The sequence below is a fragment of the Lonchura striata genome, chromosome 6 (genome assembly GCF_046129695.1).
Source record: "Lonchura striata isolate bLonStr1 chromosome 6, bLonStr1.mat, whole genome shotgun sequence".
NCBI lineage: Eukaryota > Metazoa > Chordata > Aves > Passeriformes > Estrildidae > Lonchura > Lonchura striata.
In genome coordinates this window covers 56,791,183-57,079,540 of record NC_134608.1, presented here as the reverse complement: position 1 = coordinate 57,079,540, position 288,358 = coordinate 56,791,183, and the positions used below count along the sequence as shown (strand labels likewise).

Genomic DNA, 288,358 nt, shown 5'->3' with positions numbered 1-288,358 from the left:
GCGATGGGAGAATAAAGAATTAAAGGTGTAGTTGCTGGTTTAAATGGAACCTTTGAAGGCTCATGATCTGCAGGACAGTTGCTGTGGTGCAAGTGTTACTGTTTTTCCAGATTTGAGTCATCAGCTCTCTGACTTTATAACGCTCCACAAATGCACATTATCACTGGATGAAATAGGCTTTCATGTTCCATTTCTGTGTTGGTGGTGTACATCCTCTCATACTGCAGACACAGTGAAGCAACTCTCTTTTATAGGAGTCTTTTTTCCCAATAATTTTCCTCTGGTTTTATTTTGGTATATAAATCTCTGCGAAATTGCTATGTTAATGCTTTTCCAGTGGAATTGGTATGAAAGTTTTAACTGCAAGTGTGTACAGAGGTCATCTCTGCATCTGGAATTAGTCAAGCAAAGATTAATGCTATCTCTGTAGCTGTTTTCTCCTAGCTTAAAAAGAAAACAAAGTTAATTGCACATGAGTAGGTGTAGAAAAGCAAAGGAAAATTTTCTGATAGGCCTCTGCATGTGTATTGGATGATGTTTGCTTCCTTGTGCAACTCTACTGATTAGTCCAATATTTTTTTTAAATGAAATGAACTTGTACAAGCACATAGTTATTTATCATCAACAATTTAGAAGCTTTAAAGACTCTTTTCTATCTGCTGTCCATTTGAATTAAGGATCCTTTTAATACAAACTGCCTGGTCTTCAATACACTGTGTCACAATTTGCTTGTGAAGCTGAGGACAAGAATGGTTTTTAACACATCTGGGATGAATGGAAGATGAATCTTTTCTGTCTTTACAACAGGTACTGGAGTTTTCTGTTATTTGCAGGAATAAGCCACTGCCAGTAATTTCTTAAAGCCTTTTTTAACTTCACTGCCCAGGTGAGATTCAGGGGCTGCTACAACTTCCACCCAGCACAAGCAGAGCACTGTGCAGTGCTCCACACAGTGTGGAAATTTGGGAAGTTTGGAAGCTTGGAAACTGTGGTTTCTAATGTTTTTGGGAAAAAGACAATGCCAAGTGGGGTTGTGGGGGTGGGCTAAAGAGATGCTGATGGCCTCTTCACAGCCATAATCCTCCCTGAAATGGAGATAACCTTTATTGCTGCCTCCTGCATCTGCACAGCTACTTACACAGTGCATTTTTGAAAACACTTATGAGGATAAATGTGGCAAAAATCAAAACTTGGAATAAGCCTTACTCAAGATTTAGGCCTTGTGAGTTTTATGATGTTTTAATTAAAAATTGACTTCTGAAAATTTATCTTATTTGTGCTGGAAGAACATCTTTCACAGCAGATGTTCAATAAAATGTAAGTTGGTCTTTCAGCATCTCTGTTTCTAGTTGTGATGTCTTTGTTATGAAAAGTTGTCATTGGTCTGAATACTTCATTTTTCGAGCCACCTGCTGTTCCTTTTCTCTTCTCTCCTCTTCCCCACTCTGAAAAACATTAAACCTGAGGGCAGCCTCTTTCTACCAAACTTGCTTTTCACACTGCTCTCCTGCTGATGATTATTTTATTAGCCCCTTTCTTACCCTGGCAGCAGAGGCAGTGACATAGCAGCCAGGGCACTTTTCCAAACCCTGAAATTTTACAAGCAGGACACAGTGGAAACATTTACAAATCTGTTCCAAGATACATATACACTGGGTGTATATATCCAAAGGTAAATATTCAGATCTGTTTGTTGAGTTTTCAATTCTCTACCCAGTTAAAGTTTTATATTTGGGTGTCCATGGAGAACATTTTGCTTTCTGTGGTCAAGATGACAGAAGGTTTCTAGGGAGGAAGAGAGCTGTTTTCTTATCTTGATGTTCCCTGAGGCTTATCTGGAATCCTGGGGCATCCAGGTACTGGGTGTTGATAAGGAGAGAGCTGGCAGCTCCACCAGGTCTGCACTGCTGGCTCCTAGCTCCTTAGTTTCATCAATTTTTTCATCTCTGAACGAGACTGTTTTCTGTTTTTTTGTAAATCATAACTTTTTCTAAGGGGTTGAGATTATCTGAAGCCCATCACTTGCCAGGTGAAAAGCTGTAGAAACTTTATATTCTTCAGAACAGGAGAGGAGGCAGAACAGTGACAGTCATTAGGATAAGTGAAGCTTTGACCTCCCCAAGTGGAAAACTACATTGTATTTCTCTCTACGAGTTGAAGAAATGTGAATAATTTAAAACCAAGTTTTTGCTGCTTGTAGTATTTGATCTATTTTTTTCTAAATTATGCCTTATTGACTTGTAGGCAAAATCCACTTAGGGTGCTTAACATCTAGTCAGATTTTCTTGAAAAATGTCATCTTTCAGTGTGTAAGTTCCATGTCTGACAAAGACAGTGATCAAAACTTGTGTCTGAAAAAAACCCAGGCTTTGAGAAACTTATTGATGGTTTGCCTCTAGATTTGAATTAAATGGACTTTTATAAAAGCAAACCTCTCCATCAAATACTGCAACCAGTTGCAGAAAAGTTCAGAGTTTTGTAGATTTATGGGTGTGATTTTTAGGTTTATTCCCATTGATAAGACTTCATGTGAGAAAAAGTCTTTACCTCAAGTGTCAGGTAAATCCCTTAGATTTTAATAATCTGCTGAAGAATATCCTGTCAAATGGCAATGAATCTTCAAATGTAATGGTTTAATGATATTTTTCTTAATTATTAACACTATTTTTTCTTCTTTACTCTATTGAAATGTGATATATGCAGTTGCAAGGGCAAGGGCACCTTGCAGAAGTTAGCAGATATGCCGAGTTTGTATTCCAGTCCTTCATAGTATGAAATTATTAAATGCAATTGCCTGAAAAAACATTTGGTATCAGTGGAGCTAAAAACTTAAAAAACCTATGAAAAGGTTCAAACTTGACCTTTGGGAAGGAAATATTACCCGTGCTTGGTGAAGCACATCTGCACCTTTTGCTTCCTCTTGCCTGAGCTGGTATTTGAGGATTTACTTAAAAGTGAGCCTGTACTCAAGTGTATTCCTGAATCGTGGCCTCCTCTCTTCCTCAGAAAGAGGACAGTGCTCCCTTCTTCTGTGTCTTAGTTTGAAAAGACAGGAGTCTGTGAAGGAAGGCAGGAGCCTCCTGTGAAATGGAAAAGGTAAACCCCCTCCCTCTGAATTACCACAATTTCAAAATTAAAAGGCTCTCAGGCAAAGATATGGGAATGGGAATAACAGTTCTTTACTAGGAAAAAAAAACTAAATAAATATAAAAAAAAAATGGAATTAGTACAAACAAAACTACTGACAGAGTCAGATTTATTAGGAGGCTGAATAGATCCACCTTGGGCAGCACAAGAGCCCACCCCAGGTGAACCCAAAATGGTCACAAAAAATGGACCACCGGTCATGGGGTCTCTCACTTTGATAAGTTCTGGTCTATTTACATATTGTAACTAATTGTCCAATTCCAGCTCCAGCCCATGAAGTCCCACCCTGCTTGTTACTCTCTCTTCAGTCCATGTTGTTTGTGCTCTTGTGCTGAGATTTGATCACTTGTCCTTGGTCCCCAGCTGGAGAAGGAATTGTTTTGTCTCCCTACTCTGTGAAGAGAGTTCAGCATCCCCTTATGTGAAACTCAGACCCACACACTAAAGCAGCACAGAATGTGAAAAATATAAAAGCTGAAACCTGAGGCATCAGTGGGACAGATTCTTCTTCAGACTTGGTGGTGTTGCAAAGTGTTGGTGTGAAATTCATCAAGTCCTAGGCAAGACATACCTATTCTTTTCTTAAAGTTAACATTCTGTTATTTATCATGTATTACTGCAAGTGCAGTAAGCTTTGGAAACTTTGTCAATGGTTTACAGGTGGAAAGGAATAAATAAAGCACTAGGCATAGGAAGATCAGTGTGAGTGTCTCCAGTTCAATATGAAACACGTTAAAAAATTAAAATCTCCATCTGCATTATTGCCCTTTTACCTGAGTATAAAAGTTGCAGTTTCTTTTATATGATCAAGTAGAAAGGGATAGGAATTTGCAGAGTGAATGGCAGTAGTTGCCAGAAAAAGAAAGATACATTAAGATTTTAAGGAGCAGTCAAGGAACAATTTCTGTTGAATTCATCTATGAATGAGTAACATACAGTCATGGCAAGGCACCTGAGTAAACCATGTTCTTAAATAACATTTCTCATCTATAACTTGGTAGTTTGACACAAAGGAGTAAAGTATTTTGGCTTTTATCAGATTAAATTCTCAACAGATAAATTCTCAGCTAATTTCCTTAGCTGGTTTCTGTTTTTCCTGTTAGGCTGTGGTGCCTAACACTATAATTGGTGCCTCTGATGGAGAAATCAGTCAAGTATTATGAGTGTGCCATGCCCACCACAGCATCTTCTGATTTGTGGCTGGTGAGATAGGAAGATCTGAGGGGGGGACACAGGAATAGTGGGAATACCCATTGAAACAAGCCCTCATGTGAGCAGCAGAGCAACATAAGCCCAGTTCTCTCTGGATTCACCTCATCTTTGGATTTTCTGGTGCCAAATGAGGCAGCGGTTTCTTCTTGGCTGTTTTTGAAGCCTTTGCAACTAAATTCTGGTGCTTGGTGTGGGTGGCTCCAGCTGCAGCCATGGAGTTTAATCCCATTTATGAACCCTGTTGGACTTTGATGTTTGGGCTTTGCTAGCTGGCAAACCTCCTTTTTTGTATTTAGTTCAAGCAAAAATTCCATGCAGGAGCTGTTAAACTGTGTAGGGAAAATTGGTCCCGGCCAGAAATGGTTGTCAGTGTAACACAGCTGTTTTCAAAAGTTGCAGCAAGTTTTGTTTTTTATGTAATTTTTTTTTTTTTTAAAGGTTGAATTTTAGGTAGACATCCCTTGGGGTCAGGCTGTCATAACAAAAGAGCAGAGTGTGCTGTCACACAGTGACAGATAACAGGATATACATTTACTGGAAACACTAACAAAAACATACCTAATAAAACTAGAAACCACAATTTTTTTTTTCCATAATTCACCTGATCTTAAAGCTCATCTGTTCTAAAGAAAAGCAAATTGCCACTTGTAAATAAAGTGTCCTCAAATGTCATTTTCAGATCTTCATCTTTTAATAGTTTCTAAACATAACATCACATCAAATACTTGAACAGAGCATTTGTGTTTCCTCAGCAGTGCTTCAAACTTTTCTCTTGCTCTTTCATGCAACTTGTATCTGGTCTGTGCCAAACCATTCTGATTGTTACTGGTGCTGTTTCAAGGTGGTTTTTACCCAATTCTTTAGGGAATTTTTAATCTAATAAAAAGACAGGCTAAATTATGCTTTGTCCTCTCTTAAAACTCCTGAGATTTTATTTTGTTTTCCTCCCTTTCAGATGCTGAGTCATCATGTTTGTGAAAATCATATATCACTATCTGGAAATTGTATAATTTATTTAGAAATGCTGACTGCCACACTTTATCTGCTAAACTAAGCAAGCACTAAACTGGCCTTGATCAATGTGCTTCAGTCAAGGGTGCTGCAGTTTACCAGCTCTGACCTTCCCTGCACGTTTCAGAGCCTTAAATGACAGGGAAGGTCAATGGCAATTACAGCATTTAAGAAACTCATGGAGAGTGAGGTAGCTAAATAACAACAAGGATTTAGAGCAAGCTTGATTTTTTTTTTTTTTTTTTTTTTTTTTTAATGTTCATATCATCACTAGGCAAAGATTCCCTTCATTTGTGGTGAATGAATAAGGTAGATCGAGAAGCAGTGAGTTTGAATAAATAAAATCTGCCTTCCTGCTTCTAAAAATAGGCTTTGAGGCCATGTGGAGAATGTTAATAAAGGATTAAAGAATGTTGTTAATAATTGCTGGGTCATTCCAAACCTATTCCAAGATCCACATTACAGTAACACAGGTTGTCATAACAGCCTCTGTGTATTGGACCAGCCTAATAAAATCTAATCCTGTGTTCTCAATCTCAAACTCTCCATTTTGGCCACTGAGGGATGTTTAAGGATGCAGTACATGCACACATACCTATAACCATTCCTGCAATGTCTAGCACTATTGGATGATTTTTTATCTGTGTCTCATCTGGGGTGCTTTTAAAAGTCCTAATGGTAGAGAGTGTGCCCTTTGTGTGGCCTGGACCTGCACTCTCAGGCTTTTCAAGCTGAAGGGCAGGCAAACCCCATTAATTATGTTGTCTCCTAAGGTACATGTGATGCTCTTAGAATTCAAAAGACTGTTGGTTTTCAACATGCAGCAAAGTGATCCTGCTTTGGTCATTGTCCTGTGGTGTTCTGGGGGATTCTTCAAGGACACAACATGGAGAAGAGTTGATGGGACAAAATTATTCCATGTTTTGTAGCTGACACCTTCAAAGACTCAGACTGTCCTGACCAAGCTGTTTGCATTTTAACCTTGTAATGTGAACACTTCCAAGCTACTTAATCCAGTGCAGCATGACAGAAATAAAATTAAACCTTGTTTCAACAGCTGAAATCATTTTATCTCAAGCCTCTTAATTAAATGTCACTTCCTAATTTTCCTTCACTGCACTGCATGTCTGCCATGTGCTCCTTGGGTGTAAATATTGTGTATAGCTATGCATCGTGCAGAATTGCAGTGTCTCTGGCCAGGCTTTTGCTTAAAAAACATTTTTAAATTGGAAGAAGAATTGGACAGTATATGTGGAGTTGTATTTGGACATACTTGTACAGATTTTCCTGTTTAAAGTTGCCATTTTGCCATCAGCATCTGTGAAGTGGCATTAGTGCTCCCTGCCTTGCAGGGGTAAATCAGGATGGCTGTTTCTTCTGGGATGTTAACTAAAAATGGACATTGCAGGGGTAAATCAGGATGGCTGTTACTTCTGGGATGTTAACTAAAAATGCACATTTTCATTAGAAGTCCTGGGTTAATCACAGTCTGTGTGTGAGGCTGGCACTGCCTGACAAAGGGGGATTTAATGCAATTTTTAATGCAGTGGCATTTGGGTATGTGGGGCATTATCTGTGCCCTGGGCTGGCCCTGGCGTGGGTGTTGTGTCCTCTCCTGCCTTGCCCACGCTCCCCAGTGATGACAGACTGAGCAAGTCATTATCTGCCACTCCCTGGCTCCCAAAACCGAGCTGCATTTGCAGTCTGGTGTTCTCTAAGATGCTTTTGTTCACTTCATCAGCTGAATATTCATTATGCATCAAATTGCACATTTGTTGAGAAAAATGAGGGCTGAGGCTTTTCAGTGCTTAGATTGAGACGCAGAAATGAATCATAAATCACTTGAAGAATTCTGCCTTTAAATCCCCTTATTACAGTTGCTGGAAGAACATGTGTTTAAGCAACCATCATCAGTGCTTTCTAGCGTGGGCTGTGCTTACTGCAGTGAAATTGGGAGCACCTGTATGAAGGAGACTTGTAAGAAAAACTATTTAACATAATTTGAGATTCACACAAAGTGCTTCCCTTCTGCTTTGTCCAGATTTACATTTGCAGTGGGACTTCCAGGAGTGAGGAGTTCATGGGTTGGGTTTAATTGGTTTTTATGAACTGTAATGTAGGCATCACCTTCAATATGTCATAAAAAAGTGGTCTGATGTGCCCCAGTTGTGCGTTTCAGGGCTTCCTGCATCTACTCAGGCTTGGAGAACTAGAAATGCTGTCATTTTCCTTTTTTTTTTTTTTGCAATACACTTTCTATTTTTCTCCTAACAAATGAGAAATATTAGCACCTGGTCCTGTTGTCTGGGAGTACAGTTATTCTTCATGCATGTGTTTCATTTCACTAAACTATGAACTTTGTTTAAATTTGCATAGAAATAATTTTACTGGGGAAGTAATTAACTGTAGTCTGGAACAAGTGTGCATATGTATGAAGAATATGATGTTACTGGGAGGACACGTCCTTTGTGTGATTAATGCTCTGGGGTTTTTTTGAAAGGTGTGATGAAGAGGCAGAAGAATTATTCTGCTCTTATTTGCTTCTCCTATTTGTGCCCCAAATGCATCTTTCTGTTACTAAATTGCTGGTAGTGAGCTTTAATAAATCAATTTCATGGAGGCAGAATATTGGGCAGAGGATGCTGGTTAACGTATGGAAATGAATGCACTTGATGTGCTTTGGAAAGTTGTGGCTGGGAAGAGGTGCAGAAATGGAACCAGGTCACACAGGCACCTGTGAATGTCAAAAATCTCAGTGAACCAAGAAAGCCACTTAACACAGAGCTTTGAACTCAGTGATTTTATTCTAGTTGGAAATACCTGCAAGGCAGCTGAACTAAAGCGGTGAGCCTGGCGAATTCTTGATTGGCATCTTCTTGTCTGGTAGGCACAGTGGACAGCTGTGCCAAGATAGCTTTGTCTCTAGTCTGTGAAGTTCAAAATCATCCAGGTGATGAGTTTTTACAGAGATTTCATTTGGGGGAGAGAAGTGAAAGCAGGAATGTACTGTAGGAAGGAGGCTGCTTGCAAGAAATCAATAAAGTGAGTGCATGCAAAGGACATGATGCCATTTGAGGAGGAAAAATGTAGGAAAGCATCATTAGTATATATTTGAAAAAAAGGAAAGTTGTTTTGGTTAACTTAAAAAAATATATGTTTTTCATTATATTTCCTATGAGAAAGACACAACTTTATCCCAAACTGATTTTCTTCCATTCCATGCTAGTTTGTCTTTTGGCCTGCTGGTTGTGTTGGGCTGACTGGTATTTTTGATTATTTGGTATTTTTGAACTCGTGTTTATTGCCTTTTGTTTATGCTTTAAATGTTAGTGAGGGCATGGGCATTTTGGTGAGGTTCAGGCTGAATCTTCTCTTGTTGCTCAATGTTCTGCCTTGAGTAGCTGCATTTTGCTTTTCTGTCTCAGAGGAACATCATGTTGGTGGGAGCAAAAATGAAGCAAAGCCAGCAGGATTTTTAAATGAGGTTGATTTGACTTAGACAAGGAAACTCCTTTGGGATCTCTGGAGTGAAAAGATTTAACTTCTGTTGCCTTATGCTGTAAGTCAGTAGCAAAGCCACAGCAAGATTGCAGAAATTTTGAATCCCTTTCATTTCTTGTAGCCACGTGAAAGAAAACTTCACCACTGAAAGCTTGGAGAATAATACTGAATATGCTTCTCTGTTAGTGATGGCCCATTTAAAAAAAACCAGCAGTCTGGTTGACAAACTTTTTTGAGACAAATTATTTTAGCCTATTGAAAATCATGAATTAGAAAACATTTGTCTATACTCAGCTTAAGTTGTCATCAGTTATGTGTGGGTTTGGTGTATCTCCTTTAGCTTTCCTCATTACAACCTTGCATCCCTTCCAAAGTCATCCGCTCTAATCTAGGGAAGTGGGACTTGGTCTTTTCTCCTGCTTTCCTGCCCTATCCAGCCTCCTGGCCCAAGTCCTCCTCACACCTTCAGAATCTATTTTTTAAAATATTTTTGCCTACTTTAGCTATTATATCCCTGGTAAGTTCAATGATTAGTTATTTTTGCCAACAAAAAAAATTTGCTGTAGGAGCCCATTCTCTCTTAAATCTGCCAGTGCATCTACTACATAAAACAAGCAAAATATAAGTTTAAAGGAAACTCACATTTTACTGAACTCCAGTAATTCCTACAATAAACAAAAAGCCAAAGGAAACCAGCTTCGTTAGTGCTTTGTTAACTTTACTGAACAGACTCAAAGGGAAATGAGCACCATACACAAGAGCTGAATACTCTTCCAAATGCTCCAGATTATTTTCTAACTTGTATTTCTCATGAGCTGTGTAAATTTGCCAACATCTGTGAAGATGCTAAAAAAAAATGTTTCTGCTCCTGGAAAATTAGAATATTCTCCTTCTGCAACCTGCCTCATTGCTTCTCCCTCTCTCCTACCCTGCTGAGCCTGCTTCCAGCTCTGCTTCCATCTGAACTGCTCAGACTCTCCAAAACTGCTGAACTTTGTCATACATGGCCGTTTTTGGAGGCAAGATGTTCTTAAGGGTCTAAAGTATTTTTTTATATATATATATTTATGTATGCCTATTCCTTATACCAGAGCTGTGGCACAGGCGCATAACAAACACGCCTTTTTCCCTTCTGCTGAGACCCTCGCATATTTATGGTTGTTCTTAGCCATGCTTGCTCTGTCTGATTGAGCTCTTTCAGTTTAAACAGTAAGTGTTTAGAAGGGAAATGTTCAGAGGTGGGCCAAGGGCTTTCCTCTTGTGTGGCATTTTTGTGCGGTGACACAGCAGCTGGTGGCACTGGAACTGAAAGGAAAAATACACCACGAGGGTATTGACTCAGGCTGCAGTGCTAATACTTAACAAATGTCTTTCCTGATCACAAGTTCATAGGACTGGGGAGTTTTGGAGATCAGTGTGGAGTTTCTTTGCAAATGCAGAGTAGATGTGATAAGTGCTTCTTTGTCCCAAGCTGAATTTTTATGAAGAAAGAAGCTGTGGCTTTTTCATGGGAAGCCATAATGAATTCTTCATTGTATATTTTTAGATCACAAGGGGTAATTTACTTGCCTTTTTCTTATGGCTCTTGTCAGAAATCGTGTTGCTTAATCTCCTTGCTCTGCTATTAAAACTCACCTTCATATTTACCACAGGCTGGGAGAGATTAATCTTAGCTCCTAGTAATTAGTGCTTTTTTAGTTCTTTGTGCTCCATGCATGGCCAACAAAGGCTTAATACAGAATGTGCATATTTTATCTTCACAGTAAGCTAACAATCCAATAAATGGAAAGTCTTTTTTCTTCTTTCTCCATAATTCCTATCTTACCCTCCCCCCCATCATATAAACCTGTGGAAGTATTGAGCTAATAATCAATTTAACTGTGCTGCTGCAGCAGTAGCAAGAAAAAGAAGTGATAGCAGGGGTATTTCTGCTGAGGCTAAGCCCTAGGTTGACAGAAATCTGTTTCCAGGGAAGTGTTGCATCTGCTGCCAGCCTGTGGCTCCTTCCAGGGTGGTTCTGAGCAGCTGCCAGTGCAGCAGAGGAAGCCACCTCCAGGGACAGCATGTGAAGGGTGCATCCACATGGAATGCAGGTACAGCTTGGACAGTTGCTGCTGACACCCCTCTCTCCCCCATGACATCCAACACATCTGGATTTTCAGAAATAAGCATTTTAGGAACTCTTCTTACAGAAAAAAATATATTGATTCCTTTAGGCTGTCATGTGGTAACTCCCAGTTGAGGCCAGCAGTCTCACAGCTCGGGATACCCAGGAGCTCGCAGGAGTCTCCCATCTCTTCTGGCTGATGGCTACTCAGTGATCAGAGAAAACACAGCTTGATACAGTCAGCCTAGTAAAATCTGCTGCTGCTGGGGAATTCAGGGTGCTGCAGAAGGGGTGTCTGTGGTCTGCAGGCTCACAGCCAAGTTCAGGGCATCCTACAGGTAGAGCATGTCATGCAAATTCTTGAATGACATGGAATCCCAGAATCCCAGAATGGTTTGGATTGAAAGGTACCTGCCATGGACAGGGACTCCTTCCCTAGACTAGGTTGCTCCAAGTCATGTCCAGCCTGGCCTTGAACACTTTCAGCTGTCTGGGCAAGGGTCTGCCAGGGCCTCACCTACCTCACAGGGAAGAATCTCTTCTTAATATCTAATCTAAACTGGCCTTCTGTCAGTTTAAAGCCATTCCCCCTTGTTCTGTGCATGCCCTTGTCCAAAGCCCCTCTCTGGCTCTCTCCTAACCCCTCTAAGTACTGGAAGGGGCTCTAAAGTCTCCCCAGACTCTTCCCCAAATTGAGCAACCTCAGCTCTCTCAGCCAGTCTGCAGCAGAGGGGCTCCAGCCCTCTGGTCACCTTTGTGTCCTCCTCTGGACTTGCTTCCGTGGCTTCTTATGCTGGGGGGGGCCCATCTCAGTAAGGTAACTGTTTAACCTGGGTGGATCCTTCTTATTTTAAGCCCGTTCTGGGGAACTAAGACAAGGAAAAGTAAACAATCAGTTGATGCAATTGGGAGTACATTTAAAGTAGTAAGTTTATTGTGTTTTAATGCATGATTTTTGAACCTTATAGAAAAGTTTGCTGCTGAAGACTGTTAGATGTAAATCTAAACCCTAAGTAGGTAGTTTTAAGGAAGATGTGCAAGACCCCAGCTTTAATCCCAGACAACCACCAGCAATGGCTTTCTGCCATTCACAGGGAAGAATTCCTGCTGTGGTTTTCTGTGTTGGAGTTCAAAGCGTGAAGGCCTGTGCTCTGCAGTCAAATGGATGGGGAAAGTGGTTTTGCTGCAGTAGAAACTCCGTTTAATTTTTGGATTTCACTTCCCTTTCCTCTATTGCTGTGAACACCCAAAACTGTCCCTGGGTTTGGGGTTTCAGTGCCAGCAGAAGCTGAATTGTTTCTGGGGGTGACTCCAGCAGTGCCTATGGATTGTGCACAGAGGCAGTGGCCAGTGCAGAGTCACAGGGGCTGATAAGTCCCAGATAAGCCTTTGGATCTTAGTTACCAGTAGCCAGAGGATAGAAACCTCCTCTTGCCCTTCTCTTATCATCAGTTCCATTTTGTGAGATGAAACAGGATCAAGAGCTGGACTTTGTCGAGCTGCGCTTTGACAGAGATGTATGTATGGGATTGCCAGTTTGTGGGATGTCACAAGCCTTCTCCTCCAGCAAAAATCCTCCTCAGCTGAGGAGGAGCTGAACTGAAAGATGATTAAAATCTTCAAGATAGGCACAGCCCATTGCTTCAGAACAGATAAGCCTGAATGACAGAAAAAGTTGCTGACCAAGCTGAATATTTTAAAGTAAAAGCAGACAAAACCTACAAGGTTAGTCATTGTAAATACTCTGGCTCTCACATGCATTAAGTACTGCAACACATTGCTCAATCCAGTGGAACTGGGTAGGAGTCATGCTCTTTAGGGCAATGGGTGTGAAATCTCAGAAAATCTTGTTTCTGGGATCTTCTCAGTTCTTCTGAGCCTTGTGCTCAGGGAGCCTCCCTTCTCCTGATGTGCTTTTGTTTTACTGGGAAGTGCTGTGTTACTGATTCACCTGCACCTCACCTTCTTTTATGTATTTAAGCTACTTTCATAAGGAACTTAAACTTTTTTAGGATTATTCTCTTTCTCCTTTTTTTCTGCTAGTTCATCTTTTCTCCTCTACCTTCTTCCAGTACCTTTAGAACTCATTTACCAGTTTCAAATCCACCTGAAGGCAGAGCAGATGTTGCCAATCTTTAGAAATGGCTCAGTGAGGCTAATGAAGGTCACTGGCTGTCTGGAGGGAAGGAGTTCATGCTGATCTTCTCCGTGAGGGAAATGCAACCTCAGGCTGTGGTGAGGATCCTGGAGGCTGTGCAAGAACACATGGAGGAAATGATGGATAGTTTAAGGGAAATAAAGATACTACCAGGAAGAATGGTCTCAACAGGAGTAGTAAAGGTAGCAGAGAAGTGGTTTAAGTCTTCAGGGGTAAAGGGGACTGAGGTGATTCCTGGGAATGTCCCTGAGAAGGACCAAGAGCAAGGACTGTTAATGATGGATGGAGGTGTGTGTGTGTGTGGATGTAGGGAACAAATCCACAGGAGATCTTTTCTTGTTCCACTGCGGGCAGTAAAACTCCTTTTTCTGATGGCACCCAATTAATTGTGGTTTGGTTTGATAAATGTTAATGTATTCCTGTGTCATAAAACTGCTGTGTTAGCATGTGTCTGGCTGCCATTTGTGGATTTGAAGCAGCAGTTTTGCTGTGCAAGTAGGTCTGCTCTTCAAACAATGGTGCATGAACTCATGCTGACTTTTCCCTTTAGGTCAGCTTGCAGCTTCATTCCTACAGAAGCATTATGTTGGAAAATCAAGAAATCACTCCTCCCTCTAAGCAGTTTGCTGCCACAGAGGAAAAAAGTTGTTGCCCAAAGTTGGTTTTAGGCTGTAAGATTTATTTTTTCCCTGGAATTATTTCAGGTATTGCATCATCCTTGCAGGTTGTACAAATCCATTTTTACATGTTTTCGTGACAGTGGCTGTTTTAGCTGCTAAATATTGATTAAATAATTTTGATATAGATATGAGCTGCCAGAAAATCTGTATTAAGGTGCATTCCAATCCAAACCATTCTGTAATTCTGTGATCAAAGCCAAGGTGGCTCTGCTCAGTCAATTTACATCATCAGAATAATTGTGCTGCTGTATGTATTTCTAGAATATTCTAAGACTTTACATACGTTTCACAGTCCAGTAAAAAAAGCTTCATTTGGTGAAGACTTAAATAATTTAATGTGCAGATTTAATAAATCTTTATTAATGCTATTAGTTTGCAACTTCTTTCTCTGACTGTGCCAGTCAAAACTAAATATAGGGCAAACAGGGCTTGAAGATTTCAAGCTGCAGGTCATTAAGGAGTTAATGCACATAATTGATGAGCAAGTGGGAAAAGCATACATCTGATAAGAAATACATGCATAGAAATTGTAGCTGCCTACAAAGAACCATGAAACAGAACTGAATGAGCAACAAAATTGGAAATATATTCAGTGTTGCTTCAATTCTTTTTGCAAGCATCTGAGATCAATAAGGGTATAAACTAGAGATTACAGCATTACATCAGCATTAATAGAATGCCCTTCACTTTATATTTAAAAGCAGTTACCATATGGTTACTTCTGAGTCCTGCTGTGACTCTGGTTTTGATGGAGCATATGTTTCTGCTTCCTATCTCCTTTGGTTGAAGTGTGCAGCAAATGGAGCTGGTTTCCTAGCAGCTGCATCTCTGTCCCTGGTATCTCAGCAGGGCAGCCTGCCCAGGGATCATTGTATCACTTGATGGGAACTCCTTAGCTCTGTGCAGTTTGCTTTGGTGTGAGCACTCTTCTGAGTATCCGAGTGTTCCTACGTCAGGGGAGGAGACTGCAGAGATGTTTTTTCTTGGATACATCACTCTGTTCCTCTGATTTATTAAAAATATGGAGATTGATCTAGTACCTATATCCAACTGTGATGGACAAAATCTCTCTAAGAGTTTAAAGTTAGAAAGTGTGTGTTTATTGTGTGCGGGATCGCTCCCAAATCCACACTGCAGCTTCCAGGTGATTACAGTCTTTTTATCCATACAAGTATTGAATACCCAAAATACAAATACATATTCATCATTTTGATACATCGCATTCCCTGCTTCTTATGCTAATCACTCCAAAAGCTATTAAGCATGTGTGGTTTGTTCATTGAAATGGGTCGGTGTCCCTTGCATGGGGAGGGGTCCCAAAATGAGGAAGTAAATGAAGTTTTCCTCCTTCTGACCTTTCTACCTTTTCAATGCAAATATGACAAATGAACTCTTGGTAGAACTCCCATTCCTTGTCTTCAATTGGTTTCAGAACAGAGGAGGCCCACAATTGTCTTATGTTCCTAAAAGCTAATTTTCAGTTTCTGTATTCTTCATTATAAAGCCAGCTAACCAAACATTGTGCTGACAAGCAATCAATTATTAGTTAACTACTAACTCTTAACTTCATCAAGGCCTACTCATTTATTTTAATTAACTCTAGTAAGTCTTATCTCTAACTAAAATCTTAGGTCCTCTAACATCTCTTAAATTCCTTAAAATTTATGTTTCACCTTAGTTCTTGTGCCCCTCGTGCATCTGCCCATTTAGTGACCTTTCTCCAGCTTGCCCTGGCCAAGGGATAGATGAACCAGCTAATTTCAGAGTTCATTATCACTGCTCCAAGCATCAATTAGTAGTGAAATAAGAGCATGGTGGTAGTAGTGGGATAACCTTCACCCAATGAATTGTTTTTATCTGCCCTCAGGGACTTGAGGAATTGTCTCCAAAATGCTTCAGCCATAAACTCAGAGAGATAGAATCACTGTTCTCCATCCCTGCAGCGTGTTGTGCAGCAAGGAGATCACCTGCTTAGCCTGTGCTGCTGGGTCTGGAGCTGTTCATCAGCAGTGCACTGCTGAGGCCCTGAGTAAGGCAGAACAGCAACAGAAGCCCCTCTGCCAAACCCAGCCTCGAAATAAAGAGCAGGGCTACAGAGCTGCAGCTTTGTTTCCCAAATGAAAGTGAAGAGCCTTGTAGTTAAATTTCCGCCTTTGAAGTGGTATTGGATGTGAAAGCTTGTGCAGGTGAGTACGGGAGGCGTCTGACTGACTGTCAGCTTTCATTGCTCACTCAGAGGCTGTTCCTGTGTCCCTGTAGTGTGGGTCAGAGTGGTGCCACTCCACAGCAGCCTGCCTGCTCCTGGCAGTGGCAGCAGGGCTGTGCAGGCGTGCCCTGGCTCAGCACGCCACGGGCGATGGCGCCAGCCACTCTCATGGGGGGAGCCTCTCAGTAAAGAGTAGGAAAAAGGGAAGAACTCGAGTGTAAATGCCTGAAAGTTACCATGCAGGACACAGAAAGCGTGAGTGCTTGGGGATGATGCTTTGGTCACGCTTGCTTTGTGGCAAACACCAGCAGCAATGGTTGGTTCCAAGGTGAAAGGGTTTCACAGGGCTGCTCCTCAGTGTCTCCTATAAAACAGGGACGTGGGCCTTGCTTTTCCATCCCTTTTTGCCTGAGTCTGCCCATATTGCATGCTGCTTGTGGCTGATGGTGTCTCTTACCAGGTGTACAAGTCCTACCTGATCTCCAGGAATACTGAAAAAAGCACTAATCAAAGCCATGTCTGTATATACAGTTGAGGCTGTGATCACATGTAAGAGTCTGTTTTCTATGAAGAAACTGTCTTAACAAAACCAGGCAGACAGAACCACTGCAAAAAGATGATGTTCAAGAATGTAAATGTGGTTATTTATCAATTTTGGTTCTTTTTCAGCAGACCTTGCAGAGAGTTCCCAAAAGCTGTCAACATAAATATGGTTATGGACCAGCAGCCAACTCCAATTCCCCCCAGACCATAGAATAAATTAATTCTCTTTCAGTCCTTCTGGAACACAGTAAGGTGGTAAACAGAAGGAAACTGGATCCATTTGCTACTCTGTGGAGTCTTGTTTGGCTGGTTTTGTTCTTTTTTACAAAAAAAAAAATGCATCCTAGCTGTATGTACCAACAAGTTTAAAAAAGAAAAAAATAATTATCCCCAGTGTACTTCACTCAGATACGATACTGAGGATTGAGAAGAGCTTTAGTCTCAGCTCATTAATTGTGCAGGCTAAGGATGTACAAGCAGTGTTTTTTTTGTCCCCGTGCTGTGGAGTGAAAGAGCCCCAAGCTACTATGTATAATAGGTATTGCAGACATGCCTTCATGTTTATGACATACATAGAAATCTTGGGCAAATCGTGCCTCAGAAACACCAGGTATCTTAGAATATTTCAACAAAAAATTCAATTCATTGAAACTGCTCCTGTGGTTTGGAAGGTGATGGCCTTGATTATAAGGAGAGGTGGGTACAGTGTTCACAGAGTGCAGGCTACTAAACTATGTCAGTCCTTTGTTTCTTGCCAGGAATTTAGAACTAAACATGAGTGTATTTAAAAATTAAAAATCCATCAATTAATTAGAAGTGATAAAATATTTAGCAAGTGTGCTGCAGAGTGCAGATTGTTCAGATGAATACAATGAACCTGCTGCCCGTTTTTTGGTTTCCCTGCCTGCTGAGGAGGTCGGGAGGAGCCCGGTGTCAGGCTGGTCCTGCCCTGGCACCTGTGGGGCAGGAATCCAAGCTGGGCTCTGGCTCTGGGCCATCTCCCTGCTCCCATCCTGGTTCCAGTAATGCTCTTTCCCTTTTGCCAGCAGAAAAAGCAGCTCACAGCAATAAACCTCATCCCCACCCCTGCGGGGCAGTGGCCCCTGGTGACCTGCCCTGCTGGAGCTGCAGCACCGTATTGTAAATGCAGGCAAACCCAATGGGCAGAAACGATGTCTGACTCAATTCAGAAGGCTGAATGATTTCTTTGTTACAACTATGCTAAAATACATTAATATACTATATTAAAGGAGGATACTAAAACTACATACTACTTTCTCTAACACAACCCATGACCCTCTCTGAGAGCCCAGCTCCAGGTGGGTTGGATTGACCATCAGGCTCAAACAATCCTCACCAGAATCCAATCAAGCAATCACCCCAGGTAAACAATTCTCCAAACACATTCTACATGGGAAAATCAAAGAGCAGAAATAGAAATTGTTTTCTCTTTCATTTCTCTCTGTGCACCTCTATGAAAAATCCTGAGAGGGAGAGAAATGTGCTTGCCACAGCACAGGGGCTGGCTGGCTGTGCTGGGGAGGTGTGGGAGGAAGAGCAGCCTGGCAGAAGGGGTTAATGCAGCTTTGCCAGGGTGGAGCTGTCACAGTCAGAGTGCTCCAGGTGTCACCCTGCCTGGACCTGTCCTGGCTGTCTCTTACCCTCTGCTTTTGCAGTGAAGAATCATGTTCTGCTGCAAACCAGCATGGAGCTAGTTAATCTATAAAAGTCTTTCTCCGTTTTAGTAATATAAGAGGTAGAGCAATAAAAGAGTAATTACTATACGTAGAAAAAAAATAGATGTATTAATAATGTATTTCTCTATAGCACTAGGAATTTTCTTTAATTACTAACCTGTTTTGTGGCCAGTCAGGAAAATCAAATATCTGATCTCTCTCACTGCCAAGTAATGAGCTGCCTAATTATTCATTGCAGGAAAATTTTGTGATGGGCCACATTCAGAAATTCTTTTGTATTTTTCCAAGTCACAGTGCACGTGGGCTTTGATTACCATGAGCATGTCAATCCAGGCAGTCCTAGCAAGTTCCTTGGAAAGTGGTAGCCTTTCCCTAAGACTGGGCTTTGCCTCGTAAGCTCTCTGGGAGTTGTTGTGCAGCCTGTTGGCTGGAGCTGTCAGGATGCCCTGGTTTACTTGGGCATCAATTGGCTCTATCCAGGCACCATCTGCTTGGAACCTGCTGCTGCAAGGGGAAATTTGCACTGGAAATGGTGCTAGGTCAGATCAATACATTGCTGTGCATCCTGCTTGTTAAGTTCTTGGGAATCAGAAGGAAAAGTAGCAGCATATTTTATCTTTGGGTATAAATTTGAAGGTAGATTAACACTAGATTAATAATCTGGGGGAAAAAAAAAGTATGTATGGGTTAAAATGCTGTACCACTTTTTCTCAGCACTCAAAAATATTTGCCTTTTATCATATGGTATAATAATTAATAAGGACATATGTGAAATTTAAGGACTGTGTTCTAGGATGTGCTGACTGATGCAAATTAGCCAAAAGCAACAAGATGAATCATGCAGCTAACCCAATTAATCGTTTTTGCTTTTTTGCTGCAGTGATTTAAAATAAAAACCTCCAAACTTTCCCATGATCTTAAAGAAAAATGCTCTCACATCAGGGACTTCAGAAGGAAAACTCTTATGGTAAGCTCACAGCAGGACATCAACTCCCAGCAAGCCAGGAGGATAATACTGTGGGCAAATTGAGCAAAAGTCCTTGCCTCTCCAATCAGCCAGTATTTGAAGGGTATTATCCTTGCTAAACTTGTCATCCACTTTAAATGGAAGGTGGACTGCAAATGTACATACTCTGCTTAGCGTGACTTTTGAAGAGCTGCCTCTGCAGTTTAAATGTTGGATTTAATTCTTAAAGACCTAACTGTGCTGCAGCTTTATTTAATCTCTATTCATTTGCTGTGCCATTCTCTGCCTTATAATCTAGACAGTGTGTAAGGAAACTACTAATGAATAAGTAAAGTAAGCAAGAAACATCCTGGAGGGGGGAAAAAAACCTGAATATCAAATCAGATTCAGGAAATTTCTTTCTTGAATTAATCAGAAAATAACTACTGTTACTGTATTTTGAGGAGCAGAAATAACATTTTGACATGGAGTAGAAAGTGTGATGTGCTGGAATATTTAGTGAAATTGTGGGTCATCCTCTCTAGCCAGTACATTCCACATAATTAAGGCTTGAATTGTGAAAGCTTCTGCTTGTTCTTGCTGTCAGTTGCCCATTTGACTCCTCTATTTTGTCCTATTATAGTCATTTCAAAGCTGGATAAGCCCAAGTATTTTTTAGTCTCATAAATACCACTGCTTCCTCATCCAGAGACTTCATTACCTAAATCTCCTTCAACCATTAAATAGGTTAGCCAAGTCAACTGACACAGCATGAGAGGCACATTTCCCCCTTTTAATATGTATATAATAAATCTGTCTCTACATATGTAAATATATATGTCATGGACATGATGTGAGTGGAGGAAGAATACGTGGGGGGTGTGTGCAGACTGCTGGGACAGTCTGACCCTTTGCTATATAGCTGCTGTAACAAACGAGATTGTTTCCTCATTGTCTTTTATTTTACCCATCTGTAGCTTGGTAAACAATCTAAACAATTTTCCTGAAACACAGGTGGAGATGTCTTATAAAAAGCAAACCCACCACATCAGCCTGCTGTGGGTGCTGGTGGCTCCTCGTGGCTCATTTTGCATCTCCAGACTCTCTGCTCCCTTTCTCCCCTAGCAAAACACATACATATTGGATGGGTTTGCATCAGGAATTCATCCTTCTGTTCCAGTGTGTGTGGAAGGCTGGCAGCTGGGGATTTCCACTGATGGCAGATCTTCCTACCTAACTGTGCATCACAGATCAGCAGTTCAGCACATCGGGGTGTATTATGATTTAAAACTGTGGCTTTATGAACCAGAAAGGCTCCTAAGTCTGAACCAGAAGTGATTTCGTCTATTACACACTATACAGTGCTCTCCAGTTGCAAAGTAAAAATTAGATTCTCTGAAAGAACTGACTTAAAATGAGCTAAGGAATTGTAGATGTTTAATTACTCAGCTTCATAGCTGAAAAGATGTCACTGTGCCTTTTCAATGTGTTGCCTTTAGCAAGCTGAACAGGATGAAAGCCCAAAGCTTTCAGAAGCTGCTGTAAGTGGAGCAAGTGCTTAACTGTTCTCCTTAAGATCCAAAGGGAACAGTATCACAACTTGGAATAGAGATGGTGATATTTTGCCTTCCTGCAGCATCAGGTTTGGTTTCTCCTACTTTGTGTTCCATGTCATAGAATCCTCAAGAAAGACATGGATTGTTATACAGCTGTTGAACTTCATTCTGGAAATGGCCCTGTATCACTCTGGGAATTTCCAATAGGAAATGGAGAGCTAAGAAAAAGGAAAGGAAACCAAACAATTGCTAGAATTCCTTCTCTAAAATCTGATGTATCAGTTCTATAGGACTAACGTACCAGTAGAATATCTTTGCCTATTCTTTCTAATCAGAAAGTAAAATAAATGTTAAAAATATGAGGATTTCCTCCATGGTGGGATGTAATTACTGAAAGACCTCTGACAGAGCTCATGCATTAGTGAGTTTTTTTGTCACTCTTTGTACATGAGCTAATTAATAATTTGGATGTTTTCAAACAGAAGCCTGACTAAAATCAGCCCTGACACAAATTACTGCCTGGACTCTGCCTATCAAGAGATGAGCTTTCCTTGAAACCTAGCCCTGGCAAGGTTGTCTCTGGTGATTTGGATGATCATAATGATCCTAATCTCCAAGTATGGTTCCATATTTTGAAGGAAGATGTTCTTCAGTGTTTTCAAATCTTTGGATTTTTACAGATGACAAGTAACAAAGGACATAAAGAAATTAAGGGGAAATGCTTGAAAATTGTCCTAGCTTTTGAGAAACGATCTCTTAATATTTCCAGGTGTCTCAGCAACAGACATGGAATGTTAATTTTCTTCTCTGGGATTTGGGAATTTGCGCTTTTTGAGGATTTTGAAAGATAATCTAAACTGACTGAAGCCTGGTCCCGTGCACTGGTTGTGGTGAATTCCCAAAGCAGCTAAAGGGGAAGTCCAGTTTTGAAAAAAGAGTGAACAAAGGAATCATCTCTAAGCGCTGCACAATGTGTGTTTTTCTTCTCTTCAGGGAGGAGTGCAGTGCTACCCTGGGAATTGCATTAGAAATGACACCTATAATGAGGGCTTTTGCCCTTGAGTTTAATCTGATTTAAAGGGAAGCGTGGGGGGAAAAAAGTCAATGTAATACATGCAGTATTTTAAATGCAGTATTTTTCATATCTCCTGCTGTAGCTGAATGCAGTGTGTGTAGAAGGCAGTGCTGAGGAGCTGGAATTCCCACCTTGTTACACCCCAGCCCTGCTGCTGCAGTACTCTGTCACTCTGGCTCTGTGCGTGAGGACAGTGCCAAGCAGATGCCACAGCACGGGTCACTAATTCCTTACTTTCTCATTGTCTGAGCAAGGCAGATGTATTTCAGCTTGTGAATAACCATTTCCAGACCTCTATCAATATCTGTTAGTGAAAGTAGTGATATTTTTATGTGAAACCAATGGCTCCCTAAAGCAACAGACAATAGGAGCTATTTATTGTGGTGTGTCTGACACGTTAACTGTATTGAGCCTTGTGAAAATGCAGCCCAAGGGCAGTGCTGGAGTCCTAGTGACCTAGAAATTGTAGCAGCTATCCTGTGACAAAGTCAGAAAGTACAGCACTGTACAGCAAAGGGCTTTGGGGTTTTAAAATAAAAAGTAATTGAAGCAGACTTGCCCTCGGACGACCTGGCTCACCATGTGTTTAGGAGTCCATGAGATAACACTTCCAGCCTCTGACTCTGGGGATGCAGAGAGGGAAGTCTGCAGCTGACACAACATCTCTGCTCTCTAGGAAACATTTCCAATTGCTCTGCTGTTCATTCCCGTGGCTAAGGGACGGATTCATCGGGCGACAAAATTTCACACTTTCGTGCTGCTCCAAACGGGCTCAGTGTAATACAATTACTGCCATCGAGGCAACCTGAAGGACTTGGTGGAGATGCTGAATTCAGCTGTTAAGGTGCAGGAGGACACCTCAACCTGCATAGGAGGAGAGGAAGGGGTGGCATTGTGAACCCCCCGAGGAGAAGGGGATTAGTGTCTGTTTGCCTGGTATTTTTCTCACAGAATGGGTGATGATTTCCACATATTCTGTGACACTGATGATCAAATCCACAAGGAAAAGAAAAAAGTCCGATAAGCCAGATAATTATTTTGGAAAAAAAAAAAAAATCATCACTCTGGACTTTGTTAGGGTGCTTTGGAGAGAATGCAGGCCCTCAGACTGTGTTTTCTTAACTAGGTCTGTATAGCTACTACATGGCTGTTATAGCTATAGCTGTTGCATTTTTGTTCTCTAAAACACCACCAGAAACATGCAGTACCAGTGTGGAAAATGAGTTTGGAACTGAAATGGACTTTGAAAAATCTCAGCTGAAGAAGATTTTGATTCCAAAGATTTTGATCTTTGGAATAAGACTTGAAGATACTTTGCAGGCGTAAGTGTTGACACTGGATGGCCTGCATGAAAAATTAAAAGTTGCCTACCTGGTCAGGAATGAACCAGCATTGGGAGAGAATTATTGTGGGAGGCACTCTCACTGCCACAGTGCTTAAGCAGCTGAACAGCAGATGCAAGCTGCTCAATTACAGAGCTCTTAGTGCAGTGCAGAGTCTTGAGTTGAGTCTTGTAGCTGATTTTTTACAGTTGGCAAAATTATGCTCGCTCCTCTAAAAAAACCCTCTGCATCTGTAAGAGACAGTGCTGTACTGTAAGAAGTATAAGAATTATGGGTGCTGAGGCAGTATCTCTTTTTCAACGTTTCTTGCAGGAACATGGGGGTTCCAACCTAATATAATTTGTATTTCTTTTGGATCATATTTAATTTTTTTATAAACCAAAGTAACCTTACTTGGATCCACGTAACCTGGATACATGTTTCCTCCAAACCTGCTGGATGACATCCCAGAACATTTTATCTTTTACTATTGCAAGAAAAGATTTTAATTTTTATTGAAGATCATACTTGTACTTATTTGATGGAGCCTCTGTTTACATGAGAGACCTTTCCTAATTTAATTCCCAGCAGCTATAAAAGTGAGCTGCTTCTGCTGAATGCATAACGTTTTCACTTAAAAAAAAAAAAAAAAAAAAAAAATCAGGATCCAGGAGCAACACTTGGTTTTGGTTTATAAAGGCAGGACAGTTCCTCTGAGCATCTCAGATGCCAAAAGTAGCTGTCAGGCTCCACATGTTCTGGGATAATTTTCAGGATAAAATTAACTTCCATGTTTCTGTGCATTGACAATGAACTCCAGTGACAAATAGCTCCCTTTGACTTTTATGCAGGATTGTTGTCCTTGATAGTTAGATTCTTGGCTGAGATCAAATAACTCAGTGTGCTGCCTTTGGGGTCTGTTTCTTTTAGAGCATGTGGATTTAAACTATATTGAGAAATTAGAGGAATCAGTTAATATTCAAAATTATTGTGTCAGTCTGATCACTGTAGACTGATGAAAGCACAGCCTTGACAGCCTTAGGTCTGAGTTTGAAAACTTTCAAATGCTCCTGGGAAGGAAATTGTTATTGCTGGAGGCTTTTAAAATATATCTCTACTGCGTGTGGGTCGACTCCATCCTCCAAAGTTCCAGGATTCAACACTGAGCTGAAAAACCCCAGCTTGCATGCCACCTTGGGATTGCTGAAAGGAAGTGCTGCAGCTCTCTGGCAGTTGTATTTTATAAATATTGCACTGGGGTCAACCGTAGGCAAACACGCTGTAAAATATATGGCAAAGATTTAGAGATCTCCTGGCAATAATTTTGACATGTCCTGTTTTATTAGTCTTCATGTGGTTGTTTCTCAAGAGGTTGCTTCATTCATGCAGTGCTAGTTTTCCGTGGATACAGATTTAATTATGCAAGGGCAGTGTAGGAAAGTTGGTGTTCAACTTGCTCTTAGGAATTTGTTTTCCTCCAAAATCCCTTTATAATCCTGTTTTCATGCTCTGGGGCTTTACATACTCCATTTAGTTTGTGTACAAAGACTTACTGATGTGGATGTTTAAGAGAATGCATCAGTGGGTTTTATCTTTTTTTCAGTTCACGTTCATTGAGACCTAGGAGTTCAGCAAAAACGTGGTTTGCCCCTTTCGATTTATTTTAAATAGGAATAAACTACTCAGCTTCAGAACAGGAGAAACACAGCCAGTATTTTTCCCCTTTAATGATATGAAAACTTATTCAGATGATTGTTTCTTGAGGGAAGGGGTGGTTGTCACCTCAGATTTTGGAGGCCGTTCTTGATGTGTGTTGATGAGACCCTGAACCTGAAGTGAAACTGAAGCATTGCACGAGGCAGTGTCTGCAATGAGAGCTACTTAATCCACTAAGCAAAAATTACTTTGGGATTTAGGGGGTAAGATGTTAATTCAGAAGCCAGGTTCTCCTTGCTCATCATCACTAGTGGGAGTTCAGGTCCCCATGTCCATCAGTCTCATCTCCAGATTTAGAAACGTGGAGTATCCCGAGTGGAAAGGACGCACAAAGATCGAGTCCAGCCTGTGTGACATGGTCTGGTTTTTTGGTGGCAGACTCACAGAATATTCTGAGTTGGAAGGGACCTACCAGAATCAGTGATTTGTGCTCGTGCAGGCAATGTTTGCACTGATAAAGAAGTGAACCTAGCTAATTGTCCATGCCCTCTGATCACCAGGTCCTGGGGCAGCTCATCCCTCTGCTGTGCTGGAGCAACATCCACCAAGGACCAGCTTTCCTTGGCTCCCTTCATCCTGCTCTGTCCTCTAGCACTACCTCGATGCGTCCTGAAGCCTTGGGCACCCCTCGATGCCCTTTATGCCACAACCCAGGGCACGAAACACACATCCCAATATTTCCTGCCATAAAACTTCCCAGCTGCAGTGCAGTCGTCGCCTTATTTCAGGCACTTAACGGCCAGTGAGTGATTCCTACTCCTGTTTTATTTAGCTGTAGTCAAGGAGACTAGAAAGCCTGGGATGTGATTCATGAACAGAGATAAAGTTGGCAGGGTCTGGTTTTTCCCTGTACCCAGGGAAACAGAAAGCAGCTTTAAGTGAATGGGCAGTTTCTCCTCGAGATGGAAGTTCATTGGTACTTAAAAATGCAGCGTTGCAGGTGCTGGGTGCTGCCCCTCAGTCCTGGCTTGCAGCTGGGGCTTCCCCTGTGGCCCTTTGCAGAGCAGCCACTGTCACAGCTTGTCCCAAGTTGTGATCTATCATGACAGGCTCAGGCAGTTTTGGACTCTTGGCAGTGATTCTACAAGCAGCCCACGACGAGCTGGGATTGGAAGAGCTCAAAATAGAAATAGGAGCTGATTGCTTTTAACCTGTGCAAGCAGTGTCAGGGAAATCTCACCTCTGTTTCCTTGCCTAGTGTCAGTGTGCTCTCTTGCCAGCTGCCTAGGAATTCCTGGGGATAAGGACTTTGTGTGATGGAACTCAATTTGGTATAGGCTCCTCAAATCCTCGCTGTCCTTTCTCTGCTGTGTCAGACTCTGAAATGAGAGCACTGCACTTTCTGTTTGTGTGGAACATAATTTTTAACTCTGGTAAAATAGAAGATATTCTGGTTGGGTCACAGTCTATTGTTTTGAGGGGATGAAAGCCTCTTCCACCCTTTCCTTCTTCCTGCAAGTTAGGAAAAGCATCAAAGAAACTGCTTGGGGCGAGCCAGGCCCTTAGAAGGCAAAGGTCCTTGCTGATGGCAGGGGTTTGAGCTGAGCTGGGCTAGTAAGCCTGGCTTGGTGTCTGTGCAGGCTGCTGCTGCTGGCTCTTCATCATTCCAAGGCTCCTGCTTTGGATATGTGTCAGAATCTGAGGTATTGATGATTCTGAGATTGTAAAAGTCTCTGTGTCTCAGCCCCCTACCAAAGCAGAAGCCATAATTGGTCTGTGCTGGTTTCCAGGTTGTTTATTCTGTTTATCTCTCACATGTTCTGCTGCCCTGCCCAGCTCTGTCCTGCAGGGCAGCGTGTGGGGCTCTGCCCTCAGTGGGATGTTACAAACATTAAATACCAGAAACTCCCTGGGCTGGATTTACAATAACGTGCCAATATCTGTCACCTACATTGGACAGTGTGTCCCCAGCCTGAACCAACAGAAAAATGCCAACACCACAGTGAAACATGGAGGGCATGAAGAAGGAGAAAAAGGACAAAACACACCCAATTCCCTCCATCTTGTCCCCTTTGGACCCCTTATCCAGAATCCTAAAATTTTACTTTTGCACCCATGCCACACTTAATTATTACTGATATCAAACACTCAGAGCTGGTAATTCATGCTGTAAGATTGAAAACTCTTTTCCATGGCCAGAGATCACAGCCAGTGTCTCTGGGGGCTCTGTCCAGGGGGGTTCCTGACCCCTGCCAGGGCAGCCAGAGGGAAGCCCTGGATTCCCACAGATGTGCAGGGATGCTTTTCCCTGGAGCAACCTGCTGGGTCTGGGTGTTGGTGTGGAAGTGAAAGCCTGTGCTGCCCTGCTGAGTCACGGGGCCAGTGCCTGCTCCTCGGTGATTCCAGCTTGATTCCTGCCTGAATCTCCTTCCTGAGTCATTGTTTACTTTTGAATTACAGGAACAGCCTCCAGCACCCAAAAGAGAGAAGCAGGGTTTCTGGGAATTAGCCAAGCGTGTGCAGTTGAGTGTGTTCTCCTTCCTAGTAGCATTTTTTAATTATGCTCTTCCTTGGGAAATTTAATGGTTGTGAGAGCTCCCAGGCTTGGAATCTGGAGACTGATTGCAACATGTAGTATGAACAGCAGCAGTGTTCTCTTCACATTCACTGACCTTGCTCTAGAGCCTAGGACCTGTAGTTGGGTGTTCTTCGCTTTTTACCCTTTTATCTGTACTTATTGTGAGGTGCACAGTTTTGCATTTAGAACTGAGTTTATCTTGAAGAAATGGTCAGTAGCTGTATAGAATATTGTTCTGTTTTCTCCTTTTAAAACTCCTGTCATGTACTTTCTGAGAGTGGAAATTGTGGCTTCACTGTGGGAATTTTTCTTCAGTAGAATCAAATCATCTGGTTTCTTACATATTGGTAATTGTCTTTTTGGTATAGTGACACTGTGATAATTTAATTTTTTTTAAAACATGGACAAAGAGGTCTGATAGCTACTTTTATAATCAAGAAAGCAGACCCCATTTCCAGTTTCAGGGTAGTAATTTCCTCAGGTATCTCACTGCTGCATAACTTAGGGAACTTTTGTGATTCTGGATTGAACTGCTTTTTAGTGAGAAATTAATTCATCTTTCTTTAAACCTTTGCAGCATCAACATATGCAGTAGAACTGACTGCCTTAGGGCTCCTTTTATAGTTAAAGAACAGAAATAAGCATTTTTAGGATGTGATTCACCTGAACTATTTTAGGTACACACCGTTGGATGATCTCAGTGCCATGTAGCAGTGCTGTTTCTCCCCTTTGAAGGCAAAGGGAGTTTTAGCTGGTCCTGGCTTTCAGCATAATCATATTTTCTTCAAACAATCATTCCTTCTTGTGTCCGCCCTGTGTCCTAGATAGATTTGTGTTACATCCAAGGTGATCTTTTCTCAAGCTAACTTCTCAACTAATACAGCCTTCAGGCATCCTAGGCATCTATTTTTGTGCTTTGAAGGTACAACAAGACTCATGCTATTTTTTTATTTGATACTTTCACTTTTCTGATTTTCACACTCATAATTCCTTCAGCAGTGGGATTAGAGACCAACTCAGCCTGCCTTGTATGACTGGACCCCATGAGTTCCTTCAAACCATTGAAATTCTAGTGTGGGATTGCCTTGGAAACAGCAACTAGAGAATTGATGTGTAGAAACTGCAGGAGAAAAGTAGAGAAAATGTCTAGTGTGGTTGAAAGAAATAAATTGATCAAAACTGTGGGAAGTAATTAAGCTTTTGTGGTGCTTTTTTTAGCTTTAGTGCCAGTTTTGCATAGTAACAGCTGATGGGAGGTGGGATGGAGTCCTCTGTTCCCTGGGCTGTTGCACTTTTCCTGTTTCATTGACCTGTCAGCTTCAAGGTAAGTGTATTTTTAATAGAGCTGCCCAGCTGCTTGCCCTGGAGGCTGGGCCATCAGACTCCCATTCTTTTCTAAACAGACCTGCAGATGCTCCTATGAGTCTGAAGCACTGTACTTGGTCCAAGGAGGTGGCCCAACAACTCCAATTGCAAAGTTTAGGGTTTGGGGTTTTTTTAATCCATGTTTCATGCAGCTCTTTGTTTCTTTGTAGAAGTGAAAAGCAGTGAAGTTAGAAATGACAGGTAACATTCAAAATCTGCCCTATAAAGACCAGTGAAGAGAATATGTGGATGGAGAATAACCAAAGTATTGGGTTTGGCTTTAATAATCTGCATATCTTAATGATGATACTGTAAAATTGAGTGAATTACAATAAGAAAATGTCTTCTATGCATGAATGCACAAGGGAAAAACGGCTTGCTTTTGATCCTGTTGTTTTCCTAGCTGGACTGACAGCTGGCTAGAATTATGGGAGGTGCTGTATTGCTACTCTTCATTTCCTTCATCTGGAACATACACAGCCTTGTTTACACTGGGCCATCTTTCTTCTTTGAGCACAGTGGATATTTCTGCTCCATGGAGGGATGGCTCACCGTTGCATCCCAAAGGCTGTAAATATGTTACATTCTGCAGCATATTGGCTCAAGCCCTGATTTAGTTGCTGGTGAGCAAGTTATTCATCCCTAATGTCCACAAGAGACGGTGGAAAACCAGCCCATATTGTGAAAAGGGGAAAGAAGTGAAATAGTGATATTAATATGTATATGTATTATGTATAGTATGATATAATACATGATAATTGTTATTAAACCCTCTGGCTTAGGCTCAGCTGCCTTTGGTGGAGCAAGGAAAGGCTGGGCCTTCCCTGACACTCCCCAGGTGCCTGTGAGAGGGACTGTGGCATTCCTGTGACATTCCAGCAGCTCCCTGGGGGTGAAACTGCCAAGAAGCTGTGGGTGGTTTTGCTGGAGATTTGACCCTTACCTGTTGTTTGGACTGACTTTTGCTGACTTTTGCATATTAGGAATAGAATTAGTTTTAGTCCAGCCACATCCAGTGAGGACAAAAGTCACGCTCTCATTAGTCTGTGATCACACACACATATTGCTTCTGATACCCCTCTGCATTTTAGCACATAGGGAAGCTTATGGAGCTCAGTAGTTTAGTGGAGATGTCAGTCCTAAACCAGAAAGCTTGTTTTTGTTTGAATTTCCTGGCTCAAGCACAAATCTCAGTGACTTTTGGATGGCATGGCCAGTATCCATTCCCTCTTCTATTCTCTGTTTAAAATTAACAGCTCCGTGCTATCAGCTTAATATAGTTCAGTTTTTATCACCACACAATCCCAGAATGTCTTTGGGTGTTGTCAGCCACGAACACAGGAAATAATCCCTCATTAGACTGAATTATCTAGACACAGCACAGGCTAGGGAGGCCAGTGCAAATAGTTTTGTATTGACTAGGGCTTCCTGTTTAGTACAAGGAAGTCAAGGCACCCGAGGTGAAACGGCAGCAGCAGATTCAAATTTCATCTCAACAGGTGCAGGGAGGCAACATAAAACTCCCAGTCCAGAAAAAATAAAACACCAGCTTTTGGCCACTGGCAAGACTTTCTCTTCAGAAGGGATTCCAGTAAGTCACTCTGCACATGGCACATAATATTTTCAGCCTGTTGTGGTTTTTGAGAAGGAAAAATAACAGGTTTGGGTTGGAAGGGACTTTTAGAGGTCATCTAGTCCAACACCTGCCATGAAAAAGGACATATTCAACTAGATCAGAGCCTGTTCTGGGGTGACAGAGCCTCATCCAACTTGGCCTTGAATATTTCCAGGGATGGGGCATCCGGGGCATCCACCATCTCTCTGGGAAACCTGTGCCAGGATTTCATCACAAAAAACATCTTCTTCATATCTAATTTAAACCAGCCCCCTTTTAGTTTAAAACCATTAGCCCTTATGCTGGGCTTAAAGATTTTTTTCTGCTTTTACTTCACAGCACAGGCTGGACATTGAGCATTCAGCAAAAGTGTGTTAAGAACATCTGCAAGGTGCAAGTAAAGAAAGATAAGGGTATTTTGATTGTGCTGCAGTGTTCAGTGTTGGCAGAGGGGAGAGTGGCCCTCTGGGAGTGATCAGGCCCTGTGTGATGGGGTCTCTGCATCCCTGAGGTTTAGGCTTTGACAGGTAGATGAGAGACACTTTAACTTCTTACTCTCCTATTCTGTCATTTCATGATACAATAAGTGTGTCTTTGGTGCTTCTGTCTGCGTGTTAGAAATTATTCTGTGCAATTGGGTGCTAGAAGAATATTCCACATCATCTGTTTCTTCAGGCTACATCCAGTTTTTCCTACCACAAGCTGCTATCTCTCCAACTCCATGTAGCAACCTGAGAAAAGGAGATTCCTTACTTATGCTAAACATAAACCCCATATGCATGAGTACAACTATGGTGTTTGAGCATCTAATCCCATACACATCCATAGATTTTGCTATCCAAGCAATCTGTTTTTATTTTCTTGACTGCTGCATTATTTTTATGCTACAGAAGTCTCCTGGACAAAAAAAAAAAAAAAAAAAATAAAATAAAAAAAAAAAATTCCTACATGGCTTGATAGCAGCTCACTTTGGCTAAACCACCACAGTTTTGTTTAATATAAATTGCTTCTATTTTAAAGCCTGGGATTGTCCACATGTTGTTCTGTTGCTGCTTAGTTCAAATTTATCTGTCCACCAGATCCTTGTGATCCCCCTTAAGGTACTTAGAGAGCACAAGAAGATCCCCCCTGTAGCCTTCTCATCTTCAAATACATACGCTTAAGCGCCTCATCCTGTCATCTTAGCAAAGCCCTCCCTGTGTTTGGCCAGACTCCCATCTGCCTTATGGATATTCTCCAGAATGTCTACGTTGCTGATGTAAGCAAGATGTGCCCAACTCCAGCTTATGCCCCAAAATGGCCATTTGTAATGGTATAGTATTATTATTATTTTTTTTTTTAATGTTTGGAAATTGTCCTGTGCTGAGTTGCAGGAAGCAGCATGTTGTTCTTCCCCTGGAAGGGTTGGGTGCTCTCTGGGCTGTCAGGGAGGCTTGCAGAAAGGGATGGTTTTTTTACTGTCACCATGTTGGTGACAGTCACTGAGTGACAGAGCGACTGCTTAAAACAGGATGCGAGGTCAGCAAACTTCTCAGCACAGGCTGAGTTATGGCACGGAACATGGCAGCTGAGAGCAATGGGAATAGCTGACTGTTCCCAAAATACATGGTTTACACTGAGAGTGGTAGAGAGAAGCCACACTTTTTTGCAAAACTCGGGCAATTAGTGTTTTCCATCCTCTTTTTTTTTTTTTTTCAGCTTGAATGCACAAATTACTGGTATTGAAACATTTCCATGCTGTATTCATAGCCTAATGTTTGATTTACTTAACTATTCACAAAAATTACTGGTATTGAAACATTTCTTTGCAATATTCCCAGCCTGATATCTGATTCACTTCACTATTCATGTCTGCCAGGAAGTAAAACTTTGGGCAAGCCTGGGAAAAATGCATTGAGAAATAAATGGGCAAGTGATGGAAAAGCTGTAATGGTGTGATCTGTGTAATTGCAGGCCAGAAAGGAAAAGAAATGTTAGCCCAGCCTCGTGCCACTTGTTCCTGACAGCATGGCATGAGGATCAGAGATTTATCTGGAGATTAAGGAGCAAGAGCAAAGGGCCTGGAGGTAGGAGAACACAAATCTGAGTGATCTAGTATACAGAGCTGTGGGGCTGAGCTGAATATAGAAAAGAGAGAGTTCTGTGTGTTATCAGTTGTGCCATTTTTACCTGTTCAGTGTCACAAGGCTACTCCGTAGCATAACGTCCAGTTTAAGAGCATAGTCTTTTTTTGAAAAAGGGTTATAACCTGGATTTTTTTTTGTCCTTTGGTTCTTGAGCCTTTTTAAAAGGCCTTTGAGGGAGAGAAGAATTGGTCCTGCACAATACCTCCTTTCCTTTGATGCCTCTCAGACATGCTGATCCTGCACTTACCTGATGTTATAGCTAGATGTCAGCCTCAGATGTGAATCTGTCACTCACATTTATTTTTGCTCCTTGTCTCCCTGTACCATGGGACTGCATGAGAACTGGGACTTGCCTCCTCCTCAAAAGCCTGACCTAGGGGTTTAATTATTAAAGTTAACAGAGCCAGTAGAAAGGATTTGCTTTTAACATGCTTGAAGGAGCATCTGTAAAGTAAATCATGGTAAAATTTGGCTTTCTGTTGACTGTTCTGGTAGACTGCTGGTTTTGCAGGTAAAGCCCCTGCCCATAAAGCTCTGCTCACACCCTTTCTCCCTCAGTAATGCAGCCTGAATGGGTTCCAGGAGCTTCCATAGCAGCTCCACACAGGCCAGCGTGGTGAGACACCAGGGCAAGAACAGAGCCAGAGCTGGGACAATGACAGCAGCCAGTGCTGGAAGGGCTGATTCAGCTGATGAGTGCCTGCTCACTGAACCTGGCAGCCTGGCTGGGCACATCTGGGAGGATGCAGCAGCTCACAGGGAGCTGTGAGTCACGGGCTGGCTGATGCTGGGACAGCACAAGGGTCACGACTCCACGCCTGGCTTGGAGTGGGGTGGCTGAGGTGGATGGGGCCACTGCAGTTCAGGGGGGCTGGTTTGGTTTAGGGCAGCACAGATGTTTCCTGTGCCTGTGCATGGCTCTCTCTGAACTGCAGCAGCTCAAAGCCTGGCTTTTGGGAAGCTGGAATCACGTGTGCGTTGGGTGGGAATGGGGCACACAGCTGGTCCTGGTGGCTTTTTCACTCCTGTCTCTGAGTCAGTGTCATGGGATGGGATGGACAATGCAGATTGTTACTGAAGTTTCAATCACAGTTTTCAAGACTTCAGTGAGAAAATTGCAAATGATATACAATATAAGGATTGTATATCCACTATTAAAAGCAAGCAGGCAAGCATAAAGGCCCTTGTCTTTCTGTGTTAGGCTTCAGAAATGTCTGTTTAATGTTCATATTGCCAGGAGCTTACTGCTACAGGCATTTAAATGCAAGTGGTTACCTGAGGGCTTGCTGAGGTCTGGTCCCTGTCTCTAACACAGTTCAATTTATCTGAATCATCTTTGGGCCCAATCTTCTCTTTCCAAGAAGGACAGAAATTGAGAGAATTCTCTCCTGCATTCACTGTGTTTCCTGCCTCACTTCAGTAGGTTTAAAGCAAAACCAGCTCTTCAATACATAGATTTGCAGGGTAGATCTGGTGATGTGCTCTAATATCAATGTCTTGAAAATAAAGTATCCTGAATTATAGGTTCTTGAGCTTAAGGGAACTCATCACTAAACTGGGCTGAAGGTCTGTAGCTGCCTTTTCCCCTCCACTGAATTACTGGAGTGCCAGTGCCATCTTCTACATCGTAAGCAACAATAAAAATTGGGGTGACATGGCATTGTGCCTTTTGTTGCACTATTCCTTCTCTTGTTTCCCTTAATTTCAGCTACTTGCCTGCACAAAGATGATTTCCATTCCTGCTTTTGTTTCCTGCCATACTCAGGACAAGGAAAAGCAGCAGGTGTAAACACAGAGCTGTCAGCAGAACAAACTAATTGGTGGTATTTTGAATGCTTTAAGTGACTTGATGTAGGAACAGGGATATTTTATTATGATTATTTTTGGTTTGTCAGGGGTGTTTGTCTGTTCAAGGTTTTTTTTTTTTTCCTGGTTTTTAAATAAAAGAGGATTGCACGCCTGACTGTGAGACAAAAATGGGGGCTCAGTGGCTTAATTGCTAAAATTCTAAAACGATTTATGTTGGAAGGGTTGTGTGAAGGCCATCTGGGAGTGGGAGTGTGCGTGGGAGTGTGCTGCATGGTGCCAGGGCTGTGCCCTGGAGGGGTGCAGGTTCCCCCCCTGCTCTGCACAGGTGGCAGGGACACGGGCACTGCTGCTTCCTTCCCTCCCACCATGGCTTCTGGCTGACTGGGGCTGCTCCAGGCTGGCAGCAGCCAGACCTCTCTAGGCCCTGCAATTCAGGAATTGCTGAAGTCAACCCTTCCATAACAGGCACCTTCTGTCACACCATCACTCAGTGCTTGCTGTATCTCCTTGAGGTTATCTCTTCTCAGAGAAGAACGATTACATGTACTGAGTCATCCTTGGGAAGTTGCTTCCAGAAACCAAAAGCTTAAAAAAAATCTTTAAAACCTTGATTTAGGTTTTCTGTACATCCTTATTCAATCTGAAACTTACTACTCAAGGGTGTTGTCTCCCATTACCTTTATTTTAAAATACTTTATCCCAGGGGAAATTAAATTACCTGTAGCTCTTGAGAGTGTCCAGCCAAATTTTGACTGTGAGGTGAGCTAACATGTCAATGTTTTCTGGTTTTCTTTAGCAAATGAGTAGGCCATACTTTGCTCATCAATAGTAGCTTTATGGCCAGTAGTCACATTTTGCAGTGTGTCCTTATGCACCTCTTGCATGTTGTAGCAGCTCCAGGATAGTTGCCACTTGTTTTGTATCTTCATTTATAACAAAGACAACTACACACAGTATAAATAGAAATAACCACTGGGTTTTCTGGGAAAGAACTCTATTAAAACATGCAAGCTGGAGTAATGTAAAAACAAAATGTTTTTTTTCTCCCACTCAGTAACATTTTCTTACTAGAAATATTAAATGCAGACACTTATCTGAGGGAATGCTGAGGATTTTTAGTAATATGTAATTATATGGCAGGAGTTAAAACTGATAAGTGACTGTACTTAGTTTTAAGTGGGAATGCTTCAAATGTCTACTTTTGTAATGTTAACATTGCTCCTGATTAACATTCGCTGTGATGTCACAGGGCCAAACTAGGACAATGAAGAAGCTGTCCTGTTCTGCACAGTTCCCAAATAGTTGTGGGATGCTTGACTCCATCTCTGATAGCCAAAGTGAAGTCAGGTGAGGGTGAGGGCAGTTCTTGGATACTACAAGTGGATCCTACAAAGGGATGGGGTGGAGTTTGGCAATGCCACTCTTGCTTTTGAGTCACTAGTGAGCTAAAAACCTTGGCAGAGTGTGAGGGGTGTATTGACAGGGCAAATTGCTGTCACGACAGCTGCCTCTAATCTTATTTTCACGTATTTATAGTGTGTAAGATAACATTTTCTCTCAAGTGAGCCCTCTGACAGGCCCCTGGGCACAAAGAGGCCTTTTTCTATCAGCATGGTGTGCAGCAATACTCTGGTTACTCAGAGGGGATCGTTACTGCTGCCTTGTCAGGCTTTGCCCGGAGAGTCTTCAGGTTGAATCTGAGAGCTCTAATGGCCTTGATTACAGACTAATAAGGAGCTTTGATGCTGTGCCTTAAACCCGGAGTGGGAAGAATAGCAAACAGAGAGGGAGCTGAAATACGGGACCGTCGGGACAGTTTTCAGCTTCGACTTGTGATCCTTCTTTGTGCTGCCAGGATTTGCCATGTCTGCGACTCAATTACTTACTTTATACAAGTATGAAGGATTGCTCTAATGCGGCTGGTTCTTTGTTTCTCAGGGCTGTTTTCAGCCAATGTCCTTAGCAATTGGATTTGCTTCCACATTGTTATATGCAGAGCTGCCTTTTATTTGCTGCAATCATCTGCTCCCAGCACAGCTCTGCCACACAAAGGTTTGTGCCTGTGCACACACATGTTGGGGACCGCTGCTCTTCGTGCTCTGGCTCTAGGTGGTAAAGCATAATATGGAGAGGAGGAGGAGCATTTTATGGAATTTTTGGATCAAGGGAACAGAACTAAGTTTTTGACCTCACTAACAGCTTTTGAGTTCCCTCACCCTCCTGTTTATGGAACGGAGAATCAAAATATTGAGAGTAAAAGGAAAGATAAACAGTACCATCCTTTATTTCTTCCTTCCCTAACAGTGTTATCTGCATAACCCTCCCCACTTTTCATCTCATTTGTTTGGGGCTTGGTAGTGCCATAAACATGAACTCAAAACAGATAGTAACATCAAAAGAGAAAGCTGTTTAGATTGCTTTACAGATATTTTTAGATATAAGCTATCTATTATACTTTATTTATTTCTACTCTTCATTAGTTTGCTTAAACATCCTAAAAGGTTTTTTCCAATGGTTTTGTCTTTTCCATTTGTCAAACTTTGGCTCTCTATCTCTGCTTCCAACTGCTCCCCTGTTGTGATTTATACAGCTTTGGGAATAATTACAGCTGTTTTCTTTATCTGCTGCTGCATCCATGTGTGTAAGTCCCCAGGATATGTCAAAGTTTGTAGACTAGCCTGGAGAACTGATGTTAGCTATACCCTTTAGGAAATATAAAATCAACTATTGTGCATTGGGGTTTTTAGTTTTGTCTTGCTAAGGAGCTGGAAACACAGATTCACAGAATATTCGGAGTTGGAAGGGACTCACAAGGATCATTGAGTCCAATTCTTAAGTGAATGGCCCATACAGGGATTGACCCTTGGTGTTATCAACACCATAGTCTGACCAACTTAGCAAAACACAACCAATTTTGGTTTGTTTGTTTGTTTCCTAATTTTGTTTGTTTCCTAATTTTGTTTGTTTCATTTTTTGTTTGTTTCCTAATTTCAGTCAAGGCTGGGAAAAGACAACACACTTAACAGTCATTGTTCTTTGCTGGGAGTATAGTTGCTGCCTTTGCCTTCCTTTTGGATTTGCCCACTTATCAGCTACGGCATCCCCACATCCCCTTTAGTGCAGAGGAAACTGGCTTTGGGTCACACAAATGTAGATGAGCATTAATTACACAGGTGGAGAATGCACCCATGCTTATATGAAATCTCTGTCTGGTGACATCTCAATATCTGATTTGCTTCTGTTAACAGAGCTCTCACATTGCCCTAGACAGTGTGCAGATATTTTTATCTGGTTTTACAGTTCATAAAGAGAAAACGAAGAAATACATTTCCAAAGCAGCAAATAATTTTACTTGTTTCTATTTTGGGCAGCCTCATTTGAGGCGTTTGCCAAGCTGTCAGGCCAGCTCGCCTACGTTTGCAGGGGAGCTCAGCAGTGGCACTGGGCTCATGCCATATCCTGGACTCCCAGGGTCACAGCTCTCCTGTACTGCCAGAGCTCACCCTGGGTCAGGGGTGGCTCCGTGTGGTGGAAAAGTCTCTCCTCCAACCCGTGCTTCCAAAGAAAGGCTCAGCAGTCTCTGTGGTTCAGTCCCAAGGCAGTTTATTGCAAGTTATCTAAAAGATTTTCTTCTGGGGCTGCTGTGGTTTGCTCACAGCTCAGGCAGAGGCACACACACACCCTGACATCCTCTCTGACTCCCGACTGCTTCTCCTCTCCCCGCCCAGGGCTGCTGCTCTCTTTTATATGGTACATTACGTGTTACATGGTTACAGTTTTTCCCAATGCCTATTACCTATATTAAATGGTGCTTTTCTATCTTTTATATGGTACATTACGTGTGACATGGTTACAGTTTTTCCCCAATGCCTATTACCTGTATTAAATGGTGCTTTTCTACTCTAAACCAATCTGTGAGTGCCAACATCACCAAGAACATGGAGGTAAGGAAGAAGAAAGAGGGAGAACAGGCCAGGCCCAAATCCCTCCATCTTAAAACCTCTGACCCCCATGTACAAAACCGAAACCCCCCTGTACAGCACTCAAAAATTCTTCCCTTTACTTTGTGACTGCTTCTACTCTAATATCTAAACTTTTGTGATTTCTTGTTCTTCCTGCAACATTGGTAAATCGTTCCATGGCTCAAACCCAAAATCACAGCTGTTTCCAGCTGCCTGCCAGGGTCTCAAATGCTTCTGACCTGGGCCCAGAGCATCCAAAAATGTCTGAGGGACATTTTGAGTTCTGACACAGTCCAAGCACTTTTCCTAGTTGCCTGAGCTGGTCGGATCTGTCGTGCTCTGTTCCTGTTGTGGTCGGATCTGTCGTGCTCTGTTCCTGTTGTGAAGCTCGAGTTGAGTGAGTGTGGTTCGTGTCCTGGCTAAACTTCAAACGCTCCCTGGCCGGTCACGAGGGCTGCCCTTGGAGAGAGCAGCTCGCTCACCTCGCAGCAAGTGCTGGAGGTGGCGTGGAGCACGTCGGTGGCGTCACGGCCACACGATTAAATTGTTGTGGCGATAGGAGAAGCCATCTGTTGTTTGTCCCCCCTGTCTGCTGGCTGGCCAGGGAGCCAAGTCTGTGTGACAACGTGCCAGGCTGTCACATGGAGCAGACCTGGCTGTCGTGGGGATGGGTCAGAGACTTGGTGACCCATTTGCAGGTGACACTGCGCCCCAGGCTGTGCAGAAGGGGTTGGCACAGCTGCTGCCTCCGCAGCTCCGAGGGCTGGGTGATCCTGGCTGAGCTGGTACCCTGCTCTCGCTCTCTTCAGATGGTGGCAAGCAGAGCTGGCCTTGTGCCTGCTGCTTCCCTGGAGAGAGGGCTGTGTGGGACTCATCCCAGCAGCGCTGCGCAGAGGTGACCTTGCAGCTGCTGCTGTGCCTGTGGTGGGATGCTGAACTTCAGTGGTCCCCGGGGGTCCATTCCAGCTCAGGGTATTTTGTGATCCCCTCTGTGCTGAAAGGGTTGGATGCGTGGAGCACTGGGATGGGGTGGGTGTGTGGGCTGTGTGCAGATCTGCTCGTTTCCCAGGATGCAAATAGTCATTGTAAATCTTCTGTGCAAGAGCCTGAAATTCTTTGATATACCATCCAATATATACTGTTCAACAATATCAAATTTGTTGAACAAATGAAGTGTTAAAAGAATATTAGGGTCGCTAAAATATGAAGGTTAAAAACCCAAAGTTTAGGAAAGGCCAAATACAAAATCCCAGATACTTGCTTTTTACATCTTGTGACATAAAGCCTGTTTGTCATTATGATTCAGTTTTAAGGACATAATCATACACTGTTTTCCCAATGCTGGCCTTGAAGTGCCTTGAAGTTAGCAACCAGTTATTTAATAGTATATTTAATTAAGAAAGAACAGTATGTGGTATGTGAGACTCTCAGCTTTATTTACTGTATTTAACTAAATTCCTCCCTAATGGCAAAATTTCTATTTTTCTTCCCTCCTGACAGCCTCATGGATTTTTCCTGTTGTGTGCTTCCCACTGCATAGTACTGATCAGTTTAATATCTAAATACTGTATTGGCAGTAATGTGCCATCACCTGATCTCTGGATGAAGTTTGGTGGGTTATGAGGATGCTGGAATCTGTTACATAAACATGGGCTCAAAACACTGGGAAGGTTAAAATTAGTATTTTGCTAGCTTAATGCATGAAATGTGAACCTGGTTTTGGGGCATACACTATGTAGTGTTTTATAGGTTCAGAGCTTCCATGTCCTAATGCTCTCTCTTTATATCTGGGTGTTCATCCCAGTCCTGTTCCCATCACTGTCCTGCTCTTCACACCTTCCTCTTTAGAACCAGTTTCCATCTCCATGTCCTGCCATAATCCATGCTCTCAGCCCCACATGCAGGTTTTATATTTGGAAAAACTATGTTCTCTGCTGCTTAGAATCCTCTTTTTATTTCTTCTGGTCTCCCTTTGACTGGGAAGTGCTCAGTTCAGCTGTGGGCGTGGTCCCTCACTGAATGGAGCAGTGTAGTGCTCAGGAGCACAGACTCAGCAGACCTCAACTGCTGAATTTAAGCATTCTTACGGAGTTTGTGTAAAGTGATTTTAAAATCAGCTGTGTTGTGTGTGTTTTCAGAAAAAAACACGTTAAACTTTATTCTGGCACAAACATAACTACCTTGCCCAATCACGGGTTCCTTGTTCGAAGCTCTGGAGTGCCTGAGCTGTTGAAGCAAAGGTCACTGGTGCTTTTTGGACATGGCTGAGTGATGGCATGTGGTTCTACCTTGATTCTGGCATTTTGGCTAAAGCATTCCAGAATTTCCAGCCTGACGTGGGCACTGTGTGCTTCTATGAGAGTGTTAAAATTGTACAAAACGGTCAGCGGCTGAGATGGAGGTACTGGAGTCAGGGGTCTCTCTGTGGGTTTTAAAAAGTCAATAATGATGTTTAGAAGAATGATATGTGCTATTTAATTAATTCCTAATGAAGTTTGGACTTCCTGTGATCAACAGGGGTTGTGTAGGCACAGTCCTGCCTGTCCCAGTGTGTTTGGGCAGCAAGTGCTCGTGGTGAGCTTACAGTGATGAATTCTCATTGATCTTTGCTAATGCCAAGTTAAAGCTTTGGTATTTGCAAGTGCTCTGATTTTTTTCGGCATGCTAATTATTCCTTGGAATTGGAAATGCTTGTTCAGCACAGGGTAAGAGAGATTGAAATTGGTGATGCTGTGCTGCAAACAGTGCCAAACTTTTCCTGTTTATGTTGATGTGCTGTTGTGGTTTTCTCAGGTCAAATTAGACATCACCACATTTTTATTCAGCTCACACTACATGTGTGTGTGTGCACATGCATATGCATACACATATGCATACAGTAATTTTTTATTGTTGTATTAACAGTGGTACTGTCCAGGATAAATTTTTTCCCCAACATCATGGTGGAGACATGATGATGATTTTGGAAATGGCTGCAGCAGTCTGAAAACGAAAAGACAAAATAGAAACACAAATATTTTACGTCTGTGCAGAGAGACTAAAAAGTAATTAGCCAAGGATAAATAAATGGCTTTGTTTTGAAAGACCCAAAATGGTGACCCAAAATGTTTTGAAAGGTTTTCTGGATGATGGTATTTCTGTGTTCAAAGTTTCAGTCCAGAAATCTCAGACAAAAGTGATAACTGTTGGCAGGGAAGCAGTGGAAAGTTATGCCTGCAATAGGAAATCATCTCACTTTTAAAAGTGAACATTGCTATTTCAGGTTTTAATTTTGATAATTAGCAGTAGCAGCTCATTCTCAAATTGCACTTCTAACAGTAGGTGGTCCAGAATTGCATGAGGTAACTTAATATGCCCTTTTTTCCTGAGTCTGTAATTGGAAAAAGACAGGAAAAGCTAACTGCTATTAATTGCATAAGCTATTTACAGCACAGAAAAATCAGTTTCTCATTTGTATATGCGCAGAACAATGTTGGCACTGCTGCACTTCAGAGGTTTTGCTCTAATGCTGAGTATCAAATATTAATTCCTGTTACTGAAGGTCTGCCTTGGCCTTAGTAGTTCACACGCCCTTAGCCAGCACACCTCACCTGGTTCCCTGTTTGGTGGTAACAATATTCCCCAGGGCTGCTTTTGTTCTGTGTCCTGGTAAATTCCTCTCACCTCCCCAGGGGATATGGCAGCTCCTTGTGAGGCATCTCTCATGGCTCACTGTGTTCCTGCCAGCCTTTCTGGTGCATTGAAAGACCTGTGGAAGATGCACAGGTTGTGTTCCACCAGCTCTGCCTGCACTCTGCAGATGAAATTGGGATGCTTGAAGAGTCTGCTGAGAGTGCAGCAGGTAGCCAAGGAACTTACTGAGATGTCCTGGTGCTGCAGGGTACACATATGTTGTACCTTAGGGTGAAAACATATACCGTGGTTTGCATTTGGTGTTGAAATCGCTGTTAATGCAGGCTAGGTTAATGTAAATTGCAAATCCTAGATGTAAGCATCTGGTCACATAATTCAAAGTGATAACACATTTGTGTTTATGAGAGATGTGAGAGAAGATCCGAAAGGAAGATCACACTTAAACATGTGCTAACATTTTCCTCCTAAAATCTGATCTGCTGGTGTCTTCTGCTGGCTCTCATGCCTAAGCATTTTCTTGTGATGGACCAAGTTATTGTTCATAGCTGGTTTCTACTTGAGTTCTTCCAGTAGATACTAATGGAATTTTAAATATTTTCTCTTTCATTGTATTTGGGAATAGTTGGGCTCATTCAGATTGAAAGGGCCTTCAGGAGGTCTTCAGTCTAACCTAATCAGAGCAGGGTCAGCTGTGAGATCAGACCACAGTGCTCAAGGCTTTATCCAGTGGAGCCTTTCAGGAGTGACAAAATTGAATAGATGGATGCCCAGTGATGTGGTCCTGAACAAACTCCAGCAGTGAGATAAGGAGATACAGAGCTGGTTACAACTAAAGCTTGCCTTGATTCTTCAGCAAGCCAGAGGTGCAAAGCTTTGAACTGTAATTGAAGGTGGAACAGATATTATATATGTATTGGAACTTCACTGTGAATCCCCATCTAAAAAGATTTATAATTTCCCAGTTAATTTTCCAGATGATCCTTTTTTTAACATGCTGAGGTTAGCAGATGTGTTTGTTATATCCCACTCTTTAAAGTCATTTTAGGAAGTTAAACAGATGGATGCCTTTTGAAATTCAGCAGCTGTAGCGGCGTTGTTTCGTGTGCCAGCCGTGATGGAAGGGAGCAGAGCAGCTGAGAAGTGCTTTGCTGGTGAGGAGCTGACCCACTTGCCAACAGCCAGCAATGTACTGATGTTGTGACAGCAATGATTGACTACACCTGCTTTTGCTGTGGCATCAGTTGAGTTTCTAGACAGCTGGGCAAGCTTGAATACAGGTTGTTTTACTGCTGGAATAAAAGCTCATGTTAATTCTCATACAGGAGGTGATTATGTCTCAAAACACAGAAAATCATTCCATCATCTGTGTGCCATTTATTTGGGAAAAGGTTGTGTGCTGCAGTGTCCTTGCAACTAAAATTTCAAGAGGAAATGTGAAATTCAGAAAATTTCTCTCTCAGTGTGTTGTTTGCTGTCCAGTGATAAACATCAGCCAGATTTCCAATATGGCCATGGGGTGTTTTGACACTGATACCTTCCCAAAATGTTCCAGTGAGTGCAGCATTATTAAAAATCTTATTGATGGAGTGTGTAAAATAAATGCAAGGCTTTCAGGTCTTCATGCTGTAGCTGTAAAACATTGAGTTCAATACAGCATCATGGGTAAAACTCAGGGTGGCAGGAAACTTGTCATCTTAAAAAAATTAAAATTTATTAAATATTGACATATCAAGGCTGTTTAAGGAAACAAATGTGTCACTAATTATTACAGTCGGAACCTCCTTTGATTTGGTTGGAAATAAAATATTAGGACAGTAGGTTTTTATGTCAGTTTTGGGTGGTGGATATTAAAAATGATTGAAAAAATCAGTGTTAGAACAGCACAGGAGTATTAGTTATCAGTTTGCTAATGGCAGGATGAGAGAAAAAAGGAAATTCAAGAAAATTTGAAAAGGGAAGCTTGATCCTGCCATGCATGAGGCTGCACAGTGGCCCTGCAGCACTTTAAATTTGATTATTTTGTGCTAGGTTAATAGAGAGATTAAAGAGATGTACTGTTCCTGTACATTTCCTTGCAAACTGATAATTTAAGCTTTCTGGTTTAAAACTGAGCGTAGTACTTGGCAGGTGCAAGTAAACCTTTCCCTCAAATGGACATATGGTTTTAAAAGTAAAATTAATTATTACTTTTTGCTGTCCCTCCCCCCAGTTTATGGGTTAGGTAATCCTCATCAAATTCCCTTGCTGGATCATCACAGTGGGAATGGAGGTTGGTTTTAGGGATGTTGACTCTGAAGAATGGTCATGGCTATTGGATTTATGGTTGACTTATTTCTGTGTAAACCTGAAGAAATTTCCCTGAACTTTTTGATACAAGAATTTCAGTAGAACCATTACCTCAAAATTTAGCTGACTAGGTTGTGCTTTTATTTTCCATAAACTTCAACTCAGGACAAATCTTTCTTTAAAGGAGCTGTGGAGGTAGGCAGCATTCATTTTAGGGCATTATGGTAGGCAGTTTCTGTGTTTCCTTTGATACCACTGTGAACAATCTAGGTTTGTATATTATTTTTTTTCTGGTAACATGTTCAGAAATAGCTGGTGTTGATATTATTGCAATTTGTGCCATTCTATGGTGCATTGCAGAACTGCTGCTGAACGCTTCGCTTGCACCCCTTTTTTTTTTTTAATTTTATTTTTTTTTTAATTCTAAGAAAGAGTGGCTGCCTGCAGGCTTGGGCTGTGAAGTGTACTTGGTAAAAACTGGCAGTGTAGGATGATATTCATCATTCCCTGATATAAGCTGGCAGTTGGTGAGCACCACAAGTACTTATTCCATGGCTCCAGAGCTGCACAGTGCAGCACCAGCTGAACTGGATGCTTGGGCTCAGTAGGCAAGAGGATTTTTTAAATAGAAATTGATAGGAAATGCATACTGAGGGGAGTGGAAATAATGTGAGTATATGATAGGATTGGATTGCTCTGTAAAGAAGATTTTGATAAATACTTTGAATTTGGATGGCAAATTCTGATGTTGGCTGTCGAGAAACTACACTGATTTAGGGCAAGTGAAAATCTGGTCCTTGCCACTTAGTTTGAGTAGTGAAACTTTGCTCTTTACAAAATAGCTGAAGTTGCTTAATGATAATCTGGCCAATTTGTGTTTGTTCAGAACTGCTGATGTGGGAGAGACTGATGGCAGCTGAGGCTGGGTTGGAATGCTTAAGCAGATCCAGTTGTAAAAAGGCTTTGAAATACAGCCTTTTCTTCCGTTCTGCTTCTCAGATGGTTTCTGCCTTTAGGCTCTGACAACTCTTCCAGATGATGGAGCAGGTTCATTTGAAACGTGCCAGCAAGGTTACAGAAGGTGGCTACCTGATGATGTGAGGTTGTTAGCTTGTAAGTGGTGGCTATTTTTAACATGCCACTTCGAGAGGGTAAGAGAGAACAGCAGCAGAGGGAAGAGCATTTTTTAGGTCCTCTCCTTCATATTTCATCTTAACTTGATGGTTCTTATAGTCAAGAGTAGCTTGTGGTATTTATATAATCATCATCATCACCTTTCTTCTGTGATACGCTCATTAGTCACAGATGTTTGCTTTTCCAAATACACCAAGCCATAGGCAATGTTAAGTCAGGCATAAAATAATATAGGAGCTGGTGCCATTAACCTTGTGGAAACAAAGGACATGTGAATAGATTAAGAATACCCAGATGCACTTCTCTGTGGGGAAGACATGATCTGCAAGCCTCTTTCCAAAACGGTACTGCAGTATTTATTCCAGGTGCTGTTAGTGTCATGGAGAGATGATGTGCATTGTTATAGTCACAGACACAGAGATGTGCAAGTCAAGGTGAGCTATGGGCTGGCCTGACAGAGCTCCTCTGTTAGGATCGTAAAGATTATTCATGTATATATGCTTTACACTGTGGTCACTGCTTTTACCATGGTACAGACAAACAGTAAGCATCTAAATCTTACAGCACCACAGAAAGCATTAATTCAAATAAGCTCTTGCATTCCTCCTGCCTTTCAGTCCTGTTCCTGATGAGTTTAAGTCTGAGGAATGAACTTTACTTGCAAAGTCAGAGAGATGGACCTTTTCAAAACCCATCACAGAATCCCTATCGGTGAGTGCCTCAAGACAGCTGAGCCCAGTTTTTATTAGATTGTGAGAAACTGATACGGCTACAAATCCAAAAGCAATGGGAGCATAATGAATTCAAAGCTGTGAGTGAGCATTTGCTGTGACAATAGAAACTTAGGAAGCTATTGAGTGCAGCACTACTACAGGCTTACGTTACAAAACCATGGTACAGAAATGGGATTAAATGTGAGCTTTGTTCAGAAGATGCTAATTTTAAATGGTGCCATTTTCTGTCACCATGCAAGAGCATCTGCTTGTATCACTAGTGTGGCCAGTGAAATTTCCTGTGTATTTTCTGAAAATGAGTGAACAGATGTTCTTGTCCAGGTGGAACCTGGCTTGTATATTTCTAAAAATTTTACACCATTATAAAATGAAGTGGCATTAAACCCAGTGTGAATTAGAAGCATGTCAGGGGATTACAAATGGAATTTTACATCAGATTTAGTGTAATGCAGACAAGATTTCTGTCAAAAGAACTGGGAACAGAACCAAGGTTTCCTCCTCTTCTCACTGCTCTATATAAAGAATTCACATGCACAGATTATAAATGCTGTGGTGAGAGGATGCCAAATTATATAATGCTTCTATCTACATTCCTCTTTCTAATCTCTACTGTTCCCTGTGGAGGAACACAACAAAAAATTATTGGGTTTACACCTTTGCTCCTCTACACCCTTATGGGTTATTTCATAGAATGGTAATGTGAATGTACAGATGGGATCAGCCTTTCCCATATTTGATACTGATCAGGAACAAAATATGGACGTGAATGTGCAAAATGTCTGCAGTACCAAAAATAGATCCATATTTATTCCTGTCATAACTTCACTTAAGTTGATGGGGCCGTGCCAAGGCTGAACATGCCCCCAGTCTATAGGACAGCTGCCTGGCAGCAGTAAAGCTTGATGAGAATGGCTTTGAGAGAATAATTAAACCCTCTGATTCTGACACTGTGTGGTGACATTTGAGGAATATTCACCTCGGCTTGAAATGATTTTTCTGGGAGATTGCAGATCCATCCTTAATGCCTGAAAGCTGAGGATAGAGTTGATCAAGGTGTTTTCAAGCCTTGAGTTCAGTTCCATCAGCAGTTCTGAATCACCAGACCAGCTAATGAGGTGTTCTAATTGGTAGCATAATTCTACATGGTTTTTCCATTTACGCTAATGTAACATTTGGCTTTGTTGAGGATGTATATTAACCACAAGTTGAAAGGAAGGTCTGATTTTCTGATCTTTTGCAATATTTCATCAAGCTTTTAATTTTACTTGCAATACCCACATGCAATTCATTCAGACATTTTCTTTCCACTTGGGTTTAGAGACCCTGTTTTGTTGTTAACTGATAATGTGTGGGCTGTGGAGGCAGCTTCAATGGTTTTGCTGTTCCAGAAACGTTCATCTCATTCATAAAGATCATCTGTTCAAGAGCAGTCAACCCTGGGCTTTTGTTCTCTTTATGGGCTTTGTTTTGGGCAATGTGCTGACTTGCCTGCAAGCTCTTGAACTACAGGGCATTCAAACAGTTTCCTCTGGTGTTCTGTTCTGGTTAAGTTCTGGAGTTCACATGAGCCTGCTCACTAAAATTTTGAGAGTATTAAGCCAGTTCTCAACACCAGAGTCTTGGCACTTGAGCTGACACTCCATGGTGCTGAGCAGTCACAGCTTGAGCCCCAAGCAGGGATACTTTCTGAGCTTCAAAATCAGCTGTGTAAGCCAAATCAGTAGGGTTTCTTGTGGTTTCATTGTGATGGGTTGTTTTTTCTAACAGGGAAATGCTTGTTTACAGCATTTCCCTTCCATATTCCCCCATTTGGGGAGTGAGTGGATGCTCCCTCGACTACAGGCAGATAAGGAGGGGATGTTGTAGTTATTCAGGCAAAGATACTCATCAGACTTAAAGCTGCAAGGGAATTTCTCCTAGTCACAGGCTTACTCAACATTTCTGGGAAGGAATGAAGCTCTTGCTTTTTGTTTAGGTAATTTGCCTCCTTTTTAAGGTTACTTACTCCTACCTTAGACACAGAAATCTGGGTGATCCAAAACAGGGAAGGGAAAACTGGTTGGGCTTTTCAAAGAAGATAAGAGACAGGTTCCCAAATCCCTTTGACTGTCCAAGAGAAGTAGTTTCTTTTAAAAATCCTAGCCTTAAAAACAGATAAAAAGTAATTTATTAAGCAAAAACAACAACAACAATCCAAAACCAAAGCAAAACAAAAAACCGGGACAACCCAAAAACTTGTCAATTCCAAAGTCAGACCAAAGTTGATGTTGCCAGTCTTTGCAGATAAAGCCTGTAATGTGATATAACTTATGATCTCATGTAACTGCACTGCCACTGGATACAGCAGCTTGCATTTCAGTGCCATTATGCTGTGATGTTTAGATATATAAAGCAAAATATGTATAACATAAAAGCTCCCCCAGGTTTTAGATGACAAAGGATTGTTAGGTGCAAACTGACTCCATGAGAGAAACAGTAATTCTAGGTCACTCTTCAAATCTATTATCAGGAATTCACATTAAGCTTTGATGAGGAATGTGTCCACTGATTTGGCAAAATGTCTGTCAGGATCATAGACTGAGTGTATTCAGAAGAAATCCTATTCAGTAGGCTGGACTGTATGCTGAGAATAAGTAAAACTCCTTTGAGTGTCCAAAGGAGCTGTGGAGTATCCAATCTGCCATTGTCAAAGGATCAGATTCCATGATTGTTAAGGGAGCAACGAAAGGAATCCTTTTCTTTTGGTCAAATTAACTTTGTGGCTGGTTTGGTGTCCCATACCCTAGCCAGTTTTCCAAGATAAAAACAGAACAACAAAAACAGGCAAGTCGGGTGCAGCAGGGATTGGTGGCCCGGACCTCATAAAATGTGTAAGTGAAGAACAGAACGTAAAGCTGTCAGTTAGATCTTCTAATAGCTTTTAAACCTTACTATATTTTATTACAGATCTAAAATTAGCCTCGTTTTCAGGCCTGGATCTTTTTCAAGATGTTCATACTGGAGCCCAACCTTCTCTAAGCCAACAGGGTTGAGTTCTCAGCATGGAACGATGGAAATGGTGTTGGAGCAGTTGACACATTTCTGCTCCAAGGACTACCAGTCCTCTCAGATGGTAAATTTACATTCTTTATCGAATTGTAGGGTTTTGAAATGTTCTATATAGCTGTGTTTAAGCTGTCATTGTGGACAGTTATGGCAGAAGATTTGTCTTGGTGGGATCTCAGTGGATGATGAGGCATGTGTGCTTTCCCATCTGAAATTGGTGGATAAAGAGATTGAGGTGGAAGCAGTTACTTAAAAAAACAGCTACCATAAATTTACCCTTTTGTAGTTACTACACAACAGCCTGCAGAAGTGGTACATGTGAAAGCAGTGTGCTGAAAAATCCCAGCAACAGCCAAGACTGAGCACGTGAGCTTTATGTGGGAACTTGAATTACATTTTACATTGCAGTGTTGAGGAAGAATAGTACCTGATAATAAGTAGAGCACAATTTCTGACTTTAGTTTTTAGTACTGCCACTTAGTCACTGTGTAACCTTGGGTAAGTTATTGAGGATGACATCTGCAGAAGGATCCAGCAATGCTGCCTTTCAAACTGGAGACACCTACAATACAATCCAAGAAATGCCTTTTTTCTGCCTGAAAGAGTCTCAGATCTAAAAACCTGAGGTTTACACATTTAAAACTTCCTGAAAAGATTGTGTGTTAAAGAGGCAGGTCCCAGCTCCCCTTGCCATGAGTGATTGAACGTGAATGAGCCGTCCTTCCCCAAGCACTGCTTGCAGCCTAGATGGGGCAAGGGCAGTGGGGCTGGGCTTCCTCTGTCCTGCTGAGTTTCTGCACCCAGTGTGTATTTCAAATATTTCAAGTGTAGGTTCATTGTTTCCCTGGATGCCCCATGCCTGGAAGTGTTCAGGGCTGGTTTGGATGGGGGTTTGAGCAACCTGGACTAGTGGAAGATGCCCCTGCCCATGGCAGGGGGTTGGAACTTTTAATCTTAACCTAAACCACTCTCTTTGTGCTAGGATCAATCTTTTCCTTGCCACCCAGGCAGTGGCTTAGGGGTTCATTACTTGGGGAATGGATGAGGTGGGAATAAGGAGTTGAAGGAAGCAGCCCTACTAGGAAAATAAAGTAATTAACTGGAACTGTGATGAAGATTTGATTGAAATGCACCTTTTGCTTCCATGTCTCATGTTGGCTTTGTGAATATTATTCTGAGGCACCCTCCTATAATTATAGAATTGTTAAGGTTGGAAAAGACCTCCAAGATCATCAAATGCAACTGTTAACCCAGCACTGCCATACTCTCACTAAACCATGTCCTCAGGTGCCATATCCATGTGTTTTGTGAACACTTCCCTGAGCAGCTTATTCTAGTGCCTGACAATCCCTTCAGTAAAGAATTTTTTTCTAATATCCCATCTGAACCTGCCTCAAGTGGTGCCACAGTCATTTCCTCTCCTCCTGTCACTTGTGGCTTGGGAGCAGAGCCTGACTCCCACCCGACTGCAATCTCCTCCCAGGGAGTTGTCGAGAGCCAGAGGGTCCCAGCTGAGCATCCTTTTCTCCAGGCTGAGCCCTCCCAGCTCCCTCAGCCACTTCTCATCAGACTCGTGCTCCATTCCCTGCTTCATTCCCTTCTCTGGACTCACTCCAACCCCTCAGTGTCTTTCTTGTAGTGAGGGATAAGTCAAAGCCTTGGCTGGCCACTGTGGCATTGTATGTCCTGGTGCTGGGCAGTCTCGAAGGCATCGCTTGGTGCCGTGATTCCCAGAGGGATGATCAACCTCCCGCTGTCCTGCAGGTGTGGCAGGAAGGGAATAATGCACCTCTGGAATGCCACAGGATGAACAGGAACGCGGGCTCCGGGGCTCGGAACGGGTCCTGGCATCCACCGAGCGGCGTGAGGCGGAACCTGCGGCACTGAGAGCCTCCCCAAAGCCAAGTGTTGCTATAACAGGGCCGTATTACTCACTGTGCTTATTCAAATTCCTGTTGATGCTGGCAGCGGCAGTTTTTTTCCCGAACGGCCACGAACAATAAGTCACTTCCAGGTGTTTTGATTTGAATTTTTTTTTTTTTTTTTTTTTAAATTTCAAAAAGAAACCGGTCCCCGGCTCGCTCCGTGCCGCGCCTCCGGAGCATCCATCCATCCATCCCTCCAGATCCCTCCTCCCCACAGGTCTCCCTGCTCGCCGCGGGAGCCGCTCCTCCCCCTGCGGAGAGAGGGAGCGATTTCTTGAGTATTTATTTATTTATTTAATTTTTTTTGTGTGTGTGTGTGTTGCTGCTCGGAGCGGGCAGGACCAATCCGGGGCCCGCCCTGCCCGCTCGGTGCCGGGCAGCCGCCGCCTCCCGCCCGCCCGGCTGGTCCCGGCCCCCCCGGGATGCTCCGGGAGCCCGCTCCACTGCGGGAGGGAGCATGAGCTGCATCGGCTGCCGGCTGCTTTCCCTTCCCTCTCGCTGCTGAATCGCTTTCATTTTTAATCTCTTTTTTTCTTCTTTTTTTTTTTTTTTTTTTTTTTTTTCCCACCCCTACTCCTCGCCCCGTCCAGGTTTTTATGCTCAGCACTAGGGGAGCCGGGAAATTTTGTGGCCGCTGACATATTTTGGTTTAAAAATCGCTGTCAGTGGACGTTTCTCCTTCTGCTCCGGCATCGTTGTCCTGTTCACAGCTATTTAGGCTTAAGAAGCTTGATTCACTAAGGCTTGTATCCAAGGGCATCAGTCATTAACACACTGAGCTACATCTGCTTCTTGGCTAAGACTGAAGAAGGACATCTTAAGCTGGAAATCCTGCTCGCTCACTCTCTAGTGCGTACGGAAGGGGAAGCATATGCAGCAGCAGGTTCCTTTTTTTTTTTTTTTTTTTTCCCCCAAAGGCTGCCTCACTTTGAAGATGCGGTGACAAGATAATGGAGTGAAAGTCTTTCATTTCCAGGCAAGAAAATTGCAGGAGTCAGAGAGAGGAAGGAGCAAGTTACATAGCAGAAATAGGAAAGAGGACAGTGGTAAAGAACTGAAAATAAAATTAGAGGAAACAGGTGGAAGGCTGGCATAAAGCTGAGAAATATTTTAGACTGAAAGTGGTGTGTTTTTTCTTCTTTTTCTCTTTTTTCCTTTCTCTTTTTTATTTTTTTTAATTGGTTTTATTGTAGATTTTAAATTCTAAGCTGATTTTGGAGATCTCTGCAGTAACCAGGCTGCTTTACAGCAGAACAGCTTCCCCAGCGTGTCATTTTCTCTCTCCCTGCCTGCTGTCTCTGCTGTTGCTGCTGCTGACAGAAACGTGTTAGGAAAGCAGAAAGAGAAAATGCCAGCCATCCTGGTAGCCTCCAAAATGAAATCGGGACTACCTAAACCCGTACACAGCGCTGCTCCAATCCTGCATGTCCCAACGGCCAGGACCATCCCACAGCCCTGTTACCTGAAGTTTGGGAACAAGGTGGAGGTGACGAAGCCATTGTATTCCAGCCAGATTCCTCTCAAATCTTCCAATGGACAAGAAAACGCAGGAGACGGCCTCCCAGCAAGGAAGAGTAGCTCGGTAGAAAACGGATTTGACACACAGGTTAGCAGGCACCAAATGCTGGGGAGGTGTATGTGAGGATTTATTTCTGTGTTGAGAGTGTGCAGCAGGTTTTCTAGGGTAAATAGCATGGAATTGCGAGGAAGGGATGTGTGTGTGTGCCAACATCTGTCTGCAGCGGTGGGATGTTTTATATTCCACACAGTGGCATGTGTGATTCTGTCAGCATGATGGAGCTGGTGGTGGGGTGCTGAGGGATGGGGCTGCATGTGCTGCTTGCCCGTGCTGCCTTCTCCATCATCTCTGCTTGAACTGGGGGGGATTTACAGGAGGGAGATGGTGGAGATGTTGTTTGTGGGGTGTGTTCTTTGTGTGCTTTCTGTAGGTGCTAAGCGTAAGGGCTGGCTCGTGTGCCTGGGCTGGGGGAGGATTGCTGGTTGTCACAAATGGGTTTTGTGTTTGGTCATGTACTGTACCGCAGCACTAGTTGTGTGAATGTTCTGTGTTTGTAGCTGTGTGGGGAGTGAATGGGAGGCAGTGCTTGATGCTAGATTACAATATGCATGTCATTCAGTGCAGTTAAATTAAACAGATTATGTAGGAAAGCAACACTTAAGTGGAATTGCCTGTATAATGCTATATGTGCACGACATCATAGATGCAGCACATCATCAATGCACACATTTTAGGTTTCCATTTAATCTGTGTCAGCCTTCTAATGTATTTTTATATGTGCTGCTTGCTGTAGAGGGAGGAGAGATGCCCATTGCTCAGCTGGCTTAATTTCTGTGGGCAGGGTGAGGTTGGCAGCGTGGCTGGGGCTGCCCTGCACTGCCCTGCCCTGGTGAGCTCCGCAGCAGCGTGGGCACAGCAGCAGCGTGGGCACAGCGTGTGTGTGACCGTGCCACGGAGGGAGCAGAGCAGAGGGGCTGCTGCAGCAGCCACAACTGATTGCTGTGCTCCAGAGATGGCTGTACAGCCCTGGCATGTATTTTGGCAGCAGCTCTATGCGTTACACGCTGCTGCCGCCAATGTCTGAGCCGGTGGAAGGTGATACCATTATGCAGAGAGAGGGAAGTGATGGCAGAGACTCCCCTGGTTTTTTTCCTTCTTTGAGGAATAATGGATCATCCCTACCACCTCGATTCTGAAATCTGTGGCCTGGTAACCCTGTTCCCTTCAGACAAGTGTGCCAACTGATTGGGCACGTTTGACCGCGTGCCCTGATTTCGGGATATGCTGCGCTTTCCTTGCTGGTAGACAGGGTGACTATGGGGCTGCTCAGGCCAGACAGATGCAGCTGGAGCAGTTCCTGAGGGACTGAGAGCAGGAAAAGGAGACAGCCAAGCATGGATCCAGGCTAGTGTCAGCAGACAGACCAACCTGTCTGCCCTTACAAGATAATCAATTGCTCTCTCTCACTTGTGCCCGAGTCTATCCTTGTGATTATGAAACGTCAGCAAAATCTCTTTATTTGCTGCCCTTTCTCTCACACATGCCATGGTTTCTGCATGGAAATCTATATTGCTGGAAAAGTGGTTGTTATTCAGAAATACTTTCGCCTCTTTTAACAGATCATGCTCCCAGAGATCTGCCAGTGGGAGCTGTTTGCAGCACTATGGTGGTTTTAACCCTTACAAGGATGTGGAACAAACCCCATTTTTTGTAGCCTGATGATGAAAGGGTCTTGATGCTAACTTGTTATATGTGAACAGGGAAAGATTTTGGCTAAGGAAATGTCAGATAATTTTACATTTTTAATTTCTTCAGCAGCAGGAAAAATCTTAAGCTTTGCATTCTCAGTAACCTCCTCTGGCTGGCAGTCTGAGCAGATGACCAGCACCTTTTAAGGTGTGACAGTGAGGCTTTTTTCACACAGTCATTTTTTTGTTATTCAGCAGTTTTGTTGATCCAGCTTTGTTCCTTCTGCCCACAAAAGCATGCAGGGTTTTGCTATTCAAGGTGGTCATTTGGAATGGCAGTTTATATCTAGAGGGAGATTTTTCCAGATGTGTTCTGTCAAGGGCACTGTTCGTTCCCTTTCCTACTGTTCCTCCCTGCCAAGGGAGGAGGAACAGGATGGATGGACAGCTGCCAGCTGATGGGTCAGCAGCTGAAGCACTTTTATCTTGGAAGACCTTCAGCTACATTCAGGTACAAAAGTGCTTTTTGATAATAACCCTGGTAAGCTTTAGACTTGAATGCTGCAGGTCTGAACAGCCTGAGCATCTGAGGATGATCACTTTGCTTCTCTGGGTGGTTTATCTGAAGCACCAATGTGACTCTCACCATTTTACTGGGCAGGCACCTGGCATCACCTGTGTGGGATGGAAGTGGTATTCTTACAGTAGAATTTATAGTTTAGATCCACAAGCTGGACCATTGCCCAGTGTTTTGGCTCCTATCCTCTGTAGATCTTGGTCCCTCTGCAGAATTTTCAGCCCACAAGAAAGGACATCCTCCTGTGTGGGTGGAGGGAGAATGAGATTGTATCACTTGGACCAATTCCCTTGGTTCTGGGAATATTTCAGGGAGTTGTTCTTAATCCCATTGAAGTGGGTCCTTTTTGCACTACATAATACAAAATTTAGTGGCTTATTGGACTGATTATTCTGGAGAAGAGGCTTTGTCTAGAGCATGGTCTAGAAGCCACCATGTGAGGATATCAGGCCATGTTCTCATGCTGGGTTAGCATCTTTCAAGCCACTTACACACCACTACAAAGCTTCATGAGCTTTTTTTGGTGCCAGGTGGTACCTTTCTAGAACCTGATCCTTCAGAGAACATGAGCACTGCAGGTGGTATTCATTAAAGCACCAAATTTTTTTAAAAACTGCTGAAATTCAAGATGTTCCACTTACAAATGTGTTATCAATGAAAACTTCTAAATGTTTTGCTAATTTTGTTCTTCTTGATATATTTTTATGTGTGTTAGCTGGATTTTATATAACTGGAAGTTTTGTGCCTTAAGGCCTTATAAGGGCAGTGTGTTTTTTAAAAAGCTGTGCAATTTATAAAAAGCATACTTGTTGAGTATTTCAGAGTCACTTTCCAAAGAAAGGTCTGAGAGTTTTAGCATCAAGCCCATTGTAAATGCTAGTTGGAAATCTTAGGTGGATGAATCATGGCAGTATCATTCCTATTTTACTGTTACTGATATACACACTCTATTTTTTCCATATTAAATCCCCTGTGTTGTGCACAACAGTATCTGACTATTGCACTGCTGCTTATTTTGTCAAATTTAAAAACACCACCAATAAATTGCACTACCCATTTAGAGAGAATTGTTTTGGAAATATTTAACTTTGTTACCAGAGAAACTTGTGTCGAGTAGATAGCAAGATTCTCATCTCTCATCTACGAAATTGAGTTTCTCAGTGATTCTGAGAAAGTTGGATGCATTTGGCTACTAAATTTGCATTAGTAATTTAAGAAAGAAATCATTGCCAATTGGGACTCAGTGGTTATGGTGTAATTGTTCATGCAGATGCAAGAAGGAAGAGGCCATTGCAGGCAGTCTGCTGCCATGTCATTGTGAATGTCACTGAAGGACATCATGGATTTAATTAATTTGTTCATTGCTGCTATGTTGTATTCTCCAACTTCTCGACTTTCTTTCTGCAGACAACCTAAAAAATAGTGACTCTTTGTACCTTCAGTAACTGAAGCAGCACTAAAGGCATCAGGACCTTGCTAAATGGTTGGTCCCACCCTTCCTCTGAAACACTTCCAAGTTAAGAGACATCTGTTTAACCTGGGTTTAAAGTATGTGTGTTCAGCAATTACCTGTAATTGTGCTTAGTTTGGCTGGGTGGGGAGGGGTTAGGAATTGGTATTTCTTTGCAAACTTCATTGCAGCATTCATTTGCTCAAAACCAGATGGTTGTCCTCTCCTGGTGGACATGGCAAGCAGGTGCTCACAGGGTGGGATGTTCTCCCTCACTTTTCTCCTTCCCTACACTAGGATTTCTACAACTCTTGCAATTCCTTTTGCTGTCTACAGAACTCTTTTCAGTTTCCCTAGACCCTTTTTAAAAAAATAATTCCATTTAAAACTGGTTAGATACTGTCTGAAATCAAGCTACCTCGCTCAGCTAGATTTTTCATCATATTGTTGTCCCAATTTGTGAAGATCTTGTTGAGTTGGGCAACCTGGATCTGGGGTGGTCTAGTTCTGGGGTGTTCTAGATGCCCCTACTTTCTAGTCTTACACCAGATTTTTAATCTAGTGATTCTTTCCTAAATTTGTCAAGATCATCTACACCTGAGCTGTGTTCCAAAAGCATTCGCCACACCTTGAGGTTAAAAACATCTCTGTTTTTTTCCTCGTTGCCCATCTGTAGTCCAAGCAATGACAAGGGTATGGAAGCTCAGTTATAATTCCCTGATAAAAATGGAGTGGACAGCCATTCCCAGGTTGGTGGCACCCTGCTGGCACCTTCCAGAGAGTTCAGTCAGCTGTGCACTGCTCTCAAACTGATTAACTTAACAGGTTCCTCCAGTATTATTCCACACTTCAAATTTAGGCTCACATGAGATGTTTGATGAGGCACATGTGACCCACGGTCTGTGGGCTCTGGGTTTCTCTTCTCTGCCTCACACCCCTTGTGCCCATGCCATTAGCAATTCAAGTGAAGTCACATAGTTCAGATGTTAGTAATTATTTTTCTATACTTGAATTAACTTTACCAGGAGCTGTTTAAACCTCTGTATCACTGTCTTGCCAATGTGAAGCTCCATAGAGAGAAGGATGAATGGAGCATACTGCAGAGAAATGATGCCTTCCCAGCTCACCTGCATTAGCCATTTTTGTGTGTGATATTGGGTTTCACAGATCTCATACTGAACCAGCTTGCTGAAGGGATAGGGATCAAGCAAATCTTTATCTGGACCCAGTTTAAAGTCAGAGGAACATTATCTGGGTTCAGTGCCATTGCATGAGCTGCCTCACTGGTGTGAAATTTGGTCTTGCTGCAACTACTGAGCTAATTATAAATGAAATTATGAGAAATGTGGTCAATCATACTGATAACTTTCACACAAAAGATTGTTTTTTGCAGTTGGAAGAAACCAAATGGAGTCATTTTTAGGATATGACCAAAGGATAGATTTTACTGAAGTTGGGAGAAGCTAAGGAAAACAATAGATTCAGGCTATCAAAATATATAAGCACAAAATACATTTGAAATTGGTGCTAATTAGCTTGTTGATATGATTATAGTTATGTACCTGAGTACATGCTTACAAAAAGGCATGTGCTTGATCTTTCTGATGGATTTTTCTTTACACACTGTAAGCAATTTGAGGACACTAAGCAGCCAAATTCTTCTATTAATGATTGCCTTAGGTTTGATATATTCCTAGATACATACTGAAAAATACTTAATTATTGGGGTGGTGTGGGAGGTTGTTCTAGATGAAATGTTCTCAGATAGAAAACAAGAAAACAATTCCAAAGTTGTTTTATTGTGATTATTAACATGGATTTTTCAGTGATTTGTCTTTTCATATAAAGAGCTACCTTTTCTAAAGCCTTGCATTTGAACAACAGGTGTAACATTGCACTATAAATTCAGGAGGTTCTTTAATAATTGGGTTTTCATTTAGAACATGCGAAAGGTTACTTTGCATAAAGTAACTTTGTTCAAATTTCCATTTTTTTTTTATCATATTGGAAAATGGTTTTTCCCCCCCTATTACTTGTGACAGTCTATCTATTTATCTGGCTTCAAAAATTGAATATGCTTAACCTAAAGCACCTTAGAGGTAGGGATATTGTTCTTATTTTTTGGAGAACAATTGTTAAGTGGATGGCTAAGGCACAAAGAAATGTAGCCAAGGTCAGAAAGTCTGGAGCTCTATAGAAAATTACTAGCTAGTCCCTTGATACTAGATTATCTTTCTCCTTTGCTGCTACTTGTTAACAGCTCAAAATGCTCATGCATATGGTGTCCATGTGTTCTCCTTCTGTCCTTGAAACTGTTCGTTTACTCCATTCAGTTGAATTTCTTAAGTGAACACTCTCACTTTTTTGTCCCTGCTTTAGCAAGTGATTTTTATCACCTTCTGCTGTGACACTTGATGCACAGTGACACCAAGCAGAAAGAGGTACAAGCATATTAGTAGGGGAGAGCAACAGAAACTGCTTTTCAAATCTGCTGGCATTGAACCTGAGCTTTAGTTCTGAAGAAGAAAAAAAAATCTGATTATAAAAAAGTCTAATAAACAAATAATGAACTTTTCCCAACTTTCAAGTATCTAGGAAGTTTAAAAAACAAAAACAAAAACAAAAACAAACAAACAAAAAAAAAACCAAAAAAACCCCACAAAAAATCAATACCACTTGTGCTCTTTTTGCCAGTCCAGAGGGTATCAGAAAAGAAAACCTTTATTTACTGACATATATAGTATGGATTAAGTTCTGGGTTTTGGAAATTAAAGATTGGTATTGACTGGTTTTAATTTGCTTTTAGGAGTCCTTTGAGAAATATTGTCTGCTCTGTAATTTCACTTTTCAGATTGTCTTACCACTAGATTTAAATCTCTGAACAATTTGTAGAGTATTTTAATGCTTCTAGCCTACAAATTCCCTGTTCTTACCAAGGTGGAAGAAATTAAGGAGGTGCTTAAATCAATAATTATTTTGCTTGAACTTTCCAAGTTTGCAACAGGATAAATATTGTAAGTGCTGTTTAAGAAGATACATTTGTGAATTAAGCAATAGTTGGGCCTTTAATGAAAGGGTGTGTGTTCTGCTCTTGACCTTTTTTCCCATTTATTTCTTTGCTTCTTGAAACTTTGTAGCTAAATCTTCTACTTTTTATTTTGATATAAATCAAGAGATGCTCTTAAAATTTTAACCCATTAATCTATTTATTTTCCTTGCAGCAAACTGTAGAATCTCATTCTCCTGAGAAAGTCACCTGGCTAAAAATACCCTGCTTTAATATTATTTTTAGAAACAACTATATTGGAAGTATATAAATGGTTAGATATTATGTGTATTATTAGACATGAACTGTTGGTACATTTTGTAACAGGAAGCTGCTGGTTTTCCATTCACCAAGAACTGGAATTCAGTCAAACACTTGGCACTTAGTTGTATGCCTCTAATTTTATCTGTAAATTGTTTTTTCTGAAATAGTTTGTGGAAACAGTCTCAGTTTCTTCAGTTTTGCAAAGGCATGGAAATAACTGCTAAAACTTAAAACAAATAAACCACCTATTAAAATAAACGAGAAAACAGGTCACTTCTTATTTTAAAACAGGCTGAGATCTGAAGTTTTATTCTGATTCCACCTTTTTTTTGGCCTGTTGAAAGTATTTTTAGGTGTGTTATCCTTGGATTATTTTTCATTTTAATTTTGGGTTATTTCAGAATTGGAAGCAATGTGTGGGAAAACAATGCCTGAAAGGGAAAAGTATCCAACTTCTGTATTTGAAAACACACTTTTACCAGGACTTTTTCCCCTGTGCGTGTTGAGTTTTGGACTGTCATGTCATCATATTTTGACAATGTCTTGTTTACTTGCATTTTTTAGCTTGTGTTCATCCCTTGTCTTGGATGTTTCCTTAAGTCCTTTCCTTGCATGGATTTTTTTGGTCTCTACGGCTGTGGCTACGAGTTGTCGTGTCCTCTCTTTCACAGTGGGAAGGAGTCTCCCTAAGTGTCTTTATTTTACATCTTGTCACTAATCTTGGTCCATTTCTTCTGCCTTGCCCTTTGTGTAATGACAGCCATGGTAAAACCCAAAAGTGCCTTGGCTTTACTGTGAGGGCTGTGAAGCCTTCTTGGAGAAACCCAGAGATGTTTATCTCACCTGCTGAAGAAAGCGAGCTGGTCATGCATATCCAGGCTTTCTCATGAAGGATATAATCCATAAATAAATAGAAACCCTAAGCCAGCCCTTGACAGGCTGACTTGCTCTCTGGCTGCAGCAGTAGCTCTTCTCAGTGCTGGGGTCCTGTTGGCTGGGTTACACTTTCTCCAGACAAAAGGACTGACCCAACTTCCCTGTTGTTGTCCCTCATCTCCCAAATAAATAACATTATAGAGACTGATGAGGCCTTTTAGCCAAAGGAACTAGATTTCTCAGAGTTGTTTAGGAAGAACATCTTCTGGAGCAGCTGTCTGAGCACACCCATGCTTTGTTCTTGGGAGAGGTGTGTGACAGGCTGGAATTGTAATTTTATGTATTTTTTGTCTCATGGAATGGCATTCTCAGTCGTGAATACTGTTGTAGTAGTACCTTTTTGTTTCACACCACTAGGGGATCTTCCTTGATAGAATTGCTAATCTTTGGAAATGCTGGCCAAAAATTATTGTATTGTCTTTTTCTGCCATCTATTAGTTCTGTATACTTGCCTATTGGTAGAATAAAATGAATACCCTGGTGGGATTTCATGTTGCTGATCTAGCTTGTGTGATATTTTATGGTGAATATGGGTGCTAAGACTTTATTATACTTGCATATCTTGAAACAAATATTTAGAAGCAGATTTCTTTTTCTTTGGCCATCTCCACTTGAGTCGTGTCCAATGTTGGAAACTACAGGTAATTTCAGTACTGGCATTTTGATCCACAGTGATCAATGTGCAACTTTGATTGCTGCTGGTGGTGACAGTAATTAATGGATCAGTCTGGTAAGACAAATTTGATTCTGTTTTAAATTATTTTCCATTTGCCAGAGATGTATGGATATTTAAGTCTTCAAAAGTAATTGAAAAATGTCACGTGTTGTATCAAGATCAAATGTGGATTGACCATTTGATGAAATAGCTTAAGAAATTGAGCTTTTCTTGCTCAATAACCAGAGGTCAGTCTGCTTCTCAGGACAGCCACATGTGTTCCAGACTTGTCTGAGGCTTAACTGGGATGGAATATTTTGGGAAGGAGTATTTTTGGCATCACTGCATCTTACTCCTCTGGGATGGGCTCTGGAGCACACAGGGGTCCGGTCCTCCATGGTAATGTGCCAGATGGGCACTGCCAAAGAAAGCTGGCAAAAAGGGGCCAGGTCCTCTAGTGTGGAGCTGGAGAGGGGAGGCAGCAGCATCCTGTTCATCCCTATGGAGCATCTCCAGGGGAATTGTAATGAATTTGCTTTATTTCACTGAACCAGACCACTTTCTGCTTCTCAAGAGGAAGAGCAGTGGTTGCCTAGGATGCTGTTTCCAAGCAGTCAGATAGCAACTTCCCACACTGCAGCAATGTAGATTTTTTTTTCCTTTCCTACCTGTAAGATGCCTTTTGGCCTTCCCCTAGTAGGGTTTGGACCATGTGGACTGATGGCTGGTGCAACCACCAAGTTGCAGTATGGTGTGGTGGGATGTCATGCCCGTGGGTCACCACCACTGGTGGGTTGGTTTATCAGATTGGACAGCAAGGCAGTTTACCTTATTTTTTTACACAAAAATGAATTCCACTTTCTCCTTGTTGAGCAGGTAAACAACGAACCTGCAATAATAGTTTAAAAAAAGTCTGTGGAGCTCCTAGACTTCTTAATAGCTGATCTTTCACCGTTTCAGCTTTGTGATGAAACTTAATCTCTTGGCCACAACAATGTGAACTAAGGAAGATTTAGCCCTCTTTATTGCCTCCTGAGTGCACTCAGATTCAGCAGAAGAGGTGTTTGTGTTGGATAAACACAGATTTTCATCTCTTCCCTTCGCAGTCTGAGAAACGTCCACTGGTGTTGGACACAATGAAGGGGACTGATGCCACCCTTGGCTGCTGTGTCAGCATTTCTGAGCCAATGACCTGTCAGATCCACTCAGTGTTCATTGTGCAGCATTAGGCAAAGAGAAATGAAATTTCAGCGTTCCACTGGCAAATAGTTGAATTTTAAATCATTTTTCAGCGGTTCTTAGTAGCGTATATAAATGAATTGTCAACAAATAAAAGCCCCAGGCTTTCCATGCACATGGGCACGTTTTGGTCATGCAGACAATACCTGTGGTGGAAGGAGGCTCTTGCAAACCATCTTGTGAATAGCTGCAGCATCACTCAGAGCCACTGCCTGCCCTGCCTCCTCCTCTCCTCCCTGACAGCAGCTGAAATGGCAGGGCTGGCTTTGGCCAGCACTTTGCATCATTTACAGCAATGCTGCTAAATGCTGGGCTGAAATGGATGGGAGCTCAGCTAATTTGCATGATTTAAAATGCCAGCTCGGTTTAATGTAGAGCAGCTGGTATATACTTAACTCCTTCAGGAGAAAACTTAATACCAGAAGATCGCATTATCCAGGGCTATGCTACAGGCATTTATTTATTTCTTTATCTATCCCTTCTCCTCACTGCCTCCTAGAACCTTTGTAAAGATCATTTGTGCATGGCTGGCAAAGGGCTCTACTCGCTGCTGATATTTCTGTGTCTCTCAGAGTTCACAAAGCAATTGGTCCCACCATGTGACAAATACTTGTTGCAACTCCTGAGCATCCACTTACACACTGACCTTAGGAGGCAGGACTCTAAATTAAGATGTGTCATGGTGAAGGGTGGTGAGATTAGTTGGAAGAGGGACAGGTGTAGAGTCCAGGATTATGTGGATTACTGCATACTCCATTTCTTAGGGTTAAATTTCAAGGTTGAAAATGGCTAATTCCACAATTATGGTGTGCTGTTCCTCTGGGTGCTGTGCCGGCAGCCAGAGTCACCTTGTGAGGGAAGGAGGACTTGGAGGATCAAAGAATTCCTTTGCTCCCCTGAAATAATTAGCATAACGTTGATGAGAGGATGGAGGGAGCATAATCTTTTAATGCCAACCTTTCTCAAAATTGACCTTGTCACAGGCAGATTCAGCCTCTCACAGAGAGACAGATGTGTGGTAGAGTCACTTTTACTGCATCAGAAATGCTGGCACAGTATCTCATCCTCTGCCAAAATTCTCTTTGCCTTTCCCTGGGTGATCAGCCTCTTATGCAAAGACTCTGAAGGTGCCTTTGGATGAGCTGTGGGATATTGATGGATTTCACAGAATCAGGGCTTCCTCAAGGCACTTAGAATGGAGTGTTCTCTTCCTCTGGACATTCTTTATTCTGGAGTTTTCTCTTGAAACAAGCATTTCAAATAGTCACTTTTGAAGACCCTGATCAGTTTCAAGTGCAGGCCATTAAGCTGGAGATAAAACATGTGTTAGGTTCTTTTGACACTGGTAAGTCCTTAAGGGCTGCATCTCAAATTTGAGTGTTTCTATTACCGTTTATAAACCTTTGTGGTAGACAATACATAGTTACTTGGTTGATATCAGTGCTGTGTTTGGTGGATGGGGCAGGAAAGTCATGAGGTGCAGGAGAAAGGACAAATCTTCCCTAATGAAAACTGATTATTGTCTTTTTTTGTTATGAAAAGGAAACCTCTAAGATGACCGCCCATAGTCTTCTTCCATGAATGCAGGAAAGATAAATTGTCTTTGGTGATGAAATATTTCATTCTTTCATCTTCTGTTGTCCCTGTGTGTAGATGTGTTATAGATGGATAATGAGATGATTTGCTCTCACAATTAAGGGATGACTATTGTGTGAATATTAAGAAAAGCTTTAGTGATGTATAGTTACGTTATTGTAGTTTAGATGTCCTCTGTTCTCCCCATGGTTCCCCTCTGTATTGTTGCCATCAGACAGCCTGAGTTGTCTAAGATAGGTTGAAAAGAAGCTGTGTACATGTGCCCTTTCCATGGGGCAGTTGGGAATGGAAGATTTTGTTGCTAGGGGGATGTGGCATGGCAACACCTGACCTGCAATCCAGTTATAAGAAAGCAATGTCCACCAATAAATGGCAAAGAAGAGCTGCCTGACAGACTTTGGGAGGGACCAAGGTTAGCTGATGCAACCCCCAGGGTATAAAAGACTGAGCATCCACCTTGAAGATGAACCCCCACATGGTACCCATGAGGGCCGCTCCCAGTGCTGCAGATTTATTTTTCCTTATGTAGCCCTTTTGTTGTATTTTTGTCAAGGTTTAATAAACCTTCTAAATTTTCCAAGTGAGCAGTTGTTTCTCACACCTGCATATTGAGGAAGATTATAGCCCTGCATTATGCAGGCAAATTATTTATGTTGTGGAGTATATATAACACAGCTAGGTTGAACATCTGAATACTTTTGATGTTTAATATGCAAATAAATTCAGCCATCTGAGAAAAAGCCTTTACTCTTGCAGGCCAAAAATACAGTTAAGCAACATGTATCTATCTTTTAAATAGACAGAAACCATTTTGTGAGATGGTTTAGAAGATTCCTTTCTAGCTGAGGTAGAGCAGTGTGGTTAAATAAGTGGTTGTCAGGCACCAGGTCAAAACTTGGAACAAAAGAGGCTATTTGTGTTTATCAAGTCTGACTCCAGGTTTCTGGATCAGGAACAAATTAGCCAGCTTTTCATTTATGCTGTGTGAGAGAGCTGTCTGTGAGTTTATAAATCCTCACCAACCATGTCACTTGGGTGTCTGAAGTATTGTTTGTTTTCTTTTTATAGCTGAGGGATAAATTTAATTATTTTAATGCTTTCCAATTGGTTAATACAAACTTTTTAGGGATCCAAGCTTGACCTCTAATTCTTATTATTTTTCATTCCTTGCTATTTTCCACCACAGATATTTTTATTTTGCTGTTTTTAGGACTTTTCCAACTGGCTGGATGGTTAGGAAAGCCAGTTCCAGCAGACTGGACATGCTGTGAAAAAGCCTGAAGAAACGATAAGACTAGTTTCTATTGCACCCTTATTTAGAGCCTGCCTTTCTGCCAGGAGGGGTTTCAGTCCTAAAGGACAGGGAGGATGCAGGGTGAGGCTGTGAGCCACAGGCCATCAGCATCATTGGCACCTCCTTGCTGCCTGCTGCAGTTTAGCACCAGCAGCTCCCTTATCTCACAGGTGTTCTGTGAGATAAATCCATTATAATTCCAAGCAGCTCAGGTAAAGTGATACCTGGAGCCATGGATTACCTTAAATAGCTAACTGTGGGACTTCTAAACTTTCATGCATGTGTGATCTGTTATTTTCCTATTGATCTTTCTTCTTAAGGTAATACTTGAATCAAAGCAAGAGATACTCGATTTGAAGTCCTTTTCACTAGTGATTTGTGGATTTTAATAAAACGTGTGAAAATAGAAATGAATTGTTAGAAGGTTCTCAGCTGTAAACAGATATCATTACTTTTGGCTGTGTCTTCTGAAAACAGCAGTTCATTCTTTATTGCTGAAAATAATTTGAAGAGAAGATGAGAATTGAAGAGCTGCTAGCCCTATTTCAAATTATAATGAGGAGTTTGTGGGCTGTGGGTTTCCATCTGCAGTCCACTTCTATGCCATCTGCCCACGAGGGAAAAATCATCAGCTGAGAAAATAAGAGGATGTCCTGCATTTAGGCAGCCACAGAACCACCAGTTACACATGAAACCTTGTGAGATTTGTAATGGAACCTGAGCCCGTGATAGTACTGCTCTGAAAAGGAAGAGTGTAAAAAAAGGCTATTGAGATTTTGTAAGTGAAAAAAGGAGATTTTAAGCCTCATGAAATGCATGATTGACCACGTTAGTAGAAGGGAGGAATCTGCAGTGTTAATTTGTAGTATGTAAAACAGCTGAGAACTATCTGTGAAGGCTGAGATTATGCTAATTTATGCAGTCCACATTGCTACTGCTGTTTAAAAATAGCTTATTTTCCAGAGATCTAGAGCTACTGCAGATTGGCTTTGCATTTAGCTCTGCAAATTTGAACACAGAACAAAGCTTGGCTTATGTGGTCTTTTTATCACAGAATCACAGTATAGTTAAGGTTGGGAGGAACCTCTGAAGATCATCTAGTCCAACTCCCCTGCCAAGGCAGAGTCACCTAGAGCAGATTACACCTGAATTCTGTCCATGTGCATTTTGAATACTTGACCTCCCTGGGCAGCCTGTTCCACAGAATAACAGAATATGAGTTGGAAAGGACCCAAAGGATCATCAAGTCCAACTCCCAGCCCTGCACAGGACGCCCCAAGAATCACACCAGGTGCCCGAGAGTGTTTTCCCAATGCTCCTTGAGCTGTGCCAGGCTTGGTGCTCTGCCCACTCCTGTGGGGAGCTGCTCCAGAGCCCAGCCACCCTGTGGGTGAAGAACGTTTTCCTGATATCCTGACACAGGATATCATCCCCAGGTCCTGCCAGCTGTGACAGAGCAGAGCTCAGTGCCTGTCCCTCCTCTCCCCCTCAGGGGAGCTGCAGACTGTGCTGGGGTTCCTCAGGCTCCTGTTCTCCAGATGAACAGACCCAGTGCCCTCAGCCCTCCTCACACGGCTTCCCCTCAAGCCTTTCAGAACCCTCACGGCCTCCTCTGGACACTCTCTGACAGCTTCATGTCTTTTTTATGCTGTGCTGCCCAAAGCTGCCCAGCTCTGGAGGTGAGGCTGCCCCAGCTTGGAGCAGGGCAGGACAATCCCCGGTGTACCCCAGGACAGGGCTGGCCCTCCTGGCTGCAGTCCCTTTCTGTGGCGCTGCTCTCCAGTGTCCCGTTCCCAGCCTCTGTACATCAGGGCTGCCCCATCCCCAGTGCACAGCTGGCACCTTGCCTTGTTGAGCTCCGTGGGGCCGGTGATTGCCCAGTCCTCCCATCTGTGCAGATCTCTCTGCAGGGCCTCCCTGCAGGCTCCTTCCAGGGGTTGCATCGCTGCAAACTGCTCAGCATTCTGTGAGTCCTGCGTCCAGGTCATTGGTGAAGGTGTCAAAGAGCACCTTGATGGCCTAAGATGGGGCCCTGCAGAACCCCATTAGTGAAAGTCTGATGTCACCCATTCATTGTCACCCTTTGCACCTCACCCCTGAGCCAGTTGCTCAGCCATCACATGATGCTTTTGTCCAGGAGGTCACCCTGAGACACAGTATCAAAAGCTTTACTGAAATCCACAAAGATTACATCAGCTGGCTTCCCTGGATGAAGCAGGTGGGTTACCCTGTTGTTGGAACTCAAAATGTCCCTCAGACATTTTTGGATGTTCCGGGCCCAGGTCAGAAGCATTTGAGACCCTGGCAGGCAGCTGGAAACAGCTGGGATTTTGGGTTTGAGCCATGGAACGATTTACCAACCTTGTAGGAAGAACAAGAAGTCACAAAAGTTTAGATATTATAGTAGAAGTAGTCACAAAGTAAAGGGAAGAATTTTTGAGTGCTGTACAGGGGAGTTTTGGTTTTGTACATGGGGGTCAGAGGTTTTAAGATGGAGGGATTTGGGCCTGGCCTGTCCTCCCTCTTTCTCCTTCCTTACCTCCATGTTCTTGGTGATGCTGGCACTCACAGATTGGTTTAGAGTAGAAAAGCACCATTTAATATAGGTAATAGGCATTGGGGAAAACTGTAACCATGTAACACGTAATGTACCATATAAAAGATAGAAAAGCACCATTTAATATAGGTAATAGGCATTGGGGAAAACTGTAACCATGTAACACGTAATGTATCATATAAAAGATAGAAAAGCACCATTTAATATAGGTAATAGGTGTTGGGGAAAACTGTAAACATGTAACACATAATGTACCATATAAAAGATAGAAAAGCACCATTTAATATAGGTAATAGGCATTGGGGAAAAACTGTAACCATGTCACACGTAATGTACCATATAAAAGAGAGCAGCAGCCCTGGGTGGGAGAGAAGAAGCAGTCGGGAGTCAGAGAGGATGTCAGAGTGTGTGTGTGCCTCTGCCTGAGCTGTGAGCAAACCACAGCAGCCCCAGAAGAAAATCTTTTAGATAACTTGCAATAAACTGCCTTGAGACCAAACAACAGAGACTGCTGAGCCTTTCTTTGGAAGCACGGGTTGGAGGAGAGACTTTTCCACCACATGGAGCCACCCCGAACCAGGGTGAGCTCTGGCACCCTGTCATAAAGGGCAGTGAGGTTTGATGAGCAGGACTCTCCCTGAGGAAGCTCTTGCCATGCTCTCTGGAGAGCTGCAGTTGCTGCTGTTCCCCTCTTTGTGGGGCTCCAGCTGGTTCCACCACATTGCATCGCTTCCACTCAAGAGGCTGGAAGGGAAATGCTGCCCCCCTGGCTCAGGAATGGCACAGAAGCATCAGTGGATGCTGTGAACAGCTGCAGTCTTAGGCTGAATGCCCAAAGGAATTAAATCAAATTAAAGTGTGTTTTGGGTTTTTGGTATCTGCTTTTGTTTTGCAGGGCTCAACACCTGTTGCTCAGATGTGTGGTGCCTTGAAATACCTTGGAGGGGTATTTGGCTCATCTCCTGCCACTCTGTGTGTCATTGTTTTAGGTGCTTATGGGATGTAAGGAAGGAAAGGGCAGGGAGGAGGAACCTCCGTGTTGAGAATAAAACCAATTTTCAGGTTGTCATTTGAACTACGTTTCCAATGAGTGTGGGTGAAAATGAGAAATAAGAAATGTATTGCAGCTGGAGGCAGTGGCTAATGTCATATTCTGACTTAATGGTTTAAATTCTGAAGGAGCTAGAATGAATTTTGTAGTTCAAGTCATAATTTACTTGATGAATAGAATTACAGACAATACTGGAACTGAAATTAAAGATAAAAGCAATTTGGGACAAAAAGTCCTAGTGTGTAACTTGCATTTGAGCAGGTGCTCCTCTCATAAGAAGATGCTGTGGGTTTTGAGTGCCAGAAGAAAAATCCATCCTAAGCATGAACACAACTCAGTTTTGGAAGTGATAGGTGATACAGTGATAGGTGGAAGCCAAGAAAATGTAATTCTCCTTCCTCATTTTTTTCTACCACCTTTAGTCATGTTTCCTTTCCCAGTGCAAGGATGACACTTTTGATTAAAAAGCTCTTTTAACAGAAAATTGTAGTAGAGAACAGTGGTTACAATGCAAATTATTCAAGGTTCACTAAGCCACCCCTGCCTCTTGCCTGAACTTAAGGTAAAGCAACACCACACAGTCTTAACTCACTTACATAAAGAACTTGCTGAAATCTGAGAAATACAAACCACTTTTTGGATCTAATGTTCTGTTCAAATCCAGGCCTGGTGTACTTCTATCATTTCCAGGTTATCAAAAAGTATTTTTCTTTCCCCTGCTTTTCCATTTATCATGTGGTTTGGGGCATATATGCAGTGTTTGGATAGGGAAAGAGTGGAGTCTTGCATGCTGTGCCCTCTTTGAGCCAAAATACATCAGAGGGGTGTCAGTTTGCAGAAATCAAGTGACTGTGATGGATATCTGCATGAGGCAGCTGTGCCTTCAACACAAGAATAACAGGATTTGCCTGATTGGAAATGTCAGCCATGGGTTCCTGGGAGCTGTTTAGGTTGGACCCAGTCTTTGGAGTAGCTAATGAAGCCAGGAGTGTTGGAAATGCAGGTGAACCCAGTGGGAGGAAATGCTGATGTCTGACTCCAGCACAGAAAGCTGAATTATTTCTTTATTATACCTATACTATAATACAGTAATATACTATTTAAAGGAGATATTAAAACTACAAACCTACTTTTTCTAACTGCCATATCTAACTCACAACTCATGACCCTCTCACCAGAGTCCAGCCCCAGGTGGGTTGGATTGGCCATCAGGCTCAAACAATCCTCACCTGAATCCAATCAAGCAATCACCCCAGGTAAGCAGCTCTTCAAACACATTCCACAGAAACAGAAGTTGTTTTCTTTCTTCTCACTGGGCTCCTCTATGAAAAAATCCTGTGAGAGAGAGAAGAATGTGCCTGGCACACAGGAGCAGGTAAAGGGGTCCTCTTTGTTATAGATGCTTAGTCTGACTCTGAGTTTAAGCTGGGGTAGGGCTGAGTGGAAGAGAAAAGGGGAATAAAGCAGTTTGTGCCGCTGGCGTGCTGTGGGATGGGTTAGCTGGGCTGCTATTGCCACCTGGTGGTTCTGGACAGAACCAAAGCACATCTCATTTTCCTTCGCTTTCCTGGATGAGTTGCAGGGGATTAAGTATCCATTGGGTATGGTTTAGATTTATTATGGATATGCTTTTATTACAGATTATTCTTTCAATGCCATAGAAAAAAAATCCGCGATATTTTATGACTGTTATTTGTTCTGGGCATAGATGATGTTGTAAAAATTACATGATTGAGTCTTTCTTTGGGCACCATCATATTCTGAATTGCCAGTACTTGTGTGGCTGGAAACTCACGCAGTAAATATGACTGATGAATCCGGAATCTGCCTTTTCTGGTACAAAAATGGAACAGGAGGTAACGTGGTGTCCTCCTAGCCTCGGAGCGTGTCCATCAGGGACACGCTGAGACCTGGTGGCATCTGGGTGCAGAGCTAATGAACATCTCTGAATTGCTGCAGCAGGGTCCAGCCGCTGCATTACCAGGGCAAATCTGATTACCATAAGTGATTAGTGTCTTATCTTGCTGAAATTAGTGGATCATTATCAAATGATGACTTTTTGCACATTATGCTATTTAATTGTCCTTTCATTACAAAGAATTTTATTGCAATCCTTTTAGCAGGGGAATACAGATTAAGTTGTAGTTACCAAGAAAAAAAAAAGGAGATCACTGTTCAGCCTCTCCTGTTCAGTGACAAAGCCACATTCTGTAGTTAATCTGTAGATTTTCTGTCTCTAGAAAGCATATGTGTCTGCTGGAGCATTTCAGTTATAATTTCACTTATGATGTTTTCCAGAGGAGAACTGGCATAGGTTATTTGCTGTGAATTTTGCAGGCAGCACTCTGGAGCTATGATCAGCTTTGTCATGTATGGAAATTTGATCTGACCTGTGGTAGGGGTCTGACTTAAAAGTCTCTTCCCCTCTGTTGTAGCTTCCATGAACTGTGCCACAAAACTCTCTATTTTGCGGGGGGAAAGATGTAAAAAAAAAAAAAAAGTAAATCTATTAAAGTCACAAGTATTTGCTTGAAATTATGGCTGAAAAATCTCCATTGTGTTGTCAGGTGTGGAAGTTTTCCCTGGAAGTGTTTAAGGCCAGGTTGCATAGGGCTTTAAGCAACCTGGTCTAGTGGAAGTTGTCACTGCCCATGGGAGAGGTGTTGGAACTCACTGGTCTTTGAGGTACCATCCAACCCAAACCATGATCCTTCATCATGAAAGAAAAATAATTTTCATGGAGGAAAAAATATTTCTGAAGCAGCTGCACTTTCCTTGTTGCTATCATCTTTGCATTTCCAGTTAATATGGTAGTGTGAGCCAGGATTTAACATTTATTTAACATTTAACAATTTAACAGGACCTGAAATATAACTAAATGGTGCCCTTGTGTGCAGTCCCTTCCCCCATGAAGATCAAGTGCTAATTTCACTTGGCTCTTTCAAGCCACATTCACACTGTATTTTTGGCTGCAGGAGAACAATTCTGACTGCAAAGTGTAGTTGTTTTGTGATTTGCTGTTCTGTATTGTTATTCAGGCTTATTAGATTTCTAGGCTTATTAGCAGTAATCATAATTTTGCCTAGAAGCAGTTAAACCAGCAGGAAGCAGAACAACTTTTGTCAGTCAATTGTTAAAAATTTCAGTTATTAATATTCCCTGAAATGGAAGCCAGACCTTATTTCTCATGTGTGATGGTTGGTTTGTTTTTTCTTTCTTTCTGGTTCATATGTGCTTAATCCTCACAGTATTTGGAAAATTAATTGGATCACCGTGGCACAAATGCTGCTTACAGTGATCCCTGGTTGTAATGTGCAGTGAAAAGGGATGAAAGGAAATATATTGAATTGGAGGTGTATATTTTTGTTGCTGTTTTTGGTTGTTTGGTTTTTTGGTTTGCTATTTATTTTTTTTTTTTTTGCAAAGACTTTGTAATTGAACATTTCTAGTCTTTTCTGTGATTCTGCCAGCACACCAGAAGGTCTTTAAAGATCATTGTTCTTCCCAGTCCTCTGGTGGGCACCTTCTTGGTCTCCTTCATCCCAGGTTCTGCTCCCCCTGGAAGCAGCAGGTAAAAGGTGGTGACACAAAGGTTGTTGCTGGAGCTGGTTCAGGATGGGTTTTAGGTGTGTTTTACTGCCCAGGTGAGTGTGGGGCTTCTCAGGTGGAATGCAGGCACCCCTGGCACAATAAATTACACTGGTGCTGTTGGGCTGTGCTCAGAGGATACTGCAAGGTGAGGGGTTTAGCTGAGCTGGCCCTTAGTGACAGGCAAAAGTGGGCTGAAATGAACTTCTTTCAGGACACTTTTGTAAGGCTTGTCCTTTAGATTTAAACCCACTTAACATAAGGGAATAATATTTGACTGAATGTTTTGGATGGAGACAAAACCTGCCGTCCCCAGCTCAGCAGTCTGAGCTGCCTTCTTCAATTCAGCCATGGAGTTCCCCCAGTTCTGATTGTCCAGGATTGCTCCATGTGTGTGACAGAAGGACAATGCATTCCCAAACCACGTGAACAGGACACACAGTTTTTGGAAAGCATCCTCAGGTGGATGTCTCTTTTTACCTCGCTCTCTTCTCTCCTCTTCTCCTTCCCGTTCTTGGGACTTGGATGAACCAAACCTCAAAGTTTCCAAGGCACAGATCAGTGCAGTGCTGCTTCTTTTGGGCCAAGTGCTTGGAGAGTAAACCAAGCAGCATTAATAATATTTATCTGCAGAGGGAAACTAATAATAGCTTGTTCTCAGATTTATTTATTTTTCCTACTCACCCTAGTGAAGTGCTGTAATTTTTTTTTTTTTTAAATTGGTCTGTGATTTGAACTCTGTGTAACCAGACTAGAGGTTGGAAACTAATCTTGTCTTCAGAGGCACCTTGCCTCTGAAAATGACATTGTGCTCACAACTACCACATCTTTGGATATTCAGAGCATAGTTTGACACTATTTTAAAATCTCTACATAGCTTAAAAGCAGAGTCAATCTGTTATTATTAGCATCTCCTCTTTGGGGCATGGCCTGACACCGGTGAAAGAATGCCTAATAAAAATGAGAAATATTTAATTTCATGTAATCAAACAGGTCTGATTCTTTTATACCTTGAAGCTTATGTAATCGCTAGTTACATGAGGTGAATATTAAAATGAAATACTAAATTACATGGTCAAAGTAAAAGGCAAAGAAGAGTTAGATCTTATGAATCTTAATTGGATTTTTCTTTTTTTTTTCCTTTAGTCATCATATTAAGGTACATTGAGAACAGGCCAGCAATAATTTTTAGTATTGAGATATAAGCTAGACACACAAGTGATAGGAAATGGTGCAAGTAGGGGAAAAATTGCCCGGTATTCTAATATAATTTTATAACTGAAAACCTGTTAACAGTTTAAGTGAATCCCAGGCAAAATGCTGATGGTGTGCTCTTAGGCACCTCAAACTGAGGCTGATAACTGAGTTATGTTAGTAAATGCTGATTGTTTTGTTCAAGTTACACTGGGCTATAGGACATAGTCTAGATTGGGCCAAGCTAAGGAGCAGATTAAAGTAACACGCACTTCTTTGCCCCATCATGAAAGTATAGTCCAATTCTTAGAGTGATTTGATGGTAATAAAATGGTAATAAAATTCTTTTTGACATTTATGGGATGAGGATGTGCTCTGTTCATTAGTGCAATAAAAGGTGAACTCAGCAAAATGCTTCTGGTTGTTTACAGTGAGGCACACTGTAGCTTCTTTTTATTTATTCATATTTTCTGTTTGTTTCATAATTGAGATACAAAAGAATAACAGTGCCAGTAAGCCATGGGAGTAATCCTTGATGATGATAATATGTGAGAAAATAATATTAAAGTAAAAACCTATATTCATAGCTCTGTGCTGTCTTACTAATCCATCAAAAACACAAACCAAGTTTTGTTAGCAGAATTTTTATGTTTATTTTCAAGCAAGTGATAATGCCTTTAGAATACCAGAAGCATTAATTGGCTATCAACCCCAGGGACTAGAAAAGCTTTTCTTAGATAAAAGTTGTTTTCTGAACCCCTATCTTGGGCAGCTCATCATTTGTTTGCCCTTTAGTGGAAGCTCTCTCTTCTAAAGTAGCAGGAATATATTGAGATTTGGCTGTGTGTATTCAGCATTGTGAATAAGAATTTGCATTTATATTTGATACAGCCTAGAGCATTCTTTCATGATATATATCTGCATCTTAATTTATTTTTTGTTATTATTATTTCTGTTTCTGTCCTCAATTTCAGAGTACATGGGGAAAGTAGAGCAAAAGTAGCTAAGTAATATCTTTAGTTGACTTTTAGACTGCTGCAAACTCTCAAGCTTCAATGGATCTCAATTTTTTTTCCCCCTAACGGACAAGGTTGATGATGTGGCAGGATGCAAACTGAAAGAAAAGCTGAAAGCAAGCAGAAAGGATAATATTTGAAATAATAACTAAGAAAAAAAAAAGGAGGCAAATTTAGGAAAAATAGGTTTTTTCCAATGCACTTAATAGATGACATATATAATTTTTTTTATGATCTTGAAGAGTAGGGAGAAATATGAAGTAAGTTACTTCTTGCCACTTGTGCTGTTATCAAACAGCAGTAGAGCAAGGAAAGTTCCAGCTGCCCACAAGTGCAGTGAGCCAAGGGGAGGCTGGCAGAGGAGGTGAGGGAAGGGAGGTACAAAGGAGCAGAAGTAGCCCAGACAATTGGAGACCTTTTTGCTCTAAAAGGCTGATCTTTTAAGATGTTGGAATACTATGGAAGGGTGCACCACAATGTGCTCCACTGCACTTTGAAGCTCTCAGTTATTGAACATCTTGTGTGCACGTTTCTACCCTGCTTTTATCTTCAGAGTTCAAGAGATTATCAAAGGAGACATGTGTTATACTCTGTCATTAAGGCTCTAATTATTTAATTCCTTGTATCTTTGTTTTGTAATGTCAAATTAGTGCTGCTCTGGCTGCAGCCTGTCATTCCCCCATGACAATAATTAGTATTATTGTGTAAATAACTGAAGAATTGGTGCATTCAACTCAGCACACTCTGAGGATGCAGAGGAAGAAGAAGTAATTTTTGCTATGTATGATCATATCAAGTAATTGAGTTTTTCACAAGTATCCCCTGTATTAAAAACAACAAAAAGCCACAAAAGACAGCTAAGTGTTTCTCAGTTTCTCACTATAGTTTAATTTCTTAGCTGAAGTAGAAGGTTCACTGAGGGTACAGAACTTTTATGGCAACTAAAAATCGGTTTTGGTTGAGCTGCTGAATGAAATGTGAATTTATTGAGGAGAGTCTTGTTGTGCATCCTACTTGGTTACTTGGGCATCCCTAGCAGGGATTTTCCTCTGTTTCCACGTTCCTGTTAATTTATAATGTGTGGGCTTTCAAAACCAACTGTTGCTGTGCAGCAGCTGGCAATGTGCCTTAAGCCTGCTAAGAGCTTTTCTTCATCATTTCACCTGCCATTTTGGGTAAGAGATGAGATCTACCTCAGCTCTGCTCTCCCCAGTGGTGCTGGTCTTTGACCAGCTCTTCCAGAGTAGGAATCATTTATCATGAAAATACTAGACTGTATTTCATAACCTCTGTTTATATCTCCAGACCAAATTGTTCAGATCCCCATCCAACCTGGCCTTGGACGCTTCCAGGGATGGGGCAACCACAGCTTCTCTGGGCAACCTCTGCTAGGGTCTCACCACCCTCACAGTAAATAATTTCTTCCTTAATGTCCATTTTAAACCTACTCTCAGGTTGAAGTCATTCCCCCATGTCATGTAAAAAGTCTCTTTCCATCTGTCTTTTAGCCTCACTTCAGGTACTGGAAGGCCACCCTTAATAAATGCACCCCTAATAAAGTCATTATAAATTTCAGTACTTCTGTATTTGTATGCATACAAATTTAAATATAAATTTCAACTCAAATCTGCCACATAGGCTCTTTGGGTCACAGAATTCTGTGTTCTTGATTTAGCAGCCACTTCATTTAAAAGTGAAGTATAAAGAGTTTGGCAAAAGGATCTGGTGGATACCAGTTGTTATCAAGTGTTCCAGGGGGCTGATCAAGGCTATGAGTAACAGCTATTTTTAATTAAATCTTGGTATGTGTTCTTTTGTAGGACAGGTTTCAGCAGTGATGGTGAGTGATCCTTTGTTAGCACTGAGCAGACTAATTGAATCACTTTTTTGTACTAGTCTGCATCTGCTTAAGTAGAATTGCTTAGTTAATTTTAAATTCTTGCTGTTCAGGGTAGTTGGCAAAGACTCAGCAGAAACACAGCAAATAACATTTTCCTGTCTGTATTTTAGTCTGCCTATTAAAATAATATGACCCAAGAATTCCTCTCAAATATAGCAAGTCAATCTATTTTTGTTTGATATCAGAATTATTTATCATACTATTATTTTATTATATCATACTATTATTTTTTACATGTTGGAAAACTGGGAAGGGCATGTCAGGTCATAGAGCTGGAAGTGTGGGCTGGGATTATGCTCCAGTCCAAAGACAACACTGCCCTATGAGTGGAGGAGGACCCATAGGTTTCCTTGGCAAAAATAATCCCTGGATTACTGTCCTTTTCAGACCTTTGGGCTGTGGGACCAGAGTGGTTGGAAGTGATGATTTGAGCACTTGTATCCCTCAGACCACAGTGAGAATTTACTGCTCTCTATCATCTGAGTGGCCTTGTTAATATTGTCAGCATTGCTTAACCAGTCCATATTCAATGTACTGGTAGTTTTGTTACTTTATTTAGCAGCTTTTTTTCCCAACACATTGTATTCTGAATAAAGAATTTAATAGTTTTTTTAAAAATCCCTCTGTCCTGGTTTAGGGCAAATTTGGGAGAAAACCTCCAAAAAGGAGCGCCCCCCCCCCCCGCCCCGCAGAAAGCCAACCCACACACTCCTCCCTCCAACCAGCTCAGGAAAAATGTCCTTGGAGAGGAGTGGAAAAAACCTATTTATTTAGCAGGCAAAAAATGAACACTAGCAGATGACAAAGCTCATTTGCTGCTCTGAAGAGGTGAGAAATTCAGAGTCTCTCCTGTGGCTGGTCACTCTGTTATTGGTCCCTCCAGCTGCTGCCCAGGGTAGGTCACAAAGTGAACTCTCTTGCTGCTCCCCGGGTCCTGGTCTGGAGCAGGTTCAAACAGGTCCAAGAAAAGGGAAAGAAAAAATAAAACAGTCCAGGGAAAACTTCTCTGCCTCAGTGGCTAAACTAACTAAAAAGCAAAAGAGCTCTCTGTTCTGCTCTGTCCATGCCCAGACAGCACAGTTCACTGCAGAATGTGGAGGAGTGAGTGAGCCTCTGATAACAAACTCCGTGCTTCATCTTCTCCCTGCCTTCACTCTCAGAACCAGTCTTGAAGGCACAGAATATAATATCCAGCATCAACAGAACAGACAACTGGGGATACAAGCATCAGAAAGTCACCCTAGGACACCCAGGTATTTCTTGGCGCACTGGTGAGCTGTTGAGTAGCAGCTGACTGGGATTTGGGATGGAGCACAGGAATGTTTCCATTACTTGTATATTCCTTGGAATCCTTGAAGGGTGCTGTATGTTACATTGGGTTGCTGGCAGGAGCCAGGTGATAGTAAAGATTCGAGGTCGGCAGGAACAGATATGTGGCTGACTGATACACTTCAATGGGGAACTTACCCAACACCTTTGATGATAAATAAGACAGCAATAAATGTGATAATTCACTCTGACTTCCTCCATAAAACAGTCCACATGACTTCTGCTGACTTGCGTTCATTTTTTTTTTAATTAGTTCATGCTATGATCTCATATTTGCCCTTACTCTTCTCTGACAAATGAAAAAGAGCTGTTTGGATCTTGTGATCCGCATTTTTCAGTCCTTAAGTCATTCTCGCGGCTCCTCTCTGAAGCCTCTCCAAAGGTTCAATCTGCTGAACTGTTTTACACAACCAGCATTAAACCCAGCGGGTGATAAAGCCTGTTCCTGTTTGATAACCCCCTGTTCTTGTGTGTAAGTATTGCATCACCCCTACACCAGAGCGCCAACCCCGCATCCTGATGCCACATCACAGCCGTGATGCTCTCTCCAGGCGCACTGAACTTGTGGAGAGTCATTTGCTCTGTGGCATTCTTGGGTTTTCCTCTTTACAAGATTGCATTTGCTGTGTTAACAGCTTTTCATGGTCAGTATAGATGAGTTTCTTTTGCTTTGAGCTTCCTCTTTTTGCCATGTTCTTCTCCATTACTGATGTGCCAACAACAAATTTCATAGCCCCTTCTAGGGCTTGCTCAGAAAAGTAGGGCTGAAAATGAAATAGTCACACCTCTCACACAGAATATTTTTTAACCAGTTAACTCCTTTTTGGTCCACCTTTTCAGATGTTTGCAGGGTTGATTTGATATTATTCTGGTTTTCACCATGCCAGGTGAAAATGAAGCAAGAGCCTCCTCACAGAATCACGTCTGTGATATCACTTTCGTAAGCTCCAGTGAACTCAGCAGAAAATACCAGTTTAACAAGGCATGTTTTCCAGAGAAAGGATGCTCGTTTGCCAGTAATAATACTGTCTGCTTCAACTGTTGATTAATTGAGCTTTTGTCTCTTTTTGTACTTTTGTCTGGGATTGGTGGGAGGGTGTGACTATCAAAGCCGTCTTGTTCTCTTTGATCTGGTACCCAGCACCAGCTGTCTGTGTGTCCTCCAGAACCTCCCAACAACTGCTGAAAATCATGGGTAACCATGTGGGCAGCTCCTTCATTGGGTCCTCTAATGGTGCTACTCAGTGCAAGGCATCTCTTCTGCTGGTTTAGAAAATGCTGAATTCAGAGGCTCCTGCTCAACACCATTTTGAGAGCTTTTTTTGGAATAAAAATGGTTGAGCATCTGTTATGATTCCATGAACTATAGGCTCCTGTTCTTTCCCACATCATGCTTGGCAAAATCCTGTTATTGACAGCTTCAAGATTTCTAGGATGCTTTCAAGATCATAATTTACAGATATTTGCATTCTGTAATGCATTAATGCATGAAAGGAAGACATATGTTATATAGAAAAAAAACAAATAAAACCCCAGCTTTCAGTGAACAGAGGATTGTAGTTATTTTGACCAAAATGTATTGAAATACAGTAATAAAACTCTTCAATATGCTTTCTTTTCCAGATTAAAAAAAAACAACAAAAAAACCCCCAAAAAACCAAAAAAACAGCAAAATGTTTGTGTTTAAAAAGCAAAAGTAATGGGTAAGTACAGGAGTGTGGCTTTGTTTAATGACTGCAGAGCAAGTTGTTAGCACACATATTTTTCATAGGCAAACAATGAATTATTACTGAACGGATTTCCCCAAGCTTTCTTTATAGTAAACGTTGCACGGACAATGACTGTGTGCACTGAGTTCATTCATAATGTCTCCAACACCTGTTTCCTCCTGTTTTGCCAGCAGTTTTATTTGGAAAGCATTGGGAACTGGAATGATGTCTCATTAGAGCACGAGGTTTGCTGGGGACGCATATTTCTGTGTCATTGAAGGCTTGCTGGTGAATAACAAGTGTATTGTTCAGCACTTTAATAGGGAAGTTTAGATGCCCATTAGGGCTGTAAATTATGTCCTTTCCTAAAGGTTCAACTTAATATTGACCCCATGTCATCATGTGTGTGTTGCTGAAGATCATAACAAAGGCTTAGAGAGCTTGGATGCTTTATGTTTTTAAAGGATTCAAATACAAGCAAATATCTGGTCCTTGTTCTCTTTTGAAATTGGGCATTGTATGGGAAAGGCATCTCCTGGATCCGTCAGCAAAGCTGGGGCGCTGCAAGTGGGGAGGAGCTCCTGCTGTGATTCTGCCAGGGGCCAAGAGGTCAGGCATGGATTTTACCAGCTTCAGTTCTAACCTTATCTCTTTCACTGTGTTGTGGGAACCTAGAAGAGAGATAGGAGGATGAAAGGCAGCTGCAAAGTCTTACTTTTAAATGGAAGAAATAAATTCCGGTTACATGTAGCAATGCTATCAGTGAGGGATCTTCACCCTAAATCAAGGTGGGCTTGGGAAAATCCATTAAATAAAAGTATCTAAAAACAACACAGATTTTAGTTAAGGATATTAATTAACTTAAAAAGTGATTGGGAGGCACAGAGCTTATGCTTTAACCTCAGGAGCTTTGATTTATTAGTATTTCTGGCTGATTACATGTGGGTGTCTCTGTCCACATTCAGTGTGCTCAGCTAGCTTAAACAGGGATAAAATGAGAAAATACTCAAGCATGAGCCACACTTCAGTTAATGTAAAATCAGACAGCAAACTGCATTCAAAGAAACAAGACTGGCTGGTTGGAGAGTCCTTCCATCCATATCTGGTCTTTTAATCTGCTTTTTATAGCTGGGGCAGTTTGGCTCTACTCTGTTCCCTGGGTCCCAGAAATGGAGTTTTTCCCAGTGATGGTAGACAAAAATCTGCCATTTTCTGAGGCCTCTCAGAAAACTTTTTCTTACAGTTCCTGATTTTGGCACCAGGTTGAGTGCTGGATGAAAGTATTTGGCCGTTCAAACTGGCAGAGCAGATCATCAACAACCTTTTAAGAGGCTTAGGAAGTGTCTGAGGCAACGCTGACTTGTGCTGTGGGTTGTCTTGGCCCTTTGTACAGGCTGTAATCCTACAAGTGTAAAGCTCCACTTGTCTCCTTGTCTCAGTTCCCTTGGTTTTTTGCCTGAAGCTGGCGTGTTTTTTGGAAGCAGAACACCATGATGTCGTGATAGTGAGGCAGATGGCAGCAGGTTGATGGGAAGCCCTGGCCATGCTCCCCCTGGGCCAGCAGCAGGGAGGGCACAAAGTGAAGCTCAGCGAGGAGCACACGCCGCAGGCACTGGCAGCTCCTCCAAGGTGCTGTGAGATGCTCTTAGAAAATCCTTCTGGCATCACACCCAGGCTTCTCCCTCCCAGTGCATGCATTCATTCCCTCATTCATGAGTCTGTCAGCAGGTTTTTGTCTCAGCCTGTGACCCTCCTGAAAACCATGCATCTTATGTTCAAGCCCTGGAATGGGCTGTGACCTTCCCCTCTTCTGAGTGTTGTAGGAATGACCTTTCAGCAGGGTACTTGCTTATGTAGAGGGCTGGCTGGGAAGATTTGGCTGTGCAAGGGCTTTGGTCCACGTTGGCCTGAAGGGAAAGAACAAGAGTTCTTTATTCTCAGAAGAGGATTCAGATTTTACTTCTATGGTTCAAAGGTAACCTGTATGCATAAAGTGCTTTGAGTGCTTTCAACATGCAGCTTTCTTTGTACATGGCTATTCAAGCTACCAGACTTGGTAGGGCAATTATTTTTACAGCCCAGGAATATATGATTGTTTGTTTGAATAAGTATTCCTTCTTCATTATCACTTAAAATAATAAACTAGAACAAGAGAACACTTACAGGCTGAAAAAAAATTAAATCTTTAAGTGTGGAAGCATAACTGTTAAGGAAAATACTTCACTAAGAAGGCATGTGTGCTTTTTCTTGTGGAAAAGGATATTTACAGAATTTCAAATGCCAATTTACTGACTTACTGTATTTCTTCAGCAACATGCTGACTGGATACATGAAGCAGCCTTGCCAGTAAAATCATACAAAAGGGGAATTTTCAGATAAGAAAGTGATCGCTTTGAGTACAATTCAGTCCCTTTAATTTTTTTTTTTTTTTAAGTTTTAATATCTTTTTACTGGCTTATTAAATGATTTAACAATTCGAAAATGACATTGAAATGCTTATGGGCTCTGAATCCATTAGCTATGTGTTATACCTGTGGTCTTTTTTGCCTCCCATCCTGCAGCCAGCAAAGTTCTCCTTATGTGAATCAAAACTTGTATTTGGAGAGAGGGTGCAAAAAGGGTCCTGGGGAATTCCTTCAGAGGTGTTTTAATTCCCCATATTTCCCTGGCCTTTATCAGGTGTAGCACCTTCTGAGGAGTGTGGTTCCCACTGATTTCATGGTGATTTCACAGGAGCTTGGGCAAGAGCAGGCATGAATCCTCCCACAGCTGAGTATCTTGTCTGGGCTGCTGGCTGGGCAAGGTGCTCCAGGGGAGCAGAGGAGCACCTGTGGAGTAGCCTGGCATTTACAAAGATCATTAACAGCTGTATCTCAAGTACGGTGTTGTGAAAAATGCCAGTCACTTGGTTTTTAAAATTTTAAAAGTTTAATAATAATAAAATGGTTATAAAAATAGCAATACAATTAGAGTAATAAAGTTTAGAGTTAGGACAATTACAAGACAATAAAAAGCAAAGAATTACGGAGGACACTAAGTCAGGAAAATCATCCCTTGTGAACAAAGGAATCACCATTAAAATAATACACTTGTTGCATATTCATATATCCTTTATGGTTATGCATACATTCTATTTAAAACAGTGTGGCAAACGCTGATATACTAATATTCGCTTCTCTATGTTCCTGAAGGCGATCTGCGATGCTCCACTTGTTGAATCGTTTTTAAGGCAGAATAGTCTTCCCTTTCACTCAGGGCAAGCTTGGTCCTTTACCACCCTAGCAGAATTAAGTATAAACCCAGTTTTGAGTGGAAGCAAATGCGGATACAACACGACAGCTTCACAACCTGTCCTTCTAACAGAGCCAAATGGGGAGAAATCGGTATAGTTCGCGGTTTTGCTTTAAAATACGCCCGGTACCCTTAAGCATCTGGCTGAAACGCGGCTGGGTTAATCTCCGTTTTCCGCTGTTTCTGGGCTCCGCGTTCCCCGCCTCTGTGCCAAACCCCTCCCCGGGCCGGGCCGGCGGCCCGAGGGATGCGGGATCCTCCCCCGGCGCGGAGGGCCCGCCCGGCCCCGCTGGCCCGGCATGGCCCGGCCCGGCCCCGGCCCCGCCGGCCGCGGAGCCGCGCGGGCAGCCCCGGGGCGCGGCAGGTGCCGGCCGGACCATGAGCGTGATGCTGTGGCGCTGCGAGCACAACAACAGCGCCATGAAGCTGGTAAGGAGCTGGGAGCATCCCTCCGATCCAGGGAGGATTCGCCTTGCACGGTTCTTGTTAGCGGGAGCGTGGTGCTGGGCCGATGTCCTCTCCAAGCAGATGCTCTTGTGCTATGGAGTCGCAGCCTTATTTGTTACTTATTCATATTTTGGGCTTGTTTAGGTCTGCTTGCTAGTTCATCTCTGTAGTTAAGCTCGTTTAAAACTAAGCCCTCTCCCCTCATCTTCATTTATTTACTGTTTTTCTTACTGTTTCCGTCTCCTTGGAAGCAATTTTCTCTCTTTCGGTTTTGCTGGAATAGTTTTGTCGCCTGAGAGCATTTGGAGTTTGGTTTGCTCAATAGTTTTTGTTTTTAAATTCCCCCTCCCTTTTCCCCCCATCCCCTTTTCTTTCTTCTCCTTTCCTGAAAAGTAAAAATCCCCCACTGCACATTGTAAGTGTAAAGTGTGTGGCTGCTCCGTTGCTTCAGCATAAATCAGCTCAGAAAGCCCACATATCTGCCTGTCTGCTTGAATTACTGTCCGTACCAAGATATAAACTCTGATCAAAACTTAGAGAGACTTCTCATCAGCAGCTTTTTTTTTTTTTTAAAGCTATTTGATGTGGAGACTCTCAAGACAGTAGCTGTCTAAGATAGCTTTAAATGTGTCTTCTCTGTCTGGCTGGCAGATTATTTAAACAAAGAGAACTACATTTCTGTGCAGTTTTTAGAGGAAAGGCTTATTTTCCTGAGAAATTTATAATAAAGCCGCAGGATTTGCTACAGGTCTAATCCTTTAGCCTTTATGTGTAAAAACTCTGTTGAAGTCCACGTGGGAGTTAAAGGTTCCCAGCACCTCTTCCTATCAGGCTCTGCAGTCAAAGAAATTTATAGCGCGGTTGGTAATGTAGCAATCTCTGTTTTTACATACTTTCCTCGCCGGGAATGAGGTGATAAACACGTGTTAGTGAAGGAATATTCAGCTCTCGCTCCAGCAGCAGCCCTTCACGTGGGATCGGATCGTTTCGGATCTTTCACGCATGAGTAGCCCCCGCAATAATGAATTTGCGGGCTGGCGGTGGAAGTTGGCGGCTTTGTGTGGGGGTTGCCCGAGCCTGGTTGCGGCAGAAGCCAAGTGTTTCGGGAGGGAGGGGAAAGCGAGTCGTTTCTCTCGCTTTTCATATGCAAAGAGCCCTTTAGGAAGCAGAAAGAGCTTATGTACATAGGTGTATTGCCAAGGCTTTGCATATACATTGGCCTCTAAACCCGCCCCCGCTGGGCTGCGCAAGCAGCTCCAGCACCTGCGAGGACTGAGCCGCGAATTCAAGCGGAGAAAAGAAGGGAGAAATCAAATACTTGGTGGTGTCCAACAAAATCCGATGATGCTCAGACTGGAAGTATTGGATTTACCCATTCCTCGGGCAGGAGGAGAAAAGATAAAATCCTTTACCCCGTCCCCTGCTCGTGACCCACATTCCCTGTCAAGCAGCAGACATTTATTGCCCCTGTAATTCGGGAATTACGGAGGTTTGCTTTGTGGGACCGCCTCCTGCCTGGCTGGTGTGCTTTGCTGGGTGGTGGCTCAGCTTTGTGCAGAACTCCTTCAGAGGCCTTGGCTGGTCTTGATAAAGTAGATCAAGGAAAGACAGCTTTAATATATATAATATATAATATATAATATATAATATATAATATATAATATATTGTAATATATAATTGATTATATATATTATATATATAATTATATATATAATTATATATATTATATATTATAATATATATTACATATTTTATACATATAATATAGTATATTTATTCATTTTATATTTATAATTTATATATATAATTATATATATTATTATACTTTGACACTCCGCTGAGGATTATTTATATATATAAATTATAGACATACATTTATAAAATTATGTATAAAATAATAGATATTATTTAAGGATTCATTATATATTATTAAATTATATAAATATTTTAAATATATGATTTCTCTCTATATATATAAATAATCCCCAACTAAGTAAGTGTCAAAGTAAATACCTCAGACTTTGCTTTTCTACTTTCTCGCCTCCTTCTGCTTCCTTTGGTCTGTTGAGGTTTCTGTGGAAAATAGAGTGAGAAAATGCTTGCCAATCATTGCTTAGGATGGGCTGATTATGGCTACTCTGCTGACAAAAGTCAGATGCATTCTGCTGAGTGTTTTGGGTGGTGATGACAGAAATCACTTGGTGGTTGAAATAGTAGGATTCAGAGTGTGGAAACTTAGTGTTTTTTTTCACATTTGTAATAAAGGGGTTTTCAGGCAGCCAGGGATAAGCCTGCTGTTATCACAGGATCTCCAGATATCAGATCCTGCAAGACTTACTCAGATAAGCTCGTAAAAATTGTGATGTTGCTATAAGGATGCAATGTGGAATAAGTACTTAACTCTGCTGGAACTTCGTATTGGTAATTCCTTTCTCTTAATATTGTCCTTGAATAATTCTGGGAGATGGTGGCCTAATTTTTGTCACACACTATACAATCCATTCAACTGCCATCTTGTCATCTTGAATTAGCTGCAAAATACAAGGTTGCTTTCATCGTTGGTATGTTTCCTGGTCAAGCATGTCAGCTTTCTTGCCAGTCTCTCTGGAGCATATTGATGTTATTACTGGACATTCAGAGGAGTGGCCAGACAGTAACCAAGATAATTTTCTTGCTGAATAGACTGTGCCCACTTGCCAAGGTATTGCCAGCTCATGGGAGAAAAAGAATGAATTGTGTAGCTCCTGTTTGTGCTGACTTGTGCACAGCTGATAAACAAAATTATTTTGATCTCATAGTTCCTTATTCCTGGGTTTCTAAAAACAAATGTTTAATTCTGTTTTTATTTCCATTTTACATTTGAGACTAACAATATTTCAGGGAAGACTGCAACACCTGCCTCACTCTTTCTTTTTGTTGAACTGTTCTGAGTCAGCTTCACACCTTAATGCAAGCACCTTTTTCTAATGTAATCAAAACAAGGATCATTCCCACTCACTGTTTTATGGCTTTGAGAATTCACAAGGGGTTGTAAAAAGCATGTGATATTGTTTCTTTCTGCCAAGTTCAAATTGTCCTGTACACATCCTACAAGCTCCTAGCCTTGTAGTGTGTGTATACAGCATATACAAATATGAGAACGTTGCATTTTTTAACCTTTTATAAGGTTTTTCCTGTTATTGTATCAATAAAAAACAATAAAAACATGTTAGCCAACCTGGCAGTAAATAACCTTTCCAGGGTGGGTTTTCTTTTGTGGTTTGGTTGATTTGTGTTAGATTGGGTTTTTTTGGTGTTTGTTTGGGTTTGTTTCTTTTTTAATGTTTGTTCATTTGATTTTCCGAGTCCGTAATGAAAACCCTATGTATGTGTTCTCAAGATTAAACATTCTGTGTCTGACATGGTGCAATAAATGACCCCAGGATAAGCCTGTATTGAAAGATTTGTTTCTTTGAATGGAGTAAAAGAAACTTGATTGAAGAGCCACAGTGATGTAAGCAGAGGCTGGAGCATTTTATTGTGAGATGTACCATAATAGTGTTTCAAAAACAGGTTTTAGATGCACAAAAATGTGAGCTTTTTAGGTTTTTATTTAATGTAGTTTATTTGTAACTTTTGTAGCTTTTGCCTTTTCTCATTTGAGATCAGACTTATGGATTATACAGGGCTGGAGAAAACTGAAGGCTGCTCAGCTTTCACTGTCACCTTTATTCTTTCTGTTTTCAGTTTAAAAAATTTGAATGGTACTTATTATTAAGCAGATACAATTATTTAATGACTTTCCTCTCCCCATAATTATTTTCTGCTTTGATTTTAAAACCCTGAATAACATGAGAGAAAAGAAAGGTGCATGTGTTTGCATGAGCACTTTGTATTTGTGTTGTAACCTTTGAGCTGGACTAAATTCTCATTTCTCCAGCAGCAGACAGGCTCTGGGTGTGGATGCCCCTTGGTGTTCCCATCCTTGCCCTTGCTCCATAGGAGACCCCGAGATGCAAGGAGCAGGAAAATCGCTCCTGCTGAAGGTCAGGAGGTGCAGGAGGAGATGGACCATGGCCACATGGGGAAGAGGGAATGACTCCTGCTCTGCACCACCCCAAGCACGTGCCAGCTGGATCAGCACCTGAGTTTGTACAAGTTAACAGGCCCTAAGCTGGGTAAACCACTGGATTTTTAAGACATGTTAGTGTAAAAAAAAAAGGGGAAAAAAGTTATTCTTTCAGAGAGCTAATTCAAAATTTTCTGTGAAGGGAGTGTTAAAAGGTTTATCTCTATGTGTAAAATTTCAGTCCTGGTTTACATATGACTTCTATTAAACATTTCCCTTTAATGCTCTTATCTCTGTGTGCCTTCTGGGCTGATGTGGAGCATACAGCAAAGGGGACATACTTATTTGGAAGAAACACTTCATTCTGCAAGAGATTTTCAAGTGCTTAACTTAAAAACTGAGAGAGAAGAATTGACTGGGCTGATAAGAGATTTGCAAAGTTATGATTTGATAGGCCTATTTTTGCTAGCTGACTTAGCAATACTTTTCATTAAGCAAGGGAAAGAATTCCTGCAGTTCTCTAAGCTTTTGCCATCTCTATTAGTGCTTATAAGCAGTTTATGGGAATGATCATAGCATTAGCTTGCAGCTGACTATTGACTTGGTGTTGGAATGGAATCACAGCCTGTTACCCACCTTCTCCAAGCCAAAAAGCATGGAACTTCAGCCAATTGTTGGATGTCTAGATCGAAGGCTTAGTTGCTGGCACCCTATGAGATTAAAATGAATAATTATGTGTATAATATATTATAAAGTATAATTCAGTGTTTCATAGGTTAGGCTATGTCTGAAAAATGCTGTTGCATGTAACCATACATTGCCCACGCTTCTGTTTAATCACACAGCTAAGGAAATGTTCTTTTGACACGGAAGCCTTGAGCAGACAGTGTGTGGTTGCACGAGCACACAGCTCTTTTTCCAAGCATCAGTCAGGAGAGGACAGCAGAGCTGTGACCTGCAGCATCACCAGGCTGTGCAAAAGGCAGAGCTGTTCCTGACAGGTGTCAGCAGACACGAGGAGGTGTGAAAGCAGTGAAACCTCACCCAGAATCTTATAGGCAGTTGTGGTATCGTTTATCAGTTAAAAAAGGGCTGTTGGGTTGACCATGACAGAGAAAAATATGAGGTTTTTTGGCACTCCTAACCAGGAAAAAAAAAAAAAAAGGACAATGTGGGCATATGGGAATTCTCTGTAAAAACATCAAAATCCAGCAGGGTGCTTCTAATCAGCACAGCAGGGACTGAAACAGGCTCTCTTTCAAAGAGGGAAGCCTCCACACACCTTCTAGGAGTGACTTGGATAATTTATGACAGCACTTGTATCACACAACTAAATTCCCAGATACAAGTGCTGTGCGCGTGCATACATGTGCCGGGGACAATCCAGCACAGTGTGTATTTTTTCTGTACAATAATAGATATTTAAATATTGTAAAAATCTAAATATCTTATTAGTTATTTAAGCAGTTGATGTCATTACAGAAATCAAAGTAAGTAGAAAACAAGTACATGAAAATTACTTAATGTGTATATTCAGATGTTTATATCTCAAGATAAATAAACACTGTATTATAACTGCTTTGTTACAAACTATGTATGTCACATTTCACTGCAAATCTCATTTAAAAATCCTTATAAGGAGTTTCACAAATGCAAATCTAAAAATATACATAGATGCTGTATTGCTTGGTTTAGGCTTTCTGAAATATTCCAGATTAATGTGTTTGTCTGTCTTAATTTAGAATTCAGATGTAGAGGTTTGAGCTTCATTTAATTCTGTTCTGAGATTATGGCAGTAAATAGAGGAAAGGGATTTGAGGTAGGTGATCCTTCAAAAAGCATTCCTTTTCTGGTACAGAATTTGGGATTGCAGCTTGATTTTGGTTTATTCTTTCCCTCATAGGACACTGAGGAATGATTAAAAATTCCATACACTTGTCTAAAAACTTTACTATTTCTCTTACTCCCTGTTGTATGTGTTTTTTTTGCAAAGTCTTGCTCTGGAATCCCACATAGGGATAGCTGCAGATAATATTTAATAGCATGTGAGAATGAGGGTTTATTGTTTTCATCAGTGTCAGACTTTACTGTCACAGGATTCTTATGAATGTAACAATTTCACAGTTTCCATGGCTATAAAATCTGAAAATCCCATGTCTTGCAATGTCTCATTTTGGTAGAAAGATGCCCCTGGTTCTCCTCCAGCTTCATCTGCCCTGACTCTCACAGCCTGTCTGTGTGCTTTTGGGGGGATGTTGCCAGCATGGTGCTGGCTGCTCTGCTCTTCCTCCTCCCAGCTCTGGGCAAAGAACCTCTTACTGTGAAGTTCAGATAAACATAATTCAAAGAGTTTTCTTTCACAAGACTTTCTCCTCATTTCCAAGGTCATTTTCTGGTCTGGATTCTTCCTTCTTGAACACAGGTGGCAAGAATGAGTTGAGATGTTTCAGGTGAAGCCTTCCCAGTGCACCACACATTGCACAAAGGTTTTAATATAGCTTTAATTTAAAAATTTTGCATGTGAGTAAGGATTAAGTCTCTCATGCCATGTGACCAGTACTTGCCTTCTTTTATTAGCAGGTAGTTCATGATTAGGGGCAACGTATTGAGGCTGTGACTGCACAGATGTTTTCTGTGTTACCTTTCTGTCTGAAAAGTCTTACTTCAAATACACTTGTTTATTGTCATAGTGGGTCTGCTTTTTTATTATGAAAGACAAACATTAATTCCTTATAGATTATCTGCACAGTTGCTGATTTTATTATAATGATCCTAATCTTCTTGTCTAAGAATCACGACCCTGCAGAACTTTAATCAGGGTGACTACTGTTAAAGTGAAGGAGAGAGGATGATTTTGGTGGGGAAGGGTTTACCGAGGCTTCTGAACTAAGCAATAATTGTATATATCTTGTTTTTTAATCAGTATCTTTTACAATGGAGCACTGGAGAGCTTCTAGAGCACTCCTGAGTATCCGGTTTCAAGTGGTGAAGTGGTGTCAGTGCTCTGGCATCTCACCCTTGTGCCCACACTGGAATGTGATAATGATCACCTGTGAAACAGTTGGGCATTGTAAAGCAATGGGTTTTCTCCTCTCTGCTCTGCATTCAGAGATTTGCCATATGGGCTGTTTCCTTTTTGTAAGAAATCTTTGGAGGTATTGTTTTGTTTTGGTGGGTTTTTTTTGGTTTGGTTTGGATTTTGGTGGTTTTTTGTTTGGTTGGGTTTTTTTTTTGTTTGTTTTGTTTTTGTTTTTTGTTTTTGTTTTTTTTTAATGACCAAAATGCAGGTAAATAATCTGGGATCAGAGTTCTACACCAGTGGATTCAGTACAGGGCATGTGAAAAGTCCAGCACTTCCAAAGGCATATCTGACTGTGGCTTGGTTTTGGCAGAGACTTCCAAAACCACGCAGGTGCTGCTTTGTTCTCCTGTGATACATGCCTTAGTATTCAGAAAGTAGAAATATTTGTTGTTTGATTTTGGTTTAAGGCATGGCAGTGGAACATTTACATTAGGAGAGGGTCCACAATACAGGTTACTGGGATAGATGAGGATGAGATATCTGTGGGGAACAAGTAGTCTGTTCTGGCATTCTGTAGAAACATTTTCATGGCTAAATACAGATTTAGGAGGCAAATTTGTGCCCTTTTGGAAAAAAAAAATTATTTAAATTTTGAGTAGGTTGCTTAGATTGATTTTCTGAGATCCCAACCAAGTTGTGTGAGGTGTTGGCTGAAACCTAAAGTGGCAGCTCTTGTTCTGGAGGTGTGTAGTATAAACATGTCTAAGAATTATTACCTAAATAAGACAAGGAGTGGGAGGTGTGACAGGCATAGAGAGATTTACTCAGTGCTGAAAAAGTCCTTTTCAAGGAATAAAAAGAAGCACACCTGCTACTCTGGGTACCTTTGTCTCCTGTAAATATGATTCTTTTCATGTGCCATTTCAACACCCAGTGTTTAAAATATTGCAAATATTGCCTGGTTGGCTTTTTCCTTTGTTGAGAGAGAATGGATATATTTAATTAGGTTCCTTGCTCTCACATCCACATCCAGTTCTTTCTCTGGCCCCACATAACCTGTCCTTAACTGATTAACAACTCCAGCACAGAACAGCCCTTCCAGGGGATAAAGCCATCAGGTTTCTCACTTCCTTTAATGCATTTGTATTGTGTGGTATCTGATTTTTTCATTCTGGAGTTGGCAATTGCCATGCCAAATGCCATTTCTACTCAGCAAAGCTGAAGAAGATGTGTGTGCTCTTGGGGCAAGGCATATGGTATGTGCTGCTGGGAGAAGCTGAAATCATTGTTTTGGGAGAAGCTGAAATCATTGTTTTGGGAGAAACCAGCATAAAGGTCATGCTGATTGTTGGGTCATTTTGGGACCTGTTCTGCTAAGGCCAGGTGATGTCCCCATGAGCTCTGGGCCTTGGGACACTTTGCTGCCCTGCACTGGAGATCACATCCTCCCTTGGTGTACTGGGAATTTAAGGTGACTCCACCAAGCAGGCAAGAAATTTCAGAATACAATCTTGAGTGGGTGCTTGGGAAGCCTTCCTGTAAGATTATACAGTTTGTACACAAATAGAAGTACAGAGAAATATACTTCAGGTCTCTTTGAGCTAAAGAGAAAAAATAATGCTTAATAATTTATTTTGTACTCAGAGGTAAAACAGTACCTTTAATCCAAACTGCATGAAAGCAAAAGCTTACTTTTTATGATGTACTTAGTGTTAGGCTGACTGTTCACCCACAAGCAAATATTTTTGTTTGATAAAATAAAGATCCTTTAATGTCATTTTGAAGGCAGAGTGATTGGCTATGTGTGCTTAACAATAATGTGAATGGGGCCATGTGTTGGGTTCAATTTGGTGTCAGCTGTTCATTGCTGATCTTTGACTGGTTAATTTAATGTTCTCTGACATTTGCTCAACAAGCTTTTTTGTTGTTTTGCTTTTTTTCTTTTTTGCTGACAAGTGATGACCAATGAATTGACTGATGAGAGAATAAGGGAGTCTCGAGGTGGTATAAAGCAGCAAAAGATGCATTTGGGAGCCATGGATCATTTGCTGAACAGAGGAAAGGAGAGGAAAATTTTTAACCTCGTGTAAAAGTTATGGTTTATTACTTTGTTAGACATCTGCTTTCCTGATGCTAATTGTGTTTAATCCTTCTTGGGGGTGGAGGCTGGTCTCAGGGCTACTCAGTACTTTTATAGGTCTGCCAGTCCTCATGGAAATATCAGGCTTCTAATCTGATCTTTGGGTTATTTGCTTTTTGAGGCAAGCATCTGCAGAGAGTTGGAGAACAAAATGTGGTCAGTGCAAAGCAGGTGTCCATGAAGAATGTGCAAAGCCCTTCCCCAACCCTTATCTCTTACCCAAGCATTATCACATCCTGATTTATATACAGAGTAAACAATAAGGGGTCACCCTAAGTAGACACAAGTGTTTAAAACACTACAAAACCTCATTTAAACCATCAGAATATTTTAATGTGCTATTTACTACTAGTTATACTAAAAAAAAAGAAAAAATGGATAGTGTAGAGATACAGGAACAGATCTGCTATATACAGTTATATTGTCTCTCAATGCTTAGTTCAGAATGTGTTGCTGAGAGATTACTTTCTGCATTATTGATTTGGGAAACACTGGACAAATATCAGCATACAAAACTGCACAGATTTTGTCCCTGAGTCCATGGAGAAGCCTGATGTAGTGTATCAAACAGCAGCAGTATTCCATGCTGTGTTTTACAGCACATGGACTCTTGGGGCCTTTTCCACTTGTTTTGATTTTGTGCAATCTCAATATCTCAGTATATAAGATTGCTCATTTTTTCAAGTAATCCTGATTTTTACCAGTTACTGCTTAAACTAGTTCACACTCAATAATTATTTCTTTGGCCAACTGTGTAGTAGTAGTAATAGTAGTAAATTTTTCCCTTATGCACTAATATAATGAAGTTTGAGAACCTCGTGCCAAAACATCCATCCTTCAAATCCTCTAGGAGCTTCTGAATCATAATAAAGAGATCTATATCTTTTGAAGGCACTAGTCTTCCAACTTACTAATATTCTTTACAGTGTGTACTGGGAAATGATAGTTCCTGGTGTTTCTGTATGCTCTTCAGAAATACCTCCTGTGAACTTCTCATATTTTAAAAACTAAATTGTGTGCTGATTTTCTTGGTTTCTTCTTTGGGATCTCTTGGACAGCATTGTGGTGAGAGGATGAGCTGACAGTAATTCCCCTAAGGATCCATTTTTTCCCAGTGCCTCCTGTAGATGCAAATTTGCCCTGTGGAGCAGAGCAGCTGCTGCCTTTGTCAGCTCCAGTAGAATTCAGGAAGATGTTTTCTCTTCATTGGCCTTTGTGTCAGAGCCACCCTGATGGGCACAAACCTGCACTCCCTTGATTTATGCCTGGAAGTGTCACTCACCTCCTTAAAATGATGTCCATGTTTGAGAGTGATGGAGCTGGCCCAGAACTGCTCGTTGTCATCTGCCTGGATCTGTCCTCCTCACGTTCCCAGGGTGTCACAGCCTGGATTCCACAGAAGGATTTGTCATTCTGCTGAGTGTTGTGCCTGTCCTAATCCTGGCAGTCTTGCTCCTCAATAGTCCAGCAGTGATGGCTTAGGAGAAAACCTGCAGGAGTATCTGGGGAGGTTATTTGTGGAGATAAAAATGAGTTTGTAACCTCAGAATCGTTGTGGGATTGCATAAACAAAATTTTCAATGCAAGCATTGCCAAAGGTATAAAACAAACACTGCAAAAATGACAGTTCTAGGAAATTCAGCAATAGAATTGTTTTGTTCAAAGGACATCAACAAAACCAGACAAAAATAACAACTCGCAAAACCAGAAGAGCCTCAAACAAACAACCAACCCCAAATCCAAGCGGTGAGAAAGGCTTTTTCTTTCAGGTTGTTTTAATAGTAGTTTTAATTTTCATTCACAACTCAACCATTTGCCCACAGGTTAATTATTTGTTACAATTTAGCTTTTAGATGATGCTCTTAGCCTGCCTTTTGCAAAAAGTGGCCTGTAACCTAAAATCTCAACGTAGTGCTAGAACAGCTGCTGCAGCTTTCTTTTTCCCTTTAAAATTTTTTTTGGCCTATTTCTGAAGTTTGAAGATTACAGAGCTTGAACTGTAGTTAATAAAGAACAGGGTAAGTAACTGTATTACTATAAATAATAGTTGTTCAATCAGGATAACAGGCTGCCAGTCCTGACAGCTCTTTTTTCCTTTTTTCCCCCCTCCTAGTATTAGTATCACTGTGGTTAATTTCTGAATCGACATTTTATATGGGTGCATAATTATTTTTTTCTTCTACTTTTTCAAACTGGCAGCATGCTCTTTGTTCTTCATTTCTCCAGCCCTTGCTCCAGGCAGAAAGGAATAGCTGATGTGGCTGATGTCCCTAAGGCTTGTGTGTAGGATCTGTCTTCCCAATGATTGCCAGTAAATTGCTCTGATTTTATCTGCAGCTAAGCCACTGCTCTTATCTGATATTACTTTAAACCATGCTTGCTTTCATACATAGGTGGGCTTTCGTCTTCATCCCGTGGGAATATTTGATCTATAGCATGGATCAAAATGAATGTTCTCATCCAAAGGAAATTGAGCATTCACCAAATTGTTTGTTTTGTTGTTTTGTTTTTGGTTTTTTTTTAAAGGTCAAATGTTTGATTTCTATGTATCCCAGTAAAATGACGACAAGGGTTAGTTGGCAGGGGTTTATTACCTGTAATTTCCATATAATTTTTCTTCTCACTAAACCTTCTACTCAGCTAATTTTAGCATCAGAATTTTGCTGGAGTAACACTTTCCTAGGTGTAGGTGTTTAGGCAAAAGCAGGACTAAATGGGAAACTAAATGCAGGACATCAAACAGAAAGGGACTGTGTAGGTGTGTGTAAAATTACATTTGAATTTGAGTGATGGAGGCCCCAGTGAGGATAGGCTGCTGTCATTGCCATGTGCTTTCTAAATTTTCCAGAGCTTGCAGATCTTTTGATCAGCCTCCTTGCTGCCATATAATTCTTGAAGGACTATTAATAATAATAGAAGTATTTCAACCATCTGCATTTTAAAAAGGGATGTATGAAGAAAAATCATAAGGAACTGATAATAGTATTAGGCTGGTATAGGTCATGCTGTTTAATGGAAATTCCCATTAAATATCTTTATGTTAAAACTCCTGCTGGAAAAAGATGGAGCCTACTGTTGATCTGCCTTATGACAGTTCTATTAAAGGACTGTGCTATATATATATATATATTTTTTATTTTTTTTTCCATAGAAAGCTTCAGGAGCAGTGCAAGACTTATTCCTTTTGGTTGAATGGTTTTTTTCAGGAAGGTACACGAGGCCTTGAAGTGGCTGATGGCTGTGTGAGGAGGCTTCCAGACAGAGATGCCCAAACCTCCTGTGCCTGTGGGAATTGTGCCTCTACTGTCACTTCCTGAACAATCATAAAATATACTTTTAAATTATTCATTCTGGCCTGCTGTAAGTTTTACTTTACCGGATTTTTTTTTTTTTTTAACGTAAAAGGAGGTGTTAAAAGTTCAGTATCAGAATTTTTAACAAAACCCTACAGCACTGATTTTGATTGCCAGATCAATGAAAGCACAGGCTGGTGTCACTTTAGTGAACCTCTCTAATTAGGAGCATAGGATTTGCCATCACAGATCAGGCCAGTGGTTTCCTGAGCCTGTGAGCATCCTGCCTGCAGCAGTGCCCACGCCAGCTGGCTCTGATGGAAGCAGCATCCCCCTCCCTCCTTCCCCAACAAGGCATAAGGCCAGTGGGGAATGAAAAAGCAGAGTTTTGCTCTTGTATCATGCAGGGAATCATTCTTCACCCCAAAGACAGTGAATTGCTAACTGTAAGTGGCCTTTAGGGATAAAATTATTAATTGTTTATACAGTGCTAAGCTAAACTTAGGTACAGAGGTTTGCTCCTTCCTGTTAGGAGGGGTATTTCTTAATTATTTATAAATATACAAGTACATTTGATTGAAAAGGTTTTTGTGACACAAACTGTAGTAGAGAAGGGCGAAATAAATTTTTTTCTAGAACATCTGCACTCTAGAGCTTTTTTCCAATATTCCTTCAGTCTGCATCAGAGCTGGGGACATTGCCCTTCACTGCCCCTTTAAATCTGATCAAGTGCCAAATTTGTAGCTTTATCTATTGCCAATTTTCTTCTGTCTAATTGGTATATAGATCATGATACAGAAAGCACTCCCAGCCTCCTAAATGGAAGCAGGAGGAACTAAGCTGGAAGCAGGGTCAGCATTGACAATTTAATGTAATTTAGAAAGTTATCAGCCAGTGGGAGATTCAGTTAGATTTGTATCTGTGAAACAGATGGCCAACTTCAAGACCATTAGATTAGGTTTGTTATGTTTGTAGAAATTAATTTAGCACTTTATTATTTTTGTTTGTGGAAGGACAAAAGAAACAACTTGTAAGTGCTTAGTAGGAACAATTCATAAAGATGTCCTTGTTTCCTATAAAATATGGTGAACCCCTCATGTCCCAGATATATAGGAAGCTTTCCTCTGTAACCTGATTTTTGGTCTGTGTGGCAATATAGTGAATGACATAACAAAATCAAAAATGCTTCCACCTATGTTTAAGTGGCTGTTAGTATATTCAAATGCAAGAATTTTACCTCAAGGTCTCATTAACAAAACTTTTAGGGCCAGACACCTGTGTGGGCTGCATCCTCTCATCTGTGTGTTGATACAAGTATTTATAAATATTTCCTTTTTCTTTGCTGAAAAGTGAGGAGCAGATTTTAAAAATGCTGGTGATCTGGCACTTGTTTAGTGTTTTTTTAACTTATCTAAAGTTTTCTGAAAGATTGGTTGTTTATTTTGGTGGCTAGGAGGAAGATGAGCTCTTGGGATAATGTGGCTCTAATGGGAAATGCTGGGTCCTTCTGAGATTCTTGGTCTTTTTGTGTGTCTCTGGGATGGAGTCTTTGCCATGCAAATTAATGCTCAGCTGTCACAAAATATTTTTCACTATCTTAAAAATGCAGCTTAAAATAAAAACGGGCTTTTCAGAAGTAGGTCACACCTAGGATTTGTGTAGCCAACTGTCCCATTTCTGACAGTGCCCAGGAGCTGGAGGAGCGTTAAAAATATGGGCGGAATATTAAAAAAGTCTTTGGGAAAGTAATTGGCTCCTCCTTGTTCTTACTCTTACCATCAGTAAGCTTTAGAAATAATGGGATTAATATGTCATTCTTTAACTACGAGCTTCAGTACTGTTCAGCACTTCAGCATTCCTGTTTAGAAGAGTTAAATGTGCACTCAGAAACTGAGACCTGAGTCCATGCTTGAAGCAATCATGTGGTCAAGTCCTTGCTCAAGTTTGGGTCTTGTTTCCTCCTTTTTTTTGTTCCTTCCATCTCCAGATTTTGCATTGATCTTACTTGGCAGATAAAGTGATGAATAAGTTGTTGGCCTCCCTAACTCAGCTGCAGTGATTTTTCATCCATGTGTTGGTTGCTTTATGTCGTTCCAGGTGTCAGAGCGCTGCCTCTCGCCAGCTCCTGGCAGCCCAGAGGCATTGCCTCTTGTGAAAAGCACTGAGCTAAATTACATTTTCGGAGTGAGGAAGGAAGTGCAGCTGATTTACTCTTTTTTGAGTGGCATTAGACGGTCTGTTTGTGGGAGAGGAGGATATTTGGCTGGTGACTGCAGTGTTGATATGGACTGAGCCTACCCAGGGCCTGGTTTTGAAGTCTCATTTTTGTCCATCAAGCACTAAGCAGACCCAAAAGGGAATGTTGGCTGGTCCCTCTTGGCTAAAAGAGGGCTAGGATTTGGTGTGAGACCAAGGCCAATTTCTGTAATTCCCTAATCCCCACAGCAAACTGATTTTTAAGAATTAAGAAAAGCTTTTGCAATGTTTCCTGACCTCAGTGTTTGGATCAGATAACTTTCATCTTCATACACTGCTAGGAGTTGAAAGCGTTTAGTATCACATGCCTTAGAAATCAATTTTACTTTTAGTTGGAGTGGCTTCACATCTGTGAAAGTTGTTTTGACAAATTAATCCTCTAAGCAATCAAGAGAAAATGGAATAGAGGAGTGAGTTTGTTCTTAAAATGCTACATGGCAAATCAGGTTCCATTTCCAGCCCTCTTCAGATTACTATCTCCTGGAATCTTTTCCTTGCCCTTTGTTTCTCAGAGTCCAATCCAGCAGTGATGGTTCATCTGTTCTGATCCCTCCTGTGGCCATGGCTTTCTGCCCAGAGGAGATGATACTGCAAACACACAGATTTGTGACCCCAGGTGAAAAATACCAATGTAATTATAGCAGCTGTTTGGAACAGTCTCTCATAGAGAAAATGAATCTGTCTTTATTAGAAAAGTTTAGAAGACTTTAGTGTCACAAGCCAAGAACTGATCACATGGAGTGCTGGGTGCTTACAGAAGGAACTCTAAGGCTGTAGCACCCTGGAGTTAGATGCTTCTCCCATCTTCAGTGGTCAGGATTTTGGGGGGAACATGTGCAAACCTCCCCCTTCTCACACTCAGCCAGTCTGATTAGCAGAGCTCTTGCTCACAGCACAGTCCTGAGCACATCAGAGCCTCAGCCCTCGGAGCTGTTTGGGTAAAGCAGCTACTTCATGTCACAGCCCATCATGTTCTCCTCCAACTCCATCAAAGCCCCTCTGGTCCCCCAGCTCCCCAGAACAAACACCCACCTCTGGCATGGGGAGGGGGCTTTGCTGGGGGGAGAGCTGATGTGGAGACACTGTGGCTCCCAGGCTGTTTGCTTTTCACGGAGCAGTTAAAAGAGCCCCACGGATCTGACTCTGGCAGGAGTGTGCCTTCAGAAAAATCAACAGTGAAAATGTCAGACATCTATCCTTCAGCTTGGCAAGAGGGGAGGTGAAGAAGCCGTTGTTCTCACCTTGGCAACCTCGGCTGTGTTATTTTTTTTTAATCTAAAGAATTCCAGCCAAGCCTCTTACAAGTGCCAATTCTCTGTGTTTTTAAGGAGTGCCAGCAACAGTGGTCAGACCATGGAATTAGGGCTGACTTGCACAGGTCTTGCCAGAGGGCAGGCAGCCCTTGCTGCACCAGGTTGTGTGTGTCCATTCCAGGTCTCATTCAGCCTGATGCTTTTTAGCTTGCATTTGTAATGGATAAAACCTTCAAATCTGCTCTGAAGTTCTAAAAAGAGGTGTACCTGGTGTGCTTTTGGCATGCAGAATCTTGGGTTTCCTTTCAGAGCATAAATTTCCATAGATGTTAGGAGCATTTACAGGAAGGAGGTTGTCTCTATAATAGGTAGAAAGCCTCCTGATTATGTAAAAAACCCCAAACAACCCAAAACAACAACAACACAAAACAGTGAAACAAAACCCCACCAATTTCTTTAATCATTCCTTTAATGCCTGCAGTGTCCAACACAAAGGACCTGCCAAACTTTATTCTTGCTGTAAATAGCTTTGCTATGATAAAATATACTGGTCCTGTTTGCAATTGATGCCAAACATTGGAACTCTGTGTTAGACACGGAGAGAAGGGAGCAGTGGGGGCGTAAGGGAAAAGCTGCAGCAGGGGTGGGATTTGTACAGTTTGACTGTGTCAGAAATCTGAGCCCTGTGCATGTGTGTCTTCAGCTAAAATTAACCACCCAAGCTTCACATGCCAGCATATATATAATCATTTAACTGTGGACCCCTTGAGAAGGAAGAGCAAGCTGGACTCCAGCAGATATATTCACATTAAAAATGCCAATAAGTAGAATGACCTTCCAGGTCCCTGTTCGTGGGAGAAGTAAATTTTCCTGTGACCATTATAAAACAGTAAGCAGCTCTTGGCTCCTGGATCATGGCAGTGGTGCTGTTGGACCAGTAACTAACTTCAGCCTTAGAAGTGTTTTTTTTGTTTGGTTTTTTTTTTTTTTTTTTTGTTTGTTTGTTTGTTTTTGTTTTTTTTTCTCCTTTCTTCTGCAGCTTCTTAAGATTTTCTGTGGTTTCTCTTTGGAGTAGATATGTATCACCATTCCAGATAAGCCCTCTTCTGTTGCTGTTTGTGTATGGTAGTAGATGTAAATGGATATATTTTGTGTATGAGAACTGTGATATTTGAAAATTACTTGCTGTGCACTTCAGGTGACTTTCAGAAAACACTGAAAAAAAAAAAAACCCAGTGCATTTGCTGCTTTTGTTCTCTGAGGTAGATGATAATTTGTTGGCATGGGATCAGCTCAGTTGTTTCACTGCAGCCAAATGTGACTTAGAGTGGGCTTTGCTGATCAGCTCAGCAAACTTAAAACTCCATTTCATTTTGGGATCCGCAAAGGACTCGCTGCAGGTGTGAATGCAATCTCATTTTATGCAGTGTTGGAATCCAGAGCATCTCTCTGGCTGCCCTGGCAGGTCTGGGACCCTGGCAGGGGTCAGGAATCCCCCTGGACAGAGCCCCAAGAGACACTGGCTGTGATCTCTGTCCATGGAAAAGAGTTTTCAATCTTACAGGATGAATTACCAGCTCTGAGTGTTTGATATCAGTAATAATTAAGTATGGCACAGGTGCAAAAGTAAAATTTTAGGATTCTGGATTAGGGGTCCAAAGGGGACAAGATGGAGGAAATTGGGTGTGTCTTGTCCTTTTTCTCCTTCTTCATGCCCTCCATGTTTCACTGTGGTGTTGGCATTTTTCTGTTGGTTCAAGCTGGGGACACATTGTCCAACGTAGGTGACAGATATTGGCACGTTCTTGTAAATCCAGCCCAGGGAGTTTCTGGTATTTAATGTTTGTAACATCCCACTGAGGGCAGAGCCCCACACGCTGCCCTGCAGGACAGAGCTGGGCAGGGCAGCAGAACATGTTAGAGATAAACAGAATAAACAACCTGGAAACCAGCACAGACCAATTATGGCTTCTGCTTTGGCAGGGGGCTGAGAGACAGAGACTTTCTACAATCTCAGGGTCATCAATAGCACAGATTCTGACAATGCACAACTTCACAGAGTTTTTTGCAAGGGGGAATCAGTGGCCACCTGCTTGGCACAGTGTGCGTGGCTCCAGCTGGGCAGGGATCCGTGTGTGGCAAACGTGGATGGAGAATGGGAGCATGGAGGGTGCAGCGTGCTGGATGCAGGCACAGTCGCTGTCCTTGCTTCACCTTGGAGGCTGCTCCAGAGGAAAATGCTGCTCTGGTGAGAAATATCGAGCCCTCCGTGTAAGCAGCACCTGTCAGTGGCAGGGTTCAGAAACTTTACAACTGGGGTGAAAAAAAAAGGAATCGTCTCTTTGCTCCTCTTTTATGTTAAATATAGTAAAATGTTCAGTGGGGAAAGAGTAGGAAAGGTGCCAGCTGGGCATTGAAAGCACGGTGCTTGTTTAGTATCCACCAAAGATTTGCTCTAAACACACTCAGTGCCTGAAGTGTGGACAGTCCAAGGCTCTATTCTTGGAAAGGTTGCAAGCCTACTAAAATTGACACATATGCTTGGCTCTGTGTGCTGTGAGTCAGCCCATACTACTTTTGAATGGTAGTCATATGCATGAGAAAAGCCCGCCTCAGTTGGGAATAAGGCTTTAAAGAGAGAGAAATAAGTAGTCCCAGTGGTGTTTAAGCTACCCATTTATCTATTTTACATCCAAAGGCTAATTAATGTACACAAGTGTCCAGTAAAACGTAATATTCAGAAGAATATCCCCCACTAACTGGGTCATAATTCAAAGCAGTTGCAACAAACACTTGCACATCTGAGTAGAATGAATAATTTAGTTAAGTTGCCTTAAGAAATTAAGAAAGAAGAAGCAGAGTTACCTCTGTTTCCCCAGAAATTTGGGAACTGAGTGGGAATTGCAGATGGTTGTAGCTAAATGCTTGATAGTTGATGATAACTCCAAAGTTCCAGCACTTTAGGTAATTGAGAATACTGTCATCATGTTGGATACTAATTAGTAGGTGTATGTGCATATGTGTGTGACAGCTATGTTTAGGGGATTGCAAGTCACAGAATCAGAGAGTGATTTGGGTTGGAAAGGACCTTAAAGATTATCTCATTCCAGCCCCTGCCATGGGCAGGGACACCTTCCACTAGACCAGGTCACTCAGAGCCCCATCCAGCCTGGCCTGTTCTCCATAGGTGACATTCCAGGAAGGTAATTGTGTGTTGCTGTCGAGGCAGGATGGGAATGAAGAAGACTGTGATTAACTCTGATTTATTTAAAATACCCTGCTCTTTTATACAGAGCTCTGCAAGGACCAAATCCATTGGTTCTGAAGTGAAAACAAGCCACAGCATTGGTGCAAAGTGCTTGACGCACAGTGATAGAACTTAACTATAAACAATGTGAACAACAAGAGAGATAAAGGATTATTTACATTCTTTCCTAGCACTTTCCCAGGCTTTTTGCCTGGCTAGAAACTCAGTTTCTTCCTTTGACTGAATCTGAGTCCCACAGTTGTGATGTCTCACCTGCCTGCTGGAAGGAATCCACCTGCAATTCAGCCCATCACCACCTCAGACTTGAAGTTTCTGGTGGTTTCCTCCCATTCTTAGCTGGCCTTGGTGCCAAGGTGCTGGGTGGGATTGAGTAAACAAAGCTCCAGCCCTCCATCCTGGCTTTCTGGATGTTTGCAGTATCTTGAGCAGGGAGGAGAAGTGATTCAGTGCCTCATGTGTCCTTTCCTTCTGGCTTGGGAGTCACCGAGGACTCCAGAGCACCCCTAAGGACAATGTGTGTTTGCCTTGAGTCCTGCTGTCTTTGTAGCCTCAGCTGTACCTAAGAGAAAAGGAGCAGACAGAACTCTTGGCTCAAAACCCACTAAAACCTTAAAGTTATCACAGAGAAATGGGGTCATGCATTATCTAACTCGTGTCCTGCTTTTTAAGCATTTGTTTTGTTTTGTTTTGCAAGAACTTACATGGGGAAAAAAACCATGACAGTTTTTTTGGATGGCAGTGCAAAGTTTAATTCAATCTGGAGGAGTCAGCACTTTGTGTCTTGGTACAGATGTACAGATAGAGACGTCTACAGGGTTTAAGGAGCATTTAGGGGCAGCTAAGGCCACAGATTGTAAGAAAACTTTGAAAAAAGGTCTGTGACAAATGCTGTTAAACTAGATTTTTTTTTTTAACCATTTGCTTCCTTGTTGTCCTTTTGCTAGTAACTCAGCAAAATATTGTCAGGGCCATAATCTCTATGCAGTTTCAAAATAGCCATTGTCCTTCCTTGGAGGCAGAGATGCTTCAGAGGGATGAGTTTTTCAGCTAAACCTTTGGCTTTAGCTGTTTAGCTCTGGGCTTTGCAGTGTGATGTCTGTTAATGAGTTCACTGTGTTGGACTGTAGCATGGATCAGCATGAGCCAGTCGAAAATTGGGGTTTTGTGACTCCACGTGTGCAAGCCCCATGACACTGGGCAGCATTGAGTATCCTCACGGGCTTTTCCAAAACCCCACAGCGTTGTTAGGACTGCAGGCATTCCCCTTCATGTCATCTCAGTGTGTTGTGGCTATTTTTAGGTTTTGGGGTGGTTTTTGTTTTCCCTGAGAAGGTCAGCAGGCAGTGTGGTTTGGTTAGCAGCAGCTCAGGCTCTGCATTGTGGTGGCTCTTGTGCAATGGGAGCTCATGGGGGTGACTAACCCTGCTATTCAATAATGAAAAAAGCCTTACTCTGCTCTAATTATGCTGCATGATGTCAAAAAGATATTCTTCAGCTGTTACCAGATTCATGAAAGCCTGATTCATGGTAATCACAGGGAGAAAACAATCAGAGTCTGATTAGTTCAGAACTGACATGGTAAGGGAAGGAGAGAAAGATTTGAAAATTTACTTGGGCATTGATTATAATTAGATTTGTGTGAATGTGTAGAAATGAGAAACAAGGAAGTGATACAGGCATATTTTCTAATTGCATGGAGGAGAGACATTCTTTTCAAGCAGTTTCTTGTGAATCCTTTGCTTTTCATGAGTGTAATTTCAAAATACTGACTCACAAGCAAAACCATCCGGTAGTTTCCACTTAAAGGAGACCTTGGAGTACTGATAATACCTGACAGTTAAGCTAATTGCAACCCCAGGGGTATACTGGGTCTCTAAAGGATCTTCCCGGATTCATTGCTGCCATGACTTTATTCATGCTTTGTATCCTGCCTTTGCTGGTCAGTTCTGCTCCCCAGCCTTCTTCAGGTGCTTGGGGGTGTCTGTGTGGGCTTGAGCAGCCAAGCAGTTCTGCAAAAGGCACCTTTTGTACTGCTGCAGTGTTCAGAGCCAGGGCAGGTGGGCTCAGGTGTGCTGGGCTGTGGTGGGTGTGCTCTCAGCACAGCCAGAAATGCTGCAGGAGCCTTGGGGTGCCAGGGAATTTCAGAGCAAGATTCCTCTCTCATCTGCAATGTGCTTTAAAGAAGCAGGGGTGAGGCTAAGGAAAGGGCAATGGGGAGAAACCCCATTAAATTTCAAAATTCTTCAATCTTGATGATGGAAGACAGTGCTCAGGCCTTTTTCTTTACAGACAGATTTCAAAATCTTTAGAATTTGGATTCCTTTTCCCCCAAACATAGGTGTTTTTTGTGCTACATTTTCGTGTGTTAGACATGACTCATAATGGACCAAATATTTCCGAAATTGATACTTAACTGAAATGCTCTTATTTCAAATCTGGTGGATCAAAGAGGCAGTGAAAAAGTGAGAAGAAAAAGTGTTTTCACATAAGTTTTTCATTTGTTCCCAGATAATTGGATTCCTAAGATATCATACACTACAGAGGGGGGAAAAAAGCTACCAAACAGCTGAGTCCACCTTCAACAAAAGCTGGGACTTAGACCCAAGTTAAACATTAGCCTGCCTTGGGCACAAAGACCTGCTTATGGAGATAATGCCCAAATCACCATGTTCACTTGATTTTTGTAACCAAAGTAAGGAAGCTGCCTCCTAGTGATTTTCATACTGTGTGGAATCACTGAAAAGTTTCAGAAGCCCATACTGGTGTGGATAATAAGGCAATATCTCTTGGGTTGTAGTGGGTTGAATATTCAATATCACAAGATTTTTGTATTTTTAATTAGACAACTGTTAGGTAATTTTCTCATGAATATTCAAACATGAGACTTCATAGCTATTTGCTGAAAATACTTGAGGAACACTCATAATTGATGTGCAGAGACAGGGAAATGGAAAGTTTCTCAGCAGTGTTTTCTTACTTCTTTTATTATTGTTTTTCCAATTATTTGCATGGTTTTGAAAACACTGTGTGTTTTGAAACGTATTTCATGTGTCTAGAAATAGCAGCCATTGTGCAATTACATTTTTTTTACTTGTTTTTATGGAAAAGGAAAAGAAACATTAGAAATCTGTTTGTGTAGTACATTACAAAGACTTGTAACAAACAGGTTTCAAAAACATCCTGGGAAGTTTCAATGATTAGCTTAATATATTCCATAAAAATCAGTGGTGACCAGGAGGAGCTACTGCAAGGAGCCTGGGTAATACTGTATACCTAGGAATGCTTCAGAGCTTATAAATATATAGCCCAGGCAGTTAAAAAATAATAATTTGCATGTTACACATATTGCAAAATAATGTTGTGTGATAACATTTTTTAAGAGAAATACAGGTTTATTATATCTGTATTTTCCTGTGCAATCCGTTCCTAATCAACTGGTGGAATGAAATAATATTTCACACACTTAAATACCCCAGAAACAAATAATTCTTCCATACTGGCATGCATTCCATAATAAGCATCAAAGCTCTGCATGTAGCAGACTGACTTCAGCACCCAAAGTGGGGTTTACAAGAATCATTTGCTATCAGAGGGAATTTATTTATGTCTTATCATAGGAGGTGAATCAGGCAGCAGGTATTTGGGGTTTTTTAAGTTGTCTCCTTTACCAGGAGGAATAAAGGGAGTTCAGGGATTTCTTTGACGCAGTTCTGTTTGAATATATGAATATAAGAATATAATGAATATAAGATCTGGTGTTCCTGGGGGCAGCAGGAAGCAGGTACAGGATGACAGTTTTGCAATGCTAGCCAAGCATTCTCATGCTGTTATTAGATTTAAAAATCAATCCTCTCAAGGTCTTGCTGTGATTTGAGGCTCTGCTAGGAGAGTCTGCTCCTGGTTTAACTGTAGGGCTGATCTAAGGATTTGTCTGACTGCATGATGATCTACACCATGGAAATGATCCAGGATGGGACTGCTGCATTGAAGTATAATCTTAAATTTTCTGAAAGTCCTTCAGTGATAAAATTAGGACATTCATTGCAGCCCTCCCATTAAAGGAAACATGGTTATTGTGGTTGATAAGTTCCTTGTCAGCTGAATTAAAGGGATGGCGTTTGGGGGGGATGGACCCTTGCACCTTCCAAGTAAATGGTTTATAACTTGTTTCCTCCTATGTCTTCACTCTTAGATAAGAAAGCTAAAACCTCGTGGCAGAAAAGTAGGTTAAGTCAATCCCAGTTCCTTGAAGCTGTTGAATCTTTTAAAATATTTTCCTGTTATGGAAAATGTTTTCTTGTAAAAGGAGCTAAGGAACACGATGTCTGGTTTGTGCAGTGTGGGTTTTTTCCCCTTTTCCTTTCTTGTTCAGCTGGGGAAATCACTCCTGTGTTCTCAGCCTTTATTTCATTAAGATGTTTTTTAGCTCAGGGGCTTTTTTTTGTGGAGGTGTTCCAGTGTGTTTTTCTGTTCAAGCCATGATGCTGTTGGCATAGGAAATGCACATCCTGCTGCTCTGAAGGGAAAAGTAAAGAATAAATGGTGGAAAACAGCAACACATCTTTCAGATATTAAGTGATTTGTTCATGGCTGCTACCAGTTGTGTTTTACAAGTCTAAAAAAAATTCCACTGAAGACTTTATAGCAAAACCAACTCTAGTCTATTCTAACTCATGCTCCAGGAAGCACATGGAATATACATCTGCTTGCTGATACTCTGGGTTGGGATGAATGTGTTTCTAATATTCTAGACACTCTTCAGAGTAAAGGTGAACATTAATATTTATATATTTAAAAGGTAAAATCCTGGTATTTGTTTTTACCCTATTTTTTGGGAATGTAATTGGTAATTTTACAACATCTTAATTCAGAATATTGTCCTATGCAATTAATAGTATTATTTAATTCATAGGCAGGAATTCATAATGAAGTAATTTAGCTTCTTTTTGATAACGTAGCATGAAAAATTTTTATAGGTTTTCAGGAGATCTTGATTAAGTTGTGCTGGCATATAATGAGCAGTACTTAATGCAAATTAAAGAGATGTTTTGGCTGCTTGTTGTGCTTAGTTTTCAGGTAATACATTTTGAAAAAAATACCAACAGCTGGAAGCTTGCATAATAGATTAAAAGCGATTTAATGGGCCTGCTTAACGTGTGAGATGGAATTTATTAGAATTGGTGGATATATAGGACCTTTAAAAGTTTATTTGGTGACACAGTGAAGGAGTTTCCTCACCATGCAACTGCTGTATGGTTAATAGCCACCAGAAGCATTTTTGGGAAAATAACCTTTAAAATTTTCTCAATAACAGCTATGAAGAAAAAATGTCAAAGTTAAAATGAAAAAAAAAAACAAACCCAAACAAAAAAACTTGGATGGAAATTGAAATCTCTTTTGCACACTCATTCCACTGACCTCCTGATGGTCCATGCAAGCTGTAACATATTCAGGAGTTCTCTGTCTTCTGCTGTGGGCTTTGATGTCAGGTTGCTGAATATCAGAAAAATCCATACTACAGTGAGCTGAACTTGATCTGCACAAGGCCTTGAGTTTTAATGCTGTTGACTTGTTTCAAAGAGGGGAAAGAAAAAGGCAGTGATCTGAAACCAGCCTTTTGGATACTGGGAGAAACAAAGAACTCTCATTTTTCAGGTTGATTAACAGTTTGGTTTTGTTTATCTGTCTCCTAACAGATTTACACGGATTGGGCAAATCACTATCTAGCAAAATCTGGTCACAAGAGATTGATAAAGGATCTACAGCAAGATGTGACTGATGGAGTCCTGCTAGCCGAAATAATCGAAGTTGTAGGTGAGTGACTTTCTGTGTTTGTGCCAAGTATCCACCAGCTCAGTCAGACAATCCCTGTTTTTATCTTCTGCACTAACACAGAGTGCATGGGGGGCTATCCATCAAACTGCATGGAATCATGTAGAGATTTTTCCTTTGGAGGCTTTGGTAATTAATTTGAAAAAACCTTGTCTTATAGTGGAAAAATACTGGATGTTGCTGATAAGATCTCCTGACACAGCAGTATTACTCCACATGACTGAATGTTCAAAAAAAACCACTCATGAGATATTTTTTTTTCAGCTAGGATGCTGTTAGCCCTCACTATTTCTGATACCTCTTGGGTGCTGGTCTGAATATAATTCACAGTGATGCTGCCTCCTGCGTTGAACCTCCTGCCTTCAGTGGGATTTGGAAGATCCATATTTACAGCTGGGAAAGGAGAAAGGGTGTAATTTTTGTGTGGCAGAAAAAGAAATCTTTCATAACGAGTTTTCAGATGAGGAAAATCCCTTACCATTAGGACAGATCTCAAGTGCAGGCTCAGTTATTTTATCCAAAGCCTTTATTTCAGTTAAATTAGAGCATTAATGCTCGTGGATAATGAAACTTCTGAACAGTTTTCTCTGTGCAGAGCTGCATATTGTCCCTCTTCCCTTGGGCCTGGGTCCTTCATTAGTTCCTTCAGAGGCTCATCCATCTGGTGCTGGGGATGCCACAAAACACTGCACGGGCCCGATGGAGATGGATGGAATGGGAAAGCCTGCTAATGGGAATTAGGACAACCATTGTTAGGAGCAAACTGACAGATCTGAGATGCAAATTAAGAAGCCAGCAGTGAAGGAGCAGGACGTCATTGCATGCATATTTATTATGTGTGTTGGAGATGCTGTAAGGGGGCTAGCTCTGGCTTTGAGGTGGGATCTGCAAGCCCTGGTCTGGGATGACACTGTGAAACATCTTCCAGTGATTCGACTGGGATATGTTAAAAAAGATTTTGTCTCTCTGCTGGAGGGCAGCACTAAATCTCAGCAGCACTGTAGACCTGCTGTGCACTTAGAGAGGTGTGAAAACAGGCAGTAATTGATGGCTGTGTGTTGACAGCAGTTACTCACTATGAACAATGCTCCTTCCTATGTCTCTTTTCTTTAATAGGAAAGGTTTTTGGAAAACCAGGGGCAGGTAGGTGTTGATTCCTTCATGCCTGTGTGGCTACCCTGCCATAACACAGTTGTAGGAAACTTCTGCATGAGAACACATGTGCAAGGATATCAAAATGTGGACTTGGTTCCTTCTACCAAATATTTAAATGTAGCTCTTTGAGTATTGACTTGTGAAAGCCCTTATGAAATTCAAATTATTCCTTCTAAAATACATAACCAATTATTGCTTTGATCACCTTTGCAGGTTTTTTTTTGGTCATTTTTATGGCTGCCTTTTGGCTAGTTTTTAAGATAAGGTCTGCAGGGTTTTGAAAGTTGAAGTATGAGGGAAAGGATTTCTTTTTTGAAGAACCTTTTTCATGCGAAAGAAAGGTCATATTTAAACATTCTGAGTTTAGTCCAGCAAATTAATAGTGCAGAAAAGTGATTTCTTTCTGCTGTATATGGCTTTAGGCAGCTGCATCTCATTGTCACAAAGACGAGGAGGGCTTTCACACATAGAAGCAGCTTTTTCTGTAGCCTGCAAAATCCAAGCTTTTTTCCTAACTACATAGTAAGAAAGCTTTGATATGCAGTGCAGGAGAGGGGTTTTTCATATTATAGTGTGCTATGTGCAAAAGCAGCTATTTGCAAGTCAATTAAAATGCATTCACATCATTCTGGTTCATTTCAGTTCAAAATTTATGAGCCTGCAAAAGAATATGTAAGTGCTATATGCCTTAGTAATGCCATATAAACATAGTAGCTGTGTTTAAATCCATGAATGCAGACACACTGGGTGTGACCTGGGTTCTTGGAGGTGTCTCTGTACATATGTCCCAAACAAGATGCAGCTCCTTCACAAGTTCATTAGTCTGCTTTCAAGTAGTTATGAATGGTGCCAATTTATAGGAATACAGCTATTAATTTTTTAAAGTGTTAAAAATTCAATATTATGAGATGGGTGCACAGGACTTGGAAAATGGGATTTAATGAATTAATCTTTTTTTCTGTATGGCCAAATCCGAGCTGGCATTCCTGGAAGCAGTGTGGGCTTTTCCTGTGTGGAGGCTGATGGACCACTCTGGGGAGCACACTGTGAATTCAGCTGCAGTCTCTTTCACACTAGCATCAATTTCCCATTGCACTGTGTGCTGTGTCCTGGGTGTGTAAAATGGGAACTATCAGGCAGGAGTGAAGCTGTGTTACTACTTTCTCATGGCTATGACTGCTACTGGAATATTGTGCCAAATGGGATCCTCCTAACAGAGGGAGTCCATGAGGTGGATGGAGTTCTGATTGCTGTCCTGAGAATGAATGGGACTGCTAGAAAATACAGCTTTTAATGCCTGAATCAAATGGGATGCGAGTGCCTGCCTTTATTACAGTGAAAAAGCAGTGGGAAACTGAACTTTGGTTGTAATGGTTCTTCAGACTCAAACACAAAGTCATTTCAGCATCCAAGGCTGAAAGGTGAAACAGAGCAAACGCAGACAAGGCAAACATTATCCACCTATGGATAATTTAATAGGGATTTCATTGTTTTACCTCTGACCTTAAAGATGGAAACTGTGCTCTTCTGCAAGCTGGGGTAGCATATAAGCCATGGTCAAGAATCTTGGAAAATTGTTTCATGATTTGTGCTTTAAAAAAGAAAGAAAAAAGCTATTATTAGTTATTGATCATAAATTTCCCATTTGGATTTAAAACCTGTATTCACTCTGCAGGCAAACCATCTGCCATGCTGACATCTCTACGTGTGTAGTGCTCACTTTTCCACCCAGCAGTGATGCAGCCTCCAGAGCTCACATCTTTCTTGCAGTTTAAAGGAATTCCCTGTCACTGTACAAGGAGTTGTCAGAGCAGTTGGCTTCTGCCCCAGCTGTCTCTGCAGGCACGACCCACTAGAGAGCTCCAGCTGCTTTTTTTCTTTTTGTGGCTCCCAGCGTTTCACACATTCACTTGGACTGGACAGCTACAATCCAAAACCCCTTTACTGAGCTGGCAGCAGGTGCTCAGGAAATCTTTGCAATAAATGCCCTTGGTTTAGGTTTTCTGCTTTATTGCCTCTTTTTTTTTCTTTTTTTTGCCTTTCAGCAAATGAAAAGATTGAAGACATCAATGGCTGCCCAAAAAATAGGTCTCAAATGGTGAGTAGTAAAGTGGTCTGTTGTTTGTGTGTGAGTGGCTGAGTGACAGGGTGGGACTTCAATGTCTGAGACTTTTAGTAACCATTTTAAATTATTTTTTCACAATAGTGGACTAAAAGTATAATCTTCAGAACATGAATATTACAGTTCTTGCCCCACTGTACTCCACAGTAGTTGAATCAGTCCTTTTAATTTATCACATATTTACAATTGAGATTATTTTTACATTGCTACTTTATATTTCTGGAATATCACATAATTAAACAAAAATATATAGAAGACTTAGATATTTGAAAGTATAATTAAGAGTTTCTATATATTTTGAAATGAAACAAAGTAAATGAGCAATATGAATGAAATGAAAAAAATTCATATAATTCAGGATGCATTTTGTTGACAGATAAGAAGTTGGTTTGTATCTTGCTTGTATTTAATATTCAAATCTAGAGAGCCAAAAATCAGTCCAGAAAAATTAAAAGTATAATAATGCCCCAGGAATATATTTGCTGTGAGTATTGCTGAAGCTAAAGGTATAGCAGAATTTTATGAAGAACACAAATAATAAAAAACTTGTTTTTAAAATGCATTTAAATGAAGAGCTTTTAAAATTTATGGTACTTCAAACATGGTTACTTCCTTCTGTATCTTGAGAAAAAGTCATTTTGCAACATAAATTCCATTATCTTCCTTTGGCATTGCAAATGCTTGCTTTGAGACACTTGGATATCTATTCTCTGTGGGAAGGTTTTTTAATGTTTTTTTTTAATTTTATGAGTGTTCTGACTGCCCCTACTTCCATGGCTTCAACATGAGCACAGCCACTCATGTAGTAAAATGAAATAAAGATTTAAGGACAGCTTGACATCTTAAGTCAAAGCTCACACTCTGTTCTGCTCTTCTCCCTTTGCTTTTTGTTGTTTCTTAGAAGTTATCAATCTTGCTGAAACCACGGAGCAAGCACTCTGAAAAGAAACCATCAGGAAGATTTATCATTGCTCCTTTTTGCTGCTTTGAAGAGGGTGGTTGCTGTTCTTGCTGTAGCCACAGCAGCTGTCTGGAGTATAAATAATGAGGAAATTTTGACAATTACTATAATTTAATGTTCCACAAGTGTATCGTAAGGACTGAATTTCATTCAGGACTGGAGTCTGTAGCCAGCTCCAGGACGTTGCAGCTAAAAAAAGTCACTTCAAGTCATTATTCTCGATGAAGAGAAAGTGCTGCTCTGTTGGATAGTGGGATGCATGTTGCTTATGGAAGCTGGATCAAGTTATAAGCAGAGGCACGCAGGGGGCACGTGCTGGGTCAGGAATGCTGGACAGGGCTGGAAGGACACATTTGGTCTGTGCTGCCTCCTCTGATGTTCCTCCACTTGCTCTTTCAGGGGGCTGTGGTGGGTGGGACTGAACCCCCCGCTCACCAGACCTGCAGGCACAGCTGGGCATCCCCAGCAGTTTCCCTCATGTGAGAAAAATGAGAATGATGCTTATGGCTTGCTTTTATCAGGTGCACAGGGTTACAGAGCTGTTTGTTGTCTGACTATAAAAATAGTGCTGTTTCCCAGAGAAGCTGTGGCTGCCCCATCCCTGGAAGTGTTCAAGGCCAGGTTGGAGGGGGCTTGGAGCAACCTGGGGTAGTGAAAGATCTTTAAGGGTGCTTCCAACCCAAATCATCCCATGATTCTTCTAAGGCAGAACACAGGAATCTTCGTGGGGTGATGTTTGTGCAGTAGTTACTGGCAGTGTTTAGGGAGACAAGATAGATGTGTTGCAGTGCTTGTTTCAGGTACAGCAGTCTTCATCCTTTGCATTTCAGTGCACTCTATTAATGCAGCTTACAGGGTCCTGCAGAGTGTGGGAGCTGGTGTTTGTGTCTGGTAACTGGCTCAGAGAGGTGGCAGAGGCAAGGCCATCCAGACACTTAGGTAATGTCCACTCTTTTTGCAAATTAATCTTTCAGTTCAAAGTGTCCATATCAATATTAGAGTGCTTGAAAGGTGAGCAAACACAATGAGGAGATTTAGGGAGATGTAAAAAAAAAAAAAAAAAAAAGTAGCACCAGTAAATGGAGATTTAACTTTGCTCACTGTATAGAAATACAGATCTCAGAGGGAAGGATGCCTTCTACCATCCCCTTTTCCCTTTGCAGAACCCCAGTGCCATGAGCAGACACATGGGAGCTGAGCTGTGAAGAATCAGCTCACTCCCAGCCAGGTGTATCAGCTTAGAAAGCTGGACCAAATCTGTCTTCCCAAATCATCAAAGAATGTGGGGAGAAGAAGTGTCTTGATTTCCACGTGGTACAGTCCCAAGCTGGTGGTGCCAAACCCGAGGGAGAGCCAGATCAGGTCTCCCTGCCTTGTTCCCTGTGTTGGAGAGCATCAGGCAAATTGGCCCAAAGTGAGCATCAGAGACAGCTTGGGTCTGTCAGGCTCCAAGCCACTGCTAATAAGCCTTGTCAAGTGAAGCTGAGTACTGCAGAACCATGTGGGACCATCAGTGCTCACCAAGCTGGTCCCAGTGCCAAAAATGACATGACAAGGACCCCACTAGCTCCATGAAAAATCTCTGAGGTGAGAACCTGTCCTCCCATCATCATCCTGTCTGGGTTGTTCTGCTGAGGGGAGTATCCCTGGCTTCCTTTGCTCCAGATAAGAGTTGGCTGGCTTTTATATCATCTGTTGTAGACTATTCTATAGCTTGTCCTCTGCATAAAATCGGTTTCAGGATTTTTCTGCCCCCAAACCTCTATATTTTTGTACTGTAGATATTTGTCTAAACAAAAGCCTGTAATTCTGGTGATTAGTTCCAGCTGCATGCAGAAAATACTATGGATAAGAGAGGATGAGCTTGTATGGAGCACAGGCTCTGGGACCAAGAACATTTGAAGAGCATTGCAGCATTTTGGTTTTTAAAAAAAAAAACCAACCCAGAAAATGTTGGCATAGTCCTTGGTAATTGAGTGAAGGCCAATAAATCAAGGCCAGTTTCCACTCCTGCACACTTCTGAAAAGAAGACTTAGGTGAATAAACCTGAGTAGGGCTATCTCTGCTAATATGGTTTGTTTATAGAAAAACAGAGATATTTTCCTTTTTTTTTTTTTCTTATTTGCTTCTTGTTTAGGGCACAATTTTAGAGTTTAACACGTGGCATCTTGCAGATTATGAGAGGTTAGTACCTGCCCTCCTAGGTACTACAGATCATTCTTATTCATGTGGGTGCCTTTGCACCACTTATATTTGTAAAATGCTAAACAAAACCCAAAGCATATGAGTTTTCTATGTTCCATTATATATGTATGAATATAGCAAAGCTGAAACGTGCTGAAAGGAAGAGATTTAGGGAACCTGTGGGTGGATACACCAGACTTTCATCCTCCCATGTCTGGGGAAGTTGTGGGACACCCAGGAGAAGAATTTTGGAGCAGCAGAAAGGCACGTAGGCTTAACAAACACCACAGCACCTCCTATAAATAGGGGAGAAAATTACTGTGGTTTGCATATGGGTTGGTGCTTGGGCTTTAATATTTTTCCAGGATCACTTTGTGTCTATAAATATCTGTTCTCAAACAGCAAAAGGGAGGTATTTATTTTTTTAAATGTGTTGACAGGAAGTTTTTAAGAATCATCTCTTTCTGGTGCAGATACCAAGCTGTAGTGGTAAACTGATACCACTCAGTCTTCCTACTGCTGTTTGTCTTGCAAATAAAGGATCTTGTACTGACTGCAGTGTGGATCAGAGCCAGCATTTCGTCCCAAGAACTGTATGGAAGTTGGGATGAAGGTCATGTTTTCAGTACAATAACTTAGTTTTCAAGCAAACCATACTTCCAGTGATGGGAATTGGACTATTATTTTAATATTTGACTGATTTCTTGTGCTCTGATAATAATCTGTTTTGTAATGTGTATGACACCTAAGGAACAGTTTGTATGGAAATTTTCCAACATGGTGAGGACCTTGATTTTGACTTGGAACAGTACTGAGAATATTAATTCAGCTGTTGGAGACAGGTATCCACTCCCCTCCTCAGTGTGATTTGCCAGCTCCATAAATTATTTTTTTTATTGTCTAAAGAGCATAGGTGTTGAAATCTCCATTACTAATTTGTTTGTATGGCATGTGTCATCCATATTTCTGTGTTATTTTTCTCAAGGGCACTTTAATGAATTGATGTAATGGATGTGAGTGCTGCAATGATGTGGCTCATACTTACAAGAGCTGGTTGGAAGGAATAATACAAGCTGAAACCATCTGCATGATCCAAGCAGCTTTGTGTGTGTGTGTGTGCAATACCCACTAAGGGAGGGAGCTGCTGTGTTATGTACAAATAGCTAAAAACAGCTGCTGTATTAAAAAAAAAATATATTTGTTGCTTGTTTTCTCATGGAAAATAATTCTGTCTGTTCTTCGGGAGCAGACACCCACTTTAACCTACTCCTCTAAAAGTTTTGAGCAGTTTTATACAGCTGGTGTTGTCCAAACATTGCCACAGGAAAGTGCAATAAATCTGGCAGGCTGTTGCTGCAGCACCCCTGAGTCCCAAAGCCAAGGAGGGCTCTGCTGCTGGGGCATGTGCTGCTAATTCAGGGGAGCAGCCCTGCTGGGAGATCAAAAGCATCACAAGCACATTTTTTCTTTGTGAATTCCTAGCGTAGGATTTTTGGAAATGGATCCCAGGGGTTAGATATAGCTGTGTATTTTCAAGTAATCCAACTCCAAGGCTGAGCAAATGTAGTAAAGGGAACTTTCCCAGCATCTGAGCCTTCTCCCACTTTGCCTGGGGAGCTTTTAACTTAGCAGGAGCTTATGTTTGGAAATTTAATCTGGTTTGATGCTACCATGGTAACAGATGGGTGTCTTCTGGCCCCAGCCTGTGGTGCAGTTCCAAAAGCTGAAGGTCATCTGAGGGGGAAGACATCCCCAAGGGTTGTGCCAGCCTGGCCAGTGACAGACACCAGCTTAGCTGCTGTGCCTACCTGTGCAGGGACATAGCCAAACAGCAAGTTCTGGGATGTTAAAAGAATTTTCTTTAAGCTCTCCGGGTTTCTGTTGGTCATGTATGAACCCACGTTGTGATATAGACAAGAATGATGTACTGCACAGAAGATCTGGCAGGTTGCTTGTACTTAGCTGTCCTTCAGCCTCAGTTTATATGACTCTTGCTCCAAGATAAGGTTGATTTTACTGTCTCTGGTTTTTTTCCAAATACCCAAGCTGTTATGTTGTGCATGGTAATCAGTGAGACAGGCATGGCTGGATCAGAGGTTTCTGTGCTGCAGAGCTTGCACTCCAAATAAAACCACAAGCCCCCCACTGCGCCCCCCCCATCATCCTACATAGAAAATAACAGGATAAATAGAGCTGGAGCAGAGCAGGAAAGAGCAATATGTACATCTCCCTGCCATGAGGCATGGCAGTGTCACCAAACAGAGCTTGGTTTCCTTTCTGGAAGGGATGGCTTCCAGAACTCTTCCTGCTTGTGGGGATGGGTGATAAAGCAGTGTGTGCTTCCTGCACTGGATGGGTGTGTAGGGTGCCTTTGCTGTTGACACTCTCATTTCAGTCCCATAAAGAATCACCTTTGTGGTCCCCAGTGGGCTGCTCTCAATTCTTCACCCTTTGGATTGATTTAAGAATTTCTACATCATCTGCCTCTGAAACAGTGTGAGGTTCAATAAAGAGCAACAAAGTAATTTTTATTAAAAAGAATGCAATATATGAGCTTCAGTGTAAAGACAGAATTAGATTCTGTTTGATCATTTACATCACACTTAAATGGAATTACTGCATTTTGAATACCTATGGTTCTGCCCACCCTGTATTCATGAAACAGCAAATGGATTGAGGTGCCAGGGTCATTCCACATGTGTATATGGAAGTGTCTGTAGCTTCCACTTATATATTTACACCTACACCAAAGTCTAGAAGCACCATGAACATAATTTTCTGCCATGTCTATTACTGATATAAAATTATTACATAAATATACCTTTTATGCAATACTTTGCAAACACACAGCCTCTTATTATGCTTGGCATAAATGGGGAAAACTGTGAAATCATGGACGAGAACCTTTTCTAACTAAGAAGAAAAGGTTTGGTTGATTTGAAGAAGAAGTAATAATTATTTTATTATTCTCCTTCAGCTTGGTGCTGTAAGAATTAAGGCTGTTTGTATGGAAATTACTTCTCCTGCCTGCTTCTTTTACAGGAGATGCAGTGATAAGCTCTTAATGTGGAATATCTGTGTAAACACATCACACAGTCCTGAGAAATATTTTGTCTCTGTGCCTTGTCACAGATCTTTCATTTGCAGCCATTGCTTATACACTGTGACTGGGTGATAATGGTTATTTTATTTAGCTATTCCTTGATGGTAGTGCTTATCTAGAGCATTCTATTCTCCTGGTTTTTGTGCAGAGCTATTTTTACATACACAAGCGGGATTATTGCGCTTGCTCTGAGCAGGGAATTTCTGTAGGAGATGTTATCCAGGTGCAAGGAAGGAGGGGGCACACGTGTGTTGGTGGCACTGGGAGGAATCCCTTGGGAACAGGTGAGGCTGAGCCCCAGGCCTGCAGACCCAGGAATGCCAGCAGCGCTGGGAATGGCAGCTCCCTGCCCAGGGACCTTTTATAGAAGCCAACAACTGCCAGTGGCTGCACTGCAGGAGGGTCTTTCTGAACAAGTTTCATTAAATCCTGGACTCCTGCTGCAAGTTGAAGTTGCTGATACACAGAGCCTTCAACATCTGAGCTGGTGTTTGAGGATGGGGAGCTGCCAGCGCTCGGTGCGCTGAGCTTTGTTGGAGCCACTCCTTCCTTTTGAGCACTTGTGCACTCTGAAAAACATTGCTTTTTGTTAATTTCAAGGATGCTTTAGGAAGAAGTCCATCTTTGCTAGATATTGGTGTTATTTTAGATTGACTCACAGAATGATGAAATTATTTGGGACAATACAGGCCAGGGCATATTTTCTCTCTAGCACTGGCAAGAAAAGAAATTGAAATTGCCACTGTATGACCAAAGTAAAGTCCACCTTTGCTAGATATTGGTGTTATTTGATATTGAATCATAGAATGATGCAATTGTTTGGGTTGGAAGGGACTGTGAAGACCACCAAGTTCCAACCCCCCTGCCATGGGCAGGGACACCTTCCACTCTCCCAGGTTGCTCCAAGCCCCATCCAAGCTGGCCTTGGACACTCTGAGGGATGGGGCATCCACATCTTCTCTGGGCAACCTGTGCCAGGGCCTCACCACCCTCACAGGGAAGGATTTCTTCCTAATCTCCTATCCAAACCTGCTCTCTCTCAGTTTAAAGCCATTCCCCCTTTTCCCAGTTGCACAGAACATTACTTGGAGGCTGGGAGCCCCAGATAGAAAAGGGTCTTCCATGAGCAGCCAGGGAAGGTGTAATGCATCCATGAGAGTCACTGCCATCCTAATTATGTCCTAATTATGCTGTCCTAATTATTTACTGAACACAGCCGTGGCTTCTCCCTGCCTTTTCCTCCTTGCAGTTACACAGGAACAGAGATTCAGTGCCAAGAAATACAGTTACTGTGGTATGTGCTAAAATATTGTCAAGAGAGTTTCATCTATATCCTAAATTAATGATTCTCCAGAGGCAGGATTCCTTGTTGATACTTGTTTTGCAATGTTTGAGCTTGTTGTGGCTTAATCATGATTTAGAACATCTCAAGATTTCAGATTATTCACAGATTGTCCCCTTTAACTTTTCAGAGGTTTGATTCTCAAGAGCTAATCAATAATAATAGTTCCAAGAATATTTTTCAAAGAAAATGCTCTTTACTTTTGTTTTTTCCCCCATGGGAAAATTTCAGTTTTAAATAAATAAACCTGAAGAAAACAAACCTGAAAGAAGGCTGAATAAAGCAGGAGCATTTCTACAACCCTCTGTGTGTCTCTCCCTGAGCAGATCAGCTTTGGCAGACCTTGGGAGTTGCCCTGGGTGGCCTGAATCCATTCACAATCCAAGTGTGCCCCTTGGATGCTCTTTGTTGTCATTAGGAATTTCAGCCAGTGTGGTTTACTGCCCTCATTTCTATTCACACTGGGCATGTTGGGAGTGAATGTTGAATATTTGTGCCATTATTTCTGCAGGAAGAGCTGCAAACACAGGATAGCAAAGGTTTTACTAGGGTCAAAGAGAAGAGGATGCATGAGATGAGGCTTAGGCTGGTTCTCCAGCCTTAGACTAGTGCCCAAACTCTCCTTATCTTTAAAAACCCAAAATAAGGGCATTTTAAAAGAAGATTCAACTCTTCATGAGTTGAGTGGATTTTTGTTTCTGTGGGTATATCTGCCACAGCCTGGCTTCAAAATATGGATTAGCTTAATTTGCCCTTCCATTACATCTTTGATTTTATTTCTAAGGTGCCCGCTAAGTTCTGTCAAAATCCTGAAACTTAATTTTGGAAGACAGTTTTATCCAAGTAGTCAGGAGCAGCAGATGAGCGCTGGGAGCAATGTATTACTTTCTTTCTAAAAAGATATATTTTGAATGGGATAACTGCTAATGAAGATTTATTTTAAACAGAACAATAAGAGTTAGTATTTATGTCCTTCTGGGACAAATGGAATTTGCAGTTCTGCTTTGGTATTTTATATATCATTATATTTAGGAAATAGAGCAAATGAGGTATTATTGGAATGGAGAACCCTTCCTCCCCCAAAACTCCAAGATTCTAAGGATTGTCAGTGTAATGACTTAGATTTTAAGGCTCTTTCCAAACTTTAGAATATAAAAATATGAGAGTAAAAGCCTTATTCAAAAATATAGGCAAGAAATAGATATTGCCCTAAGGAACAGCTTACGTTTCTTAGGCTGTTTCCTTGTTTCTGCACTGTGTGTGAAATCTGCTGGAATATTGCATAAAGGTTTGTGAGGCCCTAAAACCTTTCATATGAATGAATTTTTTTTTTTTTTTTAATTAATATGCTGCATATAATATTGAGCCACTGGTTGTATGGAAAACACTGGTTTCAGTCTAAGAAGTGGGTTTTTTGGATAAGTTTCTCATCAAAACTTCCCATTTATCACTGTAAAAGTTGGGAGCAGAGGTCTTGCATCATGATGTGAGCAACTTACCCTGGTTTGTAAGTGAAGGAACCTACAATAAGTTTAATTCTGGTTTTTGTGTCTCTGCCCGGGGCAGCACTGGTTATCCTTTACCTTGTGTGTTTGACTTGGCAGGGTTGGACAGACAGCTTTGGCTGGAGGCTGTGTCCATACTCAGCTTTTTGTCTGATACTGTCAATGTTCAACACATCAGTGCCCACCTGTGGGTCTCCATTTATAGGCTACAGGGTGGGGATATTTTGGCTTGTTTTGATTTTTTTGTTTTTATTCGTTTCTGATGTATCCTGTTCTGCTCATACAGGCCAGGGCACGTTTTCTCTCTAGCAATGGTAAGAATAGAAATTGAAATTGCTGCTATATGACAAGCACAAAGTCTTGTGTGATTATCTGGTCTCGGACATTTCCCTTCTGTTTCCACCATGTCAGGTTGTTCATGTTAAGAGGAAGTTTTCAGGTGGGTTTTCCTTCTCTGAATATGAGAATGGGAGTGATGACACTTGATACGTTATGTCTGAGCAGAAATGTAATTTTAATTTAATTTAATTTTGAGCATTGTTACAGTTTTTTTCTCATAATCTCCTAATTCAAAGAAAGGAGGAGGAGGAACCCCAGGGGCTGCCAGCCCCTCTGGTGTGGGCTCAACTGTGCTTGGTTGGCATTTAGGGACATTTCAGAATAAATACCCATCATAAAATGATGTGGGACTGATAGCACATGTTGATAGTAGATTACTGAGGTATTTTAAATGTGGTGATCTAAAATTGCAAATTCATTTGAATATTTTGGCTGGGAGGTTTAATAAGGCTAAGTTTTGGATAACCCAATAATGTTTCTGAGTGAGATAATCACTGTGGGTGTCTGTGCTTGGTTTTCCTTCTTTTGCACAGCTTTTCCCTGTTTTGGGTAGGCAGGGAATGAGAGTATCCAGCTGCCATCTTTCCTGCTTTGCTTTTGCTGTGTTAAATGTTGCTGACAAAGCAAACGAGAAATCAGAATTGTCAGCCAAAAAACAACTGTAGCTCACGGTGAAACAGAAAATATCCACTCCCCTTTGGCAAATCCAGTCCTTTCACATCTGCTTACAGGGTTTAAGCAATATGTGGACTTGGCAGAAAAGGGGCCTATAGAGTCTGGGTGATGATTTGCTGCTGAATGCTGTAATTACAAGGAGTCAACTGTGTTTTCTGTTGGAAGTCACCAGGATGCAGTCATGGGGTTGTGCTTAGAATCATAGAATGGTTTGGGTTGGAATGGACTTTAAAAACCATCTTGTTCCAATTCCCTCTCATGGGGAGGGACACCTTTCACTATCCCAGGTTGCTCCAAGCCCTGTCCAGTCTTGAACAATTCCAGGGATGGAACAGCCACAGTTCTGTGCCAGGACCTCACCACCCTCACAGGGAAGAATTTTTTTCCTGTCATCCAGCTGAGACCTATCCAGAAACTTCACTTCTACCCTACACACATCTAAATGCTCTAATTATCATAGCTTGCTACCTCCAGCCCTGTTTGTACTGGGGGCATCATAAAACAATATTCTCGTATTATTAGTAGTTAATACAGGAGGGCCCAGAGTAGGAATTCTTCCTTGGAGCTTTTATGAGTGAAATTCATGACATGTTGCATTGCTGGGAAGTCATCTCTTCAAGGAGCAGGATGATTTCTGGTGCATTAGACTGATTCAGCCAAGTCAGGCTTCTTGACTCAGGCCAGCCATTGATGTGTGGGAGGACCTTGAATTCTTACCAGCAGTCAATTTTAATAATTTCAGCTACAGTCCTGCATTCAGTGTTCCACTTCCTTCTTGGATTTTCTCTAATTTCCTTCTGTTTTCCTTTTTGAGCTCTAGTTTTCCTTCAAAATCAACCAATTTCTCTCATTCCTGCCATGCTGCCATGTAATGTTGTTAATATCACAGACAATGTGTAAATTTTAGACGGTCATTGACACCTTTATATCTTTCAGCTTTATTCCTTTAGTGAATTTCTCATATATGCAGTGCTGTACATCCCCACGGGATCTTATCCTAGTTATTTTCTGAATGTAAAGGGGTGTACTTTTGCACATCCCTGTTACTCCCGTTTTGTTTTGTCCTGCCTGGTGACATTAGGGTGTTTTCCATATCAGTAGAGCACCAAGAGCCCCTGCTTCTCACAGCTTTTAGCCCCTGTTTCTCACAGCTTTTAGCCAGGCATTACCACTGGTGTGGCAAGGCAGCCCATCTGACCTTTTGTATGGCAGTGAGGTTCCAGGTTGCTCAACCTATGGTTCAGGTACAGACCTGTGATGGAGAGTCATCCATCAGTCTGAGGATGGGAGTGAATTACCTAAATTCAGTGGCTGCCATGCTCAGAAAAGCTGAGGGGTTATCCCATGGGAGAAATGGAATTGTTTTAAAGGGGGCTCCCTGAATCTGAAGAGGATGAGATTAGGACATCAGCAAAGATTCCTGCATAGCATCAAGAACGAGGACATGGATGAGGAACTCACTACCCAGATATAAATCTTAATCTTGTGCTCACTCTGTCCTAAAAGAGAGTTTATGCAAAGATGAGTGGCCTAGGAAGAGAAGCAAGCAGAGCAGGAATGAGAGAGCTATTGCAGATGTGGAGTGCAGGTGAGATGTTGCTTATCTTTAGTCACTAACCTGCTTATTTGGAGAGGAAGCATCTACCCACAGCTGTGGAAGTCTGCGAGTGTTCTTGGAATAATGCAGCTTGTTAAGTGCAGGTAGTGGGAATGGACCGATCCTTTTATGTAGTGTTTATTTTTGAAAAGGTGAACTTTGCTTTTCCAACCCCAGTCACCTCAATAAAAGAGCTGTGTTGGAAACTTGAAAGGGTTGTTGAGTACTGAAGAAGGAAATGGGTCACTTGACTGTTGGATCATTTTGAACTGTGGATAGATGAACCTTTGAACTGCACCCTGCTCCAAGCCTTAAGGTCTGAGCAGTACAGGAAATGTATTCTTTGGTACCTCTCTGGGTTTTGGAGTACACTCAAAGTGCACTATATACTTTGTGTACTTTACATTATATCTCAAAGTATAATGAGGCTGATAAACGTGTTTCTAATTGCTGAAATCACAGTTCAGCAATGCCAATAACTTAACCTCCACCCCAATCAAAGAAAATGTTTTTATTGTTATAGTTATTGACAATAAATTAATGTAACCTGAGAGAAATCCATGTGAGAGGTTTCCTGTCAGCTTCCCTGGTACTTTTTTATTACTTTGAGAGGGACAGGGAGCTCAAATTCTAAAATGCTGCCTTAGCCCTCAGTTGTGTATTTTTATGAGGGCAGACAGGAGCTGCCAGGGCAGCTGGATTTTTCATGTTTCCTTTTGATGTCTCCATGCTTCACAGACTAAAGGTAGTTATATGAGCCCAAGTGTGGGGCTTGGTGTCTGTCTCCTTCTTTTTCCACTTGGTGGATGCAGTGTTTGGTTGCAATGTTTCAGGAATTAATAAATTAATGTTTGAGAGATGTTCAAACACAAAGACTCTGTTTTATCACTTGCTGATCACCATGGTTAAATAAAAGAATTGCTCAACAGTATCATCTAAGAGTTTTTTGTGTAACCAAACAAAAAACGTGGTATTTCCTAAAATGTTCTTTGCAGCCCCTCGAGGTGTCCAAGCTTAGGCTTTGCATGGAAGTGCTTTAGTGTGGGGAGGGGGCTGGCATCTCCCTGCATCTTCTGGTTATGACAGCAGAGCTTCTGTGGGAGCTTGATGGGAAATTAGGTGTGAGGCTGCTGCAAGATTTTTACAGTAATGTTGAGATAAAATGGAAAACATTCCTGACTTGTCCAGCCTGTCTGGAGTTCACTTTCTTAGCTCGGGTTTGAGTCCAGTCTGCGTATAGCGGCAGAGTTCTGTAGAGCAGCTGACAGCCAGGGTTGTTGTGCACAAGTCCCTGCCTGGTGGAAGTGGATTTATCCCAGGAAGGTTGTTCCCACTGTCCCACCTCTGTGAGGGCAGGACATGCCCCTGAGCGAGTGTCCCGAGTGGCCTGGTGTCTGTGACTCGCGGGGAATGCCGCCTGGGACCGCGTTCCCCATTCCGCTGGGGTTTCCAGTTACAGCTTTTGTATTCAAACCCAAAATCCAGTGTGGCTGGAAACTTCTGCCAGCTGTCAGCTTCCGAGCAAGTGGCAATCTGCCTTCCCAAACAAATGGCTTCCATGTTTATTTTTGGTTTCATGTTTGTTACACTTGTTGTAGGTTACGAATCCTGGCACAGAGCATCCTTGAGCCTCTAGTAAGAAACGCAGCGATCACCTGTTGTGATGGGTGTTGCAAGCACATTTCTCTCCCTCTCAGGATATTTCATAGATGGGCACAGAGAGAAATGAAAGAGAAAACAATTTCTATTTCTGCTCCTTGTTTTCCCATGTGGAATGTGTTTGGAGAATTGTTTACCTGGGGTGAGTGCTTGGTTGGATTCTGGTGAGGATTGTTTGAGCCTGATGGCCAGTCCAACCCACCTGGGGCTGGGCTCTCAGAGAGGGTCACGAGTTGTGTTAGTCAGAGAAAGTAGTATGTAGTTTTAGTATCCTCCTTTTATATAGTATATTAGTGTATTTTAGCATAGTTATAATAAAGAAATAATTCAGCCTTCTGAATTGAGTCAGACATCAGCATTTCTTCACATTGGGTTCTCCTACATTTACAACAGACGGGGGCTTGAGCTAACCTGCCTCATGCAAATGCAAACAAGAGAAAGCCCTGACCCGTGGAACAGTCAGTTTATAATCAATGGAATAATCCATTTAGGACCTCAGTAACTGAGAGGCTTTCATGCTGTGGTTTCCACATCATGAGCAAAGAGATTTTTTAATGGGATGCAAAGACTGAGTGCATTTACAAGTGGCCGTAGATGGAAGTAAATAATTATTACAATGCGTTTTCTTTTTGTGTCTCCTTTTTTTCTGTTTGTTTTGTTTGTTCTTGAACAGATTGAAAACATAGACGCATGCCTGAGTTTCTTGGCTGCTAAGGGGATTAACATCCAGGGGCTGTCAGCAGAAGGTGAGTCCATTGGTTGTTAAATGAGGAACCTGAATTACTACCTGTGATTGCAACTAGAACACGGAGTCTAATGGAAGATTAATAAGGTCAAGTTAAACTTCTAGCAATCTTTATTTCTTTTTTACCCCATCTCACTGTGGAAGGTAGATAAAATAATGTATCTAATTTCTACACAGCTGACTTGTAAAAGTAATCAATGAGTCCAAATTAGAATTCAGTCAGTTCTTTACTACTTTCAGTTTAAACCAGAAATTTCTTATCTCAATTCTATAATTTGCACATTGATAAGTGTATATTTTACAGATATAAGTGAACAGCTGTCAGTTGTTTGCCTTTTCTGAGAAAAATTTATTTCCTTCTTCTTCAATTATTCTCTTACCCGAACAACCATCCTGCTTGCTTCTCATTTTAAAAGATTTTTTTCCTGTTTCCAAGTGCACAAAACAATCAAATCCAAATGTTTTGAACCAAAACAAAACATTTTGACCTCTAGTTAATCACTCTGCTTTTGAAGAGCATCAGAATTTTCTGAAACCAAACTTCTTTTATGCCAGGATGTGTGGTACCTGTTGGCTCAGAAGCTGTTTAGCTATTATCTTATTAAGAGATCAAACAGATTTCTGTCATCCTCAGCACCAGCTTTCACTTGTATTTTCATTTAAATATGCTGGAAAAGCAGTTGGGTTCAGTAGCTGAATACATGATATGACATCTCCATCACTGTTTTGCAGAACAAATAATTGAATGTGTGGCATCAGATGAGACTTCAAAGTTACATTTGATGACTGAGTCTCTTCACAAACTTAGTTTGGAGGAGGAGGCTGCAGCAAAATAGCAGATATTTAGTGTTCTAACCTGAGCACACCACAGCTAGCAGAAGAGGAGGCTGAATCTTAGGTGTATTCTTACATTGGATTAGAACAGCAATAACAAATATTTTCCTCCAAAGAGAAGCTTTATCTGAGTGCTGCCAGCATTATATGCCTCAGTTGCTCAGTTGTAATCAGGATTCTCATGTCAAGAAATCACGAGCTAAAACTTCGAATGGCAGAAATTTCTTTGCAAGGAAATGATTAAAAAGAAAATGCAGCTGAGCTGGTTGTAAAGGCCAACATTTTGACCTTAGCACGGAAATATTGTAAAAATGCATTTCACATGACTTACCTGTCTTGCTAGGAGGTAAAATGTGAGTGAACTAGCAGATCAGTGAGGAGAAAGCTGCCTGGGTGCACAGAGCTGGCAGCGTGGTGTTGCTCTCAGCATGATTAATGCCCAGAGCTCTCTGGCCACATCCCAGCTCAGGCCCAGCAGGACTCACATTATCCCCTGGCTTTGCTGCTTTGGGATTTCTGCCTTTCTTTTACACTACCTCGGAATTAAGTGCATTAAATCACGTGGAAGCTAAGAAGGGACCAGCAATGTGCATTGCTGCCAGCATGTAGCTGAGTGCATTTACTGGCTCCACCACTAACACTGAAGGAGGAAAGTGACAACTAGACATGGGGAGGGAATAAATAGACTTTTATAAAATAAGTTAAAAGACTTGAATGCAACAGTAAAGTGAATTTCTCTTTCTAGTTGCTCCAGCACTGTGTTGAGGAACAAAGAACCATTTAAAGTGAGGAATGTTGTTACCAAACAAGCCAGTGTTTCTGTGCAAATTGCCAAGACCTGCTAGGTCAACTGCAAATAACTTTATTTACTTCACTGGCAGATCCTCATATAGGAGGAAGGAAAAGGTTGTGATTGCTTCCAAATGGGAATAATCACTGAAGTCCCCTGGGTTTGTTAAGAGCACGTATTTTTCAACAGTGCAGCTTCAGAGTGGAAAGAAGTTAATGATTCAAAACTGGAATTTTGATGACTCCTAAATGTTGAAATAATTTGGGACTGCACATGTATATCCTTCCAGAGTTGAAAAATCCTACTTTGATATGTGCTTGCCACTGACACAGAGTCTATTTTGATGGATTTATGCAGTAGAGATGCTGAGCATCTGCAATCACTGATGATGACCAGGCTGTGCTAGAGGCTTCTCTTCCCCAGGAACATTCAGGCAAACAGGCATCCCCTTATCTAAGATTCTTAAAAATCTAAAATCTCCATTTCTAGTTACTGAAGAAAACTATGGAGAGCTGGAGATCTCTTTTCACTTATTGCTGCAAATTTTTATTGTTCATTCTTTGAACTATCTTTCTATATCCCTGCCCTTGTTTTAGACTCCTGGAGTTGCAGCTGCCCAGAGAAGCTTGCTCTCCTTCACACAATATCTCCTTGCTCTCAAGATATTGAAGATATTGGAGGACATAAATGTGCAGTAGAAACTCAAACTGATATCACAGATAAGCAGCTGCACATCTTTTAGATTAGAGATGAGCTGGATAATGATCAGCTGAACACATCCTGGAGCACTGATGTAGGGGAAACAAGCACCAGCAGGAATATCCCAGGATGGAAATCTCCAAAGAGTGGATTTGTGGGGTTTCCTATGAAAACCAATTTCCAGTTTCAAGTTTGTTTCCAGTATCCAGGACAGGAATTTTTGGCTCCACATTAGAGTGGCTGGGTGACATCCTTGTCCTTATCTAAGTCAATATGATTCTGGAGCTGACCATGGGCTGGAGAGGACTTGAAGCAGGAAGCATTTGAGACTCTGCTGATGTGCAGAGTGCAGTGAGGCTGAAGTAGTCTTTGAAATACTCCTTTTGTATGAATTGAAAGGTAGAACTGCCAGAATTACCTTAGTTTTTAAGATAAAAGAAACAGAGGTGCCACTGAAAGTCTGATTTAATTTTTTTTTTCCAAATCCAGAGGGGAAGAGACTGCTTAAACTCATTAAAAATGTTGTTCTTTTGATTATTTGGTCAAAAAGCCTCTTGCCCTTCTGATAAATGCAGCAGAAAACAGGCAGCAACACGTTGTAGGTGGGTTATTGTTATAATTGCCTCTCACTTCACACAGAAATCAGTTTCCAGCTGCATATAGCTTTGCTAAATTTAAACAAGCAGGCCCATGGTAATTTCTTTTATCTCTGACCTGTATTTGTGCAGTTAAGCTTCCCAGTGCCTCTGGATCTGTTTAGTTATGCTTTGACCTGTGATTAGATGCTACTTGCCTTACAGATCCCATGAGTAAGTTGAGTTCTTTGCTGGAGATAAGGAAATCCTTTTCACTTTGTTCTGTATTTTGTGTCTGTTCTACTTCCATCCCAGTCCTCCCAAGATAAACACAGATTATTGAAGAGAACCTGCAGATTAGGGAAGGAACCTGCCTGGTGCAGTGAGAGAAGGCTGGGTTTGTGCATGGCACTGCATGGGAGCAGGAGTGGGCTGGGAAACTGGCAGGATTAATTGGGACCCCACTGTTCAGGAAGAGACTAAAATTGGCCCAGAAAACAAAGGAAGACTGAAAATGGCTGCTGAAGGGTCCTGGGAATGACAATCCTTTAAACAAGGATTGAGGTGTTTGAGTGGTGGGAGAGGGCACTGATGGAGGGGCCAGGCTGCAGGGAAGAAAAAAATGGCTGGGGAAACTGAGTCACAAAGTATGAGAGGAAAGGAATATCCTGGGTCTGGATATCTGGAAAGGAATATCCTGGGTTATCACCCCACTAGGTCTGGGTGATGACAGGGCCACTTAGAGAAGGGCTCATATTCTCTGAAGATGTGGGCATGGGTTGAAACAAATTTCAGAAAGAAAGTAAATTATATTACTGGCTGGGAAGGGAAAGTAAACTGAGGTGCAGGTAGACAAGGAGACCAAAGCTGGAAGCTGGTACAGAACGGGAAAGAGCAGTTTTAAACCTTGAGCCTCAGATCTGCTGGGTAAAGTGCTTAGGATTAGGAGCAGGAGCTTGTTTCTAGAGCAGAGATGAACAAAGTTAGCAGAAATGTGGCTGGGAGAGGGAGTAAAGGATGGAGTGGGGCCCATCACAGATGCAGAGCAACCTTCCAGCCAGAACTGGGAATAAATGAAAATTCTGGTTCTTGCCTTTGTGCTTGGCCACTGTCTTACCACATGTCCTTTTCTTCTTGCTTTCTCACAGGGCAACAGTCAGCTTTTAGTTCAAGTGATCTGTACAACACAGGCAGAAGTTCAGCTGTTTGATGTAGCTTTTTTAATGTAGGAAATTAAACATGCCAAATAATTAAGTCACAGCACATTAAGGTTGTCTGCAAGGAAGAATTTGCCCTCTGGCATTTTAACTATGATACAGTGGTTAAGTGCATGGTCTGATACACCTTTTCATCTTTGTATTTCTGTTTGCTTTTACATTTTTGCATTTGATATTGCATAGAAGAGGATGACATTCAGGAATTGAAAAGTTCATACATTTACTGTCAAGCTATCTTTAGGTACATTGGGTGCCCACTCCTATCAGTGATAGTATCAAAGATGGTAATTATATTTGAATACAGCTATGTCACTCAATAACCATAGTTTTTCTAGAGCAAAACTGGCATAAAATTTTCTTAGTGGAAGCAATTATTCTGATATTCTAAATATACGTGTCCGAATGGAGGAATTTCCTCCTTGTGCATGATTTAGGACTGAGAAATCATTTACAGCATGCTGTCCTTAATACAATTGTTGTTTTGGGGGTTCTGTTTTGGGGTTTTTTGCTATGTTAGTTTAAAGGAAGTATTTAAAGGGACTTGCTTTTTAAGCACACTGGCATTAACACAGACTGCAAAGGAAATGTGAGATATTGCTCAGTCGCTGCAGGGGAGAGATTAGTTATTTATTTCTTGTTGGTGCTCACTGGCAGTCAAGTGTAATGCCAATTAGATGTGCAGAAAGCAATTTCTCCTGAAGGATATCCCAAAGGAGCTGAGTTCAGACAGTGTTCTGGGCGTGCAGTGGCTGCCCCGCTGCGCTTTCGGAGAGAAGGCACCCACTGCTGGCTGACGAGTGACTTCTCCTCTTTGCCTTGCAGAGATCAGGAATGGGAATCTAAAGGCCATCCTGGGCCTGTTCTTCAGCCTGTCTAGGTACAAGCAGCAGCAGCAGCAGCCCCAGCACCATCCAGCCCAGCAAGCAGGGCCTCCATCCCAGTGCCAGCTGGGCATCCCCCAGCAGCAGGTGCCAGCTCCGCTCCACACTCCGTGCCAACAGCCCGCACAACCTGTGCAGCATCAGTTCAAAGCACAACCAGAAATGCAGTCCAGGTGGGGAAATCTCCTTAAAGTTGGAGTATTTTTCATTATTTATCTCTCTCTTCTTTTTTTTTTTTTTTTTTTTTTTTCTTTTCATTGCAGGTCTTAAAAAGCCAAAGAAACTCCTTTCTTTAGTTCTGCTCTAGAATAAAGTGTCTTGGGAATGGAATGCTGGGTAGCAATTGACTTCAAGCCTTTGGAAATCAAAACATGTGTGTTTAAATATCTTTTCAGTGCTGGAAATCTGCAGCCCAATGGGTGTAACATCCCTGCTGGACCAAGTAACCACAGGATTGTAAAAAGATGTTTTTCTCACTATTCCTTTTGCTTCCTTCTACTCACAAAGCATGCACTTTAGAAAACATGCATTTTAGGCATATGAAAACCAACTTCAGTTCTCAGATTACCAGAGTTTCAGTCCTCACTAAGAAATGGAAGGGTTACCTTCCAGTGTGGGGAAGGGTTACTCTGACAGTGGTAAAAGAAATAGAGCTCATAACACCTGGTGGCAATCAAAATAAAATCTAGACTTTTTGGTCAAAAAAAAAAAAATACTGCTGGTGTTTGTTAGCACTCCTAAATCAGAGTACAGATGAATAGAAAAGGGTTTTGTTCCTTGAATGTCTTTAATAGTAGAAGTGCTCTGGCCAGGTTGGAATAAAAGCAGTGTTCTGAGGCAGTACCACAGTAAATGCATGTGCAACTTTCTACTGGTCTGACAATTGCACTGCTAAAACTGGGAGGGTTTAGTGGGGATAAGAAAGAGAATTAAAAGCAGAAATCATATTTGCAGAATTGCTAAAATACGAAGGCTTCTTGTTCTTACAAATCTCCTATTGAGGATTGCTGGTGTTAACAGACCTTGTGGTGAATGCTGGCTTAAGTGCTGCCTTCTGAGGGATATAAACAGTTTAACTGAAGCCTTCCAAGTGGGACTGCTCAGAGGTTATTTGGGTTTGGCTTTTATGTCTTTCTTCACAAATTATGCTCATTTGGGTGTAAACAATAGTTTTGTATAGTTGAAAAACATAGTGTTCCTACAGCATGTATAAACAGGAAATAATTACCATAAAATAAATATATATTTGAAGAGATTTCTGCAAATTTTTTGTCAAACATGCAGAGATGCTGGACACTGTTTTGCTGTTTCCAGTCCATTGTGTAGATTGGGCTGGGTTTCAAGTAATTGAAAAATATGTATATCCTGAAGATTTTAAATGTCATGTTTTCTTAGTGTGTACTAAAGTAAAGAGAAATTGCTCAGACTCTACAGAAAATATATAAAATAAAGGAGCAAGAAGGAAAAGAGGAATAGAGTTGGGGGTTGCATGCAGATTTGCATGTTCATTACTCTGTAAAAATTAATTTCAGACTGTAGTGGTTTTGACCTGAAGTCATATTTGGGCAAGAAGCTTTATATTCTTGTGAAATTCATAAAACCCCACTTTTTTCCCTAAAACCACTTACTAAGTTCAGTGGCTTAAAATAAAAAACACAAACAAAAAACAAAAAAAAAAGTTGTATTTGTTCAATGTTCTCTTCCGCTTTTTCTTTCCTGTCACAGTGCATCTCCCAGGGACTCATCTCAAAGCAAAATCATCCAATTCACTCTTGGTCAGAAAAGGTCTTCTAGGTTAGCATTTCTTCATCTTCTGCAAAGCATGAATAATCCTTTTGCAATATTTCTGGGTGCATGTTTAGAGTTCCTGTCAAAAACAGTTTGTAACGAGGCCTTTGCAAATGGCTGAAATGGGAAAGTTTTAGATGGGTTTAATTTTTTTTCACAATTTTTTTTTTTTTTTTTATTTTTAATGAGGTGTGGAATGCATTTTGGCCCTCAAGGAAATTATATGATTTTTTTGTTCTTAGGAGCTTTTGCTTTTGAGAACAAAACATGGTTCTGGGAGTTCTTGCCTCACTGTATTAATTATATTTTGACCTGCATTATTGAAATCATAGAATGTTTTGGGTTGGAATTGACCTTGAAGATCATCCAGTTCCATCCCACATCTGAGCTGCATCAGGCTCAGCTGGTGAGGAGAGTGTCACCTGCATGCTGTGAGGTGACACCAGTGTGGCACTTGCTGCTCAGGGTCCCTGCTGTCCCCAGAGCTCTGACCCCAGCACCTGTCACCTCCCTGCAGGTGAAGCAGAGGCATATCAGTCCCTTCTCCCTGCACCCCAGCATGGCTTGCATGCCAGCTCATCTGTCCATCTCACCTCAGTGATCCTAAGGGTTGCTGTGGTTATTAATCTGTGTAATAATCTTGTTGTTTTACTATTATATTTAAATGTTTGACTGCAATATAGTTGTACACTGGGAAATTATACCATACAATTTTTGCTGAGCTTGTGAGCTATAACTTATGGTCTTTATTCAGTTTGTATAGATTGTTTTTTCTGCTGTATAATTTAGATTTATTTCCCACATCTTATTTCTTGTATGCCAACAGTGAATCTCTGCAGAATAATCACTGTTAAAAGTTCCACATTTCCTTTTCATGTTCTTCCTTTATCTTAATTATGGCTTGACAGCTCATATTTGCTTAACAGAGGTGCTGAAGAGTAGTAAAAGAGTGTGTTCTCCAAGCTCAGTACCTTCTCTCTAAACAGCAAGAACCCAGAAGTGTCTCCCTGAACCTGATTTTTTCCTTAGATTTCACAGACACCACTGTGAAGTATCTTGACCTAATACCAAAAGCAGGGGCTTAAAACCAGTTAGTTAAACTACAGTGGAGGACAAAAAAAGTATAAGAGTAAGGCTGTCTTCAAAAGTGCTTTTGGCATGTAGGTTTTTTATTCTCAGTGTGTTTTTATTGGCAGTGACAATACTGACTCAGATGGAAAACTTGTCACTTCTTAAGTGGTCACATGGTTTGAGGAGCTTTGTTTATTTTAAAATGTGACAGCTTTGCAAAACCTGTGTGGATATGTGTGGGGAGCCTTTTCTTATCCATCACTACAGGAAGATTGTCCCTTCCCTGCTGCTGCAAAACTTCCCTCCCATACTGGGGCCCCTGTAGCCATCCTGGGGTGGGTGCCCCATACTCAGTATTTCAAAACCAGGTGGCAGCGTTGGTACCTTTGCTGAGGTACCTTGTAGAAAACCTAGCTCATTTCCTGTCAAACAAACAAAAAAACTTTTCATTAACTTCCTTGTCTTGGCAACTTTTTCAAAAAGTTCCATTTGTCACTGGTTGTCCTCAGCTTCTTCCCCTGTGGTCTCCTCTGCAGTGGATGAAGCTCCTCTGGGGTTTTGTCTTGGACCCTTTGCTGCACTGATGAGTATGGACAACTTTTTAGCACCCCCCAGTACTGGAAAAAGCTGAATAATTTGAGAGACTGGTCTAAAAGTCAACCTCAGAACCATGATGTGCTGTGCTGTGGTGGTTTGAGCTTGTAAATTAATTTTTGGGTTTGTATTTGAATGATGCCCTCATGTCTTAGACTCTTTTGAGCTTTGAAAGCATGTGCATGCAGCTGCTGACATTTTGGCTTTTTCTCCATGTTTCTTTCCCTATTTTCTATTTCTTCACTGGTCCTGGTTAAATCAGTTTATTTAGGAAGCCCTGCCAGGTTCCTTCCTGGCTTCTCTTCCTTCTCTCAGAGGCACAATGGTGATTTGGTCAGTTGCATCCCCACTCTCTGACAACTGGGAGTTCTTCCTTTTACTTTATTATTGACACAAGTTATTTGAATAGATTTTTGTGTTTTACATGAAGAAGCTTTAAAAAGATTCTGTGTGTGAATGTTGGCTTTGAAGCGTTCTGAGATGTGATGCCAGTGGCTTTCCTGATTCTGTGGCTTTTTAGAGAAGTCTTCCACCTTCCTTTTTGCCTGAAAAGCATAAAAGTTTGTTTGCTTACTCCAGAATAACTACATTTTTTTTTCCCAGTTAAACAGCTAAATCTGGTAAGTACAGGTTATGGTAAGCAAATGTTGGAAGAGGCAGATGCCCAGTTTAAACCAGAGGCTAACACCAGCTCACTGCTAATGTGGTTACTCTAGGAGAGGGTACTGAAGCTTTGTGTGATTTGTATAGGCTCAAATAATTAAATCAGGTTAAAGTCTTCTGGGCTTGGCTGCTGTCAGGGCAGAGATGTGATGTGCTTCTCTAGAAGGGAAAAGGCCACCAAGTTCCAGCTCATGGTTATTTCTGAAATAAGGGTAACCTTTATGTGGCCAGCAATCCGGTCTAAGAACAGAAATGCCTCACTTAGTCCTAAACTTTTGCCACTGGTATTGCTCCCCTGAATTTACCTGCAACTATTTCTGATTCACCAGACTTATGGCAGGTGACTGCTAATTTTGTCTCAGGGCTTTTTATCTGGTATAAAACAATTCAGACTGCTGTGACATTCACATTCTCTAGACAGAGAGACATAATTCTGTCTCTCAGAATTTCTTAGAGAAACACGGAGAGAAGAAAACAATCTTTATCAATCTTTATCTCTGTTCCTTTGTTTCCCCCATGTAGAATGTATAGAGATTGTTTATCTAAAGTAATTGCTTAATTAGATTCCAGTAAAAGTTATTTGAGCAATGACCAATCAGATCCAGCTGTGTCTTGGACTCTTAGCAGAGAGTCATGAGTTTGTTAGTTAGATAGGTAAATAAGAAGTATGTAAAATAGTATAGTATCTCTTTAAATAGTATATTAATGTAATATAGTATAGTTTTATCAAAGCTATCCTTCAGCCTTCTTATCTAGAGCCAAACATAATTTCTACCCTGGTTCCAGGGTCCTGCACATTTTCCTATAGACTGCAGCTTGTTTGACATACACTTTTCATCTAAGATGTTTTAGTTTAGGGTAAATTTGATGAAAACTTTTTGGGAGGAACTTCTAGAAAACAAACTCCTACGGTCCTTCTCTACTTACTTGGTTCGGGAAAAAATTTTCTTTGAGAGAAGTGGAAAATAACTTAGTTATTCAATGAATAAAGCACTCTCTAGCACTAAAAAAAAAAAATAATAATACTAGATGACAACAAAACTCTTTCACTATTTTGAAGAGATGAACAAATTTAGAAAGTCTTTTTTGGGGGTGGTCACCCGGGTCTGGATGCTGGGGATTGCTCTCCAGTACTGGGGATGGCTGCTGCAGATCACAAAATGCAGGCTTCCCATGTTCCTTGGTGTTTCCCAGATCCCAGTCTGGAGCAGGTTGGATGGTATTCAGGAAGAGGAAAGGAAAAGAAACAGTTTAGGGAAAGAATTGGACTGCTTAGCTAAATTAACTAGGAAGCAAAGGCAAAAGCAGAAGCAAGCAAAGCAAGCAAGCCAAGCAAGCAAGTAAGTAAGCAAGTAAGTAAAAGTAAGCCAGCCAGCACCAGCCTTTTCTAGACAGCAGACCATGGGGGAGGTGAACTGGCTGATAACAAGGCAAAACAAACCTTCACTTTCAGAGTCAGTTCTGAAAGCACAGAACATAATATCAAATATAAATAGAACACACGATTGGAGATACAAACACCATTATGTCACCCTAGGATTTGTTCTTACGGAAGTAGAAAGACCCTTATGAGCCTATCCTTGTGCTGTTGATCCTTATATTTTCAGCTTATGCATGGTGTCCCATAGCTTCTTGCCCAGAGTGCTTTTTTACCTATGTTTAAACATGCTGTAAATTCTTCCACCAGACTTCCAGGTCCCACCATGAGGGTGTCCGCTGCAGGCAGCGAGGCCAAAGCTCGTGGGTCCATCAGTGCCAACAACCGACGCAGCCAGAGCTTTAACAACTATGACAAATCCAAGCCTGGCCTTCTCCCTCCAACCCCAACAGGCAGCACTGACAAAGGTAAGCAAGTCATCTTTTGGATTTTCTTCATAGCGGCTTCATTCGGAGGAAATCGGATTTTCTGTTAATCTCCAGAAGTTGTAAGACTGCCTGGAAGTTGTGTGTTGTAAACATGACATCTATAATCCAAAAGCCAGCTGTCTCTTCTTGAAATAAGTATAGTCCTCCTTTAATATATCTGAAGTTGTGACTTGCTGGCCTGAAGGGACATCCAAAAAATAACTTTAAAAAGTCCTGGCACTGATGTACCATGTTTTTTCATTTTGCTTCAAGCACAGATAAGGGGGAATGAATTAATCATAAAACAAGACATTTTGATGAGTAGTTTGACAAGAATGAAAAATGACCACTAAAGATTTCTGCTAAGTATTTATATGATAAATAGTACCATTTGCTTTCATTTCCATCACTATCACGGACTATCCTGTAAGAGACAAAATTACACAATTCCAATCTGTTTTCAGGAATCATCTCATGTTGTGTGTGAAGGCAGGAACGTGTTATGCTTTATAAAATGTGTATGTTTTATAAATGTTGCAGTGAACTGATGCCTGTGGCAGCGCATCAGGAACACTCAGAGCCATGCTGTGTGTGAAGCAGAGCTTTCCTGAATGACATTTCCTGACTTTGTGTCCATTCACTGATGCAGGGGTCTGACAGCCCTCCTTAGCCTCAGTTTGTGGCTGGGAGCAGGGCTGAGGGGCTGTGGCTGCTGAGAACCCAGCACATCTCTCCAGCCTGGCATGGGCACATTGCTGGCACGGGCTGGCAGCAATTCCCACATTCCCAAAGTCCTTGTGCTGCCTAAGAGGGGCCAGCACTGGGCCTCAGCACAGGCTCCTTGCACCGACCTGACAGTGGCAGCCTTCAGGCTCACGTCTCCTCGCTGGCCCTGCAGAGCTTCTGATAACTGTAATGAGCATTTTCCTCCAGGGAAAAGCACTGGTCTGGGTCAGCTTCTCTCTAGTTCTTATGCTTGGTCCTTTCCAGGAAATTCTGCTCTTCCTTCTCTGCAAATTGTTGTCCTAGGACTGCCTTGTCAGTAGGTTTTGGAATGTTACCCCAGAAAAGTTATGGTGGCAGTGGAGGACCCTCAGCATTCTCCAGGGACATTCTGAAACACCCTGATCATATTTTGTATAAAAGAAAAATAAAATTCAGCTCTGTCTAATATAATTATATTACAGATTAATGTATTAGCATAATAAGCTAATAATTTAGCATTATTCTACCTTGGTAAATCCATGTGTAATCTTTAAAAGGCACAGTAATGATTTAACTGTAACATCAGCATGTAGGAGTTGTCTCTAAATCTGAATTAGGTTTAACTTTCAGTTCAAAGAACGAGCTAAAAGGTTTTAGTCTGAGCAGCAGAAACCTTGTTTTCCTTGGTAATATCTCCCCAGTCTCTTTCTTTGTCCTTCTTGTGAACAGTCTTCTGCTCATGTTCCATAAGCGCTGGACTGGGGAGAGGTGGAGTGGGATTGGTTTTGTCCTGCAGCATGGGTTGGTTGGGAAATGATCCTTACCCCATATGGGATGTGTGATGTTATGCTGCATGGAGGAGAGGACTTCCATCTATTTTAGCTGTTTTCTCAGTTAACCAAGATGACTAAATAAGGAAAGTACTGGTTTTAGTCTTCTAAAAAGAACAAAGAAAGAAAGAAGTCCTTATGCATACAGAGAAATAACAATAATTTGTCAACTAACTTAAATATCAACTGCTTTTAGACAGTTCTGGCAACCCTCATTCCTCACTGTAATTCATCTCCTGAGAAAGATGAACTGGTTGCTGAAGAAGCACATGAGATGAACTGCTTCCTACAAATATTACAAATGACTAAAGGAAACAAGGCTGGCTCTTAGGTTGACAAGCTACATAAGTTGCATTAAGTACTCAGAATTTTGCTCTGGTCAAAAATTCCAGTCATAAATTATGGTCTGGAAAAAAAAAAAAGAGACTTATGTAAAGTTGAACTTGAATTTTTCTTAAAAGTATAATCATGACACAAAGTTGGTCTGCATCCATGAGAAACAAAAGCAATTGGTCTGACAAATTTTTGGCTTATTGTGAAGTTAATTGTAACATTGCCAGGCAAAGTTTATTGTCAAAGTGCTAAGACAGTTCAGGTTTTCTGACCCATATCCTGTATTTTGCTTAAGAAAATGAGACTTACATGACTGTGCTGTGTGCCAGGCTTGGTAAATTTTCACCTCTCTACCCAGTAGGGAGATGTTGTGGTTTTGAGGCAGGAAATGGAGAAATAAAAATCAGCCTCTTTTGGCATGATTGGTCACTTTGTGATAGAAGGTGGCCTTCAGTGTTCGAATGTTTGAACCATTTCTTACAAAAAGTAGGTTGTAATTTTTATCTTTTAATAATCTGTGGCCTTTCCCTCCAAATGCAAATTGTCTTGTTAGTCAGTGGTCTGTGCTTGTGGTGATGAAAGTGCATTAATTGAAACAGAATGCATCAGAAAGGAAAGGGACAGCAAATGGAGCATGGAAGAACAGCCAAGTACTGGAAAATAAATAACCTGGATTTTTCAAAAGAGTCTATAAATCAGTTATTGATGAGACGACTGATTTTTTAGAAAACTTGAGGAAAGGATTTGTGTAATATCAAAAATGATTGCACCACTGGAGAAAATTAAGAGGTTCTTGGATGGATGCACATGTTTGATGTGAGGTGCACACATGCTCTTAGCAAAGGAATGTGTAAAGAGATGCAAATCTTCTCTTCCCCACATCTCACCGTGTGTCCTCAGCATTTTTTTTCTCAGTCCCCACTTGCTGTCTGACACCACTTTCAATATATAGAGAAAAGTGTCCTCTAGTAAGGATCACTCAGACATGTAGTTCAGGCCTATGGGCACCTTCTTTGAGGTTAGGGCCTGATAGCTTTAACTTGCTTTTTGGAGTTCAAACCTCAGTTCATATGCAAAATTCCTCTTTTATAGGGAATTTACCTGAACTCACAGGGATTTCAGGACCCCCATTCCTCATGTTATAAAATGATAACATGGCTGTAGTGCATGGGGAATATATGTATATGTATATACCTATAGATATATATGTATATACATATATATGTATATATGTACATACATATATGTAGTATATATGTATTATACTACATGTATATGTATACTACATATACATGTAGTATAGTACATGTATACTACATGTACTACATGTAGTAGTAGTATACACGTAGTACATATACATTTAGCCATGTATATGGCCTAAATATGTAGGTTTTTTATTTATTGTCATAGTAATTAGCCAATTATAATTGCAGTTACATTCCAGACAGGGTATTTTTAAGCCTGGTTGCAGGCTTTTTTAAAAGAAAAATGCCATTGAAGTCTTAATTGCATTTTTGTTTTGTGGGGAATTGAGCACTTAGGCTTGTGGGTTTTGAGTTTTTTTTTAATGTCATCCTAATCCCTTCATACAACTGGAGCCAGTTCTCTTCTGAATTGTCAGAATAACTTAGCCCATGCTTATGTGGGAATAGCTTTGTTTTGCTTCCCTGTCCTTTAATTTCATTTGCATATGCAATTTAAAATACATTAATCTGCTTTTTATCCATGGCAATGATAAAACTGTGTCCTAGGTAGTATCAAGAAGGAAACAAATATATTGGAACCTGCAACTTCAGTAAAGACTTTGCCACAGCAATTTTTCTCAGGAGTTCATGGCAGTGTTTTGCTTGCACACAGTGCAGAGTCTCTTGAGACATGCTCTGCAAGCGGTTCTGCAAAATGTTTTTTACTTGCTCTGAACACCCTCATATACCCGCTGTCTTCACTGTTCTTCAGGCACCCCGTTTGCACTTTGCAGTCTCAAAAGTCTGATGGTGTTGGCTGGGAATATTCTTCTTATTCCTTGTGCCAAATCTATAAAATCAATGAAGTTATGAAGCTGTAAGAGACATCAACTTAATAAGCCACCTCCACCATGTTGATGATGTGATACAGTACTGTGACAGGCTTATGTGGGTTTTTTTTTAATGTTTTCTTCTACTTTGTTCCTAATATTTTATGTAAAATAATCCTACAGAGGGCAGTAGATATCTCTGGGAAAAAATACACTTTTCCTGTGCATTGAATGTTAAGTAAAATATCAGTAGGGAAAAAAAAAAAAGGTGTTACCAGACTTTGCCCATTTCTGCTTGAGATCAAAGGAAATGTTTATTACTCAGAAAAAGGTAGGTTGATGTCAAGTTTCTCTTAGATAGTATGAGGAAAAAGGAAAAAACCCAAGAATACATGCCTACAGATTCAGACAGTGAGGTGAAATAAATAACTGTTTTAATAGCAGTGTCCATAGGGGCAGGAGATAAGAAGAGTGTGTCTTCCTCTCCCGCATATTTTATTTTATTTATATTTTGGTTTTGGGTTTTTTTTTTTTTTTTTTTTTCGTGTTTTGGGTAAACCTTTTTAATGTGGAACACTGTGTATTTAATAACTCTTTTAATATGTAAAGGGTAGTCACTATGTGTGTGATGACAGTTCAAGGAGCACACATTCCTTTAGGGGAAATCACAAAGTCTGGAAATAGAAATAAAATTCTTCCCTGTGAGAAGAATGAAACGTTGGAGAAGTTTGTCCAGAGAAGGAGTCGGGTTTCACTTGCTTGGAAGTATTTAGGACTTGCATTGCCAGGGCCCTGGATAACCTCATCTCAGGTTACCCAGGCTATCCCCATCTCCTGCAAGCAGGTGAAGTTTGGAAGGAATATCTCCAGAGGTTCTTGTCACCTAGGCTGTCATCACATTTTGATGCCTATAAATATTATTCCTTTTAAATTTTTTCTTAATGTAAACTACTGAAATAGGAAGAGTTACTAAGGCAATTGAAGGGCAGTTAAGGAATTTCTTTCCTCTTGACTTTTTAACTTGGTGTCATCAAAATAGGACTGACTGCCATCCGTGAAATGTTAGCAAGGAAATGTCACCCCCACTCCAGTGAGCAAACTGGTGTATGGTTACACATGCCACATGTGTGCTAAAAATGTGTGTAGGCAGGTTATATTTATCAGGTTCAAGGGGGCAGGGCACCAAGTTCAAAGGCACAGTTCAAGGGGCCATGGCAGATCTTTAGCAGGAAAGGCTCTTCAGAGTTAAATCAGTGTCTTCATGTCAACTGAATTAGGAAATACGAATTTATTTCTCTAAATGCCCTCTTGTGAAAGAGTGGAAAATCCCAAATCTGGAAATGAAGCATTGGGATTTCTACTCCTGATGATAAAAAAATGTTTATTATTCAATCCTGTATTGATATAAAAATGCATGACAAGATGTAGGATATGGGAAGCTGTGACAATACCATCCCACGATTTGGTTCTGTGTGATACTGAGCATTGTTAGGTAATTGCTAACCTTGTATTACTTAAAGTAATTTAAAATGGCAGATTTGGATTATGTCAAACACTCAGATTCAATTTAAAAAGGCTACTTTAGCAACTGAGGGGAAAAACTCTCATCTTCATGTGGAGCAAGGCAAGAAATGTGCATAAGGAGATCAAAGCTCAGAGTTCTTGTGGGCAATTTCTTGAAGGCTAAAATACTCAGTAGTATTTAAATGGGCTTTGAAAAAGAGGGATGCTGATAAACTAGAAAAAGCTTTGCATAAATAGAGCTTTGGAAAATCTCTTCTGCTGTTTGGTACTTAAAGGGTTAATTTATGCTCTTTGTCTAAAAGAAAGGTTAAAAAAAGGTTTAAAAAAAAGGTTCCCTTTTTACCTACAAGACACCTGCAGTGACATTCGTAGTAATAACAATTCTTTCTTATCTCAACAGATAGTGAGTGGGTATCCATTTCTCAGGAATTTGATATTAGCCCAATTAAGACCACAAATTGGATAGGAATTTTAAGAATGGGGGTGTTTAGCCATTGGAAGATATTAAATCAGACATAATGAGTCAAAATTTAATATTTACCTAGAGCTGGTGTTCAGACAGAGATTCCAGTTTTGGCTGAAAAGTTACTGAGCCCTTTTGTCTTTACAATCAACATAGATGATCTGCAAAGTTTACCTGAATGAAAAATCTTTCATTCAAGCACATTAAAATGGAGGACAAGTCTTCTTGTATAACTTTATGTAAAATGAGATGAAGTATTAGATGTTCTGAATGATTGGTTTTGGCTCCTGTACCGAGTAAAGGATAATCAAGTGGCATTGCACAAACTTCCTTGCTGGAAACGTTCTGTTTAATCTCCTGCAGTTTTTCCACTCCAAATAAATTAATAATTATAAAGAGAGACAAAACCCTGGCTTTTGCCTTTGTGCCCAGTTATAGTATAAGAACTACAAAACCCAGTAAAAGTGATGAAAAAAGGGCTCTGAGACTTAAAAAGCACGATAGAGTTTGTCTTAGGGCATTTAAATGTTTTTTCTGCCCATTTCTAGAAGCATTCAGCCTGAATGGGAAAGGGAAGGCTTTTTATGGCTTCAGGTGCAGGGATGGTTATCAGGATGGCTGCAGCAGGGAGCTGGGATGTTGGATGCAGTTCCCGTGGCACGGAGCCAGCTGACCTAGTGCTGGCAGCAGGTCACTGGGATGGCTGAACAGCCTCTTTTTACAACAGGCTGTGTGACAGGGGCAGCTTGTGACAGGAGGTGGGGGAATGACTTGGAACCCACAGAGGGAAGGTTTAGATTAGATATTAGGAAGAATTTTTTTACTGGAGGGTGGTGAGCCACTGGCACGGGTTTTCCTGTGGCTGCCCCATCCCTGGAAGTGCCAAGCTAAAGGGGGCCTGCAGTAAAATGGGATAGGGGAAGGTATCCCTGCCCATGGCAGGAGGTGGGTCTGGATGATCTTTCAGGTCCCTTCCAACCCAGCCACTACCCTGTGAGTCTGTTATTACATAAATGTTGTTGCAATAATTCTAATATTTTGAATTACCTCTTTTACTAATCAAAGACTGGCTCGTGCTGAAGTGTTCAGGTGCTTGGTGTCTTGTAGAAGGGAGAGTCCATACAAAACCCCAAAGTTAGTTTTCCAAAGTTTGTGCTCCCTGCTGAGTGAGTCACTGCAGGATGCAGTGGCACACAGACAGGTTATAAATGTGAAATGTTAAGCCTGGTGTCTCAACCTATGTCCTCTGTAGGCTGAGGATTTCCAGCAGAGGACTCTCTTGCACTAAAGTTGCTCCTGAAAAGGCATTGACCCTTTTGGTAGCACCTACCAGCTCATCACTGGACCTGATTTCAGCTGTGCCAGGGGATTGGTGCTGGGCCCAGCTCTGCCAGGCTGCTGGGAAGGCTGGGGGGCAGGTGGAGTGAGGAAAGTTTTGGAAACAATTCACTCAACAATTCACTTGAGACTAGCAAAACTAGGTAAAGTTCCTGAAAGATCCCTGTGCTTATAAATGAATAGTATATGGATGTCAGAAAGATGGGAAGTGATTTTGCAGAATGAAACAGTTGGCTTGTGCCAACAGATAGCAGTAAGTTGAATTTTATTTATTTATTTATTTATTTAAAATTTGGAATAGCTATGTCTTTCTTCATGACTGGAAATTATGTTCTTATAGGCTTAGAAAAAATTCCCTTTGACTTTTTGAATCAGTTGCTTTCACTCCTGTTCTATATCCATCTTGGGGGTAGCATTATTTTTAGGTTTATCTTTCTTTAGAAATGGATTCAATAATTTCTTAAGAAATGAATCTAATGTTGAATGAATCTTAAATTTGCTTCTGAAATGATGACTTGGTAACACTGCAAAATTCACTAAGATTGCAAGGATTGCAAAAGGAGAAAAGATTTTATATTTTAAAGAGGCATAAGTCCATAAAATATAAAACCAGTTTGCCCACACTTTCAGATTTTCACTGGGAAATAAATGTGATTGTCTCAACAGTGTGAAAATACGATAATTACTTAAATTTCAGTGATCCCACCCTGTAAAAATGTTCCTGTAATTCATTTAGGTCAGACATGAAGCAAACATAATTTTCTGCTGAGTGTTTAGGGTGCTGCCTCTGTGCTCCTCTGTGCTGACATTCAAGAGATGCTTTGGTTTTATTGGCCAAGGGTTTTCCCTATAAGTCTGACAGATGTAAAATAAATTTACAGAATTTGTCTCATTAAATCCAGTACCAGAGTAATGGGTGATTTCTGTTGTTCTGCTGTGTGCATTACTAAAAGCAGATGCTGGAGTAACCCTATCCAGTTTTATAAATACAATATACATTGAAGGTATTTACCAAATGCCCAGGGTGATTTATTTTGCCTCTAATATAGCACAGTAATCATGAATTGGATGGTGAAAGAAGAAAACCAAAAACACAGGGAGGAAGGAAGGACTGTGAGGAAATCTGAATGATGTGCTGAGGAACCTGGTACTTTCTTTTGTTCAGTCATAACTTAGAAGTACAGATGTGGCTCCTGGCTTTAACTCTGTTTAAAGAACTGTGCTTGAAATTTTCACAAGTTTGCAGCTTACACTATATATTTGTAGAATTGCATCTGTAAAGAACATGGGGAGTCTGTGCTCCAGCTCTGAAGGAAAATCAACTGTATCTATGTAGAAAAAAATTCTATGTTGTTTTATGTATTTCTAAAGCTTATACCAACTATGTTCCAAGGCCTGAGGTCTGGTAAATCTCCACTTCAGCCATGATTAAGCCATCAGCCAGGCTTTGTCTAGGTAGAAGAGGACATATTTTAAAATGCCAGATTCAGCCAGCTGACAGGTGCTCACAAGTCTGTTCTGAAATGTCTCATGACAGGGACATGACCATCTCCTGAACTGTATACCTTCCAGTATCTATTTGGTCTTAAAAGTAGCTATTAAAAGCATACATATAAAACTATTCTGTGTGGCTAAAAATAAGGCATATTTTTGCTCTTCCTTGATCTCTGTCCTGTTTATATGAGTCTTCATGTATTTGAAGGCTAAAAATGTCTCCTTCAGCCTTTTCTCTTCTAGACTAAGCAATCTTTACTACTCCACCCTTTTTCTTATAGGTTCCTTGTGATAAATCTCTTTAATGTGATAAATCTCTTTTATGTCTTGATGTTCTCTACTGGCCCCTTTCCAGTCTGTTAGTCTCTTTTAGGTGGGTGCTGGAGCTGGACAAAGAACACTCCACCTGATGCCTATTTTACTGCTGAACAGCATAGAGTAGTTAAGTTCTTTGTCTTCTATCCTATGAGTCTCCAAACCTCTGATTCCATATGTGATACCCCAAAAGCATTTCTGAGTGACATTTGTATTCCCTTAGTGACACATTATGAAGTGCACAGCTGCATTCTGCTGGGACTCCTTTTGCTGCAGTGAAGTTGCACAGCTGATGGTTTGACCTTTGAAATTTAGGCATTCAGTTCCTTCTTTCTCAGCATGCGCCTCTTCAGTTCAACCTCAGTGAATGAAATCTTACTGACTCAAGTTTATTTCTCCAATTTACCAAATGTATTAATGCTGAGAAATTCCCCAGACATAAGGCTCCTGCCTTGTGTCAGAAGGTGACCCTTATAAAAGTCATTAGTGTCAAACAAAATACTAATCTTTGGCCAGCTGAGATATATGTGTATCCTGGGGTATTGTTGGAACCCTTTCACTTTTCTAATCAAACATGCTTTTGAAAGATTGGCTCATCTTACTTAGTAAATCCTTGGTGACATATTTATGTTGGGTGTGTGCCCATCAAACAGCTTAAAGACAGGAAACAGCAAACAGCATGGCATGTTTATAGGACAAGATATGAGTATGCAGTGAATCATATTTGTGCTTAATTTTACAACTGTTCAGCTGGCTGAATCTGGCATTTTAAAATATGTCCTCTTCTACCTAGACAAAGCCTGGCTGATAGCTTAATCATGGCTGAAGTGGAGCTTTACTAGACCACAGGACTTTGAACATAGTTGGTATAAGCTTTAGAAATACATAAAATGAGGCAAAAATATATTTAAACAAAGTTTCAGGGAAAAAAATACCCTAAATATATTAGCCAGTGATGTGTTCTTAACAGTAGAGCTCATGATGATAAAAATCCTGAGCTTTGAAGTAAAATTTAACCTTGAGAAGCAGCTTCTTGCCCAGTGTACATCTGCATAGCTGCATTGGAGGTGGTGGAACCACATTAATTTATACCAGCTGAAGAGCTGGTCCAGCATTTCATGGCCTTTGCAGTGCTACATGTTTCCTTTTAAAATAAATATTTACAATTTCTCATAAATTTATTGCTGGGTGCAGTGTGCTAGAAAAACAGCCATGGAAACAAAGGTTCACTATTAAACCATGGGAAAGCAAGGAGTAGTGGTGCTACATCCTAGACTCCCCCAAGTGCCACCATGTTTCTACCACATCTGTTGGAACCCCTTCTCCTTGGGTAGGAGTACTTTCAGCCTCCCTGGGCCCTTCCATTTATGGCTGCTCTGCTGAGCCTTTTGCCTGTTCCTCTTCCAGAACCAAATATTCCTGAAGAATCTGTCACTGGCAGCAGAGGACAGAAAGGAAGAAGACCCCACCATAAATTGTACTATGTGTCTGTCATTTGGTTTTGATACAAATGGGCAATATTTCCTGGCTGCAATTCTCAGACAGCTGATTTTCATAGTGCCTATTTCATATTGTAATGCAGGCAAACCCAGTGGGAAGAAATGCTGATGTCTGACTCAATTCAGAAGGCTGAATGATTTCTTTATTATAACTATGCTATAATACATTAATATACTATATAAAAGGAGGATACTAAAACTACATACTACTTTCTCTGACTAACACAACTCGTGACCCTGTCTGAGAGTCCAGTCCCAGGTGGGTTGGATTGGCCATCAAGCTCACACAATCCTCACCAGAATCCAATCAAGCACTCACTCCAGGTAAACAACTCTCCAAACACATTCCACATGGTTGAAAAACAAGGAGCAGGAATAGAAATTGTTTTCTCTTTCTGTCTCTTTGTGCACCTCTATGAAAATCCTGAGAGGGAGAGAAATGTGCTTGCCACAGTTTCATACAACCTGCAGGAGAGATGTCAGAGGCAAGGCTGCTAACTATACATGTTGTCCACTCCAGCTAAGTGTAAAGTCTAATGAAAGACTCCATAACTGCTTCCTGCCTGGAATTCATTAATGCTTTTGAATAAGTCTGTTATGAGAAGTCTTGGGGGATTAAATTGTACAAATAGGCAGGAGGAAATGGAGAAGAATGAACAATAATGGTATTTGTCTAGTATAAAATGGAGAGTGCAACTTGTTTTGAATGGCACAGTAAACTTGGTTTCATTATTTTTATGATCATCTGACTGATATATGATCAACAGAAGTCCCTCCAACCTTTCTTAGGCATTCATGTCAACAGCATTTTGTATTTTACAGTAGCTAAACAAAAACAACTAGGAATTCAAATGTCTTAGTTGGTTATGGTGAGACAATGAGAAAAGAGGCTGCCTGTGCTCCAGTTTTATTTTCCCTCACCTCAGCAAAAATGCTGAGTCTTGGCTAAGTGAGCTAGCCAACAGCAGAACCCTTGTTCCATGTGCTGGAGCTCTTTGTGGATGGAGGCAGCTTGACAGGAAGGTGGAAGTTGAGTTTCTGACGGATCCCCAGGCTTTGGTGAGGCTTTCAGAGCTGGAACATGTTTCTGTGAATGCGTGGAACTGCTGCTGGAGTAACACAGTGTACAGCGCTGGGACTGAAGAAGTAGATATAATGGAAGGGAAGAAAAATGTCATGGAGTAAAGGTAATTTTTGTGTTGTGTTACAGTGAATTTAATTGCCCTTAAAGGGAAAACCAGTGGGTGGAAGTTGAAGGAAACAATTCTGCTCAGTTAGAAGGGGTCCTGAGCAACCTGGTCTAGTGGAAGGTGTTCCCATGGCAGGGAGATGATCTTTCAGGTCTCTTCCAGCTATGATTCTAAGGTTTTATCCTCAGCAAAGCAAAAATGTTCTCTATTTGGGCTTTTCTCAGCTTATACAGAATTTCCCTATCTGGCAATCTCTGCTTTAAAAGAATAAATTCTGTAGGGTTTTTTGTGGTCCAGAATAGAAGAGAGAGCAGAAAGCTTCAGCCATCCTGTTGGTGGAGGCCATGCCCACGCCCAGGTGGTATCTCAGCCAGTGTCTTCATCCCAGCTGCACTTCTCCCAGAGGTACAAAGGCAATTGAAATGGAAATTTCTATGGGCCACAAGAGTTGTGCTTATTTTGAGGAGGGACTGAGTGCCAGGTTGCTCTTGTTGGGAATGTTCTGCTCTACCTGCTTGTGGTTTGGGTTATGGAAAGATTGGGATTTTTATAGTTGGCTCCTAGCAGGAATGCAGACATTTCCATACTTACAGGGTTTGATAAATGATCATTGGAGAAGAGAACAGCTCAGCTAAAAAGTTCTTCTCTGTAAGACTTTATGTATAGTGCTTTAAAGGAGAGTCTTCTGGTGGGTGGATGTGGAGGGTCAAGATATTCACTATTTATTCTTCTAGGTGGGCAATGATGAAACTGTTGCAGTGGTTTCTGCAGCTCTGACACTGTAATGTCATAGAGCAGAGCTGCTTTTATTTCCTAAATTAGAATCTGGTTGTGGATTTGCTTTCACATCTGTTATCTAATCTATAAGATGGACTAAAATATATTTCTCTTCATAAGAACTTTTCCCATAGTTGTGAAATAAAAAAATAAAAGTTTGTTCATTCAAAAATGGGTAAAAATGCTGTTATATTTTTGACCCTCCTAAGGAGGGTAACTATGAGAACATCCTTTGTCTGTGTGTTGCCTTTCATGATTATAATGATGGATTTTGAAAGTTTTCAGTTCTAGGAAATCAAAGTCCACTTACTTAGAGTGAACATGACAAATGATGGGAAATTGTATATATTTTCTCCTGACCTTATTATAACATAAGCTCTCAAAGACTTCTGTGGAAGAATTAAATCATAAGCCTTCAGATTATTTTTTTTCTTCTTCACACATGGGTGGGTTTGCAGATGCGGTTCAGTCTTTGCAGGAGCAGCTGAAATCAGATTTACCCATGCTACAGTGTGTATTGGCATTGGAACTGGACCACCAACATCTTTTTTAACAGGAACACTAGGAACAAAATAGATTTCAGGCCAAGATTTGACTTTGAAAAGAGGAAAGTGATCATTATTTATTGTAGACTGTAGCTTGGGTTTGAAAACATTTCTTTTATAGTCAGTTTTAGTTAATGCAGGTTGCTGAAGAAAGAAAATACCTCCCTCACAAAGGAACACATGGGAAATAATAAGCTTATTAACTGAATGCATGAAACCTGCTCCCCTTTTCATGAAAGAAGGGTCTATGCTATGCTGAATAAAACTTTCCCCTTTGCATGCTGATGTGTTCTCCACGAATTGATGTTGCTGCTTCATTAGGAAGCCCAGCATTTGAAGCTGCATTCTGGCAGCAGAACTCCTTTTGCTTACCAAACTTGGCCAGAGGAGTACAAGAGCCAGCACTTGTTCATAAGGAAGAAACAGAGAGTCTGAAAAAACTGAAGTTTTCTTAAGCTGGAGCAGTTTTTAATGTGTTTTAGGGGGAACCTTTAATTTCTTGCAGTAACTGTGCATGGTGCAATGTAATAAATCACTTGATGATGTTCAATTTCCACTTTCACTGTATTTGACCCAAGTACAAATCAAAATCCACCGCAGCTGTGTAAGAAAGTACCTTCTTTCCTTTCCCAAACTGTTGCTGCTTAACTGTAGACTTTGTGAATATTTTTTATTCATTTCAGGTGCATAGCATCCAGTATTCACAGAACTCACTTTGTGGAAAATGTTAAGTAGACACTCTGAAAATTATATTGCTGTTGCAATATATTCTATTTTTTGTGATGTTACAGTCATAGTATTGTCTTAATGCTGGTTTCTCTGACATGTCTGTAAATGGAGCTGCACTGTGCTCCTCCTACGCCACTGGCAACGGAAGCAAAATTCGCTTCCAGACAGGAGGGTGTATGTGGGTGCACTGGGACAAAGAGAGCATTGTGTTTATAAACAAATAAACTGGGAAAAACATATTTTAGTCAGTGACCAAACATAAATAAATAAATAAATAAATTTCCTGAAAACATTAAAAAAAAAAAAAAAAAAGGAGAAATTGAAAAGTTACGGATTTTGCTGGGAAATAAATGTTGAGCAATGCTTTGGGATTTGGAAAACAAACCATTTCACTTGATCCAAGCCAAGCATCTTTTCCCAGAGGTCTGTGAACTGGAGCATTATTCTGTGCTGTTAGGATGTAGTTGAGGTCCCTTCCATTCACTTCCAGAAGAAAGCTGTGGAGCTGCTTAGAGCCCTGTTTTGATGTGGTGGCCTCTGCTGCTGTGCAGGGACCTAACAGCCAACTCAGTGTCTGAGACAGGGGCAGACTTCTCAGCCAGGTTATGGACCTGGCTCTCAGGTCCCTCTTGTCTCAGGTGAGTGACTTTGTGTAGGCTCTGAGTGCTGGGGAATGCAGGCTGGCTTTGTTCATCCCATACACACGTTTCCTGTATTGTTCTCAAACTGTTGTGAAGCTGTTTGAGAAGGCAGGTTTCTTTCCTAAGAAATCTGCTCAGCAGTTGTCTGTGTGCTCAGGCCATGAGCTGAGTTTTTGTGCCTGCATGTGTTGTACTAACAGGGAGTACAACCAGCTGTTCTACTTTATGAATACAACCCTTACTGGTAATTTTTCTTTTCTCACCCTTCTATTGCCCCAGTCCTCTTTTTCTGAGCAAGTGAAGGCTTCCCTGCCCATATTGATCAGTACATTGGGTCCCTCACGGGATGTGGTTGTAAATCCATCCAAGGCATGTTCATGAATCCCAGACAGCTATGATGATTTCTGGGCATGGCTGTTCTTTGTGCTGAGATTTGTTTAGCATGATGAAGCTGGAAGATACGTGGTTTAGGAACTTAGTGTTGAAAGTACTGTCAATCTCCAGTTCCCATAGCAATATCTCAATATTGTGATGGGCTATCATTGTTTTAAAAAATAATCTATACAGATTAACTGTATAACATACACAACTGGGATTGTTGTGAAGCTTTCACTTCATTGCTGAACATCTTCTGTGGAAAGCGGGCTGAGACAAAGGCTTGCTTGTTCTGAGCATGCAGAAGGAGCCTGGTGTGGTGTGGGGATGGGAAGTGGACTGTGATGAGCAGGAGGACTTCAGGAAATGAAAACAAAAACAAAGCAGCAGTGCACGGTAAGAGGCACGAAGGAAGGAGCAGTGGTGCAGCTTCTGAAAGCAGAGTGAGGAACTTTGCTGGCAGCTTGTGAAGAGGTTGTCACCTTCCTTCCTCTCTCTCTGTGTCAGGGCACTGTGTCAGGTCACTGCTGCTCACACTAGGGGCCACTGGGACTCCTCCCACAGTGGTGGAATCCCTGGACAAGCTTAAAGAAAGGTGTAGGTGATGGGGTTAAGTGGTAGTCTTGTCTTCTGTTGTTAATGATTGGACTCAATCTTGGTTGTCTTTTCCAACCTTAATGATTCTCTGATTCCTGTGCCATTATCTTTTTGGTCCTCCTTAACACACTGGGCAGGCTTGAGCAGAGCAGCAAGAGGCCAGATGGTATCACTGTTTGGGGTATTCGGTGCCTTGATTTTCCCTCTGTGTTAAACAGGAGCAATACCCTGGAAGTCAGCAGGCTGGCATGAGTTTAAAAGCAGCATGATTCCTGTCTGTGTCTGTAATCCAGCTCCTGATTCCTTCCAGCTCCATGTGGGTACTTGGCCATAGGAAAAGGACTAGCAAAACCAGCCAGTATAATAGTTACTGGTTAAGGGTCCTGGAAACCTTCTGACTTCAGTAATAGTTTTATAAGTATCATTAGTTCTTGCTATTCCACTTTGTCCATAACCATATGAAATGGCTGAGTTTATTATTAAGCAGTCTCTAAATACTCTTAGAAACTCGATTCTGTGCTAAATCAGGAAGATGTATGTGGCTTAAATATTCAGTAGATCTGGTTTGGATCAGAGAAGGGAGATTAACAGAGCTGTATCTTCACTGAGCAACTGAAAGTGAAGTAAAACAGTCCCTGTGTGGCTGCAGCAGCTCGTGATTTACAGGGCTGGATTCACAGGGCTGCTCCTGCTGCCGAGAACGCACGCTCTCCACTGCTGTTGATTTTTGAATTAAAAAAATGCAGCTCTGTACACAGTTTACTTTCGTGCTAGAGGGCAGGGAAATATAGGTAAGAGCCGTTAATCCCCAGCAGGCTGCTGGGCAGGCGAACAGACAGAGATGACAAAATTTAATTGGAAACATGAGCAGTTTAACAGAAAACATATTTGTGATAATTGAGAGAGTAACATCTCCAAAAGGGAAAATCTGCAAAGACGAACTGATTCAGAGGAGAAGTGGCCGCTGGTAGGTGAGTGTGATTTTTCAAGCTCTCTTCAGGCTCGGAACTAGTTTCTTAATAAGAACAAATAACATTAGGAGGAACTAACTAAATAATAGATTTGTTTTCTCTGTGGGGGAGGGCTGTACAGTTACTGCCACAGGTTTCTCTTACAGCTGTATTAGGATGTGTGGTAGTACTTAATTTAGCTTCTTTACAAAAGGGTACAATTGGCTTTATTTTTGTACATGGAGTTTTCTTCTACCTTTGCATTGTGAAGACATTACCACCCCCGCCCCCAATAACTGAAAGGACCTTAGTTTTACTTTTTTCCTTACTCCTGCATTTTTTTTATGTTTGAGGTTTTTCTAAGAATCGAACTTGGACAGCAAGTATTTTGCCAAAAGCAGAGGGAACCCTTAGTTACAAAATAGTGCTGTGTTTTTGCTAATGAAAAAGTATTGTGGACTTAATAAGGGAGAGCACATTGCAGAACACATTTTGGTTTGAATTGGAAGAGATTATTTTTCTTCCTTCTTTTTCTTGAAACAGCAAGTAAATGTAAATTATACAGTAGGAGCTCATTGCTGCTCTGCTGGGTAGGAAAAGAAAGCTGGCTTTTATTTTCTCTGAGTTTCACTGATATTGCAAATACTGATGTGTCTTTTTAATCTTACCAGTGTGAAATTCTTGATGTTTCATTACAGAAAGAATCTCATAGTAACTGCAATGCCAGGTACTACTCTGTTGTTTTATTGGGCTGTTTTCTGTGTTTTTTTTTCCCAGAGCCTGCAGACAGCACGGCCTCCCAGCCCACAGGAATGAATGAAAATGGCTCATCCTCAGTTCAAAGCTGTGGCAGTGCTGTTCCTTGCAATAACTCCTCAGCCATCCCTCAGCCCAGCTCTGCTATTAAACCTTGGCGCAGCAAGTCCCTCAGCGCCAAGCACACAGCGACGTCTTCCATGCTGTCCGTGAAGCAGCCGGCGGCGGAGCCTCCAAAGCCGCCCTCGGAAATCGCCAAAACGGCTCCCAACGGCCAAAAATCCATGCTGGAAAAACTAAAACTCTTCAACAGCAAAGGGGGTTCCAAAGCAGCAGTGTCGGGGACAACGCTGGAGTGTCCGGGCTCTCGGGACAACAGCTGTGAAAAGCTGGAGGTGCTTCTCAGCTTTGAGGAGAGCGAAGAAATCGATGCCTCCAACCAGAATGTGAACAACCCGGGATCGATGTCCAGCAGCCCCAAAATTGCGCTCAAGGGAATCGCACAAAGGACTTTCAGCCGCGCCCTGACTAATAAGAAAAGTTCTCCAAAGGGTAATGAGAAGGAGAAAGAGAAACAAAAAGAGAAAGAAAAGGATAAAAGCAAAGACATTACAAAGAGAACATCCATCACCGAGAAGCTAGAGCTGAAGGCGGAACCTAAAGAAGAACAGACAGCACCAACAACAGCAACAGAGATGCCAAAAAAGTCCTCCAAGATCGCAAGCTTTATCCCCAAAGGAGGGAAGCTGAACAGTGCCAAGAAGGAGGCCTCTGCCCCTTCGCACAGCGGAATTCCAAAACCAGGAATGAAAAACACCGCAGGGAAATCCTCGAGCGCCCCTGTTGCTGCGAAGGAAGGCGAGAGGAGCCGAGGCGGGAAAGGCAGCTCGGGGCTCTCGCACCAGAAGTCCCAGCTGGACAGCCGAAATTCCAGCTCCTCCTCCAGCCTGGCTTCCGAGGGCAAGGGTGCCGGGGGTCTGCCCGGCAGCGGCAGCAGCCAGGCCGTGAGCGGGCCCGCGGCGGCCGCGCACAGCACGGGCAGCGGCACCGCCAGTGTGCAGCTGCCGCACCCCCAGCAGCAGCACAGCCACCCCAACACCGCCACCGTCGCGCCCTTCATGTACAGGTACGTGCCAGGAGGTACGCATGCTTCAAACGCCCTGGAAGTGTCTGGAATGACCCGGGAGGGTCATTCCAGACACTTCCAGGGCGTTTGAAGCATGCTAGGTTATGGAGAAGCCTCTTGCCTCTTCAGAAGAACTCATGGTGAAGGGTGTATGGGAAGTTGTGATGGACAGGAGGGGGAATGATGGTTGTGTGCAGCCCGACTGGCAGGACAGATGGCAATCTGAACACCTCCCTGACCAGGTGCTGCTCCTCTGAAGGGTACAAGATGTGTCAGGTTTGTTTTGTGCACTGTAGCTTCGAAAGTTGTAACAACGCCAAAACACTCTCAGGGTCTTCATTGTGGGTGCCAGTGGTGGAGCTGCCTCACTATAAGCAGGAATTGGAAATTAAACAAAAAAAAAAAAAAATTAAAAATACTTTCATTTAAGTAAGGCCAGACAAGAAATCTGTGCTGTTGTATGTGTTAACCCCGAGATATGGAAAAGAGCAGCCAAAGGAAGTCACAGCTCAGCTCTGTCTAGTCCATTTTCTGTTTGAAGCACCTTCTGTGTGACAGTGGCAGTAGAGGATACATAGGGAAGTATCCTGGGGATAGTAGGGAAGTAACAAGAGGGAAATCAGTAGCAGGGATTCTTAAGAATACAACATGACTAGGTCACAAGAAGTTTCTCAGTCAGAGGATGGGATTTTTGGTTTGGACAGCCATCTCATGGGGGTTTTATGACACTGCTTAGCTCTTTCATAGGAAGAGGATGCAAGTGTTTGCTCTGTCTCTATCTTCTTTCTGCTTATGATCTGAAAGACCTTTCTCACCTCCTTCCCTTCCTTAAGATATGTCTGTACTAGGCTTTTGTTTTCACTTGTAGAGATTCTGTTCATGATCTTTGGTCATTTTTGTTGCCCTGTCCCATGGTTTTTTCAACTCTTTTGTGCACATTTTTGCCTTGGATCTCTTGGCCCATGTAGCATAAAGAATGGTCAGTCACATTTTTTGAGTAAGAGTGAATGTCAGTGGTATGAACCTGAAGGAGAGGGATGCCAAAGGCCTGTGCAGAAATGCAGAATGGCAAGAGCAACCCTTGAGTCTTCTGTCTTCTTTGAGAATTCTTCTTGTGTGTATGAAATTAAATGCCAGGGGACTTGGGAAGCAGGAATTTTTGGAGATGGGTTGTTAAGTTTATCACCACAGTGTCCCCTCATTGCTAGTATTCATCTTTAGTCTGAGCTCAGATATCTTCATCAAACATGTAAAGGCAGATGCAGTCCATACATCTTCTGTAAGCTAAACATACTGATAAACTCCACACAGTATTTATATGACCTTTTACAAAAACCAGGAATGAAACTACCTGTTGGCAGCTGGAAAATTGAAAAACAGTGCTTACTTTTCAGCACTGGAGGAAAAAAGGACAAACACTGTAGTCAGGTTATCTTTAAAAGGAAAGAGAAAAATCAGATCATTTTGGTTTGCAAGGCAAACATAACACATTATTATATTGACTATCCAGAAATTATTTCAGTCTGCAAAATGCACTTGTTAATACATTGCAGTAGAAGGCTCAGGTGTTTTCTGACATCAGTTAGATTACTTTAATCTGTACTTTTCAGCTGCTTGTAGACTTTTTGTTTGGGTTTGATGTGGTTTTAAAAGCAAAAGACATAAGAAATTGTCCTGCATTTTGTATAGGGCTGTCACTGGCAGAAAGAGAGCTTCAGACAAAGTTGATTAGAGAAGCTCTCCCATTGAGTCGGGAGGAGCAGAAGGGACTCCCTTGCTTTCTAAACTTTTTTTCAGAGAGGAGTTCTTGATGCAGCTGGATCCAGGCTTAGCACCAGACTTGATCAACTTTGTTCATGTCTGAAGGACTGTATAGATGTAATTGAACTTAATATAACTCAACTGTACTGTAGGATTAAGGATGGCAATCCAGATATATTTACATGAAAGTAAAGGATTTATTTTGATAATTATTAGACTAATAGTTCTCAATCAGAATTATTTACTACACAGTACAGGCAGCCATGATTACTAGTATAATATAATGCACTATTTTTGAAACAATAGCAAAGGAATTGTGTTGAAGTTATATTAAAATCAGTTATTCAGTAGAGATTGATGTTATTCACCCATACCAATGACTGTGGCCACATCTCCTTTGCTCACCCGCAGGATGTCCCCACTCAAGAACTCTGCACACACAGAGGTGTGTTCGAAGACCTTGTCATTAAAGACTGGGATTGGGCTTTTACCGTATAAACTGACCATCAGTCATGTGTGTCCTGGCCAGCTGTGCCAGCCCAGCATCCCCAGTTATCAGTGGTGTCATTCTTGGTTCCTTTATCAGGTACTTTACCAGCTCTGCCACACCTTCACCTCTCCTATCAGAGGTTGAACTCTGGGGCTGATGAGTCAGGCTGGTTTCAGCCTTGTTCAACACCAAAAGCAGCAAGAGGTCCCTTCTCCTCCTGCCACAGACAGCTCTGAAAATAGGGCATTGTTCCAGTTGTTCTACCCCCACTCCAGGCACAGCGTCCTGCTACAGGAGTCAGGTGAAATTAAGAGCATTGCAATAGTAATTCCCCACAGTGTCTTTACTTTTTCACAACAGCTCTTATGCTTGGGGCAAGAGAACTTCCAGCTGCCTGGTGGCATGGCTCTATGAGCAAAACACAGCACAATTAGTAAAGTGAAATGAGTCACAATATCTTACTCAAATCTGACTGTAGATCCTTACATCACTTTTCATTACCTGGTAGCCATATCAGACAATAAATTGGAGTTTGAAGTTGGTTTTGCCCAGTCACTTCTCTTAAAATGCTCCCTGCTTTGTCTTCATGCAATACAGACTGTATTGGAGAAGATCAGATTAGCCACAACAACTGATGTTTTTGATAATTAAGATATATCTGGAAATCCAAGTGTTTTGAGACCCCATCTGATGAGCTGTGAAGCCTATCTTCAACTATGAATTTTTTATTTTTTACAGCTGAGTGCTTGTTTCCATTTCTGGGACATAATTCAACATGGGACTAATGAATTATGTAAAATCAGTCTGCTGGTGTGTTCTGGAGAGTGAGACAGAGTGGCTGATGGCAGGTGCACTCGTCTCGTTGTTATACTTGAGATACTTTGGATGGAGAGTGGCTGCACATCCCCATTTTGTTTTGCTTTCCAGATCTCAGACAGACAATGAAGGGAATGTAACAGCTGAGGCCAGCACAGGAGGGGTCAGCATGGATTCTGCTCTTTATGTCAAAACTGCCCAGCCTGCCCTCGAGGACCTCTCAGGTAAGTCTTGCAGCATGACCCATTACAGGCTGTGCTCTGCCTAAATAAGAATGGGCTAGAGCAAGTTGATTTTATTCCTACTGCTTTCGTTCTTAATAACTGTCTTTCTTTCAGCTCTTCAGCAATGAACCGGGTGTCAATAATTTGAACTCTAGATGCTTAAGTTCAGCACAAGTGTGCTCCCCAAATTTCTTGAAATCACCAGGAATTCTGCCTGCTTAATGAGATGTACAGCATCTTTTAGGATTAAACTACTATAAGGATCCTAAGCATTCTCAAGCATATCATATGCATTGTTTAGTTTTAAAAACTTCATTTCAGAGCTTACAGAACGGATTGTGTTCATTTCCTTGATGTTTTGGTTTGGTGGAATCTTAATATCACTCCCATGAATCTGATCAATTTGAGAAACAGCCTTTGCAGCAGTAGAGCACCAAAATCCAACTACACTCTATTGTGTCCAGCATACAGAAGCTGAAAGTGGTTGTGGCTAGAATATGAGCAGTCTAAATTAGAAAGTACCTGGTATATTTATCTGTATTTATCTAGAATTCTTGCTAATGTAAGAAGTATATGCTAGTTAGAAAAAAAAAATCAAACTTACAAATATAACCAAAACTATTTTCTGCAACCATGTTCTGTTAGAATAGATTCTACTAATGTGATCTAAAATGTGTTTTTAAAGTCACAATCTGATCTCCTCCTGTCCCCATTTCAGCAATATCTGTGCCTTTGCTTACTGTGTGCTATTGCAGGATATCTCATCTGTAGAACCTCTCAGGATTTTTCCATCTGCTTAGTCTTGGTGTCCCCCAGTTCAGTGTGGGGTTTGAAACCAGATGCCCTCCTTGGAAAAGTGATGTGGCTAAAAGTTTGACAATGAGATTAATTTCATACTGCATTGCATATTCTATCAATGTGTGCTGATGGGAAAAGTGAGAAGCAGAGTCACTGGTGAGGAAAAGGAAAAGGGCTGCAGGAATGCCTTAAGTGAACACATCTGTGTGTACAATTTATACATAGGTGCATTAAGTACTTAAAAGGCAGATAAAAGGCACAGGGGATAAAATCCTTGAGAACATTTTTGGGTTCATATTTAAATATTAGAGTTGCAAGTAAGAAACACAGTGTCCAGCTGCTTCAACTTTTTCAGCATTACCTCTTAATCATCATATTGGCTGGGCTGGATGTATTTCAGCCTGCAAACTGAGAAGCGCTTCTAGACCACAAAAGGTCTTCAGTCTTTAATGACAGATGTTATGTAAGTACAAACTATTACTCAACTAGAATATGTAAGTTTTGGGATCCAGAGGCGGAAGACAGCTGACAAACTCAAACAAGGGAGATGCAAACACCAGCTGTGCACAACCAGACCAGACAGCAGCATCCATGGAGGGGCCTTGGGGGAAACAGAGCAAACTAAACAAAATACTCCCTCAGCCCAAATGAATGAAGAAATAAGGCACAGATACCTTCTCTCCCTGCATAGCAGCTATTGATGCTGTTAATTTAAAAGCACATATAAAACAAAAGAGAGCATTGGTAGGGAAAAATGGAAGCAGAATTGTTTAAGGATGCTGACTGCTCATAAGGAGCTAAGTGATTTCAGAATTAAGCTCTAGGAGCCAACTATTCAATATCTGTCTTTATACTTTTGATTTAAGCAGTGGAATGTCATTTAAGTGAAAATTTGGTAATAATTTAGGCATAAGAGTGATCTCAGTAGAAATTGCTTTAGTTTGTCTCCTGTGTGTTTTTCCTAAGAAGTTACCTACCATTTGCTTTCACATCTGTGAGAGAAATGATCTGTAAAAGAGCACTGTGACCTTTGTTAAGCTAAAGGCCTATAAATATTTTATATTTTTTACTACAAAAATTTGTTGATCCATGAGTATAGAAAATGTTTTCTGTCCCAGAGACCCACTGGCTAAAGTAATCAGTCATGTTGGGTGGATGTTTTCAGTCCAGCCAGACCATAATTGTTTGACCCTCTGGCTTAAGTGAATTGTAACTCAGGGAGATGATTTCCCAGAGACTAGAGACTGATTAAAAGAAAAATGCTCACATGGGCACTAAGCACTTTGGTCAGTAGTTTGTAGCACTGCTGCTTTCTAGGAAACACTGTGTGAGTGGGTTTTTCTGTGCCACCAACCTGGCATCTTTTAGAAACCTGAAATTTAAAGCAGAGAATGTACAAAGTCCCAACAACATCTTTTTTTTATCTGGTTCTTCACACCTCTGATGTCTGTAATATATAGATATCCATCTAAACTAGCAATTGTGTGGGTGCCCAGCACCCTGGCAGCTCAAAAATGTACACTTGTACAGACAAGGCTGATACAAAATATGAAAAGTTTTACATTTACTGTAGTATTTTCTTTAGTCATGTGTTGTAAACCCTTTAGAATAAAATAATTTCCTTCTGTGCCCTACAAAAGCTTTGTGACAGTTTTTTGGAGGTTTACTGTTCCAGCTTTCAGTTTACAAAGAATAGGCCAGCATTACTGGAAATTCACTTCTCTTTAGCCTCTTAGAGGATTTAACTCTATAAAGCTCAGCTGAGGTAGCAACCAAAACATTTCTGAATTGACAGCACAGAGCACGTGAATAAATTATGCTGAAGCACTAATTAAATTATTAATTTGATAAAATGAAATTATGCTGAAAGAGTAGGAAGACTTTATTTTTTGTGTACATAAACTCTACTTTTAAGGAGCGGGACATGAATGTGTTTTGGAACAAAGTATTTCAATAACATTTCTAAATGCCATGAAAACTAAGTAATCCCCCAACTTTGTGTCATGCAGCACATTTTAGGAAGAGTAACTGTGTTATGTTGACAACCAAAACCTTTTGTTATTTTACCTGAAACATCACTCAGCATGGAGCAGCCACCCAGTCAGCACAGTTTAGTTTATGGAAAGGTATTATTGTAGGACAAAGAAGATCTAGTGAAAACACAGGATTGGAGAAATTGCCTGTGTCAGGTCAATGTTAATTGTGCCAATATATGAGATGGAAAGGGTGGTATTGATGGAGTGTATATTCTAATGAGGTTGAAAGTTAACCAGAATTTAAACTGGGTCAGCAACATCTCAAAGGCAGCCTGTGCAATGAGGGTAACCCTGCAGGGCTCATTTTGGTCAGGATGTGATGACGGCAGGTGCCTGCCCAGGGGAATGGAATCTCAATCCTAACCAGCTTAGAAAGTCAGAAAAAAGTGCATTTGTGTCAGGCATAGGCAGCAGCTCAGTTCTGTGCTGTTCCTTGCCTGCTCCTTACTCATGGCTTCCTTCCCCTGCAGGAGAGGATCCGGAGACGCGGCGGCTGCGAACTGTGAAGAACATCGCTGACCTTCGGCAGAACCTGGAGGAAACCATGTCCAGTCTGCGGGGAACCCAGGTCACCCACAGGTAAAGGCAGCTCTGGCAAAGGGTTCCTAACAAAATGCAAACCACTCTCTACAACTCCCTGAAAGATGGTTGTAGTCAGGTGGGGGTCAGGCTCTTTCTCCAAGCAGCGACTGACAGATTGAGAGAACACAGTCTTAAGCTGCATCAGGGGAAACACAGGTTGGATATTAGGAAAAAGCTTTTTACAGAAAGGGTGATAAAGTACTGGAATTGTCTGCTCAGGGAGGTGGTGGAGTCACCATTCCTGGATATGTTTAAAAAGAGACTGGATGTGGCACTAGGTGACATGGTTTAGTTGAGTGTTGGGGCATGGGTTGGACTCAATGATCTTGAAGATCTCTTCCAACCTAGTCATTCTGTGAATTCTGCTCTTACTTTGCATCTCTTACACCTGGCTGGGCTGTATCCTTAGAAAAATAATTAATACTGACAGTGGAAGATACTGATCTTGTAATTTTTATCTTTAATGCACAGAATTTGAATAATGTCTGCTGGTTATTGAGATGTGTGAAGAGGAATTGATGGGATGGGGTGTGTATTGACTCAAAGGTCAAGAAAAATCACTTCTTGTTAAATGTGTGAGGTGATGTTTGAATATAAGTTACAGTTTTAAATGTTTCATCTTACTGTTGAGTAACTTCAGTGCATTACACCTCTCTCCCTGTGTGTGTAATATTTTGTTTAAATAAGAGGTGAACTGTGCTTGACCCACATTATCAAGTGCATAACTTAAATTCCTGACCAAACTTTGGACAAACAAGTTCTTCTAGTATTGTTAGTCATCCACTGAATGTAACTGCTTTCTCTTTGTAAAGCAGCCTATGGAAATCTTCAGCAATATTTAAAATATACTGTAAATAAACGAAGATTGCTATTACGTTTAAACATCATGAGAGTTAGATCTTTTCAGTGTTAAACAGGAAGATTTGGAGAATAAGCTGTTTGGCCCCTAATGAAGTTGGGGTGCTACCTAATGCTTGGTGCCTTATGTACCCCAGCCCTACATGAGTTTATTGGGGGAACACTTTGTGTTTTGGCTTTGTATCTAAAACTGAAGCAGAGCTTGCAAAGATGAGTTCCCAAAGCTGTTTTTCTCTGCAAATTTCAATTAATGTGGCAGCTCTCTATGGTTTAATTACTATAACCAGAGAAAATAGAGGTTTTTGCTTATATGTAACATAAGGAATGGTATCATGCTGTTTATTTTTACTAATATCCACAATAAAAAAAAGTGGCACTAAGTTGAGCAGGAAAGGAAAAGAGGAGCTCATGTGGGTAAGAGAAGTTGCAGCTATGGATTACCCTCAAATAAATTCACTGCATTTCAGCTATGAGTATTTAGGGTGTAGTCTTGCAATCTGTACACATCACCTGAAAACTCATAGTGTAGTCCCAGTTTTAGGATTTCATTTATAAATATTACCAATATTTTTAAAAATATACATAACTCATGAATATATGGGTCATTTATTGTTTTTTCTGGTTTGGGTGTGAACATCTTCAAAGTAGTTCATAGCTCATTATTGATTTGTTAATATACAAAATATATTCTGAAGGAAAAAAAAATTGGTCTTTCTTCTTACCTTTTTCACTTATTTCTCTTCATGGTAGAGAAATAGCTTTCATTTGGTGCTGGAGACATCTCCAGAGTTAAAATTATCGTGAATGCAGACAATAAAAGGAAATATATCAGAAAAATAGAACTTGAACGGATTTTCCTTTAGTCACCTTATTATCCCACTCCCTTCCCTAGAGTGGCAAAACCATAGTGTAATGGAGTTATGCATGCTTGAAGATGAGAAAGTTACACTTGGATACCATAGATAATCCATTAAAAAGTCCTGCTTACATCTTCTCCCATGTATGTCGAGCACTTGGTGGCCTGGGTGCAAGAAGTCTCTTTGCAAATATGGTGGAAGGACCCGAGATTGAAAGGAAAGGATCTCCCTGAGTGCTGCAGCAGTCAGTTGTTAGTGCTGTCACGTACAGTCAGTAACTTGGTGAGCATTCAGAGCCTTGGAAGCACCTGAAATCTCACACAGTGTTCCATGTAAGAGTCATAATTGATCTGGTGCGTCTGATGCCTTGGGGTGGCCACCTGGAACAAAGGCTAGACAAGATGAAGGGAATAAAGTGGGTATTTATTAAAGGCCTTCAAACCCCTTGGGCTGTCAGAAGCCTTCCAGAGGCTACACGCAAGGTTGATGATGGCCATGAGTTTTTCAGACAGTTGTAAGTTGGGTCCATTTACATATTGGCAGTGAATTCTACAATTACAGCTTCAGGTAATGAAGTCGTATACACCCAGTTTGCTGCGGCTCAATTCACTTTTGTCTGTACTTTTTGGGGCCTGGGGCAGTGAGGTGTCTTTGAATTTCAGGCCTAGAGGGATTGTTTTGTCTGACCAAAATGCGAAGACGGTCAACTAACACTCTATATGGAGTTTGGGGTTAGTATAGGATTTGAAACACATAAAAGCTAAACCCCTAAGGAATTTTACCCGCATCTCTCCCTTCTAGCACGCTGGAGACCACGTTCGACACGAACGTCACCACGGAGATCAGCGGGCGCAGCATCCTCAGCCTGACGGGGCGGCCGACGCCGCTGTCCTGGCGGCTGGGCCAGTCCAGCCCGCGGCTGCAGGCGGGCGACGCGCCCTCCACGGGCAGCGGCTACCCGCCGCGGGGCAACGCCAGCCGCTTCGTCAGCGCCGAGCCGGGCGCCGCGCGCTACCTCTGCTCGGCGCCGCTGCGGCGGCAGCTGGCCACGCGCGGCGGCAGCGTCTGCCACGTGGACGGCGCCGACAAGGCCGGCGACGACATCGACCTGGAGGGCATCGCCATGGACGCCGCCGGCTACATGAGCGACGGCGATGTGCTGGGCAAGAACATCAGGGCCGACGACATCACCAGCGGGTGAGTTGACGTCTTCCGGTCCGTTTGCAGCCCTGTGTTTGTTTTATTTGAGAAATAAAAGCCGACACCAAAGGTATTCTACTCACTTCAACAGCCTTTGCAGACAGCTCGTTATTACAGTGGCATTTAAACAAGAAAGTATCCCTAGATGTGAAGATGTTCTGGCGCATGATTAAATGTTTTCCAGAGTCAAGAGTCGCAGTGGTTGCAACATTCATTCGTGCCCACGAGATGGAGGGAGTGAGGCACGGTTTGTACTTAGCTGAACTCTTGCTGCCTCGGTTTTGACGGGCTAGTTTGCTGGAAGGATATGAGTTTGCATCTCTCTTAGGTAAAAGAGTACTACATGCTGGAAAACGTCTAAAGAACAAGTCGGTGTGCAGAAATATGAGCTAATAGACAATTATTAACAAGGTTTTACATCAGTATTTTATCCCTGCCTTGAGTGGAAATCACATTTGTTTTTTGCTCCAAAGTCAGTTTTCAATTAGTCCACTTCCAGTTTCTACTATAAAAGTAATTTTGCTTAACTCAAGTACATTAGCATTGGATTGATGTTAAAAATGATCTTTCAGATTTAAATAGTATGGTGCTTTGTTTGGTTTTTTTTTGTTTTTGGTTTGGTTTGTTTTGGTTTGGTGGGGGGTTTTTTGGTTTGTTTTTTTGTTTCTGTGGGGTTGGTTTTTTTTTTGTTTGTTTGTTTGTTTGTTAGTTTGGTTTGGATTTTTTTTGTGGCAGTCCTGTCTGATCATCTTGCATCCTTTGCTTTTATGTAATTTTTTTTTTTATTAGTGGTGTTGGCTTTTTTGAAAGACATTATGTCTCTTACTGGAATCCAGCTGCTGCTTTGTCATTAACTTAACTGGTTCAGTTGCACCATCTGGAAGCCTCCATTAAATCTGTCTGTTATGAATATTTCAATATTTTCACACTTTTTGAGAAGTCAGACACCTTCTTTATATGCTTCATTAGGGAAACATATAGTAAAGTAGATGGTGCATAAATCAATGTGAAATTCTGTTTCAGATAAAATACCAGTAGCTGTTCCTGCATTACTAATGCATCAAATCACTAAAGCACCTTGTGTTTTCTTCATATAAATCAATTTACACCTGGATTTTGTAATGTTTATTGTAGAAACATTTACTGCTTTTCCTCTGGACTGTGAATTCTATTTAAATTTGTGGCTGTAGTTTTGGTCTGGAAGTGAGGAAAGTAAATTCTGAGTAGCACTGTGGTTTCCATAAAATACCTTGAGTGGTATTTGAGAATTACCCCTGGCAGAACTGTGTCAGCTCAGCCTCCTGCTGCTCAGAGAGGAGCCCCAGTCTTTGCAGACCTTTACTTAGTGTACAAAATTCAGATTCCAGGTTGAGAAAAAGGAAAGAATAGAAAAGCTGACAAATTCATGAACGATTTGGCCGGAGAAATCTGTGCCTTTGCTTATCTCTGTGTATCATTTCCTTTTCTGTGTCTGGTCATCCTGCAGGGTAAAAACTGGGAGTCTCCAAAGTCTGAAAATACAATAGTGGTGTTTAGATTCTGGGTGAGAAAATGGTTTTGCCAGTTGGTACCTCTGTCACCAAAGCAGTGAGTTATATATTCAGAATGGTTAACATAGCAGAAGAGTCACATACTGCACCCTACCTCACTCCTGGCCCTGAGTGCTGGGACATCTTTAACTGAGTATCTGACTCTTATTTCCCCCACTATTTTTTAAAGGAGTGAGATACTTTTAACTTTTTACTCATGTAGTAGCCACATACTGATAAATGAGATCTCAATTTACAATTCTTAGGACTAGAAGTGTGCACAGATAAGTTTTTCTTTTCCACATCTTTTGCCTTTAGCTACAGAAGTCTGTTTTTTTAAATAGTGTGAGTTGATTTGTCAATTCATCTAGCACTGCTGGAGTCATTAATTAATTTCCAAGGACAGAACTGGTATTGTAGGTAAATCCATTGTTGGAAAGATGCAGCTCCATTTCCAGGTTGTGGACAGAGTTTGGAGATGGGCAGTTTGGGGTTCCTCTACTTGCTGCACTTGTGGGCATTTGGAGGGAGCGTTTCTACAAGCAGTCCACAAGCCTGGGGTTGCAGTCTATGGAGGGTAATCATGTGAATGGATTCCTTGAGAAGGGAATATTGCAATATTAAATTGCAATAGCAGTATTCCAGAGAAGGATAAAAAAATAAGGTCGTTACCTTTGGTGACCCCTAATGACACTAGGGTTGCCATCTCCAGTGTGAACAGATGTTCTGTAGCCTTTTCTATATGTTACGTTGCCCAATGTCTGTTTAATTCAAATAGTAAGAAAAAATAGGATGGCATTGTGTTTTTGTGGGAGAGGAATAATAAATTGCTTAGAAATCAGAAAGGTTGCTTGTAAAGAAAGCATCCGTGCGTCTTGCTGCAGAGCAAATCACCAAGATCAATGGTAGGGCAAACAAGCTCAACATTTCCAGAAGCTGTGCTACACTCTGTGCAGAGCAGCACAAGAGGGTATTTAGAGCATGAATAGCTCTTTATTAGCTGGTATGTGTTTCACTTTGTCATTTTTCAGAATTGCTACAATCCCAGAGTCTGAAAACCTTGGATCTGTGTTTTCGTTGGCAAACTGAAAGGGAAGGAAGCCAAAATATTTGTTACAGCCAAAACAAATCCAATAGCCAAGAAAAACTAGTTTAGCCCTGTGATCCTGGTGCTTTCTCTGAAATGTACTGGGTCATGTGAAGCTTCGTTTGGCCTCCCTTAATGAGTCTGCTCAAGCAGAGCTCTGGCAGACACCGGGATTGCTTTTTTAGGGTTAAGGAAGAGAATCTTTGCCAAAGGGACAGAGAACAGCTCTTAAACTAAGCAAGTCTCCAGGGGGTGGATCAAAGGTAAGAAGTTGCCTTTTTGCAGGATCTAAAACATAACCCAGTGATGAAACAACAGGAGCAGGATTAGTGTGAGCTGGGGAGTGAGCCCCCAACCCACTCCTTTTGGTGGCTGGCTGAGCTGGAGGCTCAGAACCTCATTGGAAGGTGGCACCTCAGAGCCCAGAATTACCTCCCCTCTCTACCCCAAATGTGGTCCCAGGTGGGGATGTTAATTCTCATGGATTTTTTGCATTTATTCAGAAGGTTTTTGTCCACTTCAGTCTCCCTCTAGCTACTAACATACATATTCCTAGCTTTTTTTTTTCTCCTTAGCCCCAGTTTTCTCTAATGAGATGTTGAGTTAATTTCCTTTATATCTCTTATTGGAAAGCAGCAACAGGTCTGTTGGTCCAAAAAAAAAGCCTTTTATAATTATTTTCTTTTAATTTTATTAATCCTCTGTCCCTGTTTTCATTACTTTAAGTGTGCAGCTTTCAATGCAGAATTAACAGCATGGATATACTGATTAGTGCTGGTCACAGGTTTTCTCAGGAAGTGGCTTTGGGTCTGCAAACACACCTTTGTCACAGTAATTTTTTGCAGAAGCATTGCTGTTCCAGCTGTGTTGTAACAGTGACTGGGGCACTGTGCTAAAATTCTCTTTGCAGCCACCTCCTGTGGGTGCAGTGGTTATTGTTGGAGGGATACATTTTACTATTTTATTAATAGTATATTTATATTTATATTAATAGTATATTAATAGTATACATATTTGATGGTTTGGTGGTGATATATTCCCATTCCACATCTCTGTTTCCACAACCTCATAATGTGTTTGCATGCACAATCCTCATAGGGTTATGATTGCTTCTTGTTTATTCAAACCTTTATGCTCCCTGGGGGTTGTTTTACAAGCACTGGAAGCAGTTGAATTTGGAACATGCATGAAGGATGCTAAAAGGGTGAGCAGGCCACTTTGGGCTGGGGACTCAGACTTTGCCCCTGCTTCTGCTCAGATCTCAAACTCACCCAGAAGCGCTGTGCCCTTCATGGACCACAACCATCATTGAAATAGAGTTCTGAAGCAAGCTTACATTTAGGAATTACATCTGTTGGGAGACAAAAAAGAAATGAAATTGAGGTCTGATTTCACTGAATGTTGAAGTGTTAAGTGTAGTTGGTATTTGTAGGATTCTTGCAGCTGTTCCTTGGTTTTGTTGTATTTAAAAGTCAGACAGTGATGCATTTTCTTTAGATCAGGGTTACAGGTGGTATAACAGACCTGTAGGGCTGAGGCTTCACAGGAGGAGGACTCTGCAGTTTGCTGCTAATGAGAATTTGTTGTTGGTAACAGCAAGTGAGAGAAGCCCTTTCCTTCTAAGCTGTCTGCAACAGGAGTGGTTCCTGCTCCAGGTAACTTGTGGCTAGCTGGAAATCAGGGGTGCCTGATCTAGTCTTGGACTAAGTGAGAATCTGGGTAACCTGTGCATTGATCAATGTTCTGTCTCTAGGCTTTTCTGACCTATTTCTTTCCATAGTTATTACCACTGTATTTTTTCTGTACACTTTGGGTTACAGGGCATCAGTGATTTACTGGGCACTGCTCTTTAAATGATATGGTTTTAGTGATAAGTTTTCATTTAAATGCAGTGGATGGGTTAAACTGCATTCCTTTTATGGCTCTAGCACTTCAACATGACTAAGACTTATTAGAAGGTTTATTTTATTTTTCTTCTGTGTTTGAGCAGAGTGTTTATTTGAACTGCTTTCATCTTGCTAAGGCTGACTATTTCTACATTGTGATCTTTTCAACATTGCAGAATAGTAATTAACACCAATAATGAAGGGGTCGGGCAAGCAAACTCTGAAGTTTGACTTTCATGAAAAGGAATAAGGAAACATTAACCTCTGACTTTATAGCAAATAAGGTTGCAGCTGAGTTTGGATTTAAAGTCAGAGGTAACTTGGTGCTGTAAAAATGAAAAGAAAAAGTTATGGCAGGTGTTTAAATGAAGATAGTATTCTTATTCCAAGAACTGTACTTGCAGTTCTTTCCAGGAGACATGAGTATGATATTGCACAAGTATATTCAATATTATGAATTTTGTATATTAAGTATTCTTAAATATTGCATTCACTTCAGGAGTAGTTCTTGTGTCAGCTTCATCAATAAGACAGTGTTTGTCATTTATCTCAAGTGATATTTCAGATCACACGCTCTCATAGAACCTTTTTTGCAGTGTGATTCAGCATAGGAAGACAATGTAGGCCTATGAATTATAACCTTATACATCAGCTTTTTTTTTTCAGAATAATGGTAAAATACCCATGTTAGGTCATGTATAGTGTTAATCAGTGAAATGAACACAATAGTTATGGTGTTTTGTATTTTTGCTTACTTCTACACACTGACCTACTGTTAACAATTACAAGAAAAATACCATTTAATAGCAGTTATCACATTTTGGGCTTTTTTCTGTGAGAAACACCTCAGCAGTGTTTGAACTGCTGCATCAGTGCCAACAGATTGTTGTAATTTGAGTGAAGGGACAGCTTCTAAGGGACAAAATAGGGTCCCAGTCTGGGGCTAGCCAGTAGAGGGGGATGCAGTCATTCACACTGTGTCGATGTGGATCATCTGCAGGGAAAGAATGGGCAGGAGGGAATAATCCAAAGCTGCTGTGGAGTTACCCTTGCTCTGCTGCTGACGCTGCTGAGAACCTCTGGAGAAGCTGCACCCCCTCCTTAATCCTGTTTGGTCACAGGTCATTCCTCTCCTGAACAGAATTGAAGAGGGTGGTGAAAAATGGATCACTTATTCTGTATCTTAGTTCTATGATTTTGATTGAAATGGACTCTGAGAAAGAATTTAGGCATTGAAATCAACATTGGCACGTGCAAAGCCCCCTGAACAGCTGCCTGGTTCTGGTGGGCCTTCAGCTGCTGGCAGCCTGGTGGTGGTGATGCTTGGTGGGTGTGAGCTTCCACCTGTGTTTCTGGGGGTCCAGAGTGGCGTTTGCACACCTGAAAGGATTGAGCTCCTGAGTGTTTTCCAGTCTGACTCCAGCCCAGTCTGTCTGGGCTGACTAGATTTTAAAAGGAGCTTTAAAAGCCATGGTGGAGCAGGGCTTCTCCTTGAGGTGCAGGTGAATTTGTGGTGAAGGTGCCCTTGGTGACAGAGGGAGTGAGTGCTGGAAAGAGAGAGGATCACGCCCTGGAGACTCCCCTCTGCAGCAGGAATGGCTGCAGCCATAGGAGAGACACTTCCTTTCAGTCTAATATTCTTTTAAGTATTGACAGCTTCTCTTTGACTGTGTGTATCTAAGACTGCTCATTCCACAAAACTGTTTTCTTCAAAAGCTCTGTTGGAAGCTGTTGTTCTGGATGGATGTGGAGGAGCAGCAGCCACCCACCCAGCTCCCTTACAGGCTGTGCTGTCCTTCAAATTCCTTGCCTGCAGACTGCTTGAAGATAAGAAGACATAGAAAAAAAGTTAGTCTTGGATAGTTGTGCCCAAAAATTGTTATTTGATGGCTGCTAAAGGACTTCTGTGTCAGGCAGCTTTAATATATATCCAGATAGAAGAGTATTGATTCCACAGAAAGCACTTATTTCTGCAGATTTATTATTTTTTTCTCATGGAAAAAGGTCTGAGCATTAAGTAGTTAATGAGATTAACTTGTTTTGCTTCTAGATTGAATAAGCAGCACCATTTATGCTATTAGTGATTTACACGTGGGAGGTTTCTCTAAATAAACTATGAAACTAATATATACTTACTAAGTTTTGCATATTCTCATTTTTCCTGTCTTACCTGTTGGTAGAACAGGTATCTCCTCCTTTCCAGCATTAGTATTTTTGAGTCTGCAAGCAATTTGTTCAGCTCTTACTCATGTTTGGGTTAAGCATCTGCAAAACAATTCATAGTTCATTCATTAGTTTGTTAATTATAAATAGTTACTGATTATGGGTAAAAGTCTATTAATTTATAAATTATAGGCAACCTTAAATATAAATTCAATTTTATTAATTGAGCAATAGGTTTGCCTTTCTGTGAATATGAAGTGTAATATTTGGTCTAATATTAGGGATTTAGGCATTGTGTTGGAGAGTCCCTACCTGCAACCTCAGGACCTAATCCTGTTCTTATTGAGATTCATAGGGATCAGTGATGGAATTTAAACCAACCACAGGTTTGTAGACAGTGTCTGTGTCCAACCCTTTGGCTAGAGAGATCAAGTACTTACCAAGTACTGATTCAAGTCAGTCAAGAATAGTGATTGGAAAGACTTTGGGGGATATAAACATGGGAAAAGCCCACATGGTCTAATGCCAGTGTTGTGATGAAAAATGCAGATCAAATTGATACTAAACTGAGAAATTTGCAGTTGTCATCATCCAGCTGTTAGGGTAGCATTTCCTCTTAAATCAGATTTAGGACATATTCATAGTTGGAATAACAGGATGGTTTTGATCCCATTCAGCATATTTCAGAAACAGCACAGGGGAACTCACTTCTGTGGGTTTTTAGCACTGGCAAAGTCAGAGTTGTTCTTTGATACTCAATGCTTGTTAAGCCTCTTGATCTCGTTTAACTGACTTTAATGACGAGACACATGAAGCCTAGTGAAAATGGAGATTTAAAGGAAAGCATTAAGGAGAACAGTGTTACTGCTACATCAATAAGAGAACATTTCCTCATGTCAAAGCCAATGTTGATATGTGAAATAATTCCCTTGAGCTTTTTCTTTCTTCAAGGTTAAAGCTTTTGAGTTGCTGGGTTCTGCCCAGGAGACACCTGGGGAGCTTTTTCCACACCAGCCTGTAATCCAAAGCACCCAGAGGAAGGCAGGAGCACCTGAGCTGCCACAGTCAGGTCCCATTCCAGTCACATTGCTGTTCTTCTTGTGGGATTGGGATTATGGAGCTACAGGATCCCAGAGCAGGTCAGGGTAGGATTGCCTGGTCTGTTGTGTGTTGCTGATTTACCTGCTGCTCCTTCCCTTCCTCATCTTTAAATAATGTTTTTCCCTTGACTATCTATTTTCAAACTTGGAAAATTCATACTCATGCATGAAGGAGTGAAATTAATATATATGAAGTGGTAGAGTTGTCAGACCATAAGAGTAAGTGTGCTGCTGGCTGGCTGCATCTGTCAGTAGGGAGTGCAGACAGGAGTCAAGTGATTCAGAACACTGGATTTTGCTGATCCTTGGCATGACCCATTCCTGTTTCCTCAGTGTGCCTTTCAGGAAAGGGGAATAAATCACTTCAGCATCAGAAATACCTTAAAAATATTACACTTGGAAGGGCTTGTTACTGCACTCAAAATTTGAGAGGCACAGAAAGGGTGTATTTGGCTAAAGAAAAGAGAAGTTTAAAGGTCCAGGTTGTCCAAAGCAAATTACTTTATGCGTGTAATGCAGGGCAGAGAGCCACTTTCTAATACAAAAAAGTGTCACCTAGAAAGTGAGCTAGAAGACCTAATTGTATGTTAGAAATGCATAATGCTGCTCTTGTTTAACCTGAGTCTTTTCATATTGACAGAAATTTGGTTGGGTTTGTTTTTTTTTTTTTTTTTTTTCTCCTTGCTGATGGAATAACAAAGCTATAGTGATGAGTATTTGTACATTAATTCCTGGAAAGATCAGAAACTCCTTTTAACCAGCCTCATCATTGTTTCACTGTCCATTTATTAAATGTTATATTGAGCTTCATTAAAGGCAGTCATTCCTCTCTGGCTGTTGGTACCATTCATAAAGCATCTGTGAGATTAAATTATTTGTACAATTTACCTGTCTCTATCAAAGAGTCTGGATACTATGCTTTCCGCTAGATAATATATTTAAACTTTTTATTATTTTTGGGGCAGGTAAAAGAATACTTCTAAGTCCTGTTTGTTTTTCACTGAATGTGCTTGCAGAATTCTTACCAGTCATGAAGCTAGCAAGGCTTTTAGTGTAAATTTTGTAATGATTTTTAATATGAAAAGTCAGATAAATCACACTTAGGCCTAGTACAATTGTTTGAACTGCAATATGTCATTGTAGAGGAGAAGCCAATATTCTTGGGTTCCACATTGTGTGGATGTAATAGGACAATAAATTCCAATAACTCTGAGTACTGTTACAGTTATATACAGGATAATATTTCCTTTGTCTTGTTTCCCCCTGAGTAAAACACTGGAAGATTTTCTTTAGGAAAATGTGCCTTCATTATATTCTTCTTTCCCATAAAGCAAAAATCTGCAGCAATAATCATGTATTTATAAGGGCAAGATAATTTCTTAAAGCCAAGACAGTTGAAGTTTGAAGGGATGGTGAGAAAAGAAATGAAAGCAATGGCTGGAGGTTTGTGGCACCAGTAGCTTTGAATCTCCTCTGAACTAACCAATGGATAATTATAAGGGTTTTTTCATTTATTTAGAAGTGTATTTATTTTAAATGTGTTCTTCTCCACAGACTTTAGAGGCTAGAGCCTTTCATTCTTCCTTCACCTTGCTGTTGCATGCAGGACTCCAGGCATCATTGGTTTTGGCATCTTTTCCGAATTAAACATTCTTGGGTATAGGATATTTTGTGAAATGAAACAAAGATATAAAGCTTTCAAACTGTGATTACACAAGCCTGTTTCAAAATACAGAAGTCTATCCTGTGTTGTTCTGGCATGTAAGAAACTTGCCTTATTGGTATGGGGGTAAAAGTCATTGTTTATGTCTGTGCTTTTTCACATGGACTTGTTTAGAAAAATGTAATGATCTAGTTGTCAGAAGTGCTAAAGCCATCAATCTTTCATTGGTTCATGTGAGATTTATCAGTGCTTGAAACCAGTTTTCAATTTGAGCTACTGCAGTGTTATTCTAATCTTTTAGCTTGCTGGGCTTCTGTGTAGAAGATGAAATATGCTGGTGAAAAGGCATTGATTTCAGCATGGCTAACTCTTAAGAGTACTACATTTATTTCCACATATTCTGAGTGATAGGTATGAAAAACAATCTATTTCAGCTGTAATAGATCTGTTTTATCAAAGAACCAATATGCCAGGAATCTGACAGCAAAGCCAGAAGCTGCGTTTTCCAGCACACGTGCAAAGAGTATTCATACAGAAACTTGTTTCGTGTGCAGACAAGTAGCTGCAATAAACCAATTAGTGCATGTACATTAGATGTTTTTGCAGTATATTCTTTGCATGTTTGTGTAACACTATGGTCTGAAGTTCCATTTTTCTCTCCTTCCCCTTTGTTTTAGTAGCTTAAGAAAAAAGCATATTCTTCCATTATAAAATATTTATAAACTGTCAAACACAAGTTAGAATGCCAAACCTAAGGCAAGTTCTACTTGCTTCCTGCAGCTGCTCCTCATGCTTTTTACAGTCTTTGTTTGTGAGTTGGGAGAATCCCCACAGATTTGCTGAATGGGGAATACTCCTGTGTCTGACTTGATGAGCTTGGCAACCTCTTTGTTAGACTCTACAGAGATTCCTGGCTTGCTGCTGGGAAGGCTCTGTACAGATCTATACACTGAACTGCAATGCTAATCAGCAGATTGGGCAAGGCTTCCCAACTGCTCACCATCCCATTTTTATAAATGTAGGAATCTGATTTGGACTGGGTAAAGCACATGTGCACAGTGAGGTCTCACCAGCAGAAACACTGCTGCCTGCAGCTTGGAGCATCTCTTCTTTCCTGCTGTGGGTGAGGGAGAAAGCTGTGTGCTGTCTTAAGCCACAGGAAGGTGTCCTGAGTATCTGGATATTACTCTGTGGTCTGCTGTCGATTTGCTAAGAGTGGCTAAGGGACTGGGGAGATACAGTGCTGTCAGCTCCTGTCTCTGTGGGGTATGGTGCTTATCCAGCAGTGTGCTGGAAATGGGCTGTTGGAGCTGTTTCAGTCTCAGGTGTGTGGAAATCTTCACAGTGTGTTCACTCAGCTGTCAGTGCTGCTCACGTACACCTACATGAGCTGATAAGTGATGGTAGTAACACAGGGCTCGCTCCGTGCCATTGCCCAACATGTTCAATTGAACATTAATTTTTCATTTTGTCTAAACCAGAAGGTAAGAAATGTGCTATCTTAGCAATTTCTGAAGTGTCATATGTACACCTGGCACTTATTAATGCCTAAGAAAGTAATAGTAAATAGTAATTTTTAAATGCAAGCGTCTCTAGGTCACAGTGGTAGCCAGAGTAGAATGTAGGAACCAAAAGAAAGCTGCAAAAAAATTTTCATCCATGGTGATTTCTGTAAGTTGTGGAATACTTCAGGTATATTGTTCATTGACAAAATCTAGGGATTAAGTCAATGTGATTTTTGCTCTTAACTTTTACAAATTTTGAAATTTTGATTGCGCCTATGCAGAAAAATTCAAAGTGCTACAAACCATGTATATTTTGGGCAAGAAGGGATCATTAATGACAGGACTCACAAATATTAAATTACTTCCATATAGGTATCCTTGATGAAAGCTACGTTTTCTTTAAGTATCGTTTATCACATTTATGTTGAAATTCAAGTCTCGGTGATGAAAGAACATGCGAGGTGTAGTGGAGAATACAGCGGAGGACACCGCCTGTGTAACCGAGAATGACGTTTTGCTTGCTTCTAATTCCGTGTAACATCCTTAACTTAAAAACGGGGGGACTGCTGTGATACGTGAATGTTTTTATTGCCATACTGAGCACGGCGTTTCGTTGTCAGGTACCTGACGGACGGCGGGCTGGGGCTGTACACGCGGCGCCTGAACCGGCTGCCCGAAGGCATGGCCACGGTGCGGGAGACGCTGCAGCGCGGCACGGCCCTGCGCCTTGGCGACGCCGACAGGTAGGGGCTGAGCACCCTTGGCCATCCGGGCTGTCAGCTTCTCCAGAGTGTTGGGGAAGATTGTTCTAAAAGGAATTTTCACATGTATGTGTGCCTGGCGGAAAGCTCTCTGAATGTAGAACCTGAGAACGGAATAGAGACGGAAGCAAGTCTTTATAGAACAGCAATAGATGTCTAAATTGACAATTGCTGAGCCAGTCGTTACTGGACAGCTAAGAAAGCAAAGGTGTCTTGGTTTGAAAAGACAGGAGTCTGTGAAGGAAGGCAAGAGCTTCCTTCCAAATTGCCACAATTTCAAAATTAAAAGGCTTTCAGGCAAAGATATGGGAATGGGAATAACAGTTTTTTACAAGAAAAAAAGAAACTAAATAGAAAAAAAATAATTAGTACAAACAAAACTACTGAACCTGACACCCTGTGGAGTCAGGGTATTGGTAATAGTCCAGTTAAATGGTGGCTGCTCCTCCTGGAGGGGCAGATGAAATGCTGCTGGAGTGGGGATCAGTAGAAGGGTGGAGTTTTCTCTGAAGGTCTGGAGATGGAGTAGTTGGGCCTGGTCTTCTTCTGGGGATCCAGCAGAGAAGAAGCTGCTCCTCTGGGAATCCAGTGAAGGGGCTGCTCTGGTGTCCCAAAAATGCTGATTTTATGCAGGTAAGGATGCTTGGCTCCTCCCTCTGGGTGGAACTTCTCCCAGTGGGATGATGGAACTTTACCAGTCATGCAGTGAGTCATTCCATGGTCCATTAACAGAAGATATTTCCCCAGAGGGAGACATTGTTCTTGGAAGAGATAAGAAAACTGCCCAACCTCCAACAGATAGCAAATAGAATACATGCTTATCTTATAAGCCAGTCCAGAAGGTTAAGTCGATTTGGAAGGAGGTTTTATGACTAGAGCAAAGAATATGTTGACCACAAAGAAAAAAGATGTTTTTATCAAGCAGAAATAGGTCTTAGAAAAAGCAGAAAGATACCACAAGCAAACAGATGTGCCAATGTGGCAATTAGAAAAAAAGTCTAAGAATCTTCCACTGCAAGAAAACTGAAAAACAACTTTAAGCTTAAGAATGTCATTAAGTGCAGTACAAATGGTAAAAATAATGGCTTTCAAAAATAGCTGAAGAGTAGTGTTTTGCTGCTATTTTGCATTTTATAAAAACCAATTAAAGTTATCTATGTGTCTCAGCTCAGGTAATAGACAGTATTTCATATTTGTAACATACTAACTCATGTGATTGGATAGTATTGACCATAATATGGTAATGATAGTGGTTTTGATAGCCTATAGGTGATAGTAAAGGTGTTGTATATGATGCTGATTGGTTGTTATGTACCGAGATGCTCAGCAAAGAAAAATATATAATGCATTGTAACCAGAACTAAAGGGTCTTCAGGCTTGCCTATAGCTGGAGCAGACAGCTGGAGCGTGGCTCTGTCATACACAACCCTGGACTGCTGTATACAATAAACAGCATTTTGAAGAGCCACCTGGAGTCTCACATCTCTTGTCTCAGGCTCTTACACCAGAGTATTTTAGGTTTTGTGTTCATGGAGGTGTTGGGAGAAATGCTGGTTTTGTGTCTCCTGAGTGTTTTGCTGGAATCTCCCCTGCATTTTTGTGGATGGGAGGCAGCACAAGAAAGTGTTGCACTCCTGTTTTAGTGGCGTTTGAAGCAGAAAGGACCAAGTTCTCTCCTCATGTCCATTGATTCTCCTCCAATTCCAGTGATTCAATGTAAACAGTCAAGGCCAAATGTCAAGAATTAGAGAACTGGAAAGCCATAATTTATGGGAGTGCAGGCACAAAAGAACCCAGTGAAATATTCTGTTAATGTTGATATAAATGGGTTAAATACTGTTGCTTTTAACGAGGTCAGCCCATGGCTGCTTCTTTCCCTTTCAAAGTCTGATCAGTGTTACTGATGATGCAGTAAGGACCCGTATCCATTTTCTTCCGTGAGGGGCCTCTTAAGTATAAAAAATTAATTTTGAGGTGCACATTCAAACCAATTCAATTTCTGAATTAAAGGTTTTTTCTCTTTTTGCTATGTATAAGTCATTTTCATGACATGACTGAGCTTAATATTACTTTATTCATTGTGATGCATATATGACTGAGGAAACACAAGTGATGGAAAATCTAGCTTTGTTTTCTAAGCAAACTAAATCTAAATCTGCCAGGATTTAGAACTAAATCTGCTTTGGTGTCCTTGTGATATTAGCAAAGAGCAGGATATCAAATGTAAACCAAAGAACTAAAACCTCCCAGAGAATCCCAGCTCAGTTTGAATTACAGGTCAGCATGTGCTTGCCAGTTGTAAAATATGCCTGGATTTTTCCAGGAGCTCATATCTCTTTCTGAAATTTGCAGCTTGAAACCCAACCAGCATTCATGGCTGGTGCTGTGGGTGAGGGTGTTGTGATGCAGCAGGAGATGAATCAAGTGTCATCCTCTTCTGCTGCTGTGGCTTCTGAACAAATATTGCCACAGTAGCAAAAGTATCTGTTTAAAATTCAGCATCTGTCTAAGATAAAGTATATTGTTGTTTAAGTAACTGCTTTTCTGGAGAGCCAGTGATACATTCCTGTCATTGGTTCCTTCCCCCATCCAATATTTTCTGTGCTTGCAATGCTTCTTGTTTGCTGAACTCCTTTCCTGAAGGCACCACACATCAGGCACCAATTAGGAACATTTGACAAGAGGGATTATTTGTGTGTTTAATGCATTACACCTAGAATGGGGTTGTGACCTCCTGAAATGCAATCTTTAGCTTGTCATTTGTTTCAGCTTCTAAAATCATCCTTTCAGTTCACTTGGAGGGGGACAGACTTTACACACGATAAAGACTCCATGTGGCAGAAAAATTATCCTTGAGCTGGTGATACTATGATGTGTTGCTTTGATTTAGGCTTTTTTATTTAGAATATAATACCTTATGCAGGAGATGAGAGAAGGGCAATGATTTAAAAATAGCTCCTCTTTGCTTGCTGGGTGCAGACTAAACAAGACCTTAATCTTAGTTTGAGGTGTCTTCTGGGGTGAAAATGGGCATAAGGAAAAGGAGTTGAATAAAACTGTGCAGTATCAAATAGTTTTCTTCATTCTGTGAGGCAGTGAGTAGGGGTGCTGAGTTGCTCTACTGGTACATGCACAAAACATATTAAGATTCTATTTAACTTGTTCAAAGCAGATGTTAATTGAATGCATGGGAGAACAAGTGTGAAAGACTGTGAACCTGTGAGCATGAGGTTAATCATTAAAAAGTTATCAGAGGAATTTTTGCAATATGCTAGCTACTTTAGTTCCTTATGCTATTAATTGTAGTTTAGTTGTGAAGCTTTTACTCATTGACTCTGGTAAGGTAAAGCACAGACCTTACGTTTTTCCCTCCAGCAGGGAAATCCAAACCAGGGCATTGAATTTAATGCTTGATTGCAAGGTTAATGGAAGCAGTGCACAACACAGCTGAGCTTACTTTTTTACTTCAAAATAATTTCAGTTTGCCTAGAACAAAGTCATTTTAAATGAAAAAAGGCATTTAAATACCTTTTAATTTAGTTTGTGATAGTTTTTTTCTTTCTTAGCTTAGTTTAGGATTATTTTTTTTCAAGGTTGGAAATAAATATCCTATTGTTTTGTCCATTCTGTGCATATGGACACAGTGTGTGCCATCTGGTTATTTAAGTTGATTTCACATAGTCAGATACAGCTGCTCCATCTGAGACTAAATCTGGCCCTCGCCTTTATATATATAACTTGAATTGGTAATATGTGTAGGTAAATTAGATCTGAATTAATCTTTCTGTAGTTGCTTACCTGTGTAAGCTGTTGTTTAGAAGAGATAATTCAGACCTGATTTATCACAAACTTGTGGCTGGGACAAGAGGCTCTGAATGTGAGCTTGTCAAGTGTAGCTTTAATGCTATTAGGGCAGTGTGACCTGTATGACCTTTTAAAAATCATCAGTGATGAAGTGCTTAAAAACCTACTGCTGAGCACAAGTAACTTTGACTGTTTCCCTTTTACAGTTCTATTTGAGGTTACATAAATTATGTGGCTTTGCCTAAAGGTATAGGAAAGTCTTCCCAGCTCCTGATTGTGATGACTTATTGAAGAGTGGGTTGTGTTGTCTTGGTGCTTCCAGCAGCTACAGTGTTGATGGACTGTAGGGAGAACAGAGTAAACAGAATAAAAATAGTGCTGGGCTTGCTCTCCAGGAGTGTATCTGTATCCTGACCACATCTGATGGCTACAGCCTGGTTAAAAACCAGTCCACCTTCAGATTAACTCTCAGGCAGATTTGTGACTGAAGCTGCTTCCTGGCAGTGTTTTAGAAGTATTTCTCAGCATTTTAGAAGTGTTTCCTGCTTTTGGAAAGATCTTTGAATAATCCCAGGGGAGACTGTGGACCCTGGACAGGAGATGGACAGGAAAGAAGAATTGGAAGAGAAGCAGAAACAGAGCAGACAGCCAGAGGACATTCCATGCAGAGCACACATACTTTGCTGTTAATAAGGATGTCATTAAGTGCAGTACAAATGGTAAAAATGATAGCTTTCAAAAATAGCTGAAGAGTAGTATTTTGCTGCTATTTTGCATTTTATAAAAACCAGTTAAAGTTATTTATGTGTCTCAGCTCAGGTAGTAGCCAGTATTTCACACTTGTGGAGTAAACTCCTTTGTCTGCAGTATGATTAAATTCACTAACTGCAATTTAATTTCTTGAATCCTGCTACAGTGATGAGATTACTGAAAGATGGGCTAGTTCTTGGTGGTTGAGGGAGATTGTTGGATTGCCTTCCTAACCAAGGGGATTTGGTTCACACTTCAGAAGGGCTGAAAAGCAAGCTGAAGCAAGTCAGCAAGTTGGGGAAATACTGGCCTGTTTTGAAAAGTGGGGAGAGAATCAGTGGAGGAGGATTCCACTGAAAGCAGAATTACAGTCATTGTGCTAAGGGATATTGCTTAAGAAGCTGCATCAAATTTACTGTAGACAATGGGAAATAATAAAAGAAAAATAAAATTTTTGTTAAGATATCCTTTATGTGGTTTTATGGTAGGTTAAGACAGCTCAAAGTCCTGAATGTGGTCTCAATTTTTCCTCTTAATTGAGGCAGTGAAGCTGAGGTTAAATGAAGGTGTAGCAGAACTACTCCATCAATCCCCATCCCATCATTGCTGGAGTTCTACTGCTCTAGCAGTGGTAGCACAATACATAAGACAAGGGTCAAACCAGAGAAAATGGTTCTGGAATAGATATCTATAGACACATAGACTGGATAATCTTAATCTTAAATTGTTAGAAAATGACTGGGTTGTATCTTAAGCTTCAGGTGGAGCCCATTGCTATAATATAATGTAGAAATAGATGTTGCTGCTTTGTAATGGCAGTGGACTTCCCATCACCTCCTTCCCCTACAGTGCTCTCTCAGGAGTGTTGATGTGTTTGTGGGGTTTTCCTGTAAAGGAGCTGCAGGGAGGAGATTGCTCTGGTGTTCTGTGTGAATGAGTTTGCAGAGGGAGGATGCCAGGAGAAGGAATAACTGCATCCACTGAAGTCATCTACAGAGCTCAGGAGGTCTCAGCTGAGGAAGTTGCTGCCACCACACTATTTCCATTCTGCCTGGAAGATTCCATGCCATCTGTTCACAGCTCCTTCACTTCCAGAACATCCTAGCAGTTGCACTTGCATTAAGTTGCTACAATTAAGATAACTTAAAAGCTCCACTTTTCCCATTTCTTTTCCTTACTGTGGAACAGTGAAACTTATACTCCTGTAAAAGAATCCTATGTACTAAATAAGCATAATTTTCTAAAAAATTACTTAAACTCTCCAAGATTTTTTAGGATAATGTAGATAAAAAGTGGTTTTGAGTGTTCACTGCTCTCTGTGTCTGCTGTGAGTCACTGCAGTTTGTGTATCTATGCCCATCTAGAGTTGCTTAACAGCAAAGTCACAGGACTGGTGAAATGATTCATGCCTAGCAGATCATCTGCCCTGTTTGACCATCTGTTTAGATTTTATCACTAAATTAGAAAAAAATGCTATTGCTTCTAAATATGCAAATTGTACCTTGGTACCTGTAGATATCTATCTCTCTGTCTTTGAAAGATCCCACATTTATCTTGAAAACTGACTCTCAGAAGCAGGGGAAATTCACATTGCAAAGATTCTTTGAAGTTTATGGCCCTGGGATCTGCTGCTTAGAATCACAATACCGTATACTTTTATTTTCCAAGGAATCTTTTCACAAGCTGCAATCCAAAGTGGTTTTAGATTTCATAAAGTAATTGCAAAGCTAAGCAACAAACAGTAGCTCAAAATAAGGTATAGTAACTGTACCAGGGGGCTGAAATGAGCATTACCAAAAGGAAGAAAAGGACACTCTACATACAAACATGGCAAGGTTAGTCAAGGGAAGTAGTGTCTTTGACAGATCTGTATCAGTGGTCTAAAAGATGACAAACTTCTTGTAAAGTTTTCTTCAGGTCTATAAGCAAAAATTTTCATTACATAACACAAGCTTTGTGTGAATTTGTTCAGTAGACACAGTAACAATGTTTTTCCTTTTTCTTGCACGTTTTTTGGGGGGACTGTACATGTGATACACTGGAGGAAGTATTCTGGGCAGTTCTTCTGTAGATTTGGTAGTGTTAATTCTGTTCAGAGAGGCATAATGGAATGGAGATAGGTTTGAAAGTTTTGTTTGTTTCCTAGGCTTGGTCTAATTTTACTCATTGCATGATGGCAGCTAAGACTGTGATTCCAACAACCAGCTTAGTGAGGCTGGAAACTTTTGGAAGGATAGAGTTTTGAGGAGGGGATGACTTAAGGAAGTAGATAATTTTTCAGCAGAAAATCCTATCCAGGCTCCAAAATACCATGTCATGTGGTAAAAGCAATAGCAGATGGATGATTGACCTGTGGAGGCTAGCTGTTGAAGGAGTTTTCTGCCTTTTAGTTAATTGATTTTTTGTAAAATTAGAATTGGTTTTCCTTGGGGACAATTCCTCTTCTGTGTATTCATGGCCACAAAAAAAAGCAGATTTTACTGCAGTAAGGACCTGTGTGCATTCAAGAAGCCAAGAATTATCCTATTCTTCTCTTACTCAGGTATTCAGGTGTTTTGTAATACCTGTTTTAGTAGCTCCACAGGCTGATAAGGCACTGAGAGCAGTTCTTTGCCTTTTTAAATAATTCTTCATATGAGAAAGTGCCACTTCTCAGTATTTTACCACTCAGTACTAAAACCAGTCAAACAAAACATGCTACGACTGCAAGCTCTTCCCTCCAAAGTCATTTATTGGGTAATCTTCAAGTGCTTGGTTATTACTCTAGTTCTAATCCTCTTCAGAATTGCCTGTTTTGATTAGATGTAAACATATGTAAGAGATAGTCTGGACCTAGGCTTTAGGAGCTGCATTTCTTGTTGAAACTTTTCCCCTGGTGTCATGCCCCTCTTGCTTTTCTATCTGTGATTCTCATTCTGCATGCCTTTATATTTTAGGAAATATTTACATCTCTCCTGTAGCATCCAAATAAAATGTTTAGGCCAGCAGCTGCTGTTCACTAAAGCTAAAGGAAGGTGGGAAGTGCCTTCAAGGGAGCAGCTCAAGGTGACTTTCTTTTTGAAAACCCCTGCAAACAGTTTGTGCTTCCCTGGAAGGCTGCACTGGGCATGTGGACAGGTGAAGGGACCTTGCCTTTTTCAGAGTTGTTGGTGCTGATTCTGTGAAAACAGGGAAAACTGCCCAATTTAAGCAGCTGAATAATTTACATCTAGGGATGGCAAAACCACAATCCTACACCACTGGAGCTAGATTTTCCTGAAGAGATGCTTCTTTTCATACACCTGCACTCAAAGTATATAAAGTTGATCTCGGTGCTGATTTAGAGGCTCTTCTGAAACCCTCTATTTCTGCTTCCCTGCCAGAGATTCGCACTGACTTTTCTGTTGTATGAAGTGGCTTTCAAAACACTTTAGACATGTGGGAAATTAAGCTTATATTCCAAGGGTAAACAAGATTGGAGATACAAAGAGCATTTTGAAGTGGATCAGGGTCTTTGTGCTTTGCATGACAAACAAAAGAATGTGAAATGCCTGCTGCCACAGAGCAGACTTTGTTGTTTGGTTTTCCATGTCCAATGGCAAGAGAGTCAACACAGTCTCATGACTGTCCTACACCAGTAACCTCCAAGTTTGAGGTTTGGAGATTGACTAGATAAAACTAAAACTAATAGCAGACAGCTGTCAGGCTCCCAAAGCAGAATCCCAGTTTGAGGCTGTTTGAAGAGCATGGGAGCTCATTGTGGCTGTAAAGCAAATTTCTAGACTGATCATTTTTCCCCCAAATATTGTGTTTATTACTAAATGTCTCATTACTGGCAAACCTAAAGGTTCGCCTTTTGATCTTTGTCTTCGTTGTCTATAATTGTAAATTTCAATGCTTTCTTTTTAGCAGATGAATGTTTCCTGTAATGGTATTGTTTAGAAAATTATATAGGAATTCTGAGCCCAAATGTAAGATGCATGTCTTTTCCTGTATGCATGCTCTTCTGAGCTTTGCTGGAGTTTTCTTTCTTTCTTTCCTTGTTGCATTCTTTCCTTTTCTTTTTGTCTTGGTTTGAAAATACAGGTGTCTGCTAAGGAAGGCAGGAGCCTTTTTCTCTTGAAATGGAAAATTTAAACTTTCTCCCTCCAAATTATTATAATTTTGAAATTAAGGGGCTCTCAGGCAAAGGTATGGGAGTCAGAATAGTACTTCTTTATTAGGATTAAAAAAAAAAAAAGAATAAAAATAAAAATGCAGTAATACAACAGTGACAGAGTCAGGACCTGACACCCTGTGGGTCAGGGTGGTGGCAGCAGTCCCATTAAATGGTGGCTGCAGTGCTCCTGCAGTGCCAGCTGTGCTTCTGCTGGAGCAGGGATCCTGGACAAGGGTGGAGTTTTCTTCTGAAGTTCCAGTGGTGGTGTAGATGGGCCTGGTCTTCCTCTGGGAATCCAGTGTAGAAAAAAGCTGCTCCTCTGTGAATCCAGTGGGAACAGGTTGCCTCTGGTGTTCCAAATCTCAGATCCTATCCAGGTAGGAATGCTTGGCTCCTCCCCCTGGGCAGAGCATCTCCCAGTGGGATGATGGAATTTTCTCAGCCATGCAGGGACACTCAGGGCCATGAACAGAAGATATTTTCTGGAGGGAGGGTTGGTTGTGGAAGAGATAAAGAAAACTGCCGCAAATGTTTTTAAGAGGTGGCCCAATTAACAGAAGGTAACTGCCCCACGTCTAACAGATGGCAATAGAAAACACACCCCCAGCCACATCTTGTGCCACAACGTAAGATTGATCCTTTCCTTTCCTTCTTTTCCCTTTTCCCTTTTCCCTTTTCCCTTTTTCCTTTTTTTCCCTTTTCCCTTTCCTCTTCCTTTCTTCTTCCTTTCCTCTTCCTTTCCTTTCCTCTTCCTCCCTCTGTCGTTTATTTCCATTTTTGTCCCCTCCAGTGAAGGGATTTCAGACACTGCAGGTGGGGTGAAGGGTTTCCATCTCTGAGGTCCCTCCAAGGAATTAATTATATTCTGGAATCCATATATATCCAGAATATCTGTATGCTTTGAGCCATTGCATATACATGGGAATGAAACTCCTAAATTGAACAGTTATCTTAAATGTCTGAAGCTGGATGGTACTACTACCCTGGTATATCCAATAAATATCCACATCTGCAGCATAGCAGAAGAAGCTCTAAGGTGTGGTATCCACAACTTTAGGCTCATATTTGAAATTCTCTGTATTTTGCAGTTATCTCCTTCAGCTGTCCTGAATGGCAGGTCCTATATTTTTAGTAGGTAATGAAGTAAGCAGGGGGTACTTTTGGGCTTACTGATACCAAAGAAAGTTAAAGCATCCCTGACCTGGTGCTTGTGGAAGCAGAAAAAGTCATCAGGTAAAAATGAAGGTTCCTTCCCAGTTTCCATGGCACTTCACAAAGAGGTGCACTCTTTTCCCCTTCTGCCACAGGCCTTATCTGTCACCTATAACTGGGTTTTCAAAGAGCAGGGAATGTCTCATTTTCCATGTGTGTCCACAGACAGAAGGGCAGAGAATGGAGTGTATGGTCCATGTGGAATGAATGTCTGTGCCCAGTGGAAAGAAATTTCCCCTCTGTGGAGCAGCTGTGCTGCATTTTACCAGTTGGAGAGTGGAGGGATAGGGATAAAAGAGTATAACTCTTTTATCTATATGTATTTATATATTTATAACTATATATATTAATCTGTTGCCCCAGGACTTTTGGAGCTGCTGTTTATGTCAGATCATTCTTTGGTGTCATGATAATTTCCCTGGCGTCCAACTAGATATTCCATATTGAGGGTCCATACACTTCTTATCTGTAGATCCTATCCTGTTCCTCTCAATTCCTCAGCTTCCTCACAACATAGGGATTTTTCAGCAGTATGATAAGGTAACTTTGTGACCTTTCTATGGCAGCTAATAAGATTCACAGTGATGTTGAGACTCCACAGAACAAGCAGTCGCTTTGCTCCTGATCTTTCTGCGTTGAGCTCCAACATCCTGAGGCTTGAACTGCTCAGTGTTACACAGCTCCATGGGCCTTAAAAACACTCTGCCATTGTATAAACAGGAATTAAAGCTTCCACATGATGTTCTTATGTTGCTTAAGTATATGCAGTTAAAGATACATTTGGCCAGGATAAATAATTGCAAGCTCCACAGTGGAAACACTTGGAGTGACAATGTGCTGCTAACAGCAGTATTATGAGAAGGTGTGTAATTTGTTTTATTAGTCAAAGGTTTTTTTTTTTTTAATATTGTCACTGTAAATAAAACATCTAATTTTATTAAAACTGATTGCTGCAATTTGAAGGTAATTAATTGGACGTAAGGGGCATTGGAATGTGTGAAACCTGTGTGCACAGGGAGCCTCAGTAACCACCCCTTTGCTAGAGGTTTGTTTATGTGTGTCCAGGTATAGATGGTCAATAAGTAGCCAGGGGATAAATACTAAACATTGGAAGTCTGATTAGTGCCTGAGCAAAGTCCAAGGGCTGAGGTCAGCTCTTTTTAACAATATGTTATTTTTCTGTTGTTCCTTAACTTACAAAGGCTCAGCTCAGCAGAAACTGTGGAGCTACCATGTGCTTTCATCAGCCCCAAGTAATGTTTTAATCTTTTTAATCTAATTCTAACTTTAAAGCTTATCTTTTCTGATTATGTTGTTAAAGTTAATTTCAGATATAGCAACTAATTCGTTCGTTTTGGTTTGAGGAAAATGAGCAAACCACCTTGAGTGTTCAAAAAGGTTTCATTCCCTCTTTCATGTTCATTGTCAAGGTTGATTTATTCTTGTTATGAAACTTGCAGCTAGAAATACTCTTCATAACATGACTTAATGCCTTAAACATTTCTTTGAAACCATTCATGTAATTTGATACCATCTGATATGCACATGCATAGTTTCATGTTTCATTTGAATTTTTATGCAAAGACTTAATTTTTGTTTCCAGGGATATCTGAAACACAATATTGCATTTGCAGAACTGAAATTGTTTTGAGTGCAGAAGGGATGAGCAGAATATTATAATGAAATGGCTGGAGATGTATTTATAGGCAACTATGTATCTCTATGGAAAAAGATGAGAGGGAAAAGGAGAAGAAGGAATCACCAACATAAGCCCATGGGAAAGAAATATGAGTATACTGTGCCAGGTCAAGTCCCCAGAGGTTACATTCACCCAGGAAAGCCTTAAATTCCACTTAACCTGGAATTTAAGTGTTTTGGGACTGTGTGTATCCTCTGTCTACTCCTAGAGAGAGAATTTATTAATTAGTGCTTTGAGAGCATTTCTGAAGCAAAGGACTCATGAGAGGGATCAGGTGGTAGAAAGAAATCTGCATTTGCACATTTCTAATGACTCAAATGTGCATGCAAAGGAAAGACAGAAATTTTCTGAAATCAAAAGACTGATTTCAAACTGAAGTCAGTCTGTGAGTTTCACACTCTTACTTCTGTTGAAATTCTCTGTTGGCTTCTAACTATAACCACTGAGTCGTTTCCTTATTAATAGAGGTTAAAAGCCAAAATGGCATATGGCAACAAGAAGTTGCTTGTTATTTCTTTAGGTCTAAGTGTGCTGGTGATGCCCACCAACAATCAGAGGGCAAAATCAGAGGTGTCTTCCACGCTGTGACTTAAGAGTTTTGGTCCCTTTCTGCTGTTACTTCTGACCAATTCTTGATTTTAGTGACATTCTCATTTCTCACACCATGTTTGTACGGGCTGACTTTACCTCAGCTGTAGTGAGTTAAACATGTGATTGATAAAATAATCACTTTTCTGTGAGTCATACCATATGCTTCCCTCTCTCCACCACCACAATTCTGCTCATTCTTTTCTGTGAGTTATTTTACCTTTCCTGCATCATCCCCTCTATGCCACCAGTTTGCTTTCCCTTGCAGCCATGTGTCTCTTTCCAAACAATGCCTTGTGCTGTGGGGTGGGCTTTCATCTACCTGTGTCCTCAGCAAATTATTGCAGCCCAGCTTTGCCCAGGAAATGTGTTTGAATCTTAAAGATGCTCCCCACTTTGGGTACCTTCTTCTCTTATTTATTGACATCAGGCTCTGATTTCACCACCAGTTTTTAACACCTTTAAAAATGAAGGGTTTGCAATATATGGTGATGTGGTTTAATTTATTATGGCAATGTGTATGTTATCAGATCATTTAGGAACAAGGGATTATTTTCGACATTAAAAAATGAGAGCCAAAGGTAATTTATGACTTGGCTAAGCAAGACTGAGTGAGATCATGGGAGACAAATGAAACTTTCTTTGGACATTTTCAGGAATAGTAGTGAACTGTAGCTATAACTTTAGTAGAATGGATTCAAGGCAGACAAGAAGAACAGGGTGATTAGAAGAAAAGCCTCCATAGACATACTATCTTATAAACTAATCTCTGAGAACTCTGTTCTTTGTTTCTTTAAAAATCTATTTGACCCAAAGCACAATCACACATTAGAGGGAAAGTGGAGGGAATAACCAAGAAGGGGTTTTCCAGATGAATCTTTGTTTATTTCTTTATTAATCTTGAAGGCAAGAAGTTTCTTCAGTTTGTTAGGTGTGTCTGTTAAAATGCTAAATTAAATTGTGTGCATTAATCTAACTAGTAATCTGGTTTTTTAACTGGGGGGAGGGCAGGATACACCTACTGACTTTTGTCCTTTCATCCTCTCTTCCCTCGTGCGGTTCAGTTCATTGAAGTCTCTAAGCAAATATATCCAATGACCACTCCTTAATTCTAGAGGAATTCACTGAAACAGAGCTGTGTTTATCAGTCCTAGTTGAAGTCTCTGATAGCAAAGTGAGCCACCATTTCACAGCTCAGCCTTAACCAGATGGCCACACTCTGCCAGTGTTAAAATGGGACAGAGAAACGAGAGGCTGGTTTAGAATTATTTCATTATTGCACATGGATAAAACAGAAAATAAGGGCCTGGGTCCTGGTCTTGTTTTTTTCCTTACAGAGTAGTGATGCAATGATTGAGGTCAAAATGTACAAAGTTTAATTGAGGTCTCTGCTGTGCCTGACTGGAGCAAGGATGTCTGTTTTGGCCCCTTGTGTTAGGATTGTTTCTGTAGGAATATTTCTCCCTATATCTCCTGCCAAATTATTTGCTGGAAATAATATCAACATAAGATACTGAAGGGTGCTGATTTGACTCTTGACTATTGTGGAGCTATCAGAACAGGAAGTGGGATGGAAAGAATTCAGGTTGAAGTCCTTGAACTCCCACATCTCCCCCAGCTAATTTAACTATGAAAATTAACAGGGCATCCAAGGGAGTTGTCTTAATGTTGTGAATTCACATTTTTTCATAAGCCAGCAGGATATTTAATTTAAAAATTCCAAATTTATCTAAAGCAGAGATGTTTGCTGTAGCAGTAGCCGAGATGGCAGTTGGGGAGTTTCAGCTAAAAGCTTGTCAAACTAGAGGTAGTGTGACAGTGCCTTAAAGCCTTTCCTTAACAAAATAAATTTCTCATAGGATTCCAGTCACTTCTAGACATCTCTGGACACTTCTCAGCTGTGTTTGTGCCACCACTGTGGAGTGAAGGTGTCTCTGATCAAGACAGACTGAGAGAGTTGTGGTTGTCCAGCCTGGAGAAGAAAGAGAAGGCTCCAGGGAGAGCTGGGAGTCCCTTCAGTGCCTAAAGTGGCTGCAGGAGAGGGACTTTGAACAAGGGCCTGGAGTGTCAGGACAAGGGGGAATGGCTTCACAATGACAGGGTGGGTTTAGAAGGGATATTTGGTAGAAATTCTTTATTGTGAGGGTGGCACGGGCTGTGAATGCTTCATCCTTGGAAGTGCTCAAGGCCAGGCTGGATGGGGCCCTAAGCAACTTGGTCTACAAGAAGGTGCCCTGCCCATGGCAGTGGGGTTGGAACAAGATGATCTTTGAGGTCCCTTTAAACCCAAGGTGTGGTATGATTCTGTGCTGGTTCCCTGAGTCACAGCCATTTATCACTGCAGAGCAGTGATCCACCACCTCTCCAGCAAGCCCAGCATTCAGACTTTCCATCTATAAGTTGGTTTTCACTTTTCTTTTTCCCAGTTTTCACATTCTTGGCTTCCCTTCCCTCTCTGTTCTCCAGCACCTTCCAGAACCAAATAAGTATTTTGTATTGCAGGACGAGTTTTCTCAGGGAAGATCAATACAACTCAATAGGAAAATTGTGTCTTATTTTCTAATGATTCTCGAGAATTGTTCTGTTTTCAACCAATACCAAAGTCAATTCTTAGGTTGGCATGCAGCTTGGAAAATTTCAGGCCAAACGTCTCAGTTTTTGGCAAAGTGATAAATAATTGAACTCATTCCCCCTGCTAATTAGTTCATTTCTGTAACACAGCCATCTCTGAAGCAGTGGGTGTAGCCTCTGAGAGAGCAAACATGTCCTGAAGCCCAGCAGGGCTGGGGAAGGGATTACTGGGCCAGGAAGAGTTTTGCAAGTTTTTGCTGTCACACAAATGCTAGGAAGGGTTAAGGAGTCCTGCAGAGACTTCAGTAGGAAGGGGAGCAGGGGAGCAGTGACCTAGAGCTCTCAGCATGAAATGATCTAGCAAGCCTTGTTCACCCGCTGAAAAATAGTAAAATTGTGTTTTCCTGTTATGGTTGGGACAATTAAAAGGTTAAATTCTTCTGAAGCGGGATAGGAGGAGTAGGCAAGATATTGGGAAAGATTTATGACTTTGCACAGTTGAGCTTTTGTTTTCTCACATTTTATTCCTTTTTTTTGAAAAAAAAGGAGGGGCTAGAGAAAGAAGCCTGCTTTAAACTTGTTATCAGTTGGGAATTAGATAATGTGGGTGAAGGGGTGGTTTGGGCTGGCTGCTGTTGGAGAGGCTCCGCAGGGTTTGAACTGCATCAGATGCTCAAGATGCAGCAAATTCAAATTTCAGCTCCCAGGACTTCCACCCCTAAAGAAAGGCACAAGAGAGAAGAATGTGTAAACGGAGAAAGAAGAGATACCGAGGCTGTCAGACCCCAGCAGGATGCCTGATCGAGTTGCATCTCAATAAATAATAAGCACTTGTTATGCTAATAGTCACTATTTCCAATGGCATGATTTGCATACAGATCGTATGCATGTTAATTAATACACATCTTAGGTCTTGTCTGCAGCGTTTTCATGTGTAAAATGATGCAGCATGGAAATGAATATTGCAAAGTTTTCACGTACAAATAAATAGCTGATAGCATAAAAAGCCAGACAGGCCTGAGATAAGCAGGAATACCAGGGCAATTGTGGAAGAAGCCCAGGATTAGTGTCACTTCTGGCTCTGATAACATCTGTCCTTGCACCTGATTGTAAAGAAAATAAAATGAAACAAAGGGTTGCCTGATAATGCCACGAGGCATGACAATAATTAACCCCTTGTTGGTTAATTACTTAGGTGCATGCTTGTGAACATTGCTGCACCTTTTACTGGAGCACAGAATTTAGTAGCTTTATTCTGAGTTGGGGGCAGGGGATGACAAATAGGTGCAACCTGGCTCTTTGGAGAGGTGGGATAATGTGGGCAGAGAAAAATGGCTTATCGGGTTATATGGCATTCCAGACTAAATATTTAACATAGTTCGTAAGGTATATAAAAGAAATATTTACCTGTTAGGAAACTGTAACAATATGATATAGAAGTTCATTACCAGGTTAATTTGTTAATTTTTCAGGTATCAGATAACGATGTCAGGCATCAGATAATCTGGGCCCTACAAGGAATTTGGAATTAGTTCAGTTTGAAAAGAAAACAGCTGTGTTTTCTGTTACATGCAGTGGCTCCACATGTCAATATTCAGTTGTTATTGCCATCAGTTTTTCCCTGTCCTGCTGCAATCTAAACGTATGTATCTTCTGGTCACTCAGAGCAAGAGGTTTCATTGTTATGTTTATATTTGAAGAGGAGTGTTTTCTCTCTATGGAAGTCATCTTTGAGCAGTGGAACTGGTGGAGTAGTTAAAAAGTTGACCTTTTGTTAAAAGCGAGTCTGCCAGCTGAATTTTTCTCCAGTCAAGAGTGAAGCTGGGTAGCTCTGTGAAATGCAGCTGAAGAACCATTCTCAGTTGATTTTCAGCTATGATTTTATTAGGGCTTAGCTGAGGTCAGAAGTTCACCTGGTCAAGTTGTGATTGCCATAGGTATTTATAAGATGAGGAATGTCATGGAGGACACACCTCTAATCAGCTGCAATTTTTAAGTATTAATTTAAATTTAGTGCCTTATTGTTTATGCTTGGGCTTTTTTTGCAGCTTAATTAAGAATTTCTATTTTATTTCTAGAGCAGTGAGTCCATAAGTGTTGTCAGCATTTTAAACAATACCTGAGAGCTAGGAGAAACTTTTCTTTAAAATAATGCACTGGTTAGAGCTGCTGTCTTGCAGGTAAGTAGTTTGAGTCAGTTAATTTTGTGTTAGGAATATTATAACTCTAAAAAAAAAACTTAGTTTACATAACCAGGCATAAATAACAGTGGCATGGAGGGGAAATGTCAAAAATTCTATATTTCATTAAAAGTCTACTGTGAATTTGGAAATGGAAAGTTAGTCTATTTGATGGACAGAAACAATAAAAATAAGGAAAAACCAATTCACGTGAAAAAGCACATCCAAAGAGTGGAAATACTGTGCAAGGCAACCTGAGAAGGAGTGATGTCTTTTGGCTCAGATACAGTCTTTGGATATCCTACTGTTGGATGGGTGGAGTAGATCCTTTTGTTTTATAAGAAAAAACACAAATGGACTCTCAAAACTAAAGGAAAATAATTTTTTGTTGAAGTTGAGAGTTTGTGTCTTTGTTCTCTGCAGATTGTGCAGTTGAAGTGTTTATATGGTTTCAATGTTTATAGACTCAGTGAGACAGAGGATTTGCAAACACTACAATGATGCTACCTTGAGGTAGCAGTGGTATTTTCATTAGAATAAATGAGTTTACTTTTCTAGTGGGATGTGCAAGCTTAAAAACATCCACAGCAACAATAAACAACTGGAAATTCAGAGACAGCTCTAATTAGGGGAAGGCTGAAGCAATTAAGATGGGTAAACTCTATTGATCATAACTGAACAAGATGCATACAGATGACAGCAGTGGTTTTACAGTGGGTGCCCCGACATGGTTAATGACTGCTCTTGGCTTAACAATAATGATTCTAGTATTTTATTGGGGGAGTGTGGGTAGGAAGGTTAAATCAAGTTTCATAGGGCTTCTCAAAACCATGCTACAACCACTTGAAGAGCTGCTTTTTCAGCCAGAAATATCTAATTCTGTAGCTATCACACTTGGCATATCCTTCTTGTACCTGAATGCATCCTCTGACACAGAGCCCTGTACCTGCTGGTCAAAACAGAACCTGTAATTCAAATTTTCTCTCTTTCTGAGCTGTTCTCTACCTCATTGCTCCTAGGTGATGATTTGTATAGCTTCTTTCATATCTGTTTCTATTCTCCACTCTATTGCTTGTTGACACAGACATGATGTTAGAAAGCTCAGAAAACAAACTGTAAATGAAATGTGGACATCTGTCATAGATTCACCCCAAAGCATTTTTTTCAGAGTCCTGAGAAAAAGAATTCATGCCAGCTGCACTATGTTTATAATTCCATTTGGTAGGGATCAAACTTAAAATCTTAATGGTTGCAGGAGACAGTTAAGTCTTAAAATGTTGTATCAGTTCCTGTTACAGCAGCCTAGATTGGAAAAATTACATTTTTTTTCCTTAGTGAGTGGCATGTGTGTTAAAATTGTGCTTGGCAGTGTTATGTTTTTTGTAAAAAGCACTGATTTTTATAGTTTGGAGAAGGAGATAAAGAAAGCTTCATTTAATACAATGGGAATGATATATCATTATTGTGTTCCACCACATTAACTGCACTTTAAGATCAGATTTTTGTCCATTTTATGGACAAACTGTTCTGTATGACAGAACATCGATAGACTGTTCTTATTAATGGGATATTTGTCTTATATCATTTTAGTTTGGTTTATTTGTTATATCTGGAAATATTAACATAGAAATCACATATGCAAAAGCAAATACATGTGTATATAGTTAATATGTTGATAGTGTTTCTCACTCAAGGAGTTTGAGACTTGGTAATGTGTTTAAATATAGAAACATTTTGGATCATCCAAGTATAAGCCCTGGATTCAGCATTCACTTGGAATTCCTCTCAGATAAGAATATGCAAGCTAAATTGCTGTTCAGCATCCCCCAATTTTTATTTGATTTTCTCCCATTCCCTGCCTTTTTTTTCTTTTTAGAAAGTAGCTATTTGTGTTTTTAACTCTGATGTGCTTACTCATTTGAAGTGGGCATAGTGAAAAGTATGCCTCACAACTGTGTCAACACGAGTGCTCCATGGAGGCTACTGGCATTTTTTAAACAATCTTTGAAGTACATGTTAAAATGTTATAAAGCCATTTTTAATCATACATCACAAACACACAAATAGCCTTTTCTTCTCCTCCAGGCATGCATCTCACCTTGTTGGAGGAAGCTGGGGCATTCCTTAATGATTGCTCAGTGAAAAGCAGCTCCTTGGAGGCAGATGCTGTGTCTATCTTATATTGTGCAATAATTATTAATATTACCCTGTATTTGAGTTTTCTGGTCAAATTCACAGCCTCCTGGGGGTCAGAATCCCCTTTCCCTAGTTCCTATGCATTACAATACATGCCCATGCAGCAGCACAACACTGATGGTTCCTTTTTGCCTTCTTCTGTGTGATACCATCTGAGTGATTTAAACAAAACCCCAAAATATTCTACACTTCATGTGTTCACTTATAAAAATAAATAAATCCACACAGCACCACCATAATATAATTACCTGCTCTCTGGAAAGCCTGGGGCAACAGAGGGTTCTTCCCATTGAGATTTAAGGATGTGAGGAGTGTTTCAGAGCACATGTCCCTGGTCAGTCTGCAAACTCAGTGCCTCTGAAGAATAAGAGGAATTTAAAATGAAGCTTTGTTTTCCAGTCCTACTTTTCTTGTCTTCCAAGTTCCCTTTGGAACCTCACTTAAAAGCCACATGGTTCTAGCAGCTAGGGTTTATTTTGTACTATACCTCCTCCTGAGAGTTTACGTTGCTGCCAGTGTTCCTCTGATTTTAGGTAGAAATACCTTCCTAGGATTAACAATTACAATGAGTTCAGTAAGTTAGGGCTTCTTTGTGGTTTTTGTCTGATTTTTTAAATTTACTTTAATGCAAATGTAATTTGTTTAGGTAGTTATGTTTAGAGTTTTAGCCCTGTAGTGTCATGTGTACGAGTTGTAATGGTGCAGCAGTGCTGCTGTAGTCCTGCTTTTATTGTCTCATGCAGATACTCAATCAATGAAAGTACTCTAAAAAGGTGCATTTTTTGTTACATGTGCTCTACTTCAAAGGATAGTGTGTTCAAAAGCAGTTTGAGTCTGTTTAGAATATGTTTTGGTGTTGTAAATGGTGGTTTGGGTTTGTTTTTTTTTTTTTTAATTTAAATAATCTTAATGTCCTTTAGGAGGAAAGAAATTAAAAAGAAATCTTTAAAAATTACTGTTGAGATTATTTTAAGACATTGGTTTACCCAGTGGTAGTGGAGTCTCTTCCAGGCAAGATGTGGCAGATGCATCATGCCACACATTATCCAGCAGCTTCCCAGGACTGTGAAGTGAGGTGTCTTTGCAGCCTATGCTGCTTGTGTTACTTTTATAATTGTTCCAGTTATCAAATGCAGACATTTTATAAGGTCCTAACTGACAGATCTCAGCTACTGAGGAGCAAAAATTAAAAGGATTTGATATATTGCAATAAACCCACAATTTGCAGGCATTTTGGTGTTCTCCAAGGGAATATTTGAAACGCAGCAAGATTTGAGCTGCCTGAACATAGAATGCAAACCTATAATTGTGGGTTTAGGCCTTGGCAAATAAAATGGAGCGAGGCATTTCTTTGATAAGTTTTTGCTTTGCTGCAAGCAGATTTAGTTCAGTTCTGACCAGGATCACAGTTGTGCCTGAGGTTAATGAGAATAGCACACGGGAAGGAAGGAGGCATTGGAGGTGCAGTGATTTTATGACACTGAGTATTAGGACACTTTGCAGCCTTTTCTAAGCAGCTGTTCTTTAGGTAAATTAATACGTGGGGTCTCTTTACTTCTCCCCAACTTTAACTGCCATAAAAGAACTTAATGTAAAGCTGTTCACAGCTTATCTCACCCTATTGCTATGTGAAACTTCTCACACAAATGCTTTTGTACACTGCAGCCATAACACACTAATCTTCTGAACTTCCTGACCCATAAAACTGTGATTATTGCTACATGTAAAATTAATCTGGAAATATCCCTCTGTATTTGGCCTTATGGCTTTTACATGGCAAAATCCCTCCTTTGCAGAGGAAGGACTGCCAGGGAAGGGAAGGACAATGGGACTGTACATAAATGTTAGTGTAGTGCTCTTCCTTACTATTGTGAATTTGGCTTTATTTGGAGCTGGTGAGTCAACAGATGCAGGTTCCTGATTATTTTTTTTTTCCCTAGATTCCCTAGATTACATTTTCAGATTTGATTTTTTTGATTTTGAGTGTTTCTGGCTGTTCTTACTTGCCATTAGCAGTGGGTCAGTCACTAATTTCCTATACAACTGCATGGAGAGACAATTGAGAAACATCACTTGTGAGAGGAGGACAGGAAGGGTGTTAGGGATGAAAAGAAAGCTCTACTTTTTGCAGTTGTGATTCTTTTAAGTACCTGTCATATCTGAGAGTTACTTCTGCTCACTATTCAGCAATTAAAATGAAGAATGAGAAGCAGTTTGCAGGATTCCCTGATAAAGGGTAGCAGTTAAAATGCACCAGAGGCAAAAAAGGAGTAATAACAGTCCATGAGGATATTTTCCCTCTTTCTTTATGGGTAATACATAGCTTTCTTTTAAAAAAGCCATGTGATTCTTGTCTTATCTTCAGCAAAGATAGTGACATCAGCAGCTTTGCATTTGTACATGTTCACATCACAAAGGGTTGGCTGCACTCTAAGGTGCAGATGAACCAAAAAGCACAAGAGTCATGTTTCTACCTTTTTTTTAATCATCAGACTGACATAATATAGGTAACCATCCAGCTGAAAAAAGATTTTAAAATTTTAAAAATTAAGTGAACAGGCCTTTTTAATTTTGAACCACAAACGCTTGTGTTAAATGATGCTTTCCCAAGCCACTTTTTATTATTAGCATTGTTCAAAATTGCAAGTTGTCACATCCACCAGCCTCTAAATTACCCGTGCTCTGTGTTGCCATAGTTACACAGTAGCCACTAAAATACAGGCTCCAGTGTAAAAAGGCAAGCTCAGACTGCGACTCATTTATTTGAAGGTTTTGGCAGCAGAGTATCTCCACAAAGTCTTTGTTTTATAACCTTTGAATTCTTGCATTTTAACTCTTTCAACCGACATTGCAGTGTTGTGCTAAAAGGTATGTTTTATTTAAGACAAGGGTACTCAAGCTGAGTTAATAAATACATGATGGTGTAGTTGACTTCTCACTAGTCTTTCCTACTCTTCTTTTTGGTTTTGGGCTGAATGATCCATGATTTTCTTGAGGTGAGGCTAAGGCGACAGTGTCATGTCCTGTCCATTTTCCCCATCCTAAAGGCTTCTCACCTCCTTTCCAGAACAGGATCCCTCGCTGGTGATTTCACTGGCAACAGAAATTTATCCTGGCACTACTCAGCTGGTGTGATTCCCCATATTGGAAAAAAAACCCAAACCCACATGTTCATCAGAATGCAGAGATCTTGGAAGGATCCTGTCAGAAAATACTTATATTAGACTAAAATAAGAATTTTGAATGTTAACCACCAAAATTTTTTATCAGCTTTATAATTCTAAATAGCCATCTCTATTCTATTTTAAATAAGGGGAATCAATAAGCCCGCCCCTGTTCTACAGTGCTAAATAAAGAAGAGTCAGATTAATATTACATATCTTGTCTCAGTTTCCTAAGTTCTTAGCTGGAGATACCAGTAGATCAATTGCTATTTTCTTTACCATTCCTATTGAAAATGTTTTTCTATACCACCACTCCCCCAACAAAAAAAATTACCAATATTCCAAATATTTTGTATTAAAGCATTTTAGGTATGTACCCTGCTACATTCACATAAAACAATACTTAATTCGGCAGTCACATTGTTGAACCCCTCTGTAGAAGCAGAGTGGAAAAAAATGCTTTTAGAGGTTGTAGTCTTTCAGCTGTGCCATTTAGTACAGTGCCATTTAGTACCCCCAAGTCCAGGGTTGCTGCCATGAGCTTTTCCTTGGTGGGCTGTAGTACCTGCTCTGGGGGCACCAGCCTGCCTGGCTCTGCCATCAGCTTCCAGCTTTCACACATGACCTAGTCCCAGCACCAAGTCTTGACCTCTCGCTTTTTCAGCACTTCAGAGGTTAATTTTGTTGAGGGATCAGATTTCCTTCCAGGGGAAGTTTCTGATGATCACCTTCTAGCTGGGTTTTACTTTCCAGTGTCTCTCAGAGCTGCTGACTCTCTGTGGAGGGCTCTATTGGAAAACAACCTTGCTGCAACCTTTTTTTTTTTTTTCCCAAGTCTCTTCCTAGACAGTCAAGTTACAGGCTGGTTTATTTAAGGGGGGGCATTGGATGGTAGCCTAATGAAGGTATCAACCTGCAAAATAAATCTGAGCCCCTTTCCTGGAATTCTTCATGGGCAACAAGGTGGAGAAGTGCTTTGGCTGGGGAATATTGCAAGGTAAGAGATTTTCTGCACTTTTGAAAACACGGGAGTGTGTTGTGTTACACCTTTGAGTAAGGAGGTTTAGCTTTGCAGATAATGGTGGCAGTGGAAACACATTAGATGATGGATAAATCTGAGCAGCTCTCTGTCTGCACTGTTTCTTTTCAATCTCTGTATGCTGCATGACATCAATACATTTTTAATAGATTGCAAATATTTGAATAACGTGGTAGAAAGGTTCCTGTGTGAGGATTGACAGCTATTGCTGTGTTTGCTTTTTCTGGCTTCATTTTTTGATTCTGTGAGGTTTATTGATACTCAAAGGTTGCAATCTAGCTGGCTATCTTTCCACTAATGTTGCAGGCTTTTAGCCTCAGAAAACTATGGGGCTTTGTTATATTTTAGTGCTGTAAGTCTGGTTTCTGTGCAAAGGAAGAACCATTGTGGGAATGAGCTCAGCCTGCAAGGAAACAAAGGGTGTGTGAGCCTGTTTCAGGCCAGATCCCAGCCCAGAGTGCACTTGCTTTTTAGTACAAAATACCCAGTTCTTATTCTCACTCCTGTGCAAATTTCTGGTGGCTTCCTGATTTGTCTGAGTAAGGTTGTAAGATACCTTTCCTTTTTGTAGTTCCTTCCAAATAAGCCTAATTTTAAATGCTCACATGAACCAGGACTTACTGATCCCATCTAGAATGTTGCAGTTCTGCTAGGACAAAAAACTGCTTTCAGGGTTGGTAGTAGCTGACATCTTCCCAGCAGCAAAGAATAAACATTTTACTTGATTATGTGTCTGTTTATTCTGTAAATCACTGGTAGGATAACAACTGTTGTTTTTCAGTGGTTTGGCTTCCTGAGTGATAGTGCTCTACCCTGTGATCAAATTAACACATTTTTATTGCCAAATTCAGCTTTTATTTTAAGGCATATTTCAGCAGGCTGTCATGTGTTCAGAAAGACAATTTCTGTTGTGTTTCTCCTTTTTTTCTGATGGGAGAACCGTGTGCATTATCTTTGTCTCCATGTGCTCAGCTACAGCTGATGCTGCTGTGGGACAGGGGCAGTTCTCATGTGTGCTGTGCACAGGTTTTGGCCTTGATCAATTTGTGCAGAAGCTTTGCAGTGTCTTCTGAGTAGGGAAAAGCAGAATTGCTTTGAGTCTTCAGGCATATATGAAGGTATCAACCTGCAAAATAAATCTGAGCCCCTTTCCTGGGATTCTTCTTGTCTTCAGTTTGTGCCTGTGTGGGTTTCTTGCTCGGGGTTATGTCTGCAGACCTGGAAGATTTGGTGTCAGTGGTGGAGATCCAGTGTTGGGATGGATTAGAAGAAGATGGGGAGCAAAGGAGCCGTATCCTACCTGCCAGCTGCAGCTTTGGCTCTGGGTTGTTCAGTATCCACCTCCTCCTGGCTGAAGATGTCCAATGGTCCCACCTGGCCACTTGTTCTGGGGCTGTGGGTGGCTGAGTGACCCTGATCAAGAGGCAGATGGCCACGGGGCAGGTGGGCCCAGCCCCTTGAGTCTTTCAAAAGCACACCCAGCAGCAGAAAATTTAAATGCATCTTGCATAGCTTTGTTTCCATACTGCCCTTCATTCCTTTCCTTCCATGTTTTTGTTACATCACTCCTGTAAGAATTTAGCTAATCTATTCTTTTTCTTCTCGGTGTTCAACCCTGTTTTTATGATGTTTTGGAGCCTCTGCCAGGTACCAGTAACTGCTGGTTTGCTGCTGAGCTCTCACCAGCTCAGCCCAGTGCTGGAGGAGCTGGAGGTGGTGTCAGAAGTTGTCACTGTGTTCAGTGGATGTTCCCCCTTCTTTAAAGCTTGAATGGTGTCTTTGTACGAGGAGGGGATGTGATCCAGAGTATCTGCTTTGGGGGAGAAGTAAGTAAGTAGTAAGAAAGAAGTACTGGTAAGTAAGGCAGGGTAAGAAAGCTGCACAATCAAGTCTTTGGTTTCCAGAATTCTCTATCCCCAAGGTTCTCTGCCTACCTGGAGTGAGGGGGTGTTTGGGCTGGGGCCTTTCTGAGAGGGAGTTGGAGGCATATTACAGTGCTGACCTACACCCAGATCTTTGCCAGGGGCCTCCTCCCTATTCCCTCATCCCTCATCCCAGGGGGACTGGGATCCACAGTCATTTGGGCTTGACCTCTGGATTTGTTCAGTCCTTTGCTGTCACACTTTACAGGGATTTCTTTTCTGGAAGGCACCAGAGGCTTTGTATGTAAACAAGGATTTCTGACTTTGATTAGAAGACTTTTCTCAGCACTTCTTACTGTCATGGAAACAAAGGCAGAACAAACAAAGCACATTTTTTTAACGTGATGACTGAGATTTAACGCTGACCTTATTGTGATATGAAGATTCTGATTTTGTTTCCAGCTTTCTCTGGAGCTGTCTGTAGTGACACAGGCATGACCAGGGATGAGCATCACTCCCGTGGCTTCCAAAGCAGGGAGGTGAGGGTGCAGCTGGCCAAGGGGTGCTCTGTGCACCCAGCGTAGAGCTGGTCTGTAAACAGCTTTATAAACACAGTCAGACAGAATAGTAGCTGGAAAAATATGCTTTGTAGGTTGTGAGTGCAAGAAAAAGGGGCTGGCAGCCGGCTGTAATATTGTACACTAGATTTTGCAGACTTAGCTGGGAGTTCCTCCAGCACCTGGGTCACATGCAGTGCCTTGCTTTTCTCCCCTTCCCCGAGGCTGTGGAGGTACCAGAGGAGCCCTGGCTGTGAACAATGGCCAAAAAAACAAGTTCCACCAGTCAGGCTGAATGCAGTTGTGCTGGCTGCTGACCCCACACAGCCCTGGCTGAAGGGACACGGTGCAAAGGTGGAGGTGAATTTCAGCTTCTGAGCAGGATGTGATGAGTTTTGGTGGAAAGGCAAATCAGTTCATGACAATTTAGGGTGTTCTAACTCCTTGAGATGAGGTGGATTTTTAAGAGGTCCTTTGTGTGTGTGTGCATGCTTAGCTGTGTTCAGATTTGTCAGTCCCTTGGTCAAATTCCTGCTTATATTTTAAGGGACAAAATAAAATCCAGTGTTATTTTTATAAGGTTATTAGCATTGATGTAAGAAGATTAAATGAAAAGAGCTTTTGCAGTTTTTTAGCTTCTCCAGATCTTTTCTTACTCAAATTTTTCAACACTGAATCATTTTGTTCTGTGAGTTATTCCCTTTACAAATATGTATTTTAAATGTAAATCCTGAAACCTTATCTTGGATGAATTCTAAATAGAGCTTGACAGAGAGCTGCAGTTCAGCTTGCTGGCAGTAACCCCAATAGTCACTAAACATGAAAATGTCTGAGTAGCTCACAGCACACTTCCAGCACTTCAACTCTGCACCAAAAAAATGTCTTTTAAAGTGTTAGATTCTGCTCCAGAAAGAACAACTGGAACAGCTCTGTATTCATTTTTCCTGGTTTACTTTTCTTGGTCTGACTTTACCAAGTGTTTCAAGGTAACAGTCCTGTCCCTGGGCTCCTCTTTTGGTAAGAAACAAAGTGGTTTATGTTAAAATACCTATAGTGAGATGTAAGAAGAGAGTAACTGGAGACATGGGGGAGGTGGGTGATTAATAGCAGTGTAAAACACATTAATTAAATTAACTTCTCTTGAGGTAGATTTCCATCCATTCTTTTGCAAGTTGTTTCAGTTTCAGAACAGTTTGAAAGGAAAACTGTGCAAGGGTCTGTGTGTGCTTTCTGGGTTTCTGGCCCAGTTCTCACTACTGTAGGAAATCCCAGGAGAAAAGAGTGGAAGCTGTGCTATTTACTGTCTCATGTTCTAGCACATTTAATTTTTCCTTTTAAATCTTTGAAGATGCTGTGAAGTTTCAATCATTTTGTACCTTGATCTTTTTTATTGTTGTTGTTGTTGTTCACCTATCAACTCACAAATAGTTAAATTTTTTAATAGAAGAGGATAATTGCCATGTTTCCACTTGAAATATTGTAGAGCCCCAAGGCCCTTTCTTGGACAAATGTATTTTTCAGCGGCTCATTGTAATTTTGGTTTTGAGTGAAGATCCAACAAAATTAAAATCCACACCCATCTGTAGAGAAAGGTGCATTTTCAGCCTTCAACAATAGCTTTATTTAGAAGGATTTTAATGGCGCCTTTGCAAAGGGGGAAGATTTCTGCAGTGAGAGGGGCTGTCCTGAGGATCACAGAATGACTTTTTGTGCTGTCCAAGTTGACAAAAGAGAGCCAATTCTGTGGATGATGATTATGCAAGATGGAAAAGTGCTGATAGACTGTGGAAAAATACAAGTCTGAGCCTAACAACTTTGCAAACCTGTTTGAAAAAGGAGCTTTGAGCAGCTGATCTGGTGCTGCACGTGGGTGATGGGTATTAGGGTGAGCAGAGTGAGGTGGGGAGGCAGAGGAAGGTGCTTGGGGTGCTTGGTTTCATGCAGAGCAGGAGGCAGCATCGTGGGAGTTTTTAAGTGGTGGCAGGGGTGGGTTTCAAGTGGGTGGATATTTAATTTTCAAATGTTATACACTTTTTAAATTGCATTTTTTTTTTTTAAATTTCCAATTTTCAGTAATCAAAGTAAAGTTTCAGGTGATTGATCAAATAAAGAAAGGAAAACCCAAACATTTCAACTTCAGGTTATGGTTGAGTAGACTTTTGCTGACATCAGAAATTATTAATTGCAGCAGCCAAATTGCAAAGATGCTATCTGGGCTCTGGGAGCCAAGAACACCATAATTAAGGCTGTTAGATGCCCCATTCTGCTTCCTCACTTTTGACTTTAACCATCAAGGCACTGGATCCAGGTAAAAATAAGCTGATTTATGTGGAGGGCTTGGGGTGGTTTCAAGAGCAGCGTGAAACAAATGCCTGAGTTTGGTGCCTGGTGCTGGCCCCTGGAGGAGCCACAGCCTTAAAATGTGTGGGTTCCCTGCATTACTTTGAAGCTGTGGATGTTGGGTGCTCATAAAGTGGCTTGTTTACAGAGTTTAGTGCATTTAGAGCATTTAGTTTACAGAATTCAGTGAATTCTACCAGCCTTCTCCAGTGCTCTTTCAAAGGGCAACACCAGGAACGGTTTATGTAGGTTTACAAAATAATTTTCAGTTTCTTAAAGTGTTTTCATGTTTTCTTACATGCTGTTGTTTTTTTCTAGCTAGAGACTGAGCTGAAGTGATAGTTATTAACTAAAGCTAAAGCTGTCTGGGTTTAGACAGTGGGTTTACACATCCTACCTTGTCAGAACAGCCTGGGCACCAATGTCACCCACAAGAGCTGTGCTACTTAGCTTGTGGCACCCAAAATCTTTCCAGACATCCATCTTCAGACCTCAGAACAGCTAATCTTTTTAAATTTAGCAACAGATTAGTAAGCTTGAAAATACAGGGTTGGAATAATTCATAGTTTCCAGCAGGACATAAAGGACCTAAAGGCCAGGATACAGGGGAGGGGAAGCCACAACCATCAATGTATTCAGGTGCATGTTCCTACCTTTGTCCTCAGGCACATGTCCCAGTTCAGAAGGGCACTCAGATATTTTCATAATGCCTTGGATTGCCCAACTGCAGCCAACAGGACTGGCTGATGCTAGAAAAACTACTTATGATTAACATTAAACACATTCTTTAGATGCTGGTTAACTGGGGCCTATGGTAGTTTTAAGAATTGTGAGTGCTCAAAAACAAAATGTCTCAGTTTCTATACATTGAGGATGGGATTAGGAGTCACTCAGAGGAAAATCACTGTATTTAATATTTTTTCTGCCCACTGCCATATCTCCATAAGAAGGAAATGAAACTATTAAACACAGAAGGCATTGGCGTTGATGTTATTATTACTGTTATGATTGTTATTTTATTATAGGTTCAGAAATAGAAAAGTTTGTGCTACACAAAACTCTGGAAAACAAGAAGCATATTTTTTATTTAATAATTTTACTAACTATTTTGGTACCTTTATTTGTAGACTTACCTAGAAGTTGTAATTGCTTTATGTGGTAGGTTTGGAAAGAGAAATAGATATCAGTTATAGGACCTGTTTTCAGAACTGAAATTTTGAAGTAATATGGCTTTCAATATTTTGCCTCACAAGGCAAAACATTAATTTTTAAAAATTTAATTGCCTACTCTAAATAAGAAAGTACTTCAAAGAAGTCTTTCAATCCTTTTCCAGATTTTCAGTTCCCCCCCTAACATTTCTTGGCATTGGCAGCACATCTTTCATTCAGTTGTGCTGGAAAACATTTTTCAAAACAACAAATAAAACTGGTGTGTCAAATCTGCCTGCCTGGCTTTCTCAGATTCAGGAGGTCTCACATTGTGAATTTTATTTTAACACAGATTTCTATTTTGTATTGCACCTTTTATCCAGGTGAAGACAAATCTGGAAAAAAAATATCTCTTTCCTTTGAACTGTAGCATCAGCAACACTGTAGACCAACACAGCATTGCTTTTCAGTCACGAGAGCTGGACTGTCTGCAGGTTTATCAAATCCCCTTGGGAAAATCTTGGAAATCCTGTAACTGGGACACTGCTGAGTCAGTCAGGGCTGACTGGAGTGAATTCTCACGAGCTGGAGAAAGCCAGATGAAGGGTGACCCCCAGGCTCCATCAGAGAGGGTCTGTGGCAGGAGTGTCCTGGTGTGTCCCTGTCCCTTCCCATCCCTGTTCCAGCAGGGCAGTGTGGCTGAGCACCCCAAATTTCCTCTCCTGGCTTGCTGGAGCTGTTGCTCTGAGCCTCCCAGCTGGCTTATCCACAGGGATATGGGAGAAGGGGCACAGTGACTGTGCTGGCACATTGATGAGGACCTTCCCTGGGAGCAGAGCAGTCAGCAAGGAGCAGCTCTGACCCTCCTGTGACATGCAGAGGAGGATGTCCCCGTGGCCACACTTCATTTGTGGTTCTGCAAATTGTGCTGCTCTTCAAGCTGTGCTCAGTTCCCTAAAAGGCCTCGTACAGGTGTGGGTGAACATGGTACTCCCAAGTAAGAAAAAGCAATGAAAATTATTAAAGCAGCATTAAAAGTTGTGCAGGAAGGTGTTTTGTAGTGCTAAATGGGAAAAAAATGAGATGCTTTCCATTTCAAAGCTGACAAAGTTTATGTAGAAAGGCTACAGTAAATCAGTGGTGGAGCTTTGAATGAAGTTCAAGCAAAGAGAGATAGGTTGCCTTTCTTTACACAGTTCTCTTAACACAGGTTGAGACAGTTGAGGTTTAAATGCATATGTTAATTGCTCATTATATTGTTTTGTGAATATAGCTTTCACTCTGCAGCCAGAACCTCTCTGCAATCTCTTTGTTACAAAGTTTGTAAATCAAACAGAAAAGCAGCAGGGAGGAGAGTCTGGAGCTCCCAAAATCTGAAGCTGAGGTTATAAATTGCTAGAGAGCTGCCAGGTGATGAGCTCTTAACCTTTTGCAAATGACCTATGATACTATATATACACACACATTTCCAGATTTCCAGCAATAGTTATCCAGTGGACTGAAATGTCTTCACAGAGCTCCCTCCAGGATAATATTTCAGTCCCAGCTTCATTGTTCTTGGAGTTGGAGCACTTGTAAGCCAATTTATAAATCTCTTCCTTGAGCAGCTTACTTTTACAGGCATTTTACAAGTTGGAGCATCTGGCTCCATTCATAGATAATTTTGATTCTTTCTGTTCTAACACTCAAATTGATTCAGGCAAGGTCTTTTTTTGGTTGGTTGGTTGGTTGGTTTTTGGTTTGTTTGGTTTTGGTTTTGCTTTGTCGGTGCTTTCTTTGTCCTAAACTTCCAGTGACACATTTCTCATTTAATGGAAAATGTTGAAGCTGTCACGTGCTGGAAGAAGGTAGTCCTGAGCAGTTGCTGCTCTTGAAAAGGGTGATGCAGCTCAGGAGGGTTATTTGCTATCTGAAGGACTGAAATTTTAGTTGCTAAAGTTCTTTGAGGCTGGTGAGCGTGTTGATGGTAGATCCAGGTTGTTGCCCAGGTCTCTGGAACACCCAGGTACAAAAGGTTGCTTCAGGGTGAATTTTTTTTTTTTCCTTGCATTTTAGTTCCATCTCTGTGTTACAGCTTAGCAAGTCAATGCTCTACCTACTTGGAGATCACACAATCATAGAGTGATTTGGGGTGGAAGAGACTTTAAAGATCATGTTCCATCCCCCTGCCACGGTCAGGGACACCTTCCATGATCCCAGGTACTCAGAGCCCCATCCAGCCTGGCCTGGGACACTTCCCAGGGGTGTGGCAGCCACAGCTTCTCTGGGCAGCCTGTGCCAGGGCCTGCCCACCCCACAGGAAAATATTCCCTGCTAATATCCCTTCATGCCACTACTTTCCCCTGCTCTGGGGCTGCAGGCACACATTTCAGCTGAGTCATGAAGAGTTTGCCACTGGTGGCCTTGGCTTGGTGACTGGCTTTTCTGGCAACCACAAGTGGGCTAAGGGTTGTAGACATAAAAGTCTTCCATTTCAATGATGCCTTGTCTTTTGACCCTTGTTTTCTCCCTCTGTTGTGCTTTTTCTCCAGCTGGGATGACAGCAGCTCTGTCAGCAGTGGCATCAGTGACACCATAGACAATCTCAGTACGGATGACATTAACACCAGCTCCTCTATCAGCTCCTATGCCAACACACCTGCCTCCTCCCGCAAGAACTTAGATGCACAGGTAACAGCTTGGGTTTATTCAGCTAACTTGGATATTTATTGTTTTCTCTGTGCAGGAGGTGTAATTATTTTAGGTTGCTGAACTTGAACACACAGCCAGCCTTCAGTACAGACAGTATCAATAATAACCACCTTGTCATCCATGGCATTTACAAATATTTCCTCTGTGGGTGGAGCCCAAGGCATCTCTGCCATGGTGATGTCACAACAATTGGGTCTTGTCTTCCTAGAGGCACTGCTGCACAGAAAACAGATGTAAATGGGATTTTATAGCAATTTATTTTTAGGTCTGAAAAGGTATTTTCTCTTAAATAATAGAATGCAATAAAGTAAATATCAACGTTCAAAGGTTGTTTCCACATTCATCAGAAATGTAAGCATGTTATGCAAATGAAATTGATTTTATTAAATTTCCAAAGCTGTGTGTTATTGAAGGCTTTCTGTGTTTGCCAGCATTTCGTAGGAGGATAAACTGTGTTTCCATCAGCAGGATATATGTACAGTTTGTGCTCAGACACCACACATCCAAAGAGGGTGGAACAAGTGAAGGCATCAGTTTTTCATTGATCAAACAAACTGCGTAAGACAGAGATTTGCACTAATAAAAACTGCTTTTTTTTTATCAATTCCATAGATTTTTGTTTGAGAAAGTGCAGGACTACAAAGTCCAGCTTGGTTCTGGTCCTGCTCAGGGGACTGGGGTGCTGTGTGCTGCAGCCACTGGGATGTGGTGACCTGGCAGTGCCGCAGGTGCTGGAGAGGGAGGTCGCTGTGACCTGCTCCTCTGTTTCTTCCCCCTTTTAATCTTCTCCAGTCCTTTTCATCAGTGGGTCCTAAATCTGTTTCTGACATCAGTTTGGATGTAGGCAGACGTGTGGTTGCTGTGAAGTATTGCTCTGTCTCCAGAGCTGTGGTGCCAGCACAGAGTAGTCTTTATTCCCTTGCCTTGCAGTGCATATTTGAGCCTACACAAAAGGTTTCCAGGTAGCCTCTGCTTGCCTATCAGCACCTGCACGGGCACTTGAAACTGCTATTACAAGTCCCATACAAGCTGAGAGGAGTTAAGATCTACCAAGCATGTTTTTCAGTACCTGACAAAGAGTAAGATGGGCAACTAGAAGTATTTTTTGACAATTGTTACTGTCTCAACATTGTAATGCTGTTGGGGAGGGGAAAAAGGAAGACTTAGGGAGATGTGACTAAACATTAACCTAAGGAAAAAAATAGAAACTCGTGTGACTTCTATCTTCTGATGGATCAGATTCTTGGAAACACCTCTGAGAGATCAAAATCTGTGTTGACAAACTCCTCTTCCTCCTCCACAACTATTACAGTATCCAAGAGGGTGCAGACAGACACCAGAAGGAAAGCAGCTGGAGCTTGTTCAGGCAGTAGTGTAGTTATTGGCAGAGGAAGTTGGGAGCCAAGAATGTACAAGTGGTGTTTGCAGTTTTTTTGGTGTGATGTGTATCACTGACCCCCTTCTCTCCTCAGTTTTCATGAATGACAATCCTTATTCCAGATGTTCTGTTATCTGCAAATTATTGCCCATAAAATAGTTCATTTTCAGTGGAACGAAATGCCTGAATCTTGTCAGCCAAGGGAATGAAAAGGCCTTGGAGTGCTGAAATTCATGACTTGCAGGGTTAATTTTTTGCTGCCAATTGTAGACCTCAGAGCTCATGATGCAGTGAATGCTGCAGAGACACCTTTTCTGTCCTTCCTGAAGGATTCTGTGGTAGCCAGTGCCCAGGTTTTGCTTCCCCAGGGTGGTGAGCCACAAGGAGCTAGCACACATTTGCAGAGGGACGTGGGACTTTTCTTCTCAGGGTGTCCCTTGCTTTGGTTTTCCTAAACAGTAGGTGCTTTTGTGCTGCTGTGATTCTGTCACATCTCTTTAAGAGGGTACAGAAGTTGGATTTCAGATAATTGAGGAGGGAGCTTGAAGCTAATACATGTGCAGCTGGGAGTCCAGGCAAATAATGGCAGCAACATCAAAGGGAGAGAGTCTGAACATGTCAGTGTCTGCTGATAAAATCAGTAACTCAGGCAGAATCATCTCTGCAAAGAAAGGCATAGTTGCAGTAGGAAAAAATCTCTGTTGGGAAGCTGATTTTTGGGGCTGATGAGTACCCCCTACTCCAGAAGCTGCAGTTTCTCCATCTTTGAGAAACAGGACTTAAATATGATATTCACTTCCTCTTCAGAGACATTCATAGCTGTAGCCCCTTTTTATAGCAATGCAGGGAAGATGTTTCCAAGTTGTTTCTGAACAAGCTAGTGATGGGAACCAGAATTTGCCTTGCCACGTTCCCATGTCTTGCTGTGGTTTTGCCAAGTACCAAACCACTTAATGTAGTTAGAGGAGTTTTGGCACCCTCATATTTTTCCTTTTTATTACACAGAATTAGGTAAGTTGCCTTTATCACATTACTACATATAGTGTGCCTTTAAAGTCACATCATATGCATACTTTAAGGAGAAATTAAGACCTGGTGGGCATTTGAAAATAACTTATTTAACTGAAATAAGATGGGAGAAAGAGACCACGTAACAAATTCAACCATGTGATGGTAAAAAGATCAGAAGATAGAAAGGTTCCTTTAAATGGAAAACTGCAGCATCCCTAAGCAGTTGGATAAGACATCTTCTCAGCAAAGATGAGTTTAGTCTGTTCACAGCTTCAGATTTACAAAACTTTGTGAGTGAGTTGAGAAATCCTGGTGGTTTGCTCCTGGCTTTCAGCTCGTGCTCGCTGTGTCTTGCCATGACCTCCAGCCAAGAGTATTTCCACTTTCACCCTTCTGGGCGGGTGGAATTTCAGCTGCAATCCCCAAGCCAGGTTTCACTGTGTTTTGGTTTTGATTCCTTAGTCATGTTTCTGTGCTGTTCCCAGTGTTTACCATTAAACAGAAGCATCTCTGGCCAGAGGGTTTCAAAGGTGGAGGTGCAGCATTTCAAAGGCTGCAGGAAAGCTGTGGCCGTGGGTGTAGCAGTGGAATGAAAGGGAGGAGAGCAAAGGTAGAGGACTTCTTGCAGAGCTGTTCTCTGTGGAGACTGGCTGTACTAAATCTTACAGATTAGCAGAGGGGAAATAGAAGGTACAGGAATATTTCCTAGTCAACCAAAACTAGAGTAAGGCCTTTGCTAGCAGGTAGGTGTATTTCTTGTTCTTGAACACTAACAGTGCATACACACAATTCCAGAGAAGGAGCTTGGAACAAGATACTGAAGTGACCGTGTGAGGAATGGTGTCTTTGAGGTGGCTTTGTTGGATGATTAGTTGTTATTTTTGTCTGTGCTCTCTTCTAAGATCTGTGAATGTAGGAGCTGTTTGCATGAAACAGTGATTTTGGAGAGGCACAGGACATAGGAATAGTTACACTGTGAGTTTATTGCACACCTACTGATGATCAGAAATAGAAAAGTGACCCAGTAGCCCCAAACCTGGCAGGCACAGGAAGAGAAGGGAGTTAGAAAGCAGAATCCATTCCAGCCTACACTGGGTTGCTCTCTCTGAATAGAGAGATAGGGAAACAACATTTGTGTAGCACGAGGAAAGTACAAGAAAATAAAATTACCTAAATCCATAATTCAAAATGTTAATCTAATGACTCAATATGTCGATAAATAACCCAAGCCCTGTTTCCCCACTTTCTTTCCTGAAGAAAGACCATTGTAATGTTGTGTGGTGTCAGCTTTCACACACTGATCGCTTAACTAGTTTTTCAGGCTTTAAAAAAAAAGTAGTTACAGTAAAAAGCAGAGGAAATTCAACCACAGTTTCCCTAAATTCTTTAATATTAATGGTGTGATCTGGTAGGTAAAGTCATAAACTTAAAACATTCTTTAGGAACTTAAAAGCTGAAAAGCATGGTGAATAATCTTACAGCTTCTCTCATGCTGTGTTTTTCTGAGGATTCAAAGGGAATAAAGACTGTGAGCTTTCTAATGCTTTGGGATATTTAAAATAATTTCCTTCTAAATAAATTATTCCTTTTGCCTACTGCACAGTTCTGAGCACAGTCATCTTCTGATAAGGCTTCGGGGAAGAAGAGGTGGCATCAATACCTCACCAAAACCCATCAGCCTCTACTTGGGAACTGCAGTCAGTCTCTTTCATGGTGCTGTGGTGGTTGGAGAACACTTCAGCTATGAATTTTTTATCCTGATCAGAGTCAAATGTGTGGATATTTGTCATTGGTTATGGTGTTACCACATTCATCAAATTTAATCAGCAACATTAGATAGGAGTAGAATTCTGGAAGAGTAACCATTAGCAGTGGGAAATATTAATGCTTGGGGAATGTATAAAATATACACACATATATATAGGTTAATATATTTAATTTAAGCATTTCTGAGATTTTGACAAAAGGTTTGCTAATGAGAAATTGTTCTATTTAATATTGAACTTAGCAAAATTCTCCATAAGAGACTGGTAACACAATCAATCTGTGCAAAGAGTAGGGGGAAAAACAGCCTGCAAGAGAAACTAAAGTAATTTATGTGTTGAAGTCAATCTTGAGTATTGTTAGAAAGTTTTTCTTCAGTTCTTGAGTCTCCTTCTACCATGTTAGGTTAGAATTAACAGCATTCCACATATTCGGATCTATTCCAAAAGCTGCCTCCTCATGCTCTGGAGATCAGATTGCCAGACAAAAGATAAGAAAGCAGCAAGAACAAAGGAAGGCTGGCTGCACAGGTTTGAAATGCTTTTTTGGCATTGCAGTAAGAGGGTTTGTCAGAAATTTGAGATGGAGGATTATAAATGTCATGGAGCTGAATATGTCCTTTATAAATCAAGTAGGGTTTTTTCCCCCTTTATTTATTCCAAGGAGCATGTGTTGTGGTTTTTTGTATTTTTCTTACAAAGCATATTAAAAAAAATATGTCATTGCTGGAGTTAATTTCTTGCTGTGACATTTCTTCATCAAAGGCATGTAATGTTTGTTGGTACTCAGACATGACTGCTGAGCTGATAAATCAGGGTGATGGTTCCTACTTAACTAAGCTTCTTAAAAGAAAGACTTGCTCTGAAAGTTGTCTTGCAATTCCTTATCTGTCCTAGACCGATACAGAAAAGCATTTCCAGGTGGAGCGGAATTCCTTATGGTCCAGTGATGAAGTCAAGAAATCTGATGGGGGCTCCGATAGCGGCATAAAAATGGAGCCGGGATCCAAGTGGAGGCGGAATCCCTCTGATGTGTCGGATGAGTCTGATAAAAGCACTTCTGGTAGGAAGAACACTGTTATTTCCCAGACGGGCTCCTGGCGACGGGGCATGTCAGCTCAGGTTGGCATTACCACACCAAGGCCCAAACCTTCAACCACCTCAGGCACGTTAAAGACACCTGGAACAGGTGAGAAAAGGCGTAAGATATAAACAAGCCAAAAATGTGTTCAGTGTGAAAACAGTTGAAATACTTTGCAGAGGCAGAACCTGAACTTCAGGTAATGCTGTCTGTATTTTTAGGCATTGCTTTAACCTAAGCAGCATCTTGTATGTCCCCATTTCTATATCTGTCTGAAAATGTGTATTTCGGATTAGTACACCCTATCAGTTGTTTTCATGAAAACTCTGGTCTTAAACCAAGCTATTTATTTGGCAGAGGATTGCTTTGTGAATAATAAATAATAAAATTTTAGGTTTTGAAGTCACTATTAACCAAGAGATATACTCTATATGGTTGAGGAGATTTCCCCCCCCCCCTTACTAAACAAGCATGTTTGTTTATACTAAACATGATTTCTGGCTTTTCTTGTAAATGTATTAATGATTTTAGCACTTGCAGATGTGTGAATGAAAATTGATTGAATTTGCATAATCAAGCAATATAATTTAATACCTCTCTTTTTATTAGGTCTTATACATAATTGTGTATGAAAGAGTTAAAGTTATATACTGTTTTGAACCATAGAAATGCTTTAACAATGCCTTTTAGGAAAATTATACTATCAGCCTAACACTAGTAGTGCATAATGATGGAAATAATTGATCTGTGGTAGCTACAGTGGGAAGCTTTTTTTTCTTATCTGTCATATTATGTAAGGCTGTTCTGCTTTCCATATTCTCGAAGGCAAAGGCACCACATACTTTCTTTGGCAAGTCTGCATGTGTAACTCACTAGAGTGGCATGTAAGTTCAGTGCAGACTAGATCATAACTTTGAACCGCGCTCCAGTGGCTAACACGCTTTTGCTTTTCATGCTGCTTTGAGTTTCATCATTTGCTTGATGTTTTCAAGTCATTAAATATTAGAATTCTTTTTCTATTTTTGTAGGGAAAACTGATGACGCCAAGGTATCAGAAAAGGGTAGACTATCTCCTAAAGCTGGACATGTTAAACGTTCCCCATCAGATGCAGGACGCAGCAGTGGTGATGAATCCAAAAAGCTTCCCACAAGTAACTCTAGGACAGCTGCTGCTAATGCTAATACTTTTGGATTTAAGAAACAGAGCGGGTCAGCCATAGGCATGACCATAATCACTGCCAGTGGGGCAACTCTCACCAGTAGATCGGCTACCTTGGGAAAGATCCCCAAGTCATCTGGACTCATGGGTAGGACCACTGGTCGGAAGACTAGTGTTGATGGCTCCCAGAACCAGGATGATGGCTACTTAGCACTTAGTGCACGAACTAATCTTCAGTACCGTAGCTTACCCCGGCCCAGTAAATCCAGTAGCAGAAGTGGAGCTGGCAATAGATCTAGCACGAGTAGCATAGACTCCAACATAAGCAGCAAGTCAGCTGGGTTGCTTGTCCCTAAAATCAGAGAGCCTGCCAAGGTAATCCTTGGAAGCTCTCTGCCAGGATTAGTCAATCAGACTGATAAAGAGAAAGGGATTTCGTCTGACAACGAAAGCGTGGCTTCATGTAATTCTGTTAAAGTGAACCCTGCATCACAGCCTGCTGCTAGCGGAGCTCAGAGTACCCACCAGCAAGGAGTCAAGTACCCCGATGTGGCCTCTCCCACTCTGCGCAGGTAGGCACCAAACTCCTCGGTTGTGCAGTGGTGTTAGTGGGAGCTGGATGAGCAGGACTGCCAGCCAGGCCTGGCTGGCTTTGCAGCACCTACTCTTTAGTGTCCTACTTCAAGGGCTTGGTATTTACATTTAATTTCACATAAGCAGCTTGGCCAGTGTTGTGGATACTTAGGACAATCACACGACAGCAGCAGAAGTTTAACATCCAGAAAAAAAACCAAACCTCTCTGGCAGAAGCTTTGCAATTACAATTTGAGTCTCCTTGCTGCAGAAATCATACCTGGAGGCTTTTATCCATGCAGATATCACAGATACAAGGATTTTCTTGCCTGAAGGTTACTGAAGAGTTCTTGCACAGATGTATATGTAACAAACCGGGAAATATTCCAGTCGTGGATCAAATTGTAAACCAACAACTGGAGGGTTATCGCAGATTTTTGTGATGACAGTGGCATTGACCTGCCAGGCTTAGATTCACCCAAAGCAAACTATTATAACTTGTGTGGATTAGCCCAGTATGTTGCAAGACTCAATATTTTAGCCTGTGTAGAAGAACCCTAAATAAAGTTACTGTCTAAGCTGGGTTAAATTTTCTTATTTTAATACTATTTTTTGGACAAAAATCCAATCTGTCTTCTGTTTCTCCAAGAGTACCCCCACACTAACATTAACAAATAGTTGGTGAGGAGCTAATTTGTTAATGCAGTGTATATCAAAGCCTTGATATTGGTGGAAAGTTCTGTTAATATTATTTTTCAACTGAATTTGAGTAGCTTGTGTGTTTCAAGTTGCAGTGTTTTGCATTTCATTTTGTCGTGATGCCCATAATACCCATACAGTTATGCTCCATCATCCTGCTTCCAGTGATGTGAGAAAGCCACATTCCATCTGAAGCACCAGTGCAAGCATAATGGCTGTGGTGGCAGCTTAGGCTGATGCTGTAAACCGTTTTTAGATGGGTGGTTTTATTTGAAAAGTCTGTGCGAGGATAATTGAAGATACTTTATTTTGTACCTGGTTAACAATAGATAAGCCATGTACTTTGGAACATGTAATTTTCAGCAATGGCTACTTAAAAACTCCAGTAGGCCTTTCACTTCTCTAGGATACACAACTAGAAATGCAGATTTGCAGCATTTTCAGTGGTTTCGGTGTGCCTCAGGCACATTGGTAGGAATGTGATTGGGAATTTTTTGTTACTAAAAAGCTGCATTGCTGCCTGTGTAATTGAAATGCTACATTAGAAATACATGAAACTTCAAAGAGCAGACACTGAGGCTCAATTTAACTATTCCCTCATTTGATTTACAATTTCACACTTGAATTTTCACCAGCCTAAGTTGGCATGTGTTGAAATGTGTCAGAGTTGAATTGGGCCTCGTCTGCTTATTACTGATTTCTAGGATGACTGTAAAGAAGATTTGGAGCTTAATTTTCATAGTCAGTTGAGTTGCAGACATTGTTTTTTGCATATTTCTTTTTGGCCCTGTAGTTCTTTTGGTGTTACACAGTGAATTAGAATCCATACCTTTGTAATGATACAGACTTACCTATAGATTTGTGAATATATGTAACTTCCATGTTGTCATAAACAGGGGAGCAGCTTAAAAACAGCTTATAAAACTGTTGTGTGGGTGTTTGGGGTTTTTTAAGCTCTGGGATGCTTTCTTTAAGAGTGGTTTCCCCAGGGCAGCTGAAGAGGTTGTATGCTGTGGCACAGGAATACACTAAGCTGCTACAGCTGCTGAGGGCTGTGGAATCATGGGCTGATTTGAGTCAGAAGGGACCCTGAAGATAATTTTATTCTGACTCCCCTGCCATGGGCAGAGAGACCTTCCACTGTCCCAGCTTGTTCAAAGCCCCACCCAGCCTGGCCTTGAACACTTCCAGGGATGGAGCAGCTGCAGTTTCCCTCGGCAGCCTGTGCCAGGACCTCACCACCCTCAGAGGGAAGAATTTCTTCCTTATGTCTGACCTAAACCTGCCCTCTCAGCTGGAAGTGTTGTCCAGGTGTCTCGTGGTAAGGATGTAGCAGCAGCTCCCCAGCTCAGGGGTATTTCATGCACTGGAGCTGCAGGAAGCACCTGTGCAGCCTGGACTTGCTCCAGGTGTTTTGCAGGTGCCCGGCTCTAACACAGCCTGTGTTTCTGGGAAGGGATGGACGAAGTGACTTAGTGGCCATGTGTCCAACAACCTGGGCGTGCTCCACAGCAGAGAAAGTTCTGCCTGGTGCATGCCCACCCCTAAGTCTTCAGGAACACTTGTATGCAAGTGCTGTAGTCCTCTATTCTGAAGGGTTTCTCCCACAGTACTCCACAGTGAGTGATAAAAAAGCAAATCCGTGCAGGTATGTGTGAGGAAAACTAAGGTTCCAAAGGTAGTTACAGGAGCCAAGAGGCAGAAACAAAAGCAGTGTTTTAGGGTGGGTGTTTGAAGCTGGAGTGGAAGATACGCTTCCTTCCTAATTTTGAAGATCGGTTTTGGAATGATTGATAATTTAATGCAGAGCATGTTTACTACTGAGCACTTGGGCACCTCTGAGAAGTTTCCCATTGACTGTTTATGAGGGACCTGGGGTGGGTCTTTGCTTCCTTGGCAGTGCAGCTGCATCACAGGCAGCAGTGATGCTGCAGTCAGCCTCCTCCTCGAGCTGTGGAACTCACCTAGTTTTTTGCTAGCCAATCCCAGGTGCCAAAAAGTAGGTAACAACATCACATCCTGCACTAAAAAATATGGTTTCCAGCCAGTTTGGCTTGTGAAATGAAACAAACCTACGATTGGTATGAGTATATTGTTGCATCCCAGCAAAAGCTGTTTCTGTGCAGAGCATTTGGCAATCTGTGCAGACTTTACCTGGTCAGTAAGCTTCCAGTCTCTAGTTATCCATACATCAGATTGTTTCTCTGATGTCCTTTTTCCTTTAGGAACAGAGGATGATATGGTTGTATCTTAGTTCTGTGAAGCTGTATTTTAGCTTTGTGGAAGTATTGGTTGATGATACAAAGGTGATGCACCTGAGATAGATTTGGAGCTGTTGTAATTACCTCTGGGCTTTGAAAGGGACAGTGAACACAAGGAGATTATAAATGTATAATTGCAAATGTACAATCTAGGATAATGTACTCATTACTGGTTTTCTGAAGCTAAGATGAAATATAAGATATCCTCATGTTAACTGTTCCATTTTATGTATTTTTCATGCTGTCTTCTTTTTTACAGACTTTTTGGTGGCAAGCCTAGTAAACAAGTTCCCATCACAACAGCTGAAAATATGAAAAACTCAGTAGTCATCTCCAACCCTCACGCTACCATGAACCAGCAGGGTAACCTTGACTCCCCATCTGGCAGTGGTGTGCTGAGCAGTGGGGGCAGCAGTCCCCTCTATGGTAAAAACACAGATCTCAACCAGTCTCCACTGGCTTCCAGCCCCAGTTCTGCACACTCGGCTCCTTCCAACAGTTTGACGTGGGGTACCAACGCCAGTAGTTCTTCTGCAGTTAGCAAAGATGGCATTGGATACCAGTCTGTCAGCAGCCTCCACACCAGCTGCGAGTCCATAGACATCTCCCTGAGCAGTGGAGGTGGGCTGAGCCACAACTCCTCAGGTGGCTTGATCCCAGCCTCCAGGGACGATTCCCTGACTCCCTTCGTCCGAACCAACAGCGTTAAGACTACGTTGTCTGAAAGGTTAGTGGGTTTTTCTCTTGTTTCTGTACGTTTGTGTCTCAAGTGGGAATGAAGTCCTGGCAGCAGTAGCCAATGCTGCAGATACAGATCAAGTAATGCCTCTTAGCACACAGTGCAGATAACTCTAGGACTAGAGCACAGAGAGAAGTTATTCCAGGAAAGGAGTCCAGTTCAGAGCAGGAGAATGGGTTCAGGGGCGGTTTTTATTTTGCTGTCATAGCCAATGTGACAACATTTTTTGCTACCAGATGGTACCTAATACTTGAATTTTGCATCGTAGGTTATCCTTCCAAAGACTGCTGTTAATTGAGCTGATAGTGGTATTTTAAAAATCTCTCCAATTTTGATTTGAAAAGTCAAGCGTTTCCTGTTAAACTTTTTGATTATAGAATTTGATGACTTTCAAATTGGAGATGATGCTGAAAAGACAAGTCCCCATCTCTGTAGTCACTTGATCCCTTCTCATCCTCTCCCTGCTGTCTTGTCCTATCTCCAGTTGTTCACTACAATATTTCAGTACAAGCATTCCCATGAATGCTTAGTGAATCCTATTGGAAGCTGGGTCCAAGTGAAAACAATCAGCTGAATTTTATTTCAGAATGATCAGTTCCCCAGCTCTGTATATGGTGGGATTCACTGGTACCTGTGTGGGCACAGAGTAGGACCTGGGAGGAGGCTGAGCAGGGAGGAAGGAACAGGGCTTTTCCAGCATCAGAACTGCATTGGTGGCACACTGAGCTGACTCTGGGGTGAGCTCTGCAGTGGTCTCTGAGGGACCTCTTGTAGATGGCAGTAGAACCCTTCCAAAGCACTGGAAATCAGCTACATCCTGATGTGTAGTGATGAGTTCAGGTAGCAAGATTTTTGCAGCTGTGTCTCAATAGAGAAAATTGTGCCTGAATGTAATGTTCTGATAGTTTGGGGTTCTGTTTGTGTTTTATTATAATTCCTTTTTGTTTTCTCATCTTTTCATTCTAATACTCCTTTTTTTGTTTTCTGTCTTGTTGAACTGCTCTTTCTAGCCCTCTTTCTTCCCCTGCTGCTAGCCCCAAATTCTGCCGAAATACTTTGCCCAGGAGACAGGACAGGTAATGCTGTCTCAGGACAGGAGTATGCTCAAGGCTGCAGGTTTTGTTGCCCATCTCAGTGAAGCAAATTGTTTTGTGCCAGACTGTGCTCAGTTGAGTGCTCTGCTGTGTTCATCATCCAGGTGTGGACTGACACAAAGACATGCCAGTGAGAGTCCCTGCAAACACACATCTACCCACCCAAATCAATCTGGACAGTGGCACACAGCACACTTGGCATGTTTTTGGTGTTGCTTTCATTTCTGGGAATGTCCTTTGGGTTGGGGGGGGTATTTTTAACCCACCCCTTATATCTTTGCCAAAGGCAATTTGAAAAATCATGTTGCTTTTTTTTTTTTTTTTCCTACAAATCTAAACTCTCACTAGCATTTCAGCATTCTTCTGGCATGCTGCTTTTCCCACTGCCTTTCTGGCCTGTCCTTTTTGTCGTGAAGTCCTTGTGTCCTTCAGTGTTGTCAGTCTCTTTCTGCAGCTTGGCTCATGAGTGTTTTCCAAGTACTTGGGTACAGCCATCCTTGTACCAATGAATGTTAAAGTTAGGAAAAGATGACACAAATCTAAACACTCCAGCTCACTTTTGCTAACTGATATAATTTTTATCAGTCCCATACTATAAATTAGCTTATGAGGGTTATCGTTTAATTAATTTATTTAACCACAGGGGTATTTTCTTTACAAAAAAATTAACAGGCTCTGCTCATCAGTTGCAAAAACATAAACTGAAATAGTTGAGTTTTGGGCAACTGATCGGTCCATTTTACTTTGCTAATGGAACTTAGGCTAAGATTTGGAAATTTAAACAGTCCGGGCTCCAATACCTCTTTACAATAATTGGGTGCATTCCCTAAAGTGTGCCTGCTGATAGAAATGATGGGAAGGTGGTTTGGACTTGAATATTCCCATCAGGTTTTACCAATAGCCTGCTGAAAAGTGTCTTTTTTAAACAGCTATTTGACGCTTAAAGAGCCATTGTTGTTCATTGTGGGTAGGAGAAGCAGTGAAATGAGGTTGTGAAGAGATGTGGTTCATTGGCATGGTAGCAGCTGCATGTTTGTACAAACCCCACCTGGGTGAGGAGGTCTGTGCATGTTTCTGTAGGGAGGCCCCAGCACCTTTTCCTCTGGAAAGGTGATGCAGATGTTTGTACGTCCTTTGTCCTGATCTTTATCCTTCCCTTTTGTTCTTCTCTGAAGTTCTTTTCTTTTAAATTTTCTGCAGCGACCCACATCTTGATAGGAACACTTTGCCTAAGAAGGGACTCAGGTATTGGTGTTTCCACATGGTTTAACATCTTCTGTGGTGGCTTTGGAGTTTTTGCTTTGTGTTGCTGTTGTGGCTGGTGGTGATGGTCGCAGTTTGCAAGAGGTGGCAACAATACTCGTCCTTTTTCCTTCCTTTTTCCTTCCTTTTTTCTTCCTTTTTTCTTCTTCTTCCTTTGTTTCTTCCTATTTGCTTCCTTTTTTCTTGCTTTCTTTCTTGCTTTCTTTCTTGCTTCTTTCAGTCCTCAAAGAAGGCCCTTGACAACTGTGCTTCTTTTATCCAGTGGCCTCACTGCTTGAGCAAGAACTGTGGCTTTTGCTGGCTTAATTGCTGGAAAGCATCTCGAAGCATCCCTGGGCTTGATGAAAAAACAATAATGTTGCTGTTTCTGATGCTGTTACATGGAATGACCTGAAATCATTTTTTAACCTTGGGAACCTTGGTGTTGTTATATAAATAGAAAAGATTTTAAAGATCACACAAATCCTTTCAGGATGAAATTGGACATACTAATTTTTAAAAATTGTATCAGAATACCTTAATCTATAGTTTATGATATATAATCTATACTTTATTCTCTACTCTCATAGAAAATAACAAAAAATCATCAAATGAACTTTCAGCTGTTGTCTTCTCACATATTTTGTACATATGTAAGGTAGTGATTTTTATAACATACTATTTTTTCCCATTGATACAAGCAATTCTAGCCAGAATTACTATTAGCTATGTTAATTAAATGCTTTACGTGTTAGAGAATTTACAGAAGGTATCTTTGACAATTTAGGAAATTCAGCTTCTGAATTGCTTAATGCAGCATCTGGGATCACTGCCTTGAAACTGCAGCTGTGATTTTTTTCTGTGCTGTGCACCTTGTTCTTCAGAGCAGCCTTGTCCCAGGAAGCTAAATACTAAAAGCCTTTCTTAAAATGACAATTTGTTTTATTGTTTCTGTGGTCCTCAACTATGTCTCTAATAAATACTCTCTTCTAAGACCAAAACATTTCAGTGCTGAAGAGGTAGGTATTAATGCTGACAATAAAAATAAATCTGTAGTGTGTTAAGGTAACATGACGGTTTAAAGCCCCTTTCCAAATAAACTGATTCATATGTAAAGTTTAAGAAATGCAGATTGTCAGGAACTGCTGCTGAAGTGTTGAGGCATAAACAGGAGAATTAATGTATTTTTGAAAGCAGATTGACATTTTAAATTATTTCAGTGTTGCCATTGATTTAAAGTAGTCTTAATAAGTGATGTCTTACTGTAGGGCATTTATTTGAAGGGAATCAAATTAATTAAATAGATAATATCAGCAAATAATAGGCTTTAAGTTTTTGGAAGGAGAGCTAGTAACTCATAAATATTTGTCCAAAGGCAATGGCACAGCCAAGACAGACACTGAATTCCATCAGCAGAGTATTGCCATGGTGCTCTGGCTGCTGTACCTGTACTCCATCACGTAGCTCACACAACACCTGACATACCTATTTTTCACACACAGACACAATAAAAGAAACTTTATCTGAAGCCAGGGGGTGTTTTGCTGCTGATGCTGGCATAGACCATGTTTCTGCTATTTTCATTGCCTTCAGAAAAGGCTAAACATAGTCTCCTCTATGATGTTTTAATGCTGTTAGTTTTTAACTAAATGGAGTATATCTCCACAGGCCTCCTGTGGAATATGAAATACTGGGTCACAGCTTGTTGAAAAAAGTCCTGCTAATGGCGTTGTTGACTTGAATTTTGTTATAATATCACAAAAAGTCAGCTAAGATTATTGATGTACCAAAATACTTAAAAAATGTTTTAATTTTCGCTTAACTTAGAGAAAGGTTTTCTAAGTTACAGTTTTATTTTTAAATCCTATGATGTAGCACACACTACATTTTTTCCTACAGTGCTACACAGCACAACTTCTACCTGTAGCTTTTGATTCACTCTGGCTTGGTTACACCTGAAGCCATAGGAAGGTAGTTTGTGGTTTGGTTTTTTCCTCCCAAACAGAGGTGAAATTAATTAGGAACATGTTGGAAGAGCTTGGAGCAGCTCCTTAATTCAGAATTCTATTTGATTTAGATTATTTAATCCTTTAATTTCATATGAGGATTCTTCCATTTTCTTTCTCTCTCTCTCCTACCCCAAGCCTTGTGACATTTCATGGTTGTTTTTTTGTTGTTTTGGTTTTTTTTATTTTAACAAAAAAGTCAAATATATCAAAGTTCATGGTGAAAAACCTGTTGGTTTTTTCAGGTATACTCCATCCTCCCAGCTCCGTAGTCAAGAGGATGCAAAGGAATGGCTTCGATCCCATTCAGCAGGAGGATTGCAGGATACTGCTGCCAATTCTCCATTTTCATCTGGATCCAGCATAACATCACCCTCTGGAACTAGATTTAACTTCTCGCAGCTTGGTGAATAATTATCTGTTTGAATAATCTCAGCAATGCATTGTGTGTCCTGAAAGCAGCATGTTGCACAAGATCATTTTCTCTCAGCAGCTCCAAGACCCACATTGAACCTGTGAAAGCACTCTCATTGAAATGAGTGTGATTAATTAGCATTATTATCTCCTATGCCCAAAGGTGCCATTCTTGCAGTAATTTTGAAACTGCTTCTCTGGGAGTAATCAGATTCCTTAATATAAATTGTGAGCTCTGTAAAATGTTCAGTAGAGCTGTTGGTTGATACCACACATTGGGGTGCTTAGAGGACATAAGATGTTGCCTGCAGATGTTGCAACATGTATAATTCTCTAAAATCCAAGCATTTTATTTACTGTGTATGTCAGTCTTATCAGTTTAGTATTTTATCTTTGCCTCTTTCAAGTGGCTCTTTGGAAAATTGCAGAAAGCTCAATCAAGAAATATGTAAAAGGGGAGTTTCAAGTCAGAAAAACTGCCACTCATTCACTTAATTTCTTTGATAAACACGTTTTGAATTAAGGAAACAATAAATGATGTTTGAATTTGACAGGTTCCGTGAAGCATTGCAGGTTTTAGTTGACTGTATCAGCAGTCATTGAAATAACGTGATTTAAAGTGCTAGTGGTGCTCATCTCTGTTGGGCTCATTAAATATGACTTCGTTGTTTTGCAGTTTCTTCAGGTTTGTAGATTGCATCTTGAAGTGACATTTGGAAAGAAAATGCCTGTTTGTTTATAACTTTCAAATGCCCCTCCATAATAATTAATATTATTGTTTAAAAGAAATATATTGTTTATTATAACTTCTATATAATAACTATTTTATATATAATAATTATGTGCAAAATAGTTAAGCTTGCACTTGTGAACTTCTTGTGCGAATTTGGAGCAGATTGCAGTTACTTATTTTTAGTGTAGTTTTGAGTTGCAGTAATGACATTCTAGAGCCTTTCCTTGAGTGTTATGGAAAGAAACACATTTAATAAGTGACTTTTTAAATAAACTGACACTTAGCAAAATTTCAGCTGAATATACACACAGTGTGGCTACATTTCCATCAGCTAGCAAACTGTCTGGAAAGTTCATGAAATTTAAAAGAAATAACCAAAAAGTGTTTTCATAGGCCCAGAAATGTAACCCTTTATGTACAGTATTGGAGACTATTTCTATTAGCTTCAAAAGCTCTTTGGCTACAAACTGCAATGAACACCAAAAAAAAAAAAAAAAAAAAAAAGAAAAAAGAAAAAAAAAAGGAAAGGAATTATGTTTTCCTATGTTCTTAAGGTGAGAGCTTAGAGAGAGGTCACTGGATTTAATTTAAGAGCAAATGATGATATGAATGTCAAGCACCTGTGAACTGAATTATCCTGTCTTTTACAATGGTCTGTATCAGCTGATGGTCCATATAGAAACAGGCAATGTCAGCACACCAAGAAGAACCTGCCCAGATGAACAATGATTTTTGTTCTTTTTTTACTCACACATGAACTAATTCTTAGTAAATGGCAGGCAAAACTTTAGCACAAAAGTTCTTTTGAGAAATGTGGGATTGCAGTACTTTTGTACTCTAAACACACTGGCTGATATAATATTGGCTTTTAAGGCAAAATTAGTATTTTACACTTCTCAGGACATCATAGTGTAAAGAAAGTTCTGAACTGTGCAGCTATTAGGAAACTAAAACTCTTATATTTGTGACTAAAATACATAGAAAAATGTCATTTTCTTAGAACTTGAAGGCTTTGAAGAAAGCAAGTCCTGCTTAGACAGAAAGTCCTGCTATAGACAAAATACAACAATTTTTGTGAAAGAACCATTCCAAACTAAATGAGGAATTAATTAACTAATTAATTAATTAGTTCACTAATTCATTAATTGTTTAATGACATGATAATTTTCTCTCATTCTCCCATGCCTGGGAGGTGTTAGTGAGGTGACTGAGCTTGTTTGTTGAATTAAGGACACATGGACATTGCAGACACACAGACTGTATTTAAAATGACCTTGTTTTACTTGAGTTTTCACATTCACTAGCCTAGTTTTCATATCCCTTACTTGAAAACCAACGAAGCCTGGAGAAGGTGATATCAAAAATGTGTGTCTTAAAGTAGGATGGGGGTGGGGGGAAGAACAGAGCAGGAGAGTAGCAAAGGAAGGCAGGAAAGAAGATCAGGAAGGCAGGAAAGGAGAGAAAGGAGAGTAGGAGAGCAGGAAAGAAGATCAGGAAGGCAGGAAAGCAGGAAAGGGAGAGCAGGAAAGGAGAGCAGGAAAGCAGGAAAGGGAGAGCAGGAAAGGAAGAGCAGGAAAGGAGGAGAGCAGGAAAGGAGGAGAGCAGGAAAGCAGGAAAGGGAGAGCAGGAAAGGAGAACAGGAAAGCAGGAAAGGGAGAGCAGGAAAGCAGGAAAGGAAGAGCAGGAAAGTCAAGCAGGAGAGCAGGAAAGGGAGAGCGGGAGAGCAGGAAAGCAGGAAAGGAGGAGAGCAGGAAAGGAGGAGAGCAGGAAAGGGGGAGAGCAGGAAAGGGAGAGCAGGAGGGCAGGAAAGGAGAGCAGGAAAGGAGAACAGGAAAGCAGGAAAGGGAGAGCAGGAAAGGAGGGCAGGAAAGCAGGAAAGGCAAGCAGGAGGGCAGGAAAGGAGGGAAGGAAAGGAAGAGAACAGGAAAGGAGGGCAGGAAAGGTGGAGAGCAGGAAAGGAAGGGAGAGGAGGAGGGCAGAAAAGGAGAGCAGGAAAGCAAGAAAGGAGGGCAGGAAAGGAGAGCAGAGCAGGAGCCCCTCCGTCCGTGGCAGTAAGGTGTGTTTGTTTGTTGCTGGCTTTGCAGCGAGCCCCACGAGCGCGGCGCAGATGAGCCTGTCCAACCCCAGCATGCTGCGCACGCACAGCCTGTCCAACGCCGACGCGCCCTACGAGCCCTGCGGCGACGCGCGCCTCCGCAACAGCTCCGTGTCCCTGGACGAGAAGAGCCGCACCATGAGCCGCTCCGGCTCCTTCCGCGACGGCTTCGAGGAGGGTCAGTGCGGTCCCGGGGGCTGGGGGTGCTCTAAAGTGCTGCTTCTCGGCTTCTTTTGCGCTAGAGATGGCGTTTTGGGTCCAGACTCGGGTGTTTATTATTTCTTATCTGTGTTAAAAGCCACGAGTTCTACAGCAGCTACAAAATGGCTAACTATTGTTGCTGTCGAGGCAGGATGGGAATGAATAGACTTGGCTCAGATGGCTGTGAGAGTAAAACTCCGGTTTATTCAAAATACACCACTCTTTTATACAGAGCTTCACAAGGACCAAATCCATTGGTCCTGAAGTGAAAACAACCCACAGCATTGGTGCACAGTGCTTGATGCACAGTGATAGAACTTAACCATAAACAATGTGGACAACAAGAGAGATAAAGAATTATTTACATTCTTCTCCAACTCTTTCCCAGGCTTCTGCCTGGCTAGAAACTCTCCGTTTCTCTCTTTGACTGAATCTGAGACCCACAAACTATCTTTCTATACCCAGTCTTTTAAGACTAAACTATCCAATTAAGAAATGACACCTAAATTATTTTCACTTTTAACCCAATAACTAATTACTCAAAGTTCACAATGCAGAATTTCTGTCCAATTACAAAATACCACCCAGACCCATGAAGAGGAAGGGAGAAGGACCAGTCTCCACCCTAAAACCTCCATCTTACTTTATATATATATATTACTATATTCTAAAACCCCAAACTCTTAAGTTTTTCACCCTACAATATTACACACTTCTGAGCAACTACACACCTGTAATCCCAGTGCTATTAATCAATTTTGGAAGCCTTTTCCTTGGCCTCAGGTCAAATACAGTGCGCTCCTAGGAGTCAGAGTCTGTCAGCACAGAAAGTCTAAAATTCTCAGTATCCAGAACTCCAACACAAAGGGTGGCCTTTGCATGGGAACTGAGCACTTCTCAGTTCAAACACAGCTCTCTCAGTGTTAGCTCAAACCATAGTTCTAGTGGTGGTTGTTCTGATTGTAGAATCAGAGTGTTGGAAATACCCATTAGGATCATCAAATCCAACTCCTGGCCCTGCCCAGGGCACCCCAACAATTACCCCATGTGCCCAAGAGCATTGTCCAAACACACCTTAAACCCTGCCAGCCTTGCTGCTCTGACCACTGCCTTGGGGAGCCTGTTCCAGTGCCCTGTCACCCTCTGGGTGAAGAGCCTTTTCCTGCTATCCAACCTGAACCTCCTCTTCAGGACATTCCCTGGGGTCCTGTCACCGGTCACCAAGGAGAAGGATGGTGTTCATTCAGTCATTGTGTTGGTCAACACAGGAAATAAGTGTTGTACCTAGACCTTGACAATTCAATAAGTGGTTTAAACATATCCTGTGCTTCGTTTTTAGTGCTCTCAGAACGACTAATTCATGCTTAGAGTCAGCACATCAGTGCTTCTTCAGTCGGAGTATTCTGAACTTGCACCTCCACAGTTCTGTTTGTAGTATAGATAAGTGATATCAGTTGGACTGTTTCTATCCCAGTAACAGTTCCAGTATTTAAACTGTACTCAAATAGCCTTTGCTTTTCATTTCTGCTGAATGTCCTGGCTTGATACAACAGATATTCCAAAGTGAATTGAGTAGCTCTTTGAAACATCTAGGCTTGTCTTTTCAGTGCTTCATCATCTTTTCAAATGTGTAACCACACCTGATAAAAAGAACCCATGTAAATATAATAAGAAAAAGCATTTACCTATAAATTAATATTTAGTTCAGTTGCTGATGATCAGACATCCTTGTGGCTGTACCAGGAGTGGCTGTGAGCACACATGAAAATCCTCAAGCACTGCACTTTGAAAAGTCAAGCATGGAGTGGTTCATAGGAAACATTTTCAACATTAACTCTTTGAGTCTTACATCTCCTTTCTGGCAAGGGTTGGGAGGAGCTTGATTGTACTTCACAGGCCACACAAGCCTTTGATGGCTTTTTCCTCTGCTGCTGAAGTCTTGCACTTAGCACTGTTACTTCCAGTGCCCCATGGTTGTTGCTCCCCAAGAACCAGGCATGCATGGGAGCCACGCTTCAGTGTTGCAGAAGCCTTTGAGAGCTACAAAGTGCCTTCCTGGAGATTCTGGTTATCCCATCATGTTTTTTTTGCTGTTGGAGAAGGTAGAAAATATGTATTAGATATGTCTCTGGAAAGATTAATTAATTAATTGGTTATTGACTTTAGTCAGTCTAACTTCAGTACATTTGACTGTATTTTAGAGGTCTGTGGCTAAGGATTTTTATTAAGGGTTGAAAATAATTAGAATAATGCTGTAGGGCTAAAAGCTGGGTCATTGCAGGAATTAGCCTTTGTTTGAATGATCATAAACAGTCAAAGACTGCCACATGTTCAGTCAGGATAATCTGGGAAGGAATTTGAGTCACTGTATCTGTGTTACACTTCAGTGATTTACTGCAAGAACTACTGCAGCAAAATTTATTTGGGTTTTATTGAAGACATCTTCCAAAAATTGTAGCCTTTTAACTGTGCTCAAGATTGCAGCAAGTCCATTTTGGCACGTTGGAGGTTAAACTCTCCCTTGTAGTTCAGAAATTCTTGTCCAGCAGAGAGGCTGGTTTGGATAAGCATTTAATAAGTACTGCATGTTTGAAGACAAATCAAAAAAGGAAAGGAAAATTTGAAAAAATAGGTGAAATGTTCTATTAAGTGCTTTTTATTCATTTAAATAAAGTAATAAACATGAAGTCCAAGAAATATCCACTAAATTATGGACTTGAAAGTGGTTGGAAAATACCACTTTTGTATCTGAGGAAGGAATTTGACGCTACAGGGGACATGCTGAAGATCCCTTTCAGATTTTCCTCAATTTTTCACACCTAAAAGGATAATAATATTTTGCCGGATGGGTTGAGTGTTTAGGTGTAATCTCTGTATTTTTGTCTTCAGGAGAAAGGTTTTCCATCACTTCCCTGGCTGTAGAGAAGGCAGGAGTTACCTGCTTACTAGCTCCTGCTTATTTCTCAGGGAGTCACAAGGTCTAAGTGTTTCTGAATATAGCAGAGGTTTGCCTTCACCTTGACAGAATAGATTTAAAAGTATTAGAGAAATTTAAATTTGTGGTTCATGAACAAATTGATTTCATACAATCATCCAGTGTCAATGAAGCATAAATCCAGGTCTTAAAGCTTACCAGCCTACCTCTTAATTATTTCCTAGCACATAATATTACAAGGCATTTGTTTCTCATTAACTTCAAAGAAAGACCAGGATCTATTCTGTAAAGCCTTTTCTTCTCTTGTCTCTGGGTGTGAAGTACAGTCATGTTCTCTCTCAGCACAGCATGTAGGAGGGGAGGTTGGTCAGCCTTGCAGGACATAACTCTTGTGACAGACAGGGCTCAGGGCTGTGGGGGTGCCAGCAGGAGCAGCCTCCAAACTCGCCAGAACCTCACGGGGGAAAAACACAGCATAAAAATCCAGTGCTTGTTGGGAAGGACGAAGATTTGACAAGAAAGTTTTAACGCTTGGCAGAAAGATCTTGGAATGTAGAATCTGAAGAAGGAATAGAAATGAAAGCAAGTTTTGATATATAAGAAAAAAATTGCTGATCCGGTCTTACTGGATAATTAAGAAGGCAAAGGGTATGTTAGTTGGAGGAGTTTTTATGGCTTAAAGCAAAGGATGAACCCACCTCAAACAAGATGTTTCTACCAAGCAGAAAGATACCACAGACATACAAGACTGCCGATGTTGCAAGTAGGAAAAAAGTCTCAGAATTTTCCACTGCAAGAAAACTGAAAAACAGCTTCTAGCTTAAACTGTAAGATACTAACTTTTAGTAACTGGGGAATAGTAACATGAATATGGTAATTACAGTAGTTATAATAGGCTAGAGGTAAAAGTTAAGATATAGATTGGTTTGTCTGTATTATGATGCTCGGTGAAGAAAAGTATATAATGCATTGTAACCAAAATTAAAGGATCATTAGGCTTGTCTCCAGCTGTAGGCACAGGCTCTGTCACCCATGCCCCTGGACTGCTGTAATGCCTTGGATACAATAAACTGCATTTTGAAGAGCTGCCTGGAGTCCCACATTCCTCGCTGTGGCTCTTACAGTGGTCTCTTGGCTCTCCAGTTTCCCCACTCTTCCAGCCAACAGTCTTCCCCAGGAGCTGGGCTCCACCCTGATACTTCAGCCTCCAAGAGAAAAAAAAAGTTAAATTTGTTATCATTGGAATGTAAATTGTTATCCTTTTTGTACTACTGACTTCAATACCAGTTTTTATTTCTGCTCTCTGGGCAGATGGTCACAGCTAGAGGCTTTCTTTTCTAGCATTAAAAATGATACATGCTTGCCTGTGCATTGACAGTGCTTTAAAATAATAGGTCCAGACCAATTTGGGTTTGTAGGCTGCATGCAGATGCATGCTGGCTGCAAGAAACAGGGATTGCAGCAGGAGCATAACTGCCTTCAGGCTCCTAATTAAATAGCCCTCAAGTAGCCATCTGCAGATCCTTTAAAAAGAAATTGCACAAGCATATTAACTCCCTAGTTGTCCTTGAAATGATGTACAGGTTCAAATGATGCACGTGAATGAGGAATTCGTGGAGGAATTGCAGAGCTGTGTCCATGTGGCACTCGGAGATGTGGTTTGCTGATGGCCTTGATCTTGCTGGGTTAATGGCTGGACTTTTCCAACCTAAATAAATCTGTGATTCTGTGTGATGGTGGTGTTTCACAAGGCAGGAGTAGTATTCTCAGAGTTACATGTTCTTTCTCTTTTTTTTTTTTTTTTTCCTTATTTTGTGTGTTCTCTCCTGTATTCAAATCCCAATGTGATCTTAAAAATTCCAGCTGATGCTAACTCTGTGTTGTGTCTGACCAAGTCCATGGTAAAGTTTCTGTTTCCTCTCTGGCCAGTTAGTAGGGCTCTTTTTTGGTTACATCTCTATTAGGAAAAAAATTCAACAAGGAGGAACGTAGGGAAGCAGACCAGAAAATAATATTATATTCTCTGTGTGAGTCCATTTGTGGCCTTGTGCAATATTGCCTTACTTTGGGCTTTCCATCTTGAAAATCTTAAGGGGAAAATGCAAGTAAAAAAGAGAGAGAAGAAGATCTTAAGCACAGAACATCTGTGATACAAAGTTAAAATAGAAATCTTCAGCTTGGAAAGTGATGGCTGAAGGGATGTGTATTGACTTTTTGTTTGTTATTCTCTTAGCACAGGGGCATGGAGGCACTCAAGAAACTTTACTGACTGATTCAGCAGCAGGGCTAAAACAACTGCAAAGAATTACATTTCTGAACACATGAGAATTTTTTATTACAGACAAAATGTGTCAGTGGATTCAGTAACAGTTAAGGGAGTTAATGGCAGACAGGTCACAGCAGCCAAAATAATGGTCTGACTGCAGTTTCCACCCCTGGAATTTCCATCTCTGCTGATTCCCAGAAGGTGCAAAGATGTACCTGGGGAATAATCACTGTGTATCTGTCTCCTCTTTTCATTCTTTTCAGTGAAGGTGGGCTGTGGTTGCAGCCAGGGCTGCAGAACACCATGAGACAGGGCCTGGCTTTGACTCACACCACTTATTTTTAATGTTCTTAGTGCAGGATAGTCCTTAATGTCTAACTAGAAAGATCATTTTAATTGAAAATATGATTACCCGGAGAAAGCAAATGCGTGTGAGGTTTTTCTTCTTACTTTCTTGTGGGTTTTCTAAATTGTCTTAAATTCCTTCAGAAGCCAACTTAGACCTTGTTTACTTCTCTTTCCAGTATTGCCTTAGGATATCACATCAGTGGGAAAGCAGAGCCCATTTATTATGAATGTAGAATTGCAATAGGTAATTAAAGCAAAATGGCAGCTTTTCTAAACTTTTTTTTTCCTTGCTGGAGGACTTAGAAGAAAGAAAAAGTGATTTTATGCTATTTCATATGGTTTGTGTTCAGTTACCTGAATTTTGAATGAAAGTTTCAGTTCGGTACTATGTGTTTCTAAAAATACAAAAGAGGGAAAAGTAATTTTGCCTGTTTCAGTAGCAGAAAGAATAGCTTCAGGTACTTTTTTCAATAGTGTAATAAAGAATGAAATTATGCTATATTTAAATCCTGATGCCTCAGTCATGGTAACAACCTTGAGTATCACAGAATAGTTAGGCTTAGAAGGAGCCTCTGAAGATCATCTAGGTTATCAGTGTATATCCTTTATTGAGATTAAATGCAAAAATTGCTTGAAACTAATCCCTTTCCAGGAAGTTTTGTAGCTATGTTTGCACTGTTAATTTTTAATGAGAGAATCAACTTTGCCTTGTTAAAAAAAAATGTCCTTACTTTAACGAAAGACCCAGAAACCCTGCAGGGAAAGGGAATGTTGGGCTCATTGATGCACTGATGGAGCTCCCTTAAGTCAGCAGAAGGAAGACACAGCTGCATTTAGAGGACAATTCACAGCCCCAAAATTAGACAATGTTTTTTTATCTTGGGTCCTCCACATCTTTTCCTTGAGCATCTGGTTACACACTGGGGCTGGGTGTTGTGTTTTCTCAGGACATTCCTATCTTGGTCTGCTGCTTTAAAAAAAACCCAAAAAACCTCAATCTCACCTAAAATTGAAGATTAAATACTTAGATTTAATTCTGTAATCCCTTCTGCATTTCTTGGGTTTTCTTTTTAATCTTGAGTAAGCCCTTTTGCAAGAATTTTAATATAAACTATCCAGAGAAATATTTATCTCTGAACAGACCTTCATCAAAACTTTTGTAAGCTTTCTTGGCCACACCTAATTTTCCCCCCCCAAAAAAAAGTATCATGAGAATTTTAAAAAGCTTTACCAAATCCAAGGTTATTGATTGTATCAGCTGGAAATGCATGTTTCAAACCATACATCATTGGTACAATAATCTAAATTTATGATGGATGATGAAATTTGTGAAAGTATTTCTTCAGCAGACTGGTGGTTGACAGTGGATGATTTATGATGATTCTACCCTGTGGTTAGTGCACTTAAATTCATTGTGTTTATTTTCTTTCCTTTAGTGCATGGTTCTTCTCTCTCTTTGGTGTCCAGTACATCATCTATTTATTCTACAGTGAGTATAATGAAATGAAATGTTTATTTATTCATCAAGATTATTGAATTGGCTGGTCTTGCTGTGCTAGTTTTGCCATTCAAGGAGCAGGAAAAAAGCAGTTTTCATTTGACTGTGTTCTGAATGCTAGCTAGGAAAGGAAGGTTTGTGTTCTTGAAGATGTTTATGTTTGAAGATGCCTGTGGATATTTAGCACATTAAACACAGACTTCAATGGCCTAAAGGCAACCATTGATTTTTTTGAGTCTGTATTTTATGCTGTGCTAAGTAGGTTTTGCTACAAAGCACCTCAGTAGATATGTGGAGATATGAACTTCATTACTTACAACATCCCAAAATTTGCTGAATAAAGTCATCCCATCCTTATATTAATTATTTACTACTAAAGAAGTTTAAGTTCACTTTTCCATGCACCAAATACTAATAATTCTGAAAAAAAGGCAATTTAGTCACTGTGCCAGTAACATTTTCTCCACATGTATTCATTTTGGTTATCTGATCCTAAAATAAGGCTTACTGGAGTTTGCAAATAGCAGGGGAGCACTCAGAGCTTCATGTTCCTGTGCTTGCTGCACGAATGGCCCCAGTAATGTGTTTAATGGGTGTAATGTGTTTAATGGGTGTAATTTTCCTGGTGGCTGGTTGTGGGCATGTTTTCTTAGGAACAGTGGAGTGTGTGACTTCCTGTCCCATATTTCTCTATAGCTGATAACTGTGGTTAGAAACAGGCCACAGTAGCCACAGTTCTGTCATGCTGACCACAGTGGATGGTCAGTACATCCACTTGGCATCCTCACAGCTGGATCTGTCTCCTCACTTTTTCATTGCCAAAGTGCCTGGGCAGCACCCAAGCGGGAGGAATTTTTAATTTATTTTTTTTTTCCACATCACTTTGGAATGCAAAAATGGAACTTCCTTCCCATGGAGAGATGAGCGTGGGACGAAGGGAATTGCCCAGGATTAACCAAGTTCTGTGGCAGTCCTGGTTCTTCAGAGCCTTGTGCAGTTATGGACAGAGCCAGGACTTCTTCACACATCTGTGACTGAGAGCAGTGGTGTACTGGTCAGCAGGCTGAGGTGGAACCCAGATTCCTTCCTTCCTGCAGAAGGAAGTACCTCCAGGAGCCTATTTGCCTTTTCCTTGAGAGTGAATAAATTAGGAGATTAAATTAGACTGAATATGGATGTGGGAATCCAAAATGGCGAGTTCACATTAGAGTTCTTGAAATACAAAAAGATAATTTGCATCAATTTGTCGGGCTGGTTGTGTGGTAATATCCTCACATACTTCCTTTTGTTTTACAGCCTGAAGAGAAGTGCCAGTCAGAGGTAAGAGCACATCCTCTTTCACAAGCATGAATGCCACTGTGCATTGTGGTTCTTGCTGGTTTATTTCTCCTTGTTATGATGCACTAAAGTGCTCTCTCAAAACCCACAGATTCGCAAGCTGCGGAGAGAATTGGATGCATCCCAAGAAAAAGTGTCAGCTCTGACAACTCAGCTAACTGCTAATGTGAGTCCAGTTCTGAGAGCAAACATTAACCTGGAATGCATTTAATGCAACAATGACCGCCCAGGTTTTTTTAAGTGACAAAAAGATTTCATGTGTATAACATTCAGTTCATATTATTGATGTGTTTAAATAACTGCATGCATGTGTGGGACATGTCCAAAAATAGCATCCTCTACCCTCTACTAAATTATCTTACACCTTTCTTTAAAAACTGAGTTATAATATTAATTTGGCTTTGTACCTGTGTAAGCCATCTTATGGTCCTGAGAAGATCATTGAGGACAGGGTCTTTTTTTATAAACAGTGTCTTGCTTTGACATTTGGGTGGGATGAGATACAGAAAAAGATTATAATTGGTAGGAATAAAAGTTAATAGAAACTTGGAGTGAAATGCATTATGCTTTTCTGTTGTATAAAGATGTGGGTCAGTGGCATGACAAATAATACTGGCATAAGGGGCTCTGGAAACTGATTTTAAAGTTAAGCCTGAAGAACTGAGATACCTGAATTTTTGTTAGTGTAGACAATACTTCTGCTTGTTCCTGTCAGGAATTTGAGGGATAAGGAATTTAAGACACTCAGGGAAAAAAAATAACTTGGAATCCCAGAAGTGTTGAGGCAATACTGTATGACCCTGAGCAAATTTATTTGTGTGTTCTGTGCTGCAGTCACAGATAGCAGGAATCTGCAACACAGAAGCTTGCAAAGAAAATAAGCAATTATTGAGTAAATAAAAAGCTGGAGATGAAAAGTCAGCAGATTAGATCATCCTGACATCCTGGATTATGGGAATGAATAAACATCAGAGCATGTGCTGCTTGAAGGGGACTTACCTTGACATCAGCTCTTGGAATTGGGGGAGTGCAAAGCTTGGGACAGGAAAGGACAAGTTTCACCTGAGCAGTATCACAGGAAAGGTTCAAGGGGAAATCTGTGCTGTCCACTCTAGGCATCACAGTGCTTCATCCAGCTTGAAAATGGGGCCAGAAAGCCAAGAACAGTTATAATAGAGAAACCAAATAAAAGGGCTTTGGCTGCATGAAACCACTTAGTCACTGTCTCAAGAGGAAAAGAAAACAGTTCCAGCATCTTTCAAAACTTAAATCTTATATTTGCCTTTCAAATACAAAGGGGATGGATACAGGAGTTGGTTTTCCCCCAGAAACTCCTTTTACTTGTGGGAAAGCAGGACCAGATTCTCTTGTATAGGTTTTTAACGATGTTGTTAAATAACCCAGCTTGTGTCCTTCAAACAAAGAACTTGTCAGCTGAGCAGCTCATTTGGCTCTGCCTTGGCTTTATTGCATTCTCCTTCCCACAGTTCAGGGTCACTGGGCTGGTGCTCAGCACAGGCTGCTGACTGCCTGGCCCAGCTGCTCTGCATCTGCCCAAGAATTTCTGTGTCATTACCACTGCTCTCTTTGTGGAGAACAGTTTTTAGTGTACACTCCTGTATGTTTTTGTTTGGATTGGGGTCATTTGGGGTTTTTTGGTGGGTTTTCTTGTGGGCTTTTCTCAAAAAAAAAACCAACAAAGCATATCATTTGTTATTTTGATAATATTCCATTTTTGCTTAGTTCACTTTGCTAAAATTTTGCAGTGTTTTATTCATGCTATTTAAACTTCTTAGACTTGAGCCTGTCCCTGATCTGTCCATAAACTGGCAACAGAGATGTTGCTATAACTGTCCCAGTATTAAATTTCAGTCTTTAGCCACCTCTTTCCAGAGAACATCCTTTTTCCATGTAAAAGGCAAGGTCTGTTCCCAAAAAGACTGAGATTAATAAATGCTGTTAGTTAAGACACTTGGACATTGCCTTTAAACATGATTCCTTTAATAAATGGCATTTAAAACTTTGACAATTCAAATTAATGTCTTCAATTTATAGTTTTTTTTCTGAATTTCCTTGCATAGACACTGCAGTTGTTGATGCTTCTCAAGCCATCAAGGGCATGAATTTAAAAACATTTTGCTCCAGCTATAGAAAATGAAGATACATTTTTTTCCGTAGCTGACTGAATGATTTCTAATTAGGAATAATTGCAAAACCCAGTGTTAAAAGAGCAACTGTTTTTTAAGGCTCAGGTCAAAGCATTAAGGGTTTGTATCTGTTACTAATCCATGCAGTCCTGCTTGCCCATTTATTTTTTGCTTTTGGAAAGTATTGCTGAGGATCCCTGAATATCAGCTTTGTTGTTCCCTGTTCATCCTCCCCAACAGAAGCTGCACACTCTGTGTTTTTAAAATAAATATTTAGATTTTCCTACATGTGTAGTGTTAGGATTTGGATTACTTTTTGCCATTTTCTCACAGTCTCAGCTCTGCTTATTTTCAGAGGGGCTGATGGGAATGAGAGCTGCACATCCCCATGTTATTGTACTGCTCATGTTTGTTTTCATTGTGAATGTGAGAACAGTTATTTAGGATAAGTCAACTGTGTGCTGCTGCTGAATGAGTCTGGAATTGCTCTGTGAAAGGTTTTGCTATTCTGTATTTTTTAGGTGAGAAAATATCTTTTTCTGCTTGGAAAGATTTCAACGTTTTACTTGTCATTGTGCATATAGAATTATTTTTAATGGATAAATAAAGCTATTTTTTTAAATGGGTAGTGTAGATTATTATGGCTAATGAGACAAATACATATTGAAATACACCTGTGATCAGTTATGTATGCACATGAAATACCCATAAAACAGTGCCATGTCATGGCTATAGAAATACAGTTTCTTACATTCTTTTCTATCTTCCCAATCTACTTTTCCTTCCTATTGCTTCTCAGTCATTTTCAATTCCTAGCTGGTATCTTTAATGTAATGGACACTGTGTTCTCTGTGCTTCTTGGGAGAAGAATGTCAAATCCTTTTCCCAGGAAGCACATTTTTTTTCTTTCCTTGGGAAAAGAAAAGAGGGTAATTGGCCAAGCAGCAGGAATTTTGTATGATATGCAGCAAGCTGACCTCGGCTGGAAGCGAGGAGCACCCAAATATTGGAGAGTTAGATGCAGGTGCATCATCTGGCAAAGCATCTGTTCTCCTGATGGGACAAACACAGTGAGAACCTCCACCCCTGTGACTGCCAGCATCTTTTTTGCCTTAATTATCCACAAGGAATACAGTGATTTAGTTGGAGGGAAATTTCTACTTGACTCTTTTCTATACAAAGACTTGATTTATGTTATCTTCTTGGCAAGCATTTCCATAATGTGTGCTCTACTCATTTGACCTTTTCTAAGTAATGTAATGTTGTTTTTTCTGCACCATTTACACAACAAACAGTGCCATGCACTGGGTGGACTGATTATAAATACCTGCAGAAATGCTCCTTTTTGGGGGAAGAGAACTGACTCCTCCTTTGTGGTTTGATTTCAGGCTCACCTGGTGGCAGCGTTTGAGCAGAGCCTGGGGAACATGACAATCCGATTGCAGAGCCTGACCATGACAGCAGAACAAAAGGCAAGCTTCAAAAGGGTTTGGAAGTCTTCAATTCCGTTTCCAGCATTGCTGCCTGTACTCCTTCTGTAGTTGTGTGGGGGAAAAAGTCACAGACATAAGTCAATTTGACTTAGCTCCCTCATTTGGTGTCCCTCGGTCCCTCTGTGGTGACAGAGTAAAATGTAAAAATAATTTGTATAAAACACCGATTTTCTGCACTGGGATTTTGTGGCGACTGATCAGGTTACTCCTATCAATTGCTGCTTTGGACACAAGTCTTCAGTACTGCATATTTCTGTAATATATTTCATCTCAGTGCATCCATACATGGGTGTGTTTGAAAGAAAGACCATGAAGAATACTTACAAGACTGGCAGCATTGTGTTTTTGAACAGTATTCTTGAATAAACATTATTTCTGCATTACAGAATACATGTTTTTTTTTTTTTTGTATCATAATATCCAAGTTGTTTTGCAGCCTGTTGAGGGTGTGCTTCCCCTGGTATCCCAAACCTCATTTTCACCTCCTTGTGCATATATATTCCATAAATTCACTATGAACTACCAAAACTTAGATGGAAAGGCAGCTTCTTTGGTGTTCTTCTCCTGTCTACTATGATATGTTTTTTTCCCTTATTCAAGGACTCGGAACTGAACGAGTTAAGGAAGACAATTGAACTCCTGAAGAAACAAAATGCTGCTGCTCAGGCTGCCATCAATGGAGTCATCAACACACCTGAGCTCAACTGCAAAGGTGAGGGGCCCCTTTGCACCACATACAGAGACTCCAGGGCTCTCCAGTGAGACCTCAGTCCTCTGGGTCATAGCTGATGTGACCATCAGAGTTACCCAGAGACCAGAGCAACCCACTAATTTACACTGTGATAAATTGCTGAAGGAAAAGTTTGAAGCATCTCAGATTTTAATCTCGTCATGAGAAACAAGGATTTGAAATCCACAATCCATCCATGGGGGGGGATAAGTGATTGTCAGAGTGCTGGTTTCCTGAAGTGTTCCTTCAGGAGTGGATGATGAATGCCATTCATTTGATTTCCTGGATAATTGTGACACTGCCTCCGTTCATCCCCAGGTCCTGGAGCTGCTCAGCCCGCGGAGCTGCGGATCCGCAGGCAGCACTCCTCGGACAGCGTCTCCAGCATCAACAGTGCCACCAGCCACTCCAGCGTGGGCAGCAACATCGAGAGCGACTCCAAGAAAAAGAAGAGGAAGAACTGGGTGAGTATGTTTTAGCAGACTCTCTGAGGTTTTTGTGGCGTTGTCAGGACGTGCATGGTGAAATCCACCCGGCTGCTCCTTCCTGCCTTGTGCAGCAGGTCAGCCCAAGGACTGTGCACGGCTTAAATCCTGGGTAGACTCTCCTGTGAAGGCTTAAAAATCACTTACAAGTGATGTATATCCTTGTGTTGACTCTGCATAGGATTAAATTTTAGCTTGACAGCTAAAAGGCCAGTCTTAAATTAGAAATAGCTGTCTGATAGGGTGTCCAGTCTCTTAAGGAAAATGTGGCATCTGTCATTAAAGTAAAACAAACCCACAAGAGAGGATCATTCTTCTGGGTCTTCTTTTGTTTTTCTCTCATAGAGCTTTCTTATAAGTGAACATATTAAACAATTTAAGAACTCTTTGTCCAGCATGAATCTGGACTGCTAAGAATAATACTAAAAAATACTGATCTTTAAAAATTTTTCATGACAGACATATCTTTTGGAAGTTTTTGCATTACTTACCTGTCCTTTCCCATTTTTCCCTCTTTGCTCATCATGTACTATGTACAAGGTACCCTGTACTGGAGGAAAGGTACATTATCTTCAACTCCATTTTCAATTAGACCATAACTGCCTTAGTGACCTAGTCTGATTGTAGTCTGGACTGAAGTCCCTAGATCCTGTATTGTAGCCAGTAAAACAATCCACCCTTTTCTTCCCGCTGAATTTAAATCTCCCTAGATCTCTTGGGTATACAGATAAATCTGTAGAGATACAAAATGTGCTTAGAGCTGGATAAAGCTTCGTTTGTATTTGCACAGTATTCTCAGAAATGTTGATGAAACTCCTGAACTGTAAGAATGAGCTTCCTGAACAAGTTCTTGTGTATATTTCTCTTACCTCAGAGATTTCATTTTGGTATCTTTTGCTATTGCCAGCTGCTTCACAAAAGCATTTCCACTCTGTCCCTTAAATAATTGGTAGAATGGAAACAACATCTTGTTCAAATCCTTCTTGTACTGTATGTTAGTATATAGACAAAGTAAATTGCTGTAACTTTTAAATTTCCAGCAACCCTTTGTTTGTGACACAAAACTTATGTAGCCATTATGCCTTGGTTAAGAAAAACACTTTTAAAAATTCTTTTTTAGTTTCTATTCTTTGTTATTGTAACCTAGTGGATATGGTCCTACATCAGCCTACATTTCTCATTCATCATATAACTATTTTTGAAGATGGTTAAGGGAACATTTTCTTATTATAAAGTTAAATACATTTTTCATAAAGTAGAAGATATAGGACAGTATTTTTATGTTGTTATTAAAATTGAGTACATCATTGCTGTGAAGATTGGGAATTAAAACACTACAGAGAAGAATATGTGACTTGAATCTAATTCACACATTCTTTATTCCACCAGTGCTAAGGAAGTTCTCAGCCAAGTTCTTTGTGTTCTGTGTAGAAGCAATGCAGATGTCCATTCAGAGCTGAAACATCAGAGTTTCAACAGTTCTCATTGTAGGAGTCTGTCTAGGTTAAAAAACTGCTTTCAGTTCATATTAAGCCAGCCTGTGTAGAGTATGTAATTTGCAATGGCATTAGAAGGTGTACATGGGTTATTCTGAGTGGGAGCACAGTCATCAAGTCCAGACCTTGTTTCCATGGGGGTTTAACTTTTATGGCTCCCTAAAAGTGAAACTATATATCTAAGAACATTGTCCAATGCTTCTTGAACACTACTGTTAAATTGTAACTTTAGGGTCACAACAGTTTAATGACATGAATATGAATTCTTGTTCAGAAAATGGCAGTCACATTACTGAAGGCTATTTTAGTTGCAGGTAGGTAGAGAAGTTGCAGTCTTTCCACATGGTGAAATACCTGTTCCTGCAAGGAAAAATACATTATTAACTTGGCTCTTAGCCAAAGCACTCTGCCTGAGCTAAGGAGAAAATGTAATTTAAGTAGTTAAGAGAGTTTGGATCGGGTGTCTTCCTCAGATAATGCAAAAAAATGGCAGTATGTGGTTTGAGACACCTGGTTTTGGAAAATACTGGGTCTGGTTTTGAAGTAAGTGTTTGTTAATCATTGGTCTTGTTTGTCTCAGAAATCCAAAACTTCCCTTATCAGTGGCTTTATCTGTTAAAACATGTTTTTTTTCCTTCCCCCACTTCCTTTTGCTTGCACTTCTTCCGGCAGGTCAATGAGGTAAGGAGGACCTACTTTAAACTCGGAGGTACAAAGCTAACCCCCCATTGACACCACTAACCCTGCCAGCACCATTGACCTGGGCTGGGCCCCGGGCCAGCACAGCTGCAAGCTGTCACCATGCTGCTGTAAAGCTTGCTGCACTGAACAGAGTTTGCTGTCAAATAGTGCTTAAAAATTAGGAAGCATCCATAGCCACTCCTATTGACCTTATTAATCTGGTAAAATAGTTAAGGGAAAAAAAGCTTTCTTATTTTTCACCCATGTTACTGTGTATGTGAGTATGGCTGTAGCATCTGGAGTATTTGCATGTTGAGAGTTTTTACTCGGTGGCTTTTTTTGCTTGGTTTCACTTTTAATGATGTGGTCTTTTTTTTTTTTTTTTTCCCCAGTTACGCAGCTCCTTCAAGCAAGCTTTTGGGAAAAAGAAATCTCCCAAGTCAGCATCTTCTCATTCAGACATTGAGGAGATGACTGATTCTTCCTTACCTTCCTCACCAAAGCTACCACACCACAACACCACTGTTTCAACACCACTGCTGAGAGCTTCCCATTCCAATTCCCTGTAAGTGATTTTTATCATTTTTAGACAGAAAATGACATGGAAGGCATTTTGCTGCATTGGTAGAGGAAAGGCAGAGGACAGAAATGCTGAATTAATGTATTCAGAGATTTAAAGATGCATGAGCTGACTCCCAGCCCAGTACATTTCCATTAGTGTCCAGGAACCTAAAAATCTTTGTGTCAGTGCTGAAGTGTGAATATTTCACTGAGTTGCTCTCTCAGCAGAATGTACTGAGTATCAAGAATATTTATAACCTTGAGGTGAAAAATTAATTTAATCTTTTGCTGTTAATTAAACAAACCAGGTCAAAGCTGGGATTTTGTTTCTCTTGTCTAAACACAGCACATACTGTATTAATCTGTGATGATAAGTTCCCAATTCTATTGACAAATTCAGATAAAGGAAAGGAAATCAAACACTGTGGTTTAGTGATACAGATGAATGATACAGTTAGATGTTAGCTAGCTGCTTATGCCTGGTGGATGGAGATGATCCACTCCTCTTCCCTTCTGTAGCTCCCCAGCCACCTCTGCATGGTCCTTTCCATGGCCACCTGTGAAATAAAGTTTAACAATTCCCTTGCCATGCTGTTTTGAGTACGAACTCACATTTTAGAATGTACATGGAAAATTCAGTAAAACAGCTTTTATGTTCATTCAATCAGTAGCTTTGTCACTTGAGCAGGATAAAAAAATACAGAAAGTTGTAACAGGCAGTTTTGTGAAACCTGTAATTAGCAGACAGCCTCCTGACCTTGGGAGGTCGTGCAGAGCTTCCAGCCTGATTTCAGAACAAATTCAATGGAGTAGTTCCCCTCCACTTGTTTTCACATGAAGAGGTGAGAACAATAGCAATAGTTTCCAGCTGTAGAACAGTGATGAAATGTCAGTAGCAGAAGATAATCCTCCATGATTTTTGTTTCAAAGCTTCTTCTGTCTCTTGAGCCTAACTCAGTGCGTTTCTGGTGACTACAGCAAGTTGTGCTTTACAACTCTCAGGCCAGAAAATTGTCAAATGATGATCCCATCTGTCATCAGCCAAAATGCTGTGTGGGTACATCTCACCTCACCTTGCTATGGAAGCCAAAAGGATAAACATGAACAAAGAGTAAATATGTGAACTGGGGGAAGGATAGAGCACGAGTAAAACTGGTGTCTTTTGGCTAATTGGCTTTTTGGTGGGGAAAACCCATGAAACTGATCAGGGAAAGACATGTTAGGTAAAATCTCCCTTAAAGCGTGCAGCTGTGTGGTTGTTCTTTGTACAGATGCAGTTACAAATGTGCTGAAATGTTGTTAACTCACTCAGATTTTTTTTTTTTTGTGGGTGGAGGGAAGAAAAATGCCACTGAAAACTTTTTCAGCATATGTTCTTTAAAGCAAGCAGGAATTTATCGTGCTTGAATAGGTGTAGAGTTCCAAAGCCCTCCAGAGCAGTTCAGGGAAACCCAGCTGTGCACACCTGGTGAGCTTTAAATCTGTCTGTGAGCTCATCAATCTCCAACCAACTGCTGTTAAATGCCTGCAACCCCCTTAATTTATTTAAATTTTGGCTTTAGAAGTTTTCCTTTACAGCAACTACCATTAAAAAAAAAATGAAGACTATCCAGTGTAGGTGATTTCAGAGAATTCTGTTTCGGATGCCGATTAAAAGAAAATAACCCTCAGACACCTTTGTTTCATCAGACTCTAAAATTTCCACGGCCCGTTTAATACCTGATTTACAGCATCACTAATTCAATAAGCCAAAAGTGCTACCTGCTTCGAGCAGGATAAAAAGAACAACTCCTTTTCTGCTGACAAAAGCAGGAGGGAGGGGAGGAACGAGCGCGTTTTGTGGGCGTCCCTCCCGCAGGATTTCGGAGTGCGCGGACAGCGAGGCCGAGACGGTGCTGCAGCTGCGCAACGAGCTGCGCGACAAGGAGATGAAGCTGACGGACATCCGCCTGGAGGCCCTCAGCTCTGCCCACCAGCTGGACCAGCTGCGCGAGGCCATGAACAGGATGCAGGTGAGGAGCAGCTGCCAGAGCTCACCTCTAGGTCAGGGGCGGCTCCGTGTGGTGGAAAAGTCTCTCCTCCAACCCGTGCTTCCAAAGAAAGGCTCAGCAGTCTCTGTTGTTCGGTCTCAAGGCAGTTTATTGCAAGTTATCTAAAAGATGTTCTTCTGGAGCTGCTGTGGTTTGCTCACAGCTCAGGCAGAGGCACACACACACACCCTGACATCCTCTCTGACTCCCAACTGCTTCTCCCCTCACCTAGGGCTGCTGCTCTCTTTTATATGGTACATTACATGTTACATGTTTACAGTTTTTCCCCAATGCCTATTACCTATATTAAATGGTGCTTTTCTATCTTTTATATGGTACATTACGTGTTACATGTTTACAGTTTTTCCCCAATGCCTATTATCTATATTAAATGGTGCTTTTCTATCTTTTATATGGTACATTACGTGTTACATGTTTACAGTTTTTCCCCAATGCCTATTACCTATATTAAATGGTGCTTTTCTGCTCTAAACCAATCTGTGAGTGCCAACATCACCAAGAACATGGAGGTAAGGAAGGAGAAAGAGGGAGGACAGGGCAGGCCCAAATCCCTCCATCTTAAAACCTCTGACTGCCATGTACAAGACCTAAAACCCCCCTGCACAACACTCAAAAAGGCAGCATCACTAAAAGGCAGCTTCAACACCTGGCTTTGCTGCACTCAGCTGCAGCTGTTTCCACCCCACGACAGCATTTTGTTGGCTGTCAAAAGGTTTCCATGCTCTCTGCCTTAATGTAGCTGCATTTCAGCATTATTCAAGTCCCACATATTTAAGTATTTTAAGATTCTTTGAAAAGTTTCATAGAAAGGACATTTTAATAATTTAAATCCATAATTAAGACATGATGGAAACAGCATTTCTGCCAGACTATCATTTATTCTTAAGTTTCTTATGTTGCTATCTCATAATCATGTTTTCGCCATGCCTTCTAATGTCTGACTTGTCTTTTCAAGAGTGAGATTGAAAAGTTAAAAGCAGAGAACGATCGGCTGAAATCTGAAAACCACGGCAGCTGTAGCAGGGCTCAGTCTCAGGTTTCCATCTCCTCCTCTCCCAGACACTCAGTGGGTCTCTCTCAACACAGCCTGAACCTCACGGAGTCAACCAGTCTCGGTGAGTTTAATGAGAAGGGTGGCGGGGCAGGTTTTATCCTGCTCTTGGAAGTCTTTGGTTGGTTAGCCATGGAAAAATGAAAGCGTGAGGATTATTAATAGCTGAGGTGTGGAAATATGTCACGAGCTGGCACAGAGCCTTCTTTTAAATATCATCGTAGGTCTGCTACACCCTCGGTCAGAGGTGTCCAATTATGACCTCAGCTCTGAAAAGTCATGTTTAAAGCCATTTAATGGTGCACATTTGCCAGGGGATATATCATAGGAAGGAAAATACAGAGTAACTGGCTAATAATTTTCAATGACCTTCCCTTTTTGAGAGGGATGTGTGGCAGGGAAGTCAGCCTGTTTCTCATATTTTACCTTGGGGCATGTGAAGCCCAGACGTGTTGTGTTTGCCTACAATAAACCAGAATGGTCTCCATTGTAATTGAGCTCCAGCTGTGAAGCTGTTGATGTTTCCTGTCCACAGACATGCTCTTGGATGACACTGGAGATGGCTCTGCCCGGAAAGAAGGAGGCAGGCATGTCAAAATAGTCGTCAACTTCCAGGACAAGATGAAATGGAAGGAGGTGAGTTGTGTTTCATCCCCAGCTTTGAAATGTAGGTGACCTGGAAATGTGTGAGGGAACTCAAGTCTGCAAAGGACTTTCAAGGATTTTCTCAGGAAAGCAATTTATTGGTGTGTTGATAGTGATGGAGAAGACACTTGGCTACCTCCAGCTCCCTTGGAGCTGCTGAAAGGGACTGAAATGCCATAAGCACCAATCTTATGGAAGAACTTGACAAATCCAAACTGGGAGATCTGTACCATATTATTCTAGTTCTAGTTGTCCTCTCTGGCACAAGTACTCTGTTTAGAATGACATCTCTCAGATGTTTTCCATCCACAAGTATGTGAAAGAATCCTAAGTACCCAAATAAATTGCAAATATTGTAAAGTTGCATTCTGTCTCGTGTGTTTAACATACTGCATGCATGAATGTATTACACAGTCCTTGCCAAGCAATGGCCTTGCTATCTCACATTTTTGAGCACCTGTAAAAGTGTGTTTAAGGAGTAACTTTGTGTCTCCCTGAGGAATGGACAAAAATCTGAATGATCAGAAAGAAAATGGACTCAGCAGCTCTTTCCGTTAATTACCTGCTTTGCATTAATTAGTACAACACTGGATAAACAGTAAAACTGCTGCTGATTGACTGCAATCACAGCAAGTTGTAGTAACACTTCAAATCTTATGATAGAAATTAGTTTTCTCTTCAATTAATCCTTCACAGTGAGTGCAGCTTTAGAAAAGCAGAAAAATTCTATTTATTCTGATTTCTTTTATCTGCCTTAAAAATCACTTGCAAAACTCAAAATGCCGTGATACATCAAATATAATATATAAATATAAAGTCTCTTTCTATATTACTAGAACCATGTATACATTAGAGCCTTGTATAATTCATCTATATATATGGGTTTCTGTTCCCACAGCAGAATTTCTAAAAATAAATAGGATAAACTTTGCAAATGCAACATCTTTGATTGAAGTCATGGAAGAATAAACTTGACATCTACTTTTCTGTCCAGAATATTCCTAAGAGACTTTCTGTCTCTTTGCTAAACTGTAATCCTCTCAGAGATTTTTGAATTGTTCATGGATTGATAAATAAATAACTTAACATCACAGCCACATGAGTATCATTTAGATTTGTGACTCCAACACTGCAGAAAATGTTTATCACGTGAAAAGAATTCCATATGCTGTTCAGTAAGGAGGCATAGTAAGGATGCAGCATTATTTAGAAGTAAAAGGGGAGGAGGCAGGGGAGCCAGCATTTGAATTACATTAACCACACTTGTCTGATAGAGTTATTGCTGTACCTTTAGGATTCCAGGCCTCGCACCTTCCTCATCGGCTGCATTGGAGTCAGTGGGAAGACCAAGTGGGATGTTCTGGATGGGGTTGTGAGACGCCTGTTTAAGGTCAGCGGGTGCAAAATGCGACGGGCTCGAGCTCTCCTGGGGGAGGTTCTGGTGGTTCCAGGCTGTGCTTCACTTGGTGCATTAAGCACTGCCACAGCAGAGAGCAAATCCCAATGCAGTCCCTTTCCACGGCAGGAGTACATCATCCACGTGGATCCCGTCAGCCAGCTGGGGCTGAACTCGGACAGCGTCCTGGGCTACAGCATCGGGGAGATCAGGCGCACCAACAGCGCCGAGACCCCGGAGCTGCTGCCCTGCGGGTACCTGGTTGGAGAAAACAACACTATCTCCGTTACCATCAAAGGTAATTCCACCTCACCTTGCCTGGGGGAGTTCTCACTATTGGGTTTTTTCAGAGCTTGCTGCGTCAAGAAACTCAGAGGAGTACAGGCTCCTTATTGCGCTGCTTTTTCCTATTCCTACCATTTATTTGCTTCCTGCTAATTTCATTTGATAAAGCCAGCACTTGGGGCATGCTAAGTCTGTAATTTCAGCAAGTTTTCAACCTGTAACTCTAGGAAAAATTACACACTCCACAGATCTTCCGTTGTCCTGGAGAAGACCTCACGTCACAAGAGATGCAGCGGAGCTGTTTGAGCAGCAAAGTATTTTCCAAATGAGTCAAGCCCCAAAATTTCATTAGCTCTTTATTGCAGCTGTAGTTGTTATTTCCTTCATGCAGGGTTAAAAAAACAAATAGATCATCACTCATTTGCTTGATTGGTCTCCCTGAAGGGTTCCTCCTTAAGTACCAGGAAGGAGGGAGCCCAAATTTTACGAAACTCCTTAAAATCTGGATTTCTCAGCATGTATGGTTTTCAAAATTCCCATTGATTTCATTCTGTAATAGTGATAATAATTTAGTATTTGCGTTTCTCATTTGGTTTCTCAGGGAAGAACTTTTTTGTGAAAACTCTGCTATGAAACTAAGTTCAGGGGTAAAACCCTTAACCTGCTGCATTTTGACCATCTATCAGTTCAAAGTTAGAGCAGTGAAATCTGCAGACAGATGGTATTTTAACAGCAGTGCCAAACATTCTTCAGATCAACTCTGAAATTTGACTGAAAGCAAATTTTTGAATATTGGTGTAAAAACTAGGTTACCTTATATAGCAAAGCAGTCAGCAGGAAGACAAAATAAACTGAAATACATCAACTTACTGAGGCTTGACATGAACCCAGGATATTCTACTTATATAAAATGCATTGTCCAGTCATAAAGCCTGACTGAAATATTGCACAAGGTCTAACTGTGCCTGTAAAGCTGCAGTTTGAGTTTATATTTAACTTGCACTGACTCGACTTGTGCCTTGAAGGTTCGTAAGTGATAACAGTTCTCAATAAAATAGAAATGTATTTAATCAATTTCTGGAAAATCACTTACATATACCTTTGAGATATAAAGCTGCCTATATAAATATTTAATATTCCAAGTAACCACTGAGGTGCAAACATTTCTCTGGGTGATCTGCCAACTTCCCTTCCTGCTGTTTATTTTGAAGCACTGTGTATTTTCCCTAAGCCAATTCTGCCTAAAGTGACTGCTGACATGGCATAAATGCTTATCAGTAGGAGTTTTCTGTTAGAGGAGATAACTATCAGCATACAGAGGAGGAGTTTAATTACAAGCATTTGGGAAAGTAGGGGGAGTTGATGATAGCTGGGGTTTTTTTTTTGTCTAGTGATCCAAAAGTAAACAGGTACATTCAGGGTGAACGTGTGGTGAAATGCTGTAAAATGGATAGCTTGTGCACGAAAAGCTGGCCTGGAATCCTTTGGAGTGGCAGCTTCCAAAGGGCCTTAGGGATGCAGCTGAGGATTTAAACAAGGCTGCAGGAGGATCCAGGCTGAGCCCATGGGTCACCCGTGCACTTGTTTTCCAGCTTTTTTTATCCCTCAACCACGAGGGCTTCTGGGGTGGGGTTTAGCTCTGAAGGAAGAGCAGCTTGGTCAGGTCCATTTGGACAAAAGCTGGCAATCCCCCTACGAGAGGCCCGTTTCCCTGCTGCAGGTGTCTGTGAGAACAGCCTGGACGGGCTGGCGTTCGAGTCGCTGATCCCCAAGGCCATCCTGCAGCGCTACGTGTCCCTGCTGATGGAGCACAGGAGGATCATCCTGTCTGGCCCCAGTGGCACGGGCAAAACCTACCTGGCCAACCGGCTGTCGGAGTGCATGGTGCTCCGGGAGGGCCGGGAGCTGGCCGAGGGCATCATCGCCACCTTCAACGTCGACCACAAATCCAGCAAGGTGAGCAGCACAAAGCCTCCCCGCCCAGCCACGTGTCCAGCACGAGAGACCTTTCCTAGTCCCTCACTTTGAACGGAGCTTTGTTTTCAAAGCGTTGTTGTGGGAACCCCGGCCTTACTCTGGGGTCCCATGTGGTGGTGAAATTTCTCTTTCATCCCGTGATTCCAAAGAAAAACTGTGCAGGCTCTTGTTGTTCGGTCTCAAGGCAGTTTATTGGTAGTTATCTAAAAGATTGTCTTCTCTGGCTGCTGTGGTTTGCTCAGCAGCCCAGGCAGAAACACACACACACCCTGACATCCTCTCTGTCTGCTGTCTTCTTCTTCTCTCCCCACCCAGGGCTGCTGCTATCTTTTATATGATATATTACGTATTACATGTTTATAGTTTTCCCCCAATACCTACTACCTATATCACAAAGTGCTTTTCTACTCTAAACCAATCTGTGAGTGCCAACATCACCAAGAACATGGAGGCAAGGAAGAAGAAGGAGGAAGAACAGGATCAGCCCACTTTCCTCCATCTTAGAACTTCTGACCCCCATGTACGAAGTAAAAACCCCCCTGTACAAGTGTTAAAACCCCCCTGTACAATACTAAAAATTTTCCTCTCTACTTTGTAACTACATTTACTATACTATCTAACCCTTTGTGACTGTTTGTTCCACCTCCAAAGTTGGTAACTCATTCCATGGCTCAAACTCAAAATCTCAGCTGTTTCCAACTGCCTGCCAGGGTCTCAAATGCTTCTGACCAAGGCCTGGAACCTCTAAAAATGTCTGAGAGACATTTTGAGTTCCAACACATTGTGTTTATCCTGAAGGAAACAATACTTCAAGGTTGTCATACTCACCTGATTATGGGTCTGGAACAGCAAGCTTCCAGGTGTGTGTTTAAACACCTAAAGGTGTCACGATTTTCAAGTGTTTAGGAGCCTTAGAATTGCCCAGGAAGTTAAACACCTGCATAAAATTCCCAGAGGCTTAAGCAATCCCTATTGCATGTGGGCACTTTTCCCAGAACCCTGAAATGCATCTCCAGGCTGTCAGGAGCTGCTGCAGCTGCAGGTATCAGCAGTTGCAATCAGGTTTGGAGGGGCTGTTGTGCAGACACATTCCTGGGCAGGTAAGGCGTGTCTTTGCTTTTTTATGTGCTGCTGGTTTTGCTGAATATACTTCCAGTGATCATCTAGATTAAAGAGAAGGGAAAAAAAAAAAAAGCTGTGTATTTCATGGCCTTTGGCATATTTTCTTCTGGAGGAAAGGGATGGTTGAAATTGTGGTTCAGCCACTGGTTTGATTTCAGACATGCTCTAAAGCTGCTGAGAGCATTTCAGCCACTCAGCAGCAGCACCAAAAGCTCATCCTTCTTTCCAGCATTATTGAAGGTGTCCAGATTTGGCCTCTGATGAGGGATGTTTTGTTCCAGATGAATTTTGTCATCTATTTTGATGGAAACACAGTTGCAAGATGATACAAAAGATCTAGCTGGAATGCAGAGTTTGTTTTGGTATGGGGAGAGTTGATCAAGTTCCTGAAAATAAACAAAAATATGTTTTAGACCTCTTAGGACTGATATTGATGAATAAAAAGCACAAGCTAAATTACAAAATATTACCCCTCTTTAAGCCCTTATCTCACACAGGATTTCTGGCACAGTCTCTTCAGCATAAGCTACAAGAGAAAAAGAAAACCATATCTTGTGTTTTCTCATAGAAAATGTGTGATTTGTTAGATGTCAAGACTTCTTTTGCTTTAGATTTTGTTACCAAGCTTATTTATCTTGATTGATTTTTTAAGAAATGTGAAGAAAAAAAAATTTTTTTGCTTCTTTTCTTTATATCTGCTTTGCAGGAGCTCCGCCAGTACCTGTCCAACCTGGCAGACCAGTGCAACAGTGAAAATAATGCTGTGGATATGCCTCTTGTCATAATTTTGGATAATTTGCACCACGTTAGCTCCCTAGGAGAGATCTTTAATGGACTCCTAAACTGCAAGTACCACAAATGGTAAAGAAATAGTATCAGAACACATTGCAAATGTTAATCCTGTACTCAGAGCACTGCTCCTGCAAAATCTAATCACACAAAACCAAAGTCTGCATTAATTTAGTAGTGTGGAGGAAAATGACCAGACTGTCCATATTGTGGACAGTGCTTCAGAAGGATCTTTTTCTTTCATGAAATTACCAATTTTTCTGAAATTAGTAATTTAAAAGTAGTTGTATTTGCTTCATGACATAGATCATTAGTAGTAAAACCCCATTTGTAGTGAAAGGTCCTGTTTTGGGACTTCTGGTTTACTTCCAGAATTTGATGTTCACAGAATCTCAGTAGAGAATTTGGTGATAAGTAACTACAAAACCTTCTTTGACAAAAGAGCTTTGAATTATCTTTTTTTAATGTTCAGGTTGTACTGAAAACTTGTTTTTCAAAGTTCACAGGTTTGATTTTTTTTTTTCTTCCAATAGTCCGTATATTATTGGCACAATGAACCAAGCCACCTCCTCCACACCTAATCTTCAGCTTCATCATAATTTCAGGTACTGTTTATTCATGTTTCTCATTTGTGTTTGTGGGCTGGAAAAGGAGAAATGGCTACTGAGTCATTTGAAATTGTTCTTATCAGCTGAAATAGCAAAGTAAGAGGGAAATGCCATTTGCTCCTGGTTTCTGCCCTGACATGTTCAGCTGGGTTGTGGTGCTGTCATTAAAGGAACTGGGTTCATAAAACTATTTATTTTATAGAGGATTGTTAAGATATTTGATTTTCTACCAAATTTTCAGTAAGACAATATTTAGGCAAAGCAGATTAATGAGAAATGAGCTGAAACAATGCACAACAAATATTGGCTCATCTAGTAAAATACTCCAAAGTAACTTCTGTTGAAAAACATGTATGATTGGAATAGCCCATTTTGATCCTGATAATCTGGAAATAAGAGAAATGTAGTCAGGAATGGTTACACTCAGTAGCATGGCAGAGAAACAATGTGCATTTCTGCTGTTGTGCCATAGATGGGTGCTGTGTGCAAACCACACTGAGCCTGTCAAAGGCTTTCTCGGCCGTTTCCTGAGGAGAAAACTGATTGAAACAGAGATCAGTGGCAGGATGAGGAATGCAGAGCTGGTGAAAATTATTGATTGGATTCCCAAGGTCTGGCAACATCTGAACAAATTCTTGGAGGCTCACAGCTCTTCTGATGTTACTATTGGTAAGTACTCTGCCCAGGCATGTGTAAATATATGTATTTTATTTCCTTGTGTATCAGGCATATCTTTGTATACTTCCTTGTGCTGTGTCACATAAAAAAGGATTTCTTTAAAACCCTACTTTTAGATGGTATCACCCTGTTTTTGATGCTTATTGTGCTTGTGATTTGAGTGTGATATCTGAATTTCCCTCTCCAGGTCCACGGCTCTTCCTGTCCTGTCCAATAGATGTAGATGGCTCTAGAGTTTGGTTCACTGACTTGTGGAACTACTCCATCATTCCATATCTTCTGGAGGCAGTAAGAGAAGGGCTACAGGTAAGCAGGCAAAGGGAAAAATCATAGGTCTAGAATGGCATCTGTTCAAAAGGCAGCAAAACTCTGTAGTGGCAACATTTTGCACATTGAATATCTGCATGTCTTTGAAAATGTAATCAGAACTGTCAATAATCTCAGGCAGAATTAGTCTCTTCAAGCACTGTTGAAATAGAGAGTAGAAGTGAATAGATGCCAAACTGCTTATGTTTGCAGTGGGAGCAGTTAGACATACAAATACCTTTCCAGAAGCACACCTTAAAATTACCCTGTGCATCAGAAAAATATGCTTGTCATCATTAACTTTGTTACGCAGGATTTTCCTTTGGAAATCAAATCTTTCAGCATAGGAATAAAGCTTTGCATGGAGAGAATGCATACATGAGTGACAGGAGCAATATCAGTGACATTTTGATTACTTCTCAGTATATAACGTGATTTTTTTAGTAGATTCCTTCATAATTCTTTCACAGGATGAAGTTAAATCATCATTGATTGTCTGTGTTTGGTAATTGATTCATAATCTGGCAATTTGGAATAGTTTTTGGTGTCTGTATGACTATGAAGCTTGCTGGAATCAGGAGGAGGGTTCAGCAGAGAATTGCTATGGATTTGCCATTTAGGTAGGGAAGAAAATGAGGTTTTTTAATAATCAGCTCTTTGTTCACAGAAAAAAACCCAGCAGAACCTACTTTAAAATACAGTTTAGAATTAATCTTTTACTAATGGCTTCTTTAAAAATTGTGAAATACATTAATTCTCCAAGTTTTGGGTACAATTTGGGCAGCTGCCATTTGAAATTTGTCAGTACTTGGAGACCTTATTCTCTTTGGAATTGTGGTAGACTCTTAGACATAAGGAGAACAATAGGTCCTGGAGTACAAAACACACTCAAGAACTTTGCTAGAAATAGAACAGGAGAACCATTTAACATGAAACCTGTTTTAAAGGCAGGTAATGGGAGCCAGGAATCTTTCCAACCTAAAACAAGAGAAATGAGAGCAGGTGATATTGCTTGCTCTTGAAATGGAGAAAACTGATACTCACAGTAATGCATGGGCTCCTTGTACTGGGTTTTGGAGCTCTCATATCATTGATCAGTATGTCTGGAAAGCATTGAAAAATTAGTAATGGAAGTGGAGAGAGAAATTGATAAAATCATCCTTTTTCTTCCTTGTTCTGCCCAGTATCTCCATCTTTCTTTAGTGTATTTGAGTGTCTTGTGTTCCAGGTGTAAGGACTTCAGTTTCTCACTGTGCTTCAGATTCTTTATCCCCTTCAGCCCCATTTCCCCAAATTGCACTCATTCATCCCTATTTAAATAATTTCTCTTTTGTTTGGTTGATGGATAAGAAGATGCACTTTAGTACTTGGAGGGTATCCAGAGTGGTGCTAATGAACAAGCTAATGCTAGAAAGATGGGTTTCATCTGGGGCTATTTTCTGCTCCTCACGCCCACAAAGTCTCTGAGTGCACATCTTCTTTCCTGAATTTGCCTGCCAGAAAGCAAAGGTGGACTCCTAATTTCACTCTGATCTCTGTGGATCTGCTCTTAGCTATTTTTATATTTGTTTCTCATTTAGAGAAGTATTTTTCTCTATCAAATACAAACAAGCCAAATGAATCCTTACAATAATTGCCCCCATGGGAGCTGTCTTGTTTTATTCTTCAAAACAGCGACATGGAAATTAGAATGTTGTATAAAACCCAAGTTCTTCCTGCTTGGTCTATCAGTACAGAATGCAGCACCAGCAAAAAGAGGACCCAGAGTCCCTGTGGCTTCCTGCTGCTGTCACTCATACTTCAGTGATTTTTCTTTCATGCTTTGTGGAGCAACCTGTTCCATCCTTGTCCCATGGAAAATGTGCCAGTGGGAGGGGTGGACAGACCTGGTTGCCATGGAAGAGGGTCGTGAGTCATTTAGTCTCTCCTGAGCTCAGATCCACTCAGAGTTTTGCAGGAGAAAAGATGTGAAAAATACAAAATCCTCGCCACTTACTAAGTGACAGGTATCACTGTAAATTTGAGAACAAGGTTAAAGCAGGAAATCTGGTTTGCCACATCCTGAAGCTGGGGAGATGAGGCAGCAGGGCTGAAGGATGGAGGGTTGGGGCTGTGGAGGAGGCTCTGTTTCAGATTTTCTAGCACCATCTGCTGGCACCTCTGCTCCCTCCTGCTTCACAGCACACCAAGGGTTGGTACTCACAGCACTGTAATACTTGGTGCACACAAAATCTAAACCCATAAAAAGCCTACCACGGAGAAATAGTATTGAGGAAAGTGAGATAGTCCCAGATCCATCAGAGAACTGGTGAATTTCTTTGCTAGACCATTGCTTTTACCCTTGTGCAGGGGGATAAAGGAAGGGGACAGTGACAAAATGTCAGAGACAAGCTCCAGTTGCTGAAGGATGTTGATGGTGATATTTATATAGTGGAAATGAATGTTTTAAAGCCACTTGTAGTTGTATTTATGCTTTTGGGAGTAATGAGGCATTCACATGAATGTGTTGTCTATCTAAGGCAATATGGAATAGAACAGGGAGAGTACGTTGGGATTCAGTAGGGCAGTCTGTTCCATCCAGAAAAACATTTTTGAAGCAGAGCTTGCCTACTTAGGAACCTGAGCATGGACAAATGCTGCTGGTGCTTCTTCTGGGTTGAATACAAAAAAAGTCTGACTTGAAAACTTTATGCCTTGACATCCATCATTCTTGCCTGATGACAGATCTCACATTTCCTCTTCCACATTCCATGGATGGCAGTTTGTAAGGCAGCTGCCAGTTCAATCCAGGTGTCAGCACTGATGGCTTCTTTTGTGTGCTGATGTTGTTTAAGTTGACTTAATTAGGTGATGTTATTTTCAGGCGCTTCTTCCTTCAGCTGGTGTCAGGAGAAGGGCACTGCAATCTTGGAGAAGGTGGTCTGCTCCTTCCAAATCAGTGCCATGACAAAGGGCTTTGTGTGTGTTTTTAGGGTAAGGAAACTCTCACGTTCAGCCCTGCTAGCAAAGTGTTTCCTGCAGCCCAAGAGCCGAGGCACGTTCATTCTGGTTAGGTAGACAGTGGGTGAGATGGTTGGAATGTTTGACATGGTTTTGTGCTCTTCCAGTTGTATGGGAGGAGAGCACCCTGGGAGGATCCTGCCAAGTGGGTGATGGACACCTACCCCTGGGCAGCCAGCCCCCAGCACCACGAGTGGCCTCCTCTGCTGCAGCTGCGGCCCGAGGACGTGGGCTTCGATGGCTACTCCGTGTCCCGGGAAGGCTCCACCAGCAAGCAAGTCCCAGTGAGTGATGCTGAAGGAGATCCTCTGGTAAGCTCTCATTCCTGACCAGCAGAACTGTTTCTTTTGCCTTGTTTCTGGGGATTGGAAACAGGAACTGGTCTGTGGCTGTGGACTAATCCCTTCAGTCGTCTCATTTTCTCCTTTACTGGCAAAGCTGTGTTTTACCAGTAACTTGAATGCTGCTGTGATTTACAGTCAATACCTCTGTCCTGAGTCTCAGTATTACTGACCCTGCTTGTTTCTCCTTTCCTTCCTTGCCCACTGGCAAAGCGAATGCCGCTGTAACTGTCATGTGGAGTTTATGTTGTTCCTGCCTCAAAATACAAATAATCATGAACTTCCTTGCCTCTGCAGATGAACATGCTAATGAGGCTGCAGGAGGCAGCCAACTACTCCAGTCCCCAGAGTTATGACAGCGACTCCAACAGCAACAGCCATCACGATGACATCCTGGATTCCTCCCTGGAGTCGACGTTGTGATCTCCCTCAGACAGAAGTTCTTTCCACTTGGCAAGAGCCCTGATCACAGGCTCATAAAAAGAACACGTTCCTGGGCTGGGATCTCAGTATTAAGAGCTGCAAGAACAAGACACTTGGAGCAATCTTGAACCTGGGTGCAGGCAACCCAAGTGACCTTTCTATTGTTTTTATTTTGGCAATGATGAGAACTGCACTACTCCTTTGTTTCCTTCTTTTTAGTTGCTGTAAGCTCTCATGCCGAAGATCCTGGAGATGTTAAAAATAGTCATCATTACTAAGTTGAAGGGACTGGGGTGGGGGCAACTTCACAGCTGTGAAGTATACAGCTTTGTGCCATGTGCTGTCTGGAAAGAGAGGGGAGAGGTAATATTTGCCTATGCTGCTTCTGACCAAACACATTTACGTGAGGGCTGGACTTTTACCAATCACCTTTGTGGGTTTAAACTCAGCTTCATATAGTTCTGGTGCTATAATAATATCTCTTGCCTCCGTAATAATACTCAGTGAAGGCCAAGCTGCAAAACAGGGAAGTTTGAATAAATATTAAAAAAAGAGAAAAGGAGAAAAAGAAACTAAAAAAGTGCTGCTCTCCTTGCCAGTCTTAGACCTGGGCTTTCTTTCATTGTGTGTTTATAAAGATTATATATATAAATAGGAATATATAAAAATATATATACAGTCTGAACAAATCAGGTTTTTTTCCAAACACTGTGTAGCAATCAATTCTGCTACAAGTGAAAGATCAGGTAGCCTTTTGCTAGTCAGGGCCCAATTCTCTTCCCACTTAGATCCACACCACCAGCTGGGCTGATTTCTGTGGCATTTACACCCCTAATCCACCCTGAGGAGAGGGGGCTTCCCTCCTTTGCAGAAGTCAGTGGCAGGGCTGTGCCCCGCGGGGTCCTACAGCCCCAGAGGACCCTTGGCAGTGCCCAGGCATGGTGAGCTCTGTACACAGAGGTGAGCTACACCCCTGCAGAGGGATGAGTCAGACTTGCAGTTTGTAATTCTTGCCATGAAATGTGACAGCTGTTTTTTAGAAAACTCTGGGTTTTGTTCCGAGGTTTCGTTCCAATCAGCACAACCGTAAGGGGGTTAATTAAAATTCAGCTCTGTGGCATTCCAGTGCTGCTCTGGTGACACTACTTACTTCCATGACTTTTCTTTTTAATTGCAAAGTTTAAAAAAAAAAAAAAAAAAAAAAGCATTTCAGCAGTATTCAGGTCTGGGTAAAAAAAAAAAAAAGATAAGGTACTGAGTACTGCATCTTTTGAGTTTAGCTGTGCCATGCTTTTGAGTTGTGGCAGAGCTGTGAGCCTGGTTCGGTTTCTCCTCCTCTGTGAACGCACACACCTCCACGATCAGTGTTAGTTAAGGCTTGTAGCCGTGCTGGGGAGCAAGAACACCTCCCAAAGAGCTGCACTTTCCTGGTGACACCCACCCCAGCACACCAGCTGGACCTCAGCCAACACCCCCTCCTCAGGAGGGGTCTGTACGAGCCTTTCCAGCTCTCCTCTGGTGCTGACTTTTAAAAGCGATGCCTTATTTTGTACTAATTGTGTTTGATTAAATTAGTGCTGTATATTATGGGATTTTATTTAAAGAAACAGGGCTAAAGTCATCTCTTGAAATATCATAAGTTGCTGTGAATATTGTTTGTATGAGATACTAGAATTTGTTTAAATGTGACAAAAAACGGAGAAAGATGAGATAACGTTTCAGGTTCATATCAATCCACAGCTAATAAATCTCTGAAGAGCTGTTTTATCCATGCAGGAGGGACAAAAGCTTTTCAACTCTAATAAGTTACAGGAATATGTTGGTTTTTCAATGTACAGAAAGAAATCTTATTACAAACACTTTTAAAGGAACATAACAAACAAGTTCATGCTTTTGTGGCTCAGCTTGAGAGGGTGGTTTTATTATACCTCATGACTTTCTGTAATATAACTACTTTGTCTTACTAAGCTGGTCTTGAATCTGCTCCTGTTACAACTTTTAAGTGCTGATGACTTTTTTTTAAAAGAAAAATATTGTAAAAGGAAAAATTTTAATATTTTAATGATGGAGGGAAGAGCTTGTTGTTGTTACTGTTTTAACCTTATGAACTCTGATTTCATTATTTCACTGAATGGAATAACAAAGGTTACTCAACTAATTTCCCTAATCCAGTTCTTGGTACTGTAAAAAAATGGGTTAGATCTGTATGGAATCAAATCCATAGCATGCTGATGATGAGTTTGAGAGAAGTTAATTTTTCCAGTAGTCTTGACAATTCTGCTTCCCAGCACTGACTTTACCTGCTACTACTGTGAATTTTGGCACCTAATCCCCCAACTGAATCCATGCAGACAGAGCATGTGCCTGTAAAAAAAATCCAGTTGCAGGGCTAGGGCTTTAAATGGATTTTAAATATCCTAGAAAATGTCTTGGTTGACCTTTAACTGAGTGCTAAAAGACATGTTTAAAGTAGTGTTTTATTTGTGGGGAACGGGGTATTTTTTTTTTTCTCATGTTTAATCCTGTGCTTAAGCTCAGGAAGAAATTTCTATTATCTCTTCTTTTTTATTGACACTAGCTTGACTTCAAGTGAGATAGGCAATTTTGAATAGGCTAGTCATTCTGAGCATCACAATATTCCGTGTCTTTTCTGAAATTTGGGAAGCAGGGTTACCTGTTGTGCACACATCTTAGTTTTTATCAAGACTTCATAGATTAAGTCTTTCTTTAGGTGACTTTCTTCTCATTTAAGACTTTTTCAAAACACTTCCTTTTTTTTTTTTCCTTTTTTCTCCTCATTACAAAGTTGGCTTGTTTAAAAAAAAAATATCAACAAGAAATGCAAGATTCTATGCAACATTCATGTTGAGTTATAAATTGAGAGAATAAACCATTTTCTTTCCTTCAGAACTGCCAAGAATGATACAGGCCATAAATGAGATGTGGTTTATCTGAAGAAGGGGAGGGAGGGGGTTGGTGAGCCTTTTTTGTACATTTTGAAAGAAGCAAACTTGATATTTCATTGTTGATGCTTAACTTCGATATTATGTGTATGAAATCTTGTCTAAATGTGGCAATTTTCTTTCAAGAAAAGAATAATATACAAAAGCAAAGCAAAAAAAAAAAAAATCTTTGTTGATATTAAATGGAAGGTTGTTGTTTTGATCTAGTCATTTCCAGTGGAACAGTTTATTAAATATGTTCTATAAGATGTACATTTTTTCATTGTAACATAGAAATGTAAATATTTGATTAAAAGTGCTGCATTTTGATGAATTTTTTCTAGCCATTTTTAAAGAGAAAACTAGGAATTGAGTATTTTGTGTACGTTTATGATGTTTTCCATTTGCTCCTCTCCCTATTTAATTTTCAGTTCTCATTTAGGATTGGAATTGTGAATGGTCTGTTTGAGATCATGCCTCCCCTTTCTCACTCTCCCCGTTTTAACCCCTTCCCCACCCTGTGTCATGGAGAATAAAGCTGATGATTGTACCAGTCTTAAATTATTCATGATTCAATAAAATTGATGCTTATTTATTCAGATTTGTGGCTGCCCAGAACTTTTTATCCCTTCCTAAGCACCATTTTATAACTTTTCATTTGCAGATCATGGGGTTCACTCCTTTGGTTTTGTTGGCTTTATTAAATAATTGTGAGGAGGCGCCAACAGCCCTCACCTGTCCATCCAGTCTTGCCTGGAATGTTTCCAGGAGCATCTCACTCCCTCCTGGACAACCTTCAATTCCATGTGGAATTGTGAAGAGAAAATCCAATTTTCTCTTCACCCATGATAGAGACATTATAGTTATACAGTAATAAATACACAGTCAGTAAAAACATGTAGGAAACTATTATCCTTCATGACAAAGAAATGCTCTGGCTAAAAAAAAAAAAAAAAAAAAGGTAAAAGTTTTTTATTCAAAAAGGACAAATGCAAACACCTCTGCATTTAAAATCTAGGGGGTTTGGGTTTTTTTTCCTGGAGACTTACTGTCTTCATATTTCTTTTTTGAATGTTCCTTGTACACTTATCCCCTATTTGAATGTTTAATGTTGATAGGACAGATTCACGTGTAGAAAATTTCAAAGAAAATAGAGAAGTTCTGCTGAAAACTGATGATCTGCATTCAAGTTTGCTCAATCCAAAAATACTCTTAATGACACAGCAGTGTAAGTGGTAGCTCAGAGCTGGTCTGTAACGTGGGCATTGTCTGTCCTCCACAGCAGTTTTCCAGAGGCAGAATTGCTTTGGATGTACTCAAGCACATTTTTCTGTGTTCTGTAAATTTCCTTTGATTCACAGAATTGCATGTCCTAGACTTGGTCCTGGAAAATGCTTCAGGACATGATTTTGGACAATTTTTGATTCCATACTAGACTGCCAAAATGCTTATCTCTCAGGAATTCTTCCCTTCCTTTCCTTTTTTGGCTGCCCTGTCCCTGTCCCGCATGATTCTGTTCTCTGTTCTATGCACACTGTCTAGTACACTTATCTTGACTTTTATTTCCCTTACCTCATCTTCTCTTTAACCTTTATTTTCCTGCTTTTTTTTTTTTTGTTTCCAACATCCTATTTCGTTTTATGTCCTTCCTGGATCCATCTCATCATTCCTGAGTTCCATAAGATCAGTGCTGACTTCCTTTCTGCAGCAAAAACTGGAAATTCTCTGGAGTCATTCTGAAAACTCAGTCTGCAGCCTGTCACACGTATTTATTTACACCTTTCTCATTCCTGTGCCCTTTTCCACTGGTGTGGCAAGCACATTTCACTCTCGGGATTTTTCATAGAGGTGCACAAAGAGAAAGAAAGAGAAAACAATTTCTATTTCTGCTCCTTGATTTTCCTATGTGGGATGTGTTTGGAGAATTGTTTACCTGGGGTGATTGCTTGATTGGATTCTGGTGAGGATTCTTTGAGCCTGATGGCCAATCCAACCCACCTGGGGCTGGGCTCTCAGAGAGGGTCATGAGGTGTGAATTAGAGTTGGTAGTTAGAAAAAGTAGGTTTGTAGTTTTAGTATCTCCTTTAAATAGTATAATAATGTGTTATAGTATAGTTATAATAAAGAAATCATTCAGCCTTCTGAACTGGAGTCAGACATCAGCATTTCCTCCCACCGGGTTCACCTGCATTTACAATTCACTGGTACTTTGGAGTAGTCTCAAGAACCAGAGAGGAAATTCCTCCTGATACCCTGCAGGCTCCCATCCTCCATTCCATACTTTCTGTCCATTTCACCACCTAACTGATGCCCAGGATTCTGACACTGATCTCTGTGGTAACCAAGGGTTATCTGTGCTTTCTAATGTGGATGTTTAATCTGGGCTTTTGGGGGTTAGAGCAGAGCACAGCAGCTGGGGACAACTTCCATCTTTGCCCCTGGCAGTGAGGCTGCCTAGGCAGATCCTTTCCCATTATCATTTTTGTTGGCTTAGCCACACAAAGAAATCCATGTTCCTGTCTCCTTCCTCAGGCATAGGATGGTTTGGGCTGGAAAGGACCTTTAGGTCATCTTGTCCAACCTTGTGCAATGAGCTTGGACATCTCCTGTGAGAGCAGGCTGCTCAGTCACAAGTATTTCTGATTTGCTCCGAGGCTTGAGAGGTGTTACAGGGAGTGGAGACCATGCTCTGGCTAAATATGGGTAATTCCTCCTCCAGGAGGTTCACCCATGTGGGGCTGGCCAGTTAGGAAGTGTGGAGGACCTTACATGAAATGGGATCCACAGGCAGATGGGAAGAGGTCGTGTTTCCACTGAGATCCTGACTGAAAGCCTGTCAGAATCTGAGGTATTGATGATTCTGAGATTGTAGAAAGTCTCTGTCTCGCAGCCCCCTGCCAAAGCAGAAGCCATAATTGGTCTGTGCTGGTTTCCAGGTTGTTTATTCTGTTTATCTCTCACATGTTCTGCTGCCCTGCCCAGCTCTGTCCTGCAGGGCAGCGTGTGGGGCTCTGCCCTCAGTGGGATGTTACAAACATTAAATACCAGAAACTCCCTGGGCTGGATTTACAATAACGTGCCAATATCTGTCACCTACGTTGGACAGTGTGTCCCCAGCCTGAACCAACAGAAAAATGCCAACACCACAGTGAAACATGGAGGGCATGAAGAAGGAGAAAAAGGACAAGGCACACCCAATTTCCTCCATCTTGTCCACTTTGAACCCCTTATCTAGAATCCTAAAATTTTACTTTTGCACCTGTGCCACAATTATTACTGATATCAAACACTCAGAGCTTGTAATTCATCCTGTAAGATTGAAAACTCTTTTCCATGGACAGAGATCACAGCCAGTGTCTCTGGGGGCTCTGTCCAGGGGGGTTCCTGACCCCTGCCAGGGTCCCAGACCTGCCAGGACAGCCAGAGGGAAGCCCTGGATTCCCACAAAAGCCCTTTGTATATCAAGGATCTGGGGATCTGCATGTCAGGGAGCCTGAGGATGGCCAGGACTGTGCTGTGCTGCTCTGCCCTGTGCCACGGGGACAGGCTGTGATGCACAGAGCCCTTGTCCATAGCATCAGCTCAGACCACTAACAGAGACATGCAGCTCCTGCTGGGCATGGGGCTGAGCCATCCGTGTGTCCTTGGCAGCAAGAAGGTCTCATGGGTACATCCTTTCTGTTTGACAGCAGAAAGGGTTAATAGAGTCCTTTTGCTGTGAAAAAACCCCTCCTGTAACCCCTTGAATGCCCACAGCTGTGGGTGGGGTGTGGCCAGGGTGCTGTGTGTGGAAGCTGCTCCACTGGGGGTTCTCAGAATCTATGGGACAGAAGATTGTCTCTGCTGTTCCCATTTGTGGGATTCCTTAAAATCAGAGGGTTTTGGGCATGTTGCAAAGGCAGGCCTCAGAGACAGCAGGATGGTGATTAGAGGCGAGTAGTAGCTGTAAGATTTGTCAGCAGAAAAATTATACAAGAAGTAGAAAGAAAGGACAAATAGAACACTGGTCTGTGTATTAACGCTTGGGTAGAATAACTTCCTAAGTTGCAGAAAAATATATCTGGTGAGATAGTAGGAAGTTCTAAGCTTAATAATGGAGCTCTGTGCATTGTATCTTGAGGCTTACAAGCAAGTATTGTATTTTAAATAAGTGAGCATTGTTTTAACTAAAGGTATGTGTGCTTATAGTGGTTGGATAGAACTACTGTCAATATGCTTTTGCTTTGTGTGACTGGTCAAAAAGTTTATAAAGTGAGTTGTAACATTAAGTTCTTGGTCTGCTGCCTGGGGTGTGAGCTGCTGGCATCTTCCCATTGTCATAACCATGTAATGAGAGTGATGCTGGGAAATAAAACAGCTCGAGAGGCGTTCCACAGCAGCCCTGTCCTGTTTGTGATTTGGATATAGACCCCCGGCCGGCGATATCATCTTGCAGTGTTCTCTCTAACAAATCGCATTCGACGCCTCCCTGCCAGAGCCGGGTGCCTTTTTATCGGGATTGTGATGAGCCAGCACCACCCAGTGCAAAGGAGGAGTTAGGACACAAAGCCCAAACCCAGTGGGGAAAGAACGAGCTCATGAGCTCATCCACAACAGGATTTCTGACAATATTATTGCACAGTTGTCAGCTTCACGCTTTCTGCCAGACCACCAGCCTCCAGTCCCAAATCAGCCCTGACTGTTCAACAATCTATTTCTGCACGGGAGTGCCCGAGTCATCCACGAGGATCCTGGAAAGCTCTGAGAAAATCTTCCTGCCGCAGGGGCTGGACGTGCTGACTCAGAACAGCCCATTGCTGGCTGGGTTTAGTGCTCACAGCCTACCTGGTAATATTTACTTTACTGCATAACTAACCCTTCTGCATCCCCAATAAACCTGATCCCCCAAGAGCAAGCTTCAGAGATCTCTTGCCTCTATCCATCCACACCGTGCCGGAGCCTGCTATTTTCAACAAACGGTGGCCTTGGATATAATGATAACAGCATTGTGAAGTTTCAGATCCTGCTAAGAGCACTGAAGACGACTGATAGGACAAAACCCCTGGATTTCAGAAGCACCTGCAACTTCCACCCCTGAAACTTCCACCTGCTCAGAACCCAGCTGTGAGTGGGGAGCACAAGCAACTCATAAGGGCTGGGAGTTATTCAGGAGCCCCTGCAAAGGGAGAGGGAGATAGCAGAGCAGCAGGCAACCCTGGCTTAGCAAGGAGCTTTGGGATGTGCTTAAACACCACAAAAAAAGATAAATACTGACCATGGGAAGGTGGCTAAACACCACCAAGGACTACAAGAACCTTGGTGGGGTATACAAAGTTGTATTTAGGAAGGCTAAACTTGGCTAAACCTAGGAGGGGTATGAGAACCTGTCTTGTGAAGAAAGACTTAAGCAGCTGAGTCTCCTCCTGAAGGAAACTTGTGGAGGACCCAATGGCAGGAGTTCAGTACCTAAAGGATAGCCAAAAAGGAGATGGATGCTCTCTTTTCACAAGGAGTCACACAGAAAAGACAAGGAACAATGGGTACAAGTTGCACCGGGAGAGGTTTTATCTCACTATCTCAATTATATTTTTTACAGAAAGAGCAATCATTCTGTGGAACAATCTCCTCGAGGCTATGGTAGAGTCCCCATGGATAGCAGTTTTCCAAAATATGGTTGAGCAGGGTAATAGTCCTCACCTAGATTCCCTTTCCCACAAAAGGCTGGACTGGAGGATCTTTCCATGTCTTCCAATCTGTGTTGTTGTATGATTTTATGAGGTCTTTTAGCCCTTTGCAGGTTGCATGGGGGGAAAAATTAGGTAAAAGCAACACATTTGGCACTTGTGTATGTCAAGTAAAGGCCCCACTCTGCCAGGCTTCCCAGGCCTTAAATCCCTGTCAGGTGGGTTGGGAAACCTCTTTAAGGTTATTGCAATGTTCAAACGCTCCTGGATGGCAGGTGTTCTTCAAAAGAGATTTTTATTTTATTTTATTTTATTTTAGTTTAGTTTATTTTAGTTTAGTTTAGTTTAGTTTAGTTTAGTTTATTTTTTACTCAACCTGCTCCCAGTAAAGGGCTGTGCAGGAGCCTTGTCTGCCTGGCTGTGGCTGGGTGAAAACACTTCCAGCTTCCCTCCCCATTTGTGCAGGGCCCTGCTCACTGCTCAGGGAGCAGGACCAGAGGGACCCACTCCAGGTCTGTCACCAACAGCTCTGCAGGCAGCAGCAGCACAGACTCCCCAGGTGATTTATTTCCTTTCTCCCCCTGTCCAAAAGCCACTCTCCCACGCTGGCAGGCACAGATGTAGAACCAGCTGGTTTCTTAAGGGATAAAATAATTGAGAATTTGCTGCCCTGAGCTCACAATCACCAAAGTGAAGTTCCCCTCTCTGCCAATTCCATTCCCCAATCTGGGGGATGTCCCTCTTGTCTCTGAGAAGGAAGAAAATACACACAAGACCTCTGGGCTGCTGGGTCACTAAAAGGAGCTCTTTGATATCCTAAAGCAGAGGTTGTTATGGGAGCGTATTACACATGGAATCACCCAAGTTTCCAAAACTCTGGATGCTGCTAGTCATTATGGAAACCTCCATGAAAGCAGGAAAGGCTTCTTATCACCTTCCCTCCTCTCCCAAAACATACAGGTGGCTGCATTTAAAATAAAAAGAGAAAGAGAGAGTGCTGAGGGAATAGAGGGAGGTCGCCTCCAACATTCTGGCTGTTAACTGCAAATTATGGAATATTTTGCTCTCAGAAATACACCCAAGCTGGACTCCCAGTGCCATGTACACCAGGACAACCCAGCTGCCACTACATCCTCCTAACGTGACTGGTATCTCTCCACATTTGAGGAAAGAGAATAAATTTATGCCTTTAACATTAGACCTCCAAAAAGGATGGCTAGTTCTGCAATGCTTCCCTTGAGCCCTTCAATTTACTGTCAAGGTATCCCTGAATCTCAAATGTTTGTACTTAGTAGTCACAAAATGTTCTTTTTGCTATTAAAAAAAAAGACTCTGAAAGGAAAAAAAAGAATTAAGTGTAGGATTTATTATTGTTGCTGCCTTTAATGAAGGGATGGGATTATTTTTCAGCTAAGAATGATTTGTTGTTCAGATAAACATCAGTCTCAGAAGCTGGCAGATTTCAGAGGAGCAAGCTGTCAGCTATAGTTCAAGAGTAGTCACAAGTTCTTTGTTATAAGACAATATATAACTTTCTAAATTAATAGATAGTTGCTACAGGGTTCATTTCACTTTTCTAACCTGTTACTTTTACTTTATTTTGCTGCACTGTGGGTACTTTTGCCTAATGGGCTACTGTCTCACATGTACACATATGCTTTTATTATAACCTCTAAATTCCTAACCTATTTCATATTATTACATTACTACACTATAAACTTTTCATCATCTTACTTAAACAGTTTCTTACTTACTTAAGGTATAGTCTTTCTTAAACAGTTTCTTACTTATTTAAGGTTTAGTCTTTCTTACAACTATAGAAACATAAGTTTATGATTTTTCCACTTAATGTCTGTGTATTGTATTTTTATATCAATCTAAGCTTCTCCTAAGGCTACAAATTAAACTCTTCTGTGTCTGTGGAAGTTCCTATTTTTCTGATTCCCACAGGATTAATAAATGTCACATTTTGAGTGAGGATTTTTCTCTGTTAAATGACAATTCCATTATATTTTTCCTTTAGTGTGGCTATTTGTCTAGCAGTGTAAGATGTAATAGCCCTCATGCTGAAAGAAGCAGTCTTAAAAAGTAATTTTTGATAGCATTTGTAGTGCAGAGAAAAGTGAAGAGCAGAGGGTTGAAGAAGATTAGCAGTTTCTGTTGAGCAATGAATCGGGAGGGTTTTGTACAAGCAATTCCTGTTCTTAGTTTGGACTTGTTCCTTTCCAGAGTGTTGTAGGATGTGTAATGGCATCTGTGTTCTCTGGATTTTAAAACAAGCTGTGTTTTGAATTCATTCTGTCTTTGTAAGTTACTTAACTATAGCCTTATGCTCACTGGATGTGCTCGTTTTGGCTGGGGCAGAGTAAATTTTCTTCCAGTGGCTGGTAGGGGGCTGTGCTGTGGATCAGTGCTGAATGCACAGTGATATAGACATTAATAATAATGCTGGTAACACAGAGATGTTTTTGTTATTGCTGAGCAGAGCTTGCCCAGAGCCAGGGCCTCCTCTGCTTTCTGTCCTGCCTCACTGGTGAGGGAGCTGGGGTGTCAGAATCTGAGGTATTGATGATTCTGAGATTGTAGGAAGTCTCAGTCTCTCAGCCCCCTGCCAAAGCAGAAGCCATAATTGGTCTGTGCTGGTTCCAAGGTTGTTTATTCTGTTTATCTCTCACATGTTCTGCTGCCCTGCCCAGCTCTGTCCTGCAGGGCAGCGTGTGGGGCTCTGCCCTCAGTGGGATGTTACAAACATTAAATACCAGAAACTCCCTGGGCTGGATTTACAATAACGTGCCAATATCTGTCACCTACGTTGGACAGTGTGTCCCCAGCCTGAACCAACAGAAAAATGCCAACACCACAGTGAAACATGGAGGGCATGGAGAAGGAGGAAAAGGACAAGGCACACCCAATTTCCTTCATCTTGCCCCCTTTGGACCCCTCATCTAGAATCCTAAAATTTTACTTTTGCACCTGTGCCACACTTAATTATTACTGATATCAAACACTCAGAGCTTGTAATTCATCCTGCAAGATTGAAAACTCTTTTCCATGGACAGAGATCACAGCCAGTGTCTCTGGGGGCTCTGTCCAGGGGGGTTCCTGACCCCTGCCAGGGTCCCAGGGCAGCCAGAGGGGAGCTCTGGATTCCCACACTGGGGGTGCCTGGGAGGAGCCACAGCCAGGACAGGTGACCCCAGCTGAGCAAAGGGACATTGCAGAGCACACAGCATCAGGCTCGGGATGTGAAGTGGGGGGAAGGAGGAAGAGGAGGGATGCTTGGAGTGATGGTGTTTGTCTTTCCAAGCAACCATTCTGTGTGATGGGACCCTGCTCTCCTGGGAAGGCTGAACACCTGCCTGCCTGTGGGAAGCAGTGAATGAATTCCTTGTTTAGCTTTTCTTTTGTGCATGGCTTTTACAAAACATCAATTCAACAAACACAAACCCAACAAGCCCTTGTGCTGCTTCACTTTATTTGGCAAGCACATTTCTCTCCCTCTCAGGATTTTTCATAGGGGTGCACAGAGAGAAATGAAAGAGAAAACAATTTTTATTTCTGCTCCTTGTTTTTCAACCATGTGGAATGTGTTTGGAGAATTGTTTACCTGCAGTGAGTGCTTGGTTGGATTCTGGTGAGGATTGTTTGAGCCTGATGGCCAATCCAACCCACCTGGGGCTGGGCTCTCAGAGAGGGTCACGAGTTGTGTTAGAGTCAGAGAAAGTAGTTTTAGTATCCTCCTTTTATATAGTATATTATTGTATTTTAGCATAGTTATAATGAAGAAATAATTCAGCCTTCTGAGTTGAGTCAGACATCATAATTTCTTCCCACTGTGTTATTTACAATAACTATATTTTGTGGGATAAATACTGCCTGTGTCTTTTCCATCTCTTTTTCCATTCCACCTGTATCAGGTGTATGTTATCAGTTGCTAATGGCTTCAAGGTGTCAGAGAGGTAGAAGATGAGAAATGTGACAATGAGTCCCAGCTCAGATGTGTCCAATTGGAAGCAGGTTAAAGACCTGGAACAACTTTCTAGCAGGGGGTAGTCATGCCTTGTGCCTGGCAGCATTCAGGAGGCTTTTGGACAGTGCCCTTTAATAATGCTTTTAATTTTTGGCCAGCCTTGAATCTGGACTAGATGATTTTTGTAGGTCCATTCCAAATGGAATCACTCTCTTCTTCTTTTCACGCCTTCCCTTGTGGCTGTGGCAGTGAAGTGGATGGGGAGACAGCTCTCTTCTCACAGGGGAGAACTGTAGCTGGGGAACATCTGCTGCATTTCTTTCTTTTGTTTTGGTGTGCCATGAATGGTGGGCATTAGAGATCATGGAGCAGAAAAAAAATGCAATTTTGTAATGAAATCTCTGTTTCAGAAAAACTCTGCTGCCTGTATGCGAGGCAAAACCCACTGATATTTCTACAGTGTATAGCAGAGGAGTACAAACAAAAAGCAGGTGGGTGGTTATGGATCTGTCTGATGTTGTGGTAATGATCCTTGGCTGGACTTGAGGTTGAAGAGTAAAGTTTCTCTCTTTCATTCTGTTTCTCTACCCTGTAAGAACTAATTCATTAATTACCTGCTCCCATTCTATAAGCTGTAGTATCCTAGCCATGTGTGAAGAATTGCTCCCTAGCTAAAAGGCAGGTAGGTATTCTTGTCAAATCCCTTAATTAGAAACTGATAAATTCTTATTGAATCACTAATAAGGTAGATTCCTCTCCCAGATACAAACTACAACAACCTGTTATCTAGAACCAAGTACTACCAAATGATCAAATCTGGAAATCTACTTTTTTTTTATTTGACAATCATCCACTTTAATATATACACATATTTAGAGTCTGTACATGGTAAAATACAAAATAAAAATGTTTCTTTATAAGTTACACAATTACATAGCTGCATTTGCCTGTAGTTTAGCTGTCATTTAATTAAAAAAAAAAAAAGAGAGAAGCATTGTTGAGCCATTGTTATAATCATTGACAATAACCTTGGTATAAAACACCCATACAGAGTAAGTGTACAAAATAGTGTACAGTTCATATAAGCTGTGCAAAGACAGCAAAGTTCAGTTAAAAATCAAAGAGATGTATCCACTTTCCTCTGTCCACACCATGAATAGGAGAAGCAAAGTGGAAAATAAGCACAAATGTGGGCAAGAAGGTGGGTGAGACAGTGCTTTGAATACAATATTGGTGAATAAATTAAGATGAAAATCATAAATATATAAGATCTCCGTTACTCAGGGCATGCTTGCATTATCCCTTCAAAGTCATTCCAGGGATTTCAATGGATTTGTTGCACCAGCATGTGCCATTTGGGGTGAGGAGGGAGGCAGAGCTTGGTCTGGGTCTCTCAAGGTTATTTATTTTGGAGGAAAGTGTTGCTAGATCAGACAAGCCTTTTAGTAGCAGCTGAAGTAATACAGTAGCTAGAAATGCACTTGAAATCTGATAGAAATGGTGATGCCATCTATATTGTATTTTTGATGATTTTTTTTATCTGGGGGAAGAAATTTCCTTTCCTACAGGGAAACTTCCCTTTCCTCACTACTGTACAGCCAGGAGCTGCCTGTTGTCTGTTTTTTTTGGGGAGAAGGAAGCTAACTGAGCAACTACTGATTGCTAAGCAGAGAGAGTTATGAAAAGTTGGGCAGATATTGGGAACATGAAAACCTCCACACAGGGCAACAAAAGACGAATACCAGTGAGAAGGAAGCAGCTACTGTGATAAAGAACCTGCACTGAAGAAGCATGTGGACATTGGGGTGGGACAGCACCTCTTCAATTTATAGCACTCTGGTTTATTTACATCTTTGCAGTGTCCTCATGTGATGGTAGGGGCGGGCAAGTGATCTAAGAGACTGTTATCTCCTCCTCTTCTTCTTCCCCTTCATCATCCTCTTCCTCCGAGTCTGAGAAGTCTGAAGGTTTGCTGGGGCTGCTAGAATGGGATGGAGAAGGAGACATCTGGGAGTCCAGTCTGTCCCTCAGGTGTAGATGTTCTGGGGACTGGTGGTAGGTTAGGGGGTGCTGGGGGCTGGGCGGGCACACGGGGGGAACTTCCTCCTCCTCCTCTCCTGAGCATTTCTTGCCTACGTCACTGAGGTCTGGGTGAGGGTTGAACTTGGTGGGTAGGGTCTGTTCTCTGCAGCCACCTGAGGAGAGGAGCTCCCTTTCTTTGGAGTTCCTCCATTTCATCCTCCTGTTCTGGAACCAGATCTTTACCTAGGGGACAAAGCAACAAAGAAGTGAAACGGTTCCGTGAAACAGGGACCAGAAGAGCTGGTTTTGGCTGCACTCTCAAAAGCCTGCACATGCCCATACTAAAGCTAAGAGGAGCCACAGAATCTGATCTTTGGAGGAGCCTAGGAGAGAGCCCAGGGGCAATCAGGCTGGTCCTACTCACCCAGACAGGAATTGTGACATTTTTGGCTCTGTTGATCCCCTGTAACTTGCTTTGGGTGTTCTCCCTGCTCCCCATCCCCTTCTCCCCTGCTTCTCTCAAGCTGCCCCAGGGGAGTGAGGAATCTTGGCACCCCACACACCCTTTGCCCTCCCCCACCTGGTGCCCCTCATCACCTGTGAGTCCTTGAGGCCCAGCTTGGCCGCCAGCTTCTTCCTGTCAGGTTTGCTGATGTACTTCTGCTTCTGGAACATCTTCTCCAGCGCCTTGCGCTGCACGTCGGAGAAGACGGCGCGGCGCAGCATCCCCCGGCGCGGCTTGCCCCGGGCAGCCAGCGGCCAGGAGAAGGTGCCAGGGATGGGCACCACGGCGGAGGCAGCTGTGGGAGGGACACACGGGAGGCCACGCATCAACCTGGGGCCGTGACAAGGAGCTTTGGGCTTAAGCAGCCGTCCCCTTTTCAGGCGGTGAGCGCCGGGATTAGATCTAGCAACTCGCATGTGGGAAATGGGGCAGTGGTGGCCGGTTTTGTTGGTAGATTCAAAGGTCCCCGGCCTGAAAAGGCAAAGCGAGGCGTACCGGCTAAGATGGAGGTATAATAAAAAAGCTCTCCCTCCCACTCAGAAGCATTTGATTTTTTTTTTTTTTCAGATGCTTTTATCACTTCAGATGCTTTATTATGCTAGAGATGAAAATGAGGACTTTTCTGATTCCGAACAAAACAGCTCCTCTTCAGATGCAGTTTTGATCAACCAGTATTCATCTTTTTATAATAATCTCTTCTCTCTCCCTCCCCCCTGCTCCAAAGTTGGAGAATTCAATTCGAAAACATGAAAAGTTGCAGCTAATTAGCACACTGCCTGGTTCCCAATGGCATTAGTATGATAAAAAAGGGCAGAGTTTCGCCTTAAAAAAAAGGAGGGGGGGAACCTCCCCAAGAGAGACAGAGATGCTAATGAAGCGTGAATGGTAATTGTGTAGTAATGAACTAACAGAAAAAGACTGAGGACAAGCAGCTAACGCCATATATTATTGGAACAAAAGAGATTTACACTTTCAAACTAAACACAACGGCATGCCAGGCTCCTCCGGAGAATACTGATGGCACAATCGTCTCTTTCCCCAAATCATTTTCATTAAATGGACATGAAAAGCTATTTATAAAGCTCAAGTTGTTTTTGTTAGGCTATTCACATGCTGGAGAAAGGAAGCAAATTCCATTATCCAGAGGATGAATAGAAGAGCTTGGGTTATTTTTTTTTTCTCTCTCTCCCTTTCCCTCTTTTCTTTTTAAATTCATAGCTTGTTTGTGTAATTAGATTTCGGTGGGTTCTTTTTAATTGTTCTCACAGCATCGTAATATTTCGGCGCTGTTAACAATCACAGCTCCGTGGCGTGCTTTCTCTCCTTTCCCGTGTTTGACGGTGTACCCATGAAGGCGGCGGAGGTGATGGAGCAGAGGATAAGGACGCGGCAGAGGTGGAGCAGGGCAGCGCGCTGGACCCGCCCGTGGCGCAGAAAGGTGTGGGGGGACGCCCATTTTGGGGGATGCCCATTTTGGGGGACATCCGCAGGATCCCTTCCCCTTCCCTGCCTCGCTCCCTGCGCGGGCGCGGAGGGAGCTGACCGCTCCTCGTGGTGCTGAAACATCCTCGGCCGGGCGGGAGGGATGCAGGGAGGGAGGGATGGATGCAGGGAGGGAGGGAGGGATGGAGGGACCCGCCTCGCCTCGGCACCGTGACAATCCCGGCTAATTTGCGGATCAGCGGGGGGAGCGGGCAGGGAATGTCAGGCAGTCACTGCCTGTGCTAAATCGGGCAGCAAATTGGCGCGACTGATGTTTGAATGTTGTACTCCCTCCAACCTCTGAACTGCAGCATAACCCCGCGGGGGGATGGCAGGGACGGGGAGGAATCACCGGGCTGTGCCGGCAGAGGGTCATTTCACACACCTACCTGGGAAATAGGAGGATCTGAGAAAGGGCTGGAAGGATCCTTCAAAGTACGGAAAGGAGAAAGTCTTTGGCGGGACGCTCTGAAGCAACGCAGGGGAGGTTTCTAGTAAATAAACAAAATCGAATTAATCAGAGAGTAATCGCCAGTCGGACTCGATGGACGGCAAGGCTGGGTTCTGTCGCTCGGTGGTACTTTTAGAAAAAATAAGAGAGCCGGACCCAGCTCGGAAGGGCCGGGGAAAAGAGGCACTTTGCTGGTTTTGTGAGGACAGGGTCAGCCAGAAGACACGGCCGGGGCACCCCCGTCTCTGGGACCCCTCCCTCCGCCCGCTCCTCCCGCCCGTCCCGGCAGCGCTGCCCCTCGCCCTGGGAAGCCGAGCGATGCCCGAGGGCTCTGCAGCTCGGGGCTGGCTCCTGCCCCCCTTTCGGAGCCCGGTTCCTGCGCTGCCCCCGGCCGCCACCCCTCCTTCCCCAGCGCCCGGAGCTGGCCGGCGGCAGCTCGGGCTGTCCCCGCTTACCGGCTCGGGGCGCGGAGGAGAGGATGGCGTTGACTCCAAACTTGAGGAAAGTGGAGTCGCTGCTGGAAGTCTGTGGCGAACAGATCCTCCTGGAGCCGGCGGTGGTGGAGCTGGGGAGCTCCGGCGTCCCCGAGTCCGCCCTGGCCGCCGAGGCTGGCGGGGACATGCTGGGCGGGGGGGCACTCCTGGGCAGGTAGCTGGCCGGCCGGCTGATCCGGATCAAATCTTCCACCAGGAAGCTGGAATGGCTGGAAAAAGCCGACTGCAGCGACTGAGGCAAGGTGAGGGTGGGGGTCGGGCGGAGGAGGCTGGGGTAGACGGCTGGAGGGGCGATGAGGCTGGGGAACATCATCGCAGGGGCCGTCCGCGGAGCCGGGCTGGGGCCGCTCGCCTGCTTGTTTGTTTGTTTGCTTTTGTTTTCTGCTTTGCAAACCTGGGTCGGTAAAGATCCAGCCAGCGAGTCTGGCGGAGTTCTCTCTGCCCCTTCCTCCTGGACCATGGGTTTTATAGTGGTCAGCCCCGCTGAGGCTCTTTCAAAAGTGACAGCCCCAACAATGGGGTTCAACAAAGTTCTCCACTTGAGCTTCATTCAGGGCGAGCTCCCGGCTTTTCCATTGGTCCGGGGCTGCAATTTATGATTGGATTAGACTTCATAAGCAACCGGGGCACAATGGCCCCGCCACAAAGAAAGTGTAGTCATCAATTTTGCATATTGACCGCCTCTTTGGAATACAGCGCTCCAAAGGCTCCCAGCAGGGTTTTGTTCAGAGGCAACACACACAGGCTAATTAAATGCCTATTTAAAAGTTTCAAATGACATCTTGCCTCGTAGAAAGGGAATTATTTAAAGAAAGCACTAAATTTATTTGCCGCTCCCCTGCTGAGTTTAGGAAATAAATCAATAAATATTCATATAAACTTATCTGCGGACTCTCGGAAAAGCACGGGTTTTGTGGATTTGAAAATACAAATTAGAAAACGTGGAGCTAAGTTCTGTTGAGGGAGAAACACCTTTGGAGCGTGGATCCCACCGTGGTTTGAACATATTCAGCTCCTGCTATTAGTTTGAGGCAGAATGAGTGCGTGTAGATGGGGATGGTTTTCTATCTGCACATCAAAGCTCCGGTATAAGGCATATTTGCGGTGTCAACCTCTCCTTTCTAGATCCGAGCTTAGTAAAAAATCTCGTGTACTTGTGCTCAGGCGAGAGGTTCGCCCAGACTGAAATGTGAGCCTTGGTGTTGCCAGTGAGAGTTCTGCTCCCACAAAATCTGAGGAGCGATCTGGGCACCTCTGTGGCACCAGAGCAAACCCTTCGGGGTTCGCAGTCTTGCTCCTCTATAGTTTATCTACAAAATAATGGGAATCGCTACCCCCCACCTGTGAAAATGAAGACAACTTTGTAGCATTTGGATCCTTTGGGCTGAAGTTGTCCTGCTCTGGGCTGTGACGGTGCCCATGGCTCGAAGCAGCTAATTCCCCTGATATTTCTTTCTATGTGCGCGGGATTTCGGAAGGTGCACTGCTCAGAAGGAAGGTGTCTCTGCGACAGAGCCCGGAGTCCCCTGACTTTGGTGTGAGGGATGAATGACATCGTCTAACGGGAAAGTGGTAAATAGGGATTTTTTCTGGCAGAGAGGTTTTGTTTGTGGTGGTAAATATGGAAATAAGTGCAAGTGTAGTTAGTTTCCTTTGGAGGTGCGTGATGAAAGCAACTATTGAGAGTAGTTTTACCTGATTTCTCTGTTAAAGACTATAACAGATGTGTTAAATGTCCTATGTTTTAAAAGCACCCTATTCAGCCCTTTGGTGTGTCTGAACCTTTGCAAGCAGAAGTGTGCAGCTCAACCATGCAGCCTTTATCCTATTAACCATGAACTAACTGTCACCTTCAGCTGTTTTCCCTTTTTACTTTTTAACACAAAGCTTTCTCAAAAATCTTATTAACCAGCTTTATTTCTCTCGATGGTTTTTGTCCGGACGTTTTGTGTTGATTATCTCCATGTCGATGCTTTAACCATTCAATAAAAGTGCATCTGCGATTTATATCACATTAGGGAAGAAAGAAAGTCTGTTAAACCTCTCCCTTGATTCAAATCAAAAAGTTATTTATTGGAGAGGACGGAATCAGCCCTGGAAACTCTTATGATCCTGACAAGCTTTCCCGGTGCTGTTCGCCGGCCCCCAGCAGACGAGCACCTGCGGACCTGACTTGGAAGGTCCGCCGCCTGAAAGCATCACTTTGAAATAAAACCTCCCCGGAGTTTTTCCCCCCGCTCCCCAGTTTTGTCGGTCTCGATGCTTACTTAGCAGGTAAAGAACAAGGGGAAGGAAGGCGTGGGCAGAGCGCGGGGGGCTCGGAGGGGTCGTGCCACCTGCCCCTGGCCCCGCCGGGGCTCCCCAGCCGGGGCCAGCTCAAGCCCCGCTCCTCAAGCGCTGCTTTCGGGGTGTTACTTAGCGGATGGAAAAAGCGAACGAGCCTTTCCCAATAAAATAAACACCTGGCACCCCGCCAGCTCCCGGTCCCATCTCCGTCCCCTGCTCCCTGCCCCTCTCGCAGCCGCCCCCCGATCCCGGCGTTTCCCAAATGAGCTCCGCCCGGGCTGTTCCGAGAACACTTGGTTTTAACAGTCATTATACGTTTCCTTTGAGATGATTTACTCCTTTCTTTACATATACATTGGGGGCATTTTGTCTCACTATAGACCAACTGCTGCTAATTTCTCTGGTTTTAAAAAAGAGGGGCTGACATTTTCTGGAAGGTTGGGTCAAACGCATGCTGGGGCACGCGTGGACCCGGTTCCTTGTGATGCGTCTGAGCACACTCATAAAGAATTCCTTAAGCACCACGGCAAAAGGGACTAGACATCTATTGAAAGGGAAGATAGACCATAAGAAACCAAGAAATCAGACGAAAGGATCTTATTTTAAGAGATCTCCTTTGGAAGTTTCTTTTCAAAGGCAGTGATCATTTAAGAGAAAGGGAATTCTAATGTCTCAGGATAAAACCTGTGACTAATGCCGTTTGACCTATGCTCGGGCAGTTTTGTGTTTCCTGCCATTCATTTTAATGTCGTTATCTTCAAATTTATTTCTTAAAAGTCACTCACTTTCTTTGTCACGAAGAAAAAAAAAAAAGAGCCCAAACCCAAAACTGCCGGCGGGTGAGGGGTAGGGAGGGGGAGGTGAGGGTTGAAGCTGCGTGTGTCCCGGTCCGAGGCTGGTAATCCGCATGAAATTGGGAGAGCCAGCACTTCAAATCCGGAGAGCAAAGGGCTGGGCAGGGCGGCTCGGAGCCGCGCTCGGAGCCTCGCCGCTCCCCGCACCCCCGGCCCCGGGCCGCGGACGTCTCAATCACCGCCACGGCGCGGCCCCACGCGGGACACCCTCCTCGGGACAGCCCCTGCCCTGCCCCTGCCCTGCCGGGCCCTTCCCGCAGCCGGGTGAAGCCCAAATCCTCGGTCCTCCCTCCCCAAGCCGGGAGCCGCCCCACAAGGGGACCCCACTGCGAACCCCCCCGGCTGCCCGCGGTGCCCGCTCCTTCCTCCCGAGAGCTGAGCTGCCAGCGTGGGGGTGTGTGCGTCTTTTAGGTTGTTTTCTTATTTTTTTTTCCCCACTCATTTTTATATTGTTTTTCTCTTTTTTGTTTGCTTTTTTTTTCCCCCCCGCTGGAGACGGGGGAGGGATGCTCCTTCCCTGCTGTGTCCCAGCCCCCGAACGATGCTCATCGACCACGCCGGCGGCTTGAATGGAGGCTGCGGGGGCGAGGCTGTATTAAGACACCTAAGTCTTCACCTTTAGAATTCAAGCACAAGGAACAGTAACTGTTGGTTCGTTCAAAGCTCTTCTAGATCCCCCCTTTTCTTGAAAATCCTTCTATTGTGCCAATCAAGCAGATGGTTTGCAGGAAATATAGCTTGGCCCCAGTGACCGAAACTAATTTTAACTAGCTTTCCAAGCCTGGCACGTTTGTTTTGCTCTTACAAAATAGCTAAAAAAACAGCTGGCAAGGGTGAATTAAACCCATTAAAGACACATTTATAAGAAATTATATTCACATAGGTTGCTTGAAACCCCCCTAAGAGGGGAGAGATGAGCGTATTGAAATGAAAATGTCCCCGAGCACACTACCCTCCTTAACATCGCTTGAGAGTCTCAAAACATTTTACTAAATAGATTAACTTGACTATTGTTTTGCATCACATTTATCAGCTTCATTAAGTGAATAGCTGAACAAATATATTACGCATGCATGAAAAGCTCTTTTGGGGGCTGCCTTATTGTGTCCTCAGCCCTGACAGGTGGTTAACTGTGTTTCCCTCTCCTCTCCCCCTCTCTCTCTCTGCGCAAAGAAAGAGGGATCTCGGACAGAGCGCACAGCCCAGACTTGGCAAAGGGACCTCGAGGGGAGAGTTACTTTCTTTTCCCTTGCCATTCATGCTGGCCAGCCCAGAGCGCACACAGCCTGAAATGCAGTCAGATGATCTGATCATGTCAAAAGTAATTAACTTTAGTTTAGTCTCTGTGTCTTGTTTGCACTCCACTAACTCCTTCCAAGCCCGTTTAATTTGTTTCCTTTCTTCCAAATTTGATTATTTTTGTCCATTGCATCCTTTTATCCTTTCCCCAACTTCCACCTTTGTTTTAAAAAAAATAATCTGGAGTTGAACAATCCCTCTTCTTTCTTCTCCATTGATCTGTCTAATAAACAACCACACAACTTCCTTAAAAATAACTCCTTCCATGAGCTGAGATTGGCACATTTTGGAGAGCTAGCATTTGCAAAATACTACATGTTGGTTTATTTGCTGCCTCAATTCCATGATTTTTGTCCCAGTGGAACCTTGCTGGGAATTGGACAGAGGCAGTTTGGATTTCAGGTGTTGGTGGATGGGGTCCTGCTTGTTTCAGTTGTGGTTTCTACCCCACGGGTTTCCATACTAGACTGTGCAGATGAAATGTGGAGGAGGATGACAGAACACAAAACTTGCCCATTCATTTTCTCAAAAACATGTTTCTCTCGTGTTGCTCAAGTAGGTCAGAAGAATTAAAAATGCTTTTGTCTTTCAAATAATTTCTTAAGAGTACTTCTGCCTCCTCACTGCAAACTGAATTGTGATCCTTTGCTTACAGCAGTGGCAAATTTCTCTGCTGACTGATCTGCTGAAATCTCTTTGCAGTGGGCACTTTTAAGTACTGTGACTTGACACTTTTCCACTCATTAAGATCCAACTCTGTTCCTCATTTTTCAGGAAAGACAGGAACAACAACTTTCTTTGGAGGACAGGACTCCTAGCACAATTCAGCAGGAGGATATGTCCTGGGGTGGATTTTACAAAATCTGAGAGTTTGCTGTCACCTTGAACTGAAGCTCCTTGAGCCCACACATTCCCTTGATGTCTGCCACAAGAATGATTTAAAGGCTGCTCTCCACCCCTCTCTGCCTGATGGAACAGCACACAGACCTCTGTGTCAGAGAAAGAACAGAATTACTATTTGACTACCTGTAGGATAAACCAGGACCTTCTCTTGTTTGTACACCTTTTCTTAAAAGGGCATCAACCCTCAACCCCCTGATTCTTCCATGCCAGCCAGCTGATGCTCCACTTCCTTTGGGCTTAAGTCTCTCTAGGAAAGTTTAAGAGGGAGACTGAGAAGAGAGATGATGATGAGAGTCCAGATACCTGGAAGAACTTTTCCCAGTGGAAACCCCTCCCCAAACTATGTGCTGGTAGCCAGAAGGATGCTGATAGGCTGGGAAGCTCACTTGGCTCCTTCTAGGTGAAAATACCTTCAGACATCATGATTTAGAGGGGACTAAAGTTGTTGTAGGGTGAGTGTTTTTCTCTCTGAGTCCTATGTGAAGGTGATGAAAGGTCCTTTAACAGGGATTAACCTGTGATTCATTTGGTGGGACCCACAGCCATATGATAAGGAAGGAAAGGAAATTTAACCACTGTGTAACAGTTCTTTAGTAAACACAAGTGCAAAATTTCCTTGTTGGGTGTCCTGGTTTAGGGAGACATTGGGATATTGTAATGCTCTCACAATTGAAATAGGTGAATATATTTTTTAAAAATACATTTCCAAGGTTTTTGGATAATTTTTCCCTGGGCATTTAGTGTTGTCTTCTGGTAAGTATTGCATTTGTGACCTTGTCCATTAAGATGATGGGTTTGCAGTTAAATGGTTCAGTTACAGAGCAGGCACTGCCCACAGCCATGCCCATGTCTACAAGGTGCTGCATCCACAGATGATGAGAGTAACTGTGTGGACCTCTTTAACAAAGACAGAATGCTTGGTTTCCAGAAATACTAAGCTGCTCTTGTAGATGTTGATGTGGAGTGTGTTTGACCTCTGGAGCTCTGACAGAATGACAAACTACCCCTCATGTTTCACCTCCACAGAACTGAGTTACCAGCCCTGGTCCATGTGGTCCATGTGCTCTGCTCCCAGTTACTTTGTGTAAAATGGGAAGTGAGGTGAATGAAAATTGCTGTATTTCTCTTGTCCCCTGGGGATGCTTTTACCAAGTGAGCTGCTTCAGGCACAAAAAACCAAGGAGCAATTATGCCCAAGGAATTAACAGCTTCATAGTTTTAGACATCATGGACATCTCTCCAGGATTCTTAAGGGTAGGTATCTAAATTCAGGATGACTGGGTTCCTGCAGAGCTGGGAGATTTCCCACTTGTGAGAAAGAGTTGTTCTCTTCAGAAAACACTTGGCTCACCCTGGAGACTAGAACAGGACCACCCTTCTTCTGGGCTTTGCTTTGCAAGCAATGCAGCTCCCTGATGTCCAGGGATGAAGGCTCTTCCATTTCATTATAGAGAAAAGCTGATGAGGACCTGGACCTTGAGAATCTTTCTTGAAATAGCCAAGGCCTTTCTCCTGGGAGGTTTTCCAACCTACAGAAATTACATCCCTTCTCAGAGAGTTGTGTTTATTTCTGACAAACAGAAGAAAAATGCCCTACTTGCATGCCAGGACATACACAGTGAAATGTGTTGCTCATTTGTGCCTTCAGCTCTCTGAAAACAAACAGAAATCTCTGGGACTAAAGGCAGTATGAGCATGCAAAGAGTTGTAGAAAAGCTTTTCCCCATGCCTTTGGCCTGAGAATGTTTCTTGTTCTGTCAGGGCTGAAGTCAGGGGCAAAACTCATGGTAATTTCAATGCACTGGGGTTAAGCCCTAGAAGAATTTAAATGTACTTGTCTCCTTTCAGGACTTTGTCAGGAGTTGTTTTGGTACTGTGGGGGGAAATATCAAAGACAACTGAAGTTTAGAATGAGACAGTCATGATGTTTGAAGAGGATCTTCATAAGATGATCCAGCTATTCTCAGGTTTCTCGTCATACCTGTAGCAATGAGAACTACTTTACAAAAAACATGTTTTAGTGGTTGCATTCACATTTTTGGCTCCCATCGTGTCATGATTTTTATCTTTTTTTCCTCTGTTTTTCCTTGTCCATTAAAAATGTAAGAGGGTGGAGAGCTATTGTAAATGCAGGTGAACCCAATGGGAAGAAATGCTGATGTCTGACTCCAGCTCAGAAGGCTGAACGATTTCTTTATTATAACTATATATAATACATTAATATACTGTTTAAAGGAAGATACTAAAACTACAAACCTACTTTTTCTAACTTCCATAACTAACTCACAACTTGTGACCCTCTCTGAGAGCCCAGCCCCAGGTGTGTTGGATTGGCCATCAGGCTCAAACAATCCTCACCTGAATCCAACCAAGCACTCACTCCAGGTAAACAATTCTCCAAACACATTCCACATGGGAAAAACAAGGAGCAGAAATAGAAATTGTTTTCTCTTTCTTTCCTCTGTGTTCCTCTATGAAAAACCTTGAGAGAGAGAAGAATGTGCCTGCCACAGAGAACATCAAATTCTGTGATGATATCTGGTAAGGCTGTGTTGTCCTGGCACAGGACAGGGCTCTTTTTGAGGATCCATACTCTGGCTATGACTTGTCAGATCCAGAAAATTCAGGAGGGAGGAAATAATTGTAGCTTTAAACTACATTTGTGGACTCCTGATTCATGAATGTACTGAGATAAGAGGAATTTCTCTGGTTTCTTTTAAATTGTTCTGCCTTAGGTCTTAAATTGAAATTTAATCTCTCACCTATCAACCTTTATATAACTTTCCGTAATGGTAGTATACAAAAAATTTCATATCTTCCTTTTTTGGTGAATGTCTCCTGCTCTTACAGATAAATAAATCAGCAGTGGGGAATGTGTAGAGACAGACCCTTTCTCTCAGGAGAATTCAAGCAATAAGGCTGGACTTCTGTGCCAGGACAATCGTGCCTGGGCCTTTTCCCTGCTTCTGTACTTAAAGCAGGAGCAGGCTGGACAGCATGGAACATTTTGATAGTAACTCTCTCCAAATCTGTGAGAGGAAAACCAGAAAAAATCTTTTGTTATCTTCTGCTATTTCCACAGCATCTACTAGCCAAAGAGAAGGCAGCTTTTTCGTCTCAGTTCTGGCTGTCCAGCCCTAATATTTAAAAGATTGCTTTAAGAAGAATGAAATAACGATGGGATTTATGAGGTGTACTTATCAGGAAGCACCAGGAGTCAGAGGAGTCAGGAGTCAGAGGTCTCTCTTTAGAATCATACACCAGGTATGATTCTAAATGATTCTATTTAGCATCCTATCCAGGTGAGTGTAGGCTTCTGCTCTGAAGTAACAGGAGGCATGGTGTGCCCTCCAACCTACTGCAACTCTTTCATCCCACTTTTAGTGTCCCCAGGAAGTCAGTACATTCAAACTCGCTCTTTACATTGGGAAACTGACTCCAGTTCACAAATAGATTTTCTGGCCACATGGTAAAAGAATCCAGCAAAGACAGACAAGTTAAGTCATCCTCCTGGGCTGAGGAGTTTTTGGCTCTGCTGGCAGGGGTCTGGGCTGCCCCTCAGTGCTGGGGCCATGTGGCCAAGAGGTTTTTCTTCCTTCTCTTCCCGAGTTCACCATGAAGAATGTTTTTAAGGTAAAAACTCACATCTCTAACTTTCTTAGCTGTGTTTTGAGTGATGCTTTTATAAGAAGCTGCTGTTAAATCATAGGGTTTGTTTTATGACATATTTTCAAATCAAGCTGTGTTTAAGCAAGAAAGGCAAGTAATTTTAAGAATGTGCACTTTGTTTTCTTTTCCTCTTCATTTAAATTCCAGAGTGCACAGGACTCCTGTTTTAAAGTAGATTTTAACCATGACTAGAGAAGCTTAGTTATCAGTTATGCACTATAAACAATATGCAGAGGGGGGATGTTTTGATCAGAGCTATTCAGTCCTTGCTTGCTAATCTAATTACAAAGTGTAGGTTTCTGAGACAGAGCTGCTTGCACAGAAAAGGCTTTTCTCACACCTGGTGGATTGTTTAGCCAAGCTTTTTAAATGCTTACAGTTTTAAAGTGGCAGGGAGGGAAGCCTTTTTAAAAAACAAGTTCCTGTGCAAGGCAATAGAAAGAATTTAGTGGTTGTCAACATGAGTTTAGTATAAGGGTGCTGTCTAAAATGAGGGTTCACTTTACATTGACCTTTGGACATAGTAGCCCCAAACACTGTTTTAATTTTTTTTTAAGTGTTAAGGAGAGTATGAAAGATAACACAGGTCAGTGACTGTATTAAATTGTGTGCATGAGTGTTATAAATATCTGTGTATGGCTGGACACGTTGCTCCAATATATTTTTTTTTTTTGGATGTTTATTGTTCGTGCCTCAAGTGCTCAGCAGCTTTGAAAGGGCAGCTTTGAATCACAGCCCCAGCAAAACAGTATTTTTGTGTTGTTTAGTGCCCCCGATTCCTACAAACAAAATAAAGTACCTTGTTGAATAAGGGCCATTGAGCAGGAATGATGGGTTAAGAGTGGGGGTCCGAGGTGGCAGCGTGGGTGCTTGTTTATCAGGGAGGAGTTGTCACTTGTTGGCTGCGCTGCTGAAAGGAGGGACGCTGGGGGCTGGTGGCTGGGAGAGCATTGATGGGAGGTAACGGGGTAATCGGATTGAAAGTTAGCCATGGTATTTATGTCAGTTCACATTTCGTCACATGAATAATATGAGGTTGCTACCTAGCCCAGGCCTTGGCCTGGGGGTTGGGTTATAAAGAATCTAAGGCCTCGTTTGATTCAAATATAAATTAATTCTCACTGGAGCGTTGGCTGATTAATCTATTTGCATAATAGTAGAAAAACTGCAGTGTGGTTACTTCTGTGGGGATTTGGACAAGAAAAGCCTTAAATTCATTTGAAAGAATATTGTGTGAGAAGTCAGGGAAGCAAAAGCACCTCTATAGGGCTCCTCAAGCCATTTTCCCCCCCAACCCCGATGTGCAAAACTGAAAGCTAAACTTGTTCACTGGGGAGTCTGACACCCTCCTGAAAAAACCCCTGTGTTCTGGTGTCTAGCTGCACTTATATTTTTGTGTTTGATGTTGCTCTCATTGTAATTATAATAACGGCGTCCTTTATAGTTTTTGATATTTAATAAAAATGAAGCCTAAACAAAATTCCAGCATGTGTAGGTGGAGTAAACGTTGACTGCAGTGGAGCTCTGTGGGGAGATAAAGAGCCTTGAAATGTAAGTGCTGTTTGTGTAAGAGCCTGGTTATCCTGGGAGAAACAGGAATGAAAGGTCCCAGTCCTGCTGGCCACATGTACTTCACAGTGTGTTGAGGGAGGGAGTGGGTCTAACCTCAGTGCTGGCACCAAGCAGAGGCTCAAAGAGAAAAAAAGCTTTTTTTTTTTTTTTAAATTTGCTTCCCCTCCTACCAAGCCTCTCCATTTCACTTTTGGAGATGACACCTGAGGCACACCCCTAGAGAGGACAGAATATGAGCAGGTGCACCCACACGTGTGTGGTCACACAAATGTTTTTCTGATTTTCCTAAATGTATAAAATGCAGTATAAGCTTTGGTTTTGGTTATTTTTTAACTTTTCTATCCACACACCTGTAGCTCTTGACTGGCAAAGAATATGTTTGCACACAGATACTGAGACTGGTTTGGAATCATGCGACCTCTGAGGACAGAAGTGTGTAAAATTCAGAAGACACAGTAGGGAGAAGCTTCAAAAAATAGCCCAAACCTTGCTTTTATTGAAGCCTGTAGATATTTTGCCAGCAAGAAAAAACATATGCCCTAATTAAGCAAAATATGAAACTTCCAGCAAGGATGTCAGGATGGAGTTATAGAGGAGCAGAGTCCATATGGAAAGTGGGAGGCAACCTCCAGGTCCACATTTGCCAGAGTTAGTTGAGTATTTGCAGGATGTTTTGAGTTGATATTTTGCAGTTAGTTTGAGATTTGCAGGAAAGCTGGGCTGTTACTTGGATTCACTTGAGTTTTAAAGCATTAAAGATGTCAGGGTTTTGTGGTGAACCTGCCCCCACTGCAGAACACCAAGGTTTTCACTCTGAGTTTAGTTGTTCCTACTAAAATACAAAGATTTCCATCATGGACAGTGGGGACAGGAGATGTATCACCTACCCCATTCAGGTAAGAGTTGAGGAAGCTCACAGTGACTATTCCCAATGAAAACTCTGAATCCAGATACTTGGGGGAATCAAGTTGATGCTACAGATTATAGTTATGCAAAAGCAAATGACACTGTAAGAAGATTTTGCATTCTAGGCAGGAATATTGTAATTTGTAGGTCACTTGGAAGTGTGTGCAAAGATGGAAAATGGGGTTCTTCCTGCCTTATCCCCTTCTTGGTCCTTGTTTCTGGTTTCTGCATAAGTCCATGGGTCCTTTCTGCCATGATTTGAGTTCAGGCTGCAATTTGTAACTTCATAATTATTTCTTGAATTCTTTGGTTACTTCTTTTAACTCCTGATTTTGTTTTCCCTTTTTTCTTTCTCTAATTTTTTCTCCTTTTTTGATTTTTCCTTTTCTTTTTTGATCTCAATAATATGCTCCTGGCTTAATTATTATTTTAACCTGGCTTTCATTCTGCTGATTGCTTTTCAGAGCCATTTGGCAAGGATGTGCTGTTCCTCAGTTCAGTGCTGTCTCTTTGCAAAGCTGGGAATTAGGCAAAAAAAGGAAAGGTGGTGGTCAAAACCCCTTATTTATGTAAAAAAAAAGCCTGCTAGAGTGTCTGTATGTTTGCTGTTGCAAGATCAGTGTCTGGAAGTGCAAAACAAGTTGATCCTATCCATGGTCATAATGCAGCTGCACTGCAGTATTTTTGGGGTTAATTCTTGTGGAAGGGGAATGTCTGGGACCTACAGAAGGTTGGGCCATACAAGCAAATGACATGCTTGATTACCAGAACGTTGTTACCAGAGAATGGTGGCTCTGCTGCCTTGCTCTGGTATTTATGAAGGATAAACAAGACCAAGGAAAAGCCAAGACATCTGTTTTCTGAACAGAAGCCCTCAGCCTGTTGACAACCTCCTCGTCCAATTACTCCATGTCTTTCACAGCCAGTGATTGATGTGGGTCTGGTGGTTTAATCTGGGGGAAGTTGGAGGCAAAGGGAACAGAACCTCTGTGCCTGACTGACTGACCTGGGTCATGGAATGTGTCCCTCTGGATTAGCCAGGAGCACTTCAGGCAAATCCAGGACTTGTGTCTACCTTGATGCCATGGAAGGAAGAGGTGCCTGATGCACTGAAGACAGCACAGGGTACCAGGGCTCCTGGGTTCTTCTCACAGTCCCATCTGCAACACAAAATTATGTAAATGGATGGATTTCACTCAGCCTCTCTTGTTCCTTCCATCAGGTCTGGCTATACTCATAGTACTTAAATCAAGAAGGTTTTTTAACAATGAAGTAAAAAAACTTTACTTTTTTCCATACTTCAGAAACAGACATTACTTTTGCTTACAGCTTGAAGGAAAGCTACAGTTTTGAATTTCTTGTTTCTCCCTAGTACATTTGGTACTTTGTATACAATTTTCGCAGTTTATATATGAACTGATTTTACTTCCAGTAACTCCCACTGAATTAGAGGGGGGCAGCAGAAAAGAGGCAAATTTTTTTGTCTGCCATGTCAAAATTGTCCAATAACAGCACATGTGGCAATAATTAGGACTAAAAAATAAAATGCTGCATGGGCACTGCTGATGTGCCCAGGTTGTTTCATGTCCTTCCAATAAACCAATCTGGCCAGGTTGCCCAGCTGAAGATGAAGGTGATGCTTAGACAAAGAGAGTGAGCTTTGCCAGGAGCTTGCAGTGCTGGAAGGTGAATTACACTCCTGTTTGGACCACATGAGTCTGTGGTTTCACTTGTGGCACTTCTGCCACTCATTTACCTTCTTTGTGAACGAGTCTCATTCATTAACTCAACTGGAAGTTCATCAAGGGAAAAGAAAGCAATTTTTTAAAACCAGGGGTTTATGGCAGAATAAAAGGAATTAGTGCAGCTAAGAGCATAGATCAATTCAATTTGATTACTCTTTTCAAGTTAAATTAGTGAGTGAGAGAGATGCATGTCAGGCAACTGAAAG

The 288,358-nt window shown here is 41.4% G+C and overlaps 2 protein-coding genes across 4 annotated transcripts; one reads left to right on the top strand and one right to left on the bottom strand.

Annotated features, from left to right (window-relative positions):
* Positions 1-51,576: 51,576 nt before the first annotated feature.
* Positions 51,577-260,932, top strand: NAV2 (neuron navigator 2). Of its 3 annotated transcripts, XM_077784373.1 has the most exons (39): positions 51,577-52,635; positions 108,353-108,470; positions 111,689-111,741; positions 125,805-125,877; positions 130,814-131,045; positions 132,598-132,666; positions 136,676-136,833; positions 153,930-155,034; positions 158,213-158,325; positions 161,630-161,738; positions 164,258-164,653; positions 176,210-176,332; positions 208,131-208,269; positions 213,340-213,631; positions 214,552-215,254; positions 218,475-218,942; positions 219,965-220,030; positions 221,249-221,293; positions 223,542-223,702; positions 226,528-226,716; positions 233,725-233,777; positions 235,083-235,106; positions 235,216-235,290; positions 238,660-238,743; positions 239,365-239,476; positions 239,813-239,958; positions 242,549-242,721; positions 244,576-244,729; positions 245,724-245,883; positions 246,355-246,455; positions 247,759-247,854; positions 247,990-248,158; positions 249,866-250,101; positions 251,951-252,105; positions 252,567-252,638; positions 253,114-253,310; positions 253,507-253,625; positions 256,733-256,936; positions 257,264-260,932. In XM_077784373.1, exons 1-39 carry the CDS (start codon positions 52,378-52,380, stop codon positions 257,387-257,389), a joined length of 7,326 nt encoding a protein of 2,441 aa, XP_077640499.1. In that variant the 5' UTR covers positions 51,577-52,377; the 3' UTR covers positions 257,390-260,932. The 3 variants fall into 3 exon arrangements, with proteins under 3 accessions (XP_077640499.1, XP_077640500.1, XP_077640501.1); XM_077784374.1 differs by lacking the exon at positions 132,598-132,666; XM_077784375.1 differs by lacking the exons at positions 51,577-52,635; positions 108,353-108,470; positions 111,689-111,741; ... (8 more) ...; positions 176,210-176,332; positions 219,965-220,030 and adding an exon at positions 199,291-199,649.
* A 10,925-nt stretch (positions 260,933-271,857) lies between these two features.
* DBX1 (developing brain homeobox 1) lies at positions 271,858-275,231 on the bottom strand. The gene is made up of 4 exons (XM_021528546.2): positions 274,880-275,231; positions 274,363-274,464; positions 272,584-272,786; positions 271,858-272,229 (listed from the first exon to the last, which is right to left on the bottom strand). Exons 1-4 carry the CDS (start codon positions 275,229-275,231, stop codon positions 271,858-271,860), a joined length of 1,029 nt encoding a protein of 342 aa, XP_021384221.1.
* Between the last annotated feature and the right edge of the window lie 13,127 nt (positions 275,232-288,358).

What these genes read in the sequence shown, in the direction of transcription:
- NAV2 (XM_077784373.1), top strand. Translation starts at nt 52,378, where the DNA reads ATGCCAGCCATCCTGGTAGCCTCCAAAATGAAATCGGGACTACCTAAA. An exon ending in GCAAGAACTTAGATGCACAG is followed by an intron (nt 208,270 to 213,339) that starts GTAACAGCTTGG and finishes TATCTGTCCTAG; the next exon opens with ACCGATACAGAAAAGCATTT. An exon ending in GTTAAAGACACCTGGAACAG is followed by an intron (nt 213,632 to 214,551) that starts GTGAGAAAAGGC and finishes CTATTTTTGTAG; the next exon opens with GGAAAACTGATGACGCCAAG.
- DBX1 (XM_021528546.2), bottom strand. Translation starts at nt 275,231, where the DNA reads ATGATGTTCCCCAGCCTCATCGCCCCTCCAGCCGTCTACCCCAGCCTC. An exon ending in CTCCTCCGCGCCCCGAGCCG is followed by an intron (nt 274,465 to 274,879) that starts GTAAGCGGGGAC and finishes TTTATTTACTAG; the next exon opens with AAACCTCCCCTGCGTTGCTT. An exon ending in CAGATCCTCCTATTTCCCAG is followed by an intron (nt 272,787 to 274,362) that starts GTAGGTGTGTGA and finishes TCCCTCCCACAG; the next exon opens with CTGCCTCCGCCGTGGTGCCC.